Here is a 242,689-nt window from a genome sequence, read left to right as displayed (position 1 = left end):
AAAGGGGGGAAATAATAGTTTCTACTATGCACTCATTTATGGGTATAAAGCTCGATGTAGTCCAGGACCCGACATTCCTTTTAAGAAGAGACAGGGGGAAATGTATGTTATCCCTGGGAAAGGCAACAATTTTACTAGTCAGAGTCAAGGTTTCAGTCCTAGTCAATATCAAGATGATAGTAGCAAGCACTAATTGAGTAGCTCCTTTATGCTCCACATTTTTCTTTGCACGTCATGCCTTTCCTCATTTAAGCTTCCCATCAACCTATGATATATGATATCCCCATTTTGTAGATATTTGAGGTAAAGAAAGGCAACTTGCCTTGGGACTCTTTGAAAATAGAAGCTTAGAATGAGAATCAGGACTTGCTTACTCCAAAGCCCAATGGTTTTTATCTATTATGATTAGGTCCTGTTGGAAGATTTGTAGAATTAGGGCAAAGACGGCAGAAAGGAAGTCGTTCCAGGTATCCGAAGGTTCCCCAAGTCATTCAGGCTTGCCCACATCAAAAAGCGTTGTCAGTCATAAACGTAAGCTCTCGGTTTCATTCTCCATGTACTTCAAAATCTGGCTTCACCTTACCTTTTGTATCACCCATATTTTTCCAGCTAGATGTTTTGAGTACATAATCTATTTTTTAAATTTTATTTTACAAAATAGATAATGCACAATTGGCAAAAATTCAAGTAGAATAAAATATACCAGATTGTTTCTGTCCTACTACCATTGCTTCCAAATCCCTCGGTGAAATCTTTTCCCCGAACCCCCAGGCAACTGCGCTTACCAGTGAGGCATAGTGCTTGAGAACAGTGATTCTGAAGCCAGGTTTCCTGCATTTGAATCCCAGCTCTGCCATTTGCTTCCTGTATGATCTCTATGTAAGATAAGGATGAGGTATCTACCTCATAGAGCTAAGAACCATTAGAAAAGGCATATAGCAAGCACTATATGCATATGAGTTCAAAAATTGCATTTAAAAAGAAATTTACTATCTTTCTAAAGATAACCTTATACTGTTGCAAGCACAAAGTGTCATGTCACTCCCTCTCCTTTGACTTCCCTTTTACAGTGAATCCACATTACACACATTGAAATGCACCTTGCCTTTTTTTCTTCCCTATTTAATATAATTTTGTCATATCTCTACTTCAATACATAGAAAGCTGTCCTAATCATTTTAACGGCTGCATAGTATTTCTGTGTATTGATGAACCATAATTTGTTTAACCAGCCTTCTTTAAGCAGCTTGGAGATATTTTGACTTGTAGCCATTGTTTGCTTTGTTTCAGCACTTTGACACTGGGACATTTAAAATCAGCCTCCCCATGGGGGGCGGAAAACTAAGAAGCCATTGAACTTTAAGTATTCTGGAGACTTAAGTAATGTTTGAAACAGATACCTTTGCCCCTGTGGATGTAGAGGGGAGGATGTGGAATTATTTGTCAGTCAAACCCCATACTATATTTAAAGCCTTCTAAAGTTGTAAGATACACCACTATTTTATGCAAAGTAAGAAAATAGGTGATACAAGCCTAGTCACATTCCTCTGACTGCAGTCCAGCAGTCTCTGGTTTGACATCTTTATCTTTTCTGATGAATTTCACAGTTTCTCCATTGTTTGAACTGCTTTGGCTTGTGATGGGTGATCCTGCAATTAAAACACAGCTTCCTATCAAAGTGCCACAGGATGGGGCAGGAACTCGGAATCAAGGGCTGTCAGGCCAATAGCCTCAGTTTTCTGCAATTTCTGTGTCTGTACATTCCCGCGGTAGTCACAGATCACAGGGAGACAAGCTGCTGTCTGGGGCTAGCTAGTCCCACAGACCCCTGCAATTCCTTCAAGAGATATTGCAGCTCGTACAGGCAGCAGTGGTCTGCCCACAACTGTTTTCCCCAAAATGTGCTCACTGCACTAGCCAAGGTCTGTTGCCTGTGCAGAATGTGCAACCCCAACCCCAGAGAAAAACAGGGTGGGGGAGGCTGCCTGTCAATGGGCTGCCAGCACTTTGTGGCTTGGGTGAAGCGGGATTTTAGGGAGACAAGGGCCATCGGGCCAATACAGCCTCAGTTTTGCTGCAACTTCTGTGCCCAGGCATTCCCACTGTTGTCACAGTGAGACCACCTGCCATCTGGGGAGGTCCCCAGACATGATACTGCAACTCTTGCAGGCAGCAGAGGTCTGCCTGCAACTAATTTTCTTGCAGTGCCCGCCCTGTGCTGGCCAAAGTCTGTTGCTTGTGTGGATTGAGAGACCTGAGGGCAGGGGAAGAGCAGTGGAGGTTGACTGTTAATGGGCCGCTGTGGGCAATTTGTGAGTAGGGTGGCGCAGGGTCTCAGGGAGACAGCAGTCAGATCAATGCATCCTCAGTCTTGCTGCAACTTTGATAACCATTTGCGAGTTTCCATGAAAATCCAAGATCACAGCAAGACCAGCTGCTGTCTGGGACTGGCCCACAGGTCACCAAGATCTGCCCAAGTTTGTGTTGACAGCAGTGATCTGCCTGAAAATATCTCCAAAATGCAGGCTCACAGCCTATTGTGAATATTTGGCCCTGAAACAGTGAAGGGCGTAGCAGACACCCAGTAACAAATGCCCTGGGGAATCTGCAGGTGGAGTGGCTGATCTCCTCAGGCCAGTGCTTCCTCATGGCCCCGTGGGAGGGGTCTGCACAGTTGAGCACGTGGGGTCTGTAGATTGCTTGATTGGGGCGGCCCTGACTAATGGTAGCTGCCTGTCCAGCCCTCATTCTGGCCCCAGGAATTTCAGTCTTGCCTCATATGAATTTTGTGAGAGCCTCTGACCCACTGCCAGTGTCCCAGGAGAATGTCCGCTGGTGAGAGAGCCTGTGTGTTGGCCCTTTAAAGGGGCATCTAGGATTTCAGTCTCCTTCCTACTCACCCAGATGGTCAGAATCCCCTCTGATTTTTACAGTCAGAGTTTTGGGAAACTCCTCTTCTTTGGGCTGGGATCCTGGGCTGAGAACCCCCAAGTGAGGCTAGGACCACCCCCCCCACCCTCTCCTTCAGGGGAGCCTCTGTAGCCTCCTGTCGATCCTCCATCATTTGCAACTTTGCCCTACCTACCACCTTCGATGTGGCTCCTTCTTTATATTATCAGATGTAGGTGTTATTATCAGCTGGATTTCAGGTGATTCTCCACATTGATTATTTTATATTTTTGGTTATAATTTCAATGTGAACCTGGGAGGAGGCAAACATTGGTTTTACCTAGTCCGCCATCTTCCTCTTTTTGGATTTTACATTCTTAATGGTTAAAAAAAAATAGAAGTAATAATATTTTATGACATGTGCATGTGAAGAATTATTTAGAATTCAAGTTTCAGTGTCTGTAATTGTTTTACTAGAACACGGCCACACCCATTCCTTTACGTATTGTTTACAGTTCTTTTTTTTTGCTTTTTTTGGTATTTTATTTATGTATTTATTAAACATTTTAGTCTTTCCCCCTCCTTCCTCTCCCCTCCCCCTTCCTCCCTCTGTAGTCCATTGTCCATGTCCATGAGTCTCTGTTTGTCCTGTTCATTTGTTGCTTTTAGGTTTATATCCCTCATATAAGTGACATTATGAGATTTTCAACCTTTTCTATCTGGCTTATTTCACTCAGTATGATTATTTCAAGGTATATCCATGTTGTTGCAAATGGCAGTATTTCATCTTTTCTTATGTACAGCTCCTTTCTTGATACCAGGAGAGAGTTGAGTAGTTGTAACAAAGACCACATGGACCACAAAGACTAAAATATTTATTTTATTGTTTGACCCTCTGCATACTTACATCTTCCAGCTAGGACTATCCTGGTCCTACTTTTGACAATTCAGAACCTAACCAAGGTTGACAAAAAAATTAGCAGAAAAACAGCCTTGAAAGGCTGCTACCAATAACTGAACCACATAGAATTTATTCAATGGGCAAATAATCTACATTGCTGAGGCAGGGCATCACTTGTAAAATTCTGAATCTTTTAGCAGAAAATGAAGAGGGACATCTCTAGCAGAGTAAAACTAGGTTTTAGTAAAACCTAGTTAAGTTTTCTTCCCCTCTTTCTATGGAAAAAAGGCCCTCTTCCTCAAATCCTGATAATTGCCCTGGTGACTCAGATCCTCTGGCTATTGATAAGGGCCATCAACCCATTGTTAAACAGAAATGATGTTAAGCCGGGCAGGGCTCTTAGAGTCTGAGAGGGGATCGGACTTTAGGCCAAAGGTCTTTTTACTCTTTAAGAAATATATTAACCATGCCTGTTTTTAAATAATCAGTTCGAATATTCTTTTTCTTATTTAGGGACTGAGGTGGTACTTCAGCAGGAAACCCAAGACCCCAACCTGACTGAGGCAGAAAGGGAAAGAGCTCCATGAAACCCGTGTAGGCAGGGGCTACAGCCATTCTCAGCAGGAAGAAGAGACCTCCCATCCCTCAATATCCATACCAATAATAAGGGAGTTCATGGCTCTTAGAAAAGAGTTAGGCAGGAAAGTTAATTAGGGGGTTTCAAGTCTGCCTGCAAAGACACTGAGGTCATCCTATCCTAAAAGGGGTCTGCCCTAATCCTTCCATAATTAAGCAAGCCAGAAGGCCTTTTTTAACTCATACAAAGGTATGAGGTACCAGTTTAAGCCAGTCACTCACACCTGAGCAATGAAGACTCCAACAATAAACTTCAACTCACCTGAGGCTCATTATACCATCATTATAATATGCATATTCCCAGAAGTTCATTAATATTATAATAGACTGAATTCTGGGAACAAACATGTGCAGAAAGCAAAATGATGAATCACTGAGTTCTGTTCATCTTAGTTGTCAATCAAGGAAACCCACCCCTCTAAGAAAAGTAACCACCCACAGCAAAAAGGGCTAAAAACTCCAAAGTCTTTGTTATCAGGCCTTTTGAACTATGTTTCTCTTACTCAGGCCCTTTTCCACGTCTGGAAGTGTACTTTTCCTTCTAACAAAACGTTTTTTTTCTTTTGTATTTCTGTGTCTTGCTCAGTTCTTTATTTCGAGACATCAAGAACCTGGACAATGAGCCGGGAAAGGACCCCACTCTCCATAACATTACCATTGACAAAAGATTTAAAGTTTGTTTTCTTTTCCAGGTGAAATTTGCTTTCTTCCTTTAAATGGGATTATTTCTTATTAGAGGTACAGAATCTTTGGGGTGGGGGAAGGAGGGAAAGATTAAAAATACTTAGACACGTGACCTCACAGAAGAGAAATGACAACATATCACCTTGGAGTTACCATCTACCATGTTTTTTGTTATCAGTTGTGGCCCAGTGGAGGTAGCTAAATCCACGTTTGTATCAGCCTGGTGCTTCCAGTCAAGGGTTCCTATACTGGGAGGAATGACTGTGTCTTTGCTTTCTATGAAGATTTTGCCCAATTTGCCCTTCTCTTTGTGAAAACCTTCAATGACTTACAGCTGGCCATTTATGTGTCCTTCCTGAAGACATCTCCCCACCTCCCACATCCACTCCTACTTCTCATTCAGGAGTCAGGCTCTTGGGTCCCAACCTGTTTCTATTAAAAATATATTAATCATGATCTGGAACAGAGACAGATGTGTTAGTTTAGCTTAATAATGTGTATTTTCACTTATGACAGCTTGTAAAAGTTTGTAACAAGGCTTAAGTCCACTAGAATTTTGTCCACGGTCATGTATATGAATAAATCTAAAACATATTTTTCTGAAATGAATCTCTAAAAGCCATAGGCTCCTTAGTGAAGTGGTTTACATGTCTCACTGCAGCCATTCCTCACACCAATCCTAAGACTGGTGCCAACCCATGTTGAAATTTTCACTGGGTTTTGAAGAAATGCTGAAACTAAGGACAATGTGGAGAATTTTTTTATATATCTAAATAGATGCAATATATAGGACAGATCATCTTTCTGAGATTGTTTTCCTTCCTTTTACAGTGTTAAGAGCTTCTTAATTTTATGAAATGACGAAAATAGAAGATGAGAGTTGGTGGTATTTTTGTGTCTAGTTGGTAAAATAAAACAATGAAAACTCTTGGTTGGGCCCTTGGCAGATTATTGATTGATATCCCAGAGCCATTATCATTCATATTCTTCTTGCCTGCCTTACTATGAAGGCTAGAAAGTGATCACTGGCTCCCAGTCTTCTAGGACCAGCCATATCATACAGCTCTGGCCAGTAAGATGAAGGCAAAAGTCTACAGATAGCATTTTCTTCCTAGGAAGAAGTGCCTGTTCTTTGCCCTTTCCCTTTCTTTTCTCTCTGCTGACCTCCTCTTCATACATGTAACTCAGACCCAAGTCTTGAAGGGAATACTCACTTTCCTCTTGTGATGAGACCAGCCTGATGGTGAAAACCAATACATGGCACTTGGCCAAGCAGAAATCGAAATGAGCCCACATATTGCACTAAACAGATTTTGGATGTTCTGTGAAACCTCTATCATTCAAATGCTTTCCAAAGTCTTTTGGAGATGCTTTTATTTCTGCCATTGACCTGATGTTTATATCAACAGAATCTAAAAGTAGCTCCTTAAAACATCTTGATCCACTATGGTAGGAATATCTCAAACAAATGGCAATTATCAAAAGGGTTATAATTTTCATGAATTTATTTAAATTAAAAACTATTGAAATCTTTCCTGGCATTTCTTGAGGAACTTCAAAAGGGACCCAATTATTAATCTATAGCAACATTTCTTTTTAATATGACACCCAGAAATGGCATTTCTCAATTCATACCACCTGTTTAGTCTGGGTACGTGGTCATGAGGGTGGGCATTTTGGCACCTGTTATGCATCAGATGACTCAAATTTACCTAATACTTACAAGTAGGTACTGTTATTCCTATTGTAGAGATTTTTTTTAAATGGTGGCTCAAAAAAAAAATTAATCTTTCTAATGAAACACAGCTGGTTAAATATTAAAAAGGGGTTCTTTGATGTCAAAGCCTCATTCTTTCTTTTAGCCTCAACTCTATGTAAGGGCAACTTAAAACATTACCTGTGTGTTTAAAATCTCTTCCTATTTCTCCCTCTCCTTGCTTCTTCCAAATCTATCAAACCATCCCATTTATAGTATTATTGAAGACCCAAAGTTCTATTTGAGCTGTCACTAAGAAGTTGATGGATTTCGAATGGCCCACTTTATGAGAGTGTCTAAGTTCTCTTCACCCTATCAGCCTTGTCTGGAGATTCCACTAAAAGGAAATTTTTCTGAAGGCTGTAATTAACAGAAATTTCAGATTTCCTCTATTTATACTATAATTGTTCATTTATGCTTTCACTTAACCCTAATAAAAGACCTTAGAAAGAAGCATACTTGAGTAAATATGGTACTTTTGTTAAGTTCCTAGGAACTGGAAGTTCTGCAGCTCATTATCGTTACTAACGTTGTACAGTATTTAGTTTTCCAAGTCTGCTCCCGAAAGGTGTGTCACCACTGAAAGAGCAGATATGGGAATGAAGAAAAAGATCAAGGAGAGAGTTCCAGCATTTCACATAGTCTCCACTAGGTCTCTAAATTTTCCCCCCACTTTATACAGAGCAGAAGCACAGGCTCATGGTGCCCTCTTGTGGTTCATTACAAATCAATGGTGGAGATTTTCTTTAAACATAAAAATAAAGAAAAAGAGGAGAAAAAAGTCCTGCATATGTTTTTAGTCAGCAACAAGTTTTGATACGTGACAGTCCTGTCAAAACAAAACAATTCAACAAACTTCAAAGTAACCACAACAGAAGATATGTAGACACATTTTGGAGACTTGTCAATGGAGCCTTGTAATGAAATGTGTCAAAAATATTTTGAAGGACAAACAATAAGATCTGAAAGGGAAGTGGGATAAGTCATGTGTGTGAGAATTAGAACAGGGACCCAAAAGAAAACCAACTGAGAAACAGAGGCAGAGCTTTAAGGGAAAAAAAGTACTGCAATTTTCAATTTTCTGTTGCTGGAAACAGAGTTTGTTGCCCATTTTTTAAGAACAAGAGTTCTGTGGCTCCTTCATTTATTCATCTATCTAGGCACAAACAAGACTATTTTCGTCTTCATGGAGCTTACACTTAGAGGGGAGACACAAATTAAACATACAAGAAAACAAATAAACAAGATATTTTCAGAAAGCGAAAAGTACTATGGAGAAAATAAAACAGTATGACGAGAAGGAGATAGATAGAAATTGAGAGCAATGAAGAAAAATAGGAGAGAGAGGGAGAGAAAAGATCTTAATGAAAGAAGTGGTGAAATTCTGGATACTTGTAAATGTGGACCTAACAAGATTTGTTGACAGTTTAGATACAAGTTGTGTGAGAAAAATGAGCCAAGGTGAAACCAAGATTTTTGACGCAAGCAATTGCCATATATTGAGATGAGACTGGGAGTTAGGTCTTGAAGATACTAAGTTTGCAGTGCCCACTGGACAACTAGGCAAGATGTTAAGTCTTATACCTAAAGAAACTAGAAAAAAGTCAACAAACAATATCCCTAAATCAATTAATGTGATACGCAACATAAACAAAATAAAGGATAAAAATCATATTATCATATCAACAGAGGCAGAAAAAGCATTTGCCAAAATCCAACATCCATTTATAATAAAAACTCTCAGTAAAGTTGGAATAGTGAGAACATACCCCAACATAATAAAGGCCATATATGACAAATCCACAGCTGACACCATACTCAGTGGGGAAAAGCTAACAGTATTTTCCTTGAAATCAGAAACAAGACAAAGATATCCACCTTCATCACTTTTTTCAACACAACATTGGAAGTCTTAGCCATAACAATCAGACAAAAATGAAGAAAAGAGAAAATGAAAGGAAGGAAGAGAAAGAAAAAAGTGATCCAAATTGGAAAGAAGTAAAACTGTCATTATTCGTAGGTGACATAATATTATATAGAGAGAACCCTAAAGAGTCCACCGAAAAAACTATTAGAACTGATACATGAATTTGGTAAACTAGCAGGATACAAAATTATGTTCAGAAATCGCTTGCATTTTTATACACCAATAATGAACTATAAGAAAGAGAAATTAAGAACACAATCCCATTTGCAAGTGCATTAAAAAAAATCTAGGAATAAATTTACCTAAAGAGGTAAAGACCTCTGAGAAAATTATAAGACATTGAAGAAAGAAATTGAAGATACAAATAAATGAAAGCATATACTGTGCTCAGGGATAGGAAGAATTAACATTGTTAAAATGTTCATACTATCCAAAATATGTATTTAGTGCAATCCCTATAATCCTAAAATTTATATGGAACCACAAAAGACCACAAATAGCCAAAGTAATCTTGAGAAAGAAGAACAATGTTGGTGGTATCATGCTGCCCGATACCAAACTATACTTCAAGGCTATAGCAATCAAAACGGTATGGTACTGGCATAAAAGTAGAGACATAGATCAATGGACCAGAATAGAGAGCCCCAAAATAACCTCACGCCCGTGTTGTCAATTAATCAACAAAGGAGGCAAGATATACAATAGGGTAAAAGAAAGCGTATTCGATAAATGTGATTTCACTTGGAAAGAGAAAATCATTGCCCTAGGTCCTTGTTAATAGAAATATCTAAATTCCCCAGCAGCTGAAAAACAAAGGGCTTTCAAGAGACTCACTGCACATCTGTTAGTACAGTGACAGGTGTGGCAGTAATCAACACAATCTCTTGGTTATCTAACATCCATTAAAAAGTCCACTTAAGCGTGTATTCAGGTGGCTCATTTTCTCATTCAATCATGGATTCAGATGGTTTTTAAATATCTAAAGTATAAGCCTATGCCATGGTTTCTCTCATCTAGGTGTTCATTCTTTGAATGTTTGGTGAGTTTCACCAGTGAAGCCACCCAGCCCAGGTTTGGTTTTGGAGTTTTTTGATTACTGATTTGGTTTCCTTACTAGTTTTCTGTTCAGATTTTCTGTTCATTATTGAGTCAGGCTTGGAAAGTTGTTTTTCCAGTTATTTATCCATTCTTCCAGATTGTCCAATTTTTCGGCATATAAGTAATTGTTCATAATTTTTTCTTAATAATCCTTTGTATTCCTGTGGTATCAGTTGTCACTTCTTTTTTTTTTCCTGATTTTATTGATTTGGGTCCTCTCTTTTTTTCTCATTTTCTGAGGTAAACCTGTATTGCTGTGAATTTTACTTCTAGGACTGCTTTGCTGTGTCCCATAGATTTTGAGTCATTATGTTTTCATTCTTATTTTTTTAATGTATCTTTAGTTTTCTTTCCATCATTATTGAAATATTATAGACAATTAGTTGCTTGTATTTACATTGTACAATTCAATGAGTTTTTTTCAGTTATAGTTGGCTTACAATAATGTACTGGTTTCAGTTGCATAGCATAGTAATCAGAGATCTGTGTAATTTACAAAGTGATCACCCCATAAAATCTAGTATCCCTGTTCCCCCTTACATATGTACTACAACATTATTAACCATCTTCCCCAGCTACACTCTACATCTCCATGTCTATTGTATCTCTTAATTCCTTTGCTTTATTTTTGTCTCCTAAACTCCCTCCCATCTAGTATCCCTCTAATAGTCTCTGTATCTATGAGTTTATTTCTGCTTTGTCGTTGTTGCTGATTTCATTCTTTAGATTCCACATGTATGTGAAATGATGTGATATTTGTCTTTCTCTATCTGACCCATTTCTTTCAGTGCAATACTCTCTAGGTCCATCAAGGCAATATCTTTTCCCATCCCCTTCCTTTTAGTCTATGTGTGTCTTTTAATCTGAAGTGAGTCTCTTGCAGGCAGCATATGTAGGGGTTGTGTTTTCTTATCATTCAGCCACTCTATCTTTTGGTTGGAGCACTTAATTCTTTTCCATTTGAGGTACTTGTTGATAAGAATGTAGTGGTTACCATTCTTTATTCTTGTTTTCGATACATGTTTTTTCTTCTTAAAGAAGTCCCTCCAAAATTTCCTGTAATATTGGCTTGGTGTTGATAAATTCCTTTAGTTTATTTTTGTCTGGGAAGCTCTTTATCTGTCCTTCAACTCTAAATGATAGCTTGCTGGATAAAGTATTATTGGTTGTAGATCCTGGGTTTTTATCACATTGAATATTTTGTGCCAAGCCCTTCTGTCCTGCATAGTTTCTTTTGAGAAGTCAGTTGCCAGTCTTATGGGTTCTCCTTTGTAGATAACTAACTGCTTTTCTCTTTGGTGCTTTTAAGATTCTCTCTTTGTATTTATTTAACCTTTGGCATTTTAATTAGAATATGTCTTGGTATGAGCCTCTTTGAGCTCCTCTTTCTTAGGACTCTCTGAGCTTCCTGGGCTTTTATGTGCATTTCCTTCACCAGGTTAAGGAAGTTCTCTGTCATTATTTCTTCCAATACCTCTTCGACATCTTCTTTTCCTTCAGGTGCCCTTATGGCACAAATATTTTTACCTTTAATAGTATTCCATAGGCTCTGTAAATTATTATTATAGTCCTGGCTTCTTTTTTCTTGCCATTATGATTGAGTGTCCTTGGCTTTCCTATCCTCTGTATAGGTCATTTGATCCTCTTCTTTATCCACTATGTTTATTCCCTCTAATGTACTTCTCATCTCAGATAATGTGTTCTTCATTTCTGACTGGTTTCCTTTTACAATTTCCATTTCCATTTTTATGCCTTTTTTATCTCTTTGTTGAAGTTCTCACTGAATTCATCTGTAGTTCCTATAAGGTCATTGAGCATCCTTATAACCAGTGGTTTGAACTTTGCATCTGTTAGATTGCTTGACTTCATTATTTCTGGAACTCTGTTCTGTTCTCTCATATAGTTTCTGCTTCTTTGTCTTCCCATTTTGGCTGATTTTCTGTGTCTGTTTCTACATACTAAGCACAGCTCCTAAGTCTCCCAGTCTTACTAGTGTGGCTTTGTGTAGTAGGTGTCCAGTGGCATAGTCCTGAGAGGGGTTCAGCTGTAGGCCAAGTTTAGCCCAAGTCTGTGCCTATTTGAAGTCCCCTGTTAAGATGCAATAAGCAATCCACAGATGCTATGCTTGTAGTTGCCTCAAAAGACTGCACCAGAAACTGCAGTTAGCTGCCACCAGTGTGAATCTAGGCCCTGCTCAGCAAGGAGCACCGACTCGCCAACAATACACCTGGATATGGCTTGGATGCGGCCATGAGTTGGGAGAGGCAGAGTTTTAGAAAATGCTTTGAGCTGAGCAACCTCTTTTATCCAGTTTGATGACATCTCCACTATGGCAGCACTGAGACCTTGCACTGGGCTCAAGAAAGGAACAATGGATACCACAGCTACTTCTGTACAGAGCGAGTCTCACCTGGGCCCTCACTCTGACAATTCAGTGTCTCCCTCTTAGTCCCTGGTGCCTGCTGTGCAACTGAAACGGCACTGGCGCTCAGAGCAAGCAGGTCTGTCACCTCGAGAGTCTGCTTGCGAACGCTGCTCCTTTAAGAGTCGTCTGCAACTGCCGGCTGCTGTTGCCTCTGTCTCCGTCCCACTCAGCCTACCAGGACCTGGCAAGCTCGTGTCCTCACTCCTTCCTACCTTCTGCCATTGCATAGTGGTTTCTTAGATCTTTCCCTAGTTGTATGGCTTATTCATACAGACCTTGGGTGATTTTTCCTTGCTGTTTGCTCCTTGTTTCTGTCACAACTTTGATTTGGTTGCCACAGGGATGAACAGAGCTTATATCATCTACACCGTCATTTTTCCTGCCTTTCTGTATCTGTTTCTATGTAGTAAGCAGAGCTCCTAAGTCTCCCAGTCTTATTCGTGTGGCTTACAGACTTTTAATACACTTTTTCATAGTAAAAAGTCAGGCTCTCTCAGTCACTTCTTCATCCTGCTACCCCTTGCTGCTATCGCTGCCAGAGCCACTGCCAGCCAAGGTACCAGGGATACTTAGTGACTGACCACCTCTTCCTTCACGCCCACCTTCCCACCATAGTTATCCCTTCTGAGTCTCAACTGCCACACATGGGTGTTGGACCTCCCTCTTTCATGATTCCACCCCCTCAACCAGTCTCCACATGGCTTCTCCTTTATATCCTTTGTCACAGGAGTTCTGTTTTGCTAGTCTTCAGATGGTTCTCCAGAATGATTTTTCTATAATTTAGTTGTAATTTTAATGTGGTCATGGGAAGAGGTGAGCACAGAATGTACATATTCCACAATCTTTACCATAACTCCTACCTGTTATCCCATCAAAAGTTTTTTATTGTGCTTACTTGTGTAGAGTCTGCCATCCTCCCTTACTAGAGAATATAAGCTCTATGAGTACACTGTTCTTTGTTATTCCTCACTGAATGAATGAGTGAGTTGTGTCATATAGTCCTGGATTCAAAATCCAACCACTATACGACCGTGGATAAATATTTAACTATTTTAAGCCAATCCCCATTTTTAAAATGTGTAATAAAAACTCCCTTGCTAGACAGTCATGAAAATTAAGCAAAATGATAGCCTTAAAGCCCAGAGCCTAGTGCCAGCCACAGCAAGCATCCACTGCAGATTTAAGTGAAGAACAGAAATCTTTCTAGAGGAAACCCAGCTATGTCAGGCATTGTTACCACCTTCAGTTTTTCCCTGGGCTTCTAAATCTATAATTTTACCCAGGTCTTTTTATAGCTACTGTAGACCATTAAAGATAATTATTAAACAGGTTCTGGGAACAAAATGTTATCATTTCTTTACAACCCTGTTCAAAGGTAAATTTATAACAATTATTGCAACCTTGGAGGCAGGTTCTAACATTTATTAAGGCAGGCAACAAGCCTCTATCCACTGTCCACTTGGAGTTGCAATTGTCAATGGTTACAGCCAACTGAGTCCATACCCATGAGCTAACCAGTGGTTTAATTATTTACAGAACTTAATATTTGCATTATTGGATGATTCTCTCCTTGAATTCTCAAGTTTCTAGCAAGAAAATTTTCACTTTTATCCTTAGCTGCTCCACATGTGGAGTGTAGATGACAATACCTATATTGGATAGAGTGGTAGCAAACACATCTCCCTTTTTTTGAGGTAGAAAGGATGAACCAGGTAGTTAAAGTATCATGCTCCCTTCTGGTTGTCATTACTCAAACAGCAACAGTTGTATCCATACCACCCCTGTTCCTCAGTGCTTGCTCCCAAGGAACAGTGGGAATCACCTTGGGGACACAGTGACAACATTTTATTTCACCCGAATGAGGATAATTCCTGCTTACTTATAAATTTTCTTAAATTATATGTGGGAGGGTAACAAGTACAGACTCTTAATGGGAATTAAGGCTTTGGAAAATGAGGGCATACCTCTAATTCTTTGCTGTTGATTTTTTTAAGTTTCTCATAGTAAATACTTTATTTTTTATTTAAAAAATTTTTTATTAGTTTTTTGGGGTAACATTGGTTAATACAATTATATAATTTTCAGGTGTACATTATAAGTTGACATCTATATATTCTATTGTGTGTTTACCACCCAAAGCCCTGTTTCTTTTAGCTACCATATATTTGATCCCCTTTACCCAATTCACCCTCCCCCTAATCCTTATATTTGAACTCCTTTACCCTGTCTGCCTCTCCCTTCCTCCCCCACCCCATACCCTCTGGTAACCACTAGTCCATTGTCCATGTCCATGAGTCTCTGTTTGTCCTATTCACTTGTTGTTTTTAGGTTTATATCCCATATATAAGTGATATCATGTGATTTTCAACTTTTTCGGTCTGGCTTATTTCGCTTAGCATGATTATCTCGAGGTCCATTCATGTTGTCACAAGTGGTAGTATTTCATCTCTTCTTATGGCCAAGTAATATTTCATTGTATAAATGTACCACAGCTTCTTAAGCCAATCATCCATCATAAGACACTTTGGTTGCTTCCACATTCTGGCCACTGTGAATAATGCTGCTATGAACATCGGTGTGCAAATATCTTTTCAGATATGGGTTTTCAAGTCTTTGGGGGTAAATACCCAGTACAGGGATTGCTGGATCATATGGAAGACCCATTCTTAGTTTTTTGAGGACCCTCCATGCTGTTTTCCATAGTGACTGTACCAATTTGCAGTCCACCAGCAGTGTATAAGAGTTCCTTTTTCTCCACATTCTCGCCAACATTTGTTATTCCTTGCCCTGTTGATTATAGCTATTCTAACAGGTATGAGATGGTATCTTATTGTGGTTTTGATTTGCATTTCCCTAATAGGTAGCGATGTTGAGCAACTTTTCATATGCTCGTTGGCCATTTGTATGTCCTCTAGGAAGAAGTGTCTGTTCAGGTCCTCTGCCCATTTTTTGATTGAATTGTTTGGGGTTTTTTTGTTGTTCTTATTGAGTTGTATGAGTTCTTTGTATATTTTGGATATTAGGCTCTTATTGGAGGTGTTGCTTGCACATATATTTTCCCATTCAGATGGTTGTCTCCTTATTTTGTTGACGGTTTCTTCTGCTGAGAAGAAGCTTTTTAGTTTGATGTAGTCCAATTCATTTATTTTAGCTTTTACTTCTCTTGCCTTTGAGGTCAAATTCATAAAATCCTCTTTAAGTCCACAGTCCTTGAGTTTAGTTCCTATGTTTTCTTCTATGCATTTTACTGTTTCAGGTCTTATTCAGGTCCTTAATCCATTTTGAGTTAACTTTGGCGTGTGGTGATAGGCAACAGTCTAGTTTCATTCTTTTGTAGGTGGCTTTCCAGTTTTCCCAGTACCATTTATTGAAGAGGCTTTCCTTTCTCCGCTGTATGTTTTTGGCTTTTTTGTCGAAAATTACTTGCCCATATGAATATGGGTTTACTTCTGGACTCTCGATTCTGTTCCACTGGTCTCTGTATCTGTTTTGCTGCCAATACCATGCCATTTTGATTACTGTCACTTTGTAGTATATTTTGAAGACAAGCAGAACAATGCCTCCAGCCTTGTTCTTTGTACTCAGGATGGCTTTGGAAATTTTGGGTCTTTCATGCTTCCATACGAATTTGCTGATTTTTTGTTCTATTTCTTTAAAAACTGTCAATGGGATTTTGATAGGGATTGCATTAAATCTGTATAATGCTTTAGGTAATAAGGACATTTGAACTATGTTGAATCTTCCAATCCAAGAACATGGAATATCTTTCCATTTCTTTGTATCTTCTTCAATTTATCTTAATAGGGTCTTGTAGTTTTCATTATATGAAGTTTCCTTCATATCTTTTGTTAAATTATGACTAAGTATTTTACTCTTTTTGGTGCAATTGCAAAAAAAAATTATTTTTTCTACTTTTTCTGACACTTCATTATTAGAGTATAGAAACGCTATGTATTTTTGAACATTGATTTTGTATCCAGAAATTTACTGTATTTGCTTATTGTTTTTAGTGGTGTTCTTGTGGAGTCTTTAGGGTTTTCTATATAGAAAATTATGTCATCTGTAAATAGTGACATGACTTCTTTGTTTCCTATTTGGATGCCTTTTATATTTTCTCTCATCTGATTGCACTTACTAGGACCTCCAATGTTATATTGAATAACAGTGGTGATAGTGGACAGCCTTTCCTTGTTCCTGATTTTAGAGGGAAAGTTTTTAGTTTTTCACCATTAAGTATAATGTTGGCTGAGGGCTTGTCATATATGGCCTTTATTATGTTAAGGTACTTTCCTTCTATACCGATTTTGTTAAATGTTTTGATCATAATTGGTTGCCGGATTTTGTCGAAGGCTTTTTTTTGCATCTATTGATATAATCATATGATTCTTATTTTTTAATTTATGTGGTGTATCACATTAATCGATTTGCATATGTCGAACCACCCCTGTGCCTCAGGGATGAAGCTCACTTGCTCATGGCGTATAATCTTTTGAATATGTTGCTGCATTCATTTTGCTAATCCTTGTTTAGGATTTTTGCATCTGTGTTTATGAGAGATATTAGTCTGTAGTTTTCTTTTTTGTGTGTTATCCTTACCAAGTTTTGGTATCAGAGTAATTAATATTGGCCTCATAAAATGAGTTGGGAAGTATTGCCTCCTCTTCGATTTTTTGGAAGAGTTTGAAGAGAATATATATTAAATCTTTTTTCAATGTTTGATAGAATTCACTGGAGAAGCCATCTGGTCTTGGACTTTTGCTTTTTGGTAGGTTTTTGATGATCGTTTCCATTTCCATACTGCTAATCGATCTGTTTAGATTTTCCAGTTCTTGATTCAGTCTAGGCAGGTTGTATCATTCTAAGTACTGGTCCATTTCTTCTGGGTTATTAAATTTGGTGTTATATACTATTTCATAGTATTCTTGCATAATCCTTTGTATTTCTGGAATGTCAGTCATAATTTCCTCTCTTTCATCCCTTATTTTGCTTATTTGTGTCCTTTCTCTTTTTTCTTTAGTGAGTCTAGCCAGGAGTTTGTCAACTTTATCAACCTTCTCAAAGAACCAGCTCTTTGTTGAATTTAATTTTACCATTGTAGTTTTGTTTTCAATTTCATTTATTTCTGCTCTAATTTTGATGATTTCTTTCCTTCTGGTGACATTAGGCTTCATTTGTTCTTCTTTTTCTAGTTTTTAAAGATGAAGCATTAGGATGTTTATTTGGGTTCATACTTGTTTTTGGAGATAGGCCTGTAATGATATGAACTTTCCTTTTGTGACCCCTTTTGCCATGCCCCAAAGTTTTTGATGTGTTGTACTATTATTATCGTTCGTTTCTATGTATCTCTTGATCTCTGTTTTTATTTCTTCTCTGATCCAGTTATTCTTCAGTAGCACGTTGTTTAATCTCCATGTATTTGTGATTCTTCCTGCTTTCTTTTTGCAGTTGATCTCTAGTTTCATAGCATTATGGTTAGAGAGTATGGTTGGTAAGATTTCAACCCTCATATATTCGTCGGGGCTATCTCTGTGTCCTAGTATGTGGTCTATTCTTGAGAATGTTCTAGGTGCACTAGAGAAGAATGTATAAGCAGCTGTTTTGGGATGGGGGGCTCTGTATATTTCAATTATGTCCAGGTGGTCTAATGTGTCATTTAAGTATGTTATTTCCTTATTGATTTTCTGTTCAGATGATTTGTCCTTATCCGACAGTGAGGTATTTAGGTCCCCTACTATGATAGTGTTTTGGTTTGTTTCTCCCTTTAGTTCTGTTAGCAATCACTTTAAATATTTTGGGGCTCCCTGACTGTGAGCATTGATATTAATAAGTGTTATGTCTTTTTGGTGCATGATTCCCTTTATCATTATAGAGTATCTCTCAGTATCTTTCTTTACCTTTTTAATTTTGAAGTCTATTTCGTTCAAAATTAGTACTGCTACTCCTGCTTTTCTTTGAATGCCATTTGCTTGAAATATCATTTTCTACTCTTTCACTTTGAGTCTATATTTGTCTTTGGAGCTAAGATGTGTCTCCTGGAGGCAATGTATGGTTTTGTTTTGTTTTTTGATTCATTTTGCAACTCTGTGCTTTTTTATTGGTGAGTTCAGTCCATTTACATTTAGGGTGACTATTGAAATATGAGGTTGTCTTATAGCCATTTTATCTTTTGCTTTCTGGTAGTTTGGTGTTTCCATTGCTTCCTGGTCCTTGTGTTTCTGTTTTATTTTGGTTGACTTTGTGGGTTTTGCCTCTGGTTCTTCTTTTTTTATGTTATATACTTCAGTTCTGAATCTTTGGTGTTGGTTGCCATTATGAATATGAAAAGGAAAGTCATATGTGTGTATATATATATATATATATACACACACACATACAGTCATCCTTTTTCTTCTGTGTGCGCCTAATTCCATTCCCCTTTGTGAATTTGGATCTTTGAATCCTCCCTTTTCAGTCATGTTATCTCAATTTGTCTCTAAGTATGCTGAATGTTCAATGCTATGTTGCTATCGCAATTCACTTCTTATTATTTAAGCTTACAATGCCCTGTTCTTAGTAAGGGTTGTATTCCTCTGCTTCTATTTGCCTGATCGTCATTTTACTTCTAATTATCTATTTATGGTATGTTTTTTTTTTTTTTTTGTCATTTGGTTTTAGGCGAACTGACCCCTTTCAGTACTTACTATAGTGCAGGCCTCATAGGGGAGAATTTCTTCAATTTTTGTATGTCTGGAAAGGTCTTAATTTCTCCTCCATATCTAAAGTAGAGGTTAATAGTTTAAATATTTGATTTTATTCCTTTCTGGCTTGTAAGGTCTGTGCTGAGAAGTCCAATTATAATCTAATGGTTTTTTCTTTGTAAGTTATTGTTTTCTTCTCCCTGGCCGCCCTTAGAATTCTGTATTTGTTGTTGATTTTTGATAAGTTTAATACAATGTGTCTTCTTAGAATTCTGTATTTGTTGTTGATTTTTGATAAGTTTAATACAATGTGTCTTGGTGAAGGCCTTCTTGGGTTGAGATAATTGGGTGTTCTCTTGACTTCTTGAATTCCAGGCTCCAGCTCATTCATTAGTTTTGGGAAATTCTCACCCGTTGTTTGTTTGAAAATGGTTTCTAGTACCTACTCCTTTTCCTCGCCTTTGATAATGCCTATTATTCCTCTCCTGATGGTATCAGCTAGTTCTTGTATTTCTCTTTCATTATTCTCCGATTTCTCTCTTCTTCCTTCTGATTTATTTCTAGATTTCTGCCTTTGATATCACTGATCCTTTCCTCCATTTAGTTGACTCTATATCCAAAGCTTGCTATTTCATTTTTTAGTTCTTGCAGTGTGTTCTTCATCTCCAAAAGATGTATTCTGCTCTTTTTGAGGGTTTCAATCTCCTTGCTCTGCTCATCTTGTTGTTTTTTCAGTTCCTGAAATTGTTGATATGACTCGTTTTGGAACTCAATGAGTTTTTTCAGAAGTGTAATCCTGAATTCTGTGTCATTTTAGTCACATATTTCTATGTCTGTAAACTTATTTTCTGGAGATTTTTCTCTTTCTTTCTGAGATGGCTTGTCGCTTTGGTTGTTTATGGTGTTTAATGAACTATTTCTCCACCTGGGCATTAATGGAAATGTATTCTGCTGTTTTTCCAGAAAGATTTATTATATAAAGGTCTCTCTTTAGCCTGCTGTGAAGAAAGCACTCTTCTTTTGGTTTCTAGTAGGTGTCGTCTAAGCCTTATGAATGCCTGCTTTATATAAATCCTAAATGATGCCTTTTTAATTTCCTTATAGATATTTAATCATGCTTGCTACCCTCGGTTTTAGTTCTTGTCAGTATCAGTGACAGTCTCTGCAGCGTTTGCTCAGATTCCCTTGGGGCTCTGTGGTAATTGGTCTTGGAGGGTATGGGGGAAAGGGCCCTCTAGCTTGGGTGTCCGGGGTTGTGGCACAGCCCAGATTTTCCAACCAGGCTGGTAAAAATCAACTTTTGTTTCTCTGTGGTCCCATCTTGCTTCTCTGCTTTCTGCCCTGATGACTGGGCCCTGCTATCGGCTGCATGGAACTCACAGCACTTCCAGGCAGGGCTGTTCAGGGAAGTCGCTGCATCTTCTCCTCTCCCCCTCTCCCCTTTGGCCTGAAAGGAGTTCCAGAGGCTGTAAGAGTTACCTCAGTCTCAGCAGCATTTGGTCAGATGCCCCTGGGGCTCTGTGGAGTTCAGTCTCAGAGAGTATGGAGGAAGGGGCCCTCTGGATTGGAGGTTAGGGTCTGCAGCTCTGCCTCAGTTTTGAAACTGCAGCAGGTAAAAATCAGCTGTTGTTTTCTGCTGTCCCGCTTCTCTGCCTTCTGCTCTGATACCTGGGCCCTGCTGTTGGTTGTGGAGAGGAGAGCTCACAGCTTTCTCAGGTTCAGGGAACTTGTTGCTCCTTCTCCACTCCCCCTCCTCCTACAGGGAGCGCCAGTGGCTGCGAGAGGCAGCTTCTTTATTTCTCTCAGTCAACTGACTGGGGTTCTGACCTGTGGCCGCTCTTATGTGCAGATCCCACACTTAGACGTGCTGGTATGCAGTTTGGGTGTTTTGTTGTTGTTGTTGAGTTTTAGGTGTTCAGGTTATTGTTGTTTCAAGGAGAGAGATCTGAGGATGTCTCTCACTCCATCATGTTTCCCAGGATCCTTTGCTATTGATTTTAAAGCAAACTTAAACCTTAAGGGAAAGAGGATATGGGGGTAGTGTTTTTACTGAGCAAGAAAAGGGCTTCTTTTTGCTAAAAGCCTCCTTAGGTTGACAATATTTCTAATGAGAAGTCCCCTTTGATGACTCTGGTGCAAATTTATGGAAGTACATGGACACAATTACCCTGGAAGTCCACTGGATGGAGAATGAAAAGAAGTCTAGTCTTGGGGCAGAAAGCTAGGGCTGGGTCCTGCCAAGTCTGAGACTGATGGCCACAGATGTTTTCCTGGGCTTCAAAAGCAGATCTCAAATCATTTGAATATGGGGATACCATGGAGAGGGGGCTCCCAGTATTGCCAGATATCAGATTACTAAAAATAAAAACCCATCAAGTTTACTCCTCTTAATGTTTTTTTAATGTATAGATATTACCCAACCATAAACCAGCATTCTCCCCTTTATTGATAAAAGTGGAGGTTTTTGCTGCCAGAGTTGATCTTACCCTGTTCTGAACAACAGCTCTTTCCAACTCCCCATCAAAATTATACCTTGCTCATCATAAGTGGTCCAAAACTAGATACTGTGCCAAAGCCCTATGGACAAATAGTTGAATAAATTGTGTGTTCCACACTGTAGAGTATTATACACAATTAGAAAGAACTAATGAAAACCATGTCCACTGACCTGAAGGGATAGCCATATATAGCTGCATAATTCTGTGAAGGATATCCTGTAAGTGGACATCTATGTTTGCTGTGTATTTGTATTGTCAGTGAAAAGAACTCAAATCTCTAAAAATATTAGAAATGTTTTTATTTGGGCCTATCTGAGGATTACAGTCCAAGAGCAAAACTTCAAGAAACACTGAAACAGTGTTCCAACTTCAGAAAAGAATGTGTGTGGGGGTGCATATATAGTCAGAGGAGTAAACAAAAAGTACATCTGGTGTGTTAAAAGTTTTAATTAGGGAACATACAGTTCCATGATGAACATTTTTACACCAAATAGAAGGATGTATAGAGAAGATTAGGTTTGGTCATTGTGCCCCATGGTGTGAGGGAGTCTGGGGATAGGGTCTGGAAATAATTAAATTGCTTCAGAACTCCTTGAGGTGACTTTATCAGGATGTAGAAAGAACAGGAATTGTTTTCTATAATCATCGAGTTTTGCTGATGAAGCTGAAGAAGGTAAACATGACTATCCCCATGGTTTGTCTTAGTAAGGAATTTTAGAAGAATTTATTGTTTTCTCTTGATTTTTGATTAAGTAAGCATCTTCTTTCCTGAGTATGAACAAGAAGATACACTCCTAACAGCTGACATGAGGTACTTCAAAGTGACAAGGTGGAAGTTTGGGGAGTTAAATCTCCTGACCCCAGATATCATTAGTCTGGTAAGAAGAGGATCCATTTCTATGTGAACCTTTCTTGTGTCAGGTAGAAAGCAAAAGCCCCTCTGCAAAGCCTTTCCCTAGCACCTCATTAGTAGGAATCGTCTCTCCCACCTAGATTTCCCCTACGATGATTTGTTTCCAGTTTTCTTTAGCATGGTTCATGGTGTATTTTAACATTCAGATATGGGTTTTATCTGCCGCTAAATTTTGAGTGCAGAGCAGGTAAGGAGCACATTTAGAGTCGTTATACCTAGGTCAGCCTGGCATGCAATGGTTGCTCAATAAATGCTTTGAAAGCTTAAGAATGGGAAACATAATGTAATAACTAATTTGGGGATAAATTCCTAACAAGTGAGGAAAATAAATAGCTTAAAACCACAATACAAATCCAACTCTAGGTGAATAAAGAGCTCAGTTTGAAGAACCAGTATTCATTTTTTTTTTTTTTTTTTTTTTTTTTTTTTGGCAGGGCTGTCAAACTTCAGGGCACCTTAACATTTCCTGGGAGGCTCATTAAACATGGGTTCTGGGCCCACCCCAGAAATTCTGATTCAGTAAATGTGTTTGCATTTCCAGCATATACCCAGGTGATGATAATTCTCCTGGTCCAGAGACCACATAGCCATACACTGAGAATCGCTGGTCTATGGCATTAGGTTTAATTACTCCAAAGGAAGAAAGTTCAAGTAGAAAAGTGAAATTGGACCCATAGTTCACAACTTGGATGCCCATTAGAATTATGCAACCCCCTTCAGCTTGTTGAAATATGTATTCCCAGGCCCATCACCATCTGAAGCTGAGAATGGAGCACAAGAGGCTGCATCGTTTAAAACAAATTTCTCCCAGCCCCTCCATTCCTTTAGCTCCAGGAGATTGAAACTATCTTTTGAGTGTGGCAAGTTGTAGCAGGCATAGCTGAGTGTGTTTCCCTTTGGGCATTTCCTATCTAGGAGCTGAATTGAGTTTTTTCTGAAGTGAGCCACTCCACCTTCCTACTCTGTCCTCCTAAATAAGGAAGTAGCTGCCAAGCATCAGCAAAGCCCTGATGAGCCTCAGCTGTGAAGGCATTTAGCAGTCTCCTGGGACTCAACTCTGGAGGTGCTGCAAATATCCACCCTGGGTTGTGGCTGCTCCTGGTTACTTGTGGCTGACTGAGAAACTCGAAGGAGTGGGAGTTCCAGTCGAGATGACAGAGTAGGTAAACACTGCGCTTACCTCCTCCCATGACCACATCAAAATTACAACTAAATTATAGAATAGGCAACCTGGAGAACCATCTGAAGACTAACTGAACAGAAGTCCAAGACTAAGGATATAAAGGAGAAGCCACATTGAGACTAGTAGGAGGGGCAGAGATGTAAAACAGTCTGTTCTCATACTCAGTGTGGCAGTTGAGACTCAGGAAGGATATCTCAGCCACAGAGGACCCCATGAGGAACTAAGAGTCCCAGCCCTACACTGGGCTCCCCTGACCAGAGCACCAGTGCCAAGAAGGGGAGTTCTCACAATATCTAGCTGTGAAAATCAGCAAGATTTTCTTCATTCAGGTGAGACAAAAGGCTGCTGGAAACCAAGGTATCCTCTTAAAGGGCCCCCACACAGACTTCCTCACGGATGCTCACCCTGGGCTCTGACGGAGGGACAGTGGCTGAGTTGGCACCAGGGATATACAGAGAGAAACTGAGATGTGTAGCTTCATGGTGATGGCTGGAGGAACAGCTGCCATTGTCTGTGTGGGCACCATCTTTCCTGTGTTGAGCCCTCCTAGACCTGGCCAAATCTGAATTTTCATTAGTGTAGTGAATGCCACTCGTTCCACCCTGAGGACTCCATGAGACCCCACCCCACCAACTCAAGCATTACCTCAGCCTCTCTCTGTAGCATACAGCCAGCCTCACATGCTTCTCACCAGAGAGGCTCCCTCAACAGTGGGTGGCTGGCTGGCTTTGACTCCCACCTCAAACTTTCTTAAAATCTCTCAAAAGTCGATAGGCCCCAGGCAGGTGGAACCTGGCCTAGGTATATTGTGTACCTTTTACTGAGTGGCCCCAGGCTTGACATTGATGCCAAATCTGAATCTGCATTAACTAAGTGAGCATCAATTACCCCACCATTGTGACTCCCTGGGACCCCCACCTTACCCAATTCGTGAACCGCCCAATGCTATTTCAGTGGCTGAGTCTTACTGGAAGCCAGGAGGAGTCTGTAGGCTCAGGGTCCCCTGTGCCTTTGGCTAAATGGCCCCAGGTCTGGTATTGGTGGCAGCCAGCCTCAGTTTATAGTGCTGTTTCTCCCATATGCCTCCAGACCAAGATTAGGAAGCTACCAACCATGGATTGCTTTGTAGCTTCTAACAGGTAGCCCTGGGATGATCATGGGCAGTGGCTTAGCTTGGCAAGCTCTGGAGCCACCCCCAAGAGGCCCCCAAACCAACATACCTAATGGCCAGCTTCAACAAAGTATACCACCTGATTAGCTCCACTGACAGCACACCCAACAAGTGGTCTTGGTAGACACCAGAACACACTGGAGCAAATCCTGCTTCATGGGGAGAGCCTCCACATAGCAGTTCAGACACTGTGGTTGTAGTCAGTCCTCACAGCCAGTCAGCCCAAACATCAATCCAGCCCCTAACATGCCAACAGCAATCAAGGCTCAACTACAAATAGAAGGCACACAAGACTCACACAAGGGACACTCTTAGAGTACCTGGCTCAGGTGATCAGGGAGACTGTGCCATTGGGCCTCACAAGATGAAGCCACCAAGCAAGACTAGGAGATGTAGCAGATCTACCTAACACATAGAAACAAACACAGGGAGGCAGCCAAAATGAGAAGATAAAGAAACATATCTCAAATTAAAGAATAGGAGAAAACTCTAAAAAAAGAACTAAATCAAACATAGGCAAGCAACCTACCAGAGATAGAATTCAAAACACTGGTTACAAGGATGCTCAATAAACTTACTGGCTTTACTAAAGAGATAGTAAATGTAAAAAATGACATAGAAACCATTAAAAAATAGTCAGAATTGAAGAATACAATAATTAAAGTGAAAAGACACATTAGAAGAAATCAATAGCAGATTAGATGAAGCGGAGGATCAAATCAGTGAATTGGAAGACAAGGTAGCCAAAAAAATAAATAAATAAAAGAATTGAAAAAATGAGGATGGTTCAAGGGACCTCTGGGACAACATCAAATATAACAACATTCACATCATAGGGGTACAAGAAGAAGAAGAGAGAGAACAAGGGATTAAAAACTTATTTGAAGAAATAATGACTGAAAACTTCCCTAACCTGGTGAAGGAAATAAGCATATAATCCAGAAGCATAGATCGTCCCAAACAAGATAAATCTAAAGAGGCCCACACCAGGACACATAATTATACTGGTGAATGTTAAAGACAAAAAGAGAATTTTGAAAGCAGCAAAGAAAGGCTCCTACAAGAAATCTCTCATAAGAATGTCAGTTGATTTAAAAACAGAATCTTTGCAAGCCAGAGGTATTGGCACAAAATATTCCAAGTGATAAAAAGCAAGGACCTACAACTAAGACTACCAAGCAAGGCTAGGATTTAAAATTGAAGGAGAGATAAAGGGCTTCCCAGACAAGAAAAAGCTAAAGGAGTTTTCGCCACCAAACCAGTATTACAAGAAATGTTAAAGTGACTTCTTTAAAAAGAAGAGGAGGAAAAATAAACACAAATATGGATAATAAAATGGCAATAACTAAGTAGCTATCAATAACCACTTTAAAAGTTAGTGGATTAAATGCGCCATCACAAGACATAGGGGGGGCTGAATGAATAAGAAAACAAGACCCATATATATGCTGTCTACAAGAGACTCACTTCAGATGAAAAGACAGACATGGACTGAAAGTACAGTTGTAGGAAAAAATACTTCATGCAACTAGAAATGAAAAAAGCTGGGGGTAGCAATACTTATAATAGACTTTAAAGCAGAGATTATGAGACAAAGAACATTCGTAATGATAAAAGGATCAATCTAACAAGAGGAGATAAGCCTTGTAAACTGCACATCCAACACAGGAGCACCTAAATGTATAAAGCAAATATTGATGAACATAAAGGGAGAGAGCAACAGTAATACAGGACTGGCTTGAGGATTCTATATTTTATGGTATGTTTTTCATCCTTGACAAATTCATTGCCTCTGTTATGGTCAGCCTATTAATGCAACTTCTTGTGCTATAACGCAATCTCGAACAAACCCCGGCTGAAAACTGTGGGCCAAGAGAGACTTACTAGCTGGGAAAAGAACCCATGTTACCACATGACATTGCTTGACTTTAAACTAATAATGTTTCCTTTATGTAAATCTGGTGATTTTTCTCTTCCCCAGACATGCACAGACACATGCGCATACATACAAACATACTCACACCTAACATTATTTTAACAAATTGCTTGCATTTACTTCCAGGTGTAATTAATTTCAAACTCTGTATAGATTTAATTGTCTCCATCTTCGTACTCAGTTGAGTTTCACAGCCATGGGTGGCAAAGGTGTAAGGTAAAATATTTTACTGGTTTGCTTGTTTTGAGTTTTGGTTTTCTGGTAGCGTTTTTTCATCCAATTGTTCTTTTCAAGCATAGCTATGACATCCTCATGTAAGTAGCTCATTTGTTTTATTTAGCAACACATTGTTTTTAATGCAAATTAGAAAGTCAAATATTTATTTTGTTTTAATTTTATATAAAAGATAGATCTACATTTTATGATGTGGGATTTCCCTTGTACTTCCTCCTTATTTTAAATTCAACACCCTTCTCCCATGTTTTTAAGCAGCATTATTTTTTCTGAGTTCCAATACTTTTGGATTTTTTCTGAAAATAATAGTCAAGAAAAGAAGAAACAAGCTAGAGACAGTCTGTTTTCTTCTCGAAACCATAGAAGAATGACATTTCATTTTACTTCTGGGTGTTTGTCAGTTGACATTGCTTTAGCATACTTTGTGTTTTAATGAGAGAGACTACCCTCCGCCCACCATTTAGTGAAGTCAGGAACTTGTTGGTTGCAATCACCTAGAGGCCTTGATAGCCAGTTGACCCTCAGGCTGGGCCTGGGCAATTTCATTTCCATCACCTTCTTCCTAGTTTTTGGAATGTGCATTCCTCCCTTTTACTCATGACAGCAGCTGCCCAGGACACAACTTTGAGATATTAGGTGTTATTTAGACCATGTGGATGATGTATGTAAGTTAATGCAGCGAAAGTCCCTCTTTAAAACTTTTAAGATTCCAGAGGGCAGGGGCAGAAATCAGTTACTTTTCTTGCCACCTGAGACAAGTCTTGTAAGTAAGTTAACTTGCTGCATAAACCAGGCAGCTACCAATCTGAAGAGTTCTGCCTCTTATTTTGGTCTCTCCCCATAGTGTAAGTGTGGTGACTGCTTTTGGATTATATCTGGGGAGCTCCTGAGGAGGTTGTGACCCAGGATAGACCACTCAAAATAACTCACCTAAAGAATTTCACGTATCATTTCCTCACCTCAAGGTAAAGATATGATATGAGGGTGAAATAAAAATTTTTCAGGAAATATTCTTAGAAATGTGTAGAGTAAATAAGCAAGGCATAGCTCTCCATATGTGAAGTAATATGGACTTCCATATCCTGAAGAACTAAAAGTAATGGAATTAAACAGGGAGCAAACAATTTCTATCTGTGAAAACTACTAAGCTCTGAATAAAAGTCATGCTGGCGATAGGATTATGACAGTGGCAAAACTAACTAGTAGAAGCCCTATTTCCCTTAACATTCAACTTCCACTTGCTTGATGTGAATCCTTCAAGGTCACGAATATTTAATGAAGCACTTCCACAGGAAGCTATTTAAATATTACAGTGGATCATCCTTGTTCTGTATCATGCCTATACTTCCTCGTACTGCCCAGTTGGCTACCAGTCTCTGTGAGATCCAGGTGACCCTACAAACATGGATACAACAAGCACAAGGAATCATAAATCCCCGTCAATTTCAACTCTGTGGATAGATCATCAAAATACCTTGATGCTTTTCCAGGGCTAAAGAAAATATAAATTGCCATCATGACTACAGGGACAGATTTTACAGGGCTGTGCGTCAGTGATAATTTAAGGGATGGGCTTGAGAATGGCTTCACCATTGCCTCCTTGAAATAAAAAATGAAGTCAGTAGCCATTGTTCTCATTATTATCCCCTCTGCTGGACGTCTTAAAGGCAACCAACTCTAGTACATAAATTATCAGGTTTTTTTTTCGTATTTAACTTATGAAAATATGTGTTTCATGTCAATACACTAAATTTGGATTTAAAAAATGTACACTTGTTACTTTTTATTTTCAATCGTATCTTCCTACAGCTTCCCATTTTCTTTGCATGCAATTTGACAGATCATGGGGTTATAGTTGGCAGATCCCAGGATCACTGACTGTTGTTTCTAATATGCATAAATAACTATCTCACTATGGATGGCCTCAGGTGTACCCATTAGTTAAAAATGGACAATAAATTTAGAGCCAAGTTACAGATACAGTCTGGGCTAAGTAATTTGAAGTCATTTTCCTTCGGTTGGGTAGTTGCTTAGAAGTTTTTTGCCAGTTTATGTCAAGCAAGGTGAAGAAGGAAATAAAACAACCAATTAAGTTAAAGCAATTTACAAGAGGAAAGTTCTGAGAGTAGGATTTTTTAATGTTATATCCCCATTAAGCTACCAACTGCAGGAAATTCAATATGAGGGGAGAAAGAATATTTCTTCTTCCCTAATGCTGACTTTCTGGGTTTTCTGAGACAGCATTTTCTCAAATACTGGTCATAAAGTGTCATTCCTTGGGAGGACCTGGCCACAGGTGGATAATTAGAATCCCTGAACAGGGAGGAAAATCCATGAGAAAATTATGGATGAGGCTGCTGTGCCACAGCTTTTGTTCCTTTATTCCTTGCCTCTATATAATCTTCTGTTCTGAAGCCTGCCCCTTGGGTTGGGTTTAAAATAAGTCAGCAATAAAACAGAGGTCACATTTGAGCACAGAGCCTGAGATATGAGAACAGGTAAACAGATATTGTCTTTCACTAGAGAACTTTTGTCTGACTTTTCAAATTTTCCACACTGAACACCCAAAAGTCATTTAAAAAACATTGTTCTTCTGTCTCCAGTAACAAGGAATCAAGCACATAGTTCCATTGTGTATGAGAATGACACTTCTTGTTTGAAAGATAGGTATTGGTTACATTAGATTCTCCTCACCTAGAAGTGACTTTGGAATGTAGTTGGTAAGAGGTAGCAAGGAAAGACTCCTTCCCAGTCAGCACATACTGGTAGTTACTGTCTTCATGCTTTAGATTTTTACACGGGTACTTCCCAAAGTTTCATATTGTGTATAATGAAATACTGATCTATGCAGACCTGAGAGAGGTGAAAAAATAATAATCAGGTATTGACCCCCTTCAAGGTGAGGCATAAAGGGCAAAAGAGAGCATGGGAGAGAAAGAGGCAAGTGAGGCATGGAGATAGAGACAGAGAGCAAAACTGGTAGGATTGGAGGAAAGAGGTGGATGGAGAGAGAAGGCATGATAGTGAGCTCATTCTGCCTTTAGGAAAGCAAGAAATGTCTTCTTAATCAGGGGAATATATATATATATGTATATGTATATATATATATATATCAAGCAAGGTGATATATATATATATCATGATAATAACCAAAGAATAATGATTATTTTATTATTGATTGCAGACATTCTATTCTTTAAAAATTTGTGCTCTTATTTGAAAGTAAAAATATTGTGTTTCTGTAAACTATTGTGCCTTTGCATCACCACTGGGTCCACAGCCAATATGGAGTCTTCTTTTGTTTGACTGTTTGTTTGTAGATTTTGTTTGTCCATTTGTTCTGTTTTGAATTGCTTTATTATATCTTTGAAATTATGGTGACACAAATTTCATGGCAATCGATTCTTCTTTTTGTGCCTGTAGGGTTAACTCAGAACATAGATGCTCCACATACTCGAAATACTGATAGCTGCCCAACCAGCAGCCATGGAAGGCAGTACACAGAGTTTTCAGCAGTGCCTACTCCCAAGCACGTTTTCTGTGCCTGCCATGGATGTAACCTGTTCTTGTAACCAAGCAGCACATCTTGCTCCCATCTTTGGAGAAAGTGGCTGCTCCCCCAATGAGATAACTCCTCCCTCTGCTTTGGGCATAAAAAAAAAAATCTGCTGCCCTTGGTCCCCAACAGCCTTTTTCTGCAGCACTGACTAGCTGCTGTTGAAACTTCCCTGCCTCATGAATTATAAACAGTATTTCTCACCCCTCATCCTTCTGTTGGTTTTTCAGAATATCCAAACCCAGGTGCAAGTTCCAGGCCTGGGACTCCAGCATTACAAAACCTAGATTGTGTTTCAAAATGAAAGAACAAGACATTTAATGCAGAGTTGATTGCAGTTTGCAGACTCCTTAGAAGGGAAACTCCATGGACAAAAACAGCCTCAAGCTTTGACTCAAAGTGAGTACACAGCATTCCAAATACATTTTCTGAGGGGATCTTTTCAAGACAGAAATGCCTCTGCTGGTGGTTGCCAGAACATATGGATATGTTGATGAGGGGGAAAGGGTGGGGGGGGGGAGGGTGGCGAGGGGCGTACATTTCAATTCATGCCTGCACAAGAAAGTTTCTGAATCAGAGAAGTTGAATTTTTATTTGGCTCGTAGCTATCAGTAGACAGGGGAGACCTTTGGAGGAATGTCTGTACACCCAAGGACTTGGAGTATTCAGGATAGAGAAGTGGAGGTAGACCTCTAACTATGTGCCTTAAAAGGGGTAAGGTGAATGGCATTAAGGCATCAATTGCCATAAAAGTGTGGGTAAGAGAAGTAGTTGGCAGCATTTAGAGGGCCTCCATTTTAGCCAATCAGTATGGAATCTACCCCTAACCAGGTGTACACAGCTGTCCTAAAGTTGCTCTTTGTTTAAAAGGACCACGTGAATGCTTTATACAGACTACCCCCTTAGAACAGCCTTATTAGATATCTTCCCCTATCTGGCAGATCATGGGATGGGGGAAAGGTGGAATCTCTTACTTCTGGTGTTCCTATCTTCCTGTTTCTGTCCTAGAACTGGTTTCAGAACTGAAGAGTTTGGCACCCAGAGCAAAGCAAAAGTGGACCCCTAAATGCATTGGTGGAAAGCCTTGATCCCAAGCCTTACCCCTCTCCTCTGGTGGACCAAAGCAACCTGTTGACTGTTCTCAGCAGCTCTCATCACTTTTTCCCCTTCAATCCTCTCAGCACCCTCCAATAATCTGCTGTAGCAGCAGCTCCTCCTCTCTCTTCTGCATTCTTTTTTCCTTGGTTTCACTCTGTGGGCTGTGTGGACCAGTCACTGTAGGACATAGTGATCCAGGACATTCAGGAGGAGAGGACTCCCACAGTCCTTGAACACTTATGAATCACTCGTCAAACGAATCAACTCTAAGAGGGGGTCTCTCACTTACTAAAAGTCTTTTCTTGCCCCTATACTTAAAATCCAGGAGCACAATGAGGACACTGGCCTAGCAGCACTGCCCTCTCAAGAATCCCCTGTGCAATGGTGCAGCAAGGGGCCACAAGCTGTTGTAGTCAAAGCAGAGACATGGGAAAGGGCAATTCTGCAGCCTACACATACTGGGACACTCTCTGCAGAAACTCTGTGACTCTTAGATGAACTACCCTTAACCCCAGAGCTTCAATGCAAGGTTAAATATTTCTAAATGGAGATTCCAAGGAAGAAGAGCCTCTGGGACTACCAGAAATACCCCTCAGTGAGGGAAAATTTTGGGCTCTGCTCAACATACTGTAAAAATGACCAGGGCCTCAGCATTAGGAGGATAAAGGCATCATTTCCTCCACTTTGATTCAGAACTCTTTTCCTGAGTTGCAGATCCAGAGTGACAGAAAGGAGGATACAGGAACACTCATCAGGTTCTAGAACAAGAGAAAGGCAAGAAGCAGCAGCCATCACTTTAAACCACAAAAGGATTGTTTCCTCTTTGTCCAGTTGGAAACACATTATTTCCTCAATGATTGTTGCTGGGCCTCTGGATGCACTGTGGGAACCAGGTAGTGGATGATCTCCCCGAAGCCTGAATGAAAATATTGCACCGTCATGACAAACATGACCTCCTCCCTGCCATTACCACCAACTTGGCTCTTTGGGCAATCCCAGGCTCAAACCAAAACAAGGCAAAGAGAAAGAGGTCAAGAAAGACTTCCCCACATGGGTTTTTGTTCTGGAGGTCAAAAGTTAATCCTGAGGTTAGGCTGGTGTTTATAAAATAAGAGGTTGCTACAGTTCTTGAACGTAAGAGTCCAGGTCCATGAGGTTTTACCCTAGCTGTCAATGTGGGAACATACAATTAGAAGTAAATTTGGTCTCTGCTTATGAATGATTGATTTAAAGGTTAAGTTTATAATACCATGGAATCTGTGCATCTAGTTTTCCCTTGGATCATGTATAACAAAGAATATGATAGGGAAAGGTACAATAGAAACACTAAGTAATCACTCAGGAAATTGTATGAATCTCATTCTTCATCCTTCTAGCATTTTTGTATTTATAGGCTGCATATCAACCCATAATTTTTAATAGTGTTTTAAAAAGAAAATAAAAATTATCTATGAGACTCTTGGTATATTTTCACTTGTGTCTCCTCCCTTCCTTCCCATTGTATCTTTGAAATAATGTTTCTTGGATTTTTAAGCAACATGCAACTCTTTTTGTATAATAAAAATATATTTGAAAACTCAAGGTGGCTTCTTGGTTGTGATTTGGTCTGTTTGCCTTCCTTCTAGGCTTTCCTGAAAATTTACAGGGATAAGTACTCCTTTCTTTGCCTGCGATGGTGTGAAACAGAAGTCAGGATGCCTAACCCACACTCATAGCTTCTCTCTGCCTACATACAAGATTTGAATCACTAGAACCACCCTGGAATGAACAACCCTGACTTTGTTTCTGTGTACATGATGTACAAATGTTCCACAAAGGTATATACATTAAGCACAAGTGCCGGAATCCTTCACTCTTTATTATAAGATCATACTCAATAACGTTCATATTGAATCATAGTTTTGATTATAGAATACTAGGAAGAAAATTTCTCTCTGCGTCTCTCTTTATTTCTTTAAATTTCTCTTTCACTTTCTCTCTTTTATGTTCAAGAATACAGAAATACAAACAACCACATAATCACACAGACACATACACCTCATTATATGGGAACAGATACATCCGAGAAATTGTAAACAAAATAGAACATTGCAAACAAAGATAAAATGTCAGCAGTTCCTTTTCGTGATATTTTATATGCCCACAAGACATTTTCTTAGTATACCTTGAGATCAGAGATTGTGGGCATATTAATTGCATGCCAGTATTTCCAACACGTATTTTACTGGAGTGGTTGCTAAGCGATGATGTGTCAACAAACTCTGGGGAAGCCTGTCAACAGGCCATTTGCATGAATGCTATTTGTGATAATGCAAATAAATTGCTTTAGAGAACACATAAAGTGGAAGGGTCAGAAAGTGCCCATGCCAATCAGCCAAAAACATTACAGCATCATATCCTCCAATATCCAAGATATTCCCGAGAAAGAAGGCCAAACATGGACCGATAATCAGATAGCGGCTCAATCTCCCTGCTTGGCTTGGCCTGGGTTCTCCCTAACCACTATTCTCCATACCTCCACAGAAACCTAGGGGAATATGGGGGAAGTTGATAGATTAGCTGCCGTAAGTTATTTAGAAGAGACAGAGTAAGGGCTGGCCTGAGCCTTCCTGTAGTCACAGATGTGCTAATGAAAGTGCTAATGAAAGTGTTTTGGGGCAGGTGGGTCACAATTCTTGATGAGGAAACAGCCAGTAGGGATGAGGAAACAGAAAAAGGGTCTCTCTCAGATACTGACCAAGCCAACTCAACCCCATCAGCCCCATCAGTCTCCATATCCTTCCTGACCATTGGCAATCAAATCTCTACTTGATTTCCTTAAGTGACAGGGAGCTCATTCACTCTAAAGTCAGCCCCTGTAAAGCTGGGTGAACTCTCAAGGTCAAGAAAGGTTTCCTGGAATACAGCTAAAAACCACCTTCATTGGACCTTTACATATTGGAATTCATTTTCTTTTTGCATTTGTGAAAAACATCTAGTTCCTCTGGCTCTTAAAATACTTTGGACATTTGATGGATAGTCACTCATATACCCCCATAATTACTCTAGCCTGCTTTTTTCCAAGGACAATAGTGATGCTAATTTAGCACCTACTATGAGCCAGGTACAGGCAATATCTCACTATGTACTCACTACAAATGGAGGCTCTGAGAGGTTAAGTAACTTGGTGAGTAAGCAAGGCAGAATCCAGGGATGACAAGCACCAGAGCTCATACCTTTTCTAGCACACAAGGTCAAACCTTCTCACTTTCCTACTCCTTCCACTGAGGATGAAGTTTTGAGTTCAGTGACAATAGACGATAAAAAGGTCCAGAAATCACAGAGCTAACATTGGGTAGGGCTGTGATGAGCATTGTAAAGACAGAATTAAAAGTTTAACCCTGTTTTAACTGGGTTCAAGTTTTCCATCTTAGCTGAGTGTGTTGGATAAGTCGGGTTACCTCTACAAGCTTCCAATGCCTCATCTAAAATGAAGATAATAGTAGCACCTACTTCATTAGTTATGTAATGAATAAATAAGTTAAGAGCTGGTATATAATAATAGTAAAAAATGCACATTGCTATTTTGTATTTCGTGGTGCTGGTGTTAGGCTAGACATCTGTTGTTAAACCCCTGTCATTATCTGTTTTGAGAATATCTGTAGAAACCCTCAGAGACCATCCAACATAACTGTATCAGTTTATAGATGATAGAATTGGATTTTCTTTCAAGTACACACTGAAACACTTAGAAATGACATGAAAATGCTAACTTAACCATTATCCAAAGCAGAGGTGCCCAATGGCAAGTGTGCCTGCACCCACAGAAGTGCAGTGCCTTTTAATATATGAGGTCAAGAGCACATACTCTCAGTAAACTAACCAGGGAGAAATATCCTGAAGAGATGAAAAATCACAACAACTTCATGAAGCTTCCAAAAACTCCCCAACTAGAAGAATTTACATTAGAAGTAATAAAGAATATTATGCAATCTTAAAATCTGTTTCAATGAATATGTGACTTGAAAAGGTAAAGGATAGAATAAAAGCTAAAACAAGAACACCAACTTATGAAACAATGGCAGTTAGATATAAAAACAACTAACAACTAATTAGAACTCACATATGAAAGATATAGTGGCCACAAAACTCAAGAGATGGGTTAACTAGTAGAAGTGTGGCAGGTCCCAAAGGCACCTGGAGTCCAGGATGCAACTCTTGGTTCAGTAATAACCACAGGGGCTCAGTCTCCTTCCTGTAAAATGGACCAGGAGTGTGGTTGGAGAAGCAGCTTTTGGCCCTGAGAGCCCTGCACCTCACCCAAAGGGTGGCTGTCCCTTCCACATCTCTAAAACTGCACTTAAAACAGTGACATCCCACTGAAATATGTGGTGGTTCCTGGAGATAGGACAGAGTTATACCCTTGGGGACTTAGAGGTCAGAGACTGGACTTAGAGGGCAGAGACTGGACCCTTGGCTTCTCTTGGACCCCCAAAAGTCCACTGGCATCATCTGAGCCCTTTCTGGGTGCCCAGCTAGTGACTGTGCTAGGCTCTTTACAGACCCCATCTGCTGTAGAGTTCTTTGCACCACACACATCAGATTACACCATCTAACTTAAAATCACCACTCTCTCTTGCCCCACCCACAGAGCCCTACAAGGTCCATGCTCCAACCACTCTGGCCTTCTTACCACTCAGACTCACCACAGAAGCTTTGCAGGTGTGGACCTGCTTCCTGGAATGCTTTTGTCACCTCCTCTATTCCTTTATTCTCATCATTTGATTGCAACTTTTCAGAGAGGCCCTTCTTGACCTTCCAGGAGAGATCAGGTGCCCCCACCCTGTGCTGCCTAAATGTCAGGTATTTCTGCTTTTTAGCATTTATGATCACATTAATTTTACATTCACTGTTAAATTCGTTGTATGATGTCTTTTTCCTATAAAGCCAGGACCTATGTTTCTTCTCCCCACCCCAGGGCCCAGCATATAGTAGGTGTTTGATAAATCCCTGTTGAATGAATTAGTTAATACACTAAATCCTCACATCAACTCCAGGCTCCTATTTGACAGGTGGAGACTGAGACTTGCTCACCTGAGGTGGTACCCAAGCTTCTGGATCCTCCTCTATAGAGCCTGACCCAACAACCTCAGGTAGCTTTCCACCCACCCTTCAGCTTTAGGTCAGTGGTTCTAAACCAAGGGGACATTTGTCGATGTCCGAAGACATATTTGGTTGTCACAATGAGGAAAGAGTACCACTGGTATCTTGTGAGTAGCGGCCAGGGATGATGCTCAACATCCTACAGTGCACAGGACACAGGATTATCCTGCTCTAGGGAAGTGCCCACATCCCAGCCTGATTTATAAAGACATGCCCATGAGGTAGGCCTGGGACCAGCGGTTACTTGATCAGAAATGGTGGTAGTTGTAACTTTGGATCCCCAGTATAGATTTCACCTGGACATTGCTGACACTGTTTTAGCTGTAAAAATGGGAATATCATCAAAAGATTCTATCCGCAGAGTGGAAAGGCAACCCAGAGAATAGGAGAAAATATTAGTAAATTATATATCTGATAAAGAATTAATATCCACAATATCAATAGAGAAGTTCTATCATAACAACAATGACAACAGAAAAACAGTGATTTAAAAATGGGTAAATGACTTAAATAGATATTTCTCCAAAAAATACAAGCAAATGGCCATTAAGCACATGGAAACATGCTCAGCACCACTAATCATTAGGAAAATGCAAATTGAAACTATAACGACATATGACCTCACACTCATGAGGATGGCTATTACCAAAAAAAAACAAAAAACAAAAACAGAAACAAAAACAAAAAACAATACCAAACAAATCATAAAATAACAAGTGTTGAGGAGATGTGGAGAAATTAAAATTTTGTGCACTGTCTGTGGTAATGTAAAATTGTGCAGCTGCTATGAAAAACAGTATGGAAGTTCTTCAAGAAATTAAAAATAGAACTACCATAAGAGCCAGCAATCCCATTCTGGGTGTATATACTAAAAAAAAAAAAAAAAAGAAAGAAAGAAAGAAAGAAAAAAAATCAAAAGCAGGGTCCTGAAGAGATATTTGTTTACCTATGTTCATAGTAACACTATTTGCAATAGCTAAAACCTGGATGCAGCCCAAGTGTCTACTGATGGATCAATGGGTAAACAAATTGTGGTAATCACACAATGAAATACTATTCAGATTTAACAAGAAAGGAAATTCTGACACATGCTACAACATGGATGAACCCTGAGGACATTATACTAAGTCAGTCGCAAAAAAATGAATAATATATGATTCTATTTACATGAAGTCCATGGAGTACACAAATTCATAGAGACAGGAAGTAGAATAATAGGTGGCAGGGGCTGGAGAGGGGAAATAGGAAGTTAGTGTTTAATGGAGGCAGAATTTGTTTTACAAATAGAAAGAGTTATGCAGATGAATGGTGATGATGGTTGCACAATGATGTGAATGTACAGTTTAAACTGTTGGGTCCACTTATACGCAATTATTTTTTCAATATATGAAGCCAGCCTTTTTTTATTCAAGGATTTTGCCTTCACGGATTCAACCATCTGCTGGAAAATAATGTTTTTGTTTTGCGGTAGGTCAAATCCACAGACGCAAAGGGCAGACTGTAGTTAAGGTTTAGGAGAGTCAAAAGTTATATGTGGATATCTGACTACGCTGGGGACCGGGTCTGCAACCGTGCACTGTTCAAAGGTCAATGATACTTAACACCACTGTACTACACACTTAAAAATGGTTAAGATGGTGCACTTTATGTTATGTATATTTTACCACATCTCAAAAATTTGGAACAAAGAAAATGGTGCTGGTTGCCATGTCTAGGGCATGGGCTGGCATGTCTACAGAGCCCCATACATGTCCAGCCTCAGTGGCTCCCTTCTTTCTCCGTATAAAAGCCCAAGTCCTCTTTGTGGCCCACAAGGCCCAGCCTGACCTGCCTCCATCCTCTCCCCGTCACTCCTTTCTCCCTCTCTCCACCTTGCTTACTCTGATCCAGCCACGCTGGCCTTCTTAATGTTTCTTATACACTCCGGGCCCAGGCCTGCTTCATGACCTTTTCATGAACTGTTCTCTCTTCTTGGAATACCCTCCCATATCAACATCTGCATGGCTCGTCCCCTCTCAAGGCCTGCCACCTTCTCTGCTTCCCCACAAGACAGTTACCTTCTCCCACTCAAGCCCCTCAGTCTTACTTGGGACTTGAAATTTGGAGAACAATGCCAGGCTAGTGCAGGAAGCTGGTTTCTGAAACAAACCCTCCAGCCCTTTAGAGCCAGATGAGCCAGTTATTCCCATTCTCCATGCCAACAATGGGTGGGGGTGTCTCACCTCCTCTTCTCATCTGAATAAGCTCCAGAGCCCACAGGCACCTGCTGTAGCCCGATGGTGGGCAGAAAGGACTTGCTCAGTAAATATTTGAATGAAAGTGCAAAGGAGAGTGGGCAGAGAGAGGTGGAGAAGGACAAAGACAGAGAGGGAGAGATAAAGATAAAAAGAGAGATAAACAGAGCAAGCAAAAAGGGGAGAGGGGGAGGTGGGTGCGCAGGCAGAGAGAAGCGAGTGAGCTGATGGCCAAAAGCTTAGGAGCTACAGCCCTACACAAAAGTTTCTAGTAAACAACAGTGAAGGTCTGTCACCATTAATGGTCAGCAACAACTGCTCACTCCCATCTTCAATGGCCACTGAAAGCTCACAGCATTTAGGCTAGACTCTACTTATCCCAATCTTCACAATAACTGGATCTCACAACAGACAGACTCCACAACAAATGAACCGCAAGTCTGCTTTGCGAGCTGGACCCACCAGGTTGGGCTCCACAGTGAAAAATTCAACAGCCAGATACCTTAGAAGACTGCATAAAAACCAGACTCTTTCTAGTCCCTAAAAACTGCCTTCTGAGACTGCAACACCTCACTCATGTCCCCACCTACCTATACACCCATAAATAGGTATAGTCACCATAAGGACTGACACTATTAAGTCCTTTTTGAAATTTCATGGAGCCCATGCTTTTTCATTCTATTAGTGCTGACAAGGCAACAGCTGGCTGGATGCCAATCATCAGCAGCTAAGTTACGTGGGGTACAGGGGCTGGATGTGGGAGCAACCCCCACAGAAGGAGCAGAGACATGAGGAGATGGGCTAGTGATGAGAAAGGTCAAGGAGAGAAGCGAGGAGTAGGTGGGCTGTAGGTAGAAAGTAAGCAGCAGAGATGTGGGCTTTGGGGTAAAAGTGGCTACAGGGGAGAATGTGAGCTGTGGGAGAAGGTGGGGTACACAGGGAAGATGGCTCGGAGAGAAAGTGGGTGGCAGGGAAGAATGTGGGTAGCAGAGAGAAGATGACTGAAGAGGGCTTCTCCCAAATGGAGGTCACAGGGTCCTGAAGTGTGATGCTCCCAAGTAGAACTTGATGGGGCCTAGCTACGGACCCTATCACCCCCCAGCCAGCCCACCCTGTCCCTTCTCCAGGGCAACTTGTTCTCCCTATTAGGGCAACTGTGTCAGGCAGAACCTGATAATGCAAAGGACTCTGGGGTAGGGGTGAGGAGAGGAGAAGCCTGTATCACACCCCCATTGCCTGGAGAGTGGGGGTTGGATATGACAGCAGAAACAGAGGAAGACAGAGACAAAAAGAGACATATAGGTAGGTAGACACAAAGAGAAAAATCCAAAGAGAGCCAGAGACCCTCAGAGCCAGAGACCTCAAGAGGAAGAGAGCTAAGACGGGGAGAGAGACACAGAAAGAGATACAGATGGGATAGGGAAACTATGAGAGAGCAGAAAAGGCTCAGACAGAGACAGTATGGGAGAGGGAAGGAACATTGTCCAGAGAGACAGGGAGGGACTGAGATAGGCAGGCAGAGGTGGTCTGGGTGCAGGGTTCTCAAGGGCCCCCTCAGGGCCCTGGGTCTTGGCCAGCTCAGCTGTGCCTCCACTTGAAGGCAGGGCTCACCTGCAGGCCGCTGTTTCCCCAGTGAGTTCTGCGTGAGCCACGTCAGCCAAGGGGGCCTCTAACCCTTCTGTGCTGGAGGGAGTCACTGGTGCTTCCATAAAGTTAACACCCATCCCTTAGCCATCCGACTGGCTGGTATTGTGCCAGGGAGCCAGTGCTGTGGGCCTGCTCAGGAACAGGGGGGAACTGAGGTGAAAACAACCCCACAAGAAGGGCACACAGCACTGGTTCCCTGGCTCCCTGGTCAAGCCACTGGGGGCCCAAAGAGTATTTTTGCAAAGGAAAAAAGGAAGGACATTTAGGCCGAGGGAACAGCAGGAGCAAAGGTGGTGAAGTAGGAACAAGTTTGGTTGAGTTCAAGGAATGGAAAGGCGGCCTGTAGTGTTGGAGCACAGTGATGTGGGGACAGCACTGAGAGATGAAGTCAGAGATGACGGCACGGGCTGCATCTTGCAGAGCCTCATGGGCTCACTAAAGGTTGCAGTCTCTGACATCACCTGGATCAATTAGGGCTTCTTTGGGTTTACATGGCAGAAGTAGGAGGCGGGATCTTACACAGGATGATGGGGCCAGGCATCCTGGCTCTGCCCACTCTGGTCTTGTGGCCTTGGGAAGATTATTTTAACTTTCTGTGCCTCACTTTCCATATCTGTGTAATGAGGATAATGATAGTAGCAATCTCAGAGGGTTGTTGGGAGGATTAAATAGGTTAATACATGTCATGCGATTAGAATAGCATCTGGAACGTGATAAGAGTTACATAATGTCACATGTCATTATCTTTATTATCACAGTTAATATGGGTTCACATAATATGACAGCTATAGGTGAGAAATTATCCAGGTACTCATATGTTATCACTAAGGCTCTAGTGTCTTTCTCTGTCAACAAGTCTGTCTGGACTTTACGTTCTTGCCCTACACTACAGCTAAATACCTAATCACAACTCTGTGCCCCACAAAATGACCTCTGCCATTTCTCAAAACCACAGCATCTAGAGTCAGATAAGGGGGTCTCTTCCAGTCGCCCCAAAGGAAAAAAAAAAGGAAACGAATCAGCTTTCTCAGAATCCACAGCAAATCTCCTTGCCTCTTATTGGCTCTGAGTGGGTTACATGCCCACTCCTGAGCCAGTCACTGTGGACAAAATGATGAGGTAATGGCTGGGAGCTGGGTCTGCAGCTAATCACGGTTGAGGATGTTGGGGGAGGGAGCACGGCTAGAAAAGAAATGCCGCATCCTAGTTCCATTTTAGATGGCCTGTGAGTTCTGTGCTAGTGTCGTGGACAGTCACCCATCTTGCCTCAGTTTCTCAATTTTGTCTGAACCCTCACACTTCACATCAAATTGATTCCGGAGCAGAGAAGTGAGGAAACCTATCTCACCCTCCTGAGGGGTTGTTTGGGGCTTTCTTTTCAGATATCCCTTCTTTCCCAAGTGCCACTCTCATTGCCCTGCTCTCAGGATAGTTGAGGCAGAGAAAATAGGAGAGAAGCTGAGTTTATGTTGGTGATTTAGTATGCTGCCTAGAGACTCTTAGAGTCTTCCTCCTTCCGTGGCCTGAGGAAGGGGATTCATCATGAAAAGCCACACTCTCCAGCTCTAGAAAGAGCCCAGGATACCGGGCAGGACTAAGCTGCACAACAGGTGTGAGTCTGAGAGGACCCACCACCTCTGGCCTTCCTCTACCACATCTCTCCATCTTCAGCCAGAGAGGGCAGAGGGGGATATGAGGGCTAGTTGTATGTGTCAGCCTTCTAGCTTATTGCACCCCATTATTCGAATACTAAGTGTTGCTATGAAAGCACTTTGTAGATATGGTTCACATCTTCATTCAGTTCCCTTGAAGTAAAGCAGAATCCCCTGGATAATGTGGGTGCGCCTCATTCAATCAAGTGAAGGCCCAGAGAGCAAAAACTGAGGTTTCCTAGAGAAGAAAAACTCTGCCTCAAGACTGCAGCATCAACTCCTGCCCAAGTCTCTAGCTCATTCTGCACGTTTAAGACTTGCCAGCCCCAACCATTGCATGAGCCAATCAATTCAAATAAATAAGTATACACACACACACACACACACACACACACACACACACACACACACACACACCCCTGTCAGCATCGAGCTGATCAAGAAGGGAAGATTTCAGTGGTGAGATGCCCAGTTGAAGGAACGCATGAAGAGCCAACATGAGAATGAAATGGCAGGCACCAACTTCATTGCTGGGATCACGCGCTTCTGTAATAGGGGACCATATGGGCTTTATATATGTCAGAGAACAATAGTTGCATTCTGCCACACATGCATAATATAATAAGCTGAGTCATACTTACATAAGTTAGGCACAGACACCCTACATTACACTACATTAATGTAACATTCTACATCCAGAGTCCTATCCCTAGCCATGAGCCTGGATCACAGCCAGACCTGGAACACGATCACCACCCCTCGAACCCCCCTGCCACACATACACCTATATAGCCTATTAGGTTTGTTTCCCTGGAGAATCTGATATTCCTCTTACCATTGCACAGACAGGGAATGGGGGAAATGATATAAACTAACCCCAGCCAAACTGAAGGCCCTGGGGTGGTGGGGGAGGCAAATAAGGGAAATCTGGGGCATGGTGATCTCTAGTCCCAGAGAGACAGAAACTCAGGGACAAGGATCTTAGTACCCTGTCCACACCCCTTGGGCCCTTCGGCCTTACTGGTCAAGTTGTACGGTTCCACAATCAGGACAGTTGGACCGTTTCTCTACCTGTGGAAGCAGGACAAGGAAGATTCAGGTCACAGTCCACAATGCCAGAACCTGACCACAGCCAGGGCATTAGGACACACAAGGCTTGGTTGTGGAAGACTTTGGGGTGGGTGTCGAAAAATCAAGTGGCAGCCTGTTGGAGTACTGGGTAACAAGGGGACTGTTACGTGTGAGACTACTGGGAGTTAACTTGGTGAGGGATTCAGGTGTTGTTATATCAACTAGTGGAAGTACAGTTGTTGACACAGATGTTGGGGCCACCATATATTGAATATTGACTGGTGAGGATTTAAGAAACTGGGCTCACTGGGTGTCAGGGTGACAGCTGCATGGGGAGCTGGAGAGTTGAATGCTAGTATGATAAACAAGTACCGAAGGCCAGGAACTGACCTGCGTTGCCCATTTTCAGGTGAGAGGTTGGAACACTGAGTGTGGATTTGGCCATTCGGGTTCTAGGTTTTGTTTTCTGACTGAAGCTGGGATAATAGATGTTGGAGAAGGGCTGTACTGCCCATTGGCATGTCATTTACCTGGGTGTGTGTGTACACAGACAGGCATGTACCTGTGTGTCCACACACCTGTGTATCCACACATGTGTGTGTCCCCCTGCAGGGGCCTGGCCTGGCCTCCCCTTTTTCCCCTTCTAGACCCAGTGTCCAAGGACCCTGCTCCTAGCTTGGCATAAGCCCTGCCACGTCCCACCTCCACCAGTTCACCTGGTTCAGGAAAAGGTTTTCCATCTGGGTTGAGGATGTTCATCCATCCCTGATGCTAAAGGTCATATGGTCAGCAGAGTTCCTGCTGGGGGACCCCTGGTGCTCCCATGAGCCTACATTCTTTTGAGGACTTTGTGGGAACAGTGGTGGGAGGGAACCTCTTTGGCTCCACAGCAGACTCTTCCCTTCCATCCCAGTCCCTGCTTGCATCAAGATTCATCTCTCATTCCCTCATTCCCGAGCCCCCACCTCTGAGATGCCCACCTGACCCATGGGGACCACTGTGGATAGACAGGCTGGGAATACGAGATGGGTAGCCCTAGGGGAAGAGAGAGGGACAGTGATGATATGGGGGACAGGGTCTACCCCCAAACCCCTTACCCCACTCATCTGAAGTGGCCAAGGCACCTACAGTGGGTAGGTCTCCACCAGCTGAGGGCAGGGAACTTAGGGCAAGGGGGTCTACTCTTCTCTAGGACACAGAGCTCTCCTATTACAGCATCTCCCTATCACAATATCCACTCAGCCTGGCATCCTCCCAACACACTGTCATTCCAGCACTGTGTCCCCTCAGTAAAAAGCATAGGGGGGAGCATTAGGCTTAGCCCCTCAGGATGCAGTAGGGTCCACTTGGTCCTGGGTGATGGGGAGATGGTACTGACTACAAAGGGTTATTAGAGGACATTCTAGGGGGCAGGAAATATTTCAAATCTTGATCAGGGAGATGGTTTCATGAATGCTTATTGATGCAAAAAATGATCAAGTTCCACATTAAAGACTTTGCACTGTACTGAATGAAAGTTATAGTCCAAATAAAGAGAAAAATAGAAAATAAAAAAGGCTAAAAGAAAATAGCAAGGAAGTGACGAAGTAGTGATGATTGTCTGGTGCTAGACAGCTCCATGTCTGAGACAGGCTCTTGGCTCCCCACCTAGGGACTCGGCTAGGAGTTTCCGGTTTTCTGGGAAAATGCCAGAAGAGCTCATTAGGAGCTGCTTTTTCTCTGGGAAGTCCTTTTACTTGGACCTGCCTGTTGGCAAGAATATCCAGTCTTTGAACAGGGCCAACCAGCAGCTGGGTAGGGTAATTTAGAGTTCTCTGAGCAAATAAGTTATATTGTATCTGCCACCCAGAGGCTGAGAGTCTTGCTACAAGCCACAGAGGCTGTATCAGCCCCTGGGTCAGAGTGGAAACACCATGAGCCATGCCAGGCCTTCACAGAAACCTGTAGACTTGGTGCCTCTGATCAGAGAACCAGAGGTATCACAGAGGCTATCAGAAACGTGGGAGCAGCAGCAAAGTCCCCCTGACCAACTTAGATTTTGTGGATCTCTCCTTTGCTTTGAACCTGGCACTTGTTGCCACAGGTAGAAGGCTCAGATCCCCAGTGACAATGCCAAGAAGAGGCCAGGGGTCTCCTGGCCATTGGCCTCATTCTTTGTCTTGAGAGCCCCAAGACCTGTGGCTCCAGGACAGCTAGTGGCATGCATCTCCTCTCCCTTCCCTTCCAGGTCCTGAGCCCAGGTCTCTTGCCTCCCTCCTGCTCATAGACTGGCCTCTCCCTCCCAGAGCCCTTCTCCTGGCAGCCAACATACAGGCCAGCAGAGTTCTGGGCCACACAGCCCCCAGGCATGGAAAAGGATGCCCCCACCCCAAGATCTGAGGGTTCTGAGTGTGCAGTCCTTGGCCCTAATTCCCGGAAAGCTGTTCAGCTCCCCAGATGACCCCACATTATTAGGCTAACTGTCAGCCCACCTTCACTCAGATGCTGGCACATAGCCACTTGCAGGACCTGCAGAGAGACAGGTTACCTCTCTTCCTTGCCTTCTGCCAGCCAGCAGGAGAGTCAGCTGCTCTGAAATGGTTCCAGGCCCCTACCCTCTTCATTTCCTAGCCAAAGCCCTGCATCAGCAGAAAACTCCTTGAGGCCCCTAGAGTCATTAAGCTCTTCACAGATCCAGATAGCTTTAAACTTGAGGGCTATATGAACAGACACAAGTTCTATTTGATGAGTCCTGCATACCCAGCCAGAGCTGACCAGACACAAAGAGAAACAGCACTTAGGGCCTCCCCAAAAGAGCCAGAAGGAACTTCATGCCTGGCCTTTGAGGTCCAAGTGAACAGCTATTGTCATGGCCAACCTCTGCGGATTGACAGAGCCAGTCCTCCCATACTGGGTCTTCGAGCAGGACCAAGAGAGTCTAGGCTGTGGGCTTCTGTCTCCTACCCTAAACTCTAGCCATGTTCCTGACCAGGTAGCAATCTATGATGGGTTTGTCCAGCCATGGCCAGCCGCTCAGTCCAGGAGGCAGAGGTAAGGTTGGCATAGGAGAGACCACAAAGTTCTTGGAGGAACAGGAGCCCTTGACTGGCTTTCTGCTCCCTTGGCTGTGATCAGAGCCTCTCTGGGGACCTGTCTCAGCTCTTCTCGCCTCCTCAGCCCCAACTGCCTAACTGGAGTGGCAGAGATGGGTTTGGAGATAGCAATACATTTGCAAATAAATTCTTTGGCCATTTTTTTAAAAAAATTACATTGCGTATTGTGGTTCTTCCCACCTTTTGTCTCTTAAAATGTTGAAACTACTAGAAGCCTGGTGATGTTCTGTGTCTCATCTTGAGGAAGAAAGAGGGTCTAGCAGCAGGTGAGATCTTGCATAGTTAGTTTAGAAATAGAGTGACTATGTGTGCAATCCTCATAAAAGTCATATTTGGCTTTTTTTTATGCCATTTGTTACACTTCACAATTAATCTTGGTATAGGAAATGTATATAAACTTAATGTAAATTTTTTAAAAAAGGAAATAGAAATAGGAAACAGGAAGGTATCAAAGGGCACAAAATTTTGGTTATATAAGATGGATAAGTCCTAGAGGTCTACTACACAACATCAAACCTGTAATTAATAATGTAGCAAAGTTGTAGTTGCAACAATGTTATATACTTAAATATTGGCTAAGAGGGTAGATCTTTTGTTAAGCGTTCTTATCAAAAATAATAACAAATAAGAGAGTGGGAGGAAACTTTTGGAGGTGATTGATTGTTGTATTATGGGTGCGCTTATCCATAAATGCCCACTGATCTCTAAACTTATCGAATTGCGTACCTTAATTATGTACAGCTTTTTGTATGTCAAAAATTAATTAAAAATAGAAAAAGCCTTATATGAGCTGATTTCAGAGGGGCAAGGAAGATTCAGGAGAGAGAGTACAGCAAGCTGAAGGTGCTGTCTGGGCCTCTATGGTGGCAGAAAGAGGTGAACACAGAGAGGACTGTGGTGAGAGATATGACATCTCACAAATTTGGACACTGACCTAGAAATAAGTTCAGTGCCAAACTTCTCTTTTAATGACTTGACTGAAAAGCACTTCTAAGTTATATCTAAATGGAAGACATTATAATATTTTCTAGAAAAGCAGAAGCAAAAATCTTCCTTCGAACTCTCCTTCTTCGATACCTCTCCCCCATAAAACCCCTCCAAAAAAAAAGAGTTGCAGGTTTATTTTGGTCAGAAATGGCAGACTGGGAAGAGAACTATCACCTTGATACCATCTTTTCCTGTTTTGAACTTCTAATCTGGCAGCCTCATTAGTCCATGAACTGAGTTGTTTCTTTACCCTGATGCTCATTTACTCTGGAATACTTTATGCATCTCCGTGTGGTAAACATAAGAAGAAATAGGGATGAAAAATAGAAAAGAAGATTGAAAGTTGCCATTATAATATCATGTACATTAAAAGTACAATGGAATCAACCTATCCACACAAATATAGGAATCAACAAGTTAGGTCAAGACTGAAAGAAGAAATCATCCTTTTCTTATACAACAGAAATAACCAGTGTGAAAATGTGGCAGAGAAAACAATTTCTCTTCATGGTAGCAACAATTTTATAAAATACCCAGGGGTTAGTATGACAAGTAAATTAATTACCTTTATGCGTAAATGTGCACATTGTATGTACATATATATTTTTATCCACATGTATTTCACATTAGTAAAGAATGATGAGAATCATGAATGGGAGCATGCACTATTATAAATCTATCAGTTCTCCCCTAAATTAATCTATAAATTGTATAAATTGTCATCCCACATTTGAAGTATTTATTCTAACATTTGACAAAACAATTCTAAAGACCAAATGAAAAAGAAAATCTACACTAACAGTCTCAAGAATATTGCAAAAGCCAACAATGAAGAGAGAAATGTGCTACCAGCTATCAAAATATACCAAAAAGTTAAGCATATTAAGTCTGGTATTTGTACAAAAGGAAAAAAAAAAGTCAAGAAAATAGGGAGTTCAGAAATCGTGATTTATATGTAAGAGCTTAATGTATTGAAAGATGGCATTTTAAATTGGTGGAAAAATTAAGGACTATTCCATAAGTGTTCTTGGATCACTGGATAACCACAGCTGGATTAAAGGAAATGGAACTTTATGGTGCCTACCAGGCAAATTAGAAAGGAAAAAAGTGAAAGCCAGATGAAGATGATATAAACATGGTTACTACAAACACTACTGAAGCAAGAATAGCAGGATTAGTTAGTAGATTTATTGGGAGAAATCCAAAATGAAATTTACAGTTGTGAAGTAGAGTGTCTGAGGGTTGTAGAGCTCCCGACACTATTAGAGAAAAATAGGAGTTGCGTAGTCACTGAAAAAATAAATCACATTCTGTAATCAACTGTGTGATGTCAGAATGGTGTCACTTTATTTTCTGACTCTATTTTAGAAATCACATGAATTAAAACTTGAGAAGGCTTATTGCTCCCAGAAGGTGTTTCATCCCTTAACCTATGCAGAGTGTTGCTCTCCAGCCTTAACAAAGTAATATAACACTTTGAAGCAAAGATGTAGGCTAGTAGCCCCTCACTGGAGGCCAATTTGCAGAAAATTTCTATGGCCACCATGACCTTGCCCTTGGTGTTATGGCAGACGAGGAGGACCTAGGCACTGCAGAACACGAGCATGCTGAACATCAGGAACTTGGCTTCACTGAAGGTGTCAAGTGGGATTTGGGCCAGGAAAGCCAAGAAGCTCCCCAGGGACATAATAGAAGAAAATGACTGTGCCTTTGTTGCACACAATGATGACGTAGCCCTGTTTAGAGCGTGCACCTCTGTCAATGAAGAGAGGAGAAATTCCCAGCTAGATTTCACGAAGAGCAAGTGGGAATGATGGAATTGGTGCCTCATCCTTCCCTTTGGTGCAGTGGCCTTGAAGGCCAGAACCATGGTAGTAACTCTGGGCAATACCGTGGAAACAGCTACAATAAAAACAACTCAAAATGACATTTGTTGAATGCAGGTGTTGGGATGCCTGATGAAGCGTAAAAAGCAGAGGAAACAGAAGGTGAGAGAGATGAGCAAAACTTAGTTGAGAGTCCAATTATTTGCCTTGACAAAAGGAGTGTCTTGGTGCTTCACAAAGACCCCAGACCACACCTGTAAGAAGAGAAGCAAACAGCTGTGCAAGCCAGAGCCATCCCTAAGGAATCTTCAAATGTCAGAAATGCCACAGTTTTTGTCAGGCAGTGATTTTTTTCATTGTTTGGATATTAGCTTCCTGGACATTCTATACATAGATCTCCCAACTGAAAAGAAAAGTGCAAAATCTTAGTGCTTCAGTTTCATGCATTTTTCTCCATTAACAAGACAAAAAAAAAAGTTCTCTTTGAAATTATAGGGTACACATTTCACTTCTGATTTGGTTATCAGACAAAGTTACAGAGATATTACATTAATAAATATTCACATTAAAACAGTCTAGTCCTATATCAGAATGCTTTAGCTTCAAATCCAAAAAAAAAAAAAATTCAATATTTAGGTGGTATGTTAGTTGTATTTTTCCAGAAGCTTGAAGAAGAACCTCTTTTCCCACCACTGTACTCCCTGACAGTTCCACCGGTCCCTGCTCAGCCACTCTATCCCCGATTACCAGATTGCTCTCCACCATCGGTGCCTTCGCCACCCCAACAGACTTGAGTGGCCACCAAGTCCCAGTCCACGGCGTCTTCACTTGGCCACACAGCCAACCCAGCCACCTGAAGCCCTCCAGATGCCTCTCCGAGAGATGCGAGGCTCTCCTGAGATTAGCAAAGATGGCACACTCCAGCTGGGCCACCCTGTCCTCTACTATCAGCCTTTCAGCACAACTGCCTTTCTTAATGGGAAGCAGCACACCCCATCCTATTCAGAGAAACCCCAGATGATGACTGATTTGCTCGAGTCCATCTTCTAAACTCATCAGCCTATTTGATGACTGTCACCAAGTCCTCCTAACTCTCTTCAACACTGAAGAATGATGTCAAATTCTGTCAGAAGTGCAGGGCTGGTTCCAAGGACAAGCATGGGACGGTGTACTAGACCCCAGAGCATGGGCATTGAGGGTTGTGCCTGATGCCAAGCCCAACTGGGATTTCAATATCCTGAATAGAAGAGAGTCTCTCGACAGGTACCGGCAGGCCATACGGCAGGGGGTGAAAGCTGGGGCCAGAAAGCTGACAAACATGTCCAAAATGGTAGAGGTACTCTAGAAGCCAGATGAGTCACCTACAGAGTTCAATGAGAGACTATGCGAGGCGTTCCGAGAGTATACCCTCTTTGACCCCGAAGCATGAGAAAACCAACACATGATCGATGTGGCATTCGTGGCTCAATCTTGTACTGATATCTGCCACTCAAGCTTCAGAAATTAGAGGGCTTTCTGGGATGAATGCCACCCAGCTGCTGGAGGTTGCAAACAAGGTGTTTGTGAACTGTGACCAGGAGGCTCAAAAGATAGCTGATAAGTGGATGAAGCAAAAGGTGTCCCTGCTGGCAGCTGCATTAGGGAACCCAGGCCCAGTACAACAGACTGCTCCCCCATGGAAGGGAACGACCAAAAGGAGACCACCACTACACCATGACCAACATGCCTACTGCAAAGAGGCCAGCCATTGGAGAAATGAGTGCCTCCACTGCGGAAAGATGTCCGAAGGGCCAAAGAAATCCAATCAATCCGTAAAGAAAAATACCAGCCTGAGCTACTTGTCTAGGACCTTATCGATCTGGCCGGAGAAGAGTCAGACTAGGGGTGACTGGGCTCCCTGAAACTAGGTTCCTGGGAGCCTATGGTTGCAATAGAAATAGGGGGCCAATCAATGACCTTTATGGTGGACACTGGGGCTGAACACTCTGTGTTGACCACGTCCATGGCTCCGCTCACAGACTGAACAGCAACTACCATTGGGACCACCGGGGACTGAGTCGCCTGCTTATTTTGCAAAGCCTGCTCATGTCGGTTATAGGGCCACCTAGTGACTCATGAGTTCCTGTAACTACCAGAGTGCTCCATCTCCCTTTTGGGTAGAGACTTATTAATGAAGCTTGGAGCACAGATCACCTTTGCCCCTGGGAAGCCCACCAGTCTCACCCTGGAAAGCCAACCTGCTCTAATGATGGCTGTGGCTGTACCCAGGGAAGACGAATGGGGCCTCTATTCTCCGGAAAGAAAACAGACAAATCAAACCAGCCTGCTGGAAGAGTTTCCTACTGTCTGGCTAGAAGAGGGGCCCCCAGGTCTAGCCAAAAATCACGTATGCTTCATAGTGGACCTGAGGCCAGAAGCCACTCCTGTCACACAAAGGCAATACCCACTGCCATGGGAAGCACGCTTGGAGATTTGGGACCACAACCGGTGTTTGTGCGATACCGGAATTCTAGTTGAGTGTCAGTCACCTTGGAACACTCCACTCTTACCAATCAAGAAACTTGGGGGGAACGACTACTGCCCTGTCCAGAACCTCCACGCTGTCAGCAATGCAGTGGTTGCCATCCATCCAGCGGTCCTGAACTCGTACACACTCCTGAGTCTCTTACCTGCTCAAGCAAGCTGGTTCGCCTGCCTCAATCTCAAAAACGCCTTATGCCTCTGGTTGTCACCAGCCAGCCTTTGTTTGCCTTTGAGTGGGAAGACCCACCCACACACCAGGAGAAAAACACAAATGACTTGGACTTGACTGCCACAGGGCTTCAAGAACTCACCCACCCTGTTTGGCGAAGTGCTGGCTGCAAATCTTGCTGCCTTCCCCAGAGAAACTTTGAACTGAACTCTTCTCTAGTATGTAGCTGATCTGTTGCTGGCTAGCCCCACCCAGGAAGACTGCTGGAAAGGTACTAGAGCCTTTTTGGCCCTACCCTTTACCATGGGATACAAGGTGCTGTGGAGGAAGACTCAAATCTGCAAACAGGATGTCAGATACCTCGCGTTCATTATCTCAGAAGAACATCAGGCATTTGGACATGAAAGGAAACTGGCCATCTGTTCAATACCTCAGCCAAACACTAAGAAAGGGGTCCATGAATTCCTAGGGGCTGCTGGATTGTGCTGGATCTGGATACCAGGTTTTTCTGAAATTGCCAAGCCACTGTATGAGGCCACAGCTGTGTCTGGTAAAGACCCCCTAGAATGGGGCTCCAAATAAGAAAAAACCTTCAGAGAAATAAAGAGACTTTTGACCAGCATTAGTTCCCCAGCATTAGGACTACCAGATATGACACAGGACTTTAATCATTACATACTTGAGAAGAATCATACTGTACTGGGGGTCCTCTTACAAACGGTCTGGCCATGGCAGCACCTGATTGCATATCTGTCCAAATGGTTGGATCTGGTGGCCATGGGATGGCCGCCATGACTCTGGGCCTTAGCTGCCACGGTAATCCTGGTCAGAGAAGTGGACAAGCTCATGCTGGAACAGAATATAAATGTAGAGGTCCCCCATACTGTTACTGCATTAATGAATAACCAGGGACTCAAGTGGCTGACCAACTTTAGGATAATTCATTATCAGGGACTGCTTTGCCAAAGTCCATGTGTTTGCCTCCGCACTGTGTGGATGTTGAACTCCACCACGTTTCTGCCCACTGAGGAGGGACCTCCCAACCATAATTGCGAAGAGGTCACAGATGAAGCCTATTCAAGCAGGCTGGACCTGACTGACGTTTCTCTTCAGAACCCAGAACCGATATTGTTCACCAATGTGAGCAGCTTCCTCCATGAAGGACAATGCAAAGCCAGCTACACAATAATGACCACAGATGAGGTGATTAGAGCTGAGGCTCTGCCACAGGGCTGGTTGGTACAGTGAGCCAACTATGGACATTCATCCAGGTGCTGCAGCAACCTGAAGGGAAACAGACCAACATCTATACCAACTCAAGATACGCCTTTGCTAGAGGGGACTACTGATGGCGGGAGAAAAGAAATCAAGAACAAAGAAATCCTTCAACTGTTAGAGGCAGCCTGGAAACCTGAAGTCATTGATAGTCATTCACTGCAAAGGCTGCCAGAGAGGAATTGACCCTGTCAGTAGGGAAACCAACTAGCAGACCAAGCAGTTAGAAAGGCTGCCAAGTGCCACAACGGGTCCTGAGCCAGTCTCTAAGTTTCTCCTAACTCTAAAATTGCCAAGGAAGAAGAACAATGGGCCTTAATTGAAGGGGGAACCAGGAGAAAGGAGGGCTGGTGGGAGCTTCCAAATCAGAGACTCTTTATTCCCACTGCAGTGGCAGCTCAGCTGGTAACACAACACCATGAGTTGACTCACCTAGGGAAGATTACTTTAGAAAGTCTGTTAGGCTGCTATTATTCTATACTCAAGCTCCCAACCCTATGCACCCAGATCAGTGCTAGATGAGTAACATGTGCACAAAACAATGCCGGCCAAAGGCCAAAATCCAATCCATGAATGCAAACAATTGGGACTATATCCTTCGAAGACTTAGAAGTGGACTTTACTGAGATCAAGCTCTGCCGGGGCCACCGACACTTGGTTGTGTTAATTTGCACCTACTCCAGATGGGCTGAAGATTTCCCTACGCACACTGAATGGGCACGAGAAATAACTAGAGCCTTGTTGAGGGAACTTGTTCCAAGATACGGACTGCCCCTTTCTATAGGATCTGACAATGGACCTGCCTTTGTGTCTGAGATAGTCCAGACTCTGTCCAAGGCTCTGGGAACCAAATGGAAGCTCCACATGGCCTACAGCCCACAAAGTTCAGGGAAGGTTGAGCACATGAACTGTACCCTCAAGACCACTCTAGATAAGCTTTGCCAGGTAACCCAGTTACCTTGGATTGACTTGTTGCCTTTGGCTCTACTCTGAGCATGGTGTACCCCAAGGCCTTCGGGCCACTCCCCTTTTGAAATCCTTTACGGAAGGCCTCTCTCAGTGATAAGGAAGCTAAAAGGAGACCCTCAACTGATAGCTGACCTAGAAATGTCCCGACACCTTCAGGGCCTAGGGAGGATCCTCCATCACTTCACTCCTAAAAAGAGCCTCTATCCCCTTAGGGAATTTGGTCCACCCCAATCAGCCAGGAGATGAAGTATAAGTTAAGGGTTGGAAGAAGGAGCCACTCCAGCTGATCTAGACTGGCCCTCACACTGTTATATTAGCAACTCCCACTGCTGTTAAGGTTGTAGGTATCATCCCATGGATCTACCACACCTGGGTAAAGAAAGTGACACCTCTGTAAAAATGGGAGATGACTTGGGCTGCAGAGCCTCTTCCTGATCCGAGTCACATTCCAGAGGCAGCAGAAATCCATCTGGGGTCTTGGGCCCTGCTCTGGCCACCCCCAAAAAGCTGGCCAGTCTATGCACAGCAGAAGCCTGAAGACGACATCTCATCAGGATGGCACCCCTGAAGACTCATTTCCTTCTCCTCCTACTCTACCATGTGTGGCACCAGTCTGCCTACTTCTTCTTCCCCTTGTACCCACTGCATGCAAGGTACAGGATAGGGTCCAACACTGCCACCAGCTTCACTTCCATAACCAGTCTACCCAAAGGGGATGTGCCCTAAATGCCACACTCTGCACCCATTAGGGATTCAAATGTTGGATGAGATACATAAAGGTTAAATCTTGAGAGTGGCCTGGAGACACTGTGGGACAGACATGGCGTGCACGTACAGGGTTTGGAAGTACACCAAGGAAGACAAGAGATGTTAGCTAAATCTGTGCTTAGAAGGAAATTATGTATAGCCTTAAATAAATGTATTAGAATGGAAGAAAGGAAATCAATCATCTCAGTTTCCAAAGCAAAACGTAAAGAACAGTCAACTGAAAAAAAATAATTAAACAGAATGAAAGCCATCAATGAAAGATTAAAAATACGACAGAAACAAATTAGGCTGAAAGGTCTTTTTGTAACATTAATAACATTAATAAACAACTAGCAAAAATGATTTAGTGGAAGAACAAGAGAAAAAAGCACAAACGGCCATATCAGTAATAACATAAGATATATTCACTACACATTAGTCCTTAACAAGATCCTAAGAGGATTTTGTGAGAGTTAGGACCAATTAAACAATAGGGGTAAAAATTGGACATCTTATAAAAACCAATGTGCCAAATTGACATCAAAAATAAATTAGAAACACCTGCATTAATACTAAATAAATTTAATTGATTGTTAAAAAGTCAGACCAACTAATGAACAAAAAGCCCCAGAAACTTTACACAAGCAAAACTTCCGATTGATAAAATATCCTGAACAACTAAAAATGTGAAAAACAGCTAAATTTCCCAAGTTTGTCAAATGTGGAGAAAAACAGGGAATATTTTCTAATTTCTTTAGTGAGTCCAACATTGCACTGACACCATAATCTTACCAAGACATTAGAAAACAAGCAAAATATAGGTCATAGAGATAGACATATTCTAAGCAGAATATTATTATATGAATTAGGCCACATAGGAAAATGGAATAGAGCAATACTGAGTGGAATATACTTGAACATGTGAGGGCAGTTGAAATCCAATAATAAATCATGTAAAACACCCCATTAGCAGAAAAGTACAAGGAGAGAATTATATGATCAGTTAGAATAAATATAAAAAATTATATTTAGGCATGAAAATAACTCTAAGCAAAATCATAAAAGAAAGCAACATCTTTATTGCTTTTCTAAAATGTACCTAAAGCAAACATCTTAATTCTAGTTAATTAAAATTGAAAGGTGTTTTCTTTGAAAGGAAACAAGGTTGACAGCTTTTACTACTTCTACTATTTACTGTTATGCTGAAGGTATATTCAGGGCAATAAAGCAAGTGGAAAGGAATAAAGAGGCATAAGGATCAATTTTTCAACATTGTAATCATTATTATATGTAGAGGACACTTCCATAGTTCAAAATGATTACAATTATTAAGTGAATTTCAGTATATGAAATCAATGATCACTGTGAACCACCAAGAACAAAGTAGAAAATAAATGAGTAAGACTGGATTAGGAAACAAGTTATCTATAAGACAAATAAACCAATAAAGGATTAATATATAGAATATATTTTTAAAAATCATTAAATTAATATAACAAAAGTACCGATGACCCAAGAAACATAAGCAGAGACCATGAAGAGAAAGAAAGGTGCAGAGGCCAAGAATCAACTTCTGAAAAGTAACTCACCTGAAGCAGATGATGGCAACAGGATCCAGGTGACAGGATCCAGTCAGGGACTCAGGAGGACAGGATCCCAGGAAGCGGGATCATGGGGTAGGTGACAGTACTTCCTGCTGAAGGATAGGTCCTGATTCCAAAAAGTGGATCTGGTCTTGCTGCCCACAGCCTGTGCCCTCAGTCCCCAGCAAGCATAGCCCCATGTGACAGCTTTGTGCTCAACTAACTTGGAAACCAAATAATTGCATCATAGCCAAATGTAACAATGCCTGTCAATAATAATATCTGGTATGGGCAAAGGTCAATTCTGTTGCAAATGCATAATAAACACAACTCTAATTCTTTTTGATACATTTTGTAATGAAGCTGAATTGAACCATGAGCATACTGCAATGTAGTGTGATATTGGCTTTGTCAGTAATATTCACTGCTTCAGGTATATAAGTCCTATAGGAATATTCATCTAACAGATTGAGAGAGTGAGTTAAAGCACCCTCAGAATGTAATACTGATGAAAATTGACAAGCCTCAGGAAGGATTGGATTTAGATAACTATCTGATAACATCTATATTAAATAGTTTGCAATGTTTTCCTTTAGACACAGATGGCAATAGATTAAGAGAGAGAATGAATAATATACATTTAGGACAATGACATAAAAACATAAATGGGGAAATAAATAATAGAGGTAAAGACAGCTATCTAGTTAAATATGTCAGTATATTATACTAATATGTATAAAATTATACTGTAGTCTGAAAAATAATAATACACACTTTTGGTTTGTGCTTCCCCTTTTATTTCTATATGGTTTTGATAAATGCATGTATAAAATATATATAAATCTATTTTACAGAGCAGAAAATGTATAAAAATATGAGACAATAGCAACATGAAGGAACTGAGAAGCTGTAAGTGTGCTGAGATTTAATATACAACTTAAGTTTGAATTAATTCAAACTAATTTATTATACATTTATGGTTTTAGTGGTAATCTTTAATGTAACCACTAAGAATTTTTTTTTGTAAGAAAAAGATACAATATAAAATCACAATGGTATGGTAGAAAAATCAATTAATTACAAATGAAGACCATAATGGAGTAAATGGGGAACAAAAAAGATATGACATAGGACAGCAAATATCAAACAGCAGAATTACTCCTTTAGGACATAAAAGGAAGCGACTAGTAATTACCTTAAATGGAAATGGAATAAACCATTAAAATAAAACAAAACGAGATAGGCAGAATTGATTAAAAGAAAAAAAAAAAACCTGCATGCACTCACTGGGCAGAGCCTTGAGACCCAGCAGGGGCACCACTACCCTCTGTGAGACTGCCCAATCCCAGGTCTCACTTTCTCTTTCACTACATCTGGGGTTGGGCCCAGGGCTCCAGGTGCCCAGCCTTTTGCTGCCTCAGGGTCTTGCCGAAAGCACGGTGCACACGGCCTGCCCTGTTAACCCCTACAGTGCCTCAGCGCAACTCATGAGCTCTCAGCCCCCAGGTGCTGGCGCCTTGGCTGGGAGACCCAAACGACTGGGCTGCGACCCTACAAGCAAGCAGGGGAGGACATCGGCGGTGTGGCCAGGTGAGTGTGGCTCCCGCAGTTGGGTCTCAGACTGGCTGCAGTGAAGCAGCAAACCCTGCTCAGAATGGTTCCTGGTTTCTCTTCTTATGATCCCTGCCTGACTACAAGGCCATTCAGTCTTCTCCCCCTCCTTGGCCTGACCTGCTCGCCCAGGGCCTTGTAGCACTCAGAGACAAATTCCTCAGCGGGTGCTTGGTGGGCATGAAACTCACGACAGGTTTCTGAACCAGTTTTGCTCTTGGTTTGCTACTCTCCTTGGATCAGCCCTGACAGCAGTCACATGCCACACGTTTAACCAGCTAGGGGAGAAAGCAACTCCCAGTTTCCGCAGGACTTTCCTGGATTCCTCTAGGGGGCCTTTTGAGGCCTCTTATGGAGGCGCCCCTTGGCAACCAGCTTCCTCTGCCCCTTGCACATAACCTCGGCCTCCTGTGACCTCTGGCCCTCATAGGAACAAACAAACCCCCACCCGTTTTGCGGTTGGCACTGGTGGGCTGCATGACCTGCCTGCTTGCAGCCATGCGCCGTGTGCGTGCTCCTGCGACTGGGTCTATGTGTGCACTGCGGCCCTTCTGAGAGTCTTGACCAGAGGGCTGCGGGCCACCAGGGCCAAACTCTGAGGAAGTTTGAGGCTGGAACCAGAATGTGGAAAGCTGCTGTGTTCTCCTCATCACCTGACCACCCTCCTCCCAAACCCAGTCCAAGCCAATAGAGCCCGGATGCCAAGAACACAAGCCAGGCAGACAGTTAGCCTGGGTTCAAATCTAGTTCCATCACTTTTTTGCTACATGACCTCGATCCCTCTGTGCCTCATTTCCCTCATCTGTAAAATGAGGTAATAATAGCACCTGCCTCACAGGTTTGGGTGAGAAATAAAGGATGTTATTATATGTAAAGCGATTAGAGCAATGCTAGATACTTAATGAAGAATTAATAATAATAAATCTTATTTTTCTGTGATTACTTGGAAATTTTATTTGTGTTTATTAAAACAGTGAAGCATTGCAAACCATGAGATGCAATATTTTACATTGACAAGTGTGAATATTAGTTAGACAATTAACTATAGTGCTTCATTTGAATAATATCTTTACTCTAGTTACTTTTATTTTTCCAGCTTACTGAGCTATACTTGACAAAACTGTAAGATATTTAAAGTGTATGAACCTTATTCTTTTAAACTGGTGCTTGTTTTAACACTAAAGAGTGAATCAAGAAAATAAAATGTTTTATCAGTAGTGGCTTCTCAAATATTTCAGTTTTATTGTAATTCACATAGTTACTGGACAATTATTTGCATAAAATATTTTATCAGACATTAATCAAATTTTTACCACCTGCCTTTTAATGGAAACTATTATCATTTGTTTCATTTCATGATTACTGCTGAAGATGAATTTGTTTTATAGGAAGGAGGAAGTAAAAATGTATTTTAATACACCATGAATGTGGCTAATATCACAATATCTGTTGAATGAACCAAAGGAGAAGCGTGCAGTTCCACACAATGCCCTCCAGAGGACACTGTTTCCAAATCAAGGCCTATTCAGTCCCACCTTGCCTGACTCTTCCTCAACTCCAGGCAAAGGGAACAGCCTGTGGAAAGGTCCTGTGGCAGCCTGTGCCGGTTGTTGGAGGAACAGCAGCAAGGCCAGTGTGGCTGGAGAAGAGTGAATGAGAGGAGTAACAGTCATGAGGTTGGGTGTACAATCTCAACAACTCTGTCAAAGCTGTGTCCTCGAGCTAGTTCTAGTGTGGGGAAAACAAGAAGAATGTACATTCCAAAGACAAAGGAGAAGTTGATGTGTTGGATATTGCCTAGGTCTAGCTGGATGGTCAACGGACAGTCAAAGCCTCTAGATGACTGCTACCAACCTGGGCATTATAGCTTAAACAATAAAAAGTGAATTGTTATAGCAAGATAGTAATGAACGTTCAGCATACACAGGGACAAATTGAGATAACAATGATTGAAAAGGGAAGGATTCAAAGGTCCAAATTCACAAAGGAGAATGGTGATAAGGAACGTGCAGAAGAAAGGAGATGACTGTATATAAATAACTATCCTTTTCATATTCATAATGGTAACCACACACCAAAGAATCGGAACTGAGGTATATAACATAAAACAAAAAGAACCAGAGGGAAAAACCACAAAAGCCAACCAAAATAAGGAAAACCAAAACACAAAGACAAGAAAGCAATGGAAACACCAACCTACCAGAAAGCAAAAGATAAAATGGCTATAAGAAAACCTCATATTAGTGATTCAATAATCACCCTAAATGTAAATGGACTGAAGCAATAAAAAGGCACAGAGTTGCCGAATGGATCCCAAAACAAAACCCAATCATATTCTGCCTCCAAGAGACACATCTCGGCTAAAGACAAACATAGACTCAAAGTGAAAGGGTGGAAAATGATATTTCAAGCAAATGACATTCAAAGAAAGCAAGAGTAGCCATACTAATATCGAATGAAATAGACTTCAAAATTGAAAAGGTAAAGAAAGATACTGAGGACACTTCATAATGATAAAGAGAATCATGCACCAAAAAGACATAACACTTATTAATATCTATGCTCCCAATCAGGGAGCCCCGAAATATGTAAAGCAATTACTAACAGAACTAAAGGGAGAAACACACCAAAACACTGTCATAGTAGGGGACCTAAATACTCCACTGTCGCATATGCACAGATTATCCAAACAGAAAATCAATAAGGAAATAACATCCTTAAATGACACATTAGACTAAGTGGACATAATTGACATTTACAGAGCTTTCCTTCCCAAAACAGTTGCTTATACATTCTTCTCTTGTACACATGGAACATTCTCAAGAATAGACCATATACTGGGACACAGAGAGAGCCCCAACAAATATAAGAGGGTTAAAATCATACCAACCATACTCTCTAACCATAATGTTATGAAACTAGAGATCGACTGCAAAAAGAAAGCAGGAAGAACCACAAATACATGGAGATTAAACAACATGCTACTGAAGAATAACTGGATCAGAGAAGAAATAAAAACAGAGATCAAGAGATACATAGAAACGAACGATAATAATAGTACAACATATCAAAAATTTTGAGGCATGGCAAAAGGGGTCATAAAAGGAAAGTTCATATCATTACAGGCCTATCTCCAAAAACAAGTATGAACCCAAATAAACATCCTAATGCTTCATCTTAAAAAACTAAAAAAGGAAGAACAAATGAGACCTAACTCAGCAGAAGGAAAGAAATAATCAAAATTAAAGCAGAAATAAATAAAGTTGAAAACAAACAAAAATAATAAAAAAATAAATGCAACAAAGTTGGTTCTTTGAGAAGGTTAATAAAATTGACAAACTCCTGGCTAGACTCACTCAAGAAAAAAGAGAAAGGACACAAATTAACAAAAACGGGTGAAAGAGGGGAAGTTATGGCAGACACCGCAGAAAACAAAGGATCATACAAGAATACTATGAAAAAGCTTATAATACCAAATTTAATAACTTAGAAGAAACACACCAGGTACTAGAAAAATACAATCTTCCTAAAGTGAATCAAGAAGAACTAGAAAATCTAAGTAGACCAATCGGCAGTATGAAATTGAAACAATCATCAAAAACCTACCAAAAAGTAAAAGTCCAGGACCAGTGAATTCTACAAAACATTCAAAGAAGATTTAATACCTATTCTCCTCAAACTCTTCCAAAAAAAATTGAAGAGGAGGCAATATTTTCCAACTTATTTTATGAGACCAGAATTACTCTGATACCAAAACCTGGTAAGAATGACACACAAAAAAGAAAACTACAGACCAATACCTCTCATGAACACAGATGCAAAAATCCTACATAAGATGTTAGTGAACTAAATATAGCAACATATTCAAAAGATTATACACCACGATCAAGTGGGCTTCATCCCCGGGGCATAGGGATGGTTCAATATATGCAAATGGATTAATGTGATATACCACATAAACAAATTAAAAATAAGAATCATACGATTATATCAATAGATGCAGTAAAAGCCTTTGACAAGATACAGCATGAATTTATAATCAAAACACTTAACAAAATCAGCACAGAAGGAAAGTATCTTAACGTAATAAAGGCCATATATGACAAACCCTCAGCCAACATTATACTTACTTTTTTAGTTTTTATACTTCAGTTTTTAGAGAAAAACTAAAAACTTTCCCTTTAAGATCAGGAAAAAGGTAAGGCTGACCACTAATGCCACTGTTATTCATCATAACATTGGAGGTCCTAGTGAGTGCAATCAGACAAGCGAAAGATATAAAAGACATCCAAATAGGAAACGAAGATGTCAAACTGTCACTATTTGCGGATGACATGATCCTTTATATAGAAAACCCTAAAGACTACACAAGAACACTACTAGAACACGACAAATATAGTCAAGTTTCTGGATGCAAAATCGATGTTCAAAAATCCATAGCATTCCTATATGCTAATAATGAAGTGTCAGAACAAGAAGTGGAAAAAATAATTCTTTTTGTAATTGCAACAGAAAGAATAAAATACCTAGGAATAAATTTAACAAAACATGTGAAGGACCTATATAATGAAAACTACAAGACCCTACTAAAAGAAATAGAAGAAGATACAAAGAAATGGAAAGATATTCTTGGATTGGAAGAAAGAACATAGTTAAAATGACCATATTACCTAAAGTATTATACGGATTTAATGCAATCCCCATCAAAATCCCATTGGCATTTTTTAAAGAAATAGAACAAAAAATCATCAGACTTGTATGGAAGCACAAAAGACCCCAAATTGCCAAGGCCATCCTGAGAAAAAAGAATGAGGCTGGAGGCATCACTCTGCCCGATCTCAATTTATACTACAAAGTGACGGTAATCAAAACAGCGTGGTATTGGCAGCAAAACAGACACATGAACCAGTGAAACAGAATTGAGAGTCCAGAAGTAAACCTGTATTTATGTGGGCAAATAATTTTCAACAAAGGAGCCAAAAATGTACAGTGGAGAAAAGAAAGCTTCTTCAATAAATGGTGTTGGGAAAACTGGAAAGCCACTCGCAAAAGAATGAAACTAGACCACACACCAGAATTAATTAAAAATGGATTAAGGACCTAAATATAAGACCTGAAAAGCATAAAATGCATAAAAGAAAACATAAGAACTAAACTCAAGGACCTTGAGTAAATGTAAAAAGAATTTTGTGAATTGACCTCAAAAGCAAGGGAAGAAAAAGCTAAAATAAATGAATTGGACTACATCAAACTAAAAAGCTTCTGTTCAGCAAAAGAAATCATCAACAATGTATAGAAATAATCATCTGAATGGGAAAACATATTTGCAAGCAATGCCTCTGATAAGGGCCTAATTTCCAAAATGTACAAAGAACTCGTACAACTCAATAATAACAAAAAGCAAACAATCCAATCAAAAAATGGTCAGAGAATCTGAACAGACACTTTTCCCTAGAGGACATACAAATGACCAACAAACATGGAAAGTTGCTCAACATTGCTAGCTATTAGGAAAATGCAAATTAAAACCACAATAAGTTACCATCTCACACCTGTTAAAATGGCTATAATTAACAGGACAAGTAATAATAAATGTTGGAGAGGATGTGGAGAAATTGTAACCCTCATACACTACTGGTAGGACTGCAAACTGGTACAGCCACTATGGAAAACAATATGGAGGTTACTCAAAAAACTAAGAATTGATCTACTATATGATCCAGTAATCTCTCTACTGGGTATTTATCCCAAAGACTTGAAAACTCATACCAGAAAAGATATTTGCATACCGATGTTCAGAGCAGCATTATTCACGGTGGCCGGGACATGGAAGCAACCAATATGTCCTATGATAGATGATTGGCTAAAGAAGCCGCGGTACATATATACAATGGAATATTACTCAGTCATAAGAAGAAATGAAATACTGCCATTTGTGACAATGTGAATGGACCTTGAGATAATCATGCTAAGCAAAATAAGCCAGACAGAAAAAGTTGAAAATCACATGATATCACTTATATGTGGGATATAAACCTAAAAGCAGCAAACAAACAGAACCAATAGAGACTCATGGACATGGATAATAGACTGTTAGTTATCAGAGGGGATGGTGGGAGTAGGGGGGGGGAGGTGGTAGATGGGGTAAAAGAGTCAAATATATGGTGACAGAAAGAAATCTAAGTATAGGTGGTGAACACAGGCTGAAATATATATATATATATATGCATTACTGTTGAATTGTACACCTGAAACTTACTGAATTTTGTTAACCAATGTGACCATAATAAAAAAATAAAATTTTAAGATAGAGAATGTTTGAATGTAAGATTAGAAATGATAGAGAAGAATTGAAATAATGTTAGAAAGAACCTGAAGAACACAACTTTCTGAAATTAAAAAAATAGAAGAAACTAATAGTCCGGATTGAAATGTTTTGTTTTCAAAAAAAGAAAAATTAAATAAAGTTTGCAGAAGTCAGGCATGCTTGCCAGGACCACAAGCCACCATGTCTTTACCTACTGACACTGGTCCATCTCGGCCTATGCTTTTCTCATCAGCACTATGTCGTGCCCCAATGAAAAAAGACAGGGAGCATGCCAAGCAGCATAAATATTGGAAAGGGCCCAGGAAATTCACAGTCTGACATGAAAAAGAGGAATAAAAGAAACTGCTTATAGTCAAACCGTATTCTGTGTGTATACTCAGCATATCTTAATAGCAGGCATGACCGAAGCCACTGACCTAAAACATGGGGCACACGCTGGGCCCAGGCAGAGCTGTGTAAAGAAGAGTATGCAAGACGGGCTGAAAAATAGTGAAATAAGTGGAGTAAAAATATCTTATGCAGAAGAAATGGCATGAAAAAGGTGACTGAGGTAAGGAACAGAAAACCGAGAGTGTGTAAGAGGACATGCAAATACATGTATATAAAACTTTGAAAAACTGTGGAGATTAAAAACACAGATAGTTACATGTGAAGGATTGTAAAAAAAAAACCTAAAGAAAAAAATGAAGTAAAAATAATTATACTGACTGAAATAAGTCAGGCAGAGAAAGATAAATACCATAATATTACACTTATCTGCAGAATCAAAGAAACAAAAGAACTAATAAAAAGCAGACTCGCAAATATAGAGGACAATCTGGTGACAGCCAGACAGTAGAGGGGGTGGGAAGATGGAAGAATGGGGTGAGAGTTTAACGAATTAAAAATCAGTAGTGGATAGATGATCACATGGATGGGTAGAAATGCAAAGGGAGTACAGTTAGCATTAATGTATTTAAGTGAAGAGACAGATAAAGGAAAGTGCAATTGAAGGATCATTATATAAATTATATAAATATCTAACCAATGAAGTGTATACTTGAAATGAAAAAAATAATAAAAAAAATTAGAATGCAAAAAATATAGATTAAAGGGCAGGGAGATAATAGAGTCAAGAAAACATCAACGTGAGCATCATAGCCAGGCCAGTATCAAGAGCTTGGACAATAGCTGTGATTTATTAACAGCTAGTCCTTCCTCAAAGGAGCCTCTACTGGGCAACTCACCTGTGCCAGTCCAGGTCTCGGATGGGCTGAATTCGTGTCAATGCATCCCTGCCCTCCCAGAGCTCCTATCTGGGTCTTCCCACTGAACCAGGCCTGGTCGATTCTAATTGGCAGAAGAGGAGATGGAGGACAGCACCAGGCAGAGTGAACACTCCAAGGGGGAAGGGGGCAGGCCGAAAGAGTGGCTGCTGCTTACTTCTTGGTCAGCCAACAGACTAGGAGCTATAGCAGGAATATCAGCGACCCGGACAGCCCAGGCAGGGGGGACAAGGGAACCCCTCATTGTGGCCAGCTGCCCCCTGGAGTTCCCGGAGTCTGGCACAGAGCTGGTTCTTCAGGAGGGGGCAAGATGGTGGCTCCCAGACCTACCTATTCCTGGCCATTTCCAGGTCTGGTCTTTGGGCAGCTGCACAGAACCTGGCCATCTCTTGTCCTGCACTGACTCCGACACTTGCTTTCTTGATCCCCGCTGGCACTGGGCTTGGGCCGGGTGGTGACCAGAGGGCTTCATTCAACAGCATACATTAGATTTATGTGTCCCAGACCTGGAATGACGTGTTAGTACTCCTGCCTCCAGCTGGGACTCCATTGATAGCAAACTCCCCCTGAAGGCCCCACTAGTATGTCGCACCACCTCCTCCCTAGCCTAAGCCCAGGCCAGCCCAGAGGGGTATGGTGCTCATGCTCCACTGGCCCCAGGGTTCCTGGACACCCCATGAGAACCAAGGCTGCAGAAACCTGCTCTGGCCTCTGCCTGAGGGTCGGCCATTCGTCTCCAGCCTACTTGGAGCCCAGCCTTACCTGTCACGCAGTCACCTCTTTCACCACCCAAGTCGTGGCTGCCTCTGTACTCTCTCAATTTACCTGAATGCCACAGCATCTGCCTTCAGCCCAGTGGCTGGTTCAACCACCAGTCCTCAGTCCAAAGATGGGTGGTCACCAGACAACATCGGCAGTTTCAGGTCTGCTTTTGGTCAGGAATTCCAGCTTCTGCCACTTTCCTGCTGGAAACCTCATTGAGTCCTTCTGTGACACTGGCCCAGGTAAATATACATGTCACACTGAAAGGGACAGGGTCCTTCTGATTCCACTCCCATAAGCTCTTGGAACGGAGAACGAGACCCTGAGAAGACAAACAACCAAAAGTGATGCAGGGCAGGGCAGGGCAAATTTCCCTGAGTTGGGGAGAGACCGAGCCCTGCACTGAGAGAAGAGGGGGGTCCTTTGGCGGAGAGTATAGAAAGAAATCAACACATTCGCCTAAGTTAGAGTCCAAAGGAAAGTTTGTTAGAAGAGGGATAACACTCCACAGACAGAGGGAGGTCTCCTCTCAGAGGCAGAGAGTGAGAGGGACAGTGAGAGAGACCTGGGCAAACATAGTAAAGGCACTGAGAGAGATAGGCTGTCAGTGCTGAGTGCATACCCACACCAGTATACAGGTCTCAGATTAAAGGTGTGCATCTGAAATTTTTTTCAAATTAGAGAACAATGATTCCCCAGTAGGTTTCTTGTGGTAAAAAGTACACAGGGCAGCAGGTTTTGGTCTCAAATACCCGAGTCAGGCATTCCAGGTACTACAGATTTCAGGATATGTCAGATCTTTCTCTTTTTTCTTTTCTTTTCTTTTCTTTTCTTTTTCTTCTTTTCTTTCTTTCCCTTTCTTTCTCTCTTTCTTCCTTTTCTTTCCTTTTCTTTCTTTCTTTCCTTTCCTTTCCTTCCTTTCCTTTCCTTTCCTTTCCTTCCTTTCCGTTCCTTCCTTTTTCCTTTCCTTTCCTTTCCTTTCCTTTCCTTCCTTTCCTTTCCTTTCCTTCCTTCCTTCCTTCCTTCCTTCCTTCCTTCCTTCCTTCCTTCCTTTTCTTTTCTTTCTCTTTATTTCTTTATTTCTTTTTCTTTCTTTTTTTTCTTGCTTGCTTGCTTTTTAAAATTTCAGCATGTTGTTTTCTGCAGGTTCTTTTCAATATTATTATTAGTTTTTAAATAGTTATGTGTTATTTTATTCACAAAAAATGTATGTGTAATAGGAAAACCGAATATTTTAACATGCAAAGTTTTGCTATAAAAGTAGCATACAGAAAAACGCTGATAATACACACACCACTGTTCACTTTGTAGTCATAAATTACCTGTTTAATTAAAAATTTAAAAATGAAGCTTAAAAAATAATACATAGTAAAAATTTCATAATGTGGAAAAATTTTAGCTAGAAAGAAAACATTACTCTATGTCCTCGATCCAAATCAGCAAGGGTAACTATGAAGAATTCTGGTATATTATCACAGAAAAATTTCATAATTATAAAAAAGAAAATATGTAATAGGTATTTTTTCACAAATGAAAACATATATAATTGCAAATTGAAATATTTTTACTTAGCTGTCATTCCGTAGTACATATAGATCAATGCATATCGATCTACCCCTAGTCTTTTTTTTAACTTTATTTTATTATTAGTTTCAAGTATACAGTACATTGGTTAGACATTTATACAGTTTATACAATGATCCTTTTAATTGCTCTTTCTTTCCTATGGCTCTCCACCAACCCATTACATTAATGCTAACTGCATTCCCTACCATCCCGGTGACCATCTATCAACTACTAATTTGTACTTCATTAACCTTTCACCACATTCTCCCAACCCCCCAACACTCCTCCCCTCTGACCATCTCCAGATTGTCCTCTATATTTGTGAGTCTGTTTTTGATTAGTTTGTTCTTTTTGTTTCTTAGATTTTGCGTATAAATTAAATCATATGGTATTTGTCTTTCTCTGTCTGACTTTCTAAATTCATTCTTCTCTAGCATTTCTAATCTTATATTTGAACACTCTGCTTTAGAATTTAGATTATCTAAAATATAAGTTCTTAGAATTTTAAAATAACTGCTCATTTAATTTTTGTTAATAAATTTGATGACTAATAATCTTTTTAAATTATTTATTATTCTTTTTTCTGAGTTATTATAAGCATAACTCTTCAATGTCCACCTGCATTTGAACATTCAATAATTAATTATATTACTCATGTATTTTCTTAAAATAGTTATTTTACTTAATCACTGTTTCTTTGTCTTTGTATTTATTCTTATGTTTTAATATTTTGAATTTGTATACAATGTTCCATTTTGGGTTCTGTTAGCTCTCACAAAATGTTTGATATTTTTAAAATAATTTCCATATACTGAGTTATTTCAAACTCAAATATACTTTTTAATTGTGCAAATAAACTTGTTTCTAGTATTTATGCCTAGGAATTTGAGGTTTTCTTCTTTTCCCTAATAAAATGGTTTACCTTTTTTACTTGTTCATAAATACTTGAAAAAAAGGTGTTCACTGTTCATGTCAAATATGATTTTAATATATACTAAATAGGTTCCCTACAAAAATTATGTGAATGAGAGCTTTCAAATGCTAAAGTTGATTTACTTGACCAGTCGTAACATAGGAGTACCGAATTAATTTTTTTTATATTTTTAAAGAGGTTGCCTTTTCCCCTTCTTCTTTTTGTTTAAATTCAGATATTTTACTCTGGAAAACACATATGCACCTACTTCAAACATAAAAAATTAATCGGGGAATAAATACCATAAGATCATAAACGAACCATTGTGCAGCAAGATAAGCGAAATGGATCCATTGGTCCTCCTAGCCCCAAGGTGCTTGCAGGAGGGTTGAAAAACCAGGGTGCTGGATCCCCACAGACTGCTGAAAGAAACACAATGGAAATGGCACGTTCCTAATGATGAGAAAAGCTTACAAATAAAATCAAAATTAATTCAAGTCCTACCGTGAAACACAAAAGAGAAAAGGAAAAGAGATCAATATGATCGGAAACAATCACTTTAATAGTAAGTTGCTGAGCTTTTGTTGGACCTCCAATCCCAGATGCCTGACCATGAGTCAGGGCACCTGTGAGAGGTCACTCCTTTATGGCATGTGTGATCTGTCTGTGATACTCTTCTAATCCTGAGGTCCCCCGGTGACATACAGCAGAGGAATCGGCCTTGTCTGTAAGGGCTTCCACTGCAACAGGTCCCTTGGACTTCCTGAAATCCAGTGGAAATCTCTTCGGTAACTAGAAGAGATTTCCACTGGATTTATCCTGGTTCATGGCCACCCTTCTGCCCCAGCCTTCCTTTATATGTTTGGCTGACTCTGAGTTTCCATAAGATCTCTGAATGTTACCTGCTAGAGTAAATGCTTAATTTTAAAGTGTGTGTCCTGACCTCGTGACAAGTCATACTGATGTCCAGGCGTTTTTGGTGCTTCCTTTCCTCACATCTCACAGTGTGCTTCCTCCCCTGGCTACATATTCTAGCCATTCTCTATAATTAAAAAAAGGATAATGAATACTAGCAACAGCGTGCACTAAACAAACCAGTGAAATTGATTTTTTCAACCTGCCTGTCTCCTTAATCTGCCAGTTATAAATCTATCCCTGAAACTCAGTTCATCGGGATTTTATTAATTCAGTGGTACCTAAACCTAAAATCTGTTGGTTTTAATGATATCGATGTTTCTAAAGGCCAAGCCAAATGGCTTTCTCAACTTTGTCTCCTAAGAGTCTAAAAGTCTCCAAAGAGAAAGCTAAATTAACAGGTTACCCCTGCATTGTGTGAGCAACTCATGTCATACAAATAACTAGATAGATAAGTATGACTACTGCACTTGAAATGTATTGAAAGGAAAAAGATAGATAATAACACATCAGGTCTCTATTGTGATTATTTTAACAACTGCAATAAAAACCCACAGTGGTTTTTCAGTCAAGAATGTCTGGGATAAAAGTAGTATTAAAATGTGACTCTTCCAGGCCAATTTGTATTTCAGACTACATGACCGACTCTAATTTAGAACAGGCCATATAGATTTGGAGTTAAGGGAAAGAGGTGCTGACAGTCATGCCCATGTTTCCACTTGACCTTCTGCTCTGATGTTGCTTACAAAATCAGGATTATTAGTGACAGTGAGCTACTAAGGTAAAAAGCTATTAAGTATTAGGAATATGAGCATCGAAAAGGAACTAGAAAAGATAATGCACGTTTTTTTTTTTAATAAAGATGAATTAGAGGGAAAAAAGTGTAAAGGAACTAAATCATCAAAATGTGTAGGAAAGAAAAATATTTTGGGTTATCCTGACAAATGACAAATCAGAATTGCTTTTATTCATACTTCCCAGGCATCATTTTATTCATGTTACTGATCTGCTATTTACCGTTTTCCTCTAACAATATGTAAACTGCATAGAAATCAATGCAAATACAGGAAAGAAGAAAGAAAAATAACCCCTTTTTCAAGAACACATGAAATTCTTTTATAATTATTAGACCAAATCATCATTCTCTGTTTCCATACTGTATTGTATTCCATAAAATAGAACGGTTGATTTTTACCCTACTCTAGGGACTTTTATTTAATTTTTAAGACCTTTTAAGCGATGAGGCTGCTTTAACTTATATAACAGAGGGAAGGGACAACAGAAGAGAAAAAGACAGCACAATTTTCTGTGTCGGCTCAACTCCACAAGACCTGGATCCTCACCATCCATTTGGAAATGAAACTTAGATTTTTACCATGTAGATGACTTTTAAATATGTAACTTTTTACTCAGGGTGAAAGCACTGGTCTGTTCTAACTAGAGTACCAGTAAAATGTGATGGTTTTATTTTAATAAAGAAAAAATGTAAATTTAGCAAGATAGGTATGTTTCCTATCATTTGCAAGCTAAATGGAGAAAAAGTATTATTTTTGTTATTATAATTATTAAGACAGACACAATAATCCTCAAAATGGATGGGTGGCTTAGGAAATGCAATATCATGTCCAAGTTGCTGAGTGTTTTGAACCAGAGTAAACCTCAACCCAACCAACAATGAAATGCCCTGTGACCTTGGTAAACACAGCATGACACACTCCCATGCAGAAAAGTCGGAATTGCTGCTGTTACTGCTTGTCACCATCCCACCCAAGTCACCCAGGAGAGGCTGCAGGATTTGGGCGACACCCAGTGTGAAGCATATGCTTCATCAAACCAATTTCTGAATATATTTTTTATAAATATATACAAATCTGTTAAAGGCACTGGAAATGTCTTTGACTGGAAGAACCCAGTATTGCAAGATAATGAATTCACGGAGTGTGCAAGCCTGGGTTAATGTCAGCAGGTAGCGATTCGTTTGCTCAGTCTTTTTCAGAAAACGGGCCATTGTGGGATTAGGCATCAGCCAAAGACACCTTCTCAGGACAAAATTCAGGACTGCTCTGATGCAGTGCATTGGGTCTGCTCTTGATAACAGCATAGCAAAACATTGGTATCACCATCAGGAAGAAGTAACTGGTGTGCATCATAAGCAAATTTATTAATGAATGGTCATCCTCTGAAACCAAAACTGTAAACTTGGGATTTAAAGCATGATAGACTTTTCCAGTGACTCTCTTTATAACACTGAAAAGGATCATAATTTTTAGCATATTTTGTGTTGGCATCTCTGGTAGGTGTAAAGATTCCCTGCCAGAGCGTGGAGTCGATGTATGTGTCAGGAACACAGTGCGGTGTCTGTATAGTGATGGAAAACACACCAGGGGTAGCCATGAGGGTCATGCAGGATGTGAACAGTTTCTGCTTACAGTGATTGTGAAGTGCACAGTCCTCCGAGCTCCAACCTGCAGGCAGGGTAAAGGTAATGTTTATCTCTTCAGAAGCTTCCGTGCCCAAAAGTTTGTTCTGATGCCCTAACGTGGTCAAGTACAGAAGAGTGACACTGTGAGAGTACCCTCCATAGCGTTTAAATGGGTCCAGGGTAAGGGCAGTTGTAACTGAGGTATTAATTGGGCCTGAGTCCTCAAGAGCCTGCGGAGACTGGGGTGACACTCTGGCCTGCTTGCTGGTCATTGTGCTTTCCAGAGTTGTGGTGTTGTTAGCTACTTAGTCAGACATAAGCGACAGAGTAAACAAAGGAATAAGGGCCCAGCCTAGTGCCCATCCAAAGTACACCCCATTGGTAGTTAGAGAACCCCTCCTGCATATCCAGAGACAAAGGAAAGAAGGGCCCTAATTTTAGCTGGCCTCAACTGGGCACAGATACCTGTGTGAAATGGACTACCCTAATTTGCCCACAATTTAAGCTTATAATGCTATGTTTATACTTGGAAGTTCATGAATCTAATTATAACAGACTGAATTCTGAGTAAGCACATGTGCAGTAGGCAAAGGTTATATAGCAGCCAACTGTCAGTCAAAGTGACCTCACATATGAATCATCTAGGACCTCACATCGCTGCCCAAATATAAACAGACCTTCTTATTTCTACGCTGTTACAGTTCTCCACTGGGGCATACTCTGTCTTATCTCTTCACCTCCCAAATTCCACAGGGCTACAGCACTCCTTAGCATGGCCTGTCTTCTTCTAAAATATACTTTCAATAAATCTCACTTTTTCTAAATCTTGCCAACTTGTAATTTTTTGCTGTATCGGCAGGGAAGAGCTGGGGGACAATGCATCACACCATCGTACTCTCCCATGCCTCTGGGGTGACACCGGATTTCATGTCACCCCAGCAGTAACAGCGTTATTTTTGAGATGCTTTAATGTTTCATTCTCTGATATATATATCCAAATCATTAACTCACCACAGAAAAGGATACCAATCCTATCCATTTTCAGTGACTTCATCTCTTTGATTTTGAAGAAATAGCCCAAGATCAGTGAAGATATTGCCTTGGCCCTTACACGTATTATAAAGACCACCAGGAGAGGCTGACTGCTGATATACAGCATTAGGATATCCAGGGGGTTTATGCTGGACATCATTCTGATCAGTTCCACCTTGCTGCAGCGGGCAGCAGCACTCCCCAGCTCCAGCATGGCCAGCTGCTGGGTGGATGCCTGGGGCGAATTTTCCTATTTCTTGATTTTTTTCATTATGAAGGGCCTTTTTTTATTTACCACTTGAATATTTTTCATGCCAGACATCACCTTAAATCTGACTCCTTTAATGTTTCCCCCTCCCCTGATGCTTTCAGATGTTAATGTCTTGACTTTGCTCAAACTTGAATGATATTAGCATTAAATTTAGATTAATAGTTTCCTTGCTCACACACCATTCAAAACCCCCCATACAGATTGCTTTACAAGTGATCTTTACTAAACTTTCACTTACATGTGAAGTATATATTACAAAGTCTGTACCATCAAATAAAGTGGAGAAAGTACTAATCAATTTTTTTAGCCTCTGATATTCTTGACACCAGTTGGAATATGAGTAACCAGTTCTTCCCATTCCACTTAGAAATCTAGATGCAGTCATTCTACACACAGCTTATGGAATGGAGCACAATATCAGAAGATAAATTATGAACTGTAAGATTTATTCAAGAGTTATAACATATTAATTAGAAATGTATCATTGGCCTAAATGTAAAATCTAAAAGAATGGAACTGATAGAAAAAAGTCTAGCAGAAAGCGTGAGTGGAAATTTCTTTGATATGACAACAAAATCACAACTCAAAAAGAAAAAAAATGTTAAATTAGATTTCATGATATTTAAGAACTGCTTTTTAGAAGATGTTGTTGAGGAAATGAAGACACAAGCCACAGACAAGCAGTAAATATTTGCAAGTCACATATCTGAGAAGGGACTTGTACCCAGAATAGATTAAAAATACTCAAATTTTATAATCAGAAAACAACACAAAACGGACAAAATTTTTGAATTGATACTTTATCAAAGAATATACATGAACCCAAATAAGCATTTCAAAAGATGTTTTACATTTTATAAGGAAAATGTAAATGAAAACACGAAGGCAATAGAGAGACATCAATAAGATGGGTGATTAGCAAACCCCAGCATTTCTCCCGGCACAAAAACAATGATCTGACACCTGACCGCTAATGAAAATGTCTCTGAGAGAACACTGGAGTACAATTAAGAAGCTGTGACAACACTTGGGTACACAAAAACTGAGAACAGCTGTATAAAAGAGTGTAGGATGCGTTTGGCTGCATGGCTCCATCCTCAGGTCAGCACAGGACTGCACCAAGTGGAATCAGGCATGACTTTCCCTGTGGGAGAAAAGGAGAGCAGAAAGATCCCAGCAGCCCTGGTTACCACCACTGGTGCCCACAGCCTTAGCCTCTAAGAATGCCCCCAATCTTTGTCAACACTGAGCTCAGCTGATAGAACTTCCTGGAAGCCCCTCTGCTGTGCCCTCCTCCCTGGACCTGGGTTGTTATACCCATCTTCCAGCCCTGATGCTGCTGCAAGGATGCCCACACCTCAGATCTTGGTCTCTCATGGTGATACTATGCCCTGGATATGAGGCTACAATATAATAATTTCCAGAACTGACATCCACATGCACCCCTGTGAAGCAGTGCCACTGCACTTCTCCCAGAAGTCAGAACCCACACACACGCCACAGGACTAGTGTCTCCATATCCTCTTCAGAACTGTTGCCCTTCCTTGCCCCTGGAACTAGTGCCGCCACATACCTTTCAAATAGCATTCCTGTATCTCCCCACACCTAGAGCTGGACTCAGCACAGCCATGTACATTACCCAGCCAGTAACCTCCTTCCCATGTGCCAGTGAAAATGTCCCCCTGGCAAAGGCAGTCTACAAAGTCTGGAAGAGGTGAGTGCTCCTTCAAATGTGCAGACACTAGTGGGAACGTATGAGAAACAACAACAGCAGTAACAAAAATCAGGAAAAAAAACAACACCAAAAAATTGAAAACATTTTCAGTAGTTGACTCTCAAGACATGGCGATTAATGGATTTTTGACAAAATATTCAAAACGATTGTTTTAAACAAGCTCGTCAAGTTACAAGACAACACAGATAGCTGAACGAAATCTGGAAAACATGACTAAATGAGAAGTTCATCAGAGACAGAAATCATAAAATAGATTCAAACAAATTCTGGAACAGAAGACTACAATAAATGCAATGAAAATGCAATGACAGCATTGGCATCAGATTTGATCAAACAGTGGAGAGAACCAAAAACCATATATTCAGATCATTTGAAATTATCTAGTCAGAAGATAAAAAATAATAAAAATGTGTATAGAAAGCTTCTGGGACTTATGGAAAATGACTAAGAAAATCAATACATGCATTATGGGAGTCCCAGAAAAAAAAAAAGAAAAAAAAAAAAGACAGAAAGATTATTTAAAGGAATAATGATCAAAAATTTCCCAAATCTTGAAGGAAAAAACTGGCATCCAGATTCCAGAAGCCCACAACACTCCAAAAAGTTGAACATAAGGAGGTCTACACTGAGGCACAGTGTAATGTAATTAAATTGTCAAAAGTTAAAGACAATATTGCTAGCCAGGAGAAAGATGGGTGATGTATTCAAAGTTGTGAAAGAAAAAAAACTGCCCAATAAACATTATATATAACAAAACCATACTAGACTAAAAATAATAGGGAAAAAAGAACCTGAGGGAGTTTGTCAACACTAGACTTAAGTACCTGAAATGTTTAAGGAAGGTCTTCAAACTGAAATAATAACCGGCTAACTAGCAATATATGAGGATGGGAAAGAAAGCATAAACTCACCAATAAAGGTATAGACAAATACAAAATCATATACCACAACTATGGTAGTATGTAAATGACTTTTTAACACTCATAAAAACTAACACGAAAAAATGGGTCGATGGATACACAATAAAAATAGAAGCAAACCCTGACTATAAATATACAACATGAATGTGTGGGAGTAAAGTCCAGTTTTACTTCTAGGTACTTTCACCATAAGAAACTTTTCTTTAAATATCTTTGTTGCAAGGGCTTATGCCACATGACCAATCGGCTGAGAGGTAATTTTGCCATTAAAGAGAGAAAATCATGATAAATAAAAGTGAGTTATTTAAAAAGACACAATGAAATATGGCTAAATGAATAACAAAATGAAAGAGGCTCTTTAAAATGTGAGTAGCTTCATGGTGATACTGTGCAAATCACTTTTTTTTTTTATTTTGTAGATTGTTCCTAAACACTAGTATTCATTCTATGGAAAATGTGGGTTCAACTAACCCTGCACCCTCAAAGAGAACCCTGGTCTCTCTTTCTGTCTCCAGTGTAGCGTGTTCCTAATAAGAAATCAATTCTTGGGGCAAATCATCATCATCTGGAAGAAATGATAACTATTTTAAGACCAGTACCACCATGTCTACTGTCATTAATTAGAACACTATGAGGGCTACCTAGAATATATACGTGATACTAAAATAAAGTTACTGCAAGAACATTTTCAGTGGAGAAATGAAACCAAACAAACAAAATCTATCAACCAGTTATTTTATCTTTTGTGGCAAAATGACTTACAGCCAATTAATTATGCAGTGAAAATATTTGTGGAAATAATGTTTATGGGAAAGATGTTATGGTGAAAATGAGATATAAGAGTTTTTGTATGTGACAGAAGTCATTATAAAATTAAAATATACAGTTATAACTACAAAGTATTTTATGCAAATCCCAAACTAATCTCTTCTCCAAAAATAACTACCTGGACATCATAATGCTCATCTTAAGGATCGTCCAGTGGCCATAATGTCCTGAAATTCCTGGTAGGTCTAATATCACAAGAAGTCTTATAAAATATAGGCAGGAGTGTGTACACACACACACACTCACCACAGGATGATAGAAGCTGAGAGACAAAGAAAGAACATATAATGATGAAAGGAGAGGTCAGAAAGTGAATATACTATGACACCTAAACAAAACAAAACACACATAGAATACACTGAAGATTAAGAGGAAAATATCAAAACGAATCATTACTGAAAACCATCCAATAATAAAGGAAGACAACAAAAGAGGAGGAAAACAATTGTAAAACAAAGAGCAAACAATTAACTGTATGGCAATAGTAAGTCCTAAGCTGTCAATAGTTACTTGAAATGTAAATTTTATGGTTTGAAATGTAAATTTCATAGTTTGCAATGGGTTGCATGTTCTGCTTTGTTTCAGAGAATAAGAGTTTCTTTCTCCCCTTTACAATGAAACATCATATACGTCAGCCTGATATACTGTGCCTGCCTATTGATAATTCTGCCTCTAACCCCTAACCATTACATGGTTTAATGTGTCACAACTACACAATTCTGTTTTGACCAAATATTTATTTACTTTCCATTGTTATAATCTTTTTATAACACATTTCATGGAAAATGTTCCCGAAAGAATTTTCTAAACAGTGTCTGCATCTCTCTCCCTCTCCGGAACATGTTTGACTCAAGCTTCTTATACAATACAACCACATGAACTCAAATGCTCTTTTCAAGGATTGCATGCCTCTGGTTCCAGTTAGCTCTTGCGTGTAGGAAATCACTTGCAAATTTAGTGTTGGATTTATTTTTTAAATTCAATTATTTTTATTATTTTTTATTAACTCCACCTTCTAGAGTTCAGCTATGTGGTCTGGGCTGAGTCATGCAGTTCTTCTGTAGGCCTTTTCTTGCCCATTCTTGTGTCTGCAGTCAAGGGTGGATGACCTGGATCTATAAGGGACTCAGTGGCATGTCTGCCGAGTCACAGGCCTTCGGCATGGATGCTATGGTTTGTTCCCATGCATCTTCTACTGCGGAATAATGATCATGGTCACATGGCAGCAGCACGCAAGAGGACAAGAGAAGAACCAGCAAGGTCTCTTGAAATCTAGGCTCAGAAATTTATAATGTGTCAGATTTTGCTGCTAAAAACTAATCATATTGCCGGCCCAGATGCCAGGGTTTGGGAAGAAGCATCCATCTCTTGAGGAAAGGTGGCTCTTCATAATTTAACACAACTCTATGCAAGTAAACCTCTTCCTTTATCAGTGAGCATGACTTGACACTGTTAACCTCTGCACCCTCCACTTTCTTATTTAAAAAAGTTTATTGATGTATACATGCAGTATAATAAATTGTATGTACTTAACACACCACACTTTCATAAGCATTGACACATAGACCCTCAACCATAACTATCAGTATTATGAATACACCTTAATACTCACTCCCTAAGCTTTCCGTGTGCCTTGGAAGTCTCTCTCTACTGCTCTTCCCTGCCTCCCTTCCCTAGCAAACATTTACCTAATTCCTGTCACTATGGATTAATCTGCATTTTCTAGAATTTAATATTCATGAAATCATACAATATAAACTTCTCTTGTTTATCTGGTTTCTTTCACCCAATAGAAATGTTTTTGAGATTTATCCATGTTTCTGTATCAATAGTTCTATTTTTATTATTTGTTACTGTGGTATTTTATTGTGTGGATAAACCAGAAATTGCTTATTCATTTGCCTTGATAAAATTTAACTTCTTTCTCACTTTGGGTCTTTGCAAATAATTTGAGATGAGCAACTAGCCCCTCCAGCTGTGCATCTGCACACCCCTAGCCTGTCTTGCATCAACAGCATCCACTGTGCTGTCCTGCAGTGTGGAAACCCTGGGGCCAACAGCGAAGCCAGTCAACAGCCAAATCATCCACAGTAACTTGTGAGCCCAGCTCTGTCGCCTGTCATGGCCTGCCCTATTACGCTCACCTGCAGCTATTACTTCTAGCTATGCAACTACATGTACCCAACCTAAATCCCTTTACTGACCTCTAGTGCCATGCAGAAGATGCATGGGAGAACCGTGCAGCCACAAGACTGCACACTAACTGTGGAGCTCCCACAGCTGTCAATGCACCTGCATCAGCCCAAGACTTGCTGTTGGCCCTGCCCTCCACTGCTATGTGTGTGCCTGCAACTGCCCCCTACCACTACCCAGACCCCTGGAGCAGGGCCTTGCAGCTGAGTACGAGCATTCCACTGGCTCTGGCCGGTATTGCTGTCTGATTTGGTTCCTAGCTTTTGTGTAAGGGGGTTAGGTTCAGTCAAGAGAAACCGTAAAGGTACTATTTTCTTCACATGTCCATTTGTTCCCCATTAATTTAATTTGAGGTTCTGTGTGAGAAAGAATTAATAAAGATATTTCCCACTTAGGAGAAAAATTTATTGAGGACTTATGTCTTTGTAGAAAGTATTAACCTAATATATTTGAGAGTAAAGAAGAACTGACGAACTGGCTAGGAAGCAGTGAGTATTTGTTAATGGCCCCAAGTGTCTGTGAGAAGTCCTCAGTTCCTATGACTGCAATTATTTTCGTACACGAAAGAAGCAGCTGCTGGATCAGCATAGGGTTTAAAGCAGATAGTGTCAACTAGAACGGGACAGTGGAATTGTCAATCTGAATAAATATTTCCTTCTAAAAATTCAGAGGTGGTGGTAGGGAAGAAGCAGTCTTTATATCTTCAGAGCCCTATCAGATTTCATCTTTGGGGAGTTTAGATACAATGGAAGTAGTTTGTCATTGTTTAGTTTTGAATTTTGAGCAGTCCCTTTTCCTATGATCACTGTTTGTTTGTTGGTTTGTTTTTTTAAAAAAATTATTGACAAATAATTTTGGGTTTTGGATAACTTTACAACTGGCCTTTGTCTATAATAATGCAGCTGTAGATTCATGATATGATTTACTTTTTTTTTTCTAGCTTCATTGAAAGTTTGGGCTAGATATTCAGCATGGGCACATTGAGCAATGGGAAGACTTCACAGTCAGTTTTAGTTCTTTTAGTTAGAGCAGACAGTTATCAGTCTAATCCATTAGGAAAAACTGGATTTAAGGCCAGTTTCATCTCAGCATTACATCAATAGGTGAGCCAGGATTTTCCTGAAAGACAGAGAAGAGCTGGATGCAGTAATAATAATAAATGGATTTTTCTTGAAGTCTTTTATGTTCTTGAATCTGAGAGCAGTCTATGGTTTTAAAAAAAAAAACAAAACTCAAAAAATAAAGGCCTACTACCATTCAGCAATACAGATGGCCAATTTCAAAACTAAGACCAGATCATTAAATAACCTTCCTGGAGTAGCTTCAGGATCTTGATAGTCTGAAAGCTGCGCCAGTGTTGATCTCCTTGGGACCCCACCAACATGTGAATTAGCTGATATGAATCAGGTAATACGAACCATAGGAATGCACAGTGACATTAAATCTCTCACTGAAATGGGGGAAAGTCATTATGCGGATATAAGAAGATCTTAGCTATAGCTTTTGATATTGTCTGATAAGAGGGGACACAAGATATACCGGATATTTTTTTCAGGAGGCACTGTTGAGGCTCCCTATACCTAAGCATAAGGCTGACCCTTAGCTGAACCCCAACTCTAATTTTAATTCTGACACTAGCCCTAAATCAAGCCCTAAACAAAACCCCAAACACAACCCTAACTTTATACCTGACTCTACCTTACCCATAACTCTAACATTTTTTTAAAAACCAAACCCTGTCCTGAAAGCTATTAATAATCGTAAGCTTAACTCTCAGTCTAAACCTAACTCAAAATCCTAAGCCTAAATCTAAAACTGACACAAAATCTAAACCTAATCCTGGCTTTTATCTTAACACTAAAACTTAACAATCTATATTTGAAACCAAACCTATAATCCAAGGTAACTCAAACACTAATTTTAATCACAAACTCAAGTCAAAACCTAACTCTCACCTAACCCTAATGCTAACCTTAACACTAAACTCAAAACCTAATGCCAGCCTTCACTTTAAACCTGAAACTCAACCTGACACAAATTTAAAATTAAAAGCAAATCTCAAAACTAACTTTAAGCCTAACCATAATTCTAACCCTAATGACAACCTGGACCAAATCATAAACCTATCGTGATACCTAGCCATGCTCTGATATCAAAAACTAATCCTAACCTAAAATCTAACACTAATCATAGACTCAACACTGACTCTAATGTAATCCTAAACCCTGATCTGAGGCAAAACTTAGCTTTAAAACTAAATGTAAGTCTTAACCCAACACAAAGTCTACCTCTTACCCTAACCCTAAGTCTAACCTTAATATATGCCAAACTATCACAATAACTGTTCCTTTCACCTTTTTCACTTATTTTACTCACCCGTGGCCAGCAAAATATTCCTAGAATACTGTTGGGAAAATCACCTGAAATACTCCTTTAATCATGTAGACATTGACACACATAGCACACACTGGATGCACACATACAGATTTGTGATCAGCGTAGGCAGACATAATACTTTCATATCATTATGTCAATCATACCCAGACCATTATAGGCTCCTGTAAGGCTGTGCACTAGAAATACATTTAAAACTGGACACCCATTTATTCACAATCACAATAAATTCATATTTTTTTAAAGAAATTGAAGGAAGAAGCACAAGAGAACTTATAGAAAATGAAAGGGTCTATATTCTTTTTTTAAAAAAAATTAATTTACTTTTTATGGTGACATTGGTTAATGAAATCCAATAAGTTTCAGCTATACATTTTAACAGTAAGCTATATTTACATTGTGTGTTAACCACCCATAGTTAGATTTCTTTCTGTCATCACATATTTGATCCCTTTTACCCCATCTACCTAATCCTTCTCCTCTGTACTGTCTGGTAACTACTAGTCTATTGTCCATGTATATTAGTCTTTGTCCTATTCACTTGTTCCTTTTAGGTTTCTATCACACATCTTTCAATACCATGCCATTTTGATTATTGTCACCTTGTGGTATAATTTATTTTATTTTGTTTTATTTTTAAAAACATTTTAAAATTAAGTTTATTGGGGTAGCATTGGTTAATAAAATTATATAATTTTCAGGTGTGTATCTATATATTCTATTGTGTGTTTACCACCCAAAGTCCAGTTTCCTTCAACTACCATATATTTGATCCCCTTTACTAACTTAACACCTCTTGTTCCCCCTATATTTGACTCTCTTTATCCCATCTACCTCCCCTCTCCTTCCCCACACCCTCCCCTCTACTAACTATTGTCTATTGTCCATGTTCTTGACTCTTTGTTTGTTTGTCCTGTTCATTTGTTACTTTTAGGTTTATATCCCACATGTAAGTGATATCATGTGATTTTCAACTTTTTCTGTCTAACTTATTTCGCTAAAATGATTATCTCGATGTCCATCCAGGTTGTTGCAAATGCCAGGGTTTCATCCCTTCTTCTGACTGAGTAATATTCCATTGTATATATGTACCACCGATTGTTTAGCCAACCATCTATCGTAGGGCACTTCAGTTACTTCTATGTCCTGGACACTGTGAATAGCGTTGCTATGAACATCGGTGTGCAAAATCTTTTCAGATATGGGTTTTCAAGTCTCTGGGGGGTAAATTCCCAGTAGAGGGATTGCTGAATCTTATGGTTGATCAATTCTTAGTTTTTTGAGGAACTTCCATACTGTTGTCCATAGTCGCTGTACCAATTTTCAGTCCCACAAGCAGCGTATGAGGGTTCCTTTTTCTCTACATCCTCTCCAACATTTGTTATTACTTGTCCTGTTGATTGCAGCTGTTCTAACAGGTATGAGATGTGGTTTTGATTTGCATTTCCCTAATAGCTAGCCATGTTGAACATCTTTTCATATTTATTGGCCATTTGTATGTCCTCTAAGGAGAAGTGTCTATTCAGGTCCTTTGTCCATTTTTTGATTGGATCGTTTGTTTTTATGTTGTTATTGAGCCTTATGAGTTCTTTGTATATTTTGGATATTAGGCCCTTATCGGAGACATTGCTCGCAAATATATTTTCCCATTCAGATGGTTCTCCCTTTACCTTGTTGATGATTTCTTTTGCTGAGCAGAAGCTTTTTAGTTTCATGTAGTCCAATTCATTTATTTTAGCTTTTAATTCCCTTGCCTTTGGGGTCAAATTCATAAAATCCTCTTTAAGTCCAAGGTCCTTGAGTTTAGTTCCTATGTTTTCTTCTATGCATTTTACTGTTTCAGGTCTTATATTCAGGTTCTTAATCCAGTTTGAGTTAATTTTGGTGTGTGGTGATAGGTTTGCTAGTTTCATTCTTTTGTAGGTGGCTTTCCAGTTTTCCCAGCACCATTTATTGAAGAGGCTTTCCTTTCTCCACTGTATATTTTTGGCTTCTTTGTCAAAAATTATTTGCCCATGTAAATGTGGGTTTACTTCTGGACTCTCAACTCTGTTCCACTGTGTCTGTTTTGCTACCAATCCCATGGCATTTCGATTACTGTCGCTTTGTAGTATAATTTGAGATCGGGCAGAGTGATGCCTCCAGCCTTGTTCTTTTTTCTCAGGATGACTTTGGCAATTCAGAGTCTTTTGTGCTTCCATACAAATCTGATGATTTTTTGTTCTATTCTTTTAAAAGGTGCTGATGGAATTTTAATTGAGATTACATTAAATCTGTTCAATGTTTTAGGGAATATGGTCATTTTAACTATGTTGATTGTTCCTATCCAAGAACCCTCCTATTCAAAACGTAATATCTTTCTATTTCTTTGTATCTTCTTCAATTTCTTTTAATAGGGTCTTGTAGTTTTCATTATATAGGTCCTTCACATGTTTTGTTAAATTTATTTCTAGGTATTTTATTCTTTTTGTTGCAATTGCAAAAGGAATTATTTTTTCTTTTTCTTTTTCTGATACTTCATTATTAGAGCATAGGAATGCTATAGATTTTGAACATTTGATTTTGTATCCAGAAACTTTACTGTATTTGCTTATTGTTTCTAGTCATGTTCTTGTAGAGTCTTTAGGGTTTTCTATGTCATCCATAAATAGTGACAGTTTGACTTCTCCATTTCCTATTTGGATACCTTTTATATCTTTCTCTTTCCTGATTGCACTTGCTAAAACCTCCAATGTTATATTGAATAACAGTGGTGATAGTGAAAAGTCTTGCCTTGTTCCTGATCTTAGAGGGAAGATTTTTAGTTTTTCACCATTTAGTATAATTTTGGCTAAGGGTTAGTCACATGTTGCCTTTATTATGTTAAGATACTTTCCTTCTATATCGAATATATAAAGTATTTTCATCATAAATGGATGCTGTATCTTGTTGAAGGCTTTTCCTACATCTATTGATATGATCATATGATTCTTATTTTTTAATTTGCTTATGTTGTATCACATTAATCGATTTGCGTATGTTGAACCATTCCTGTGCCCCTGGGATGAAGCCCACTTGATCATGGTGTATAATCTTTTGAATATGTTGCTGTATTCAGTTTGCTAGCATCTTATTTAGGAATTTTGCTTCTGTGTTCATTAGAGATATTGGTCTGTAGTTGTGTGTGTGTGTGTGTGTGTGTGTGTGTGTGTGTGTGTGTGTGTGTAGATGTAGGTTGGGAATAGAGAAGTCTACGGGGAATGTTAGGGTTACATTCAAGTTAAATTTGAAGTTTGGCTTAAGGTTATAGTTAAGATAAGTGTGAAGGTTGACTTTTTGATTAGGTTAAAAAGAAAGTTAGGATTTCAGTTAGATTTAAGTTTAAGTTTTGAGTTTCCAATAAGGTTAGGGTAATATTTAGATTAGAGCTTAGGTAGGTTTGTATTTTCATAATAGTTCTGGGTAGAATGAAAGTTAGGTTTAAGGCAAGGACTAGGGTTACTTTAAGGTTACGTTTAGGTTTAGGTTTAGGTTTTCAATTAGGATTAGGCATAAAGTTCGGGTTAGATTTAGAGTTAGGCTTATTGTTAGGGTTAGAGTTATGGTTAAGTTTTGCATTAGGGTTAGATTTAGAGTTAACCCTAAGGATTAGGTTAATTCTTAAGTTGAGTATAACATTATAATTTCAATTAGAGTTAGCTTCGAGCTTAGCCTTTAGGTTGAAAACAGGTTTAGCTTTTAGGTTAGTGTTGGGTTCAGTTATCGGGCAGAGGTGTGGATGCAATTAAGATGATAGGTTAGGGTCAGCTATTGAGTTAGGGTAGGTTTACAATTAGGGTTAGAGTTAGTTTTGAGATTAGGGTTTAATGTAGATTAGAATAGAGTTAGCATTGCAGTTACCTTCGAGCTGATGGTTTGGGTTGCATTTGTGTTAAGGTTAGGATTGCATAAATAATAGCTTAGGTTAGTTTTAGGATTATGGTTGGTTTGGGTCTTGTGTGAGGATGAGGGCTAGCAATTTGGATAATGATTGCTTTGCATTTAGGGTTTGCATTTGATTTGTGTTAGACTACGGCTGGGCTGAAGTTTAGCATAAGTATCACAGTTAGGTTTAGGTTTTTGAATTAGAGTTAATGTGGTGATCATGTAATCATCAAACTCTTATGCACTGTGCAGAGCATGTAATAAAGGGGTGCCACTCTTGTTATTAGTTTATGCCAAATGGGATAGTTTCCAAGTGCGATCAGCAGATGTTCATTAGGTGAATGGAACTGAAACCATTTTGTAGATATGTACTATCGTGTTGAAACAAGAGCTGTAATATCTATGTTATCAGCAAGTGACTTGTATGCTGTGCATCATATTTATCTGTCAGGGAATGAAAATTAATCGTGTTCATCGATTTTACCATCCTTTCAAAAATATGTTTTCGACAAAGTCTTAGCACACTGTGATCAAAACAGTGCTACGACAGGGAATAGAAATCACACTTTTCTGTAACACGTATAATAAAAGGTTTTACTCTAGTGTATGCAGGATTCTTTTGCAGACTTGAACTCAAACTCATCTGGTCACATGTAGCGAAGTTGGTCATGTGACTTGTTATCAGTTCCTTTGAAACAGGATAGGTTGAACATCTAGAAACTCTCTTAACCCAAATCCTGATCTAACCTCATTCCATATACTTAAATCAACTCTAATTGTAACCCAATCTTTACACATACCATTAATCTTAAATAGAATTTCAACCTTAAACTTAAATAGAATTTCAACCTTAATTGAAACCCTAATAGTAATGTCAACTTAAATCTAACTCTGAAAGTAGAGACAACCATGATAATTAACCTGACTTCACCTCTAACCCTAAACATGATCCTGACACTTACTGTTAAACTCACCATAAAATGTAACTTTAACCCAAATCTTCTACCTAATGTTATACCAAACACTAATGTCAACTGTAGCCATAGCTCTTACCCTAAATTTAACTATATTCCTAACTTTAAAACTAAGCTCCATGCTAATGCTAACCTCAGCATAAACCATATCATAAAGTGATCCCAACATTTGTCCTGATAACAGCACAAATCATAAAGCTAAACGTGATCCTACATTACATCCTAACCATTCTCCAACCCTGGCCTTAACAAGAATAACCCTAATTCTTATCCTAATTCTTATCTTAATCCTAAACTTACCTTTAGGCATGACAGCATGCATTTGAGTTTCCTTCAAAGAAAAAACCATGCTGTATATGGTGTGCTCAGGTCAATCTCTTTACTACATGCATTACAATCTTTTTATTACATGCATTACAGGTTAGTGGGACAGTTTTGAAACCAAGTTTTAGTGCTCGCCTTATGAGCTAGTACCTTGTCAAAACATTTCAAACATGTCGGACACAGGTCACGTGCTTGAGAATATGTTTAGTTTCCACGCGCTGAAAGACCAAAGTGATGATCATAACTTGCGAGTAACTGGTAAATCATATTCAAACACCGACTACTGAAAGGGTTTCAATTGTCTTTGCCAAATGAATACATTGCTGAATGCAATGTGCTGGTATCCTATCTCATACAAATTCAGTATAGGTAAGATTCCACCCCATACTACCCACTTTACATGATGTGTAAAATTTCAAAGAGCAAAAGACACTGGTTTCAAGAATGTTTGTAAATAGCCTCTTAGAGTGGTATTGAGAACAAGTTGTCATACACTTAGCTGTAGACATAACAAGATGCTTTTAAGTTACATTTTAAGAAAGAACCCTGCTGAATACAGTGTACTTGAGTCAGTTGCTTAACTTCGGGCATTTTGGGTAAGTATGATATAAATTTTTTGACTAAGCACTTTATAGAAGGCAGATTTGATGCTTACACAGTGTGTTAGCTCTTGGCCTAAAATCTCTTTTAGAAACTTTGGTTATAGTTCACATGCATTAGCAAACACAGTATTCATTCATGATGTGTCAAAGTTGGGGACAGAGTTTACAAGTGACAGAGTTTATAAGCAACATATTCTAAACAAAATACTTCTGATCATATTTAAAACAGTACTACACACCAGAAAGATTGCGTTTTATTTCCATTCACCAAATGAACATTGCACCTGAGACAAGCATTCCACTTGGAACAAATTTATGATAAGAACCCAGTTTCAACTAATCGCTTTAAACAGTGTGTGTGAGTTTTAAAAGTGGAAGGCCATAGAACTAAAGAGCATTTCCAACAAGGCTCTTTAAATGGTACTGAAAAGTGTGCATATCATAAAATTTGTTACATATGGAACAGGATGTATTTGACTTCCATTCTCACAAAAACCTTGTTGATTAGAATGTGCTCATGCCAACCTCTCTACTACCTGCATGCCAAAGGAGTGTTTTCTCCAAACTCTAGGAACTGACCAGGTTACATGCTTACAGAATGTGTTAGCATTTTGCCAAAAACATCTTTCACTTAAAATTTAGTTACAGACCACTTGTATTAGCAGAGGTGCTTAGATTTCATTCACTGAAAGAAAAAATTAAGGAATAGAGTCTGCAAGCAAATTGTTAAAAACAAAAAGATGATACATAATGCTGGGAAACAGTAATAGGCACAGGGCAGAGTTTTATTTTGCTCTACCAAAGGAACACTCCGCTGAAGACAATTTGCAAGTTTCCCGCTTGATACACAATGAGTACAAGGAAGGTCCACCCCCTTTCTAGACACTTCACACAATGTGTAGGAATTTGACAACTAGAATACTATGGCTCTAGACAGTGTTTACAATGCTCTGGGAAAGTACTACTAGCAAGGAAACATGCATTAGAGAATGCTGAATTTCCATTCAAAGAAAAAAACATACTGAATATATTGTGCTCAAATCAACCTTTGACAACGCACTTCACAGATGGGAGTGATATCCATACTCTGAGTCGTACTGTTCAGAACACACTTTAGATGACATCATAGTCTGCTAGTCACTTGTGGAAAGATTTTTTGACAAGCCAGGAAAAATCCTTTCTGTCTTCCCAAGCATAAGTGAATTTGTTTTGTATCCACCCATGAAGAGTGAAATTCGAAGAGCTCAGTTTGTAGGCAACTTGTTAAAAACAGCAATTTGAAAACAAGTTTAAAAATGTGCATTACCAAATGTTCCTTTTTCCCATTCAGTTCATATTTTGCTTAACATAGTTTGCACGTATTCCATTTAATCCATATTAATTACAAGTTAGATCCAGCACTTTGTTTCCTGATGTCTATAGTAAGTTGAAGTCTGATGATTAAAAAAAACAACACTGATCAAAAGTGTTTCAAGTTAGCCTGTTAGAGAGCTACCAATAAGAAGTCCTGTCACAAAATTGCCATCATGTATGAACACTATTGAATGCAGTCTTGCAGTTCTCATTATGTTAGGACTTTGTCAGAAACATCTTTGGACATGTAGGTCACAGGTCTTATGCGTGACTCTATGCTTTTAATTTCCACATCCTTTAAAAAAACTCGGGAGCCAGAAGAGGGACAGGGTAATACATTCTGGAACAGGGGAGCAAAAAATAGGGAAAGGAAAAGAAAGCTATGACCCTGCTGACAGAGGGACACCCTAGTCCTTTTCACAATAGCTTTCACAAGCTTCACCCTTGGAGAACAATGAACAACCTTGTTTAGAACAAAGGATACTTGGGAGCCATTGGTTCTGTTGACCTCGGGCTAAAGGAGGTCTCCTGAGAACCCAGACTGATGACCACTTTTTCATATTCCTGTCCTTTCCAGGTGATTCCCTCTGTCGGAAACTCTATTGTTTTGGTCCCCAGAAACAATCCAGATTCCTTAAGGGACAATACAGGATGTGAGGCATTCCCTGAGGCAAACCCAACGAAATGGAACATTGGGTCAATTCTTTTCAGACATCTAATAAGAAGGGGGGTGGGATATTGAAAAAAGTGCCAGAGAATAAGCTAGTGGTCACTGGGTACTGCAAAGTCTCTGGGCCCTCTGCTGACTTGTCGGGAATTCTCGAAAATTAAGCCGGCCACTGGAAATGCGAGTCACCTTGCATACCCCTCTTCTCGGTCACCAGATTTTCCATACATGAAGCAAGAAAGGAAAGGATGAAGTCTGAGGTAACTTTGGAGCAAATGAAAGGTTCTTGACTCAGTAACAAGGAAAACATCAGAGATACCACAGCTTGGCTCTCTCCTCAGCCATCTGGAACCTGGATCGAGCTGTGGCCTCAGGTGGACTGGGCCTCCCTTGTGTCAACCACCTTCTCAGGACAGGAGGCTCTGGTCCTGACCTGGATGCTGGGCTGAGCTGGCTGCGGGCTATCCACTGGTTGTAGGAAGGCAACACATGAAGCTCAGTCCTAATGGGTATGGGCTTGGGTATGTGGCTTTGGGGGAATCTTATTGGGCGAATTTCCTTTTCTTACTCTGACTCTTTTGAAATTAGAATTCTCGATTGAAGCACAGATAGATTCCAAGGTGATATTGGTTTCAGGGCTATGCTGCTCGACTCCAACAGTCCATACAAAGTGTTCACCGCCAGGGGTCCAGCGATCGTCTGTCACCCAGAAAACGATCATAATGTGACTAAGAGCACTCTCCTCCTTTTGGACACCTGGACTTCATGCCAAGGCCCAAGCAAATGTTGACAGATGTCTCTGGGGAACATAGTTGACACACTTGCACACTCTACCAGACATTGATACCCCCAAAAGTCACTTGAGGCACACATGTTGCTTTGCATTCCCACAAAAGTTTATGCACAATGCACCCCCATTATTAAACACAAGTGAAACCGTATGCCGACACTCATAGAAAGGTTCACCCAGGTACACACATGATGGCTCTCACATATTTCCACCTGCCTGGATATCACACAACCATGTCTCTGTCACACACACACACACACACACACACACACACACACACACTCACACACAGAGAAACACTGTAAACTCCCAGCCAGAAACCTATTTGAACTCAGTTCTTAGAGACCGAGGGACATGGAACAGGTCTGCCACACCCACAGCCAGCTAGAAAAAAGAGGCAAGTCATGCCTGTGCCTGTTTGATACAGACACATGAAGGCCCCCGACATCAAGGAGGCTTCCCAACCAGCCTCTCAAGGCCTCCAGAGGCCTTTCTCTTTTGTGCCCCACACGCCTGAGCCAGCTCAGTCTCCTTAGCCCTCTGCCTCCCTGACCTCAGGAGGAAAAGGACTGTGCCTGGCACCATGGCTGGCGCAGGGGATGTGGGGTCTCACTTTCTGAGGTGCTGGCCAGGCCTAGTAAAATATGATCAGCCACCAGGACCCAGCCTGGCTGGGCAGTGGGCTTGACAGTAGTCAAGTCCCAGGAACCGTGCACTTGCTGCTTGTCTACAGTCCTGCTATGGACAAACAGATTATCCAGGATGAGGGTGAAGGAGGGGGAAAATGGTCTGCTTTGTTGGATCAGGTAGATGAGGATAATGGCTGTGGAGAGTAGGTGAGGATACTGGTCAAATGGGAGTAAAAGGGTGGTAGACTTGGCAGCAAGGGAGTATGGAAACATGGAGGAGACTGGGAATGCACTGCCTGGAGGGCTGAAGAGGGTGGAAGGGTCCTGGGAGTGTACTTGAAAATTGAGAGTGGAAGGGAAATGAAATGAGGTGTCTGGAAAAAGAGTTGGGCTGCTGTATCATGGCAAGACACAATGGAGGAAAGTAGGAGAAGAGAGTCTCCTGCCTGGCCCTAATCAATTGGATGAGCAACAGCTGTGATTAATTGACAGCTTGTCTCTCCTCCAAGGAACATTGATTGGGCAACTTGCCTGTGCCAATCATGGTGCCCGGAGAAGCTAAACCCCTATCCAGTTACCCCTTCCTGCTCAGGGCTCCCCTCCAGGGTTTTCAAGCGCTCTAGGCCTGGCAGGGACCGGTTCTCAGAAGAGCCAGATGAGGACAGAGAAAGAGACAGAGAAGATGCTCCAAGAGGGAGCGGGACGCAAGAAAAAGTGGCTCGCGTCCACTTTTCTATCTTTCAGGAGGCCTCGGGCGAGAGCATGAATATCGGTGACCTGGACACTGAAGGCAGAGGTGAGAATGGCAGCACCCTTGCATGACGTCCCACAGACCTTTAGGGGTTTATGCAGGTGCTGGTTCTCCAGGTGGGTGCAGGTTGGTGTCTCCCAGACCTCTCAGTTCTGGGTCTTTTCCAGAACTGGCGCCAAAGCTGTTCTACATAACAAGGCCAGCTCTTGTCCTGGGCCTTCTCTGAGATGTGCTTACTTCATCCCTACCGCCATGCTGATGGTGGGTAGTGATGACAGCCTCCATCAGGCCGTGGGCAGCGGCCTCATTTCACTGTGAGTGTGCCATTTGTGTGTCCTGAACTGAAAATGAAGGTCATAACTGCTGCATTCAGCTGGGGCTCTAGCAATAGCAGACCACTCCCAGAGTGGCCTTGAGTGTGTTTCACTACCTCCTTCCCAGTGTCAGCCCAAGGTAGACCAGAGGGACCAGCTTTCCACTCTCCACAGGCCTCAGTGCTCCTGGAGACCTCAGGAAAACCAAGGTTCAGGACGCCTGGCCTGTTCTCTATCAGAGGGTCAATAATTAGCTGCTGGCCTGCTGGGATACCAGCCTCCACTGCCTCGTATTGACCTCTTTGGCCTCCTTGATCATGGTTGCATCTGCATTCTATTCACCCGAATGCCATGAGCTGTTCCCTTTGGGTCAGTGGCTGGTCCAGCCCCACGCATTTAGCCTGGAGAAGAGAGGTCTCTGGACAGTGCTGGGAATTTTGGGGCTGCGTTTTGCCTAGAACTCATCACTCTACCACTTAGGAGCTCCTAAACTCGCCCATTCATTTTGTGGCTGGCCCTTTCTAGCAGTCCCCCTCCTCATCAAGGGAATGGATTTATTTCAGACCATAAGGGACAGGGCCCTTATGATTTTGCACCCATGTGGATTTGAAAAGGAGAGCAAGATACCAATAAGCAGCAAACAAACAAATAAACAAACAAACAAACACCAACTCTGACCTCAGACATGAGACCAGTGTAGGTCAGAGACTAAAGGCGGTATGGGGAGAACGACATGTGCGTAAAGGAGCTCAGCCTTTGGGAGACGGTGACACACCAAGCAGCGTATGCTGAGCACCCCATGCAGGTGACCGTTGCGGGAGTAGAAGGCAGTGCCCCTGAGACATGGGTGAAATTGTTATGCCATGTATCCCTGCTAGGTTTCATTGTGTCAAATGGACAGACTGTGGCTGGTTCGAAGGTGCCAAACCCTAGTCTGCTATTCTCATGATGACATATTTCTGGACACACAGGAACATTGTTTGGTTTAGATGGGATCGTTTCCCATCCGCTGAGCAAAGATGTTTGGAGTCACCCGAGTGCCGTTTGAAATGGAGCGGTAGTCCCGGTGCCTCAGTGTTTCCTGAGACCGTGTCTGTCACCTTCTTCCTATGTTTTGAAAATGGGAAGGGCTCCAAAAGGATGTGTTTGCCTCTTCTTGAGAATTTGGCTCCTCAGGAGCTGAAAGAGGGCAGCGTAATCCATTTTGGAACAAGGGAATGAGAAATAGGGAAAGGGAAAGAAGGCTGCGACACTGCTGATAGAGGGACGCCCTGGTCCCTTTCTCAATAGCTTTCACAAGGTGCACCCTTGGAGAACAGTGAACAACCTTGTTTAGAACAAAGGATACTTGGGAGCCATTGGTTCCTTTGTCCCCCTTGCTAAAGAAAGTCTCCCAAAGACCCAGACTGATGCTCACTTTTTCATATTCCTGTCCTGTCCAGGTGATTCCCTCTGTCTGAAACTCTAACATCATTGCTCCCTGGAAACTATCTGGATTTCTTAAGGGACAGTACAGGATGTGAGGCATTCCCTGAAGCAAACCTTCCAAAATGGATCTTTGGGTTAATTCTTAGCAGACATCAAATGAGAACAGGTGTGGGAGAGGGAGAAAGGTGCCAGAGAATCATCTAGTGGCTGCTGGGTATTGTAAAGTCTCTGGGCCCACTGCTCAAAAACTAAGCCCGGCCACTAGAAATGTCAGTTGTCTCGCATACCCTTTTACACAATCACTGGAAATTCCATATGTGAAGCAAAAAAGGAAAGAATGAAATCTGAGGTAACTTTGAAGCAAATGAAAGGTTCTCCCCTCCCTGGAGAGAAAAACAGCTGAGAAATGCCATAGCCAGGCCCCTTCTCAGCCGTCTGAGCCTTGGACTGATCTGTGGTCTCAGGTGGACTGGGCCTCTCTTGGCCTCCAATTCTGGGTGTGACAGCCACCTCCTCAGGACAAATTTTGGGAACCACTGGCTTAGTAAGCTCCTTTCCTTTTGTGTTTAACGTGGTGAATAAATCGAAATCTTTACCTGGAACATTGTTTCATTTTTCTAAGTAATGTGTATAAAACCATGAAAATAACAGAGCTGTCCTCAGGTTGTAAACAAAAATGCTCTTCGAATAAATAGTTAGTCAATAGTGACCTCAGGTGGTGTGAGGAGAACCTAAAATAAATCTGATTTTTCTTGCAGAAATGTTCTTAACATAGGGAAGATGTGTCCATGACTACACTGTTCCACCCCATGCCCTTCTACTACATACATATGCTATATAGAAAAGGAAACTGAAGCCTAGAGAATAAGTTGACCAAGATTACCCAAGAATCATTGATATCTGTGGAACTGAAACTTTACTGGTTCTCCAACTTCCTCTTTCTCCCCAGAGTGGCCTCATCTTCTCAACTTCTGAGTATGAGCACCATCAGCATACATCGGTAGTTTCCAGGTTCTATTTCTAGCTCCTAAGCATGATCTTGATTTCCACAACTGCCAAACACAGTCACATAACTGACCAGAGCCAGAAGCATCTAGAGAGGAGTGGTGATCTCTCTCCTTTGTGCCCTACAGTTTTGATCTCTCCTGTGAGGTAGAAGGCAAAAGTTGCACTGCTGGCTAGGGAAGTCTGAGAGACTGGCCCTTTTGATTAAGGATAACTGTCATATTACAAATGAGGAGGATAAGGCCCAATGAAAGATATTGCCTAGACAAACCATCTTGACACAGTCCTCTCTGTTCTGAATCTAAAGGGCTTCATGTAAAGTGGGGAGATTGAGGCCACGTATAGAACCATCCTCTCTGGGCAGGCTTCTGAAAGCTCTGGGCTAACCTGTAGCACCAGAACTAATGGGGCACTAGAAGTGTGACATTCTCAAAATGAGGTAACAATGGATGATGATGCCAGAGGACAAGAAGTATGGGATTATACGATCTGAAAGAAGATGCTAGGTATCAGTTTTGGAGGGTAGAGGCTGAAGATTTAGGGACTAGGGGTTGGAGTGGGAGTGGGGTGGATTATTGCACTTTAGACTAGCAGAGTTGAGTCTCTGAAGCAGAAGTGGAGTGGAATCTGAGGACTGAAGAACAGGAGCGAGGGAAAAGGGGAGTCTGAGGCCCCATTTAGGTACTTTCCTGGAAACAGACTGAGACCAACCAACACTCTACCACCTCCACCTTGCTTTGCATAGGGGTACACTCCCTGTCAGGCCAGGGACTGACTCCTGGGTACTGGGACTGCTGGGAACCAAGAGACCTTCCCAGCCAATGTGAGTTGTAGAAGACCTGGGGTCTGAGGAGATCCCCGCCTCTTTCACTCCCTCCAAAAGCTCTATTCCTCGAAACTTCTGACTCCATAATCTAATGAATTATAAGAAATCCCAGGAAGGTAGAGATTACCGATTACCTGTGTTCTCGTGGCAGAGGGAAAGATACAGATTAATCTCTTCTTTGTATTTCTGGAAAAAGAAGTTTACTAAAGGTCGGCAAAGCCCTACGGGACTTTCTGGGAAAGAGTCCTGGGCGAAGCGAATGCATTCCCAGAGGATTCTGGGGATAGTAGGTTTCAGGCTCCGGGTGCTTACTGTGTTCTGAGGCTTGGATTGGCGCAACCTGAAGGAGGATGGGCTCTACTATTGCGCACCCCCCCCCCCCACAACTTCGCCTCTTATTCGATGCTCTATCTGACCTTCCTACAGGCTAGGATTTATTCTTTCCAGAATTCACAACCTGGAAAAGGCTAACAAGCAAACCGACAAAACAGCACTGTAGACAGGTATGTGTTTTAATTGCTGCATTGGGCAGAAACATGTAGGTGTGGCAAGTTTCTCAGATGGACCAAGGTTCGAGCTGAAACATTAAAGACCAATAGTCAGGAGTAAGGGATATGGCAAAGGCCAAGAGAGGTATCGCCTGGAGTTCCAGAGAACAGAGCAGAATTAATCATTAGAACTCCACCATTTTGTGGGAAGAAAGGTGAAAGTAATGGGGAGAAGGGACACCTAAAGCAGGATTGAGTAATGTAGATGTTATCCCCAGCGCAATGTGCAGTCACTAGAACTCTACGCAGAGGCCTTAACCTGCTCTGAATTGAATTTTTTAAAAATTCAGCTTTATTGTGAAACCAATCGGAGGAGTTGGATGCAGGAATTTGTGAGAAGAAATGATAGTGGTCTGGGATTAGAGTAGGAGCAGTAGTAGATAGGAGATGATATTATGGCGATGAGGTATATTTACAAGATAGGCTAGAAAAAGAATGGTTACTGCTTTTATGAGGGATGATGGATTACTTTAAGCACCCCTGGGGTATGGTGGTGCCATTCACTGAATAAGGAAATTCACATACGTATACCTAAACATTCTTACACAATGACGTCCTTATTTATAAATTACCTCATAATAAAAGTATACTGGAGATATCTAACTATTTATAAAGTATGTGTATTTGGACACATAATGTGCAATGTACTGATAAACAGGCAAAAATTCACAAATGTACATGTTGTGTTAGACTGGGGAGGGGACATAGAATCGAACTAGTTCTCTACCCTGGGCTCTAAGCTCCTCACCCCTCCCCTTAAACACTGCAGGGTCTGTTATTTTTCACTGCGTGCTCTTTAGCATGTAGTTTAGCCTCACTTGATTTGGTTTTCAAAAGGCAACTGCTTAGGGAGGAAACTTGTAATGAAGATGCGGTACTTTAAGCATAACCCTTCAATAGCGAAGAATTTCTAGTGTGGCTGTCCATGGATGATGGCACCTAGGAATAAAAGATGCCTCCTAAGTGGAGAGAACCCAGAATGATAATTTAAGAAGTAGAGAGAAGTGATAAAGCTTGCTATGATGGTCTCTTTAGTTTTGTGTTGGAGTTTTGTTTATTTTATATTATTTTAGTTTTACTTTATTTTGAACAGATAATATCCATTAAGGAAGATTCTTGCTTAGTGTGGAATCGATTGTTAAGAACTTCTGGGATGGGTGGACAGCAGGACAACCCATTATCTGACCTCAACAAAAAGCATGTCATCAAGCTTTTGTGTTTAGGAAATATTTACCCTCTTGTTATTTTTGTAGGCCACCTCAGATTCTATGTTGAATTGATATTGAGAAATACAGAACTGCATTCTTTCTGGATTTAGTGGTTGAAAAAAAAAATTTTTTTTTTTTTGTAAAGTTTCTCATGAGACATCTTTTGACCCCAAATTAAAGCTCCATTATCTTTTGAATGGCCTGTGTCTCTGTGACTTGGTGACTTTTTCTCCAGCTTTGAAGTCCCCTTTGCAACACATCCATTGAAATCCACTCATCATTTACCTTTGGATACATAGTCAGTGAAACCTCTGAATACCTTTCCCTAGTTCCTAGAGCACAATATTTTTTATCTCTATTACCCCACTTTGTTTACCTCCCTTGTGGGTTAGTGATTTGTATCTCTTTTACTGTATGTTGTTGCTTTATAAAACATGCAAGACATGCATTATTTTCTTTTGTATATTTAGAAATCATATATTAGTCATCTTTTATATTTACCTAATGCCTATGTACTATTCATTTTTGTTCATATGTGTATATACAGTGTCTGGTATAATACCTCTGTAATTCTCAGCCTGAGGCCAGGAACCCTTGGCAAAGGTATATTTATTCATCTATTTTTGATATTAAAAAATTAAACATATCTCCTCAATTAAGATATAGGCATTTAACAAAGCTTTTAAAAATTACCCAAATTTGTAAAGCTAATTAGAAATGCAATTAAAAACTTGAATGAGCTAATTAAGTTTTAGACAATCTTTTAATAACAAAGTGGTGGGGTTCTTGAGAAAAGATTGAGAATTATTCTCTTTGGTATTCAGTAAAATTTTTAAAAAATATGTGTACCAGTTATTGCCACTTCTTTCCTAAATTTGAATTTTATTTCAAATAAATAGTAATTTTTAAATAAGTGTATAATGATCTATCTCATCAGAAGTATCTGAAAGAGCCCCTCTTAGAAAACCAGGCAGCTATGGTTCTCATCCTTTTCAAAAATCTATATTAATTTTATGGGTAAAAGGTATGTCTTGTCCTTTGACTTATCTTTCTTTTTCACAAATTTATATTGATATTGATATTTCCTGATAGGCTCGATTTTTGAAATATTTACAGCCAGCTGTATGTTTAGTGTGCTAATCCAGGTCATCAATGTTTTAATGTTCATCTAGGAGTACATCTTACCCTATTTCTCTTTGACCCAATACCTTACTAAAAAATATTTGAGAAACAGAAATTTCATTTGTAAATATTACAAAATTAACAATTCAAGCAGGATAGTAATATATTCTGATCCTAAAACTTTCACCTGTTTAATGAACTTGAGCCTCTTGAAATTTCTAATTCTATTAGATCAAGGGATTAGATTCCTCTAAAAGTCTTTTTTTTCCTTAAAATTTGAGAAATGTGTTCAATTTTTTTGCAGCTTTTTAAAACATTCTAAAGGACTATTTGAAATGGCAAGTTAAACCTTAATATTAGGGTTAGCATAGGTATGGTCGTAGGATGCAATAGTTTGGTGAATTGTGATGACTAAAAATAGATTTGCTAATACAATATAGTTTCCCACATTAAAAAAAATAGTGTTTTTGATAATATCAAAAGTGCACTTAGAGTTGAAGTTTTAGTCTTTTAATTTTCTAGCCATAAAGGAGGCAGAAAAATATTCACCAATTCTGGCAAACTTATTGAAATAAAAAAAACTTTGGCCATGGCCATGTCAAGAACCCTAAATAATTCCATAGCCCAGAGTGGCACTTTCCTGAAGCTGGGAAAAGATTCTTGGGCAGGAAGCAAGGGAGGGGGCAGATCCCAGGCCAGCTTGATGCTTCAGCAACTCCAGTATTCTGCTGTGTAGGAGCACTTAGTGAGCCAAGGCCTAAAGAAGGAGGAAACGATTATCTCCTGGGAAAGGCCTGTGTAATCTGGAACACCACAGATTACTTAGAGTAGGAGTTGGTATCCTAGGGTCTCCTCATTCTTGATGAAACAATTCAGTCTGTTTCAAGGACACGTACCTGGGAAAATGATTGGTTTCTGGAAACAGTGTTATTCTAGTATTTAGAAATAACCTTGCTGAAGAGCACCAGAAAATCAGCCTCAACCTACTATATTCCTAAGTGGTAGAGGACTTATTCGATAAATCTATTATGACAATAATAGGAATGGTAACAAGGGCATTTATAGATTGCTTACTTCCAGCCAGGTACTTGATAGCTATTATGTTATTTAAGAAGAATTTTATTTGGCATTTATTTTATATTACTTCCTTTGCAAAATTAGCGGTGGTTGTACCTAGGAATCTTCCCCTGAGTATATGGGCATCCTAATTAAGTGTAAGAAAATTCAATTGTAAAAATAACTAAGCCACAAAATATTTTCTTTTCTTTTTTTTGGACTTGTCTTTAATTATTTTTTAAATGGTTCAGAAATAGTATTATACCAATATTGATTTCCTGATTTTGATAATTGTACTGTGATTATGTATGGTGTTAAAATAAAAGGGGTAAAAAATATGAGGGAAATTTTTGCACTACTTTTGCAACCTTACTGTAAGTCTAAAATTTAAACAAAATTAAAAACATTATAATTTCTTTACTACAATTTATTATATCTTTTATTATTTCTTATAGCAAAAAAGCAATACATGTTCAATATAGAGAACATTTTATATCCATATAAGCAAAAAGAAGAAAATGAAAATTCCCTAATACTTTAGCCAGCTAGAGGTATCTACTATAAACATCTAGGTATAAATTCTTTGAGATGTATGTGTACATGTATATATAGCATGTATTAATTTTAATTACTGGTTCTATTTGCAAAGATAAAACTTTATAGTCTTTATTGAACTCAATTTGTCTGAAAGCTTCAGTTTGCCCAGTGGGCAATATAATCACTTCTCAGCAATTCAGTTATTTTAGTATTTAAAGTCAATTAAATTCAGTTTTCAAATTCAATCCCCTTTTAATTACCTTTTAGGGCTCTTATGTTTGGCGTGCATTCATTTTTGGGCACCAGCCTCTTGCTTCTACTTACTAGAACCATGAACTATTGAAAGCTTCCCATCTTCACAGTGCTGGACACTCACTGGGGACTTTTGTAGAATTTCGAAAGGCTATCCTTGGATTCCTTAACAGAATCACCTCATTAGCCTTTAATCCTTCACTGCCCTGACATATTTCTGGTTTCTGAGGCTCTCTCTAAGATCTGGAAAACAAGGCACAGCTTCCATTTCTTTTTGGATTTCCAAAAACTTTGCTAGGCTATAACCCCTCCTTGTGGCATTTAGCCCAAGGTGTTGGCATTCCGGGTCCTTTTCCTAAGACCCTTTCAGAGATTTACTCTGCAAAAATTCTCCTCCTCCACTGAACTTTGTCTCTGTTTTTGGGTGAAGGAAGCAAACAAACAAGCTCTTATAGATCGTATATTCTTCCAGAATCTATTAGTTCTTACATAAACTTGGAATTTTTTTTTTATTGAAGCCAGATTTTTGAATATTCAGACTCTTAAAATGTTTTTCCCTGCCAAGGGCTTCAAAATTCTATTTTGTTAACAAACTATAAAAGAACACTTTTTTGAGACAACTGTGAACATTTGATTATGAATTATCTATTAGAAGACACCAAGGATTGATTTATTATTAAATTTGTTGGGTGTAAATGGCCTTATGGTTATATATAAAAACATTCATAATTTTTAGAGAAGTTAATGAAGGCTATTATAGGCAGGGTGGGTTGGGAAGTGACAAGAGTGGGAGAGGTAGAGGACAGATTATAAAGAACCGCACATACCATTTTTTGATTTTATACTCACAGTATCAAACAGGAGTAACATGATTAATTTGTATAAAATGGGGAAGGATGACAAAGAGTGTTTGGGACTGGGGTGTGGCTGGCTGGAGGAATTTTTTATTCCTTCTCCACTGTCAGCACCCATATCCAAATCCATAAGTAAACCCTGATTCTCTTAGTTTCATCACCTCCCCATTCCAAGCCATTATCGTCTTTTACCTGGACACAATCATTTCCTAATTATCAACTAGCTCATCTTTTTGCTTCTGTTCTTGTTCCCTATAATCCATTTTCCACAGAGCTGCGAGAGTGACTTTTTAAAAGCCGAATTCAGATTGTCATTCTTCTGCTTAAAATATTCAATGGCTTTCTATTGTATTTAAAATAAAATACAAACTCTACCATAGACCATAAATTTCTATGCAATCTGGCCATTATCTTCCTCACCATTCTCTTAGTGCCACTCTCCTTACACATCAATCCAACACACAAGCCACCCTACAGTTCCCTTTTTTTTTTTGTTACAAGTGTTCATTTTCCAGAAAACATTATCTAGTGTGGTATTTCAGAATTTGTAACTGTTATAACATTTTAATCAAACTAGTACAAATTGTACTTCATTTTTTAAAATAAAAATAATAAAGAACGACTAAAAAGGAATGTTCAACAGCTACATCTGAGATGTAAGATAGTGACCAGATGGACAAAAAACCCCAAATTTTTATGTCATTCAGTCCACATTCTATAATGATAGGACAGTCATTATACAAAGGCCTTAAGTTTTGAAAGGTTTACATATATTTTCATATCTGGAATTTTATCTTTCAATCTAATGAGCATGCCTTCATTAATTTTATACACAAAACATTTTCAATCTGGGTATTTTCTGTCATATTTTCTAAGAACTTATTTAGAATCTGGCACACCAAAAATTGAACTATATTGCTATTTGCCTCATAATACTTCCGAAAGGAAGTAAAATAATTAAACCAATTTAAAGTGTCAGTCTTCATCTTCCTTCTGTTTAGTAAAATGAATAAATTGCTGCAAATTTGATTTCTCATTCCACTGCTGTTTCCTGTTTACAGATTAAGATAGTTTAAGATAAGGAACAAATGCCTCTTGAAAAACTTTCATAGGTCACCTCTCACACTCTCCTGATGGAAGTGTAAAATGCACTATTCTATGAAGGGCAAGTGTCAATATTGATCACATTCACAAATGCATCTCCTCTTTGATCCTGCAATTCTCTTTTGGCAGTTACCCTTATACCCTCATGGTAGCACTTAAAGGCCACCACCAGCTCCCAAATCCTGGTGGTGCTGCATCAGTTAAAGGCCTGCTGAACCAGCTGCAGCCTCTTCCCGGGCTACCAAGTCAGAGACAGGCCCTGCCAACCCATCCAAAGCCCAGTTCTGAGTCTCCTCAGATTCTCAAAAGCCGCTGGAGGAGACACTAAGGGCACCTGGGGAAGCCATGTGCCTCAGGAGAAGTCCGCCCATGACCTCTGGCAATCACCGAACAAGTTAGTTGTGCTGTCATCGCATTTTGTGGCCTTCATCTACTAGAAAAGAGTTTAACTTTAAAAAGAAAAGGATGGAGGGGTACTCCATAGCCAAAATTCCAATTAAACTCTTAAACTACTTGGGGTTAACCACAGGAAATGAAAAGTATCTCGCTAATACCTCCACGGCTTGTAAATCGCGGAGTTTATTTAGTGGAAGACATTACAAGTTCACATCAAATGAGGAAAAAATTAGAAGCGGGATGAGGTAGGTTCTAAAGAATGGGGCTGAGGCTCAGGGTCTGGGGGAAACAGAAGGAGAGTCGTCGCGCTATGAGGCCCAACATCACACAAACCGCAGACACCGAGGGCACCTCAGTTGGGATGCTGAGGCAGCGTGGCTTTCGCGCGCGCCGGCCTTGGGGGCGGGGAAGAACCCGGATGGAACCGCCCCTGCGGCCTGGACCCAGCCCACAGTCTTTGAATTGCTGCACAGGGCGGAGTTGCCCTCCCTTCCGTGCCCTGATTGGTTCGTCCTTGTAGGCTCCTCCGCGGGATTGGACGTTCCCAGTGCTAGTCACAGAGCGTCGGCGATCGCTCAGATTGTTGCTGGAAGGAGACAGCGTCGTCGTCTAACCAGACTCGCGGTGTCTTACAGTGGTCCCCTCTTCCTCCCGCGCTCGCGAAGTGTCCTTGGCTTCTCAGCTGCAGGCCCTGGAAAGAGGCGTATCGAAGCTGCTCGAGAACGATTCCGAGCACCCAAGCGTTTCCCTTGTCACCCACACAGCGCCATGTCCTGGATGTTCAAGAGGTGAAGAGGGTGGAGGGGGTGGGGCGCAAGGGGTAACGGCCTGGAGGCGTCCCCAAATGAACCTGACCTTCCCCGCGTTCGTTTCGCGTTCCTCGTGCGTTTTGTGCTTGTATTTGTTTTGCTGGTGGCTCATGTATCCGCGGGAGAAATAAATGCATAATCTTGGTTGGTATGGGGAGGCTCCTCAGGCGAGTCTCGTGCCTTGGCGTTGGGGAAATCTGTCAAGGGCTGGGGGCGGGGGTTGAGGGGAAAGGCCTGGGGCGCAAAGCTCCGCTCCTTTGCCGGGATCGCGACCTGTTCTTTAACAAAACACCTATTACATACCCACCATGCTCTAGGCGTTGTGCTCGGAATGAAGGGCTGAGTAAGACGGCCCTCGTCCCCAGGTAGCTCATGGTTTACGTGCATGCACAGACGTGCAAATCTGTATTTTCAGAGGAGCCAAAAGAGCTATGCGCGACGTATAAGGAAAACGCAAGGGAATTACCTTCTATCTGTTATTAGAGTGGAAACTTCCTGAACCTCCCCCCACCAACACCCTCGCGACTTCCCCTTGCCTTTCAGTGTCCAGATTGGTTTTCGTGCTTGTTCCTGAAACACTCATCCATAAGGGGACTGAGTGAGGTTACCCTTAAACCAGCGGGAGTGGGAGGTGAGGTGAACCTTCCATGATGGCATGGTTTGGATACCTGAATAAAATAAGGGTTCTGTTCGGAGGGAATTAATGGCTGTTGGATGTATTATCTGTAAAGATATAAACGACTTTACATAGAATAGTAATTCTATATTTGGAAGTCTTTTCTAGCTCAATCTCTATTGAAATTATGGCATATAATTTAAGTTACAGACATCATATACATTTCAATTTAAATAGGTGATCCCTAGGAAAGAGATTTGTGAATCCTTATTGGGGTTTTCATTTTCGATACCCGTGGGTAGATGTATTACTGAACAGTAGGGTTCCTGGAAACCTCCCCCACTCATTCCAATCCCTGCTTTAACCAGAGTAACTATAATCGCATATAGCAGTTCCCACATAAGATTTAATTTGTTGAAATAAAGTGTGAGAAAACATTTGGCCTATAAGTATGGTATGGTATTTGAGAAATACTTGGTTAATTTATTTTTCTCTGCCCGCCCTCCCCGCCCCTCCCCCCCTTTTAAATAGAGATCCTGTTTGGAAGTATTTGCAGACTGTCCAATATGGAGCCCATGGAAATTTTCCACGCCTTTCATATCCAACTTTCTTTCCCCGTTTTGAATTCCAAGATATTATCCCTCCAGACGACTTCCTAACTAGTGATGAAGAACTAGATTCGATTTTATTTGGAACTTTGAGAGGTCATGTAGTCGGACTACGCTATTACACAGGAGTAGTGAGTATAACATTAGATATTAAATTAAAATGTGATGTATATGTGGTATTAATCTAGAAAATAAGAATTAGGAGGTAATAAGTCCAGTTAATTTTTTTTTACTTTAAGCAATTGAAATATATCTGAACAAGATAACAAATATCGAATGACTAATATTCTTTTACATTTGTATCATTCTTAGACTATACAAAGGTCTTTTTTGCTGTGTGGTCTCATTTGATCGCTACATTGACTCTGAGATAGATGGGACATCGATTATCTTGTTCCTATAACTGAAGAACTGAAGCTCAGGAAGGTTAAATGATTCTCCCCAAAAGCACAGATGTTGTGTTGTATATTTGCACAGTGACTTCCAAGTCAGTCTATTGCTTTCTTCTCTTCTGCCCCTTATAAGCAATATTAGGCTGTTACTTTAGGGCATACCTTACTTACGATGCACAAAATAAATCAAGATAAAACACAGATGTCATGGCAGGGGTAGGAAGAAATAATTCCAGCAGGATAGAAGAGAACTTTCAGAGGCAATGGAAAAAATCTGTATCTTGATTGGGATGGTAATTATCAGATATATATCTTTGTAAAACTCTTGGAATCATATACTTAAAATATGCACATTTTATCATATGTAAAACATCTCAAAGCTGAAAAACAGTTGAAAATAATAAGTATACAAAGATAAATACCTCAACTTTTATTATATTTTTTTCATAATAGTGATCTAGTCCAAAATGTCTCTTAAAAGGAAATTAAAAATACAATGCAGATTTGTACTTATGTGAAAAAATGGTCCTAATATTTTACTAAGAGAAAAAAATGTGATCACTGTAATAGGCATACTATCTCATTTTTATTAACATATTATATGATTTCAATTTACATGCATATGTTCACAGATTAAACTGGAAGAAATAACATAGTGAATAAATTATGGTTCCGAATGGTAGACTTTAGAGATATTTAATGATTTTTCTTTTAGTCATTTTAAAATAATGAACATGTATTACTTATAAAATAAATAATACATTTAAAAATAAAAAAAGTAAGTGATAATTACTTTTAATCAACCCACATTTTTATTAAAATCAGAAATGATTCTAAGATCATCAAATAGTGATTGTTTTAAGATCAATAACAACCATAATCTAATATTCCACAATGGTTTAAAGTAATTTAGAAAACAATGTACATTTTGAAAAAGTAGCACAAATCAGGAATAGGAAAGCTCAGAGATGGATATGAGAGCTAGAGAACAGGTGAATATGAAATAAGAACCTGACATTTCAGGAAAAAATTTCAGAAAAGAAAAACTCATAATTAAAGAGAAAGTAAAAAAGAACACAAAAATGAACAGACCTTGCGAACACGGTAAGGGAAATAAATGATGAAAAACAGAAGAGAAAAAATATGATCGAAAGGATTTCAGAGGCATTAATAGGTGTATAGATATGGCATATGTATATGCAGAGGAGATCTAATATAGAGTAAAGTGGAGTTCCTGAAGAAAAACAAGTTTTTGAACAAAGGAAACATTTAAAACTATAATTAAAGAAAATTTTCTGAAATAAAAGAAAACGACTTTATGATACAGTCCACACCAAGATATACCTTAATGAGACTATTGGACTTCTAAGATAAGGAAAAATATCTTAGCATTATACAGGCAAAAAAAATTTCAACTTATATAGAAAAGAAATATTGGCATCAGAATTTATTTTATGCAACACCAAGATGTTATGGAAAGAAAATATGGGTCAAAGATTTTATATTCAGCTGAGCATCATAAGTATAAACATCATAAGTTTATACTCAGGTTTAAATATCACAACTGTGAATATACAAAAAGTTAGGAAATACTGTTCCTTCCTAAGGAATCAGATAACACATTTCAAAACATTTCCAATCACAAAATGAATCTAGAGGCTCTAATATAAAGGAAATATGGAAGAATGAAAGACTGGACAAATCCAGATCATGGAATTCTTTCCCAAGGAAACTCCTTCAGAACATGCTTCAGACAACCAAAAAAATGATCTGAGAAACTTCAACATAAGAAAAATGGGGGAATAGAAGAAATGACAAATCAGACCTTCAGGTTAAGCCAGAGGTGAGAGCTTAGGACCTTCTCAGGTCTTTCCTGAATAGAGGCACAGCCCTGGGCGTACATATAGCCCTATACTTGCCTATGACCTAGATTCTCAGTAATATGGAGCCATTTAGAGCCCTATAGGTATTTTATTGCCCAGATCTTCCTTTTAAGATTTTTGGTTATTGTATTTTTTGTCCCAGCTCTTGCCCACTACCTGTAAAATTATTTTAGATGGACACCCACCCCAAAGAGAAGGTTTTTGTACTGGGCGAGCTCACAGGTTAAATAGAAACATCTTTGCAAGTGGGGGTCTTCTAGGGAATCACATCATACAGATCAAATAATGGCAGTCCTTTGGGAATGAATCTTGAAAGATTCTGCTCCATTGTGTTCTCTCTGCTAACTGCTAGGCTGCACTAAGAATCCCAGCAGGTTATTTTTAAAGGCTATCATGTAGCTGAGAGCTGGCAATGGGATTGGGGCACAGATATTTAGCTTTTTAAAATTTTTTTATTTTTAAATTAACACTCCCCAGAATTGCAAAGAATTTATTCAATTCTTTCATTAGTTTCCAGAGTTCTGAAAAAGTTGATTCTGACAATTTTTGCCAGTTTTTCCAGTGCTTTTATGGAGAATTTTCAGAAATTCTTACTCTTCCATTTTCAGTAATGTCTAAGGTAATTTTTAATCAGATGGAATCAGAATGACATGAGTTGAAGTCTTCATTAATTTTCTTATTCCAGTTCCATTCCTATTTATAATTAATGCCTTTTTCCCCTTTTAGAGTCTAGAGAATTCAGGCTTACATGCCAGACTGCCTAGATTCAAAACCTAGCTTTGCTATTTATTAGCTTTAGGAAGTTAGGCAAGTTAGTTTTCTGTGCTTTGGTGTCTTCATCTGTAAAATGGGGATAATGATAGTACCTACTGATAGGGTTTTGGAGATTTAAAAAGTCAGTCTATATAATATCTTGGAATACTTTGTCAGCACTCAATAAAGATTGTTTGTTTTCAGAAGTTATGATGTTGAACATTTTAAATAGTGAATCTTTAGTTTTGATTGTAAAGTTTAGATATCAAGGATTTGTTAACTTCTTGATGCATGTTTGAAAAAAACTATAAGAATCATTGTGTTCTTTAATATTTCGTGGAAATGCGAGTACAAGAAAATATACATTTTTCATATGCAGCATTATTCAGTAAGCATTAAAAAAATGAATGGAAATTCCAGATAAAGTATGAAGAAAGCAATTATTGTATGTTTATTTATAATGTTATCTATTCATTATTTTTATTAGGTTAATAATAATGAAATGGTTGCATTACAACGAGAGCCTAATAACCCCTATGATAAGAATGCGATTAAAGTAAACAATGTGAATGGAAATCAGGTTGGACATTTAAAGAAAGATCTTGCAGCTGCATTGGCTTATATCATGGACAACAAATTGGCACAAGTCGAAGGGTAATGTACTTCAGAGTTTAGTTTTAATAATTTTGAGTCGTAGTGGTCTCTAAGTAGTTTCCCTGACAACTTTTATCACTGTCTTTAGTATGTGTTCAATAAATATTTTAATTCTTTTCTCATCTGGCTTTACTACCCTTAGCCATCAAACAGTTATTTCCTCACTTTCTTCTTGAATTATTACATGGAGAAAAACAGACTCTGGTTCAAATATTAATAAGTTCACATCATGTCTTCCAACCTTTTAGTGTTTAGCTTTGGGAGTTTGGAAGTGTTTAAATCAGAGATTGTAAACTGGTAGCCTGTGATCAGATGTAGGTAAGTTTTATTTTGCCTACAGTGTTTTCAAATTTTTCAATTTTTTCCCAATATTTGAATACCTGGATAGTCTACATTTTATACATACCATTTTTTCCATAAACATAAAAACTATTTATGAAGATTTTTCTTGACAAAGTGAATATCTAGTAATGCTGGACCCTCCCTTCCACATGACATCAGTTAACTAACTGCTGCCTAGAGACAGCTGTTGCTTTAGCCAGGGCATACACTCTCTCAGTTCTGCAACTTCTTCCTTTTTTTAAACTCATTTCCTCAGTTACCTTTTCTCTTTTAGGCATTTCTGTTTGTGATCTCAGTTTAAGTATGCAGTGTTTAGAATATGAAAAGGTGAGCTTGGCAGATAAATGCTTAGCGGTGTCTTTTCACTTTACTACTGTACTTGCTTTCTTTTCATCAAGTTTTTCAAATATTGAGAATAAACTTACAGTGAATTGTGGATCAGAAATAGTTTTTGCAATTCATTTCCCATTCTCTCAGAATGGATTGCTACTCCCAGTGGTTCTGTTAATGAAAGCTCTACCGTTTCAACTAAACTTACTATTTATAGGCTATCCTTCTATTTAAACACTACTTTATCCCATCTTTGTTTCTTCAGGCATTCTTTTCCTAAAAACCACCCTTTTCTTCTGATTGTTGTCAATTCTGTTCTCTGTCCTTCTTCTGTCTTTTCTAGTCTGCCCAACTAGTTCCTCCCTATTTTAGATTCCTGTTAATGATTCCTGTTAAATTTGAATGCAGCACTTAGAATATTTAACAATCAGATTCTTAATGGGAGTAAACAAATGACACTTAATTTCTTTTTTTCCTTCTTAAAAACAATAGGGTGGTTCCTTTCGGTGCAAACAATGCTTTTACCATGCCTCTGCATATGAGTCTTTGGGGAAAAGAAGAAAATAGAAAAGCAGTTTTAGATCAGTTGAAGAAACATGGATTTAGATTGGGTCCTACACCAAAAAGTAAGTTTAGGTTTTAATATACTATTATTTTGATGATGTGAGAATTCAGGGATTGTAAACATTTATTCTCTTAAGTAATACTTTGAATTTGGTTGGCCAAATTAACTTGTGCCGAAGGCTCTAAGTTCTGACTTTCTGGAGTCTTTTAAAAAATATCCCTGAATTTTTTCCTTTTTATTTTGAAACAACTATAAATTCATAGGTGGTTGTGCACGCACACGCACAGACACACAGATACACACATACAAGGAGGTCCTATAGTTTCTCCACTAATTTTCCTTAATGGTAATATCTGCAAATCTCTGATTGTAAACATTCTCTTTGATAAAGACAATAAGAATCTCACAATAGGGAATACTAAAGTATTGTTTAATGATGTGTTTTTAAAATGATTTAGGATTTAGCTTTTAAAAAATTTTTAAATGTTAAGAGAATTTTTAATGCAGCTTATTCAAGTTTTAGAAGCTAATTACTAAAAAATAGTCTATTTCATTTGGTGATTTTTTTCTTTTCATTTTGTAAATCACAGCTTTAGGATTCAGTTTGGAAAGCAGTTGGAGCTCTGGAAGAGCTGGGCCAAGCTATAGTATGCCAGTTCATGCTGCAGTACAGATGACAACTGAACAGGTGTGCTTTTCTTTTGTAATCTAAAAGTGAATTTTAAATGTCGAAGATTGAGTTTTAAAAGAATAAGATAAATATGTATGTGCTGGCATTAATTATCTTCAGATATGATGTTAAGTTAATGAAACACAGGATAAATAGAATATATAATGCAAACATTTATGTAAAAAAGAAAGCAGTAATAAGGAATATAAGTGTGGACACACATTGATACATATATTAAAACACATACACTGCTGTATATGAATGCAGTGTTTTAGTATGTTTTCATGAAATTTTTAGAATGTCCAAATATTTTATAAAAATTGAAGCTTGAAACTTTTTCCTTCTTTCAGTAAAGGTTGCAAATGCAGTGCTAAAAATATTAATTCCAAATCTTTGGCATTAGTTTAGTTTTTACTTTGTTTAATTTGTAATCCAGGATACTGTTATACTGAGTTAGTTTGAAAAAAAAAAAGGATATAAAATGAAGTAATGCAGATCAATCTGTAAATTAAATAAAAAATGTCTTTATCCATCACTGCTAGCCTTTTTAAATTCGAATTGTAGTTATTGTGTTTTCCCTGTTTGTCGTTAGGAGGGTTTGAACCTGTGTCTGGTGGGTAAAGCCCTGCTCCTAACTTTTTAGAGTTGGCCTGATTTCTTCTGGGCTACTGCTGTGTATACATGTGCTAATTTACAAAAGTAATTATAACACATATATATCGCTATAAAATTTGACTAGATCAGTTTAAAGAATCAACTAAATTAGCATAAGATTGAAATCATCCAAATATTTTATAGCACACAGCAAGTTTTTATTGCAGTAATAAGTAAAATTTCACTGACTGAAAAAAAGCCAGATGTACCTGGTAGGATCTACCAAAATGGTTGAATACAACTAACTAATAGAATCATAGAATTTCAATGTCAGAAGTAACCTTGGAGACACTGTAAATCTAGTTTATTTTTTTGATTTTACAGGAATAAGATACAGAGCTATAAGGGTTAAGTGTCTTACCCAAAGTTATATATAGGTTTATTTGTGACATAGCTGTGAGTGAAACCCAGGATTTATAAATCTCTATTCTATATTCTTTCAACTGTTAACACAATTACTTATACCTAAAACATTTATTTATTCTACCTTCAATGAGCAGTGAAGTATATCTAAGAATCAATTTATGTACCTTTTGGTATTCAATTTTTATAGTTAAATAAATGATTTAAACTCAGTGAGTTAAGTTTAATTATTTTAATTTATTTTATAATATTTCTTATTACTGTTTATTATAGCTTAAAACAGAATTTGACAAATTATTCGAAGATTTAAAAGAAGATGATAAAACTCATGAAATGGAACCAGCTGAGGTACTGAGCCAGTATTTTCTATTTAAAACTATTTGGAATTTAAAAATATTCTGTTACTTGATATATTTTTTGTCATAAGATCAACTGTTTTCCAGGTTTTATGGGGAGGGAGAGAGAAAGGGCTTATTGAATTTCTATTTATTACATTCCTTTTATTTATAGGCTATTGAAACACTATTACTTCCACATCAAAAACAAGCTCTAGCTTGGATGGTTTCACGGGAAAACAGTAAAGAACTTCCACCGTTCTGGGAACAGCGAAGTGACTTATACTATAACACAATAACAAATTTTTCTGAAAAGGATCGACCAGATAATGTCCATGGAGGCATTTTAGCTGATGATATGGGTTTGGTAATTATTTTTTCTTGAGTTAATATAGTTTTATTTTGTGATTATGATTTTACAGAAATAATTTTGAAGTAAATACAGATAAGAATATGTTGGTGCCAATTTGGAACTAGATTCTACTTTTAGTGTAGAACACAGTTTTTCCTATGGTTTTTACTTAAAATAATGGTGAACTTTTTTTTGGTTTGGTTAAGATACAATTAAAATAATTAGTGATAATGATATAAATATGTTTCTCAATTTTTTTTGTAGTCTATCACAAATGTGATACACAGAATATTAAATATACATTTATGTTTCCTACACTAGCAAGTTTTATACTTTTCGGTCTCAAGTAACCCTTTAGGATCCCAAAGAGCTTTGTTTTCATAGGTTCTATCTATTAATATACCTATAAATAGTTATAGTATTAGACATTGGACAAAAAAATTTTTAATTATTTTAAATTAACCATTAATAAACTTTTTACTTGTTAAAATAAGTAGCATATTTTTAAGTGAAAAGTATTCCAAAACAAAAGCAATTTTGATAAAAAGACTGACTTTTTTTTTTTTTTTTTTTTTTTTTTATAAATCTCTTTAGTGTCTGGCCTAATAGAAGATATCTCAATTTTCATATCTGCTTTTTCATTCAGTATGTTAATAATATGGTGTGTTGGTTATAATTAGAAAAGGGAGGAGTATTTTAATAGCATTTTTAGGTAATCATAGATATTCTGCTTTGATACAATAACAAAATTAAGCAAGTATTAGTTTATTAGAGATTAATAGTTTTAATGTAGAACTTAAAAAAATTATCAGTGAACTTTATATATTCTGTTTCATTAAAATCCATTGGTGTAGCTTGTACATTGAATGATATTTTATCCATACATGATTCTATAGCATCAGGTATTGATTGCTCTTTTGGAAAATATTGGTTCACTGAGTTACACAGATCTGTCAAATGTTGACACATTTCATTATAATGATACCAAAAATTTACATTCATTGATAGTACTACTGATCTTATTAGTCATTTACATTTTGGGAAGCCGCTATGCTCATAGTATCAGGTACAAGTTTTCCAACATTTTAATTTTTGCTGAAAAACTCAGATTTTATCATTAACAACAAATACTATCAGTTGTTTTCCTTGAAGGTGATAGCCTTACTTTGCTTTCTACCACTCAGTAATGAATAACTTTAAGTTGTTGGTCATTCTTTTAAGTAAAAATGGTGACATATAAAAAACTGATGATGCGTAGCAATGCATGGTGGCTAGTTGAGCTTGCAACTTGGTTTCACAAGTGATATTTCTCTAGATAACCTTCATATTTTGGTATTCAACAGAAGTAATTTATGTGTACCTTCCATCTTATTATACAGAATATTTAAAAGGTGTATACTTAAGAGGCAATATAAAAGTAATGTGTACTGCTTCATCAAGAACAGTCTTACCATTCTTAAAGTAAAATTGGTTTAAAAAATTTTTTTTACTTTATGTGGCAGTTAAGAATGCAATAACCACTATTATGATGTAGTGCTAGCTACTTTATTTCATGCTAAGGCAGCACCAGTTTTGCCCACCATGGCTTTTTGTGACATTACTGCAGATGTCAACACTAATAAGGTCTTAGTGGTATTATGAAAATAGTTTTGACTACATATACCCTTGAAAGCATTCTGGGGTCCCCTAGGGCCTGTAGGCTACACTTTGAAAACTACTGCTTGACACTGCTTTAAAATTCCCAGAGATCTATTTCTGTGTTGCTCATTACAAATTCAGCTATGGAAATTAATAAAAAAACTGCATGTTTTTATTTAAGAAACATGTACAAGGTATATCATGATCTTTTGCTTTATTGGTAAATTGTAACTGTTAAGTGTTGGAATTATCTTTAAATGAAATTTAATGAAATGATTACCTTATGTGCATACTGGAATTCCTAATCATTTAAAATTAGCTCTGAATTCATAGCAAACAAAAGTTGTAGTTTTGTGATAACGTTATTAGTTCAGAGTTAAATGTAAAATCTTAGAATGGTAGTGATTCAATAAAATGACATTTCTTAGAGATGTTTATAGTATTTTATAAGAGTAAATCATTTAATAATTCCTAGTAATGCAGTGTGGGAAAGTATTTCCTAACTTAATGAAATACTTTTCAAATGGTATACATTAATATGTATACCATTTATTATAATACCCTGTATACTTCTGTGGCTTTAAATGATATTTGATATTGGTTCCTTGATTTTAAAATTAGTTTTGGAATATTCTCTGGTCAACTGAGTTTAAGAATCTGACCATTTGTCTTTTTAAAACATTTTGAAGGGCAAAACTCTGACAGCCATTGCAGTAATTCTTACCAACTTTCATGATGGCAAACCTCTTCCTGTTGAAAGAGTTAAAAAAAGTCAACCAAAGAAGGTAAGTGAGTGTTTCTTTTGAAGTCTCTGGATTAAACTTTTTAATTATGTCATTAAAAATTGCCAAAAAAATTAATAATATCTAATGTTTTCAAAGATGCGGTGAGTGGCCTCTCATGTGTTGTTGATAAGAGTGAAAGTCAGTACCATGTTCTTGAGGGCAGTTTGGTAATTTTTATCAGGAGCCTTGAAAGTGTTGATATTTTTGACTCAATGCCACTTAAAGAAGCTACCTGAGTTATCAGAAATGTATTTTTCCAAAGATAAAAGCTCAAGTCCCCCTCACCCCCCGCAGCATTGTTTTAAGTACAGAAAAGAAACACCTGTTGGTAAGGTAACAGTTAAATTATAATATAGCTATAAAACTTAACATTATTATACAAAAAACTTATTTTTGAAGAAAACTTTCATGATATTTTTTGAGTTAAAAAAAAATGGTCCAGGTACACATCCTAGTGATGAAAATATGGGTGACTTTTCTTGGTATTTAATTTTTATATATCTGTGTGTGTGTGTGTGTGTGTATGTGTGTATGTGTGTACATATATATACATATACATATACACACACATCTATATAGCATACATATGCCTATTTATATTCAATTTATAAGAATTAAGAATAAATTAATTTTATGGGAAAATGATTAGAATGAAAAAGTATTCTTCATTCCCAGCTTAAAGTCTAAAGAACTTTGAAGTGGGAAATAACTAAGCAAAAATCTATGTAAAAATCTTTTTTTCATGGAACTTTTCTGTACTGTTATTCTTATTTTTTAGATTTCAAAGAGGCTGCACATTAGTTTTCTACCACTCCTTATTGAGATTCTGTTTTATTAATTTCTGCACTTAGTTTCATTTCCTTCTTTATGCCTTTATTGGGAGTTTAACTCTATTGTTAACGTCTGAGATTCAGTTTCATATCTTGAATAGTCCAGTGCTTTACATCCTCTTCTTTTTACATTTGGTCATTAAAACTAAAGAGTAGCACCTAAGATTACTTTTAGCTTTTGTGTCAGTTATCAGTTTAAAGCTTATCAGTAAAGCTTGCCCTTTCCTCCCCAGTATCAGCTATGAATTTGAGGTGTTATGTAGTTGGAAGGTTTTAAGATATTTAGTTTGCTATGTTATTTGAAATTGAGGCTGTATTTCAGATATAAAGATACTATAAGCTTACAGAGTAAAATGTCTCCAATTTAAATTCCGTTAGATTGGAGTATAGTATGATTTGATAGTTTGGACTTAGTACAAAGTTTATCTTTGAATTGTATGAAGAAAAAGTTTACTAAACAAAATTATTTAATATAAAAATAATATAGAAGACATCCTTTATTTGTAGATAAAATTTTAGATTATTTTTTTGCACACCGATTAATATAATATAAATGGTTGTCCTAATCACTAAAGAAGATTGAAAAGCAATTTTTACATCGTTTTCTTGGAGATAATGATTTTAAAAGTTAATTATCTTAAATAACTCTTCTAGTTACATATCTCTAAAAATGTTACATTTTGGATTTTTAATTTATTTTTTCTGATACCATTTGAAGGGGCTGTTTCTTTTTTCAGTCCTTTTTTAGTAGAACTTAACTCTAATGGGATTTTATAAGATGTTTAAAATTCAGTTTTTTAAAAACTAAAATCAGATATCCTTCATTAGTTACTTTGTACTCCTGCCCACCACTCCTAACCTCCATTCTGATTGAGGTTTTGATTTACAGTATTACATCACACCTACCTTCCTTTTTAAACTGCAAGAATTAATTTAAACTCAATTTTATTTGTCATTCCTACCTACAGATTCCAATCAAGAATTAGAAATAAGATTGGAGGAACCCTGCCCTACTAGACTCAGTTAGATATATTTCCATAAAGAAGTATAAAGTTTTACTTTTATAGAAGTTTTTGTACTTATGTACACATTGATGCATTTTGAAACAAAAGGGTACATGTAAAGGGAAAAGGAAAAAGATTGAGAGGAAAATCTTCAATAGAGAAAGGAAAGAGAGAAAAAGGAGGGCAATGGCAACCTCATTAAAAGTCCATTCGTCTGAGAAATCTTTTTATTTTAAAGTAAATCCCATTTTTACGAGTATTTTTCATAGTAACTCATATGCCATTTATAACCGAGGTTTGCTTTTTGTATTCCTTTTGAAAGGTAAAGACCAACTAGTTTTATTTTATGAACTTGTGAAAAAAATTTTAATCAATTTGTATGTTTTTCCTTTTCACTTAATGCACTTCTCTCCTTTGCTCCAGAATGGAGTAACAATTTAAATAATCTTTATTATATAAAATAAAGCAATATAAAAAAAGATGCATTTTAAGTTTATTTAAAACTGATAACAGTGCTATGTAAGATATATGCCTTTTCATCCAGGAATGTAATGTTAATGATGAATCTATGAAACTTGAAGGAAACAGTACCAGTGAAAAAACAGATGGACTATTCAAAGGTAAACTTTAATTTTGAACATGACCCAATATTTTATTTAGATTTTTCCAATTTAATTATGTAATACCAGCTTTGGCTTTGTACTATACAAAAACTATGGATTTCTTTTTCTAAAGAATTGCATGAGGATTGATAGGAATAATTTCATCAAGGAAGTAATTATGAAACTGAGTGGTAAAGAAGCTGAGAAAGAACATTTTTAGTTCAGAAAAATATCTTGTGGAAGGGCAGTAAAACAAGCAAACAAAAAAGCAAAAAAAAAAAAAAAAAAAAACCCTCAAAAAACAAAAAAACCAGAGCACTTATTGTTCTGGGAACTCAGAGTAGTTTATGGTATTTATAATGTGATGTTCATGGATAACAGCAGATAAGGAGAGAACCAAATTCTGAAGTCAGAGGAGAAATAAAGAGATCTCTGGATTTAGCAGATATGGCTGGATTTAGTAGTTAATCACCTTTACAAAATTAATTTTTGAAGATTGGTTAGAGCAGAATAAGACTGAAAATATTTTAAGGTAAAAATGGATAAATACTTGGAAATAACTGTGTGATATTATATACTTTGGTTTGTTTGAGATAGGAGAGAGAAATAGAAGAATAGTTGGAGAAAGATGCAAAATCGAGGGCTTTTATTTTTTACTTTTTGTCTTTTGTTTTTTTTTTGGTTTAAGAAATCCATGGATAGGAAGAGATTTTGGATACAATGGAGAGAATAGGTTTTTGGCCTGTTTGAAGGAAATGAGATCAAGCAAATAGTAGATGAGTTAGCATTAGAAAGAAACAAAGTGTAGTTTATGGAAAATATAGATAATCGAGGGAATAAAAAGGTATAAAAATTATAGAAGATGACATCTGGTGAATCATGTTATCTTCTGGGAGTAAAAGGAGTTAAGAATGTAGGCAAGGGATCCAGTGTGTAGGATATAGATCATTCTGGTTAGTGAGTAGGGAGGCTATGTGTTATATAAAAGAGCTGCTAGGTGACATAAGGTGAGAGCTGAGATGAAAATGTAAATATAGTAAAACCAATTTATTGTTTATTTTTTTCCAGGAACTCTTAGCTGCCTTGGTACAATAGAAAATTAAGCCAGTATGGGGATTGGCTGGATGACTACAAGGAAAGACTGAGTACAATAATGGAAGGAACTCTAGTGAGAAAATACTAGGTTAAGAAACTAGTAGAGTAGCTGGCTGATTGACTAAAAGCAGAAATGAAGATATTAAGAAGGTTAAACTATTGAGTTGGAAAACCAAGGTTTTAAGAAAGATACTGCCAGTCTAAGACAATTTACTAATAGTTTGTATATTTGTACTTTTCTTTGAAATGGCAGGATCTAGATGTAGTGGAGAACCCAGTATTTCAGATGTCAAGGGAAAGAATAAATATTCCAAGTCAGTATTGTCTGGCACCCGCTCCAAAAGGTAAACTCTGTTATGGTTCGATTATATGTAATATGTTTGTTTAAACTCTCTATTTTTTATATATATAGGAGAGAGATAGGAACATTATATCTAAGTAACATGGTTCTTTCAAATACATTCTTTTATTTTAAACTGCCAAGATCACTGTGACTTAGGCAGGTGGGCTCTTCTTTTATAGGTAAGAAAAGTAATATTAATCTACAAAAGAAGTGAATTGGTAATTTTTAATGACCACTTGTCTTTCTATCACTTTTTTCCTATTTTATAAAGGAAGTAAAATCTAACTCCTGGGTTTTTTGTTTTTGTTGAAACTTTAGATGAGTTTTCTTTATGAATTCGAGGAGGTGAAAACTGACGTTTTTATTGGATGGCTTGACAAAAGCACTCCTTGCTCATCTCAGTTCTTTCTCACTTTACTTTTAGTGGAAATGAGTCTTGATAAAGTTATTAATAGAGCCTATTATATTAATGTAGACTGGAGGGAGTATTTGCATAAAACACATAATGCCCCTCAAATCTCAACATGAATATGATAACTTTATAAATTTTATTTGCCCTCTGAAGTAGATCAAAATACTTGGCTTTTGTTGTATTCTATTGTCTACTAATCAGTATCTGCTTGCCTAACCTCAAATCTGAGTTAGTTCTTTCACTAACAGAGATCTCAAAACTTGTGCACTGTTATCTATCATTGAAACCCAACTGAGCACAAAACCAGGACTCATCAGTTTCCCTCTCATCTAAATCTCCAATCTTACAACTCTGAACTGACCCTGAAACTGGTTAACAGCACTATTAGGTGGACCAGATCAGATTAAAGAACAAGGAAATAATAATTATGAGACATGGGAAAACTAAAAACAACAACCAACACATATTATATCTAACACATATATGCCTACTGTGCAATAGGCACTATTTAAGGGGCTTTGTATGTACTAACATTTTATCCTATGAAATGGAATGTATCTTTTTTCCTGTTTTCCAAATGAGAAAACTGATGCATAGAAAAATATTAGATATCTTGCCTAAGGTGACACAACAAGTAAGTGGCAGAATGAGGATTCACATCTGTGCAGTCTAACTCCAGAGCCCATTGTTCTTAGGCACTTAGCCATTGTACTGTACTTTTCATACAGAAAATTTACAGAAGTTTTCATTGTGAAAGAATTATATTTTTTCTTTTTAGTTGCTTATTTCACTGTATTGGAAATGTTTTCTTTGACGAGTCATTTCTTTGATTTCTTTTTCTAATTTTATGCTAGTTTTAATTGACTTGAACTCAGTATTGAAATGATTACTATTTTAGAATGGTTTGCTTTTTAAAATTTATTTTAATAATGGTACTTTATTTTGTATAGTAAATGCATTGGTTAGGAAAGCAAATGCTTTTAGCAAATTTGACTTTCATTTGTCAAATAAAAAGTTTCCCTTGAATTTTTTTCAAAAAATAAGCAAGGGCAGGACAAAGCATTAGTGTTGCGTTTATTAGACATATTTTTATATCTCATTTTGTTTTGGTTTGATAAAAAATGTATATTTACTTAATTTTAGAAGAAAAATTGCTGTCCAGTACACTGAAAGCAGTGATTCAGAGGAAATTGAAACAAGTGAATTGCCACAGAAAATGAAAGGTAATATGCAATGGATTTGATTTGATACTGTGTCCTATATTCTAATTTCCTCATGTGACCATTTTTATATCTGGTTTTGTTTGTAGGCAAACTGAAAAATGTACAATCAGAGACTAAAAACAAAGTAAAAGGTATGTATATACAACTCAATATCTGTAATCTGCACTTAAATTATTACAGTAAAGCTCCATCAATTTGTACCTCTCTGTCTTGGTATTCTTTAGTAATGGGTCTTAAACTTGACTGCTGTTTACATTTGAACTAGTCATGGAACTTATCAAGGATGTTGAATGAAGCAAATTGAAAGAAGAGTTTCAAATTAAAATCTAAGAGAAAATATTTAAATAAACTTTAAACAAAACAGGATGATTTTCTACTACTTATAAAATGACTTCAATAAAACTTTATTTGTATATGTCTAAATTGTAATTTCAAAAGTAGAGTGGGAATATTATTAGTTTATATTATTATAAATGTAAAAATAACCAGTGAGTATCTTTCCTTTTTTCTTTATCTTTAAAATATATAGTTTATTTTTTTTCTTCTAAGTCAGATCATAATGTATTCCTAAGTGAGAGATTGTATTACATTTGGAAAATAACTCATCACCACTTACCTGAATTTAGCATCCTCATCATTAGAAGTCAAATTCCTGTTTCTTTGAAAAAAATTCTTTCCCCTGGGAGCCAAATCACTTTGCATATAGCTGCTTCCTTTTACATCTCTTCTTCAGGAAAAGCAGTAGTTTATTACAAATGACTGCATTCCTTCTCTGAGCTGGAAAGATATGCTTAGTTTTAATGTCAGAAGAGGCAATTTTGGTTACCAGACATTATCTTATTCTTTTTTAATAACATAAGCTTTTAAGATAGAGAGTGTGGAAGTGGTATTCTATTTCCTTTCTTCAGAAAGTACCTGTACCTAAGCACTGGAGAAAATTAGTTTTCAAATATCTTAATGATTCTGTGGCTTTTGCTTCAGCAGGATCTTCTAAGGTTAAAGGAGATGCAGAATTTGCATGTGCACTTACTTCATCTACCCCTGCAACAAGAAAGAAAGTGTTGAAAAAGGGTTGGTAAATCTGCTGTTTTTTTAGCTTTGTTTAGTTTTGTTTTTTCTATTTTTCAATGAAAAAAATTTTAAATGACAAAAGTTATAAAACTGTATTATAAATTTAGAAATTAAAGAAAAAGAATACATAATCCCATTTTTTAAAAATTGTGTTTTGATGTGTTTTCCTTCCAGTATCTTTTCCTATTATTTTATTTAGGTCAAAAATTGATGGGAGGAGGTCCCTTACTCATCTGAGTAGCAGGGGTATTTCTTCTAGTGAAGGCACAGAGCAATTTATTGCTGCTTTAAAATTTAATTTAATTTGGATCTTTTAAATTATAATAAAGATTTATTTCTTATATGAGTAGAGTTTGCCTTTTACTTAAGAATGTTAGTGTTCTTTATTATTTATTATAATTTTGAATTTTGTAATTGACAGAAAAACAACACTGCTTAGGAGTCTAATATTTGAGACAGAGATCAAACTCAGGTTAAGAAGATCTGGCACAAGTTGTATCTCTGTACCTTAGTCTCTTTTATTTTACATGTTAGGGATCCAACAGACACAGGTGTATTTTCATGAAGCTTATGCCTAATGATAAGAGAAACATTAAATAAGTAAACATAATTATAGACAATGAGTACTATGAAGAAAAACAAGATAGTGAAATAAAGATTGACTGAAGGAGCCTTTTTAAGATGATGATATTTGAGCTAACAAAATGATAAAGAGCTAACTTTTGGTCTAAGAGAAACAATTAGGAATAGAAAATACTGGCATTTTAGATTACTTTTGACCATTGTTTCAGAAATTTTAAGAAATGTTGAATGTTTAGTTGAGATAGAATTAGAATTGAGATGGAATTAAGTTCATGCAAAAAGTTTCTGTTGCAGACACATAGCCATTAATACAAGAGAGAAACTTAAAAATTCATAGCTGTGATAAAACCAAAGTAAACATTTCTGGAAGAGAAACAAAAATCAGAGTGGAGACAGATGCCATATCTTGTGGTAAATAGTGATTTCTTAAGACTCACAAACTCATAAGGAAAAAAAATAAATTCTACATGTAAAATTTCCATGCATCAAAAGGCACTGTAAACAGTGAAAAATGATGAAACTGCAGGAGATATTTATGATAAGTATAACTTAAAAAAGATTAATACCTGGAATATGTAAAGAACCCGCTACAGATCAGTTAAATAATAGAACAGCCACTAAGAATATAAATGTACAATCTATGGAAAGAAAACCCAAAGACGTACTACCTAGAACTCTATAGAAATGGACAAGGAGACATAAAAAATAGTTTTCATTGATGCATTATTTTAGCGAAATATTGGAAATGTAAATAAATAGTGCCCAGTAGGGGAATAGAAAATAAAATTGGAGGGTGTTCTTCCAACACTGAGTTCCCCCAGAAGGAGTGATTAGAGAGTGAGAGAGCGAGAGCGAGAGAGAGAGAGCACTCATCTAAGGAAGAAAAGCTGTATCTTTTATAACTTAATGTCAGAAGTGATAATATATCCTACTGGTCACACAGACCAACCCTAGTAAATTGTGAGATGGGACTATACAAGGCATGACTCTCAGGGAGTGGATTATCATTGGGGGCCATGTTGGTGTCTGGCTACCGCATTAACTATAGTACAGATTCAGAAAACTGCATAAAACAAATGCTCATCTTAATGAATAGCTATTAATAACTAGTGACTATCAGGAGGTGTTCAAACTTTCTCCTTGTGTTCCCTCCCAATCAGTCCTCTACCTCCCACCATAAATGGTCATTGTCTGGGTATTTAGTTGTTTAAAGTGGCAAGGTAAGATCTAGTTCCTTTTTTCTTCATCATAGAGGGAAACAGAAGTCCATCTGCTTCATTTTAATTCTTCTTAATTTCTCTTTTCATAGAGGTACATATTGTTATCTCTTTATTGACCTCATACATATTTTAAAAAAAGCACCCAAAATCTGTGTCACTGATCCATTCTTTCAGGAGCATCTGCAGCGGAAGGTTCAAAGAAAACTGATGTTGAAGAGAGATCTAGAACTACACTGATCATATGTCCACTTTCTGTGTTAAGCAACTGGATTGTAAGTCCTCACAGCCTTTTAAAAATGAATAATTTATATTTGTCTTATACAATAAGAAATAATCTGTTAGTATGTCATTCATTAGGAGAAATATACTTGGTTAGCACTTTAAGTTCAAATAATTGTTAGGTGAATTGGAGTTATATTTGCCGAATTGAAGTAATTTTTCTTTGAAGATACACAGTAAAGAAAGAAACATTATCAGTTGCTATAAGATTTGGTTTATGCTTCTGCCACTGCAGTTTCTGTCCCCCAAAGTAAGAAATGTGTATAATTTAAGACCACCATATTTATGAACTATTAGAACCTCTTCTAAGAACTCCACTAGCAATAACTTTTTATAACAGCTTATAACATTTAATGAGTTCCTTTGTGCTCAGTTTTTCCCTAAGCTTTTTACATAGCTTTTCTCACTTAATCTTCGCAATTATTATTCTCATTTTCCAGGTAACCAAATTGAATCACAAAGAAATTATGTAATTTGCCTAAGGTCATCCAGCTAATAAATGATGGACCTACATTCTAACTCTAGAGCCTCTGCTTTTAAGGCTACCCACAAAAAAATGTGTATGTTTGTTTTTCTTCCAGATTGCTTTCCTGTTCTGAAAACATTACTTTGGAGAGAACCTCTTTCTGTATTATGCATAAGGAGTAGCTTGATTCTGTTTCCTTTCCAGTTAGAGCTTCAAGCTGCATGTTATAATGAAATAATGACTCTTAGAAGCACTGCGAAAATAGTAGAGATCACTGGATATGAACTTCTATTCTTGTTACCACTAGTCTCAGAGGTGAAAGATGTCTTATTCTTCTTGAGACCAATACCTTAGTCTACACATTGGATTCCATCTCTTCCAGTCTTTGCATTTTATCTGTTATTTTTCCCCTTGCCTGATTATTCAGACTCTCCCCACTGGCTCTTTCAGGAAACATACTCAGATGTTTTTATTTTAAAATACTTTCTCTTGATTGGCTCACCTTTAAGTTGCTACTCTGCTGCTTTCTTACACTGTCACACTCTTGGGGTTTAATTTCTACTTTGTGCTCTTACTAACTCCTTAACTCATTGTAATTGGTTTCTGCCACTGGTTCTCTAAATTGCATTGGAAAAGATTAGTAGTTACTGTCTGTCAAATTCCATGGCCTCTTAAATTTCTTCTAAACTTTTATGTATCCTTGCCTTCTTTGATTCTTTATCTTTCTATTATAAGTTTTTGGTATATTTTTTTAAAAAATTACATCTGATTAGTGTGCCATTTTTCCTCTTAGGACCAGAATGAATTTTAGTTTGCTCTAGCTCTTTTTAAAATTCCAGCAAAATTGTGCCTTTTCTTTTTATGTGTGATCCATCATGGGAAGGGCAGTACATGGATACTTGAATGACAGTTTCAGGGTAAAGTTTACAAGTTTTAGTGGAGGTATAAACAATAAAACTGATTCTTTAAGAGTTTGGAGTGTGGATAGGCATTTTAAAAATGGGTACTCAGTATTAATAGTTTTATATTTGGAAAATAAATTTTGGTAATAAAACCTTTAGAAGGGAAACCATTGCAAAATTTGCCTACTAAGGTTATGGTAAAACTGATATTTAAAGGGATGAGAGATGGCTGGACATATAGGGATTCCTTGTCAAGATTTAGAATTTTGCAATATCTCAGCAGGCTACTCTCTTCCTAGTCCCCAAGTAAATGACCTAGCACCCTAATGAGCAGGCTAGAACTACTTTATTTTCATGTCTTCATCTTCAAAAATGGGCAAGAATCTAGTTAAAGGAGTAATATACTAATGCCACTTCCACCACTTAAATTTTCTGATATTTAGATAAAGTATTTATTCTCCCAATGGAAAATGAAATGATACCTATTTCTTCACACACATGCATACATAACAGCAAAATGACTAGAAACTCTATAGTATAGTTCTCCTTCTCTAGAAGAGTTAATTTTGTTCTATTTCAGGTCTAAGCCTTCCACAAATTCGCTCTGTTCTGTTTGAAGGCAATCCCATTGATTCATTCTTTTTTTTCCCCACTATATTTCTTGTTAAAATTTTCTGCATTTTTCACTTTCACTCTTTCATGTTTTAGCCTCTCTTCTCAGTCTTTCTGCCTTATCTGTTTCAGGTTTTATTCTCTTTTCAAGCCTTCAGTAGCAGTTTTTGTTCCTGCCCTCTTTAGAACTCTTTGTGAAGGCCTTCAGTGAGTGACCTCATTGTTGCTATGTCTAATGAGTTCTTTCTTTTCCTCTACCCTGGCTTTGTTTCATTTTTATCACCTTTTGTTAGATCTTAGGTTGTAAGTCATCTTTAAATCTTGTAAAGAGAGGGAATGAACATAAATTAAAAATTTAAATATCAATCTTGTATTCTTCTTGAAACTTTGTTCTTTGGCCTTTCCCAAAGTTTTCTTTGCTTCCCCAACTTTCTTACCACTGTTTTGTTCCACACCTATTTTCCTCCCATGGTTCCTATTTAGTCGGCCTATTTTTCCCCCTTAAAGCATAGTATTTTTTTTAAGTATTATGAAAAATTTTAATGAGATCTTCATTTACTCATCAAGATTCAAGAATTTCAAAATTTGCTTTACTTTTTAATTTTTTTGCTAGAATATTTTTTTAAGTTTATATACATTTGCTTTTTTCCCATATTTATTGAAATATAATAGACAATTAGTTGCTTATATATACATTGTACAAGTCAATGAGTTTTTTTCAATTATAGTTGGCTTACAATAATTTACCAGTTTCAGTTGTATAACACAGTGATCAGAGATCCACATAACTCACAGAGCGAACACCCCACTATATCTAGCACCCCTCTTCCTCCTTATCTGTTTATTACAATATTATTAACCATCTTCCCCATGCTACACTCTTCATCTTGATGTCTATTCTGCAACTATCACTTAGTATTTCTTAATCCCTTTGCTTTTTTTTGTCCCCTAATCCCTCTCCCTTCTATTATCCCTCAAAATATTCTTTGTATCTATGAGTTTATTTCTGCTTTTTTGTTGTTGTTGTTGATTTTGTCCTTGAGATTCCACGTGTACGTGAATTCATGCAAAACTTGTCATCCGACCCATTTCATTCAGCTTAATACCTTCTAGGTCCAGCAAGGCAACATATTTTTCAATTCCCTTACTTTTAGTCTGATGTGTCTCTCTTGTAGGCAGCATACGTAGGGGTCTTGTTTTCTTATCCATTCAGCCACTCTATCTTTTGGTTGGAGCACTTAATTCTTTTCCATTTGAGGTACTTGTAGGAATGTAGTTATTCTCATTCTTTATTCATGTTTTCGATGCATGTTTTTTCTTCCTAAAAAAGTCCTTTCAACATTTCCTGTGACATTCTCTTGGTGTTGATAAATTCCCTTAGTTTATTTTTGTCTGGGAAGCTCTTTATATATCCTTCCACTCTAGATGATAGCTTTGCTGAATAAAGTATTCTTGGTTGTAGATCCTGGGTTTTCATCAAGTTGAATATTTTGTGTCAAGCCCTTCTGTCCTCTATAGTTTCTTTTGAGAAATCAGCTGCCAGTCTTATCAGTGCTCCCTTTTAGGTAACTAACTGCTTTTCTCTTGCTGCTTTTAAGATTCTCTCTTTGTATTTAACTTTTGGCATTTTAATTAGGTTCTGTCTTGGTATTGGCCACTTTGGGTTCCTGGTTTTGGGGACTCTGAGCTTCCTAGGTTGCATGTATATTCCCTTCACCAGGTTAGGAAAGTTTTCCATCATCATTTCTTCAAATAGCTCTTCAATGTCTTGTTCCCCCCCCACCCCTTGTACCCCTATGACACAGATATTTTACATTTAATAGTGTCCCATAGACTCTTTAAATTATTATTATAGTTTTGGCTTCTTCTTTCTTGCCATTCTGATGGAGTGTCCTTGGCTTTCCTTTTTTCTATATAAGTCATGTGATCCTCTTCTTTATTTACCTTGTTAATTCATTTAATATACTTATCTCAGATAACGTGTTCTTTATTTCTGACTGGTTCCCTTTTATAATTTCCATTTTTATATTTTTTATCTCTTTGTTAAAGTTCTCACTGAATTCATCTATACTTCCCATAAATTCATTGAGCATCTTTATAATCAGTGTTTTGAACTCTGCATCTGTTAGATTGCTTGACAACATTTTTCGTAGATCTCTGTTCTGTTCTCTCATATGGTTTCTGCTTCTTTTTCTTCTTATTTTGGCTGCTTTTCTGTGTCTGTTTCTATGTTCTAAGCAAAGCTCTTAACTCTCCTGGTCTTATTAGTGCGGCTTTGTGTAGTAGGTGTCCAGTGGCACACCTACACGGTCCTGAGAGGGGTTCAGCTGCAGGCCAAGATAGCCCCAGCCTATGCTCCTCTGGGGCCTCTTGTTAAGATTCTGCAAGCAATCCACAGATACTGTGCTTATAGTTGCCTCAAAAGGTCACACCATAAACTGAGGACAGCTGCCACCAGTGTGAGTCTTGGCGATGTTCAGCAAGGGCACCTGACTAAGCAAGGACGCAGCTAGATGTGGCTTGGGCGGGGTGACCTCTGTCATCTAGTTTGATGATATCTCAGATATGGTGGTGCTACATCCACACACTGGGAATGGGGAGGGCTCAAAAGAGGAATAATGGATACTGTACAAAACAAGTCTTGCCTCTGGCCCACACTCCTACAATGCAGTGCCCCTTGTAAGTCCCTGGTGCCCACTGCATAGCCAAACTTGCTGGTGCTCAGAGCAAGCTGGTCTGTCCCTGCAAAAACCGGCTTGCAGGCATAGCCCCTTTAAGAGGCGTCTGCTGCTGCCACAGCCTCCGTACCCCTCAGCTGCTCGGGACCAGCCAGCCCTGTGTCCTTGCCCCATTCTACCTTCCGCCATTGCAGGGTGATTTCTTAGTTCTCTCCCTAGTTGTGTGCTTGTTCATCTAGATCCCAGATGATTTTTCTTGCTGTTTGCTTCTTGTTTCTGTTACAACTTTGATTTCGTCACCAGAGGGATGAACAGAGCCTCTTTTAACTTCACCATTTTTTTTTCTCTCTTAGGATATCCCAGGCATCATATTATAATTCCCAATAGAAACATAAACCTACTCTTTAAATTTTGATATTCTGTAGGCCTATTTTCTCATTGTACATGTTCTGTTTAGAAAATCTTACTTCATGTATTGTCTGCTGATCACTTTAAAATCTATATCCGTACTTGTGTTATGAGCCAGTCTTTAAATTTTCCTAGTAAACTTCTCCAGTCAGTTATTCTGTAGTGACCAAAATTTTTAAATGTATAAAATAATAGTTACTTTATCTCTTTTTCATCCTTATACTTATTTCCCTCCTTTTTTAAACTTCCCCATATTTTATCACACAGTTCTAGGCAGTCATTTTAAATATGTGGCTTCTTTGTTTTCTTTATGAAATTTAATTAGTCCTCAAATCCCATCAGTCCTTATTAGTATATTTCTTTCACACTGGTTTTTTTATTCTATTCTTAATGCTATTTTGGTTTAGGGCTTCATATCTTTCCTAATGGTGTCCCAGCTGTCTTTCTATCTTGTCTTTAATCTAATCATGATATATATATATTTTTTATGATTAATAAAAAGACCGAAAACAAGTTTTCAAAAACTGATTATGTCCTGGTCTTAACTTTTCTTTTTAGCTGTATGATCCTCTGGTTAATACCTGGCACATAGTAGGCATATAATGAATGAAAGTGGATACTGTGCTTGAATCTTTGCCTACATTCTTAAAAATATTGGTTGTTCTTTTACTGCTTAATATTCATATCATTAGGTCTATTAACTAACTGGAAACATTAAAGATACTTTGTGTTAAAATACTAAATTTTGAAAACCTAATTATTATTTTAAAGAAGCTTGGTTTTCCATATCCAAAAAGATATTTGCACACCAATGTTCATAGTAGCATTATTCACAGTAGTCAGGACAAGGAAGCAACCAAACTGTCCTACAATAGATGATTGGCTAAAGAAGGTGTGGTACATATATATATAATAGAATATTACTCAACCATAAGAAGAGATGGAATACTGCCACTTGCGACAACATGGATAGACCTGGAGATAATCATGTTAAGCGAAATAAGCCTGACTGAAAAAGTTGAAAATCACATGATATCACTTATATGTGGGATATAAACCTAAAAGCAGCAAACAAACAGAACCAACAGAGACTCATGGACATGGACTATAGATAGTGGTTATCAGAGGACTATAGACTCGTGATTACTAGTGGGGTGTGGGAGGAGAGGGGAAGTAGATGGGGTAAAGGAGGTCAAATATAGGGTTTAGAGGGAGGGTAAAGTGGATAAAGGGGATCAAATATATGGTAGCTGAAGGAACACATGATAGAATATATAGATGTCAAATGATAATGTGCACTTGAAAATTATATAATTGTATTAGCCAGTGTTACCCCAATAAACTTAATTAAAAAAAAATAAAAGAAGCTTGGTTTGTTTTTCTCCTAAAAATGAAGTGGCTGCTCGTTGGTAGGGCCAGGCAAAGTTATATAATATGTTATTCTATATATGTCTATTTTTTGACAATAAAATAGTTATTAGTATTATTATCATTGTTACTTTAGTTTCAAGAAACTTGATCTTATGTAATTTTAGTAGTGTGATTTGTGACACTACTAAAAGTACCAGGACAGTACTTTTTTATACATATTCAACCTGTTACTGATCTGATTATTATTCAAAATATTTCAATTTTTTTTTCAGGACCAGTTTGGACAACATATAAAATCAGATGTGCATTTGAATTTCTATGTTTATTATGGTCCTGATCGTATTAGAGACCCAGCCTTGCTTTCAAAACAGGATATTGTTTTGACCACATACAATATTTTAACTCATGACTATGGAGTAAGTATGCTAATACTCAGAGATTTAAAAAAATTGAATTTAAGAAATATGTTTCAGGTTTCTAAAGTGTTCTGAAATTCAGGCTATAGTCTTTTTTCTTTCTAAATACTTAAGAATAAATAATAAATTGTGTTTTAATATTTTGTAAATAAAAGATTGCACTTTTAGATAATAATGTTAGAACATTTTTCATTTAGAGCATTTCAAAGTTAAAATTTTAAATTTGAATTGTAATTAAGTATATATAACCATTTGTAAATGAATTCTATTTTTCAAATATTCTAGAATATTGTTTTTTATCACAACAATTTTATTGCCTCAGTTCCAAAATAAGCTTTTTTTGTAGCTGAAATTTATGTTTCCCAAGTCATTTAGAAGTGTAATTGTTGTTTGTCTATAAGTTCATGTTTTAAGTTAAAATGTTTTTAAAATACCTTATTTTAAAAATTCTAGTGTTCTGATGAGAATGTTAACTTTTGCATAGAATACTTATGTTCATATAATTTTTACAGTTGACAATTTTTATATCATCACTGTAGTTTAGTCTGAGCCAGGTCACAGCAGATAACTAAACTACCTGGGTTTGAATGCTAGCTCTGCCACTTTCTAGCTGTGGTACTGTAGGCATCATATTTCACACCTGGTGCTTTAATCTTTCTCATCTGTAAAACAGGAGTAATTATACTTCATAAGCTTGTGAACATTTGATATTTAATGTATGTAGTTGCTTAAAGCAATACCTACCAATAGTAAGTTGATTTGAGAATAACAACTCATATTATTTATCAAATTACATAAAGTACAATTTTAATTTCCTATGTTTTTAATTCATATGAAACATTTATTCAGATGAAAGGTGATAGTCCATTGCATAGCATAAGGTGGCTAAGAGTGATCCTGGATGAAGGACATGCCATACGAAATCCAAATGCTCAGCAGACAAAAGCTGTACTTGATTTAGAAGCAGAAAGAAGATGGGTATTAACAGGTAATGATAGCATTATACTTAAAAAAAAAAAAAAATTAACTCCCAAATAGGTATGATTAAGTATGTTAGTGAAGTAACTGAAAACTGCAAGTGGCTATAAAGTCTGTTTTAAAATTAATCATAGAAATCATTTAGTAAAAATTTTGATTTGTTCTTCATAATTTCCCATGAAATAACAACATTTGAAGTATAGTTAATTTATGGGACAGTCTTACTAGACTTATTTTTGAACATTGGAGATTCATTAGACATCTTAATTCTTCAATCAGAATCTCAATTTTTTTGCTTCCCATCTTAGAGCCTGTTGGCTTTACTAGAGGATAGGAAAGAGAACATAAACTCAAATCAGTTTTTCCCTTCTTGCTAGTGCTACTGATTTACAAATCAAACAAGTACGTGTTCATGATAAGGAGAAAGTTGAATTTGTTGGATCTGTGTTCTTTTTCTTTGTTAGTATGGCAAGTGAGAGTTAAGATTTAGGCCAAAACTATATTTAGAGATTACATATATTTAAGAAAGGATTATAATATCAGCTTGATAATGAGTATGCCTAGTACAGAGTACCCATTTTCAACTGTTGTCTCCTTTCGTTGGGCCAAATGACTATCCTAATTGGATATGCAGGTTATAGAGTTGTAATAATTTTCTGTTATTTTTAGGTACTCCAATTCAGAATTCTTTAAAGGACTTGTGGTCTCTTCTTTCCTTTTTAAAACTTAAACCATTTATTGATAGAGAGTGGTGGCATAGAACAATACAGCGTCCTGTCACAATGGGAGATGAAGGAGGACTTAGGTAAGTAAATTCATGACACATGATTAGCATTATCTACAAATAACTGTTAGCACCTTGAATCAATTGCCACTTTCATTACTGTTTCAACATGACTTTTGTCTTTTCTCTCCAAAAAGTGTTTTCAACTTCATGTCTTTGGCTCTTAGAACCTAGTGATTCTTGTTTTGGGAGACAAAGATTTCTAACTACCACTGAAACACAAACCCTTCCTTCCTGTGATTTTTGTCATACTGAAAAGAGAGGCAGAACTTTGTGGTCTTTGTGTGCTGCTATTACCCCTGAAACCACAATTAATAGATTAAGTAATGACAGGAAAAACATTGTATACTCTGAGGGTCCAGTATGCACTAAATTTCAATAACGTATTTTGTATGTAGCTTTATATTGTGGTAATTGAAGGATGGAATAATGTACAATGGCATCAATAAGAGTTTTATAAAAGAAAGTTGTTTCTGGTGGAGACAGATAAAAGTTGAGAACATAAATAAAATTCAACTTACGGATAGCCATTTTGCAAGGTACAAGGCAAATGGGGTTTAAATTTTTTGTCCAGAATATTTGTTTTCAAATAGAAGGTTTGGGATTCATTAATGGTTCGTGAAATTATTTTAGAAGATGGCAGCTAGCATTATAACAAAATGAAATAATCGAAAATTTAATAGCAGAGAGCATCATACATAGTAAGTACTGTTTACTGAAATGTTTGTGTTATAAGTGTATGTGTTTATGTTTATGTTTGCTAAATGGAGTAAACTGTATTTCTTACTGTGGGTTCTAGTGAAAATTAAAAAGCCACTAACCTAGTTTGCAATACTTTCTACCTGATTCCCTAGAACTAGCTATTTAAATTATAATTTAAGGAATTATATTTATATTTCAGTGTTAGGAAAAACCTTTTTTTAAAAAAAGAATTTCTATGCTTCCTTTTATTCCGATATTGAGAAGGAGTAGTGTAAAGGCATAGAACCTGGAAGGCATTTCTCTCTCTACTGGATTGTCAAATGTTTTTATAGTTATGGCACTCATTACTTTATAGAAATTATTTATTTATGTACCTTGATTTTGGTATTAGTGAAAAAACTTTTTGAAGTTAAGATCTTACTCATTTATATTTTATGATATTTAGTATAATACCTTGCTCTTAATAAGTACAGTAGTTTCTTATTAAGAATTTTGAGTGTTGAATATGGATGATGTATTTGAGGAATTGAGAAGTAAAAAGGTTAGTGATTAGAACAAAAATGGGGAGAAAAGTTTACAGATTCAACCATGTGACAGATATCGAATTGAGGGCAAATGTCAAAGCATTTGTTGCTATGATTTTCTGTTTGTAGATTATGTCTGCGATTATCAGATTGGGTAATACTCTAAATGAATGATTTTTAGTAAATCCTTTATTAAGGTTATAAAACAGTAATAGTTTAAAATATCCATTTTTGTTCTTGTTGAATTAAAAGGTTATGTAATTATTTGTTTTATTTTGACTAGGCGTTTACAGTCCCTAATTAAAAATATTACACTTAGAAGAACAAAGACAAGCAAAATTAAAGGAAAACCTGTTTTGGAGTTACCAGAACGTAAAGTATTTATTCAGCACGTTACACTTTCAGATGAAGAGAGAAAGATTTATCAGTCTGTGAAAAATGAAAGCAGAGATACTATTGGAAGGTATGGAAAAAGAAAGCCCTTTTAGAAAATAATTTTTATTTTCTTTGTTTCCCATTTAATTGAATAGCATTTTTAAGATATGTTAGCAGTAAAGTCTGAAGTATACTGAGAGATCATTTGCTTCTTCATAGTTAAACTACTTCTTATAAATTAGTTGTTCAATGGATGAATTGATATTATAATTTTCCAGGTAAGTAATTTCTTAAGTTAGGGAAAAATTAAAGTTTATCTGAAATGGCAAGTTCTGAATTACTCGTCAGAAGATCTTGCTTCTCTATTCCGGGCTCTGTGTCATGAGGGTAGATGAAACATTGAGAGATGTATGTATGTAGAGAGAAAGTAAGCCTATTTAAGGACTAAACTTTGGGAACTGTCCACATTCAAGAAATTGGAAAATAAAAGCCACTTGTAGGAGATTCTATCAAGGAGAGAAGTATGAAGAAAAAGAAAACTGTTATAGAATCCTAGGAAAGACAGCATAATCAAGAAAGAGGGAATAGTCAGTAGTATCGCATAGTGCAGACCCTTAGAAAAAAGGCTATTTAATTTGGTGATTCAGAGGTTACTGGTATAAACTCTTGGAATAGTTTCACCAGAATGAGGTATGTAGCCAAATTATAGGACTAAGAGGATTACAAAGAACTAGTCACTATAGGGGTAGATCATTTTTCACAAAATTTGTAAAAGGAGAAAGAGTAAGACTAGTAAATAGGATTGATAGTTGTTTGCTGGATCAATTATTTGATAGTTTTATTTGGGTAACTGCCATAAGAGGTAGAGAACATGGAAGATAATACAAGTACAAAAGAGAATAAAGCAAATTGGCAGAGAAAAGTGAAGCCTAGGTGGGGGTATATAATAGCAAGAGCATAATCAGTGAAATATGAGACAAGGGTATGTATGAGACAAGGGTAGGAAGTTGAGGAAGGAAGACTGGATTTCAGCAGTCATATAAAGGTAAGATTTTAAAGAGTGGTTGAGAGACTTCATGTAGTATTGGATTATTGGGTCAGTCTGACTTTCCAACAACACGTGGAAATCTGGGAATAGAAATTGATGAAGTATATTAAAGGGACTGGGAATTGGTAGAAGGTGAGAAATTCTAGTCAAAGCAAGAGCATTTTGATGTGAATACTCACAGGAACCAGAATGAATGTGAGACGAGTGAAGGCAGAACAGGGCTGAGAAAATAGGGGAATCTTCAAAACATAAGAACTTCAGTGAGTTACAAAGTAAGTTTATTAGGAATTACAGCTATTGGGAAAGATTATTTTAAGCAAGAGGTTTCAAAGCAGAGATTTCAAAGCAAAGAGGCACAGAGTAGTTTGGTCACACAACTAGTGAATGACAGTGCTGGTATTTAAATTCAGGCAATTTGGTTCTAGAGTTTGTAGGTTTAATCTTTATATTGCCTATTCTCACATTCTTGAATATTTAGAAGTATTTGTTCCCATAATACTATTAGTTATAACAGATACATATTTACATCATTTACTGTGATGTCGTCAGTATTCTAAATGCTCTGTATGTTATAACTTTTTTAATACAACAGTCCTATGAGGTATTTATTATTACTATGCCACTGTGAGCATTCAGATCAAGACAGAGTTTAAGAAACCTGTCCAAGGTTTCTTAGTTAAATTGGAAGAATCAGGTTTTGAACTCAGACAATCTAGCTCTCTTTGAGTCTGCACTCTAATAATCAGGCTAAATTTCTTCTATTGCCTTAATACTTAAATATCTTATTGGTTTAGTGTATAATTTTTGGATCACCCGTTCTTTCTTCAAAATCTGTATTGTTGTTGTTCTTCTGGACTTTATATTGAATGTTTCTGTGGGAAACCTTGACCTTTTTTGGAAAGTTTTCTTTAAATATTATTTTCTGTTCCATTTTATTTCTCTCTGTGTAAACAAAGATGTTCTTTGTTTTTCCATATATATCATTTAACTCCAGTCCTTTACATCTTTCTGTTTAATTTTGCTTTTCTCTATCCTGTTTCCCACATTCTTTCCTATGTTTTTATCAGTGGGTAGTCTCTTTTATTCTGGTTTCAGTGTGGCTTTTCTCTTTGATGGTTCACTTTTCTCTTTTATGCTCTTAAGCTATGCTAGCTCATCTTTATTTTCTTTGCTGTTTTAATACCTTTTTGAAGCTCTTTGTCTCTGATTTAAGCTGTTGGATTTTCTATTAGGAGGAACTGTTTTATTGAGCGGTGTTAAGTTACGGCAATGTTCATGGCCCTAATTTTTATTTGCTCTTTGGCAACATTTTTCTGATGAGTTTTCTTTCACTGTCATTTGTTCTCTCTCTTGCTCTTTGCTAGTTATGACTTATATTTGGATATCTTTAGTTCTTTCTGGATTAGCAAGAGATTCTATGAAGGGGATGGGATCCTAGCTGTGCCCCAGACTAGCAGGATGTATCCCTGTTTATGACACAGGGTTACATGTAAGTTCTTTTAGGTTTTGCTTGTGCTCCTGTAACAGAGACCAGAAGCTTTACGATTCCTTATAGTGTGGAATGCTATGCCATAGTCTTTTTTGAAAACACAGGTCTGTGTGTTGTTTTCTTATTCAGTTTGCCTTCCTTCCGTCTTGGTGTTAAACTTTTCCAGGGGAAGTTCAAGCCATCAGTCGTATATACTGTTTTTGTGCATGAGAAAAGCTGATTTTCCCCTCGGAGCATGTCATCTATTTTGAAGAATTGCGCTCTGGAAAGTCTGTTTGAGATCTATAGTCATATCTTTTGGCATCTTTCTTAGTTATACTGCAGTCAGCAGCCATTTCTCTTAATTTTGCTTAATTTTTACAAATCTCTCCTGGTTTCATTAAAGATAGTGTTTGCTCTTTTGTTCCTTATTCTTGTTTTGATGTGATTTACAGAGAAGAGAACAATGACATTTTTCTTTGACAGTTAGAATATGAAATTTTATTATGTTATTTAACATTTCATAATATTGTAACATTTTTACCTTTAGGTATTTTAATGAAGGAACTGTGCTTGCACACTATGCAGATGTCCTGGGTCTTTTGCTTAGATTGCGGCAGATTTGTTGTCATACTCAACTCCTTACAAATGCAGTGTCTTCCAGTGGTCCCTCAGGTAGGTAAATATGATAGATTTACACCATATATTTGTTAGACATATTTAAATAAGAATGAGATCTTCCACACTTTATCTGTCTATCATCTGTCTATCTACCTATCTATCTACCTATCTATCTACAGTAGAAAAGAAAAGTTTTATTAGAAGGGAAAGTACACTTCCAGAAGTGGACATGGGCTTGAGCAAGAGAAGCATGGCTCAAAAGGCCAAAATTTCAAATTTAAACCATGCATTTTGCCTATGATAGAAAAAGGTTAAAGACTATGCAAGCAAACTTTTTCCTGTATATGGAAGATTAACTTGTCTAGTCATATTACAAAATTTGCTCTGAAATTAATTTTTCAGCCTTTTCTCTAGGAAATGATACACCTGAAGAACTACGAAAGAAGTTAATAAGGAAGATGAAGTTAATTCTGAGCTCAGGTTCCGATGAAGAATGTGCAATTTGCTTGGATTCTTTAACAGTTCCTGTCATAACACATTGTGCACATGTCTTCTGTAAACCCTGTATTTGCCAAGTCATTCAGAATGAACAGGTTAGTTTTATGCTTAGTACAGATTCGGTGTTTGATGGAGTGATGTAACCAGGCTTGAGTGTAATGAAAACTCAAGTTCAACAGCCTAGAAGGAGCTTTATGCTTGGATTAACTAATGTATCTTTCATGGTTAATTATATCAGTATTTAATAGGTGATATATTTCTTATAATTAAACCCTTTTAACGTAAAAAGATATTGTAATTTTAGAGGCATGTTTCAGTCAATATCCTAGTTCTACTGATTGTTACATTATCGCTATCCAATAAATAGGTCGATAATATGAGACCCAAAGGTACTTTTAAATTTTCTGTTAGAAACAAATGAAGTTAACTTTTTTATCCAGTATATCTAAAATATAGAAATAATTGATTAATTTTTTTTTCCTGTGGAAATGAGCTTTTTTACACCAGCAGCCTCTAGTGATTGAGGAACAGGGCCTCAGCCAGTGAAGTGCCCCTGGTAGATTGGCAAGGGTCAGGGGCTTGGGAAATGGCCCGCGCTGCAAGATAATGATGGGGACCTCATGAGTTGAGGCATCCACCTTAGGCTGTGGGGTTGTCTCTGTGTTGCGTCCAGTGAAGGTCTGAAATAAATACCATGAAGGTGTGGGGTTGAGGGAAGACAGATGCTGGGGGCTACAAAAAGGAATCAGACCACAGCTATGTAGGGTCCCGGCAGGAAGGCAGGTCTAAGTATGAGGCTTCAGTGGGTCTTGCAGGGGAGGCAGAACACCCCTCCCCCAGCTGTGGAGTGGGATGGTCCTCCAGGTGGGGTGCCAGGAAACCAGAAGTTCTTGTGCAGGGACTGTGATAATTTGGAGTCATTGGCCTGACTGCCCAAAGGGAGGCCAGGGCTGTGCATTTTGGAGAAAACAGCTTGTTTCATTTAGAAGTTGCTGACAAGGGGATGGATGCTATATCCTTGATTTGGCCAGGGTCATGTCCTCCTCAGAAACAGCCCTTTGGCCATGAGTTCTTCCCAGAAGCATCCCTTCTCCTGGGAGCAGAATGTCCAGCTAAGGGAGCTGCTCTGGCCTTCCCAGGGGAGACACTTAGCCCCGGGTGGAGGGTGGGGATCCTGGAGTTTCAACTGCAGCTGGGGAGTTGAGGGCAGGATGAAGGGCTTCCAGCCACCCCCACAAAGGCCTTCCCTCTTGTGGAGGTAGGGGCTGGGCCCCCAGGAATCCCATCATCCATCGGGGTAGGTCAGATTTCTACGGTTGTGTTTATAGGGTTCATTTGGTCATAGGGGTCACCTAGGGTAGGGTCCGTGGGCCCACCAAGCAGTCAAGGTTGCTCTGTATCAATGGCCTCCTTCTCGTAGTGTAGACAGGGACAGGGAGGGCATATCCAAGTCATGTCCTGCTAAGAGCATTAGGAAGAGAAGCTGGTATGACTATCCTCTACCTCCCCCTCCAAGTCCATGGCCTCATGGCGGGCTGCCAGGTACCAGAGTCTGTGGGGGCCTGGTCACAGCTGTAGTTGTAAGCAGAGGCTGGCGCTGGTTGCTCAAGGGTGCAGTGGCCAGGGATGCCCAGATTCCAGTCTTTTGTGTCCACAGCACTTACTGACCATGCCATTGGAGCTGCATACTTGGGTCCCCACAGGCACCGCAGTCATAGGAGCTACTGCGGTGTGTGATTGTTGCCCCCTCTTTCAAGGCAGTATGTAAAAATTATTAATGAGATACTTTACATGATTTTTTAAATGTAAATGTTCAAAATCCAGTGTTACTGTACCCTTATAGCACATCTCAATTTGACTTTGCCACTTTTCAAGGACTTAATTGCTACATATGGTTGTCAGCTATTAAGATAGGTCTTATGTTTTATAGAATTTTTCAAAGTAGAATAATCTTTTAAGCATTCCTTCAACTGAGGTAAAATTTTTAAAAACATTTTTGATATGTGATATATATATAATAAAAAATACACAAGTTATGATTGTACAGCTCAGTGAATTAAAAATTAAACACATCCATGTAACTAACTACCTAGGCTTCCTTGTGTCCCTCCCAGTCATTTATGCTCTTCCTCCTTTTTAAAGGTAACCTCACTATACTGACTTCTAACATTGTTTCAGTTTCAGAATCTTTTTTATTATAATGGTATTTGATATATAATTATTTAAGAAATGATCTTATTATCATGTCTTATTAGTACAAATGGACACAACAGTATGGCTTTGAATGATAGGATTTAACAAATCTTGACTGGCTTTACAGGCCATCAAGAAGGAAATTTTTTTCCTTCTAAACAGTTCCAACTAGTTTGCTGTGTTGTAGTTAGGTTCAAGAAACTGTTATTCACAGTTTTATTACTTGACTGCAAATAGTATAATGTTAATGTCAAGCTCTTGCTGCTGGTCAAGATCACGTACTTTTGCTCTTTTTTACCCATCTCACTTAACCACATTAGAACAGTATATCTATCTGGAGTTCAGCATGTACAGTTTTCTCTCAAATGGATGAATCTAATAAAAGTTTAATAAAATACTGGTTATTAGAGATAGAGAATTTACAATACTTTTTAAAAATTTCAGGCAAATTTATATTCTTATTCCTTTGATAAGTATCATTCATACTTTGTTCTTTCTTACATAGCCACATGCTAAATGCCCATTATGCAGAAATGATATACATGGGGATAATTTATTAGAATGTCCTCCAGAAGAATTGGCTTGTGACACTGAGAAAAAGTCTAACATGGAATGGACATCCAGTTCGAAGGTAAAATACCCATGCATAAATATTTGAGTATTTGTTTTGTGTTTATATAAAGAAATACTATATATAAAAATAATAATTATGCTTTTAATTTTGTCATTTGAATATTATAGTCTGTTGATGGTTATTGGCTTTTTTTAATTTTTGGTGGTAGATTTCAGAGAAAAGAAAGGTTTCAGATTATGATAGTATTCGTTCAGTCTTAATTTAAAAAAGTTAGTGGTCTTTTGCATTTTAGGGAAATAACATGGCAGCACCTTTCTCTTCATAATAAAAAAATTTTGGATACATTCTACCAAATGGAATCTAATTGGTGTCCTAATTTTTTTACAGATTAATGCCTTAATGCATGCATTGATTGACTTAAGAAAGAAGAACCCCAACATAAAAAGTTTAGTTGTTTCTCAGTTTACAACGTTTCTGTCTTTAATAGAAACACCACTAAGGTAAGTTCAACAGTGTTTCTCACTTTGAGTAAAAGGATTTTTATGTAAGTGTTTTGATTTGGATAGCAAAAAAATATTTTTGTTTTACCAGTTTTATTCATTTCACTATCTAAAATGACATTTAAAGTCACAACAAAGAATACTACTGGGCGCAAGCGTTTTTAAAGATGAAGTTCTGAATTGGAAAAAAGTGACTGTAGAGTCTGACATATTGGTAGATGGTTTATAAATATTTGTCAAAATAAATGAGTGAAGAATTGGTTGAACGAAGACATTGTAAGTATTTAACGTGTTTTGTTTATAGTATAGGAAGTGTTACTTGTCTTGTTTGTCCCTTCCATTAGAGCTTCCGGATTTGTGTTTACTCGTTTGGATGGTTCAATGGCCCAAAAGAAAAGAGTTGAATCCATTCAGTGTTTTCAAAACACAGAAGCTGGATCTCCAACTATAATGCTTCTATCCTTAAAAGCAGGTGGAGTTGGTTTGAATCTCTCTGCAGCTTCTCGAGTGTTTTTAATGGATCCAGTAAGTAGTTTGTAGATTTGTGGTATGTTATTATTTTTTCTAAAAAAATAAAGAATAAAAACTATTTGGTAAATACCTTCATAGTTATAATTGATTGTGAAAATGCCTCAGACAAACTTTGGAAATAGATAACTTATTAAATGTCTATCAAGGGCTTTCTCAAATATATATCAAATGGAAATCTCACACCACCTTTATGAGGTAGATCTTGTTATTCCTTTTTAGATGAGGAAACTGAAGCTTAGAGAAATAAAATAACTTGTCCAGTATCACACAGCTATAATATGCAAAGTAGGATCAGAGTCTTTGTCCTTAAGTACTGTGGTTTTCTACTTCTCTATATAGAGAATACATTTCTATTAACTGTAATGCTTTAAGGGTAGTGGTTTCATTCATTTGTCCAACATATAATGAGATCCTACTTTGTGTCAGGAACTTTATTGGCATTCGGAATCTGGCTATAAACAAGATCAACAAAGTAGCTACCAGCCTGGTCCTGATGGTCTCAAACTTGAATGTACAAAGGAATTGGTAAAATGTAATTTCTGACCTCTTTTCTGAGAGATTTGGTAGTTATTGAATGAAACCCGAGAAGCTGCATTTTTATAGGTGATTCAGGTGCAAGTGGTCCAGCATCACAATTTTAGAAACAATACCATTACTGGAATGTTTGGGGTAAATTTTTGTGTCTAATAAATACAGTGCAACCACTTGTAGTTGTATAATACAGGCCGAGGCGTAGATTGGGAGCTAAAATTTGCTGAACTTTACTCACCTAAGTGGGTAACCTAGAGCTGCATCCACACAGGAACACCTGTTTGTAATTGCACAAATGAACTGGTTTGGGCTGGAGGCACTCTGGACTAACTCAATTTCAAATTTGCACTGGATACAGCTTAGGCTAGAGGCAACCCTGTGCCTTTTCTGTGCATTTGTACAGAAAATTCATAACAAAGAAATTTTATTGAGATACAAATTCGAGTTATTCAGGTTGGGCTATGCAGTTGATTCATGTACCTGTTTCTGGCCTTTTCCTCACCTGAGGGTAACTTTCCAAGTAAGATTACAACCAGAGCCATATTTAGGTATTCATCAGAGTCACATTAATATCATGGCTGACAGTGGTCTGTTGTTTTTTCTTGCTTTAGTTCTGTGGATGTATTTCTAAATCTTTGTTAGAGTTGTAGTATTTTATGGTTATTATAAAAACATTCTAACTACAGATTAACTTACGTAATAGCGCAATGAAAATCGTAGAAGCTGATTTTTAGAACAAATTCTCAAATTATTTTTTCCTTTGGCTATCTCAGTACTTAATAAGGAAGAGTCTGTTCATACCAAATAGAGTAATTTAATTAATATTAAGTTGATTAGAAACTAAACTCTTTAGCAGTTATAGTTAAAAAAAACTTGTAGAATGTTTTCAACAGTTTCGTAGTAAGTTGCTTGAGCATTTTAAACTTTCAGATATTGTTTCTAATTTTAAAACAAAAGCCACGTCCCAGAAAAATAAGATTCAATCAGAAAAATTTGAGCATAAAAATCTTTTACCTTATTGTGTAAGAGTTAAGATTCATTTTGATGTTCCATTAGGAGCTTTTGGTAAAGCTAATTGCTTCCTGCATCACTCATGTGGGAATGGGAGCTGTCAGTTTTATAATGAAATAAATTTGATTCCTGGTAATCATACTATATGTATTATTGCCAGCTTAACACAAGGTTCCTAGACAAAATATAGGCAACAGAAGGAACATTTTACCTGGGCACTTGGTATAATGGTTTCAAAATGTGTCCACTTGTGAAATATAAAATATTCGCAAAGTATTATCTGTCAGTTTTAGAAAATCATAAGTTGAGTATGTCCTTAAATCTAACTTCCATATCACAAACATCCCAAAACTCAAATTACAGCAAATTAATAGTAAATTCTCCTTTTCCCTTGATTCCAAGGGAACTTTAAAAAGAAAGACTGGAACAGCCTAAGAAGTATAAATCATACTATAAAGTTATCTACCTCTGGATTTATAATTTTGTTTCTATTTTCAGGTGGTACTTTGCTATATAAATGTTCCATGTCCCCAAAACATCCTGTTTTCAGCTTCAAGAATTATAGTTTAAAATTTAACAGAGAATACTTTTTCATAAATGGACCCAATTACATATCTTTTCTGATACAAATAAATTATGTAAGAAGATATGTAAACTTTGTTTTCTCTGTTAAGTAGATATAGATCAACTTTGAAAATGGAAAAAAAAAGCAGAAAGGTATTATTTTATTGATCAACAATCATCTATACTGTGTGCTTTCTATATATCAGGACCTGTATTAGATACTAAAAGCAGTGGAGTGAAATGACAGGGGAGAGCATCTGCCTAGCATAGTAGTTATTGGGAATATGGGGGAAGCGTGGGTTTTTTTTTTTTTTTTTTTTCCCCAGAGCATTTATAATGTCAGTACTTAAATTCTGTTAGAAAAATTTCAGTCAGTAAAAGATAAAGAATACTGAAATGGAAGAACTTAGGCAGATCACGGTGATGATAAAGCAACTTATGTTCCATTGTTAGGCCTGGAATCCAGCTGCTGAAGATCAGTGCTTTGACAGATGCCATAGACTTGGCCAGAAGCAGGAAGTTATCATCACAAAAGTGAGTTTTAAACCATCTATTTTTAAAATTAGGTCGATAAGAGTTTTTAATTTATACAAATAATGCATGAATATATTATTGCAAAAGAAAAAAATAAAATTATGAAAAGCAAAATATGCTCACTTCTCTTTAGAGAAAACTACCATCAGTAGTTTAATATATGCTATTCAAAGTCTCTTTCTTGATATTTACATACATTCATGCTTATGCATAGATCTCTTTTTAAAAATTTCATTTATGATAACTGGGATCATACTTTATTATTCTGCAACATGTTTTTTTTTTCCTTAACAGGATATATTGGAAACTTCCATATAAGTGCATCTAGATCTTTTTTTTTTTCTATTGTGGTAAAATAGACATGTCATAATAATTAAAATATTTAAAAGTATTTTTAAGTGTACAGTTCAATGTTAGTAAGTACATTCACATAGTTGTGCAGTCATGACCACCATCCACCTCCAGAACTTTTCATCTCGCAGTGAAACTGTGTCCATTAAACAGTAATAACTCACCATTTCTTCTTCCTCCCGGCCCCTGACAATCGCCCTTCTACTTTCTGTCTCTATAATTTGACTGCTGTATAAACCCATTCTTTTTAACACCTGCATATATATTGTAATTTAACCAGTTTAACTCATTTGCTAATAAAAAAGTGCCATATGAGCATTATATTACATGCATCTTTCTGCATATATATATTTCTTAACGATTGGTTAAGAAAACTAGAATTCTAATTTATGATTTTTATTAGGTAACTGTCAAGTTGTTTTCAAAATAGGCTTTATGATGTAAATTTATGCTTATCACGATGGTCAAAAAGTGCCCTTCTAATTTGCATTTACCTAAGACTTTGAGTATATTTCACATATTTGTTGTATTTTTTTTTCTGTGAATTGCTTGTTTACATCTTTTCCCTAGTTTCTTCAGAAAGTGCTAATACAGTTTTATAGTATAAAGTATTCCTTTTATACATTGATTTTAAATGTTTTGTTATGTATATTGGAAATGGTTTATTCCAGGCTGTTCCTTATCTTTGAACTTTATGTGCTTTTTATCATGAGAGGGTTTTAAAATTTTTATTGTTTGAAACATGTCAGCCTTTTTCTTTATATCTTCTGGATTTTGAGATCTTGCTCAGAACCGGAGTCTTCATTTTCAGATTTTAAAAAATGTCCTATATTTACTTCTGATTTTTTAGAAATATTTTGTCTTTTGTGATTCATGACAGTTCTAATTTCATTTTTTTTCAAATAAACCATTTGCTCATCACGAATTTTTCTTTTTTTGAAAAGTCCATCCTTTTTTCCTTCTGATTCGAAATGTCACTTTTTACATAAACTAATTCATATATATTTCATGGGACTCTTATGGACTCTATTCTGTTCCCTTGATAACTTATTCCCAGGACAATATTACTGGTATAATTGCTATGGTTTTATAAAGTATGCTTGGGTATCTAGTAGGGCAAAGTGCTCTCATCACCTTTCTTTTTGAAAATTGTATTACTTATTACCACTTACTCTTGAATTGAACTGTAGATTTAGTTTGCCAAATCTCATTTTAGAATCATGTTTGGGAGACCATGCCAACTGAGAAAGAACTCTACACATTTGAATATAGCTGATATTGAATAAAGGTTAACTGACTTTAAAAAAAGAATCTTATTTGGGATTTATTGAATTTATGACTGATTTGAGTACTGTCTTCTTTATAAATGAGTGTACCCAAATATTCCAGGTACAGAGTTGCCTATAGTTTGCTTTTCTGTGTGCTGCTCATATCTGATGATGGGGTTTTAAAGATGTAATTTGTGTCCTTATGGCCATATTCTTTATAGAGAAAACCATATTGAGTGCTAAAGGGAAGCAATGTTCATCTCTAGTTATTATATCATGTTATAAATATTCTCACTAAATATTAAGGAAAAAAGGGGAGCTAAAATGTTTTCTAATAGATTATTATTGACCATTTTTGAAAGCTATATAATACTGTAAGAAAGCAGATTCCTTTATAGTAGACCATTTTCATTGTCTCAAATTTTCATTTTTTTACATTAAAGGTTTCAGATATTGTGACCTAAAAAGTACTTAACCAATTTAACTTTTTTTTTCTTTTTAAAGTTTATTGTGAAGGACTCTGTTGAAGAAAATATGCTGAAAATACAAAACACAAAGAGAGAACTTGCAGCTGGAGCCTTTGGAACTAAAAAAACAAATGCTAATGAAATGAAACAAGCTAAAATTAATGAAATTAGAACTTTAATTGATTTATAATTTGTGGGATTTTGGTAAGGTCAGTTTGATCAGATATATACAGAAGTTTGGGAAATAAGAAAAATACAGTTTTAGAAATGAGATCTAATATGTCTTCTAAAAGGGCATATTCTTTTATATCAGTGAAGAGGTATTACTGATATATAATTTCTGCTATATATAAACCTATTTTTAATACTTCAAATAGCAATAAGTTCTTATATACTGTGGCCTAAAATAATTTTTTGAGGAAAAAAATAGTTTGTTATTCAACTTTTCATAGTATCTCTGTTGACTGTTTTCATATATCTTCCATGTACTCAGCTTTTTCATATTTCAAGTAACGTCAAACCTTTTATACATTTGACCAAATTGTTATTTTCTATGTTGGACACATTCGCTTTTTCACCAATGCTTCCCATTTGTGATGCAGTGGATTCAACAATCCTTAAAAAAGATTAGTATATACACAGACCATATAAGAGATTGATTTTTTTTTTTTTTATGCCTACAGCACCCGGTCTTCCTAGGTGGTCTCCCATCCAAGTACTAACCAAGAGATTGATTTTTTTTATTGGACTTTTGAAAACCATATTTGCGTTTTAGAACCAAACCTTAAAATGTGAAACCAAAGTCCAGATTAGTTTTTTTTTGCAGTGTTATTTAAATATAATTCACATAAGTAATGTGCAATTTTATGTTCATAAAAAAATTAGGGATTGTTAGACCACGATTATCTCCATTTTAGTCAGGTGGTACTGTTGTACTGTTCATTGTTTAAATGTAACTTGATATGTTAGTGTGTAAATACAGTCTATGGGGGTGAGAGGGAACAAATTCTACCCAATTTGATTTGAATATTTAAATTATGGTATTGCTGAATAGATATTTCTATATATAGATAATTTTTATTTATGTAGGATTTTTTTTGAAATAACTTTATAAAGTTTTATAATTCAGAAGACTACTATTTGTGAGAGGCGTGATATCTAAATGACCCCCAAAATCATTTTAACTCTTAAAGACATGTTAATTATGAATGGAAAAATTTCTTTGCTGTTATATTTAGAATCAATTTGATTTTGGTCCTTCAGTAATTCATCCTTATGTTTTTTCTGTAGAATTAATCATCCTTTTGTTACTTTTTTGTTAATAATCAAACTCACAGTAGTTGCTACAGAATTCTTGATGATTGAGTCACATTTAAAACAAACAAGCTATAATTTAGCTGTTAGGTTAAGAAGTTGGTGGTATTTTTTCCTTAAGGGAATTTTTTTTTTTTTAATCCAAAGAAGAGCTTACTTACTATAACAGTAGAAGCTTGATACCTAATGATACAGACTTAAGAACTCCTTATATTTTACTTACTAGAGTTAGAAGTGACTTGACTGAAAGATGGGAGATTGGAGGCAATGTTGTATTCTAGGGCATACATCTAAGGTATGTGTTAAATTTATCAACAGCTAAGTCCTCCCCTCCTTGTGCCCTGTCCCTCGCTCCAAGGAAACAGTAGGAAGAATCTTTTGTACAGTCCCTTTTCTTTTAGCAGCAGGTGAGGCAGAGGGCTGATGAAAAGGACCAACAGGACTTTCTGCAGGGATGAGCGTGGAATAACTTGGAGTTGGTTCACTAGCATTAGGAGCAATAGGGAAGTTCTTTACCTTGTAGGACTAACATTATGCAAAAAATCAGATTGATCAGCATCTCATGAAATATAATATGTAGGTTCTCTATATAGAGAGGTTAAGTATAAAGTTTTCAACAAAAAACACCACCATCTATTTGCTTACAAAGGTAAAGACTTTGCTTGCTTCTTTACCCAAATATTTACAGACTTGTGTTTTAAAACATATTTATGATGACAAATTGGGCAAGTGGCTAAAAATATACCTGTTTTTGAACAGTTCTATTATGGTGTTAAAAAAACAAATTTAATTCATCCTGATAAATAAACCACTGGAATGAGAAATTCACATTATGCTATGCTGTAAATTGTTTCATTATTATATAGAATAATAGCTTTAGAAATATCTCAAAGACATTGTATTCTCACTTACTCAAACTGGATTTTGTTTTACATTTAAAATCAATAAAAGTTTCAAATATTTATTAGCTTCTCAGTGCCATAATTTTAATGACTTTTCCTTTAGACAGTTTAATCTTTCATTAATATCACACACCTGTGAAGATGTCCATCTTACATATGTATATTACATATCTGTATTACTTATTTGATTTTTACTGTGACAGTACATAAAATACTAAATAATTACATAATTTACTTACTTTTTTTATTTTGCTCAATTCAACTGGTCGAATTTCTTACTTAGAAATTAAAGTGTATATAATTTTGAAGTTTATGTTAAATGTCTTGATTTAAAACATTGGTTTCAATTTTATTTATCCTCTGCTAGAAAAAATAGCAGTTGTGATAACCTGCATATAGTGGTATTACTATATAGCACGCACTCTGCACTGTAGATTTAGCCCTAATTATATCTCTAGGATTGGAAATAGTTAATCAAGAAAATAATCTGTTTATTATCAGTGAGTACAGATGAAATTATCCTCAAGACAGTGTATTTTTATTTCTTTTTATTGGGGGATGTCAAAGGCATTCGTGTGTTTTTTCTTCATTTTAATTTATAGTACTTGCCAAAGTACTATTCACCAGGATTTGGAAGATTCATTAAAAACCTGCGGACAGACTTTATGTTGGGCTTATTAACAAGAACTCAGATGTTTAACCTTAAGTTTTTAACTATATTAACTTTATAATATTTACAAAGTGTGTAATACAACCTCTTTCCCTCATTTAATTCATTGTCAAGTCTATAGTAACCTTCCTTACAAGTTCTATATTCTGGAATTTGGTACCTCATTGTGTGGTACTTCTGAATAAAAAGAGCCAAAAACACTAGTGGCTGTGAACGATTGGGATGCTTCCCTGTTTCCATGCCTACTTCAAAGGGAAAACTCTGTTGATTAGAAACACTTCTATAAGCAGATACAGTGTTTTCTTTCATGTTAATATATTTATGTTGTGTGAAGTAAGGAAAAGTGGTCTTCTATATAAAGCCATAATATTTTTTACTTTTTAAAAGGTAAATTACTTCCAATCAGATCTTTTACTGGTTAAAATGGGTTATTTTCTCTGTTCTGCTTCCTTCTCAACCTTCCTGTTCAAGAATGTTGACAAATTTAAACCCATTTCTCCTTTTAAATATGTAAATTGATTTCTACATGAAAATACAATTTTAATAACATAGTTTAATGTATGTGGTAGAGGCCACCTCCATTAACCTTAACCAAGTATTCAAAACTTTATAATAATTAGGCTATATTGGGACTTCTACATTTATAAGGGGAGATGTCAAAATGATTTCTTAGCCTGGTGGATAAAACAAATTCTCGAGCATGTCTTTGCATATTTGAAACCCAGTCTAGACTACAAGAGGGTATTTAATGTGATCAGAAGTGATGCTAAGAGTCATCAAAAATGTTTATATTGTTAAATATGTGCTTGTTTACTAAAGCAGAGATACGGCATAATGTTTAGGGAAGTTTTAATTAAGTTTGCTATCTTTTCAGCATTCTAGTTTATTAAAAAAAAAAAAAAGGCAGCTGAAATTAACAAGGATACAGCTTCCCAAATACTTTTAACTAATTTACACTTTTTGTTAAGGGAAGGGCTATATTCCATAATGATACATGGAGGTTTTTAAAAATATTGCATTGGTATCAATATGTTGACAAAAAAGGTAAATAGTTCATGAGAAATGGTGAAGGAGACTTAATGTGCTGCTTGTGGATACAGGTATAAGTTAAGTGAATTAAGATAAACATTCACTTTATATATGAATCATAGACCTTGATCAAGCTAATCAAAGGATGGATCTGACCTTTGCATAGGCAAATTTGTCTTATAGCAAAATATATCCACCATTGTTCATAAGGGGATAAAAAATTGATATATTTATCACCTCCACAAAGTATGTTCTTGTAATCTGAGTTACTGTTTTTTACACATTTTACTAAGTAACCCTTTGTATTTTAGGCGCCCTGGAAAAGATTTTGCAGTATAATTGTACAGCTTTGCATGTAAGAGTTACTACTTCACCTTAATTAAAGCATATCCTTAGAAGATGAGGGAAGGAAAAGAAATCTGTTAGCCCAGTTCAGTGCCTTTCTAGCCTCCTAACTCGATAGTTTTATGCACATTTTCTATTTTCTGTGGTAAACTTTCATCCTTTCTGGTTCTAAGTTAACAGCTTTTACTGAATACTTATTTAAAATAAGAAATTATATAAGCTTTTTCACTTGTTTTATCTCACATGCTGTGTAAAAGGGAACAAAAGGTAGTAAGTAAACACAAAAATTAGTACCTACTGATGTTTGAGTCTCTGCCTGCCCCCCCACTTTGATGCTACTTTCTTCAATTGTAAAAGAAAAAGCTTTGAATATTGCGATCTCTTCTGATAAAGATGGAGAGCTGCAAAATACACTTAATTACTTTGCATATTGCATGGTCATAACAATAAGGCAGTATTCATTATCTGAAGACTAGGTTTCTGTTCATCTTAACTAGGGACCCAGAAGTCAAAAAACGCCTCTGACTAGCTAAGAAGACTGCAGTAAACCTATATATTTGACTTGGTAGAAAAGGACTAGCATTCAGAGGCCCTATTACTGAACATTTGACTCCTCCTATTTTTGTTATAAACAATAGTGAGACATGGTAACTGTAAGGCTGGACATTGAGAAATAAACCTCAAAAACTTAACAGTGAACACAATCAATATCAAAAGAGTTCAGCCGTTTAGTGTTAAGGAGATCTTACCCTTGTAGGGATATGTTGACCCTGAGCTTATCACAGTATCACAGCATAGTCATAGGAGTTTTGCTAAAACAACTGCAAACAGGATAATTCTACGTAAGATACAAAGGCTATTCAGTAAGTCCTCACTCAACATTGTTGATAGGTTCTGTGACTAAGCAAATGATGTATAGTGAAACCAATATAACCACAGGCTGATAAAGTTAGGTTCCTACAGCATCTCATCAACATTATAATGAAATGATTTGCTGTATGTTGTGAAGCTGAATCATGTCCAAGTCAAAACTCACATCTTAATTTCTATCCATGGAATTTCTTATCCATGTTTTTTTTTTTTTTTTTTTTTTTTTTTTTTTTTTTTTATATAAAATTATTTCAGGCAGCCTATTTAGGAAAACCTTTGTAAAATGTTTTGTACTATTTCCCAAGTCCTATTTCAAGGCCACTGCCCTTACCTACATAACAAGCAAAATGAAAGCCTTTCCATTATTGTGTTACTCCCCAGATTTCTGACATTTGTATTTCTGGTTATATAAAGAGGTTTCTCTGATCTCTGCCTGTTTCTCTGCTCTCATTGTTTTGACCGTAGATTTGTTTAATGCAGATCTTCAACAGCTTTGGACTTGTAGCATACACAAATCTGAATCAAGGTCTTTTGCAGATTATCTCTTTCTTATTCTCTGATTATCTGCAAAATGAGGATACTATGACTGATAGAACTGATAGAACTGAGATGTAAATACTGAGTAAATATTGTCTTTTCTCTTTTTGCTTTCTTACATTATTTTTACTTAAAAGAGACTGAATTTCAGCATCTGAAACTCAGAGAAATCAGTTATCAGATAACGTACCCAAGTATAAAAGTAGACTATAATCCATTTTTGTATGATAAGCAGAGACAAAAAGCAAACCATGTCAGACTATTTTATTTAAGGAGAAAACAAGTCTTACTTAATTTAATGCCCCAAGTTTCAGTGACATTAAGAAGGTAAACACAATTATATTTATAGATGTTATTTATGGTAATTTTTTCAGGGAGCTGACTCTTTTGTAAAAAGCCTTCACTAATTAGAAGTTGGAGCCCCTGCTGTGCAACAACCACCTCAGCTCTTTATGCGTCTTCTGCTAAAAACTTGACTCCCTATTCTATTTAGTGTAAATGCTTCCTTAATGTATCAAGTGGTTCTCAAATGTCATTTGGGTCAGAGTCATGTGGAGTGCTTGTTAGTTGAAGTGGAGATACTGTGGCCTCAACCAAGACCTATTGAAATCTGAACCTGTAGTGATACGGCCCAAGAAACTGTACTTAAAATTAAATATGGTGTTTTCAGGAGCAGCCAGGTGGAGCTCAAACTTAACAAGCTCCTAATCTTCATTTACTCCTTTTCCCTCACTCTTCACATCCAATACGTCAGCAACTTCACCGCCTTCACCCTGGTGAAAGGAGGTTGGATTACTATTGTCTTTCCAGGAACACTATAATGAATTGGCCTTCTCATCAACACTTTTGTCTTTATTCAAGCTAATTTACACCAGCTGCAAAGTAGTGTTCTTAAAAATAAATCACAAAGGTAAGACCATCTTTTAGAATAACTGCAGTGGAATAAAGCAAAAACTATATTAAAATTTATTAATTCATTGTGGTACTATAACAACACCCCCCTCAAAACCACCTTTGCTACCTTTGGAGGATGCTAGGAAACCAATTTCTTATTTTGTATACTTGTGAATGAAGGGAAAGAATCAAGCATTATTCCTGCCTTCTTTATAGAAATATAACTCAGGTTAACCAAATTATTGATGAATGGGAAGTATATAGAAATATTTCAGCTACTAAATGAGAGTATCACCATTTGAAATCCCTATGAAATAATGTACCTAGGCAGTGCTCAAAAGCAGTTAATATAAGAAGGTAACCAGAGATTCAGAAGTAGCCAACACCACTATAAAGTATTGTCTCAGATATACACCTTAATAGAATACAGGGAAACATCATGTCAAATTGCAATCAGCAAAATGCAGAATGTGGGAGGGTACAGGACAAATTTAGTTTCTTCAATAAATTAATTGCAAGGAAACAACAAATGGGGAGGGTAAGGAAACAGAAGATACATCTACCGACAGATGTATCCTTCAATTGCAATATATGGACTTTACTTGCATCTTGAGAAGAACAAAGTGGAAATAAACAGAGGGCATTTGGAATTAATAGTTTTTTCATGTGATAATTTTCTGAAGTCCTTATGTTTTAAAGATGTATATGGAAATATTAAATATAAAATTCTTTATATGGGAATTGCTTCCAAAAAGTTTGGTGGGGAAGGGTTGGTAGAGATATAGATGAAACATAACTGCTGAAGCTGCATGATGGGGGTCCTTTATACTCTTCTGCTTGCTTTTGTGTGCAACTATAATTCCCCATTAATAAAAAGTTAGATATAAATTACATGAATAAAACTTCAATTGCTATTGAATTCAGAATCCAAAGCCCATACCTTGGGCTATGAAGCCACTGCTTCCCACTCCATCCTGTCTTGGAATCCTTTACTTCCACCAGGCCTTTGCTCACACAGTTCCCTTTGAAGGGAATATTCTTCTTTCCCCTTTAGCTGTCTCATAGCCTCTCTTTCTAGCTTAATCAGCATCTTTAGGTCTTTCCTGACCACCCTGAGGCTGGATTTCACGGTTAATTGCTGTCAGTGTACTTTGGCATAAATGGTAATTACATTTGTTTCTTCTTTGGGCTGTGTTTCCTACTAGAATATAAGGAACTATGTTTGTCTTACGTGGTCCTGTATTTCTAATGCTTGTCACATGTGATATAGTAGTGACTTAATAAGTGCTTATTGAATGAATTATTGTGTTGTCTCTCTTAAATGTGTATGTCAACTCAAACTGTGTTTGATGTAAAACTAAGATGACTAAATAAATACTTTGGTAGATGTTTTTTCTGGAATAAGCTCAGGTAGTTCCTTGAAACCAGACATATATCTTTATGACCACTGGGATTGTGAAAGCAACATAGGGTTGAAATGAATTTTGAAATTGTCCAAAAATAAAGGCTCATTTGTATGACTTGTAAATTACATGGTAATGAAATTGATTTCCATTTAGCCTTATTTCTCTATCATAGGAAGAGCTCAGCTCATCACCCCCACCCCCCAATGCATCTTAAAATATCTTCATACCTAGCCTATGACACATAGAGACACTTGAATCTTTGTATGGTAGTGCTTCATGTACTTGAAGATCACAACTCATTCTCCACCAGCCGAAACTGTAGCTCATTTTACCTTCAGAAATCATTTATCGTTTAATATCTTACAATTTTAGGTAAATCCTCAGAGTCTTCTTGAGTTCTTATGGTAGTTAGCATCCAAGGCAGCCCCCAATTCTTGCCTCCTGGATTCCATACCTGTGTGTATTCATTCTCACCTGTATTGAATAGGGAGGGCTGACCTATGTAACCGATAGGATATTGTGGAACTAAAGGAGAGTGGCCTTTAGGGTTAGGTTATAAAAACCATTGCGGCTTCTGCCCAATTAAACCTCCAAAATTTCTTCTTGTGATGGTCTACTCTCCTGTTTTCATCAATAGAATGATTTCTCATTACTTTAGTTTTAAAAGATTATTTTGGATCCTATTCTCCACTAGCTTGCCATCCTTGCAACCTAGCATCATCTGTACATTTTTAAAATATGCATTACATTTCTATCATGTTCAGTCAGAAATAAAAACACTAGAAAACATTGGGTCCAATATTGATTCTAACAGTCCTGAAAGATTGAGTATATTCAGAGACTGACAACCTATGATGATTTTAAGGTTATAATATTCTAAAATCTGAATACCCACTTAATATGGAGATGCAGTGTGGGTGACAGATTAATTTGATCTCACTTTCATCTATCAGATCCATCACCATCTCTGGAGAACACTAGATTTAATTATCTTTAGATGGAAACCAATTTTTAAAGCATATATTCCACTGTCAAGTTTTACACTGGTTTTAAAAACACCGACAAATTCTACAAATCATGAAAAATTATCTAATACATTTTTAAAGGGTAGTGGGAATCCTTAACTTACTTAATTAGACAACTAAGATATGGCATTATGTCTTTATTTTTCATACAAGGTGCCACTGCAGGTAACCAGAGAATACGCTGCTGTTTTCAGATATACAGAACTGAAGAAAAGCATTTTAGCATGCTGCTTCATTGTATACAGAAAACTGGTGATCATCCTCAGACACTAAGGCTAGGAAATAAAATGGGTTAATGTCATTTGTTGGTATGTTCATGAATCAGCAGTGGTATAGGCTGCCTTTACCTGAAAGCAGAATTAGAATCATTCTGGCAGCCTTAGGTAATCCTAAAATGCAGGTCTAGTGAAGGGGGCAAGAAGCGAGCAAGACAGGTAACTGACCCATTCTGAAGGGAGACTGATTTGGTGCCTGGCTGAGCACATTTTAAAAGATTTGATACAGCCATCTCAATAGTTTAAGACTGATTTTCCCTTACCACATAAGTTCACAATCAGCATGATTGAGAATTTCTGAAACATTAGCTGAATAAGCCTAGGGGTTAAAAAAATAGAACACTGTCCATATAACGGAATTGCTACTTCACAACTTTTACCCACTTCTCACCTGTCATCCTACAAAAACACCTCATCTGATGAATTAGTGAAAGCCTCTAACAACTGTAACAGACCTTTCTTAACCCAGTTCTAGAAACTAAGTATCAGAAATAAGTGCCTGTGAAGTCAGGATGTCCAGGGGAAAATGGCAGTGTTTCTACTGGAGGTAAGTGTCAAGTTTCCTCTTGATGTTATCAAAGGAATCCGCTCCCATGTAATCGGCCTGGCCCTGTTCCCATCGCTCCTTCCGTTCTTCTGAGGACACTAAAGGCTGTGCCGTAGCCGGGATCTCCCCAAGGGACAGTTGTGATATGGCTTCTGAGACATCCTCCTAGAAATGAGAGCATAATCAGAGATTCCTTGAGAGCTGAAAATCAGACTGTTTTAAAGAATGCAATAAATTGAAGAAGGTGAGAAAAGCCAGGATGAATTTATCATGCAAAGTAGCAAAAACTGAAAAGTATTACATGAAACAAACAAAAAAAGACACAGAAATACAAGGGTCATATGATTTTTTCCTAACGAAATGAAGACTTCTTGACTCAGTGAAAACATTGGGAGAACAAAGTAATTAGGGTTAATGTTTAAGTTCTGCATACCTTTCTACAGAAGCCACAAGAGAAAGCCAGTGTATAGACCAAGTCTGAAAGCTGCAAACAGTTCATTAGAAAGTGTAAGATGGATAAACAAGGGAATGAACATAAGTCTCACGATAAATTCTTGATCTGTGTGGGCTCAGAAAGGTTGAGAACTTAAACAAAATGATACTTCTGAGGCTAAGCTGAGAATCTAACCAGAGAGCCACACCACATACACAAGTTGTCATGTTATAAAAGCAAGAGCTAAATGGTTTAAGACCATGCACCAAATTCATCTGTCTGTTCAAGCTTATTATGGTAATAAGCATCTCTTCTTGTAGCTTCTATTAATTTAATTAGCTTAGTTTTGAACAACTGTTTCAATTCCCATCTTCACCTTTCTTGTTCATAATTCTCAGTCTTTGGGTTACAGAAGGAACAAAGTAAATGTGTAGGAAATGGAGCAAACCTAATCTACATTAAATTTGATTCTCATTATATAGATATGCAGTTAATTTTAATTGTACCATAAAGGAATATCAAGGCTATCCATATTCAAAAAGCTCTGAGGTAAGAAGGTACTGGAAATCTTAGCAGAGAGAAGGGCAAATGAATACATATAGGTATTGCTTCTGAGAAACCAGTAAAACAAAACTTTGATTACCTGTTTTTGTTAGTATATATAAGTGTGTATGTATGCATTTGAATATACTGGAACGTCATGGTTTGGGTGAATTCCATGGGACCATGTTATGCTGAGGCAACATAAGTCCTTCCCTTAGATTAGCCCGGGCTTTGCCTCCCACTTGCAACAGGAGTGACGGAGAGGCTCCTCCAGTGTCCTCAGCTCACAGTATTTTTCATAAAGGTAACAGTCTCTCAGACCTGGATTCCAGTCCCAGTTCTGCTACTGACTAGTCTGTTACACAACTAAGAGAAGTTATGTAACTTCGTTAAGCCTCAGTTAATATATAAAAGGGGAATATTAATAATAATATTTGATAAAGTAGTTGTAAAAACAGGTAAATTTTCTTAAGCACTTACCATGTGCTTAGCAATGTTCTAAGTACTGTACAAGTGTTATTTCATGATCCATATAAAACAATTAGAGTAAGAACGTGCAAGTTATTTTTCCCTTTCTCCTTTTTATATTTTATCACAAGTGTTAATAAGTGAAATGGCTAAAATGTATACCATAGCAAGACAGATCTCTTATAACCTTATAGTCTCTTATAATTACAGCAAGATAATTAATCAGTTAGATTTGATTATAATTCACCCATTCAGTTCTATTCTTTTCATCTTAATCAGTAGCATAAAAGTTTAATTTCTTAACCTTTTCCAATTCTTCAAAAATAACAAACCTCAGAAGAAGACCTTTAAACTCAGAAAAGATGCTTAACAGTTTTGTTATTTTAAATGTTAATATCTCCACTTCCTCTTACAAGATTTCTTTTTCTGGATCCTATAAAACCATTAGGATTACAAGCATAGCCAATCAAAATAATCCTAGAAAAGTGTGTTTGTAGCTCATGTTGTAATTTTCACTGAAAATGCATTCTTCTGAGCAGATAGCTAAAATAAAATAGGTATTTTTAAATGTCTGCAGTTTCTAAAATGTGAAGTGTGTCATTCTTTATTTTTATAAATAACCACTTTAGGAATAATCTTACAATCTTAGGACAATGGGCTAAGGATTTTATAGTTACAATATATGGGTATATAGTAAAACCTCTAAAACCCTTTCTTATGCTCTAACACCTAATGAAATTTGCCACAAAATCTACTGCTTTAGTCTTTGTTGGTATATTTCTCCTCCTCTGAGATGGATATTTTCTTTCCACAAATCTTATTTATCTCTCTGTTTAAAATACCATGAAATACTCCATCTACCAGTATACCAACTTTTTAAAAATACAGCATTAGTTATCTGAAAGGAAAAAACAGAACCTACCACATTTAGGTATGAGTGGGTGTCTTTGACAAGGCCAAATTCTTGAAGCAGAGGTAAAACACTGGTGGCAAAGATGTCCCACCACAGGTTGAGAAACTGCGGATGAATCATAGTGGGATCATGGGACTCACTTTTGACACTTTTTGTTTTAGGATCATAAGCATAATTCCATGGTTTGATTCGTCCCAGGAAATGCACAACCTTGGCATTTGCACCAAACCTGCCAGGTGAACGGAAGTTGAAATGGTTAGTGGATTCTGAATGCTTAAACAAAAAGATAAGCAACACTTTATTCCCTATCCTCAATAGTGCACCTTCCATCCTGCATTACTGGTTGGAAAGAAAATTGAGTTCACTGAAAAATTTTTAGACATGTTTTTAAATTATTCAATTGTATGTTAAATGTACATAAAAACCCAAAAGTATCAGTGGATCAGTACAACAACCAAAACAGCAATTCATTGTGGATGGGAAAGGTACAACCACTTGGGAAACCATTTGATATTATCTTAGTAAAGTTGAAAATGCTCACGCTCTGCAACCCAGCAGCTCAGCTTCATGTGCCCTAACAAAACTCTTACACAGTGTAACAGGAGACATAATCAAAATATTCAGAGCAGCAGCATTGTCTGAAACAGGCATGAACTAGAACCAACTGAAAAGACTGTGTTAGGTGTGATTACTTCTCAGCAAGTGTTCACTTCTTTTCCCAATCTCCATGATGGAGTACAGTTCCTTCCTCACTGATGTGGGATATGCTCATATGACTTGCTCTGGCCAACTGAATGTGGGCAGAAACGACAGTGTGCCTTTGAAAAAGCATTGTTTTTGTTCACCCTCTCTGGGACACTGCAACTTCTGCCAGCAGAAGAATGTGCCCTGGGTAAAAAAAATGAGACACATGGAGCAGATGTGGATTAAACCTGTGACCTGACTCCAAACCCAGCTGGGATTATCAGAGCTGTTCTAGCCTTTCCACAAACATGAGCAAGAAATGCATGTTTACCGTTGAATGCTACTGAGATTTTATGGTTATTCCATTCTATTTTTTTCATTCAAAAATATTTATTGAATATCAGCTCTATGCTAATCACTTCATTAAATATTCTCACTTTATAACTGCTCTTTCAACTTTTTAAGTTCCCATTATTTTTTTCCTAGACACAGACCCGTATTCTCATTTGGTTCAAAGAAAAAGACTGAGATGAGGAGGCTCATATTATCTGCGTTCCCCTTTCTATCTCTGGCAGAAAACTTAGCCAAAGATATTTTCCCTCATGTAATTTCAAAAGCAAGTATCACTTCTTCATCTTAAAATTTTAAATGGCTCTCTGTGCCTGTCCTATGTATTAAAACCCAAATTAATGTCCTGGTTATTTGCATTCTATTTTTTTTTGAAGGACAACTTCTGGTATTTCATATCATGGAATGTGATACAAGAGTGAAAAATGAACTATAGCTATACACATCAAGTAGCAAATGAATGAATTTTTAAAATATACCGAAAAAAAAAAAAAAAAAGAAATACATACCTTCAAATTAAACACCTATGAATCCACTTATATAAGGACAAAACCAAAAAAGTACTATTAAAGAATAGAAAAGCAATCAATATATATTTCATGGTAAAATGGGACAAATCCATGAGTGTTGGGTTCAAATGTTAGATTTTAGTGAATTTATCCTATAGGCAACCAAAGGATTTATTTGATCATGATATATAGAAATAATACAAACTCTATTCATGTAAACTTTCCTGTCTCCTAAAATTTTTTAATGTCAGAGACCTGTTATACAGCTATCATTATCTGAGAGTCTACTATACTTGGGGCCCCAATTATTTAAGGAGATGATTGGGAATAATAGTCCTGCAAGTTAGATTTTACTAATGAGTTAATGGAGGCTCCTAGAGGCTGAGTTGCCCAGAACCATACAGCCAGTAAGTGACAGAGATGGGATTTGGCAGTTTTGCCTCTCTCTTAATCCTGAGCTCTTACCATCCTACCATGCTGCCATTCCAAAACTATTCAAGAAAAACAGAGCCTATTGTAAATTTCCTCCTAAGAGTTACTATCCCATAGTGCATTTCTTTTGAAAATGAAGTGGATACCTGATATTCCCAAGTTTATTCATGCACACTCACACACATACACACAAGTACTCTTAACTTTATCCTTAAAAGGATAGAAATCATAATGCTCAAATTTGTGCACAGATATGGCTATCAATTAAATAAGCAACTGTTATGTGAAAGGCACTATGCCCAGTGCATGGTCCCAAGAGGCTTTTGTCCAAACAGCAAGATAAGTCATCCACATAAAAATAAACAACAGCATAAGCAAGGCGACAACTCAAGGCTACCAAGGCAGTGCTGACATTAAGAGCTATGAAAATTGCAAAGCAATTTAGTGCAGGTAGGAGTTTTCAGAAGAGGCTTTGTACAGGAAGTGGGACGCAGACAACGCCTGGGAAATATGGGCAGAATTAATGTCACTGATTGGGGCCAGAGTATTGAGGGGCAGAAGAGAAAGAGCTCACGAAGATTCAGGAGTGTGATGGCAGAGAGATTCACGAGAGAGAAAGGGAGAAAGATGCTGAAACATAAAGAAATCAAGTGCAGGTTTCAGATGTTATTGGTTCAGGGTATGGTCAGCCCTACTTCTGGACAGTAAGGAATGAAAGCTCTTTTTACTGGTATGGAGATATTACTTGGACCTAACTGCCACACACCTAACAGATCTATGGAAATGAAAAGGGGTAGAAGGAAAATAAGTTTTAGAGCAAGGACTCTGAGAAGAGCAGGCTTGGGTAAGTCACCAAACATGGAAGGTTTGGGTTGGCCCAGCCAGGGACCTTTCCAGGGTTGGGGACGGTGAGAAGGTGCCTCCTAAATGGGAAACATAGGCCTCAGGAAGGTGGAAGGGAAGCAAAGACAGACTTTGAAGTTGGCATAAGGTAGTTATACACAGGATGTGCCTGGAAATCACCTGGGGCTGCCCTGAGCCTAATATAAAGGGAATTGTTAGGCCTAACAACACTGGCTACCCTATGTGACGGTTTGTAAGTTATACAGTTAAAGCTATATAACTATGTAACTACATACTACCTGTACAAACAGAACAGTATTTATTTACACAGAAAAGTAGTGTGAATGACTTGCTCTATTAGCTTTCATAATAAAACACTTTGTTTACAAAAAAAAAAAGAGCAAAACATCTCAGTTTCTGTATCTAGAGTTTCAATTCAGATATAAATTTCATGTAACTTTTTTTGTGTCTCATCATATTGCCTGAGAAATTTGTTTAAAAATAATTCTCTGTTATTTTAATCAATTTATTCAGTCATTAATGAAAAGCCAAAGTAATCATATCAAATAAAATAAATAAGAGCACAGGTCATAAGAGCACAGGTCATAAGTACAAGAGGAAATTACTTTTTGCTTCAAAGAATATTTTAGCCTAAATGCAAATTTGGGAGTGTTCCTCATAGAAATGTAACCCAGGATATTTTTCTGGCGTTAGCTCTCTCTCACCAAAAGCAACAGTCAGGTACCAGTCAGAATTAAGGTTACCTGGCTAAAACAAAATAGTTGATTAATAAGAAGGGGAAATGTTGATGTCAGAAGATAAAGTCAACTGACCTCGACCCAGAACAAGGATAACCAGATGATTTACTGACTCACTGCCTGATTTATCCATCAAATTACCAGCCAGGAACAATAATAAAAAAAGTTGGTTACATATTACAATTGTCTCTAAATTACTGAGAGCCATTCATTCTGACCCAGTAATAGGGATTTGTCTCAGCTTGCACACATCTCTTAAAATAAATGTTCTAATTTTAACAAGATAGAATCTCAAAAGAGACGTCCAGATCACAAGACATAGTTTGAACCTGAGCCAGCAATAATACTGCTTATGTTAGCCGTTAAAATAATCCCTGTGACCTGATGTTTCCAAAAGATCAGAGAGAATTTTCATGACTAGTTTAGCGGTTGAGAAATGTAGCTGGTAACATGTGGATGAGACTACAGAACTGTTTAGAATGAAAAAGGAACCCATGACAGTGCATACGGGGACAATTTAATGTGAAACTCGTGTGCAATGTTTAATTAGGTACCAGAGAGAGAAACTGCACTGCTCATGCGACCCTTCTCTGGGAAAGGTGGCGGCAGTGCCGGCCATTCTCTGCCCACTCTGATGACTCGTGTTCTCTGTTACATGACCACTCGCTCTTGTACCTTCTCAGACTCGCTCTCACACAAAACCCCTCCTCCCACAACCAATTAGCCACCTCTCTTTCCTCATCAAAAAAAATTTCTACTCTTACCCACTCAGTCTAAATCAAGTGTCTTAAACCCAAGTGCCCATAGGATGGGCTGGTCAGGCAGAGTTGTGGACCTGGTGAGCTGGGGACTGTGCAGCATGAGTAAGTGCATGTTCCATCACCAGAAAACAACTGTGGCCACCAGGGACCCACCCAGTTCTTCCTTGCCTTTCAAGCTAAATAACCATCCAAATCGTGCTCTGGAAATCAGTACGAATATCAGTACTAAAAGCCAGACTTCAATAACCTAGACTAGGACCTATCAGGTCGGCCTCTCTTCACAAAGAAGGCCATGGAAAGGCCCACAAAGCCAGGCCACCAGGGAGACTTAGTCTCTCCTGGCTGATTCGTTCGTTCATTTAAAACAACAAATCCACCCCCTACCTGTATCAGTACCTGCACACTCTGCCTTCCTTCACGGTATTGTCCTTTCTTCTGAAGCCGACCTCTCCACTGTGCACTAGGATGCATCCCCTTTCACCTACTCAAGGACATCATGCCAGCAAGTCTCCCTTCAGCTTTCTGCGTTATAACTGTTCTTTCTCTCTCCCCCTCCTTCATCATTCCCATCAATATACAAACGTGCTGTAACTTTTCTGATCTTTACAAAACAAACACCACCACCCTCTTGATCCTACATCCCCATCCAGCTACCAACCAATTTCTCCGCTCTCTTTTAAAGAAAATGGTCAGAAGAGCTGTCTACGTTCACAGTCTCCAATTCTCCATTTTCTTGGACCTGTTTCAATAGGCTCTCTCTTCCACCATTCCACCAGATGTGCTCTTGCTGAAGTCACCAGCGACCATCACATTCTAGGCCCAGTGCCAGTTCTCAGTTGTCCTCTGTCAGACCCATCACAGCATCTGGCACAAATGGATCACTCCTCCCCTCTGCGAAATGCTCTTTGCTTGGCCTGTGCAGCACCTCGCTTTGCTGGGCTTCCTCCTGCAATGCTGTTCTCAGAGTCTTGAACCTGTTCCTCCTTATTTCCTGCCTCAGGGCTTAGTCTTCAGGACTCTCTTCTATCATAATCATGCTCTTGGTTACATCATCTTATCTCACAGTTATAAATATCACTTATCTGCTGACAACTCCTATAGTTATGTCTCACCCAGACCTCTCTCCTTAATTCCCAACTCTTATGTCTACTTACCTATTACATGTTTTCACTAGAATGTTTAATATGCACCTCAAACTTAATACAACCAAAATTTAATACATTCAAAACATCTCTGGTCAATGCTTGCTCCCGCCAACCTGATTCGCCCACAGTCTTTCCCAGCTCAGGAAATGGCAACTCCTTTATTCCAGTTGTGTAGGCCTCAAACTGTAAGAGTCATCTTTGACACCTTTCTCCCATATCCCATTGAATATTTGATTTTTTTCAAGTTGGAATTCTGGGTTTCATGTGAAATTCCCTAATTTTTAAGCACTGATAACAGCATTGAAAAACAACTCTGAGAGAGACAAAACATATCTGTGGGACAAATACAGTCTGTATCTCACCAGTTTGCGATCTCTGAGGAGAGTATAACTACCACTCAATCTTATGAACTTCCTCTCCTACTGAGATGGCGTTTCTCAACCAGACTTCTGTCCTTGAGATATCAATCTGTGTGCCCTCTTTGTCTCTTGTCAGAGCAGCCTCTAAAGGCTGGGCTGGGTCTGACATGGAAGCTTTTCCCTGGCGATGAGCACCAAGGTGGGAGACAGTGGAATAGGCAGCAGTAAGATCTGAGGACAGATCATCTGATAGAGATAACACCTGAAGATGAAGTCAGATGATCAGATGGCCATGAGAAGAAATGGGACATCTGGGGCCTAACAGGCATCACTAATGCCCAGAAAGGAGAAACAAGACATCTAGGCAACCGCCACTCGATTCTTCTTCCACACTCAAAAACCACAATGGACTGTGCCATGTGATGTATAGGAAACCCCGCACACTATGCAGTTGCTAGGTTGATAAGGCTCTAACTCCCTCATTCATCTATGAGGCCTCCAGTAAGCAGAATGTGTGGACCCCTCTACTGTGCTAACTGAATGACGAATGGGTGAGTGGACCAACGAAAGGCTGAAAAAATAAGAGTGATCCAAATTACAGTGCCTCAGAGTTTCAGGTGAAGAAGTGGGAGTATGAAAAGAAATGAACACTGAAAGGCTATGGCTTCAATGACAACAGCCAAAGGCATCTCAGGGACCAAAAAATCCAATCAAATCAGAAATATACAAGAACGACAGAATTTAGTACGCTGACGGTTCAGTATCATTTTTGGAGAATATTGATTTTTAAAGAGGTGTAATAAGCTCTTAGTGAATAAGTCACACTTCTGAAAAAGAATAGATATGAATGTCTTCAGAAAGGTTAAAAACAGTGAACAAATGGAAAGAAATCTTTTAGGTTTCTAGACCTAGTTTCTGAGACTAGGCCAGGCCAGGTCTCAGATCACATCTAAACTCAAATAAAAGGGTAAGTTAAAAGGCTTATTTGGAAATTATTTGGTAGATCAAGCTTTATAGTTAATCAATTTGACCAATTAATTTGTATGGCAGTTTTAAGCAATACCAGAGAATTCTTTATGACTGCTTTAGGCCCATTTTATATAGCATGATATGATATGCACAGCTTTTACTAAGTGGATACACTAGAAAGCTAAAATGGAATTAAATGACTAATTTTAAAAAGACTAATGAGATTTTGCCTAGTGCTATGCATAAGCCAAATGCTATGCTACATAGATAAAATAGGCCTTCCAGATGGAGAAAATGTTAAAAAAAAAAAAAAAAAAAAAAAAACTAATATTGATTAAAGCTTGCTATTTCTCAAACATTATGCTAGTCGCTTTCAGAAACATTATTTCACTAAGAGATAAATTTATAATTCATTTTTCAATGCACATATTACAAATTAACTCAAAAATTACTCAACCAAGCATTTCAGTTCTCAAATTATGCTGTGTTAAAGAGGATCTTCTATTACAGAAAATATTACTAATTGTTTTTCAGAAGCTATGTTTGATTATTCAAAGGGGTAAAACTATTTGTTTCCTTTATGTTTTACTCTATCCAAATAAAATGTAGAAAAAAGTGTTGAATATGCTACTTTAATGGCTCAAATTCTTTTAAGTTTGCTTCATATTAGACTATCCTTTAGTGGAAACTTCAAATAATAGCAAGGCTAGACCTGTTCTAAGACATCTGGAGCTCTAAGATTCTGGGGGACCTAAATATTGCCTTGGTGATCTCATGGCACATGGTTGCTCGGAGCTGGTAAGACAAATTCTCCACTCCCCTTTTCATGAAACTCAAGTTGCTCTAAACCATTCCATGGTTTCTCATTCTACCTGCCACCACTGATGCTGTTCTAGGGACGACCAGAAAACCACAGAGCCACTCGGTCCTGGAGACCACCAAGGTTATTCTGAGCCCAAGAGAGGGTTTCAAATTCATGCTGAGGTCCCAGAGGTCCACAAGGCTCTTTATGGATCTTTGGTGGCCTGGATGTTTGGGATTGTCTACTGCAGCTTAAAGATGTGGACCACAGTTTTACATTAACTTGAAACAAAAATGAAATATCTGCCTTTTCAGCCCTTCCCAATTTAAAGAAAAATGTAAGAAAAAAAAAATGTCTCTGGAGATGGATCTCTGAAAATAAAAGCATTTTCTGGCAGAGGGAAGGAAAAATGAGTTCTCTGATCTGGTTTCAACACTCCTAAATAGGCAGCAATGCGGTGAGACAGAGTTATTGCTATGAGCAGTCTTATCATAGTAATGCAGAGCTGACATCTCCAAGGATGAGCTTTACAGACGTAGCACTAGCTCCTGTCAGGCCACAGGCCAGATGACGTCTGCCTAATGGATGGGGTTGCTCCCAATTTCCCCAGTGCGTCATATACTCTATGATTATGGCAATAAACCAAGGAGACTTCCAAAATTAGCACTCGTTTGTTGAGCCAGGAAGAAGGAACCATCCTAACCATTTTGGTAATTTAGATCTCAAATTGTTTTTCTGGAAAATTCATTTAGAGGATATAAAAACAACTGGGTTCCTTAGAGAGGGGATCTGTTTCCAGCAAATGAGTGAAAACCCTAAAAACTTAACTCTGCTTCACCTGGTTCTTGTTTTAATTTGTCAAAATAAAATAACTGCAAGCAGTGTCTGTGCAAATCAGACTATCATTGAAAGGTACAGTGTGTTCAATTTTGGTAGCAAGGTGAAAATCAGATGAACTCCAAATGAACCATAGGAAAAATAGTTGCTAGGCACTGGGGCCCACATTGCACAAAAAACATGAATCTTTAAATGCTAGGATGACCCTGTTTAGGAATTGAGACCAACTGTCAGATTCACGTCTCCCCAACATATTCACCTCAGGACATATGCTCACTGTGCAGAACTGAGTGTAATGGTGGGTAGAACTGCTCACACTAATAATGATTTTTTCTCTTTTGCATGCTTATATTTTTGCTTGCTCAGCTGAATCTAGTCAATTAAATCAAGCAGCTTCCCTATGAAAGACAAATTCAGTTCTAGGGGGTCAGCTGTCATGGTTTAAAGGAATTCTGTTCAAACTGGCAGGGTTAGTTTTGCGGCAATAAGGATTAAAAAGAAGCAGGCCCACATTTTCAAGCAAGACAGGTTTGTACTTTATTAGGCCAAGGACTAAGAGGCAAAAATAATGCTTCTCCTATTCCATCCCTTGATTATGAATCCTGTTTTGTTTGTTTTACTCAAACTGCAGTTAGTGTGTTTGAGAGTCTGCCTGTTTTGTGCTAGAAAGGCTGTAACATGTCGGAGACATATGCCAAGAGAACAGTTAGGGGAGCGAGAACACAAGATACTTATAATCCTTCTCTGGGGGATGTGACAAAGTCTGCCCAGAAAAGAATGGAAAAGGAAACATTCTGCCACAAAAAGCCAGACTTACTCATTATTGTGGTGCAGACTTATAGAGAGGATTCTGGATAATGAAATATGAAGAGTGAAAGGCCCTTTGTTTTCTGCTCACTCAGGAATGCCCACGTGGGATGGGGAGTGGAGAGACAACCCATCTCAATGAAGAGCTTTGCTGTTCACTGCAGTGTCTCAGGATCAACCTGACAGCTTGGCCTCTGTTCAGGAAACCTGAATCATCTTCTTGGTTAAACACAAATGAGTCAGAGGCTAAAGAACAGGGCCCAGGCACTCAGTGAGACAAGAGCTGCAACTAGGCTGTATTGGTTGCTGAATCAGAACAGCACCAGCGACAATGCCAAGCAAGTACGTTCCCCAAAACAAGAGAGAACTTTAAGTGTATGAACTCACTTCATCCTTATGCTAGGTATTATTTTTCTACTTGTCTTGCATCTAGGGAACTGAGGCAAAGAGCCTGAGCCACGTAGCAGGGAAACAGCAGAGTGAGGCCATGTGACCTACCTTCCTGACTTCAAAAATTACTCTTACGCTATACTCTCTCTCAAACAGAAAGGACTAATAACCTAATGTTTATTGAGTGCCTAAGGGGAGACCAGGCCCTGTTTTAACCACTTCACATGGTTACCTCCCTCAATGCCCACTAAAATCTTTGTGGTACATCGAGGCAGAGAGAACCATCTAGGAAGTGGCTACTCCAGGAAGTGAACTGAGATAGCCCAGCTCCCCCAGCCCCTACTCCTGACCACAACACCACACTGCTGCCAGCATCTTGCTTAATGCCTACAACCCCATGGAGGGAACTGTTATCATCCTCGTTTTACAGATGAGGAAACTGAGACTCAGCAGCCAGCACAAGCAAGAAGTTGAGTTTGCATCTAGCCTGTGTTCTTGACCATGACATACAGATGATTTATCAGAGAGCCAGGCACCCCAGGAACTGATGGGACCCCGTTTCTCATAAGGTAGCTAAGTTACTTCAAGCATAAATGGATTGAAAACTTCAAGGCCTCTCCCCGTCACAGCTATGTTTCTTACAAGAGAAAGACGTCCCTCAAAGTTCCCACCTGTTGTTGGCATCAGACTGACAGTGCCCCCTAAAAATCTTAAACCCACTTCCCTGTCCCCACCATCCCCAAGAAGAGTTAAACCATTTGCACTTACGCTTTAAACGCCGGGAGGTAGGAGTATATAGAAATGCTGCTTAGGTTATAAATAAATGGCAGGTGTTTTCTGATATCTGTTGTTGCCCAGCTGCTAAAAAATGTGTTCAGTAAACCCTGGTCCCCACCTGAAATAAAAAAAAAAAAAGAAAGAAAGAAAAGAAATTACAGTCACAGTCTTCAAGGACAATTCAATAATTTTAAAGGAATATATACCTAGACCTTTAAAAATAGGTACTAATTCCATTTTTTAAATAAGAAATTCCATGTTAACATACTAAGGACATTTTAGGGGGTGACAATTTTCCGGAGTTAATTCATTAATGCAACAAATATTTACTGAGCAGGTACTAAGTGCCAGATACCACATCAGGCACTGGAGAGTCAATGGTTAACAGAGACATACATGGTCAGTGGGTACTGATACTGGCAAAACAAGAATCAATATCATCAGAAACGGGGAGAAGAGCAGTAAAGAAAAATAAAGAGTATCACAAGTGCACATGGAAGATGCTAGAGAGAGACCTTGCCTGATGGGTCAGGGAAGCCTTCCACGAGGAAGCTGTATTTAAGCCACGATCTGAGAAGTGCATGAAGTGCATAGGAGCGCTTGACAGATGCAGGGGAAGAGAAGAAGGGCAGATGAGTTTCCAGGCAGAACAATGAACGAACACCAAAGACCTGTGGCAGGCATAGACTAGACCACATCGGGCCTGGATTTTAGATTTTATGCCCGGTTAAATATTTAGACATTATGTTAAGAGCAATGGAATAATAATTTAAAAAAAAAAAAAGTGAAAAGAGAGAAAACTGGGATAATGAAATTATTTTCTGGAGCCTCCAAGTGTTGGCTCATCGACAGAAGGCCCAGAAGACCACATCCCCATGGTGCACTCTCCTGTTGCTGACCAAGCCTCCAGGCAGGTCCAGGTCAGTTACCAACTGGACCAAGGTCAGCCACAACCATATAGCACAGTGCTTGTTCAGCCCTTGGGGGTTCCTGGACTTCCTGCCTTCCTTGCAAAGTGAGGACCAAGCCATTCATTTGAAAGAAGTAAAAACAATAAAAAAATATGAGCACCTAAATTATAAACACACAAGTCACCGAACAGGTCACTATGCCACCTCAAAACATATTCTGCCATATAACCCATGTGCTTTGTGTTTTAGGCTCATGAGATTTCAGAAAACACTCAAAGAACCGGAATCTCCCCTGAAGCAGAAGAGCAGCTCGGATGTGTGGGTTGTGTGTATGTGTGTGTGTGTGTGTGGGCGGGGGGAGATGGGAGTGGAAGGAGGGAGAACCCTGCACTTGCGAAGTTCGAAGCCAGCGCACTGAAGTTATTTCCCTCCTTGGTCTGCTTTGCCTTGAGACCCAATTTCTTTTTCTAAACATGTAGCAGGACTAATTGGCTGTCATTACTAATTGTTTTGTTTTTCTTGGTTTTGAAAGAGACTAAATTTGGAGATTTATTCAATATTTGGAGCTAAGCAATAAGATGAGGGCATTAGGCTTAAAGTCCAACTGCACCTTATCTATCCTCTGTGTATTACATCCTTTCCAAACACCCTCACAATCACCTCTACAGATCAAAGGCATTAGTTGAGCAAATGTCTATGGAGCAAACTCTTTGTATAAGGAGGCTCTGATAGGTTCCCATTCCTTAAGGGACAAACAGCTTAACAGAAAATTGCAGTTTCACCTTTGTAAGTTATAAAGGACAATAAAAATGGCATCAGGTTATGCTTCACTTGTTACATGAACAAAAGAAGATTTTAGTTATATGGACAAATTAATGTTTTGATACAAAAAATATTAAAGCCAAAACACCATATTATACATCAGATGCTCACTTTGGGTTCTACAAAGATATCCCAAATGTGGGCATAGACATTGGTGGTTGAGTTACAGAGGCCTGAAGTCTTACTCATTTCCTTTTACAAATAATCATCCAAATAAAGCCTGAAGAAATGTTCATAGCAGCTTTTCTCATAGTAGTACAAAACTAAAAACAGCCCAAGTGTCCTTTAGTGGGTGTATGAATGTAATACTGCCAATACTGTTTGAGTTCTCTGTGTGGGCTCCCCAATTCAACCCCACTGTCTCCTCCTCGCAGAAGTTACCACTTATCATGAATTTTGTCTGCAATTGTCTTGATTTATATGTATGTATCCCCAGGCAACATATGCAGTTTTGCTGGTTTCTGAACTTTGTAAAATTGCGTTTCATTACTATATATTTTTCCTGCTTCTTGTTTTATGCTACATTAGATGACCTTTTTTTAAATTAAACAATTTACTTAAAGCAACTATTTTCCATACACAATGCAGTGAAGAAATCTAATTCCATGCAGCTAAGAACAGTAGTTGTAAAACAGAATTTCCAATCTCATGAGTTGAGCCTGATAAACAGGAGGCAGAGCTGTTGATCCCTCTCAGCCCCGGCTGGCTGCCTCTGGCCTTTACCCTCAGGTACCTTACTAACAGCATCAATACCTCAATGGTGTGCCACAGCAGGGTGGAGACGCACTGGTGGAACAGAAAACAAACAAGAAATGGAAAAGGCAGGGTAGGAGACTGGTGAATCAATGATGCCCAGTCAATTTGCAAATCTCTTAAACAGTCAACAAGGACCCTGCCTCCAGAAGTGACACTACAGACTGTGAAAGTTCCATGGCCACTGACTATAAAGAGTCACCTTTCAGCTAAAAATTGTAAATTAAAAATAGAATTAAATATCACCTAGAAGTCTGTGGCTTCTTAAATAGTTTTTAAATTCAGCATGCTAACCATCTTTTTCCAAATGCACAATCCACATCTCAAAGTTAGGCAAATGTTTTAGCTTCATCAGAAAAATCTATGTGTGCTGTTATCAATATCCTCTCTTTAGAAGTCCCTAAATTAGAGCACAGTTCAAAGGAAAATGCAAATCTAAGCACATCTGTGCTACAAAACATACGAGGATAACCATTACGATTGCTGAATTTTCACTATAAAAACCCAAGGACTTTTGTCAAGTATATTATAATCAAACCTCCACAGTCAACTTTATTTATGCTGACAGGTTAGAACATTTTTAATCTCAATCATCTGAGAGTCAACAGACATGATTAGCAGACATGCTGGCAGCTGTGATCCTGTAGGCATGGGTGTGGCAACATAGGTGAGAGACAGAAAGGAAATGGAACAAGGACACTTGGCACCTGTTTGCAAATAAAAGCAAATATCAGATGTTGTATCATCCTCCCCCCACTCTGCCTAAGTGCTAGTAATAACCTTATAACAACTTGGTATTTTCTAGGTCTTTTGACTAGGGTCATGAACCTGGTAACCACGGACATACTGCAGCATTTATCAGAAAGTCAGCCTATTATTTTATAAAACAGAAATGGAATTGAGTGCTTTCTTTTATATTTGTGCACTTGTTCCATGCTTCTGTAGTCTGCATGACCTTCTACAGTTTGTTGGCAGCTGGCTTGCCTACTGCCTACTGTAGACGGCAAGGGAGGGTGGGCCAATTCTGGTTTAAACATGAACTCTAGTATCTCAGCCACAGGAATGTTCTCCCTAAAACTGCGCTACTCAAACTGTGGTCCAGGTGCTAGCAGCATGGGCATCACCTGAGAGCTTGGGAGAAATGCAGAATATTAAGCTCCAGCCCAGACTTACAGAATCAGAATTCATATTTTAATCCCTAGGTGACTTGTTTGCCTATTAAAATATGAAAAGCATTGATTTAGAGTCCTTTAGAGAATGACTCTTTTTTATTTTACATCAAAGAATGTAACGATCAGAAATGTCATTTCTATAGAAAATGTCTAAAATTATATAATTAGGTATAAACATCATAAATAGGATGAGTAAGATAGGTTCCAGCTTTCAAATGGTTCTCAACCTAATAAGGGACAGAGGGGCAGATATCAAGTAAAGGAAGTAAAATATGCGTAATACTGTAATAGAGATACAAATAAGTGCTGAGATGAAAATGTGACTTACTCCTTAACACTGACTTTGCTTAATATACTTGGCAGGTTTCATCATCCCTGCCTATAGCAAGCATGCCAAGGATTACTAAACTGCAGTTTATAAATGGCCCTGCTCGTGGGGATATTTCTATAAGGTTTACTAAGGATCATCGGATTAACCCCAGGGTAGCTCATGGTAATCCAGGCACTGGGAGAGCGGGTTTCAACCTATTTAAGCCAACGACAACTGATTTACTTTATCATTTTATGTTCTAGCTTTTATTTTTCACCTTAAAACAAAGATTCTTAATAATCAAGCTAGTAAATGGTTATATAAATTGCAAGGGAACATTTATTCTTGGCTTAAATTTCACTTTCTCAGTCGAAGGCAGATCCTCCTGGTCTACATTCTATTAGCACTCTGAACTTATCGGAATAATTACATAATTAACTGTGCAATTAGTTAAGTGTCTTTAAGGTCTCATAAACTATAAGCTTCAGAGAGGCAGAGATCAAATATTATTTATCAGTCTATTCCTAGTACTTTAAATTTAGAATCTTACCCAGATTAGAAGCTAAAATAATTTCTGAAACACTGAATAAATGGACTATAGAAATGTAGATGGGAGTACTATTTCCAAGAATATGTCCAGACCCATAAAACGATGCAAGAATATCAACTGTGCTGATTTAAAAAGACAAAAGTATTTCTAGATATTGTGGCTCAGAGGGGAATAGAGGCTGTATGGTGAGATTTATGTTTCCATTTCTTCATCTGTAAAATGAGAAATATATCAGCTGTTCTGTCAGAGAAATGAATTTTAAGTAATTAGTGTGTAAAAAGGCCAGTGTAATAGAGATTTTCCTTCATCCTGTGTCATTCACAGGATACATTTTTCTGAATGTTGCAATGTGGAATAATTGGGAGAGAAAGGGAAAGAAAAACCACACACACAACCCAGTTACAGAGCTGAGGAAGTCTCTGGTTCAGATCTGGCTCTGCCACTGGCTCAGGGACACTGGGCAAGCTGCTGTCCTGAACTCTAAGGATAGCAGGTTCCTAGGACCAGCTAAATTGAACAAATACGTTAATGAGTGAATGAATGAATGACTACCTCAACAAGATTGCTAAAAAATCTTAAAAAGAAAGTACAATGATGACTGTAAGAGCCTGTACACATGTAACACTTTTAATCCCTTCATCCTCTTCTGCTTCTCACAGGGTTCATGATCTCTGCTGGTTATAAGGCTAGAGACAAATAGATGGCTAAGCAAAAACAAAAACAAACAAAAGAAACTCATGGGTACAATGAAATAAAAATTGATCTTAGGAAAAAACTTGTGTGTGCTCATTTATTTTGCTATTATATGTTATGACTTCTGCTTTTCATCTTTACTTATTCAAGATACTTATTAGCCAAACTATCAATTAAATGACAAATGCAAGAAAACAGAGAAATTTTCAAAGCAATTGATAAAATGCCCTAAGGGTCACAAGCAGCCTGATGTTTGGGCAGCTGGTGTTTGGACAAACCCCCGAGGCAGCTGTCAAGGTAGAACCTATCAAGTCAAGAAACCAAGTGAGGCAGATCTGAATTTCTGAGCTCACTGGGTTTGGACAAGTACTATTTGGAAATGCCTCTTCCCTTCATTCCTTTTTTGGGCAGGTCCGGCCTGAAGCCTAACTAGAAAGATCAGGAAAAGTGGCACTGGGGTTGATTTTACTCTTTAACAGAACTCAGTACCAAATATTTTCTGTTAAAAGTAATTTTAAAACCTTATTATATTCACCTGATTTACCACATTTCCAAGCACACACAAAAATCTTACAGTTTAAGAATCTCAGTGACCACTTAGAATTAGAATATGAAACACACAGGTATAATGACCTCACAGCAGAGCTTAGATTCTGTTTAAAGTTAAACCATACCTAACATTCTATCATCAATTTATTCTCTCCAACACTTTTTGAAAATTCAACCACAGTCCAAAATTTCATCACTCCAATAAAAAGTTTAGGGTATTTTGGTTACAGTAATCAAATGAATCCCCTCCCCCCCCTTTTTTTTTTAAAGAACACTCCATGTAGGAAAATATGAATTCTTTTTACCTTAGGTTTTTTTGAAACACATACAGATGAAATTAATAGCAACTCTGAAGTACTAAACTCTTGTCCTCAACTGTATAAGCACCTTTAATTTAGATCCTGTAGAGTCACAGGGGTCTATGGCCATGCTACCCTAAACAAGCCCGATTTGGTCTGATCTAAGTAGCTAAGCATGCATGGTTGGGCTTGGTTAGTACTTGGATGGGAGACCACCTAGGAAGACCAGGTGCCGTAGACGTAAAAAATAAAAAATAAGGGATTGTAAGCTGACAAGATCCTTGCAATCTGTGAGGTCAACCAAGGTTTGCCTCTCCTAAAATTAAAAAAAAAAAAAATAGAGTCACAGGGGAAAAGAAAATAAGCTTCAACTTGCATTCAGATTGATTTCTTCAAATTAAGAGCCAAGAACATCAGCTTTATTGCACACAAGCGTGTGGAGATAAAATCACTGATTAGTCTCTGTGACATTATGACCTTTTTCTTTCTCATTGTTAACAAGCCCTGAAGTTAACCTTATTTTGTCGCATTTTATAAAATATTAGTTTACATTTATTTCACAACAGCTATTGTTCAACTTTCAGGAACCACATAACTTTGGTTATGAAGTAAGTGCCAAGACAGTTTGCAAATACAAAAAAAAAAAAAAAAAACCAGTATAGGAACTTAAACACTTTATGATGGGAAATTAGATGCCAGCCATGAATCAGGTATGGAGTCACTTGCTCTAAATTCTAATATTCTAGATATCTAGTATGAAAAGAAGTCAAAGTACTTAGCATGATTTGCCATATTAGGATTATGCTCTTGGCTGAAGGTTGTAGTAGTGGGTGGTGCGACTAAGGACTAGTGATTAGAAGTATGACAGCCACATTCTTTCCCATTATTAGAGTTGTGAAAGCAGCTGCAGATGCTCAGCCAACAGCAGCCTGTGTAGCTTGTCAGTATACACAAGGCCTCATCAGTTTTTGTTGAACATATGCAAGAGATTAAGCAGAACCTGCAAGATATTCAGACTGTGATACAGTCATCTGCGAAACAGTTTTCTGTAACACGAGTCTAAAAATGCTGGAACTTAAGCACCCTGTTCCATGAAACTGGGGGAATAGGGTGGACAGATACCTATGGATATTAAAAAATGTATGTATGGTAAAGTGAAAGGAAATATTAGAAAATACTCATCTCAGTGCCTATGGCATAACACCCAAACAAAATGGGGCACTGTATTGGAAAACCTGAGGCAAAGCAAGCTTACCACCATTAGAGAAAAGAATGTAGCTCACAAGAAATATTTTATTAATATTAAGCATCAGTCCAATAAGTCTTTATGCCACACAGGTATGAATTCGATAGGCTAGTATAATAGTCCCCCTTATCCATTGCGGATACATTCCAAGACTACCGGTGGATGCCTGAAACTGCGAATAGCACTGAACCCTACATATATATACTATGCTTTTTCCTATGCATACATACATTTTATGGTTCTCTTTGGCATATCCAATTACCAGTATCACTATCTTGCGCTTTGGAGCCAGTATTAAGCAAAATAAGGGTTACTTGAACACAACCACTGTGACACCATGACAGTGAATCTGATAACCAAGACAGCTACTAGGTGACTGGGAGGTGGGCAGTATATACGGTGTGAATATGGATACACTGGACAAAAGGATGATTCACATCCTGGGCAGGACAGAGCTAGATGGCACAAGATTTCATCGTGCTACTCAGTGTCGTGTGCAATTTAAAACTTAAGAATTCTTTATTTCTGGAATTTTCCATGTTTAATATTTTTGGACCACAATTGACCTCAGGTAACTGAAACCACAGAAGCAAAACCATGGATAATGGGGGACTACTATAAACCCTTCGACAGAGGAGCAGGCTCCCACAGGATGGAGTGAGCTTTCTTCGATGAGTAAAGCTTATCAACATATCAAGCAAAAATATCTTTTCATTTAAGAGCTCCTATTTTATTCTGCTGAATTTAAACAACATGTTGAGAATAGGTATAAATTCCTATCTGCATAGTTTAATTTTCAACTTTGTCAATTAAGCATTTCTATTAACAAGAAAATTCAACCCTTTACCAACAAAGAGCTAGTAAATAGTGTACAGAAAGGCCAGCATATAGAAAGCTCCTGGAAACCCTGCTGCTGAATGATGAAATGTGTTAGCAGGCACAGAGAAAATCTCTCAGTAATTTCACATTCTGGCTGAAAAGGCAGAAAGTACTTTCTAGGTGAGCACTTTTCACACACCCTTGCTTCTTGACAAATTCACCAACTCCTCTAGTGCCCCTTGATTTTAGAGTAAGATAGATGACCCAGGTTGGTTTCTACCAGTTAGTTAATTAGTTTTCTATTCTAAAACTGTAACCATGGCATACTATCGTTTGGTATCTAAACTCTTATCTCTCAACAAAATCTAACACTCTTTTAGATAAGAAGTTGGATTCTCTTTACACTATTACAATTATGTGGATTTCAGGCCACAGGACCTATTTTAGAATGTGATTCTCACACTGGAGTTGAGAATTTACAATGAATTTCTGGCAAGATTATACTACTTCCTTCAAATTCGATTAGAGGAGGTGAAGAAAGCTACACTCTGATAGGAAGGTTAAGACAAACTGGACTTCTGCTAAAAATACTCTTAACTTCCTTTCACATAAAGGTAACTTATAGAATAAGCAGTAGAAATAGGAAATATATGTTTTGAATTCAAATACTAATACAGCTGTCATTCCTTAAATGAAAGGAAAGTAGAAGCTAAAAAATAAGTCAGTAAGTAAAGAAGTTACATTTGACCACAATGAACACTCAGCACATTTCTTACTTAAAATTGTATAAAATAAGACTGTGCTTCCTGTCAGATGCTGCCATTCATTATGGTTCAGATATTCCTGCTCACTGTTTTAGAGCACGCACTGTCCTTGCACAGAGCAGTTTCTCAACCTTAGCATTATTGACCTTTTGGGATGGATAACACTTTGTTATGGGGACTATCCTGTGCATCAGAGGATATTCAGCAGAATCCTTGGCCTTTACTAACTAGATGCCAGTAGTACCCTTCCCACTCAGTTGTGACAACCAAAACTGTCTCCAGATGTTGCCAAACATCCCCTGGGTGGGGGGAGGAGTGGAAGGCAAATCACCCCAGGTTGAGAACCACTGGCATAGAAATATAAACTAGCCAAATTGTGAAAAAAAACTGAAACTTAAACTTCCTTAGTTGTTTCAAAGACATTTCAAATAGCTGCATATCCCAAATCCTCAAATAATTGAACAGAATGCAATTTCCGTGAACAGCAACTGTTAAATCCCAATTTCAGTGTTATGTATAACTTAAAATGTTTTAACTTCCAATTTCTTAGCTTCAAACACTTTTAATCTTTTAATTTAAAAAGTTTAAATCTGAAATTTTGATTTTTAAATTTATAACTAGTTAATGGAAATGAGTCCTCATAATTGCACCCAGGGTTACACCTTAGGTTACACCAATTGAGGAAAGCTGTTTCTGCTAGTTTCAAAAGATCTACACACTGCAAATATCAGGTTTGCTCTTGGAGAGAGAAGGGGAAGAAAAGAAGTCCCTGGTACCGAGTCTGCTGCAGAGCTCAGGGCTCTGGCCCAGCCCCATGTCCCTGACCTGGCCTTCTGCCACAATGTTAAGTATCTGACAGAGAGTCACTGCTCAGACCATGACTTCTTAGAGCATGTCCTTCTTCCTAGATACACTGCATCTTTCCTTTACTTAAAATATCCATCAACATTAATTTTTTAAAAGAGCTGCTTTTACGTATTAACTACTAGCTTTGTCTTATTGTTTATGGTTTTGTTGCTTAAAAAACAAAAATGGTTTATTATTATCTCAGAGACTGGCCTGAAATGGAAACCCACCTACTAATTCATTTGATCAAAATTCTCAAAAGGATGTGAGGCCCGAAATCACAAGTAGTCAGAACTATTCATTCTGGTTCTCTCATTCTCTCTCTCTCTCCATACATACATATGTGTATATGTATATACACACATACACATTCACACACACACACACACACACACACACAGCTACAGATACACTTACACATTATGGAATATGGATGCTGACTTTGCCAATGAACTACCTCAGCCTTGCAGATACCACTCTATATTATGCACAGCCTTATAGGGAATGAGAATATAAAGACAAAAATTATTCGCATAAACTTTCCATCTTTTTTTAATGTCTCCCAAGAGAATAGAGCTAAATTATTTCAAATAATTGGTTTATTCCTTCAATTTCCATGGAGACAACATTTGTTCCTCCTGTTACCTCTTGCACGTAAGTTTACTCATATTTAAAGACAGTTGTTAAAGTTTTTGATTTGTCTCACAGTCTTTTGAATTCTTGAATAATCATAGTTAGCTTACTATACTCTCATTTAGAGACAGGAGAGCCAATTAAAGGGAAGTCTGTAAAACTGTCTGTCCTACTTTAGGTTAATCTTATGCACCTATAGAAAAAAATCCATGTGCACACAACCACACAATATTTCCAAAAGCACACAACTTAAAATGCTACATCTCATGTAATGCTGTCTTCCAGGCACATTGTAACTATACCCCAAGGAACCATTGTAACTATACCCCAAGAAGAGCAGCCCCTAAAAGTTACTAACAGTTTATCGGATATAATGATAAAAGATACATACCATCAAAACTTCCTTGCTCAGAAGCAACGTGCAACAGCTGATTATATGTTTCAACTGAAGGTTGATAAACAAAGACTCCAGAATTGAAGCAGTCAGGCCACCCTGGGTCTGGTGCTGCCGACAATTCTTCTCTCTCAAAAAGGTCATCAATATTTGCTAGGACCTGATTCAAAGAGCGGGGAGTGAAAGCATTACAGAAATGTTCTACTGCAGCCTACCCTTCTTAAGTTCTCCCTAAGTTATCTAACACAAAAGATGCAATCTGTCACTGGTCTTAACTATTCAGATGACAGCTGTAAGGTGGCCTAGGCCTACTCTCCTTCATCACCTGACACTTTTTATGATAGTGGTTTTATTTAAATTTTATTGTCAAGTCTAGACAGTGTTCCTCAAATGCCTAACTGATCTCAGTTACTATACACATCTTTTTAGCCATCAAAGCCCCACTCACCAGAGTATCTGCATCCATGAACACACATTTTGAATACTGTGTAAGTGACCAGCAGTGGAGTTTGGTTAACGTGACACCCAACTCAGGCCTCTTCATTAAGGTTAGATGAGCAGAATCACCACTGTCCAAGACGTCTACTATGATGACTTCATCAAAGACTGCCTCTAAAACTTTTCTGTCAAAATAAAATTTTAAAAAAAATCATGCTTAGCATTTCAGAACAAGAGACAAATAAAATAAGACTGCAATCTTATTAGCCCATCCCTCAATTACAAGAGCAATCTGTTACTTTGTTATAGTACAATCTCTTAAATATGTCCTAATTTGCTTTCGGACAAATTAAGTTAATTTGTGTGTGTAGTTAACTTTACTAAAATAATAAGAATTGCTTATAGTGAAGAGGAAGCACTTGTAATAAAACATTATTGTAGAAGAAGTTTTCTATTTTTTATTGTACCACTGGACACCAAGAAAATTGTGGAAATAGCTTGCAAAAATGTAGCTAACATTTGGTAAGAGTACATCTTTGCAAAAGCCTATGCATTTAACAATGGTATCTTATTAGAAATGATTCTTGCTGACAACCATATTTTTACAAATGATTCTGGGTAAAGTACATAGAATGTCTGCAAAGAAACCTATAACTAATCATTTTTGCTAAAACAGTCGATAAAGAACTGCCTGTGTGTCCCAAGGGACGTTAAAGGACACAGTTGTTAGGCTGCCATTTTTTAGAATAGAATATAACCAGCATTTATTATGTCCTTAGCACTCCTGGCATAAAGACTCACTTTGGTTTGTGTGGTACAGCGCTTCTCCATGGCCAAAATTAACTAAAGATTTATTTTAGAAAGCAATCTTGAGGTGGGTTAAGGGGAGTATACTTAGGCGAGACACTAAACTTAGCATAAGTAAAAACATATGATAAAGAAAGATCATCATTGAAAAGTTATAAAATCAAACATGCAGAACAAAACTGGTATTGTATTATCTGTCTCCAGAGCTGTACAAAAATATGTTCTGGTTTCACATAGTAAATGTGATCTTTTAGAAAAGAAATGGCCGGTGGCACCATCTACTACAATAAACGGATGAGGGGAGGAAGGGAAACTAAGATTACATCTGTCTTCTTATACACATCCTCACTAAATAGACTACAAATTAGGACATACATATTAGGAGACAGTCTTTAGGCATTTTCCTAAATTATCCTTTAAGAACAAGGTTGTTAGTGTGTATATATATTTATCTCCTCCTCTTCTGAGGTCCTTGGAATGTGCTTACATATTTTGAAAAAAGTCACAAAAAAGGCGTTTTCAATTTCTAAGAGGGTAGGATAACGTAAAAATAAACACAATACAGAGCTGCTAGTGTGCCCAGATATTTTTAAAGTTCGTATTAGGAACTAGGCAGTTCATTTAGATACTTCAAAATTTAATTCCAACAAATCAAAGTGAACTAACCCAGTCAACAAGTAGCTTGTGCCCCACAGGGTGCTCTCCTAGCACAACCGAAATTCTGAAAGTCCTTTGGCAAATATACTAATTTATTAAATTGTAAATAAAGATCTTTAGGTTACAAATGTTAACTGGCAGTGGAGAAAACTGCTACTGTCTTTCAAAGTTAGTTTCCCTGGTTTGAAACAGGAAACAAAGTAGCCCCTACTGAATTTTGGGGAAGTAGTGAATGTGAAGTGTGACTACATAAAGGGAATGCCATGGCAGAATCCCTTACTTAGATCATCCTGAGAGGACTTGCTTAAGGGAGAGTTCTGTTCCTTGTTAGGATTAGTAAGAGTATGGGACAGAACACCTCTTCACAGAAGGGAGCTTGGTTGGAATATCTTCCAAAAGCTAGGAAGAGGTTTCAGACCCAGGAATCCTTCACTCAGCAACTCTCATCTTTCTCCTGAAAATGGTATGGCTTCAATGTCCACTGATGCCAGAAACGGAGAAGGGTGTCAGAGTACCACCACAGATGTGCAGTGAGGTCCTCACCTCATGGAGTCTGAGACCTGGGGGGTGGTGAGCACAGCCAGCCTCCTGGTGGTCCTGTGCTGTTTCAGAGATGAGCCCAGGACCAGGGCTCCTTTGGCGTAGGCATCGTTTGTGGTCAGTGTCACAAAGGCCTGATCTTAATACAAAGAAAAAACAAAAGATTCATTACAATATCCTACCTAGAAAAAGCTACCCAGGATCCGCTGAAACTAGTAGTGTGGCAAAAATCAGCTCCTCTGTCAACCTGCTCTAATTTAAGAGCCCAGACAAGCTAAATTCTCAGACTAGCTTACAACCCAGAGGGTGAACCTCAGCCAATTAACAGATGGTAATGAAGAGATCAAGAAGTGCAATTTGTTTCCCCTACAAGGTACCATAGACAGTTTTTTTTTGTTTGTTTTCGGCCAGGCACAAATCCAACAAACGACCCCAAAAGAGAGTGTCTGAAAGTGGAAGCCGTATTCTTCATTCTGGTGCCAAGTTTCAGGCTTTCTACAATGTTTTCCGAACCTGGAACAAAGACCACCTCACCCACCCTCAAGAGTCACTTTGAGCCTCTGCTCAAATAAGAGAAGCCTTCCCTCCTAATGGTTCTTTCTAAACGGTGGCCACTGTTAAATGGATTTCCGGGTCGCCTCACAAGGTCTAAGATATCTGCCTCCTTTTCCCTGGAGATGAAAGCAGTACTCCCTCCCCTGTACCCTGAGGTCCCCCAACATACATTCTTTTTCACTTTTCCTCTTTCTCTGTCTCTCTCGCACACAATCTCACAAAAAATCATCACTTAATTGCCGAGACCAAAGGCAAACACATGGATTATTCTTCCTACTAAACAAGCCCCGCCCTCCCAAGACCACCAACCCAGTCTTTGGGATTTCTCCAGTTCTTCCCTGGGGTGATTCTGGGGCACATTCCGTCTCTGAGGGGATTTTAACATTAGTAAGTTGGGCGGGCATCCAAATGTACAGGATACTTAGGATCAAGCTCTAGCAGGGGTCACTTGGGGGCACTGTTGCCTAAGCAGGGAGTTGGGACATTTTGTCACAAAGTCACCGTCTTTCTGTCTTAGGTTTCCTCATTCTCCCTTTGCCCATTTTCCATTGTGGAGGCCAGAGGAGGTGGAAATTCCGTTGAGAAGTCTTCTTTTAAGTTGTCAAGTGGGCCAGCCCATCCCCCAGCCTTTGACCTGAAGGCCATCTTCGCAGATAGTATTGGACTCTCTTCCAGGACAGGCCCACTATTAAGTTGTAGAAAGAGTGGTGTTCCCCACCCCTGGAGGGACACCAGCTTTCCAGCCAGTCACACTCTAGGAAAGCTCGGAACAGCGACACCTGTCACTTGACATGCCCATCAACCACTGTGCTTGTTCCTTCAACCCATCATAAGATGGCAATATTTTGGTCAGTCTGCTCCAAGGGTACCTAATTTGGAGAATAACGAATGATGTTTTAACTCAAAACTGGTCCAGATTCTGGGAGATCGTTAAGAAAGTTCAATAAGGTAAGTAGGATTCAAGGATTTCAGGAAGCAAGGATATGGATGATTTCCCAGATGAAGCAGGTGGCAGGACAAGTGCTTGGGAACATGGGTTAGAACATCAGACCTAGCAAACATTACAAATGAACAGGGAAACCAAAGACAGTTGGGTAGGGTTCAACCTTCCCAGAGACAGGTTTACATTCTGCAATCTTTTTGCAGCTCATTTGTTGTAGTATCCCCGGCTTTCAGCCCCAACAAGACGAGAAGGACCAGGTACCTCGGGTCGGTCCTGGGGCAGATTCGCCTTGCAGCCCCGACACCTTGCAACAAGTGGGCCGGCGCCCTCCCTCCGCGCGGGGCCCGCTCCCAGGAGGCGCTCGCCGGGCTCCGGCTTCCCGAAACCCGGCCCCAGCGGCCTAAAAATAGGCTCGGCGTGACGGCCAGCGCCCGGGCGGGCGGCCGAGGAGCTGGGCCGGGGCCGCCGGCGTCCCTGCCTCGCGGCCGCCCCTCCGCAGCTTCCCGGGGTCGGGGGCGGCTCCTCGATGCCGCTGCGCCCCCGGGCTCGAGACCAGCGCCCGGGGAGCCGGCTCCCCACCCCCACGCAGCCCCACGCAGCCGCTCCGCCCGCCCGCCCGCCCTTCGCGGAGCGAGCGGGAGGGAGGAAGGGCGAGGAGACGGAAGCAGGCGCGGGGGCGTCGGCGGGGGCCCCGCTCCGCCTGGCGGCGCCCACTGCTGCGCCCCGGCTTCCAGGGGCCGCCCCGGTCGGCGCGCGGCGGGGCCGCCGCTGACGCAGGAAGCGCCACGCCCGGCGGCCACCAGCCCGCAACTTTGCGGCGGTGCCCGTCCTGCCGGGAACTCGCCCGGGGCTGAGGGGCGGGGAGCAGGGGGGAGGCGGCGAGGCCGCGCGGGGCGAGGAGCCGGAGGTCCGGGGGCGGCGGGCGGCGCGGCGCGTACCTGCCATGGTGCTGCCGGGGCTCGGGCGGCCGCCGCAGCCGCAGGTTGGTGGCTGGGAGAAGCCGGGCGCCGGGAGGGAGCGCAGCCCGAGAGGAGGCGCGGCGGGAGCGGAGCGTCGGCCCCCGGCGCTCTTATAGCGGCCGTCACGTGGCCGCGCGCGCTCCCGGCGCCCGCCCGCATCCTCGCCGCTCAGCGCCCGCGGGACCTGGGCTTCCCCTCCGCCGTTCCGTCCCGGGTCCCGCTCCCCGCGCCGCCCGCCCCGCCCCGCCCCGCGGGCACCTGCCTGGGACCGCGCCTCGGGCACCCCCGCTCTCCACCCCGGGGCGGAGATTCGGATGCGGACTTTTGGGCAATGGGGAGCATCAGCGGGATAAACTCCCAGAGAAGCCAGGGGTTAGGGAACCTTAAAACAACAACAACGACAACAACAACAACAACAGAAAAAAACACGAGCAAACAAAACCCACATCATTCTAGTTATAATCATTCACCTGAACTGCTTCGATGAAGCATAAAGTTTAATTCCACTTTTTTCACCTAGAATCTAAATCAGCCCCTGGAAGCATTTCTTAGTATTCTCACAATGTTTTTGTGGTTTTGACAGAAAAATAATAAATTTTCAGGATAGTATTTAGATTCTTGGAGCCCTCTGCATCCATTAGATATTTAAGTTTCAGTTAATCTTCACACAAACTCAGTGAAGTAGGTGTTATGTCTTTATTTTTACAGATATGGAAACAGGCACAGAAAAATTGAAGTATTTGTCTATGGTCATATTACACACACGGAGAAGAATTTGAACTGTGCAGTTTGGTTAACAACTGAGTTTCCCACCGGCAAGGCCATGACAACTCTGGTACACTGGTGCCTGAAAAAGGTTAGTAAATAATGGTAACTGGTTGAGTAATGTACTTGTTTAGGCTAATGTGTTTCACAAATCATGAAAGGGTGAATCTGTCATTTTTTAGGAAGTTGAGAAATAGCTCTCTATTGTAATCAAACCCTTCTCCTCTCCCTATCCCTTCCACCCAGCCCAAACACACCAGGAAAGCAGTAAGTAGTATAATTCTCTGCAAACAGTGTTGCTCGGTAAATGCTGAATGGAAGCCAAAAGGAAAGTTGACAGCATCAGTTTAAAAAAATAAGTGAAATGGATGTTTAAGAAAAGTAATTTGTTGCAAAGATGAGTTGCTAATGTCAAATTATATCATCGTTTCTTCAAATGTAGGCCTGGACCTCTTACTTCAGAATCACTTGGGGCACTTGTTAAAATGCAAATTTCTGGTTCTAAGCTCGGACCTCCTGAATAAGAATCTTAAGGATAGGACCCAAGAATCAGCATTTTAAATATCTCCCTCCAGGAGATTCTCTTGAAGCCTTCCCCTTCTCCCCAGCCCCACCATAGCATGGAGACCACTAATTTACTTGGGAAGACCTCCTGGTTACTTGGCATTACAAACTTCCTTTGCAGGAAGAGGAAACTTGGGGACAGTGGCGCAATAAATGAGTTTCCACTAATTCGAACCCTGTAGACTTTGAAGAGTTGGAACTCTTTAAGGAATATAAAGACTATACTTGAAATGTACCTGCCTGGGGAGAGGGGAAACAGAGAGTGGTAGTTCCAGATCTGAATTGCTCCTTTCCATATCAATAAGTGGACCTGGAAGAAGAAGGTTTCCATCCTTTACCCAGGAATCCTCCTACTGTCAGTGATCCTTAACTACCTGCTGCTTGAAGCCCAAGTGTCTAGGCTGGGCTTTCTGCAGGATGTGGTGTGGGAGCCAAAAGGGCAAAGCTAGGAGGAAGAGCTGGGGATAATTAGAAGCTTCCCTTAGGCACAAGGTCCTCTTTTTTCCACACCCAGGGTGTGTAAGTAAAAGCGGTTAACACAGCTTTCTTTCTCATGTTTCATGCATATTTACAGAAACAGAAAGGTTATACCTTTTTGAGGTTGCTACAACCTATTCTTACATGTTGTCTTAATCTACATTACCAATAGTGACCCACTGCCCAGTTTTCCTGAGGCAGCTCTACATTGATTTCAGTTGGGTATGAGAGCAAGGCCTCTGAAATTTTAATGTGCACACAAATTCTCTGGGGGTCTTGCTAAAATGCAAGTCTGACTTAATAGTTTGGGGTGGATCGCTCAGGTGATGCCCAGGCTCTGTGTTTGAACATTCTGGATTGTAAGGCTTTGGAGGTAGTGGATAGACATAGACGTTGTGGTGGGACAAACATTTGAGACTTTAATTTGTTAATTTTTTTTTCTCTAAAGTTTGAACTAGCAGAGTTTCTGAATCCTAAAAGAAAGATTTACGTTAAAAAAGACAAGCTGTACTCTACATGAGGATACATAACTATTAACCATTTAAACTTATGCTAAATGTGTATATTCAGGATGATTGGTCCTAAATTCATTTTTAATTGGCTTTGGAATGTGTTATATAATTTTTTGGCAGGATACCTACCTTCCTAATTATGTTTTGTTTAAGATGATGCTGAAATCAGTTTGCATCCTCTTGAGCACACACACTAATTGATGGTGGGAACAGCTGACCTGGAAATATATTCCAGAGCAGAAGGCAGCCTGCTAGCCTGAGACACAAACAGTTCTCACGGACAGTCCGTGAATAGATATACCACATCTGGCTTGACGTAGGAACTAGCTAGTTAATTAACTACTGAAAATTTTGCCCTCAATTGATAACACACATGATCTGTACTTGTAATTGTTGCCAGTGATCACAACCCTGTCCAATTTTAATCGGAAGCTTAGTTTCAAGAGATATTATCCTTGGAGGACTAAAGTAGCTCATTCTTCAGTCAAGAGCTGGAATTCCAAATTCCACAAATTGCAGGAGCCTGGTGACTAGTTACATTGCCTTACCAAAATCTTTATTGAGATATAATTTACGTATCATAAAAATCATCCACTTAAAGTATACAATTAAATGTTTTTAGTACATTCACAGAGCTGTGCAAATATCATTACAATGTAAGTTTAGAACATTTTCATCACTGATAAACCTATAGCCATTAGCAATCACTTTTCATTCTCTACCTCTTTCCCTCAGCCCTTAGCAACTACTAATCTACTTTCTAACTCTAAATTTGTCTATCGAGTTTTGCCTATATGTGGTCTTTTGTGACTATCTTCTTTCATTAAACATAATGTTTTCATGGCTCTTTCATGTTGTGACACGTATCAGTTTTTATTCCTTTTTATTGTCAATTAATATTTCATATGCATATACCATATTTTGGTTATCCATTTCCAGGATAAACATGTTAATGGACATTTGGATAATTTCTACTTTTTAGCTGTGATGAATAATGCTGCAATGAACATTTGAGTCCAAATTTTTACGTGGATATATGCTTTTCTTCTGCTATATATTAAGAGTGGAATTGATAGATTGTAATATTACTCTGCGTTTAACATTTCAAAAACTGTCAGACTATTTTCCAAAGTGTCTGCATCATTTTGCATTCCCACTAGTATGAGGAATTTTTTTACGGCTTAGCCACTACTTGTTATTGCTTTTTTAATATAGCCATCTTAATAGTTTTGGAGTGGTATCTTCTTGTGGTTTTGATTTGTATTTTCCTAATAACAGTGATATTGAGCATCTTTTCATATGTTTATTGGCCATTTGAATATCATTTTTAGAGGAATGTCTATTCAAATCCTTTGCCCATATTTTAATTTTTTTTTTATTATTGAGTTTTAAGAGTTCTTTATGTATTCTGGAAATAAGTCCCTTATCAGATTTGTATGACATGCTTATCTATGAAATTTGCAAATATAGCCTTTCATCCTGTGGGTTGAGTTTCACTTTCTTAATAGTACTTTTTGATAGCACAAAAGTTTTAAATTTCTACATTGTCCAATTTATATTTCTTTTGTTGCTTGTGCTTTTGGTGTCATATCTAAGAAATTGCCTATTCTAAGAGCTTAAAGATTTACCCCTATGTTTTCTATTAAGAGTTTTATAGTTTAAGCTCTTAAATTTAGGTCTATAATCTATTTTAAGTTGATTTTTGTGTGTGGTGTGAAGTAGAGCTCCAGCTTTTTCCTTTTGTATGTGAATATTGAGTTATCCCAGCACCATTTGTTGAAAAGACTACTGTTTGCCCATTAAATTGTCTTGGCACCTTTACTGAAAATTAGTTGACAATTGTCACATATAAGTGTGACAATTCTAATTCTGAACTCAGTTCTATTCCATTGATATGTATGTCTATTATACTGCTAGTTCCACACTATCTTGATTTCTGTGACTTTGTATTTAAGTTTGGAATTGGGAAGTGTGAGTTCTTCAGTTTTGTTCTTTTTTTCAAGATTATTTTGGCTATTCTGGATTCCTTACAATTCCATATGAATTTTAGTATCAGTTTGTTAATTTCTGTTGTAAAGGAAGCTAGAATTTTTGTAGGGATTGCATTGAATTTGTAGATCAATTTGGAGAATATTGACAACTTAAGCTTTCTGATCCATGAACATGGAATGTCTTTTTAGTTACTTAGATTTTTTTTAAAAGACATTATTCCCCTCTTTCAAGTTATGGATACTTTATTATTTATTTATTTTTTAAAATAATTTTTTATTTTTCAATTACAGTTGACATACAATGTATATTAGTTTCAGGTATACAACATAGTGATTAGACATTATTATAAATTACAAAATGATAATCCCAATAAATCTAGTACCTATCTGATACCATACACAGATATCACAACATTATTAACTATATTTCCTATGCTATACTTTACATTTCTGTGACTGTTTTGTAACTACCAATTTGTACTTCTTAATCCTTTCACATTTTTCACCCATCCCTACACCCCTTCCCATCTGGCAACCATGAAAATATTCTCTGTACCTATGAGTTTGTTTCTATTTTGTTTGTTCCTTTCATTTGTTTTATAGATTCCACATATAAGTGAAATCATATGGGTGGGGTGGGGCTCTCAGGGAATCACCAGGGCAGGGCAAGCAGTGTTAGCCAGGTTGATGGAAACTCAGACATGATGGCCAACTGCATCTACATGCTGGGAGCAGAGAGGACTCAACAAAGGAACAATGGTTCTGCCAGCACTTCTGTTCGAGAGAAAGCTGCTCCTTCAGCCCTTACCCTGAAGCCAGACAATTCAGTTTCTCCCTGTATGTCCCTTGTGCTTTATAAGTAGCTGCCCCAGCACTGGAGCTCAGAGCAAGTGAATAAGTTCCTGCGGGCCCTTTAAGAGGAACCTCTGGGACTCCCACAGCCCCCTGTCTCACTCAGCGACAATCTCCTGTTTTTCACAGCCAGAGGTTGTGGGACTTCTATTCCTAGCACTTGAATCCTGGGCTGGGGAGCCCAGTGTGGGGCTGGGACCCCTTGCTTCACCAGGGGGACCTCCACAGCCAAGATATTCCCTGATTCTCAGCCACCACATGTAGGTGTGGGAGTAGCCCTCCTACCAGTTTGGCCCTTCCTATTGGTCTGAGTGCGACTTCTTATGTATAGCCTTAGCTATAGGACTTTTGTTCAGCTGAACTTTAGGTAATTCTCAATGAAGTTTAGTCGTAATTTTCATATGGTCATGAGAGGAGGCAAGCACAGCATTTACCTACTCCACTATCTTGACTAGAAGCCTCATTATCTACTAAGATCTTTAATTTCTTTCAACAGTACGTTGCCTTTTAAAACTCATACAACTTAAACAAATTAGCTGCATAGACACCACAGACATGGCAACTCATTTTCATATCTGCTAAATACTCTAAATTTATATTCTTCACTAAAGTCTAATTACCACTGAGCTTTGTACATGGAACAGCATTGTTTTGCCCCATCACAGAACAATCTTTACAAAACTGCACTTTGGCATTGTCATTAGCAATAGCTAACGCTTACCTGATGCCAAGCTTTTTATACATATTAAAACATTGAAACTTTCCAATAATCTCATAGGTAGATAGTATCTAATCCCCACTTTCAAAGTGAGGCACAGAACTTACTCAACATTATACAGCTAGTAATTTGTGGAGCAGTGAATTGAACCAAGCAGCCTGCCTCCATAGTCTGTACCCTAACCACTCTTTGGTACTGTGTGTAGGTTGTGCACTACTCAAAAGCTGAAAAAGGATATGTGTACAGTGAAAAGTAACTCTCCCCTGCCACCTTCCCCCTCCCTAGATTGGCATTATGTTCTTGGCTTTTTCTGTGGCTTTAAGGTTGCCACAGAAAACTCACTGTTATGCTTTTTCCTATGTGCTGTTAAAGATATTTGCTGCGCCACACAATTTTCTCTTTTGGAGGATCCATGGGAAAATTTTCATATTGGCCTTGGTATTACAAATGTTGTATCTCCTTAATATTTAATTTTTTCTTTACCTTAGAGACATTTAAGTTCTGTATCAATACGTTTACCCATCTTTGGGGCCACTTAGAAGATTAGAGCATAATTTGCAGCCACTTCTAGTCGTTCTTTAGGCTCTCCACCCTCTGTTTACTTGTGCTTTAACTTTCCCTCCTGTTATTACAGTTGTTTGACTTATTTATAAATTTGCTTGCGATCCTTTGGAAGGGGGGAAGGAATATGGAATTTAATTAGTAAATAATTAAATGAGAAGAGGTTTCTAGTGGGAGTAGAACATGTAAGATAAAATTTCAGCCCAATATGGGTGACTCTGGGGGTTTTTGTAGTGATTTGTCAGTAAAATGAAAAATGAAGATTTCATAAATTAGAGAGGCAGAGTTACTGATCCAGACATGGGAATAACCTTGTATAATTAGTTTAAAATCTGGAAAAGACAAAGTAATTGTTTGATCTCTCAATCTTACTTTTATTATTTATCCTACTAGTAACATAATACCAGCATGATAGTGGCCAAAAAGGAAAGATAAAGTTGTCCAAGATCTCTAACCCTGAACATTTCACATATATTACACCTTTCAAACTTTAGTTACCATATTTGTTGGTAATTTAAATTAGCTAGTTATACAACTAAAAATTAAGAGAATCTTTTTGGCCATTGGCTTTTCTTTAAAACCAGCTTTATTGTGGCGTAATTTATAAACAATATAATTTACTTTTAAAAGTGTATAATTCAATGAGTTTTGACAAATATATGCAGTCATATAACCATCACCACAATCTCCCAAAAACTTTTCTCTTGTGCCTTTGTGGTCAGTCCCATCCCTTTATCCTAGCTTCTGGCAAACACAGCCCTGATTTCTATCTATATAGATTTATGTTTTCTAGAATTCAATATAAATGCAATCATATCTGTCTGGCTTCTTTCACTTACCATAATGCTAAGATTTATTTATGTTGTTGAGTGTATCAGTGGTTCTTTTTTTTTTATATTACCAAGTAGAATTCTTTTGCATGCATATACCACCACAGTGTATTTATCCATTCACCAGGAAATGGACATTTGGGTTGCTTCTACTTTTGGGTTTTATGAATGTTCAAGTACAAGGATCAGGATTGCTGGTTGTAAAGTATGATATATTAAAGTTCATTGACAAATTTGGATGAGATCATTAAGAATGGAAGTAATTGTTTTTATAGAAAATCAGTATGGCCTAAGGTGATCTGATGTCTGCTCATAGTACAGTGAGAGAGAAGGGGACATAAGTCCCACACACAGTACTGGGGAATTTTCTTTAGCATGCCAGTGCCACCTGCTTCTGCTTGTGTCTAGTACATGTACTCTCAGGACCTCATTTGAGAAGGATTAGAAAAGATGACTCTAAGGTTCATTACAATCCATTCTTAGTGATCTGTTGATTGCAGGGAAGAGCAGAAAACGTGGACAGAAAACATCATTGTCACCAAACTCCTAGCTTACAACATAGATCATAGAAAGTACTCTCTTGTGGATTATCTCATTTGATCCTCAAAACAGTATCAGGTAATCTAGCTGGATCCATGGTATTTTCACAAGGCCACTGGGAATCTAGCAACTGATAAAATCTAAATTTTATCATTCTTTTTTTAAAAAAGCATGCTATTTACAGTTGAAAAAACCTAAAGTCTATAGCAGATGTTGCCCCTCAGTCCTGAGCCCTCTTCACATCACTGAACTGTACCTCATCCCTCAGGCTCACCGTATCTCTGAGTTCAGACTCAGTGCTGAACCTCCAAGGTGAGGGTCAGAGTGAGGGGTATCTCCTAAGCATGATGTCTGGAAACAAGAATATGTTTGTTTTCTTTTTTTCCTTTTCCACCAGGTGGAAATGACTTTCTTTACTTCATACAGAATTACTGTTCCTATATTACAGATGATATAACTGAGACTTGGAAAAGTTAGAAAATTGCTAAAGGTTATTTTACTAGAAAATAATGTGTTTGGGTCTCCTTAAACTGAAATTTGAGTGGGAAGCAGAGTATTCCCCAGAATTTGGGACCTAAGAGGTATTCATTCCTAGCGTAGGCAGTCAGTGTGTCAATAAGATCCCACTATCTGCTTTTCCTTTTGATATAGAGGAAATGTGTGTGTGTGTGTGTGTGTGTGTGTGTGTGTGTGTGTGTGTCTAATCTCATTTAATCTTTCCAAAGAGCCCTGTAATAGCTTCATTTGGCATAAAAAAGTGATGAAACTGAGAGGTTAAGAAACTTTTCTTTCAATGTGTGAATATGCCTTTTATGATCTGATAAACAGATTCTATGTTTTGAGATACTTTTGTCATAATGAGTATATATAATGTTACTCTAAATGATCACTAAAGATTTTTTAAAACAAACTTCTTAATAAAGCAACATGTTTTGAGAAGATACATTGATTGAGGCATCACTATTTTGCACATAGAGCAATTATAGTAACATATAATTCTTGGAACCTTGAATACCTAGCACTATTGTGGTCATTTATAAATTGAAGAGGTGGTTAGGTAGAAGTAGAAATTTACTCAGTCCTAGTACTTAAACTTTTTAAGGGATATTTAAAGTTTTTTCCACATGTGTATTTTAAACTTTTTTTTTTTTTTTTTTGCAAAGTAAGATGAGAACAAGTAGCTTTTTATTATTCCACACAGATCTTTAAAACCCTTCCTCACTTCTGTTGTATATAACATGGCTCTCAAATATATGCTTCTGCTTGTTTTCACTTTTGCTTCAGATGAACTTTCAAGTTAATTATTTTTGGATTTGCTCGTGATGACCAGGTAAATGTTTGGTTCCCAAAACATTTCAGGTTTTATTCTCTTGGATGATTGAGGTAATTTTGTATTTACATTTAAACAGCTTAAGAATTTTACTAAAGTGTGTACTATGGTAACTTTAATTGGCAAGTATTTAGGAATTCCAGTCCGTTAGCATCTACATTCCAGAAATAAATTTGCAACTGATAGTTTAAGGGCTTGTGGGGTAGACTGACTCTATGCAGCATGGACTAATCTTGACCTGACAATTTTTCTCTGCCAGTTTCCATCAGGAAAACCCCTCTTGCAGCCTGGGATCTTCCTTGAGTACTACAGAGCTGAAAGCTATCGCTAGAATTTGATACCACACAGTTCTAATTGCCAAAGTGCTGCAGCCAAAACAGTTTGGTCATAGTACATCATTAGAACGCACTCAGCCTCTGGCCTGGCCAAAAGCTTAGGAGGGGTGATGGTATCTAACCGGTTGGGCCTGTCAAAAAGTCAGCATGTGAACTCTTTGGCAAGTTTTGTTGGTGTCAGCTGAGGGCAGCCCTTTCTGGAGGCAAGTGAGTTCTTCCCAAGGCAGCTGCCCAGTCACCTGCCCTGAGGAGATAACTCATTTTCGATTCTGGTGTGTTGGGCTAGAATTGGATTCATTCAGAAAGTATGTGACCGACCACCTAATGTGAAACTCACAAGGGTGTGTCTGTAAGAAAGGTACTAAACACCCTAGGGACAAGCAGAGGAATGGCTTTTATCAAAGATATCACTTCCAGCAATTTGAGCCACAGACCTCTTGGGTAAATCAGTTCTGAAAGAGATTGCATTTTCCAGAAAAGGTGTTTGGATGCTTTTTGCGGTCAGGAGGAAAATGCTTTATAGCGCCAAAAGCCTTGCAGCTAGCAGTTCCCAGGGGATATGCTCAGCTGGTAAGGACAGCTGGGTGTTTCAGACATGCCCATGACACAGACAGCACCATATGTTCTCTGCCTACAGAATCTTCTGGATTGGAGGCTTAATAGTTAAGGCCTTACATGGCAGATAAGTAACAAGACTGATGATGGCTAATGTTTAAGGTGAAGATTAAATAAGAAAAAATGGAAGGCAGAAGTTAATACATTTTTCTCTTTTGGAGATTTTACAAGATTTCCTTTATACTTTTATTAATTTCAAGAAGATTGAAAAATGGATCCAAACTTTCAGAGTTAGAATAAATAGACCATTGTGTGATTGTTCTGTTTTAAAAAGTTATAAAAAGAGTTAACTATTTGGGACAATATTTCAATACTGATATGGGTTTTTTAAAACTGACTTTAAGAAATGGATAGAATAAGCTACTTTTTTTTTCATATACTTTAAATTATTTTACTTAATTTTTCTGTAGGTAATTTTTTAATGGTTCAAAAATGAGTATGGTGTAAAACCTCTGTCCTACTCTCTGCAATATAAGAAAAATGAATATATATGTAATCGCTCCCCACATTTTATGCAAATGGAACATACTATACATCTTATTCTATGGTACCTTGCCTTTTAAAAAAAATTTGGAGCAGTTTTAGGTTCACAGCAAAACTGAACAGAAAGTACAGAGTGCCCATATACCTTCTGTCCTCTCCCCCAGCTACACATGCAGCCGCTCCGCCATCAGCATCCTGCACCACAGTGGAATATTTGTTATACTCAATGAACCTCCCCTGATACATCATTATCACTCAGAGACCATAGGTCACTTTGGGATTTACTCTTGATGTTGTATATTCTATGGGTTTGGACAAGTGTATAGTGACATGTATCCACCATTGTAATAACATACAGAGTAGTCTTACTGCGCTAAAAATCCTCTGTGCTCTGCCCTCCCCCACCTCGACCCCCTGGCAACCACTCATGTTTTCATTGTCTCTATATTTTTGCCTTTTCCAGAATGTCTAATAGTTGGAATTACACAGCATATGGACTTTTCACATTGGCTTATTTCACTTAGTAATATGCATTTAAGGTCCTTCCTTAAATGTCTTTTCATGGCTCAATAGCTCATTTTTGTTAAAGCACTGAATAATACTCCATTATCTGGATGTACCACATATTATTTATCCATTTACCTACTGAAAGACATCTTTGTGGCCTCTAAGTTTGGCAATTATGCATAAAGTTGCTGTAAACATCCATGTGCTGGTTTTTCTGTGGATGTAAGGGTTAATACCCAGGAGAACAGTTGTGGAATCACATGGTAACAGTATGTTTAATTTTGTAAGAAATCACCAAACTGTATTCTCAAGTATAGGTACCATTTTGCATTACCACCAGGAATGAATGAGAATTCCTGTTGCCCCACACACTCACCAGCATTGTTTTAGTGTTCTCGATTTTAGCCATTCTAATAGGTGTGTAGTGGTAGTTCATGTCTTTCTCTGATGATATATTATGTGGAATATTTTCATATGCTTTTTCAGCATCTGTATACCTTCTTTGGTGAGGTATTGGTTGAGGTCTTTAGCCAATTTATAATTGGGTTGTTTGTTTACTTTTTAGTTTCAAGAGTTTTTTGTATATTTTGTTTTGTCAGGTGTGACTTTTGCAGATAGTTTCTCTCATTCTGTGGCTGATTTTTTTCATTCTCTTGACAGCGTTTTTACAGAGCAGAAATGTTTAATTTTAATGGTCCAGATTATCAATTCTTTTTTCATGGATTGTTTCTTTGGCATTGTATAAACCTAACTTTCTCCTATGTTATCTTTGAGGAGTTTTACAGTTAGGTCCATGATTCATTTTGAGTTAATGTTTATGAGAGGTATAAGATCTGTAATTAGAATTATTATTATTTTTTTGCATGTTGATGTCCATTATTTTAGCACCATTTGTTGAAATGACTTTTTTCTACTTCGTAGTGCCTTTGCCCCTTTGTCAAAGATAAATTGACTGTATTTATGTGAGTCTACTTCTGGACTCTGTATTCCATTGATCTATTCATTTGTTCTTTTGCCAGTTCCACACTGTTTTGATTGTGGAAGCTTTATAGTAAGTCTTGATCAGGTAGTATTAATCCTCCAACTTTGTTCTTCTCTTTTAATACCAAGTTTGCTATCTGGATCTTTTTGCCTCTCTGCCTAAACTTTATGTTCAGTTTGCCAATTTCCACAAGATAACTTGCTAGGATTTTGATTGGGATTGTGTTGAATCTATAGATCATGTTGGGAAGAATTGATATCTTGACAATATTGAGTCTTCCATATATCCATGAACATGGAATATTTTATTTATTTATTTCTTCTTTGATATCTTTCATCAGAATTTTGTAGTTTTCCTCATATAGATCTTATACATGTTTTGTTAAATTTATACTTAAGTATATCATTTTTGGGATGCTAATGTAAATAATAATTTGTTTTTAATTTTGAATTCCACATGTTCATCGATGATATATAGGAAAGTTATCAACTTTTGTTTAATTAACCCCGTCTCCTAAAACTTTATAGTAATTGCTTGTTAGTTCTGGATTTTTTTTTTTGTCTTTTTAAAAAATTGTCTACATAGACAATCATGTCACCTGCAAACAAAGACAATTTTATTTTTTCCTTCCCAATCTGTATACCTCTTATTTCCTTTTATTATCTTATTGCATTAGCAGAGACTTCCAGTATTATGTTGAAAAATAGTGGTGAGAGGGGGCATCCTTCTCTTATTCCTGATCTTAGTGGAAAAGCTAAAGCTTCAAGTTTCTCACCACTGAGTATGATATTAAGTGTAGGTTTTTGTAGTTGTTCATTATCAAGTTGAGAAAGTTCTCTATTCCTGATTTGCTAAGAGCACCTTGTTTTTTTTCCCCCCCTTAATACAGTCTGGAGAACTTTCTATTTTGGACATTAAGAGCTGCTTTATTGTTGTTATTACTTACAGCCTCATAATACCCCATTGCATGGATATACTACAGTGTATTTGACCTGATCCTTGTCGATGGACTATAGTAGCTTTACAGGTTATTTCCATGTCTTTTTAATAGCAAAAATAATGTTTCAGTGACTAACCATATCTGTAGATCATTTTCATGTGGGAAAATTTCTAAAAGTTGAAATAGTGAGTAAAAGAATATGTATGCATGTATTACTTTGAATATTTAATTACTTTATATAGGGATTATACCAATTTATACTCATATCAGTAACATGAGATATTTGAAAAGTTGTATCTCAGTGTAGTTTTGATCTGCATTTCTCTTATATGAGAATCTTTTTTAGATTTAGATTAAATCTCTTTTTAGATTTGAGAATCATATTTATTTTTATTTCCATGTCTTTAGCTCATTTTTCTATTAGACTCTTGGTGTTTTTCTTTGTGAGTGTAGTAGCTTTTTACATATTATGGAGATTATCTATTCGATACAAATTGCAACCATGTGTATGTATTTAGACTATTTTAACATAGAGTAGATGCTCTGCCCTAGAAGGTTCAACCATATGAGTATTATAGCAAATATTCTTGGATCAGATCTCTGTACTTTATAATTTTTAAAGTACATTTTCATTCTTGGCTTTTATGATTTATTGATTAAATAAATATTGCCTTATTTAGACTAGAAAACATAGGTCTGGTTAACTATGTACTCTCTACCTAGAGTAGGTTAATTTCACATAGTCTACTCAAGTATCTCTTTAGAAGACAGAGCCCAAACACTTGGCAATCACACATTTGTCAAGCATCCAGTGACCTGCACCTCTGCACCCTTTTCCCTAGAAATAAGGAAGCAGCTGTGACCTATCACCTTTGAGTATTTTGGCCAAAAGCCTGGCATCTTGGGAATTTATCCAGCATGCTTTTCAGAGGTATTCAGATCCTTTTAGAAGAAAGCAAAGTCTTTAAAGGAAACCAGTAACATTACAGATTTATGTGTCTTGTGTAATTTGGCTATAAGAAACAAAGCCAGTTTTTGTTCAGGATCTAATATAAGATGAACTGAAAACTGCAAAGAAACATGCTTAAAGACAATTAATAAATTTTTATAATATTTTTGTCAAATAGCTCACATCACACATTTTACAGGCAGCTTGAAAACATTTTACACACTAGAAAGATAAAAGCATTTAATATTAGTTTCCTGGAGGTGGAGGAACAAGAAGAATCCTGGTTTTTTGAAGTCCCCAGAAAATGATTCTGCATATATTGCACATAGTTACCAACTGCTAAAAATCAGCAAGACCTCATTTGGGACTTTGGACATGTCAAGAAACAGTATGTGGCTGATTAAAGTGAGTGGCAATGAGAGGTCAGCAACTGCTGAGGATTTTTATTCAAGTGCTATTTTTTTTTACTTTTCAAGTTTAAGAGCAAGACTTCACTAACTTAGAGTACTTAAAGGCAGACATTTTCTAGAAGGGATGAAGTTAGTTTAGGTCTTATCAAACAGTTTGGTACTTCGATTTTCTTTTTTTGAAGTTTTCTTGCTTTCAACTCTTTTGTAATTAGCTTTCTGATCTGTATAAATCTGTCCCTCATGTTTTTTTCCCCTTCAAGTTCTATTCTTTCCTATCTCTAGTGGATGTAGTCAAAAAAATACATTCTTTCCTTTCCTTTTGTCTTCTTTCCTTGAGGGAACATCCCTGTGTTTAGGGACCACCTAACATTGTTCGAAAAGGGTATGTTCTGGATCTAAAAAAGGGTGCCTGATGCGATGTGGCAAAGTGCACAATTGTGACTCCAACCCTGAGTGGAGGTGGTGTTAGGGGAGGCCAGGAGTGAACTTGGTTACTGGCATTTTTTGTGGTTGACTAGAACCTGATGAAGTTACAGATAGAAGCTGATGCTCTGGGAAACTATGGACAAGCCAGCCCTGCCAGGATTCATACAAGTCAAATATTGTGGGGCCGACTGTGTTTGTCCAGCCATGGAGAACACTCTAAGACATCTCACCCATTAGGCACCAGGAAGAAACAGTCAATAATCTTCTCTGTCAGTTAAAAAATGAGAGGGGTGGGTGGGACGCGAGGAGAGGGGCACGAGAGAGAATTAGAAACAGCATTTCTTTTCTTACCCATGTTATAAGACCTCCAGGTTGAATTCACAATAATGATGGAGAAGAGAAAGTTCAAATGGATATGTCTCACATATGGCTTTAAAATGGAGCTTGAGCATGTGAAAACAGCATATTGGCTGCAGCTCTGAGGTGATGGGAACGCGGAGGCTGTGGGGTAAGAAATAAGCTTGTGCTGAGAAACCATCTGGGAAAACTTTTAGATTAATTTGAATTGAACCAAGCTGAGACCTTAAGCATTTCTTTCCAGTGAGATCTAAGCTAAACGATGACATGAACTGATGTTCAGTTGTGTAGATGCCCATGTGTCCTCGCCTAATAGCTGTCACGGTAAGTCCACACTGCCCCTGAAAGCTAGATAATTAACTGACATTTGCTTTGAAGTCTTTGGAAAGCTGCTTCCTACTGTGGTACATTTACAATATCTACAACTGCTCGTCAAGTGTTCAGTGCCTCAGCTGCATAGGTCCCACTAACTCCTTTAGATGTTCAGGTTTCTTAAAGGTATTCAAATCCCCAGAACTTTCCCAGAGCATCAAGACAGGTGTTTAAAAAAAAAAGACAATTTTCTAATCATTAGATTATTAAACAAGTTTACCAAAAACATGACTATAAGTCATAGATATTTGTAGCTTTTTTTTTTTAGAAAAAAAGTTATTTTGGGAAAGCTGTTTTTGAGGGATCAAATTTGGGAGGAATGGATGTAGAATTGTTAAGTCAATAGAATTTTCCAGATAGTAGCATCACACTAAAAAACATGAATAAAAATATGTTAGTTAATTTTTTTAAAAAGCATAATAAGTGAGTCAATTTTGATTTTCTTTACCTTAGAATTTTCAAAATATGCCTCAGGAAAAATATATATTCATAAAAAGATTCAAACTTAAGGTTCAGAACGAACATGAGTTTAATAGTGTATATATGTGTTGAAGGTAATGGAATATAATACAACTGCATGAAAATTTGATTTATTTGTGTTTCATATATAGCTTTTTGTGTCAATGTGACTGTTGGATCTCTGTAAAGGACTTTGGTTTCTAGATCCTAATCATTCAAGCCAAAGTGAATGTAGTTTTACTTTGAGACTGCTGTAAAAAGAAAATAATTAACATGATTTAAAATTTTTTTAAATTTATTTTATTTTTCAATTATAGTTGACATTCAATATTATATTAGTCTCAGGTATACAGCATAGTGGTTAGACATTTATATAACTTACAAAGCGATCCCCCAGTAAGTCTTGTTCCCACTTGAAACCATAGTTATTACAGTATTATTGACTATATTACTTAAGCTGTACTTTACATCCCTGTTACTATTTTGTAACTACCAATTTGTATTTCTTAATCCTTTCACTTTTTTTACCCAGTCCCCCAATCCCTCTCCCATCTGGCAACCATTAGTTTGTTCTCTTAACATGATATCTTTAAAGATAATGTTTCATAGCATAATTTTGAAATGGATTACTAAGACTGTTTGTGAAATTATGTTAGTTAATTCTATATACATTTCATTATAGTAAGAAAAATGCCAGTGTTTTCATGCTGAGATTATTTGGTAGGGTTAGCAAAGGGTAATTACCAGTTTGGGTTTATCTTTGTAGTAAAAATCAAATGTAGACTTCATTGAGACAGAAATTCAGGGCTTAACCTGTACTATGGAAATCATCTACACTTAGTGAAGTTTCATAGTTATTTTTCTTTTAAATTTAAGTTGTTTTGCCTTTAGGGAGTTGAAGGAAAGGCACTGTAAGTGTTTTTGTGGCTAAAGTTAAAATTGTTTCATTAAATGATAATGGACTTAATAGTCCAGTTAAAAAGAGCCAATATATTAGCCTGTATTCAGCATTTAATGCTGACATGGCTTATGTCCAGGATTTGCATTTAGGGCCATAGAGCTGAACATCATACATACGCATAGGTTAGGATTGAGTTTTGTTCTCTTGCTAAAAGGAAATAACCATTCTGTCTGTAAATGACCGTGATTTTTAACAAAGTAGCTATTTTAGATGCAACCAATTTATTTCTTTTTGTCCAAAGAAATATTCAGATATTTATTTGTACATTAGGAACACAACATGGCTCACTAGACTCAACAACAGACTAGAACTTAAGTTATATAAAATTCCATCATGTGCCCTTTCTTTAGCACTTTTACTATAAAATGAGCTAATGATACAATTGGGAGAAATTACTGATTTTAAGTCTTCATGCAAGAAATTTTTTGATGATTGTTTTTTTGATTTTTTTTTTTTTTTTTTTTTTTTTGCTTTTAATGATATGTTTTGAAAAACGCTTTTTTTCTTGGCTGATGAAAGAGATTTAAAATTGTGCCATTTCCTCCAGATTAGATTAGAATACACACACACACACACACACATCCATACATACATCCATACATATGTGTGTGTGTGTGTGTGTGTGTGTGTGTGTGTATCAGTTTTGAGCACTTAAAAATACATTTTGTAGAGCAAGCAGGGAAAATAGGCTCAGCTTAGCCCAAAATTCTATGTGACATCCCTCATTTGTGTCTTCAGCAATCACCAAATCATGTGGCTTTGGATACGTCTTTGTCACTCTTTTGAAATCGATCAACACTCATTTTAATATAATCTTTAAACATTTGGAAATAGAAACACTTCATGTCTTCCCAGCACATGTAGTCGTGAACCATATGGATTCTATGCAGGCTGAGAACGTGATAATAAACAGAAGTCTCTGTGTCCCCCTTCTACTTTATAATATGAGAAATTCAACAATAAGATCACAAGATGGGAGAAAGGAAAACTCAGAGAACTTTCATTCATTGAACAAGTTTTTTTTTGAGCACCAACTATTTTCCTACCAAAAGAAGTTTAAAATCTGCACAACAATCTATAACTATCTTTAGCTGCAACAATTCTAGTATTAGAGATATGTACTTGTCCATAAGAATTCATAAAAAACAACATATGCAAAATGATAACAAGTGGCTGGACCAGACATGAAGAGTTTGAGACTAATCAATGTGACCTTGAGGAAACATCTGAGTTCTCTCAGCCTCAGTATCTTTGGCAAATGAGGGATGGATTGGTAATGTGAGAGGCTCCTTCTCACCATACAATTCTGAGGATCACAACAGAAAACACTGTTGATAGTTATCCCAGTACAAGAGAAAACACTGATACCCTTTGTCCTCTCAGTGGTGTGAAGTTTTCTAAAATTCTCACTTTTGGCTGTTTCGAAAATATGTTATATCATTCTGTAATGTTCTAGTGCTCTGAAGGCTTCTAGGCACTTGATGAACACAAGGCATATTTGTTAAAAGATCACATTTCTTTAGAATATAAAACACAACCAATGGATAAGTTTTAAGCTCCAGTTTCCACTTTGAATATCTTCTATAGGCAAATGGGGGATACAGCTATTAGAAAGAACATAAGATATCATTAAAAATTAGCCAAGGCAAGTTACCTTAGGAAATTATGATAAAGCAGTTGCCTTCATGACCTGAGAATAGTTGGTTCCTCGAGTTTTTACATTTTAACTTGATAATTTTATCAATATCTAGTCAGTTGTGGGACACAAGAGAACAAAATGATAGTGATAGCTAACTTATTCCTTATCATTGCTAGGTACTTTTCTAAGCTTTATATATATATACACACACACACACATATACATGCATACATACATATATATACACATACATACATATGTATATATATACATACATACATATTAACTCATTGAAATTTTATAGCAATCCGCAGGTGGGTTCTGTTATTATTATTTCATGGATGAGGTGATCAAGCCACAAGAAGGGTAAATGACTTGCCTAATATCACTTAAACTGTACATGGCAGAGCTGGGATTTTAACCTATGTGGTCTGTTTTTAAAGCTCATGGTTATGTCCACAATAACAGAGCTACCTCCCAACATGAGTATCGATTTGCCTAATTTATAGTGACACACACCAATAGCTAGTAACCAAGAGTTTCCACCTAGAATTTAAGCTAAGTACTGCTGAGCTGGAGGCAGGCCCAACATCTTTTAGGTGCAGTGGGCCAGGGCCTAAGGCCCATGATACTCTTAGGGGCCCAAGAAAATGTTTTAATTTCTTTTAAAATCAGAAGAAATATATGAATATAATACTTGCCTTTATATTGGCTTAGTCATAATTTATATTTTACATATTTTAAAATGTGCCCAGGGACACCATAATGCAGGCCCGATTGGAGGGCAGAGCAGGTAGGTATGGACAAAGCTGCTGCTCAGAGGCCCTTCCGGAGTCTTCTTGTGTGTTCCACTCCTTTCTGCAGGTTGGTGCCCAACCGCTACACGGCCTGTCTTAGGCAAGGCTGCTCAACTCAGCCAGACCTTTGACTGAAGCTGACTCCTTCCCCTTCCTATCTTTGTCACCAGGTGGGTGCTGGCTCTCCTCATTTCTCTCATGTACTGTACTGAGAGGCAAGCTTGCTATCATGTTTCATTGTTGGTCTGCAGGTGGGTTTGTTCTGTTCTGTACAGTTTTTAACAAATCAGAGTTAGTTGCCAACATTAAAAAAAATTGGGAGATTTCACATAAATAAAAATGGATTTGGGCTTCTCTTGAAAAAGCAGAAGTCTTAGTAGCATTGGGCCCATGCTGTATGGTTCCATTCGGCTGGAGCTGAGTGGAGCTATTTGCTTTAGTCTCCTCCTCGCCCTTTCTGGCCCTGTAGACCCTGGAATTTCAACCTTTGTACTAAAGTATATATGAAAGCTTAAAGTATTATCTTTCCTCAAAATTTTTGCAGGTTCACAGAGAAGGAAGAAAGCTGTAGAGATTATACAGTAATAATGGAATTTCAGGCTTTAGCCAGTGGGAAGACCTGGAGGGTATCAGGGTTTCTACAGATCATGTCAAATAAGGCCTTTGCATACTTTCACTCTGAGCAAGGCTTGTCCTGAGCCTTCCCATGAATTGTGTAACCAGGGCAGACTGGCTTTCCAGGGATAAAGGTAAGTGGAAAGTGAGGCAGGAAGGTCAGCTAGAAGATGATGATTTGCACCCAACTCCACTCCCCACTTCCCTTCAAGTGCTTTATCCTGCTGAAACCGGATAAAATATGAATTGAAATAGAATTCCTGCATCTCTTGTTCTTAATATTATTATTATTGTTAATTATCATTATTTCGAAAGATAAGACTTCAGAGAAGCTGGCAGGTGCTCGCTTCAAGGAATGCACATAAAACATTGTCCAGATAGTTTAGTTCCACTGGGCAACTCTATGCGAGGCCATCAGGCACCCAAAGGTGAAAAGAATTTTTGCTGTAGCTTCTTGTTGAAAACCTTCCTATTTAAGAATGAGATTTTAAATTCTCTCCATAACAATTCAGGCTTTATAAACCTTGCCTGCATTTTTATTGGCACCAATGTGAGCTTTCTGTGTGGACAAAATATTGCTGTTGCTCAGCCTTTTTTTTTTTTAATGCCTACATCACCTGGTATTCCTAGGTGTCTCCCATCAAAGTGCTAACCAGGACCAACCCTGTTTAGCTTTCAAGATCAGATGAGATCGGGCACGTTCAGGGTGGCATGGCTGTAGTACTGCTCAGCTTTTGACATTGGTTCTGAAGACAGAAGAAATGGGCCTTCTCGTTCTCACTTTCATAAGGCTCTTCTGATGTATTAGCATTAGTGATTAGAGGCCCACATAGATGTGCACAGTTCTCACATTTGGTTCTACCACACTGACAACGTTTCTCTAGAGGGTTTGTAGTTACATACACTCAGTGCTTAACATAATGTGAGATATCTGATTACTTAGATTGCTAGTTACTGAATATAGGAGGTGAACAAAATAAGATTTTTGTGACTATGCTGCTGAGCTTATCGTCCCTCCTATTAAGAGGGAGATGACCAGCCTAAAGAGACTTTTTTTTTTTTACCTGCAGAAAAAAGAGGGCTTCAGAGATACAATGTGATCATTTTATTTCATTTTTTTCTTACCTAATTCAGTGTCCAATAATGTAGAAACCTTTTTGTTAATATTTATTCACATTTTATGAATTATGGCTTCTACATATATGGCACTTGCATGACAAACATGATGTAGAAGACATGGTTCTTGCCCTCAGTGAATGCAGTCTAGTTGGTGAGACAGGACTTAAGAAAGAACGATGGGCCTTCTATACTGCTATATATGAAGCACTAAATTGGATGGAGATATAAATGACTTAGTGTACCAGCTCTTCAAAAGAGGAGGCAGTCAGGTTTGGGCCAGGCCACCTAGTAGGCTAACGTGGGTCTTAGGCTAGGTTTCAAGGGTCGAAACTGAGAACAGAGTATGGAATGATGGGTGGAGGTTACTGGAGTTGAGAAGGTGGGAACAGAGTGATGGAATTTAGGCCAGATTGAGTCAGAGATGGGGGAGGTGCAGGCTAAGGAGCTTCTGCTTCATTCTACACGTACTGTTAAGCTGCTAAGCCATTTTTATGCAAGGGAGGAAAAGACATGATGAAAACAATGCTCTAGGAAGATTAATGTAGAAGCTTAGTGTAAAGAGATTAGAGCAATAGAAGCTGCAAGAGGCTGAGAAGCCCATCAAGAGACTTTTGAGTAATCCAGGTATAAAGTGAGTGCAGACTGAATTCAGGTGAGAGAGGAACAGGGAAGGTGATTTTAGAGAATAATTCTTCAGAAAAGATAACGATATAGCTGGATTAAGGAAAGGGTGGGAGGAGTAAAAGAAGCTATAATTTAACTGCAGTTTCCAACCTGGAAGGGAGTAAGAGCTGAAGACGGTGCCTTTCCTCTCATCCATCTTGCTCATTCCGCTCCTGCCACACAGATAGCCTTGTTGTTACCTGAATGAGGCAAACACATCCCTTTACACTTGCCAGTTCCTGCATCCTGAACATTCTTCCCCCATTTATCTACCTGGCTTGCTTCTTCACCTTCAGTCCCTACCTGTCGCTCTTCACTTATTTATGTTACCCTTGTAAACAATACACTAAGTATGAAAATATTGCTTTCCCTGAAAATTCTTGCAGGTGCAGATAGACGGAGGGATTAAGCATTAGGGATTGTTAAAATGTACCCTCATCAAATTGGCCTTCCCTGATGACTCTGTCCCTCTCCCCTTTCCCTGCTTGATTTTTCTTCATAGCATGTTTCCTCAACTGACATTTATTATGTGTTTAGTCATTTGTTTGGATATTTTATTTTTTCTTTCTTACTAGAATGTAAGGGTATATAGATAGAGGCTGTCTCATTTTTATCTCAGCACCTAATACAGTGCCTGGCACATAGTAGGTTCTCAATAAATACATTTTAATTATATGAATGAAATAGGGAAGTTTAAAAAGGAGCTAATTTGGGGAGAGAAGAAGGAGGAGGTTTGTGAGCTAGCTTTAAACATGGATCACAGAAGAGATAACGCTTTGTATAGTGATTGGCAGGATTTCAAGGTCAGGGTGCAGCTCAGCACCTTCATAGGTTTATCTTCTTTATAAGCATCCTAGCAGTCTTGTCAGCACCAAGCTGATTGAGAAGGGAGGGTTCGATGGTAAGACAGCCAGTTGGAAGAATACACTAAAGGCAGACACGAGAATGAAACAGCAGACACCAACTTTATTGCGAGCAGGAGCGCAGTTCTACTGGGAAGTGCAGTTCTGTTGGGGGAAGTGCAGTACTGCGCGTACTTCTGCTTCCCTTCCCTCCACACGTAGCAGAGTACAACAGTGGCATTCAGCCACACATGCATGATACAATAAGCTGAAGTATGTTTACATTTTTTAGGTACAGGCTCCCTACTACACGAATGTAATATTCTAATTCTGGGGTCCTGTTCCTAGCCACAGGCCTGGATCACAGCCAGAACTGGGACCAGCCAGACCTTGGACCAGCCAGACCTTGGATTCAGCTGGGCCTGGCACCCACAAGCCTTGTCTAGGATTGCACCCTTTTATGGATGGCTGTCTCAGCGTTGTCCACCTTATTTTAGGAGTCCATTTTACCCCATAGGACTTGCCTTTTCCCTGAGAGGCAGGAGGGGAAAACAGCCTTTGAACAGGAGGATGTAACTGGAAGCTGTGGAGTCTCTGAGAGGACAACCCAGGAACCACATTTTCTCCCTTAGCTGTCCCTCAAATAAACATCTCGAAACTCCACATCTATTTATTGGGATGATCTCCTACAAACTTCTTGAAATATATTTGATGTCGCCTCTAATAGTCCAGATGAGACCCCAGAACAAAAACAAGGCACACCTGTAACTCATTTGTTCCCCTGTCTGAATGACTTCAATTCCCACTTTTGCCAGGAGCATATTAGGATCACCTGCCAAAATGACTTATGATTTAATGAAGTATCACACACATTTATTTGATTCTCCAAAATAATCCCTTTAAGAAAACACATTTCTCCTGTTCAAACGCAGTTTAGTCTTTTCTTGATATGAACCACTTTCTAACATTACTACTGACTGTATTGAAATGAATGAATACATTATAAAACACTTTATCTTTATTGCTGCCTGAAGTGATCCATAGAGAGTATAATTGCCAGCTGTGTATCCTAGGCACATAATTCTATTACTGGGCTCTTATGGAGCCATCAGTCCCATGGATAGTCTTCTGCTTGACAAACCAAGCATCAAATTCCAAACATGCCTTAATGGCAAGTGCCATCTTCAGGTCAGGTCCCCCCACTCTGAATGCAGCAGATATTACCAGAAGCCTGGGATTCCCAGGCTGTTCTTAGAGTCTGCTCAAAAAGTTCATCATGCCCCTGATAACCTGAGATCATAGCTTCTGATCAAAGGGTCTCTCCACGATGACATTGACCTACGTTTCCTGGGACAGGGGCCAGCCACCATTCAGAAGTAGGGGATAGTGAGGAGCTTAATACTATTCTGGCTCTAGTGTGTGGGCTAGGGGTGATCCAGTTTCCCCAGATATCTTTAAATGTATAATTTATCAACTAGAGATTCGTTAGGTGGGGGTGGGAAGGGAGGTTTAAAAAACTGTCCTGCTAGCATGCAAATTACTTTGGATTCACAATTGGCTATGAATTCCTGTGGAGTCCTAGGGTTTTAGAGGTGACCTTGTCCAGATTTCTTATTTCATAGATGAGGGTTGATAACTCTCACTTACTAAGGCCTTATAAGTATCCAGCACAGTTAAGAGCTTTTCATTTGTTCTCTCCGTTGACTGATGAGAAAACCAATATCTTTGTTCTAGCACAAAGAGACTATCTCAGTCCTGATGGAAAAGAGTTTTGATTAAAGGGGAGAAAGTGGACAGAGGAGTAACTTTTGGGCAGGTAGTGGGAGTGGTAGTGGGAGGGTGATACGAAGAGGGAGGTTGAGCAGAATACACTGAACACACTCTGTGCCGCTGGAAACACAATCTCTGAGTCAATTCTTGATCTGTCTTTGCCACAATATTTCGAGTTGCTGGAGTCTGCTTTCAAGTTAAGTTTGGTTGATCGCAATAGAGAGACATGTGTTTGAGAAGGCTTCAAGGTGGGAAAATGTTGTTATTTTAATGGCAATAATAGTTACCATTCATCAAAAGCTTAATATGTGCTAAAGCGGCTATTTGTATGATGTGTCATATAAATTTATTTTTAAAAAGCTTTGGAGGTTGATACTTTTATCTTTATTTTAGAGATGACATTTCTTGGCCAAGTTCTTACAGCAAATGGCAGATCTGGGTTGAACCTAGGTGTGTCTGGCTCCACATTTATGTGACAGACTCCCAAATAAGTAATTTAATCTCTACTCATAAAAACTGGATTTAATGTCCTCATACCTCCATTTTTATGCTGTTCAAGCCAGTTCAGAGCATAACAGCACTGAGCATAACAACACTAGAAGAAACAATAACAAGATAAACTTCCCCTTTAGCTATTTTCAAAGTTGTGGTCTCAAGTAAACCTTTACTTTTCAGTCTTTCTAATTCCTGGGATACTTATACCTGATTCTAGATTCTATTAACAATTTATGGCCTATAATTAAAGGGGATGCCCCCCTTATCAAACCCTTTAGATATAGTGTTGTCGCATGCAGCAAAGCACTTTTTTAAATTTAACGTTGACAATCATTTTTGTTCTTATTACCTAATAACTAATCATATTACACTATGATACTGAGGGCCTTTAAAAGGCCGGCAAGAAGAAAAATATTTTTGATACTATTAGGGTAAAGAAATAAATTTTGAGAAATTAAAAGGGGAGGAAAGGTTGTCTGTTTATATGTAGTATCTATTATATCTTCCTTACCCCTCCTCGGTTACTAGAGAAAACCTACCTTTGTTGATATGTAAGTGGAAAGTATGTGATGGGGAAAATGTGGCTGTTTATAGCCCTCCTGTAGCTTTGAACATGTTACCAAAGTCATTAGGCTTTCAGTTGCTTCCTGCATGAAATTGATCTCATAGGTAAATACAGAAATAGTACGTTCTACATTGAGCAACATTATATCACTATCTTCTTATACAGATGAAAGTCTTTCTTTTACCTTATGGCTCATTCTTTCATTATTAACAGTCTTGGTAAGAGGGCTTTCTTTAGAATCACAGAATGTTACAGCCAGAAGGGAGATAATGAATGAAAAAAGAACTTTTCTACTGTAAAGGTCCATTCAAATACAAAAGTTCTTACAAATACCTGTGTTAGAAAAAGAAACATCCAAATCCCCATGCTGCATTTGGAGTCTGTTTTCTGTTTGTTCTGTTCTCAGTAGGGAGAACAGCTCATTACTGTCCTAGGCACAAGCCTTTTATATACTTGAAAACCATTGCTAGCTAACCCTGTAACCCTCTTGCCTCGAAACGGAATTACCTTGGTTCTTTTAACCTCTCCTGATCTTTATTTCTCAGACCTCTAATCACTTCTGTGGTTTTCTTCTGAACTGACTTCGTTCTTCTCTTGCCCCCATTAATTGCAGACCTCAGAACTGGACCCTGCACTCAGGGAGGGTCTGCCCAGGTTCCCGTGGCTAGGCAGGAGAGATGGGAATGTAGAGGCGGGCAGTGACAGCATCAACTTGTTAGTGGATGAATGAGATAGGATATAGGGAAGGAACAGGCCGTCTTTGTATAATAGTTAGAAATCTGGCTTTTCCCCACCATCTCATTTTAATTTCAGAATTTCTCAAACAATGGCACATATGTGAGTGAGCCATTTGCTCACAAAGAGTTTAACAGGGGTTTACCATGGGCTTAGTACTTCTACTAGAATTCAGAAAACTGCCAGTTCTTGGTCCCTAGACAGAATCCTACCTGTGGGTAGGGGTTATTTTGCTCACATAGTTAAAAGACATTTTAATTAGTTCTCCTGACCTTTAAAAATTAAGAGATTTCACCTCTGAATTATTCAGATTTCCAGTTTTTTTTTTTTTCTTTTCAAATTCTGAAGGTTGGAGGGAATATTAGGTTTGCACATTAGGACTGGGGCAATTTGTTGGAACTAAGTAGTAACCCTCTTATATGGATGGGGAACTGCCCTCTGGTTCTCCTGCATCTCACCTTGCCCATTGCTGTGTTCCTCTAAATTTGTATGTTGAAGCCCTAACCCCCCAAGGTGACTGTATTTGGAGATAAGGCCTTTAAGGAAGTAATTAAGGTTAAATAATGAGGTCATAAGAGTAGGATTCTAGTCCCATACGACTAGTGTCCTTATAAGAAGAGGAAGAGATACCAGAAAGCTCTCTCTGTCCATGAGGACACAAGGTGAAGGCAGTCATCTGCAAGCCAGGAAGAGAGGCATTACCAGGAACCTGTCCTGATGGCACCTTGTGATCATGGACTTCTAACCTCAGAATTGTGAGAAAGTTAAGTTTTTGTTGTTTGATCCCCTTAGTCTGTGGTATTTTGTTACGACAGCCTGAGCAGACTAATATACCCAGATACCTTTCTTTGTGCCTAGCTTCAGCGGGCAGTTGAATTTGAGACCCCTGCTCTACGTGCTTGGGAGTTAAAAGAATCACTGTCCAGTTCCTATACTTTGTCTGCTGATAGAAAAAATTAAATGTAGAAGTAATTTATAACAGAAGATGCCATATAGGAGCTGTACAAACTGATATCAAAGGACCAAAGAGTTGTCGATGGCTGGGATAGGAGGGAGAATAAAGAAGTCTTCACTATGTGGAGATAGCATATCAGAAGGGTTTTAAGAGATTAAAAAGATTTCAATGAATGATATTGGAACAAAGAGAAGCAAAGGCATGCAGGCCTGAAAGTGGATGGTATACTGTTAGGTTTGACTAGAGCTCATGGGCCATTGCAGGTGGTGGTGTGACAGGAGATAAGGCCAGAAAAAGGAGAAGGGGGTCAGATTACGGGTCCTGAATGTCATGCCATAGAATTTGGTTTAATTATGGAGTAAATGAGGGATACCTGAGGGGATGGAGGAGGGAACTGAGTGGATGAAAGGTGTGTTTTTAATTAATTAATTAAATAAATATTTATTTGGTACATCCAATGTGTCTGGTGCTGCAGATACAATTTTAGACAAGATAGAATCACGTCTCTGCCATTATAGAGCTGACAGAGATGAACAATCAGATATATAACAATGGCAGCTAGTGATGAATGCTATGAAGAAAAATAAAGCAGTGTAAGGGAATAGAGTATAATATGCTGGTATTTAGGGAAGGCATGATATTAGGGCATAGTCCTGAATAAAGTGAGAGAATGAATCATTGGATGTCTGGGAGAATATAATTCTAGATATAAGAAACCACAAATGCAAAGGCCCTCAGGCAGGAGCACAGTCATGTTCAAGGTACAACACAGAAGCAACTCTGGAAGGAGTAAGCAATGGGAAGAATAGTGAGCAGTGAGGTTGCAGTAGTCAGGTGTCAGATCCTTTTCTAGGAAGGGAACTTCAGTGCAGCGTGAAAGGATTGGAGTAGGGAAACTCTCAAGAGCCTATTGGAATGACAAGGGCTTGAGCCGGGGCAGGAGCAATGGAGTTCGAACTATAGAGTCATACACAGGAGAAGAGCACGTTTTGGAACAGTACACAAAATAAAATTTCCAAATAGAACTGGCCTTGGGAAATGGGGCTTTGGGGACACAGTGAGATGGGGTACCTACCTCCCAATCTTTGGATCAATCATGTGTGATGGCAGCCATCAGAGGAGGAGGAAAACCAAAGTTCTATCTCTCTCAAAGTTCAGACCTTCAGTCTGTAATTGACCCAAAGAAGGGCGAAGGCAGAGACAGGGTTCATCTGCTACCGCAGCTCAGAAGCTGGGGCAGTCTCTACGGGGCATCAAGGAGAGCAAAAGTGTTCTTCCCCTAAAAAATAGAGCACTAGCACTTAACACTAAAGACATCAAGCACATGTGCCAAAAGTTTCTGGTTTGGTCTATCCCTAGAATGAAATGACTTGTTCTAACAGGTGGAAATACAAAGAATTGAAAGGCAGTGCAGGGAGAGGGGTTAATGCAGGTCAGAATGTGGGTTGGCTTGGTTTAGTTTCTTTTTGGCGTTTTCTTCTTAAGTTTTAGTGAGGGGTGGGTAATTAGTCCTTCGAGAGCCATATAAAGCTCTGCCTTCAGGGCTTGATGGCCAGGGAGCATGGTCATCATTGCCTTTGGCATTCTTCTCTACTAATTTTTTACCTCGGTATTTTCCTTTTCCTTCTTGCTTGGCTGGGAGGCTTATGAGCTCCTTAGGAAAGAATGCAGTACTTTCTCTGTTGGTCCTGCTGTGGGGCAAATGTTCAACAACAACAACAAAAAAAGTTAACTAACTATCTGTGGTAAGAGTGCCCTCTTTTGGTACACCCTACTTGTTTTTAACTGCCATTTTCCTGACTGCTATATTTTCAGGGTTAGTTATCTTCTTCACTAAGTAAATTGGCAAAGGAGAAAAGCAAAAGGTATTATTGTTGGGGATAAATTAATTTCACTCAGTGTTCTCTAGAACTTTCTTTAATAGTCATAATCCTTATTTGGCCATGGTCTCTGAATATTTTGACCAAGATTTCTTTGGGATTTACACCTAATCTTTTACTAATTCAAACAAAAAGTAAAAATGGCAGCAGTTGAAAATGGTGTTGATACAATTCATTTAATCACTTTTATTTCTCTGTTTCTGTGATATTTATTGAGTGCTTGCTCAGTTAATTGAATGCTTGCAGTCCAAATATTCTCCTAGGTCCTTGAGGATCCTAAATGAATAAGTTATAGTCCTTGTCTTTGCTGAGCTTGGAGTGTGGTAGAAAAGATGGATGAATAAACAGAAAAATTATAACACCAGGTGACAAGTAACTGAGGTGTGATCAATAAAGTACATGGTTGGGGGGAGGTGTGTGTGTGAATTAACTTTTTTGGTTAGTCAAACTCAGAGGTAAAGATATGAATGCCTCCCTGACCAGCATTATTCCTCCTAATGGGTGCATCTCTCTGTGCATTAGCCCTCGAGAGTCTAGGAACAAATCACGATAGCTTTAATATAGATCTATGTTACTAATCCCACAAAGTGATTTTAGACCCGAAACAGATACATAAAAATATACCTAAGTTTTCTCTTATTTTTTTCTATGTTCAGGGAAAGAAAATATTCTCTCTTACGATTTGAACATTTAGAGAGATACTACATCTCTAGCTTCAACTAAATAAATATTGCTTTTAATTACAAAATACCAATGAATAATGAAAGGGGTTATGTGTAGATTTTGCTAGAAATCATAGATTTGATAGAAATGGTTTCCCCCCCTTTAAAGGGAGAGTTATATTTAATGAGATCCTCCCCAAAGCATTCTTCACAAAGGGAAGCTTGCCTCTCTCTTGTCTCTTGTGACATTTCCACATTGACTCTAATCCATGATCTTGTATATATGTAGCTCTGAGTATTTCTTAGTGTCCCAGTGACTCAAAACCTTTTGTTTTATTTGGAAAATATATTAATGCAGTTTTCCGATTTTTTCCCTATGCTCTGAACCTTCTAAATAACAAAAGCTTTAATTAAAACTGGGAGAAAGACATGAGGGATTGGAGAAAGAGATAATATATTGGTGAGCTACATTAGTCCCCCATATCCATCTCTTGGCTATAAATTCAGGTAAAACATATTGGTGATATCTGCATATACTTCTCACCAGACATAGTTGTTCATTATTTAATTTTTATTTATCTAATTTATTCAAAGTATTTTATTTTTAATCACTTAGGATTCATCTGGCATTTGCATAAATTTGGTCATCTCTCTCCATATTGTTTTAACTCTCAATTGTGCACTGAAGAAAATGTTCCTATCCTTTAAAGCAGGACTGATAACCTTTCTCATAGGACAGCTATCTTTAGGATTTCAGTTTTTGTTCACTTTACCTCTATGGCTCATACTGCACGTTGCCCAAAAATATCTTCCAAACTCACGAATCCTTAAGAGGATCTTGAAGTATCCACAAAGTCCATAGGTTACATCCTCAGAAACACTGATTTTAACATTATCTTGCTGATTTGAAATAAAAACTTCAAATGGACTTAAAGGAACATAGAGGCTGAATGTAGCTCTGAACCTGCTTGGTCCTGAGCTGGTCCTGGTGATCTACTATGGCTGGAGGACAATTGAGCCTTTCAGTCTGTTTACCATTTAACTTTTTTTTGTAGGAGTAAATCAAGGATGGAAGTAAAACACTAAAAATGGCAGTGAGAAACAAACAGGTATGGAAAACTCTAAGGCTGAGGGGACAGGGTGAGGGCACCATAGTTCATTGGTTCTGTCACTCATGGGCTATGTGCCCTGGAGTAAGCCACGTATGTGCTCTGAGATTCATTTTCCCCATCTTTAAAGTGATTAGAAATGTACTTCTTGAAGGTGCCTCAGGGAGGATAAGGAAGGAGAGAAGATGGCGAAGTAGTTGGGGTTAGGGGTCCCCACTCCTGTTTCAACCCGAGCAGCTCAGTTTTATTCTATTTTATGTATTTGACTTCACTGTAAAATCTTGTTTGAAGAAAGCAAAATATCTTGTTTGATGTAGCAAAATAAAACAGAACACAATAAAACAAAAAACTTTTGAAAATCATTAGATGATTTCTAAATTTCTTACTAGCTCTAGAATTCTACGAGACTCGGAATAGTGGTATTTGTTGCTGCCCAGTATCCATGATGATGACTTCCTTCTGATTTTCCTGTAGTCATCTTGTGATTATTATGACAAAGCCTGAAGCTGCCAGAGGCCAACACAGAGAGCTTAGGCATCAAGCCAGTCCAAAGGCAGCTAAACAGAGTTGGGTGCTGGTGGCAGTCTTTAATTTCAGGACAAATTTCACCTGTGGCTACAATGTCTTTCAGGATTTTCAGTTTGAGTCACTAAATTTACCCCTACCCCCACTTTTCTTTCTTTCTTTTTTTTTTTTTCCTGAAACCATTTAGAATTGAGTTTTCTGTCATTTGCAACCAAAAGATTTCTAATAAAATCAGATAGTGTTAAAAACAAAGATGGTCAACAAATGTTTTATTGAAATATCATAAAGCAGGGGCCCCCAAACCCTGGGTCGCTGACCATACCTTTAAGAACCAGGCCGCACAGCAGGAGGTGAGCAGCGAGTGAGCCAGGGAAGCTTCATCTGTGTTTACAGCTGCTCCCCAGCACTAACATCACCACCTCAGCTCCATCAGATCATCAGGCATTAGATTCTTACAGGAGAACTAGTCCCTGGTGCCAAAAAGGTTGGGAATTGCTATCATTGAGTACAAAATAGTATATGCCTGAGATATAGATCAAGGAACTCTCTCCGACAGTAGAAAACTTAACTGTAGTATTCTGTCTTTTGTTTATGATCAGTTCCGATTTACTATCAATAGGATGTTCCTTTTGATTTGTTTATTTAACTAGTGATAAAAACTCTTACTCTGAATCAATTAAAGGGATAGTCTTGTTAACACTAATGTATTGGGACCATCTGAACTCGTGTGAATGTAGATAAATCTGAGAAATGTGAAATTGATAAAAATGGATAATTGCAAAATTACAAAGCATACTGAGAGATATGGCTAAAATCACCCTCTTGTACTGCTTGATGAGAGTGTACATTGTAACAGCTTTTTAAAGACAATTCGACAATATTACCAAAAGCCTTAGAACTGTGATCCTACATTGATTTATCAAGCCCACCTTGAGAAATTTATTCTAAGGACATAACACAAAGTCTTAGATACAGAGATGTTCATTACAGCATTGATTATGAGCACACACATACGCATGCGCCAAAGAAAAACATTCCAAGTGTGGAGCAATAGGGGACTAGTTCAATATGTGTGGCTTGTGTGCAGAGAGAACACCGCTCACCCATTTAAAGTGACGTAGATGAGTACCGTCATGGGAAGCTGTTGTTGACCTATCATTATGTAAAGTAGATTATCAAACAGTATGTATAATATAATCCTGTATTTGTAATATGTATATGTATGTGTGCATGCATGTATCATGGATATTCGTTTGGTCTAAGAGATGATCCAGTCCTTTGTTTAGGAAAGTGAAAAATGGCACCGCCAGCAGTCGATCCTGATATTGCCAAGTGAACATTGACAATAGCCACAGAATATCAACAGTGCTCAGACAAGGCCACTCTGACCATGTTTGGAACAAGATAAAGGACAAAGCCACTCTATAACCACAAAAATGACTAAATCTCTTCCTCTAATACAAGTGACTGCTACTTTCTTTGTTTTTAAACTAATAATAACTCTCATTCACTGTAGGACTTTTTTTTTGTAAGATAAAAATTAAGATATTCAGCATCAAATGGTCCTTTTTTGATAGAATTCAATCCAGATTCGATCCCTGTGGCATTAATTTCTCCTTAGAAGCATCCATAAAAAGCCCAAATCCTATGAGAAGCCCCTCCCAATTTTCTTCCTTTAAGGCCCCACAAGTGTGTTTCTTGTGATTTTGGTCAATGGGCTTTAATACTAATAAATGAAATAAATTTGACTTCCACCCACCAGAACTGGCTAGAAATTCCATCTCAGTTGAGCTTTACATGGTATGCAGCAAACAGCAGAGGGGCTACAACTGTTCAAGTCCCTGTGGGAGCTACTGAGGTGCTTATTCTCCTTTCGAAGAGGGTGGCTTCATGTCCTCTGTGCCACATTGGGTATAAGCATCTCATGCTGCAGGATTAGGCCAAAGATTGTCAGTTCAGCCCTCCTCCAGAAGCCAGGCCACTACTCGAGCACTCTCTGGGGTGGGGTGCTGCCACGGGTATCCTCCCTAGGGAACCTTCTTCCCTCCTAGTTCAGGCCTCTACTCTCACTACCATCCTTCTTCTAGGCAAGCCAGGCATTAGCCTTCTGGCATCTCCTAGCTTCTCTTTCTAGCTCTGCAACTGAAATGTATTAAGCTACTGAGGCTGAGAAGTTCAAAGAAGTGGGTTCAGGAGTGGGAGTAACAGCATCTTTTATTTTTTAAAAGCAGTGAGTTCAGCACACATCGATCTGTGGTGTATGTTCTAGAAAGGGTTCTGAATATGTATCCTGAAGTGTTAAAACTGGTTGTCTCTCTGTGGGTGTATTATGGATCTTTAAAATGTTTATGTATATTATCTTTATTTTCCAATTGTTTTTTCATCTTTATTGAAATATAATAGACAATTAGTTGCTTGTATTTACATTGTACAATTCAATGAGTTTTTTTCCAATTATAGTTGACTTACTATAATATACCAGTTTCAGTTGTATAGCATATTGATCAGAGATCTACACAACTCACAAAGTGATTGCCCCATTAAATCTAGTACCCCTCTTCCCCTTACATATTTATTACATTATTAACCATCTTCCCCATGCTACACACTCTAAATCTCCATGTCTATTCTGCAACTCTACTTCTTAATCCTTTTGCCTTCTTTTTTTTTCTCCCCAACCCTCTTCCACCTAGTATTCCTCTAAATATTCTCTGTATCTGAGTTTATTTCTGCTTTTGTTGTTGTCGATATTGTTCTTTAGGTTCCACATGTATGTGAAATCAGGCAATACTTGTCTTTCTCTATACGACCCATTTCATTCAGCACAATACCCTCTAGGTCCATCAAGGAAATATCTTTTTCCATCTCCTTCCTTTTAGTCTATGTGTGTCTTTTAATCTGAAGTGAGTCTCTTGTAGGCAGCATATGTAGGGATCTTGTTTTCTTATCCATTCAGCCACTCTATCTTTTGATTGGAGCACTTAACTCTTTTCTATTTGAGGTACTTGTTGATAGGAATATAGTTGCTACCCTTCTTCATTCCTGTTTTTGATACATGTTTTTTCTTCTTAAAGAAGTCCCTCCAACATTTCCTATGATACTCGCTTCGTGATGATAAATTCCCTTAGCTTCTTTTTGTCTGGGCAGCTCTTTATCTATCCTTCATCTCTAAATGATAGCTTTGCTGTATAATGTAGATCCTGGGTTTTCACCACATTGAACATTTTGTACCAAGCCCTTCTGTCCTGCGTAGTTTCTTTTGAGAAATCAGCTGCCCATCTTATAGGTGCTTCCTTATAGGTGACTAACTGCTTTTCTCTTGCTGCTTTTAAGATTTTTCTCTCTGTATCTAACCTTTGGCATTTTAATTATGATGTGTCTTGGTGTGGGCCTCTTTGGGTTCCTCAGTTTGGGGACTCTCTGAACTTCCTGGGTTGCATGTCTATTTCCTTCATCAGGTTAGGGAAGTTTTCCATCATCATTTCTTCAAATAGCTCTTCAACTTCTTGTTTTCCTTCTGGTACTTCGATGAAATGGACATTTTTACCTTTAATAATGTCCTTAGGCTCCTTAAATTATTAGTAGAGTCTTGGCTTCTTTTCTCTTTCCATTCTGATAGAGTGTTCTTGGGTTTCCCATCCTCTATATAGGTCATTTGATTGTTTTCTTTATTCACTTTGTTTATTCCATTTAATATACTTCTCATCTCAAATAATGTGTTCTTCATTTCTGACTGGTTTGCTTTTATAATTTCCATTTCCATTTTCATGTTTTTTTTATCTCTTTGTTGAGGTTCTTACTGAATTCATCTACACTTCTCATAAGCTCATTGAGCATCTTTATAATCAGCGTTTTGAACTCTGCATCTGTTAGATTGCTTGACTCCATTATATCTGGATCTCTGTTCTGTTCTCTCATATGGTTTCTGCTTCTTTGTCTTCCTATTTTGGCTGCCTTTCTGTGTCTGTTTCTCTGTACTAAGCAAAGCTCTTAAGTCTCCTGGTCTTATTCATATGGATTTGTGAAGTAGGTGTCCAGTGGCAAAGTCCTGAGAGTGGTTCAATTGCAGGCCAAATTTAGCCCAAGCCTGTGCCCATCTGGGGCTACCTGTTAAGATTAAGCGAGCAATCCACAGATACTGTGCTTATAGTTGCCTCAAAAGGCCTCATCATAAACCAAGGCCAGCTGCTACCAGTGTGAGTCTAGGTGCTGCACATCAAGGAGCACCTGACTCCCCGAGGATACATCTGGATGTGGCTTGGGTAGGGCTGCGAGTTGGGGAAGGCAGAGTTTCAGGGAATCCTTTGGGTGGAGTGACCTCTGTTATGCAGGTTGATGAAGTCTCCTCTAGGCGATCCTGAGTCTACACCCTGGGCAGTGGGATGGCTCAACAGAGGAACAATGGGCACTGCCTACACTTCTGTACAGAGGGAGTCTCTTCTTGGCCCTCACTTCGACAACTCAGTGTTCCCCTCCGCTGTAAGTCTCTGCTTGGCTGAACTGGCACTGGTGCTCAGAGCAAGCAGGTCCATCACTGCAAAAGTCCACTGACAGACATGGCCCCTTTAAGAGGCATCTGTAGCTGCCGCTGCCACAGTCTCCGTCCCACTCAGCTGCTGGGGACTGGGCAGCCTCACATCCTTGCCTTCTGCTATTGCAGAGAGATTTCTTTGATTTCTTCCTAATTGTATGACTTGTTCATCCATATCCCAGGTGATTTTCCTTGCCGTTTGCTCCTTATTTCTGTCATAACTTTGATTTGGTTGCCAGAGGGGTGAATAGAACTTCTATTATCTACGCCATTTTTCATCTCTCTTTGATATTTCTTAATGAATAAATACTTTCAAAATAAGAAAAAAAGTATGCCATTTATTTCTAACTAATAAAAGGGAAAAACAGAGAATGAAAGAAGAAACCAGGGCCCTCTGTAGTGGAATATACAGGTATAATGGTATAGTGTGAGTTTAGGACAGCCCTAGAGGTTGGTATTTTCTGGAATTCTGAAGTCCAAGCATCAACTTTTTGGCTCTGATCTGAATATTTTAATAAGCTGAGTGACTTTTTCATCCTCTATCTATTAATGAACATAGGGGGGTCCCATGGAAGTAGTAGAGGGTAATGGAGGTTCCTAATTGGGGAGAAATGTCTTTTGAAAGGAAAATGGCAGAATGGTTTAAATCTAGGTTTCATATTAGAATTTCTCAAAACCCAGGCCCCACCCCAGTGGTTTAATCAATTATTGATTAAATGAAGGATGGGATGGGTGAAGAATGGAGACGCCCCCCCACCCCCGCTCCTTTTTTTTTTTTTTTTTTTTGGTAGAATCAACCCAATTGCCTGAGGCCAGGTCACTCAGCAGGGTTTCCATAGGGAGTGGTCACTGGTTTTGCTTGCTTCCAATATAAAAAGTTGTACAGATTCCTAGTCAAATTCCAAGAACTGAGCTTCTCAATACAAAATTATCCTATCACAATTTCTCTTAGGGCCATCTTTGGAAAGAAAGGTAGGATCAGAAATTATTTCCTTCTGCCAGTGTTTTCTCAAGTATTGTACATATACTCCACCAGTACACAAACTATAGTTATTGTTACAGGAAAAAGTATTTAAAAACAGTATTTAATGGTATATACTTATTGTATTGCATATTAGAAAAAACATATCAAAGCCATGATTTCATAGTAGTGATATAATTTTTTGAAAAACATTTCATTTTTGTAAAAATGCAAGCCAATTGATGCACATGTCTTACATAAATTGTGGTGCAGGTGGTATGGTGAAAATCAAGATGATATTAATGGCTTCAGGGTGGGAGATAGTGGCAGGAATTTGCTTTGCCAGACCTTTCTGAAAGAGGTGAGGTTTGAGCTGCAATTCAGAACAGTGCTTCAAGCATTAGATTGAAAATATGCAGGGCTGGCTGAGAACTTAAGGAAAACAGAAATTTCTGGTCTCTACCTGGAAATATTAGTTCAAGAGATCTGGGATGGGGCCCAGGACTGTGTCTTTTCATGATGCTTTCCTGGTGATCCTGGTCCAGCAAGTTTTGGGAACCTGGAAGAAGAGAGCGACACCTCCTTTGGCCTGGAAGATGAGTAGTTCTTGGTAATTAAACTTGTTTTAAGTATTTGCTGGTTGTGAAATCTATTAACTGTTGTTGACTATCATCAGCATGGCTTTGAAAACCTTTAATTTTTAAACCATGCCTCTGGGTCTCAGCATTGGGGGTATGTGTGTAAATTAAAAATACACACAAGCGAGCATACTATATTCTAGCCAAAAACATATTTTAATCTGATTTAACCAATTAAACAAACAGGAGTGAATTAGGCCATTAGACTCAACAGGGCTACCAGGGCAAACAGCGTGATATAGACGAGGCATGGGAGTTGTAAAGTGCATGTTTCTAGGAAAGAAGATGCTGGAGTGGGAACTGTTTCATGGCAAAGTGATGTTTACTCAGTGAGTTTCATTGTGAGGCAGCTGGAAGGGAGTCCCTGGGTGGGATGACTCTGGGATGGAAACCCTGGGTTGGCGCTGTGAGGGTCCTGTGAGAAGGCAGTTGAGAGGAGTGTGGGTGAGGAGGGGAAACCAGAAAGCTACACTCACACCAGCAAGGATGAAAGAGTAATAGAATACTGGTAGCACCAGAGGCATAGCACCTTCACTGAGGGGCTGGTAAAATCCTCCTCCTGGGGGGGAAAAATTTTTTTAAAGCAAAATATTATCCTAGAGGACATTAGAAAGCAGAACGAATTCTTTATCAAAATCAAACAGGGCCAATACTATATGTTGTTACAGCAAGTGAGTATCTTGAATTTCCTGGGCAGTCCTTAGTTCAATGGCTCAGTTTTATAGTCTGACTGTGTGTTAGGTTATATGCCCTGATTTGGGGGTCAGAATACCAGGGTGGCATCCAGACAGTTGGGACATATGAATGGCAGAACCTCACCAATTCAGGGCGAGAGTGGATTCCTGGATCCCACAAGGCAGAGGGTCCAATCGCCCTAGGCCAGGCCACTCAGCATGGTTTCCAGAGGCAGCAGCCACCATTTTTCACCTGCTTCCAATTCTAAAAGTTCTACTCATAAATTCAAAAATTCAAATTGTTCTCTCTCCATATGATGGAAGAATTTTATGCCACCCTAAAGAAACCTGGGACAAAGATTTGTCTTTTTTTTAAATCAGTTTCTTCATATACGTATATGTTTTAAAAAATAGTTTCACTCTATCAGTCCCCTTTTGCTGTTTTTATTACAGAGGTTTACGTTACAGGATTTTTGATGAAATTTTCAAAGACGTTGGCTTTATGACAGCTTGGCTATACTGTGGAATAATTTCAAGAATGAAATTGATTTGGGGAACGGACAGAAGTAGAGTTTAGCAAAGATTGTCCACTAGGTGTCACTCTTGACCCAATTAAACTTGCTTGTGGTGTTAAAATAGAAGTCTATCTATAAAATATTTATTTCCTTGGCTACGTAAACATGAATAACAGTGTCCCCATCTGTATGTTCTTAGGTCCTTTCGTGGTGAACTCTGTCATAAAAGGCGACGAACCATACATCAGCTCTGTGGAGGACTAATTCTTATCACAGAGCCACTTTTATTAGGAGACCTCTTGCATGGTGCAGCTGGCTGCCTGAGTTGGATGGAGCCTTCTCAATTCACCGATTGCTTTTTATGACACGGGACCCCGTCCCTTGGGAGATCACACTGGACAATCCTGTTATTAGAGCCAGTGTTTCCAAAATGCCCCATTTCCGCTTGCTGCTTCCTGAAGTGCTGTCTCCCCGGTCTTTCCGGCCCGCTTTCTCTGGCTCCACCTGTCCATCATCTCCACGCACTGTCACCTGTCCGCAGCCACCAGGAAAAGCCACTTATACTGACTGGAGATGGCTGAAGGGCAATGTTTAGGGACTCTCAGCTGGGGCGGGGTTGGGATGGGATGGAGTTGGGAATGGTAGGGGGAGGCAGCCTCCTCACTGACACCATTTCTGGGAGCAGTGCAGGCAAATTGCTGCTAACAATTTTGTATTTCAGAATATAGACTTATTTGGTACAAGTATTGGCAAATTTTATTTGTTTCTCTTTTGCACTGCCTTCAGGGTTAAAAACAGACATACAATTTAGAGTTTATAAGAAAGCAACGGTCCAATTCAGAGATTGTGGTTCTAATTAAAAATAGATTTTATTAGTTTAAAAATTGTTTTTCTCTAAAATGTGAGTTCATCTTCAGAGAAGAAATTGGGCAATAACTAATATATATATAGCACTTTCCAGTTCAGGAGGTTGTTGTCTTCCGCACAACCTTGCGAGACGGGTGACTGTTGCTACTATGATTCTAACTAGGCCTACAGCTGTAACGCCCTATGCTTGACAAGCTGTAATTTTAATCCAGACCATCTGACTCTAAAAGTTATAATGTCTGTTAAACCAGTGGTTCTTAATCAGGGTATGCATCAGAATCGCCTTTCAACATAGGCAATTCTGGACCCATGCTGAACCTTCGCCATCAGAATTCTCCGAGTGTTTCATTCAATAAAGAAACACAAAGTAGGTCAGGTAATGATAGGTGTTTTAGGAATCAAAAACAAAGCAGAGTGAGGTAGCAGAGAGTGACAGAAGGTGCTATTTTATTAAAGCTCAGTTGGGGAAAACCAATCTCTCCCAGGAGGGCACATCTGAATTCAGACTCTAATGAACTGGAGCAGTAGCCTTTGTAGATGTAGGTGGGAATGCAGAGGGAAAGCAGATGCAAAGGCCCTGAGCCAGGGGTATGCTTGGTGTGGAGGAACTGCAAGGAGACCAGTGTGGCTGGAGTGGAGTTGATGAGGAGAGAGTACTAGGAGATGAGTCAGGAGGCAGCCTGGAGCCAGATGTTAGCCCTTCAACTGGTGTTGCACAATTTTTAAAACAGGTTCAGGAACAAGTTCTCACTCTTTAAATGCTTTTTGCCCCTCTTTTACCTTGCCAAGCAATGAAAAAGAAAAACAGGGAAGATAAAAGCACAGCTAAAATACAGCCCTGATGAGCTGCCACCATTGCAATCATCATGAAGTTGCAGTTCAGGGCTGTTAGAGAGACCAAGAAGACTGAAAATGGTTAGTGGTGAATGAGTAGCTGCTAATTTGATAATCACCGTGAATCCGAGTGAAACAGATTTGTTCGCCTCACTGTCTACAATTTACTTTTATTTGTGATTGAATTGTAATTTCCATTTAAAATCATTATAAGGAAACAATACGTTCCCATCATGCTCACTTAAGTACCATCCTGGAGTTTTTAGTTTTGCTTTAACATTAAATCTGGTCATGCTGTCTTTAATTCTTACCATCAGGGCCCTCTCTTAAGTAGATACTGTTCTTTTCCTTGTTGTGTTTATTGCGTGGGGACAAACTACACATGCCTGGAGAAATGGTGATCATGTTTTGTTTCTAAGAGAAGTGCGCATTGGTTACATTTGACGTTTTCTCTCTAGAGAAATATCTCCCATAATTTTAAGGAAAAATCTTTCACATAGATATAATTCAAAAAGTATATTTTTTAAAGCAAGAATAGAATGCCATATCCACACAATTTAAATATGGTACTGAAGTAAATCTTATACAATTAACTCGCCATGATGAATATATTAGATAGTATTAATGTTAATTTCCATAGGCACAGATTTATTATTTTAAATACCATATGGAAAATAAAATGATATGCTATGATTGGTCACTTGCTTAAGCCGGCTGGAAGAGTAAGATGAGAAGGGACCCAGACAAGAAATGCAGGTAAAGTAGCCTCTCCTACCACAGTCACAAACCTGCATTTTGAGTGATTGAAACACACAGGTAGGGAATGACTTCAGAACATGTGCACCCTCTCATGACCTCAGAATATCTTGGTGAAGTAGCAGGTTGTGAAACTGAATGCAAAACGTGATCTTCTGTTGGTTAGAACAAAATCCTATGTTTACACATGCATTCCATAATGCCTAGGTTGATATATTCACAGTATTGCCAGTGGTGGTCCTTTAATGGAAGGTGGTTTCTGGACAATTTCATTTTGTTGCTTATCTGTACTTCTTAAGATGAACATACACTTGTGAAATGGAGAAAAACTTGTAAAGTTTATATACTTTTATATTATAAGAAAAACACCACCAAAAGTTATTATTAGTTTTTAAATTATGCGTTTGTTGCATGATGTGAAGACCACATTCTGGTTTCCTCCCAGCCTCGGTGGTTGCTTTGTATCTCACCAGTGAATTATTGACTCCTATTTATTCTACTTCAACACAAACTTTGCCTTTTACAACAGAAAACCATAGCTTTAGTTCTCTGTAGTTTTTCCAGTTTTTATTATTATCCCACCAATTCAACATCGCAGAGGAAGGGACAATTTTTCTGTGGCTGTTAACACTTTTCTGGAGTTAGGCCTCAGGGAGCTCTTGGATTCTGGCCCACAGTGTCCGCTGTATCCCTTTTGTCCACTAGAGGACAGCAGATGATAGGACTCATGGGCCAAGGTTCACTTCCTGTGTTGACTGCTTTTTGGGAAAAACTAGAAGTGGTCCTGGCATATCTGGCTGGGTGTCACAGTTACTGTAATTCAGAGGGCCATATGGTTTATTTGTATTAGTGCAAAACAACAGAATGTTTCCCTTCGCTTCTGAACTAGGGGAATGCAGAAAATTTAACTCCTGCCCCATTGGTGGGAGTTTCTAAAAATGCCAATGACACAAATCTACACACTTACGAGCAGGATACCAAATAAGGGTCCTTTTATAAGATTTTCACACTATATACTACGTATTCTTGAAGGTTCTGGTTAACTAAATTTGAGGAAGGGGCTGGTATGAAATTGAAATATGGACCATAGGTAAATTGATCTTGCCCTCAAGGTATATGAAATACAAAAGCCAGATAATATGATACGAGTTCTACATGCAATTAAGGGGCTATAAAGGAGTGATAATAAGCAAAGAAAATATTAGGGAAATAAAGTTGACTTGGCAAGGATTTGAAGAAAGTAGTGTCTATGGAATAGAATTGAGACAGGGGTTGAAAACTGATGTCTGGCTGCATCCAAACTGCAGAAGTACTTTGATCAGTAGAATGCTTTAATTTTGTTTTAAATTTGTATTTATTTAGGTGGGTATGTGCTTTTTAGTTTGCTATACTCCCCACCATTCCCTATTGTTGTATAGTCAGAACTTCACACATTTCTCTTACATTCCAAACCTCTGAAGACATTTATGATTTCAATCCCTGGCTTAGAGGAACTGGGGAAAGAGGACACAGGAGGGAGGAGCCAGAGTAGCATGAATGTTGTGCTAGAACCGGGAGCAGGTAAGTCACACTTGGAGGGTGTGCAGTCAACTCAGACCAAGAAGCCATGTTGGAAAATAAGTTACAAGAAGCTGAGGGTGGTGGTGGTGGTGATTTGATCTGATACTACTGTAGAGAACTCTGTTAATTACCCCAGGATGAGAGAATCAGGAAGTTTTGGAAGAAGATACAGGAATCGACCTGGAAAAGTGCTGAAGATTCTGTTTCCTGTTCACTCTAATATCTGTTTTTCTTTGTTTGTTTGTTTGTTTGTTTTTTGCTATAGGTTTTGATGACTAGAATTGCTCAGCTGAAAAGAAACACTGAACTTTGGAGTCAAACATGTGACATGTGGGGGTGCTGTCCCTCACCACAACTCCAGACCTCACCCCAGAAAAATTGGGGACTTGAGAGAATCAGCTTCCCACATTTAGGACATGGGTCTCTTCTTGCACGATCTTGGTAGCACCACAAGGTGCCAATGCACTGCCCTGAAGTCAGCGCTGGTCCTGCTTCTGGCCTTGAGTCAATGACTCACTAGGGGCACAGTGATTTAATTGCTGCACTTCAGTTTTCTCATAATTATTTAAAGGAATTGCATGAGACAGCTTCAGAAGATTTATTTAGCATTAGTTTCTGATAACTGGAGCTCAGAAAAGAAATGCTGACACCCAGCTCTTACAAATAAACCAAGCACGAGTGCTCTTAGGAAGAGTATTGGTCTCATTGCATTGTGGGAGGAAACAGTGGGAAGAGAGGTGAAGAAGGGCAAAAAGTGTGAGGTCTAATTAGACCTGGGTTTCAATTCCACTCCACCGTTTCCTAACCATATGACCTTGGGAAAGCCATTGAACTTCTGTGAGCATCTATTTCATTTGCAAAATGATGGTGCTGGGGTGTGTTTGCAGGGTTTTCTTTGTTTGGAAATTAAATGAGACAGTGTAAATGTCTGACACATCTTCATTCCTACTTCATCCCAGGTGGAAGTCACTTCTGGAATCCTGGAATTCTGCCTGAGAGAGGAACTCTAAATGAGAAAAAGTGAAATCTTAAGGACAGCGTTAAGAGTTCATTTGTATGAGAAAATCCATGGAGAGCATACGTGCCGACGTTTCCTCAATTAAACGTCAGTTAAAACTCTGAATAGTTAATATGCCGTTTCTGGGCAGTTTTGATTGTCACAGCATTTTTCTGTCACTCCGTTACCAAAAGAATCAAAGGAAGAATTGTGTTCAGGGTCCAGAGGTTGCTTCTGGGGTAAGTGGGAAAGTGCTAGCTGCAACTGGTGGTGATTTGGCAGGTGCCGTAAAGAGCCTTTGACCAGAAAACACCTCTGCCTATGTATGCCACTGAAGCCTGCAGGATGTCACTGGAGCCTTATTTCTTTGACATAATTCATCTTGTTCCTCCTAGAGTCATTTGGCCATCTCCAGCAAAAGCCATGCATTTCAACACTCCCGAGGAATGCGATACACCCCTCTCCTTAATAGTGCAATTGTCTGTAGGAAAGAAGAGAGTTGAGTGGGGAGATGGGATGGCTATGAATTGAAGCAAGTCTCCAGCAGGTGCCTCAGTGATACCACAATTTCCTCTAGAAAAACCTCGGTCATGAATCTAGTAATAAAGTCATCCAATCAACAACTAACTAGAGGGGCCCATGTTAGATTTTATCTAATTTTTAGATAAAATCTGTTTTGGATAGATTTTTGGATCATTTGCATGGCATGATGGCACTAAATGTGATTTCATAGTTTCATAGCATAACAAAGAAAATTTCTTCGATTGTTTTTTCCTTGAAATGAGGCCTAGGACTACACATTAACCTCTAAAAAGTCTTGGTGGCCTGTTTAAAACCTAGTCACAGATTCCTAAGGACAGAAGCAGCTTGGTCGAGGTTGGGGTGGTGTGGGAAGGAATGGAGGTATAAGGTGGAGATTCCGAAGGAAAAGGAGCCACAGTGCCTGGCTTTTAGGTGGAAGGAAGAGAAAGAGCTTTCTGCAAGGATGGAGGAGCTTTCTGCAAGGATGGAGGAGCACTAGTCTTGGGAGTTGGGGGAGAGGGAGGAGGGGTACGAATGAGGCACCTAGTGCTAAATTTAAGGAGGCACCCTCTGTCAGGTTCTCATGAGTGTGGGCCTGGCGCCTGAGAGTGAGTGCCTCCTTATTTTATGTCTTGGAAGTTTGGTTTTGCTCATCCAATTCCAGGCCCTGGACTGAGATGACTCGACATTTCTGGTTTCTCCAAGACAGTTTTAATACCACTTACTTTGATTACTTAAGAGGTTCTGATAAAAATCTAAATAGCACAACTTTAGGGAAGAAAGTCTCAGATGATTATAGAGCTTATACCATAGTAAACCGAGGTCACAGATTAACAGGTATAAACATTTGTCATGTAAGATAAAAAATAAAAAAAACAAGTTTTCTCCAAACTAGGGTTTGTTTGTATTCCAGGTACAGGCATATCTTGTTTTATGGTGGTTTGTTTTATTACACTTCACAGATGTTGTTGTTGTTTTTTTACAAACTGACGGCAAGACCCTCTGCCACCAAAAAAACTGCGACTTGCTTTACTGTGGTGCTCACTTTATTGCAGTGGTCTGGAACCAAGCCCACAGGATCTCCAAGTCATGCCTATATTCGTCTGGTGAGCTGAGATTTCCTTCTTTTCCTTCACATTCTTTTCTTTTTCGACTCTCTTCCTCTATTCCTTTCTCCCCTCTTCCTTTTGCTCTTTGTGACACTACTGAAGTGACTGCCTTTCTTTTTGTTTCTTTCTTCCTCCTTCTTTTGCTTCCCTTGCTTATAATAGATTCAGAGGGAATAAAAGAATCGAATATCTGTTTCACAGCCATTTCATAAACAATACAGGCTCCTTTCTTTCAGTACCACTAGGCAATGAAAAGCGCTGTAGGAGGACATTTGTGACAGTAGAGTGATGAATTCATGACGACTCTGCAGTGTAGACTTGAAACAGGTCCACTGTGTTTCTCTGCATTTAGCCGAGACCAAACCAGAATGAATGCCCATGGGTACTCAGCTGGATACATGAAACAAAGAGGTTTTCTATTTTGTGATGAAAGGAAATAATTTGGGGGGAGGGAAAAAAACCTATCCAAGCCAGAAGTTTAGTTTGTGTTTGTTTCAGCCAAATTGCTTCAAGCCCTGTCATATACTTCATATACTTCTGTGACCCTCCATTGTTGGAGAAATGTTTTTAAAGCTTTTCAAGGTGTTGTTAAACCTCTCCAGAAGTTTATTTTAAAATGGAGTTACTAACATTGTTTTTTCAACGTTAGATCATATTCAACATTCTTTACCTGAGTAACTTGAACTTTTTGAACTAAGTTCCTTTTCTTCAAATTCCATTTTGAAGTAGTCACAGCTCACGTGAAATGGATTTCAGAAATTTATTTTAAAATCAGATAAGGATTAAAAAGTTCTAGTCCACCACAACAAGAGGAAGGATTAACATGGCTTATGCCATTCTCCTTATTCTTATTTAAAACTTATCATGATAAAGAATATGAAACATATTACATAGAGACAAGAAAACAAACTTTCAGTCACGGGTGGAAGCCTAATGTGTGTGGTTTCGTATAACGCACACTGCACAATGCTGGGGACTCCCTTCACATTGACGCCATTGAGCACTTGGATATTTATTATAGTAATTCCCTAGCAAATCACTTGGAAATGTTTTGGGGAAGGAGCTCCCCTTCCACACCCCAATTTGAAAAGGTGCCATCTGGAAAAGCAGTGGTCCTGATGCTAATTTAATATTTCAAAGGTTTATTTTTGCTTCTTTGGTCCTAGGCCTCTAGCTGAATTGAAGTGATTAATCTGGATTGTTTGAATCCTGCTGTGCTTAAACTTAGGACCTTTCTCTCAACTTGCTGATAATTCCAAAACAAACAAACCAAATAACCAAACAAACAAAGGTATAGTATTTGCATTCTTCAGTTCCCCTTGTTTTCATTTGCTTTCTCTTAGGCCTGCTTCTTACTGGTTCTCTCCTTAGTCCTTCTCTTATGCCGGGTGCTGTTCTAAGCTCTTTTTTTTTTTTTTCTCTATTTTTTTGTCTTTATTGAACTATAATAGACAATTAGTTACTTTTATTAACACTGTACAATTCAATGAGTTTTTTTTTCCAGTTCTAGTTGGCATACAATAATATATCATTTTCAGTTGTATAGCATATTGATCAGAGATCCACATAACTCACCAAGTGATCACCCATTAAATTTAAAACTGCTCTTCCCCCTTACATATTTATTACAACATTATTAACTATCTTCCCCATGCTACACACTCTACATCTCCATGTCTATTCTGCAACTATCCATTTGTAATTCTTAATTCCTTTGCCTTTTTTTGGTCCCCTCCAACCCCCCTCCCATCTAGTAGCCCTTTAAATATTCTCTATCTATGAGTTTATTTCTGCTTTTTGTTGTTGTTGTTGTTGTTGTTGTTGTTGTTGTTGATTTTGTTCTTTAGAGTCCACATTACATAAAATTATGAGATTTTTGTCTTTCTCTATCTGACCCATTTCATTCAATTCAGTACCCACTAGGTCCATCAAGGCAATACTTTTTTCCATCCCCTTCCTTTCAGTCTGTGTGTGTCTTTTAATCTGAAGTGAGTCTTTTGTAGGCAGCATATGTAGGGATCTTGTTTTCTTATCCTTCAGCCACTCTGAAGAGGAATTTTTTACTCAAATGGCTAACCTTGAAATCAGCTCTTTGTTCTGCTTCTGTAGACATGCCTGCTGCATAGGGTGAAGGGCATGGTGACCTCGAGATCAACTGAAGACTCATCCTTCCCTTCGCTTATTCCGTGTAGATAACAAATATATCCCCTTTGCTTGTTAAGTCCTATAAAAGTAAGGTTACCCCTGATTTCGGGGCCCAGATCTTCAGAGTGCTAGCTCTTCTGGGACCACCAGCATAATAAACCTGAGTTCTCCAACTCTCTGAGTGGTGCTTGATTTCTTGCCAGTCTGATTTTTCTGCAACAACTCTATCTTTTGGTTGGAGCACTTAACTCTTTACCATTTGAGGTACTTGTTGATAGGAATGTAGTTGTTACCATTCTTTATTCCTGTTTTTGATGCATGTTTTTTTCTTCTTAAAGAAGTCCTTCCAACATTTCTGGAACACTGGCTCGGTGATGATGAATTCCTTTAGCTTATTTTTGTCTGGGAAGTTCTTTACTTGTCTTTTGACTGTAAATGATAGCTTTGCTGGATAAAGCATTCTTGGTTGTAGATCCTGGGTTTTTTACCATGTTGAATATTTTGTGCCAAGCCCTTCTGTCCTGCATAGTTTCTTTTGAGAAATCAGCTGCCAGTCTAATGGGTGCTCCCTTGTAGGTAACTAACTGCTTTTCTCTTGCTACTTTTGATAGATTCTAACTCATTGAATCCTGTTTTGTTAACCCTTTTTGAAGGATGATGAAATTAAGGCTCTGAGAGAATTATTTGCCTGTGGTCACATAGCCAGTCAGTGGCAGAATTAGGCAATGTGGCGTTAAAGTTCCTACTCATAACCACTCTACTCTTTGGCCTCTCCTGAGTTGGTCTGTTTTTCTTGAAACCTGTGCTACTGTATAAAGTCCTATTTTAAACTGCTCTGGTCATCCACTGTCTGACAGTGGTTCTCTCCTTCCTTCATTCCAATATTTTCTCAGACCTCCTTTGGCCACTGTCGTTTGGTTCCTCACCAGGCCTCCTTGAGGACCAGCCCTAATTTGAATCAATTCTCTTAGTCTTGGTTCCCTCCAATTCCAATTTTTTGCCATTCTCTACTGACTCACAGATGAGGTGGACTCTATCCACCCTGTGATAGATGAGGATAGAAATGGGCAATTGCTATTAAGAGCTATGTGATTCCTGGGCCTTTTTTTTAACCTACCAATGTGGCAAAGCCTCAGGAGTTGGTAGTGCGCTGCCTTGGTCAGAGTGTGGGGAAATGGAAGTCTCATTTGTTGGTGGGAAGATATACCGGTGCAACTGCTTCGGAGGGCAATTTGGCAACCTCTGTCACATGCATTCAGAATATAGCTAAACTCTGACCCCATTTTAGTGCCTCCACTACTGCCACCCAGATCTGAGCCACCACATTTTTCACAATAATTTTTTACCTCCTCTGTGGTCTCCTTGCTTCCACTCTTGCCATTCTCCCCCACCCTCAAAACAAAACAAAAACAAAAACACACATTTAAAGCATTTTAAAACAAAAGCCAGATCATGTCACATGTCCTTCTCAAATCCCTCCATTGGCTTTCCTTTTCATTAAGAGCAAAAGCCCAAATTCTTGTAGTAGGCTGCAAGTCCCTACATAACTTGGTCCGAACACCTCTTTGATCTTATCTCTTATTCTGTCCTTGTTCCCTTTGCTCCAGCCACACTGGCCTACTTGTTTTTCCATGAACATGTCAGCGATCCTTCCATTCTAGAACCTTCACATGGGGTGTTTCCTCTGCCTGAAATAGTCTTCTCTAGATATCTGCAAGGCCAAATCCCTTACCTCCTTCAGGTCTTTGATGAAATAACACCTTATTCATGGGGGCTTCACTAATCACTTGATTTAAGATTGCAACCTCTTGATCCCATTCTCTTTTATTCTCTTCTACTTATTTCTATTGCTGTTATCTACTAATATGCTACATGACTGACTTATTATGGTTTTATCTGTTTTTTTTTTGTTTGTTTTGTTTTGTTTTTTTTTTATGAGACTGGAAGATCCACAAGGGCAGACATACATTTTTCTGTTTTGTTTTTTGATGGTGCCTGGCAAACTGTCAAGTAAATATTTATTTATAAATATTTATTTTAAATACTTATTAACTATTTTTTGAATTTATTAAATGGCATTTTACTCAGCAATTCCATTTCTAGGAATTTACTTTGTGACACACTTATACATGTATACAAAACAATATAAACACTGCTAGTCATTGAATATTGTTTATTATAGAAAAAGACTGAGCTGTTATCTCAAAAGATTAAGCATTACCTGAATGGGGCTTTTTAAAGGATTGGCCAAAGTGTCAAACCAGATAGAAAAAAAAGTTGGTTTGTGTTCCACTACTTCCTAGAAAGTGGGGGCCAATATTGAAGACCAGATAAGTTACAGTCAAAACTTCATTTTCTTTGTACCTCTGAGTAAAAATTTAAAATATATATATATGTGGAGTTGTACTTTTCCCATTACTTCCAAATTGATGAATAGGTTTCCAGTAATGCAAAAACGTCTCTGTTTCTACTCTTCCTCATGCTCTCCACTTTTAATCCAAAATGCCTGATCCAGAAAAGGAGCCAGACTCTTTCCTTTTTTCTCCACTCAATGAGCCTTTTCTCAACTCCAGGTCCCTTAAGGCAATGCCAGGTCTTCGCTGGAGCAAAGGGAGGAAATGAGACTTAAATTGGACATGAGTTGGGGATTTTGAACAAAAAATGCAATTTAACTCAAAGTGTTAAGAAAATTATACAATCTTCCTGAGAAGTTCTGTAGGAGAAAAGGAGATTCTTCAGAGTTCAGTTAAATTATGGTGCATGAACCAAAAGTTACCTTGATTTAAACTCCACTGAGCTGATATTTCTTAATAAACTGAATACCTATTTCCCTATGTAAAGACAGGAGCATATCTTGGAAAACACAGTAAACTGTTTCAGTAATTATCTTTGGGGGAGGGGAGTTTGAGATGGGATTCATGTGGGGAGAAAATGTACTTTTCACTCTGTACCCTTTTGAAGTTAAAAAAATAGCATGTACTTATATTACTTAAAAAAATGCAAATAAATTAAAACTAAAGTAATTAGAACCATATGATACCAATAGAGCAGAAGGCCGAGTTAAGAAACAGCCCCAAGAGCTACATGTTAGTTCTATGTATATTAAAGGAGTTTCTTACTAATGAGAGGAATAATTGTTGTGGGGTAAACCAGGGAACTTGTAATGGAAAGAAAGCGAGATTTGCTGGGCATGAGAAGGAAAACTATTCTTTGCACTTGGAGGAAGATCTGTAGAAGATGGAGTAGGAGACCCTTGGACCAGAGATGAATGTTAGAAATCAATATGGACTGCTGATGCTTTTGCTTGAAGGGAGGTAAAAGTTGTGACAGATGCCTGCAAAGCTTTTGGCAAGGAATGGGATTCCATTTGGTATGATGCATTTCAAGGTTAAGCTCTTTTGTGTCTTGTAGATGTGGCATGTTTTTGGCTCAGTGCTGAATCTTGGCGTTTGGGATTTACATAATTGCAGAAGGCGTTTAGTCAAGAGGCAATGAAAAATGATTTGGCTTGTGAAATTTGATGTAATTCCTCACACTTATGTTCAAGCAATAGAAATCACCACCAACATATCAGGAAAGGATTCTGCCAAAGAGGAAGAAAAGAGAAGGGTCATTTAGGTTAACACATATATTTAAGCTTATTTCCTCACATGTGATTAATTCTATTCTCAGTTGTGTGAAATAAATAAAAATTGTGGAATAATACACATTCTGTGTGTGCAGACGGTGGCTAGAGAGTGGGGCAATAACCCTGTCATGTTCCTGAACTAAATAAGTGCTTGTCGAAGGAATTCTGATGAAATGAGATGTACAATTGGACGTAGGACTGGATGCAGTAAATGTGGCCAGTCCACACAAATACCTGCCACAGTTCTTTTCCATGATATTCAGAGATGAAAGGAGAAAAGCTATAAAATATTAATATAAATAGTCAACAATGCAGGTCTCTGCCTTGCTTTAGGAGTCTTTGCCATTGGGGAGCACACTCCAAGGTGTCTACTGGATCTTTAAAAAAACGTCGCTATTGGCTTTATCTTGATGCTTGTTACTCATTTAAGCCACTGGATCTGATGGGGTCGGGCCAGTCATGTTGCATAGGGAGTGTAGGGAGTGTCTTCCCAAGGAAGAACTGCTATTCCAACTCCTCTTGGCTCATTCACACTCTATTTCTACTGAATTTTAAAATGGAAACTTTAGAGTTAACAAGTAGGAATGCTTCTATTGCATACTCAAAATGGCTGGAGCAAAATAAAGATTTGGGTGGAGAGGAATGTATAAAAATTGTGGTATGTTGAACATATATAGCAACTAATATTGAACAAACTATTGTAAGTATCAATGTTAATAAGTATAAAATATGTTAAATGAAAAAATAAGTTGGTAGATGAGTTAGTATTTAGGTAAATACACTATTATATATTACTTTGGGACAAATACACATGTAGTAAAAGTATAAAAATATAGGGAGAAACAATAGGCACCACATTTGGAGGAATAAAGTAGGATGAAGGATTTGGAAAGGTTACAAAGGGAGTATCAAATACATCTATTAATGTTATTTTACTTAAAACATCTGGTAAGGTTGGGATAGAAGTGGAAGAGAAGGGAACAGAACTTGTTGAAAGCCTTACTGTAGAAGGAGAGTGACTGCTTCATTTTTTTTTTTTGGTTGGCAGTGTCTTTGCATTTCTGAGCCAGGACAGACAGTGGGGAGGGGCAAAGCATCTTTCTACCTTCTTTTCAGCCATCGGGTTTTCTGCAACCCAGTGCCAACACATTCATGGGTCACCAATTATATTTCACAATCCGATTCTAAGGGCTTTGCAAATAATGGCCATTTCTCCCAGATTTTGGCAATTAATTGCCAGTTTTAGTTTTCACTATTGTAAATTTCCATCTTTGTGTGTGTGTGTGGGGGGGGGTTTCTTATTAAGCATCTGTATTAGTCAAAATAAGCTAGAGTATACTGTTGTAATAAACAAATACCCAAATTACAGTGGCTGAATCCAGTGAAGATTTTTCTTTCTAGCTCCTGTCGTGCCCTATTTATATATTCCTGGTCACTAAGCTTTCCTCAATGCTTCTCCTTGAAGAAGAATCCTCATTTATCTAGGCTTCTTACATTGCACAACTCTGCCACCTTCTTAGACATAGAGATGGAGAAGAAATATGGTGGCAGTTGTGAAGGATATTTAATGGCCAATTCTGAAAAAGTGACATACTTCACTTTTGGCCAATATCGTCGTCAGAATTCAGTCACATGGTCTCACCTAGATGCAAAGGGGCCCAGGGAATATAGCCTTTCTCTGTGCCTGAGAGGAGGATAAAGCAGTTTGATGATTTTATAGCATTGTCCAGCCACCAGATTTTATTGAGAATATAAGACCCTGAAACAGAACTTAAAACTACCATGTTTGTTTTTTAACTTTTCTTTTTAACTATTTACTTAGTTGTTATTAATCATGTGATAAATACCTGCAACATCACTAGCCAGAATAAAATCAGGGACCCTGACAATATTCTATAACTAACTATATAGCCTTCCCTTCCTACATCCCTGACTCTACACAAGATAACCATCATCCTAAAACAGTATTGATCATTTCATTGTTTTTTTTTAAATCAAATTTTCATCTTGAGGTAATTCTATATTCACATGTAGTTGTAAGAAATAACACTAAGAGATCCTGTGTGCCCTTTACCCAGATTTCTCCAGTGACAACACCTTGAAAAACTATACTGTAATATCATAACTGGGACATTAACATTGATGTTGTCAAGATATAGTGCATTCCCATCATCACAAGGATCAATTATGTAGCCACACCAACTTCCCTTGGGCCCTTGAACCCTCATTAACCTCTGGCAAACACGAGATTTTTCTACTTTTGCAATTTTGTAATTTCAAAAATGTAATCTAAATGAAACCACTTCCCTTTGATTACAGGGTTGTTGTTTTTTTTTTTTTTTTTTTTTTTTTACTTATCATAATCCTTAGGAGATTTATCCAAATTGTTGCATGTACCAAAAACGCATTCATTTTTATTGCTCAGTAGTATTCCATGATATGGACGTGTAGTTTGTTTAACCATTCACCCATTGAATGACATCTAGATTTTTTTTCAGTTTTGAACTGTTACAAATAAAGCTACTATAAATGTTCAAGTACAGTTCCATTTTTGGTGAACATACACCTTCATTTCTCTGAGATATGCCCAGGAATGCAAATGGTGAATTTCATGTTTTAGCTATTTTAGTTTCCTGTCTTTCCATATACTGTAAACTGTAGAATGATCTTGTGTATAACTACAAAAAGTCTTGGCAGAAATTATGTTAAACCTATATCTAAATTTGGGGGAGCATCAGCAGCTCTACTATGTTGTCTTCCAATCTATGAACATGGTTTGACTCACCCCTTAATTAAATCATCTATGATTTATTTCATTACTGATTTGTAGTTTTCAGCATACATGTCCAGTACATATTTTGTTAGATATATACTAATTATTTTTTGTTCAATCATTAATGATATATTTTAAATTTTAGTGCCCACATGTATTCATAGCTAGTATACAAAAATATACTATGATACACTTCTATAATACTTACCTTGTTCCTACGACCTTACTGAATTCACTTATTAGTTCTAGGAAGTTTTTTGGAAATTCCTTTGGGAACTTCTATGTAGACAGTCATGTTCTCTGCAATAAGAATGATTTTATATCTTCCTTTCTGATCTGTATGCTTTTATTTCATGTTCTTACATTATTTCACTGGCTAGACCTTCCGGTACTATATGGAATAAGAGGATACCTTTGCTCCTAATCTTAAGAGGAAAGCACTAAATCCTTCACCATTAAGTATATTAGCTGTTGGGTTTTCTTTTTTCTTTTTTGTCAATGCTCCTTATCAAGTTGAAGAAATTCCTCTCTGTTCCTACTGTTCTGAGAGTTTTTGTAATGAATGAGTGTTGAATTTTGTCATACGATTTTTTTTGCATCTATTGCTATCATCCTGAGATTTTTCTTCTGGGAGTTTGTTAAGCTCTACTTGGTTATGGTGTATAATTATTTTTATATACTCTTGAATTCTATTTGTTAATATTTTATTAGAAATTTTTGCATCAATATTCATCAGGGATATTGACCTATAGATTTCTTTTTTTTTTTTTGTACTGTCTTTGATTTTGTTATTAGGATAATGCTAGCTTCATAAATGACTCAGGAAATAGCCTCTCCTATTCTATGCCTTCTTGTTGGAAGAGATTTTGTAGAATTGGTATCTAAGGTTCTGTTAATTTTTTCAGTCATTTTTTTCTGTTGTTTAGATTAGATAATTTCTATTAATTTCATTTTATTTTTTATTTGTCCATTCATTCTGCTGTTGATTCCATTCACTGAGGTTTTTATTTAGTTAAGAAATGTGTTTTGTGTTCTAAAATTCCCATTGGTTCTTCTTATCTTCTGTTTCTTTGTTGATACTTTTTTTCCTGAGACTTCCTAATTTTTCATTTGTTTCAAGTGTGCTCATAATCACTCATTAAAGCATTTTTCTGGATGTTTTACTACCTTTATCAGATAATACTAAATTTCATCTCTGTCTTTTCAACTATTATCTTTTCATTCAGTTTTAGATCTTGTTTTTTTGTATGATGAGTAATTTTTATCATACGAAACATGGACACTTTGATATTATGTTCTGGATCTTATTTAAACCTTTTGTTTTATTTGGCTACCTCTCTAAAAGGGTCAAGGGGTGCCATGGCCTCATTCCTGCTGGGTAGATGTAGAAGTCCAGATTCCCTATTTTGCTTTTGTTGACACTTGAAAGTGGGATTCCTACTAACTGCTAGGCAGGATTGGGGGTTCTGGCTCCTTATTAGACCTCCACCAATACTCCCTGGTAGACAGGGCATGAGTATCTCATTACTCTCCTCACCGAGCCTCCACTGATGCCATAGTGGCAGAGGTAGCCTCATTACTCCTGAGTGGTGGTCAAATCTTATATCTCCCCAAGGTTTCCTCTCATACCACCACAGTGGAGAGAGGATGAGCATCCTATTATAGCCAGGTTGGAAAGGGGAATCCATGTTTCCCATGTTGTCTCTACTGAACCTGTCAGAGGACCTCATCACCACACCGTGGAGATGAAAGTTGTGGCTCCCGACTCCTCTTTGATACCACCCCTGTGTGTGGTTTGCAGTCCTTGTTCCAGCCTGACTGGGTGGGGGATGGGGATAATAGTCTAGAACCCCCTCATCCCCAGTCTTTGCCGGCATGGGTTGGTCTACAGTTTTTCTGTGGTGTTTTGCTGGAATAAAGCAATCATTGTCCACAGGTTTTATGTTTTGCTAGGCTGTCCCTTTCCTGGCTCTTTGACTAGGCAGAGTAGGTTTTTGTTAAGGTGTTTTTTTTCTCTGTGTCCATTGTTGTTTCTATGTGGATGGCTTCTCCAGCTTTAAGTCTGGAATATATGACAGAAAGGAAATCCAGGGAACTCACTAGATATCCTTCCTTGGGTCCCAAACTCTCTAGATGGTCTGCTTTCATTTCTCTAACTTTCAGGTCTTGCGATGATTGTCTGAAACAAGTTTTTAAAAATTAAATTTAAAAATTGAGGGAAAACTGACATAACACTATGGAAGTTTCAGGTATACAACATAATGATTCAATATTTGTTTATAGTATGGTGAGATGATTGCCTCATCTATTGCCATACATAGTTACAGTTTTTTCATACAAGGAGGATTTTTAAGATTTATTCTCTAAGCAATTTTCAAATATGCAATACAATGTTATTAATTGTAGTCACCATGCTGTACACCACACTGTGAAAGCCAGCCTCAGCAACCTGCACTGGAACTGCCACAGTGAGATCTATAAGAAGGAAGGTCAGCTACTCTGAAATCCCACCATCCTCCCTGAGAGGGAAGTGGAGGTGTTCCGGTATGGAGACTGTGAAGCAGTGGCACTAGATGGCGGCGGCTTTGCTCCCAGAGAGAGCAATGGTGAAAGACAGCAAGCAGGCCCTGTATGAGCTGGTAAAATGCATTTTCAATAAAGAAGAGGCCCTGCGGAGGCTGCCGTTCAATGTGAAGGCGATACGAGCTGGGTTCTGTGATTGGACTGCAAAGGAGTGCACAGACTTTGAGCGTAGCTTCCCAGTGCACCGAAAGAACTCCTGACCCCGACAAACAAGGAGTGCATAGGCGGATGGCTGCATGTGTGGAATGCCACGACGTGTGGCAGACTGGCAGACGTCGGAGCAATACGACTACTTCTCCCAGCAGATGCAGCTGGGCTGGAGGAAGTATGCCCATCAGGAACCAGAGACGCAGACCAAGACCTTGAATGCGGTGACCTGGAAGCCCTGGCCACCCTCACACCTCCCTGCCCCTGTCGCCTGTCTCGAACAACCTGGGCCTGGAATAGGATTCCCTCCCACGGAACCACACTGGGCCGTTGAGCGAGGACGGAATGATGGGCAGTCTTGGTGAGCTGAGGTAGGGCTCTGAAAGCCTCCTGTCCTTGAAGAATTCCAACAGCTGGACGTGCCCCAGTGGCCTCCAGCCCTGGCTGAGCCGGCCTTCTACCCTGAGGCGCAGCAGCTCTAGAGCCCTGGGGCAGTCCCAGACTGGCACTGGACTTAGCCCTGCCTGAGTCCCTCTCCGAGGGGCTGACTCATCTTCAGCCATGTGGATATGAACAGAGAGCCCAAGGAGGCCATGTGTGTCATTGCCCCGGTGGTCTTGTTGGTCACAGAGTTTGTATTCATCAGCATTAGGGCCGTGAATCCCTTCCTAGTCGCCCATCCAGCATGCTGGTCTCTTGGCTGCACTTGGAGCCCCTGGCACACTGTGATGTGATGACTTGCTGATCGTTGGTCACAGGAGGGCATGTGGGGCATGGACTGGACTTCAGGCCACTGCGGGGCCTGCCTGTTAGGCTTCCGGATCCTTTCCCTCCTCGTGGGCCTCTGCTAATGCCTTCTCTACTTCAGAATACTTCAAGAACTGGGTGATGTATGGCCGGGCTTGCGGCCCTCCTGTGCTCTTGCACCTTGTCCTGCTCCAGGCTGCTGACCCCTCAGTGGGAATCATCAGCAAGAGGAGGTCAGGGAAGGCATCCCTTCCCAGCATTCTATCAAATGTGGACAGACTTGCAAACCATTTTGATGAGTTACTGGCTGCATGTGTTTCCAATTACAGAGAAGGGAGTCACCACCCTGCAAGCTGTGGTTGCTTCATCTCTACTCACTTCTTGGCAACCTCCACTAACTTTTTACCTCATTCATCCACATTGCCCACCAAACATGCCAATCATAATAGACGGTGGCATCAATGTTGATAATATCTCCATCCTGAAGAGGTTGACTGAGGTGCAAAAAGATTTTGGAAAACCTTCATAGCTTAGAGATGAGGTATAGGTATCATGACTGCTGAATTACTGCTGAACAAGAAGACTATCCATCTCTTCTGTTGTCATGTGATCCTTTAAACTTTTCCCAGAAGGAGGATATGACGAGCCCCATAGAGCATTTGACTCTGACCTTCATTCTTCTATACTGTCTCCCCAGTCAGATACAATGGCCTGTGGTCACATAGTTTGGCTTCTTTATGTGCTTAGGGACTAGATGAACTGAAGAAGTTGTAGCTGGCAAAACAGTGCAACGTGAAATATCTTTTTGTCTTCTGAAAAAGCAATTTCTTCTTTGTTGACTGCTTCTGTAAGTAGATATGATTGACTGGTGAAAGAAAATTCTGTAATAATCTCTGTGGATGAGCAAGTAGACACTGCTGGACACTGACATGTTGGTACCACTCGAGAATAAAGTAGACATAGTCAGGGTGGTGGGGGCAGGCGAAATAGGTACAGGTGGTCAAAGGGTACAAGCTTCCAGTTATAAAATAAGTAAGTCATGGGGATGGAATGTACAGCATGATATTTGTCTTACACATTATATACAGGGTTTTTAGTTGTACTTAATGAGAAGAACAGGAAAAATACATTTATCTTCCCCAGAAGTGACAGCTGCTTTCCTTTTTATTTAGATTAATTATATCTCTACTTATTCCTATGTAACTTTTATTTTACCCTTTTTTAACTTTACAAAAAGAGTATCATGCTCAACCTATTCTTCAGGGACTTTATTTTTTCATATGAATATATTGTTAAGAGTCATCTTTAAGGCAGCAAATCCCTGTGTAATTCATTAGTTCTGACTGCTATGTATGGTATATAACATATATACCACAGTTAAATAATTCGATTGTCTGTGGAGGGCTATTGGTGATAGTTTCAGGTTTTTGTTATTGTGAACAATGCTTGTGTGAACAATCTTGCCTTATATGTGCTAGAGTTTCTCCTGATATATACCTAGGGGTGGAATTGCTAGGCTGCAGGCTATGTAAGTCTTCAACTATCAAAGATAATTTAAAATTCTTTAACAAACTTGTTGCACTAATTCAAACATTGCCACTAGCAGTGTGTTAGAAATATTATGGATGCTTACTGAACTGCAGCCTAAAAACTCTCTCCAAGCAGTAAGCTAAGGTAATTATGGGACTCCCCTCAAATCGTCCCTCTCAGGCATCACTTATTTTCAATTGAAGAATATCTAAAAACTACTGTTGCATATATTTTGGCTTCTTTGTTTTTAATTTTTAGCAAGTTAGTCAACTAGTCCCTGATTCTTTATCTTGTTTGAAAGTAGAAGTCTTTTAAAATTACTTTAACCCTTTTTTCTGTAGTTATTATCTGTTTTTTATTTATAAAATCATTTTTGTCTTATCTCTACTTGTCTTGATTAATTCTGCCAAATTAATCTGCCAAATTTGAATTTGTTAGTCTTCTCTATTTTACCTTTGTTTTCTTTTACCTTGTATTTTCTTTAGTTGTATCCTGTTATTCTGTATCAGATTTCATAAGATGGGCAATTCA

At 38.3% G+C, this 242,689-nt stretch overlaps 2 protein-coding genes, 1 long non-coding RNA gene and 4 pseudogenes across 7 annotated transcripts; 3 read left to right on the top strand and 4 right to left on the bottom strand.

Moving 5' to 3' along the window:
- Positions 1–71,874: 71,874 nt before the first annotated feature.
- LOC107512491 lies at positions 71,875–73,482 on the bottom strand (annotated as a pseudogene).
- A 29,384-nt stretch (positions 73,483–102,866) lies between these two features.
- On the top strand, positions 102,867–147,360 carry HLTF (helicase like transcription factor). 4 transcript variants are annotated; one of them, XM_016150083.2, is made up of 25 exons: positions 102,867–103,085; positions 104,254–104,461; positions 107,846–108,012; positions 109,177–109,310; positions 109,840–109,937; positions 111,210–111,284; positions 111,447–111,638; positions 113,951–114,046; positions 116,425–116,500; positions 117,831–117,921; positions 119,476–119,555; positions 119,642–119,686; positions 120,540–120,626; positions 122,603–122,700; positions 129,417–129,560; positions 130,410–130,548; positions 131,208–131,343; positions 132,832–133,011; positions 135,990–136,114; positions 136,475–136,653; positions 139,257–139,382; positions 139,713–139,825; positions 140,170–140,350; positions 142,916–142,996; positions 145,120–147,360. In XM_016150083.2, exons 1-25 carry the CDS (start codon positions 103,066–103,068, stop codon positions 145,270–145,272), a joined length of 3,024 nt encoding a protein of 1,007 aa, XP_016005569.2. In that variant the 5' UTR covers positions 102,867–103,065; the 3' UTR covers positions 145,273–147,360. The 4 variants fall into 4 exon arrangements, with proteins under 4 accessions (XP_016005569.2, XP_016005566.2, XP_016005568.2 ...); XM_016150080.2 differs by having other exon boundaries at positions 136,463–136,653; XM_016150082.2 differs by having other exon boundaries at positions 120,537–120,626.
- Positions 147,361–150,998: 3,638 nt separating this feature from the next.
- On the bottom strand, positions 150,999–183,447 carry GYG1 (glycogenin 1). 2 transcript variants are annotated; one of them, XM_016150084.2, is made up of 8 exons: positions 183,314–183,447; positions 180,881–181,016; positions 178,884–179,058; positions 178,433–178,595; positions 167,666–167,792; positions 157,263–157,482; positions 155,330–155,380; positions 150,999–155,061 (listed from the first exon to the last, which is right to left on the bottom strand). In XM_016150084.2, the coding sequence occupies exons 1-8, from the start codon at positions 183,318–183,320 to the stop codon at positions 154,888–154,890; spliced, it is 1,053 nt and encodes a 350-aa protein (XP_016005570.2). In that variant the 5' UTR covers positions 183,321–183,447; the 3' UTR covers positions 150,999–154,887. The 2 variants fall into 2 exon arrangements, with proteins under 2 accessions (XP_016005570.2, XP_016005571.2); XM_016150085.2 differs by lacking the exon at positions 155,330–155,380.
- Positions 183,448–183,597: 150 nt separating this feature from the next.
- Positions 183,598–229,984, top strand: LOC107513416. The gene is made up of 8 exons (XR_001597535.2): positions 183,598–184,190; positions 198,485–198,629; positions 202,774–202,876; positions 214,063–214,116; positions 226,243–226,431; positions 226,937–227,213; positions 228,459–228,602; positions 229,772–229,984. It is a non-coding gene; the product is annotated as an uncharacterized LOC107513416 (long non-coding RNA).
- Positions 203,927–204,044, bottom strand: LOC118602184 (annotated as a pseudogene).
- A 9,547-nt stretch (positions 229,985–239,531) lies between the features above and the next one.
- LOC118601733 lies at positions 239,532–240,626 on the top strand (annotated as a pseudogene).
- Positions 240,627–240,848: 222 nt separating this feature from the next.
- LOC118601732 lies at positions 240,849–241,559 on the bottom strand (annotated as a pseudogene).
- Between the last annotated feature and the right edge of the window lie 1,130 nt (positions 241,560–242,689).

Source organism: Rousettus aegyptiacus, unplaced genomic scaffold (assembly GCF_014176215.1).
Source record: "Rousettus aegyptiacus isolate mRouAeg1 unplaced genomic scaffold, mRouAeg1.p scaffold_m13_p_4, whole genome shotgun sequence".
Taxonomy (NCBI): Eukaryota; Metazoa; Chordata; class Mammalia; order Chiroptera; family Pteropodidae; genus Rousettus; species Rousettus aegyptiacus.
Note: the sequence above shows the minus strand (reverse complement) of the source record. Positions and strands in the feature narration are given on the sequence as shown.

Bases quoted from the DNA above. Each gene is read 5' to 3' on its own strand.
- HLTF (XM_016150079.2), top strand. From the start codon at position 103,066: ATGTCCTGGATGTTCAAGAG. The intron at 108,013-109,176 runs GTAATGTACTTC...TAAAAACAATAG, and splicing joins AAATTGGCACAAGTCGAAGG to GGTGGTTCCTTTCGGTGCAA. The intron at 136,115-136,462 runs GTAGGTAAATAT...TTAATTTTTCAG, and splicing joins GTCTTCCAGTGGTCCCTCAG to CCTTTTCTCTAGGAAATGAT.
- GYG1 (XM_016150084.2), bottom strand. The intron at 157,483-167,665 runs GTAAGTGCAAAT...TTCACCTGGCAG, and splicing joins TACCTCCCGGCGTTTAAAGC to GTTTGGTGCAAATGCCAAGG. The intron at 155,381-157,262 runs GTAGGTTCTGTT...AACTGTTTGCAG, and splicing joins CCCACTCATACCTAAATGTG to CTTTCAGACTTGGTCTATAC.